A 227,214-nucleotide genomic window follows, 5' to 3' on the forward strand; every position below is an offset into this window, starting at 1 on the left:
ATAAACCACAAATTACAAGCTCCATATTAAGCCCAAACCACATAAAATATGTTATGAATAAATGTATATGAACAGTATTAAAATTGACTACATCAGATATACTGACCTTCCATGAGCTGGTTTTAGCTAAGATTGGTTTCAGAAGGTTGTTGAACGTCATTGTATAATTTTTGTTGTTTAAATTTGTCACCAGCAGATGAAATGAACTAAGAGGATAAGAAATTAATCAGAATTTTCTAATGAACAATTACACCAAATAAACATCAAGAAGCAGCCACCCTAATGTCAAAAAAGGGGGATAAAAGCTGTAGGTTCATTTGGGCCTAAAATTTAATATAGCTGAGTGTCTAAAAAATGGTTAAATATGGATGGGTAAGACCCTAGCAAGATTACAACTTGAGTGGCAGCCATACATTTAAGTTGTTATATATAATGGCTCTATCAGAAATAAACCAAAAAACAGTATGGGATAACCTAGTATCAAATGGGACACAATCCTGGTTTTGAACAGAATTCTCTCTTTTCCTCTGGTCTTGTATAATGGCACTCATGTAACCAACAGTGATCAGGATTATTCTAACTAAACAGTGGAACAAAAATAAACATTGGTTATATAGCCAAGCTACTAGGATAGTTGATTGGTTGCTGGCAGTGGACCTCCTTTACCATGTTACATGATGTTGGCTTTGTGGTTATCTTAGGCATGATTATGACTATTCTGGCTTTGTCGGCAAATATCCTAACCATAGTTATCACTAGACTAAGCTTTGTTTAATAAGCAAGTATACCTTTAAGGGAGAGGTGGTCTTTTTTTTCCTTTTTATAAAGGTTGGAAGCAGCAGCAAGTGGTATAACATGCTATCAGTAAAACCATACACTGGGAAGAGAAGTCATCTCTTCTTTCTATATAAGAGGAGGGATCAGTTTCCTCATCTCTGTGAAAGCCAGTAGTAGTAGCAACAGCCCCGATGTTGCTTACACATTGTATCAAAAAAACGAAACCCCACCTTTCTGTAAAGTGCACCTGAACATTCTCAGCTGGCAGATGTTGAACACCACTTAATGTGACGTAGATTTTCACAAATTTATCAGACTGATCCCATGCTAAAGGAATGAAAAAAAAAGCATTTTGGATATTAAAAAGGGAATACTGGTTTTAAATAATATTTCAACGCGTTTATTTATGTAAAATTTATTAGATTTGTGTGCCAAAATCTAAGTTCATTGTAATTCTGAAACAAGCTTTAAAAATCCTATTAGACATAAAAATAAAGACTAGAAAGATAACAGCTACCCCACCCACAGAAATAGGATGATGCAAAACTTTGAAGGCATTTGTTTCAATTAAGGTCCTTTCAACGTTATTATATAAAATGAATTGCAGCCTAGAATCTAAAAAAAAAAATCAAATAAAGCATTCTGAAGGTCCTCAGCAGTCTTCTGTACACTTCACTGCCTCAAACTGAATAGTTCCTTCAATCACATTTAATAAACAGGCTCTGTGGAGCAATCCTGTTCCTCACATACCTACCATATCAGAAACTGTGGTTTTTATATATCTGCATTTAACAATTTTCACACTTGAGCTGATGATTTAATTAGCCGGTTAATATAATCAAGGCATACAGTGCTTGGTCAGCTGCACTGGTTTCTAGAACATTTCAAGATTCAGTTGAAAGAATTCAACATTTAGCATTTCTAAGGGCAAAGTATCAAAAAGAATAAACTCCTCACATGATCTTCCAGTTATCTCCATTTTCCCCCACTGAAACTATCAAAAGCAAATGGGTCACAGTCAGGGCTTTTTTTTGTCATAGAACGCCCAGAACGGAGTTCCGGCACCTTTTTTTGGATGGAACCTTGTAGGGTAGGCAAGTCGGGTTGTATGACGTGTATGAGTTCCGGCATCTTTTTTTTAAAAACAAAAAAAAAAGCACTGGTACTGACAACTTATCCACTCATACATCTCTCTCTTTACAAATCTTTACAAACTGGAGGTCAACTTCAGGTTAAATTACAAGAAAGGAGATAAAATGAATCCAGCAAATTATTACACAACTGGCCTCCTAAACATAAGAAGTAGATTATAATCCAGTTACTGGATATATCCCAATTGGCTGATGCCACTGTATTGAGTCCCCTATCTACTGGAAAAATATTCTAGCTATTTTATAACATCACTATTATTAATTTAAAGGCAGCATTTGATTCAATGCCTAGAAATAGGATATGGATAAAACTGACATCTAAAGTTATTGACTCTCAGTTTCTCCCTTTGATTATGAAGACTGCATATCTCAATACAGGTTAGACATGCCTTTTCAGTTACTTTTCTGTCCTAAATCCCATTTAAAAAGTATTTAAGCAAGAGTACTAGCTTGCTTCAATCTTTATATCCATTTGTATTTCAAACTCTGACAAAAACAGAATTCCATTCTCCAAAGCTTGTTTCACTTCTCTTTTATAATGATGAAACAACCCCATTACCTCACTAGTAGGCTTATATGGAGCTTCCAAACCATTTCCTCATACAAGGAATAAAGCCTTGTCATCAGCTTTGCCCAAACAAAAGTAGTGGTTTTCATTTATAAGGTTTGCAAGTTGGACCACTGCTGGAAGACATTTTTTTCAATACAGAACAAATCAAGGCATCTAAATATAATAATAATAAGATTCTTGTCCAACCCCCTGCTCAGGCAGGAAACCCTATACCATTTCAGACAAATGGTTTTCCAGTCTCTTCTTAAAAACCTCTAATGTTGGAGCATTCACAACTTCTGGAGGCAGGTTGTTCCACTGATTAATTGTTCTAATTGTCAGGAAATTTGGAAGTATATCCTAAACTTAATGTCAGAATCCATTTATATCACATTCATAAATGTATGTTTAAAATATTGTCCCTTCCCCTGGATTCTGCCATCTTCCGAGGGGGAAGGAGAAGAGGTGTATTCAGCCTGCCTGTAGGCTATCTTCAAAGACCAAGGAAAACCTTTTGAACTGGGACAACAAGGGGGAGGGTTAGGGAAGAAGGGATCTGGTCTGTATCTCCATTTGAAACTGAAAGGAAGAAAGCAATAACAATAAAAACATGAGAAGATTACCCTTTCCCACGGAAGGGCCTGACACGTAAGTTTAATTAATGTGAGTCTGACCAAATGGGGTTGAAGGGAGGGGGTTGAAACGGGAAACCTTTATATAGTATCAAAATGTAACACAATGCCAGATCCTGTCTTGTATTCCCACAATCGACTACATCTTAGTAAAATCACCTTTTTGGACAAGCCTGGTTCCAAGAGTTCTTTATTTCCTAAGATGTGAATTGGGGTGGGTCCTGACACTTAAGCCTTGGGGTGAAGGCCAATAATGCTATCACAGCTCTGGCTCTTAAGATTACCAAACTATTTTTGAATTAGCCAACAGCACAGGGAATAATTATGTTCTTGCTGCTATAACTATCTTTATAGAGTAGAGGTTACTACCTACCTTTTCAATGATTTGCAGCATTCTCACTAAAGAGACCGAACACCTCAAAGATCCAGTTTAAAGTCCTAATAACTGTGGTATGAGCATCTTGGCATCTTTTCAACTCCAACTATATTCAAAATTTAGTCAAGCTTTTTTAGCTTTTCCTGACAATAATTCTTCTGTTTACTCCCTTGCCTCCCTGATCCCACAGAATATTTTTCAATCATTTTGGAACAAAGGTACCAAATTGGATCTGCAGTTCTATGACTTCACTTGATATTGAAAAACAGCTGCAACAGTGCTGAAACATCATGCTCTTAGAACTGATCTTCAGAATTACCTCAGTACAACTCACACTTTTATCGTGCTGGTTTTCTTGAAAGACTTTTTGTTCCATACAAGTAGACATCAGAGTCTGTTTTCTATGTTAATGTCAAGAAAATTCACTAATTTCCCAAGTTAGCATTAGCATAGCATGTATGACTGTTTCCAATGGGAAAAATTGAGTCACACATCTTATACAGTTTGAGGTATAGATTTAATATCACTCTTCCTATCTAATCTGTACTGGATTCAATACAAATAGCTGATTTATCTCTGGTATTTTCAAAAAGGGGTTTTGTAACAATTATTAATATCAATGCAAATCACTCCTGGATTGAAATGTAGGTTTGAAGCAATTTATGTAGCTTATTGTAGTACTGTGACGGCTACAATATTTTCTTCTACTGCATTCTGTAATGAGGAAAAATAAATCCATTCCTACCATAATTGTTGATTTTCACTGTATATCCAGTGACTATTGGTTTTTCTTCTTCAGATCCTTCAGCTTTTAGTTTGAGTGGCTGCCAATTCTTGATTTCTCTCTCTATTTTGTTTTTTTCTGCCAGCAGAAAGTCACATACTCTCTTTCTTGTTGCCGTTTTCAAAAGCTCCTTCACCTCTTCCAAATCTTTCTGCAGCTGCATGGAATACATTGATGATACGAATTAGCATTTCTATCAAACATTCTATCAACATCTGCTTGATGGGCAAGCTTAGAAACAGTGGAACAATAAAGATCAAACCCCAGAGACAAACTAAAGGCTAAAACCAGGCTACCGACATTTAGAAAGAATTACAACAGCATTCTAGTTACTTAAATGGAGAGCACAGCAACACTGACCGTTGTCCTGCAAAACGAGAACTTACCCACAGAATGAAGAGACGGACTGTGGCAAGGAGATGAAGTGGTTTAAGGTCACCTAAAATCTGAACCAGAGAACCACTTCCGTGTAGTGGTTAAGGCACCAGGCTAGAAACCAAGAGACCAGGAATGCTAGTCCTGACTTAAGACACAAAGCCAGCTGGGACAGTCCCCTTCTCTTTTAGCGTTAGCAAGGAGGCACTGTCAAATCACTTCAGAAAAACCTTGCCAAGAAAACTGCAGGGATTTGTCCAGCCAGCGGCCAGGAATCAAGCCTGACCGAAGGGGGGGAAAGTTGTAATAAATTCTGAACCAGAAACATTCTGGTTCTATCATCTATATTCAAAGGGGTCCACCTCTGTGCAAGAGCATCCCTCCGCTGACTTGTCTGGCATCCTACCTGGACCGAGATGCCCTACGCACAGTCACTCATGCGCTCGTGACCTCCCGTTTAGACTATTGCAATGCTCTCTACATGGGGCTGCCCTTGAGAACCATTTGGAGACTACAACTGGTGCAGAATGCGGCCGCGCGAGTTGTGATGGGGGTTTCCGGATACTCCCATGTAACACCTCTACTCCGTGAGCTGCATTGGCTTCTGGTTGCCCTCCGGGTGAGATTCAAAGTGCTGGTGATGACCTATAAAGCCCTAAATGGCTTGGGTCCGGGATATTTGAGGGAACACCTGCTGCCAGCATCAAGTTCCCTTCGTCCAGTGCGCTCGCAGAGGGAGGGTCTTTTCAGGGTGCCGCCAGTAAAAGATTGCCGGCGGATAACACCCAGGGAGAGGGCCTTTTCTGTGGGTGCGCCTACCATCTGGAACCAGCTGCCCGTGGAGCTCAGGACTGCCCCTGACCTACGCTCATTCTGCCGGGACCTGAAGACTTGGCTCTTTGAGCTCTCTGACCCAGGCTGAGAATTTTAACTGGGGTTTTATTTTCAGGGATAATTTAATCTTTTAATTCTCTTTTAACTTTGTATTTTATATTGATATGATTTTAAAATGCCCTGTAAACCGCCCTGAGTCCTTCGGGAAAGGGCGGTATATAAATCTAATAAAATCTAAAATCTAAGCCCAGGTGATGCCCCTAAACCAGAGGTAGGCAACCTTGCCTCTTTTATGACTCATGGACTTCAACTCCCAGAATTCCTGAGCCAGCACAGCTGGCTCAGGAATTCTGGGAGTTGAAGTCCATGAGTCATAAAAGCGGCAAGGTTGCCTACCCCTGCCCTAAACCCACCATCCAACACGCCCGCCCCCGCCACGCCCAGGCCAGCGAAGGGGTTGTTCCCCATCCCGCCAGCTCGGATATGGATCTCCCTGCAGGGACAGAACTCCCCCCCCCTCCTTTTCTCACCTCCTCCATCTCTGAGCAGAGCACCAGCTTATTTGATGGTCAGGGTCAGGCGTTGGCGCAGCCGCAGAGATTCCCCTCTCGAACTTTCCCGTCGATTCTGCCCGGCCTCCCAGAGCCCTCAGGATTGGTCTGCTCGCCCAGCCAATGACGGGACGTCTTCCTACCCCGGAAGCAGAAGAAACGCGAACGCAGCAACGTAAATCTAGAGGGGGGAAAAAAATACAACGCTCGCTTTTTTTTTTGTATAGCTTCCGGGTTGATGGAAACGTAGAGCTATTTAAACAGGTAATAATAGAGGTAACGTCTGAAGATTCCTGTCTTGTTTCCCAAAAAAAAACCACCCCTACATCGCTCTGCCGCTCAGTAGAACGAGCAAAAAACAAAACACAACACAACAATTACCACGTTTTGCAGTCTTCTATTGGACGTCGGGATTTTTGGACTTCACACCGTTAGCCCTACGCCAGGGGTTTTCAAACTTGACTCTTTTGTGACTTGTGGACTTCAATTCCCAGAATTCCTCAGCCAGGCATGCTGGCTGAGGAATTCTGGGAGTTGAAGTCCACAAGTCATAAAAGGGCCAAGTTTGAAGACCCCTGCCCTACGCGGTGTATAGTCTTGTTGCATTTTGCCTCGGCAGGTGGCAGCCTTAGGACTACCACGCCTGGGCTCAGCAGCTAAGGTCAGGCCAGGTCGTTCGGTCCAGCGTTTGCCGTTCTGGCCCGTGCCTTTCCCTGTCACGTCACTTCCTGTTGCAAGCCTTGACGGGAGAGAGAGAAAGGAAGGGAGGGAGGTCGTTCCGGCCTCTCTTCCCCGGGCAGGGAAGCCCCTTTCGCAGTTCTCCAGCATGCAGCTTGGATCCATTTTCGAGCACGGCCGGTTAGCTGCTCCTACCCTACGTACATTTAGGCAGGCTGGGCCTACCCTGTTTGTTTTCCTTTAGTTTTACCTCTGTGGTAAGAAAAGTGGCTGGTAATAGCCTCTTGCAAGGCTGTCTGCAGACTGTGTAGCCCAGGGGTAGGCAAGTCATAAAAGGGCCAAGTTTGAAGACCCCTGCCCTAGAGGCTTCTCTGTAAGGGAGGTCTTTTAAAGAGTCAAGATCATGGCCACAGTGCCACCTATGTTTGTGTGCAATGCATGTAAAAAGGGGCAGGTTTTTGGCTGAGTAATTGTGGCCTGGCAACTATTCTGACCTTTTAACCACCACCACCCCCAGATGTTGCTGGCAAAGCCTTAAATATTAGTTAAGTTAGAAACTTTAAAACTGCAGTGCTCCGCAATTCTGTTTACATGAATAATTCATAATTGGAATTCCTAGTCTCTATTTCCTCTCATAATCATAACTAACATACAGATGCTAATTTGACTGGAGCAATAGAATTATGTTTACCTTTTTCCATTAACAGAACAGGGAGAAGCTTTCTCTCATTTTCTCGCCTTCCGAACTACTAAATATGCACCCAAAAAAGTGATTAGGAAAAAATGGAAGATTTCTGCTCCTATTTTCCCCTCCTCCTCTCCCCCCCCCCCCATTCTTTTTTCTGGGTAGATCTAATAGCTTCAGGTGTAGAACATTCATTTGGAAAAAGATGCAGAGGCATAGGGTTAATTTCTTCCTCATAGCTGCTGCCATAAGACAGATAAAAGAGTTCTTAAATGTTTAAAAAGGCACCTGAAATCCAGTCCAGATAGTGTTTAATTTGAGATATTCCTGGGGTGTTCATCAGAAGGGCTCCATCAAAGATTTTTATTGCTTTTCACATCAGTGGGGAGGAAGGGAAGGGGAAACCTTCCTCTTGGTACAAATGAGTGGAGGTAATATATTATTGGTCCATGCTTACCTAAATGTATTGTCAGGCTGGATCAGGGGTAGGCAACCTGGGCTCTTTTATGACTCGTGGATTTCAACTCCCAGAATTCCTGAGCCAGCAAGCGGCTATTACCAGCCACTTTCTTACCAAAGAGCGCAGCTAGAGAGGCTTCTAGTAAAAGAGAGTCCCAGGTTACACAGAGACTGCAACCAGCCCAGATGCCGGCACTCGGCCTCTTTCAATTGTGAATATGTAAACCAATGGCATATTCGTTCTTCTGATTCTAACTTCTTAGACTTAAGGGTAGAATCACCAAAATTAAAATATATTATTAGACTATAAGTCCACCAGTCTGGCTTCAGCACAGTTTTGCCAAAGAGGCCTCTTCACAGAAAACCTTGTTTTATATTTATTCCTAACTCTTAGGATGGCATTACTAACAAAATCAACATTTACTTTTATCTTTTTCATACCATAAATAGTGGTGCCATCTAAATCTTAATTCATTGCCCTTTTAAGTCATAACCTCTTATTCTGAAGATTCACCCACTCATTTAGCCAGACCAAATAAGTGTCGAAATACAATTTCAAATCTGGTAAACCCAAACCTCCTTTTTCATTAGCATCTTGCAATAATTTTTGTCTAATTCTTGGTTTTCTCCTTTGCCATTTGGGGTTTTGGCAGGTTTTAAACAAAGCAACAATGCTTATTAAGAATATGACCTCTCAAGATGGTGACCTATTGACTAAAAAGTCTAGTTGTAAGGTTGAGAAAAAAGGTGAAATACTTGAGGGTTATATTGGCAAATACCAATGCAACACTGTTTCAGAATAACTGCCTCTTTGGAATGATATCCAAAAAGGGTTTGCTGAGATGGGATAAACTGCAATTATGATTATTGGATAGAATTTCTGTAATTAAGTTGTTTTAGCAAAAATGCTTTTTTTGTTTCAGACATTACCAATATTTGCAACTGATACTCCATTTAAACAATGGTAGATGGATATTTCTAAGTTTATCTGGCATGGGCTTCCACCAATCTCTGTAATTGTGCCATGATATCCTGCAACCAAGCATCCTCATGCAAGAGCAGGTCGCAGATGCTCAGTAGCACCAAGCAACCATCAGCAGTACGGCCCTATTGCCCGTGCAAAGGCTAAAGCAGCCAAGAAACAAGCCGCCTTTCCCGACCAGGACATGCAATTAAAGATAGAGCAAGCACCTGGAAGTGGCAAAGGAAAAACTTCCCATAGAAAGGGAAGCAACAGCTGCTGTGGCAGAAGCCCTAGAAGCAGCTACAGACTTTGACAAGGAGCGTAGCGTCCCCAGCAACATGCTAGGCTCAGAGCATGGGGAGCAAGATCCTATGCAGCGCACTTCAGAACACGTGTACCAGCATTCAAGATCAGCAGAAGACGTCCTGTCGCCACAAGAATCAAAGGGTATCACAAGAATCATCTGCACACCGCCAACATTAGGACAGAAAGAGCCTGGTGATCATCCTTCCAAAGTACAATAAGGGGTCTAGACTTAATATACACCAAGGAGATGGACTTCTTAGTCCAATGGCTTGGGAAAGACTCTGCTCAGCATGCTAGGAGGATTAGGAACATTAACTAGAATGCCAGAAACTGGTCTTAAGATGAGCTGGGAAAGATTAGAGGAGTGTTGTGGCTCAGCGGAGGTAATTGAAGAGGCAATTTAACAAAGTTGAGGATTTCCCTAAGATAACCAGCAGGGGATACCAAAAGCTCAGAGAACTAAAGGATTTCTTGCAAGAGCAACAAGCTGCCAAAGAAAAGGGTGATCTGCCAGGCCTCTTTCTTGGACACAGCCAGGGGGATTAGACCCATAATCTTGAAGCCCCCTCATGACCTACAACACAAGTGGGTTACGTACGGGTTCAAGCATAAGACAAATCCAAGCTGCCATTTCCACCATTCAGTGTATTTCTGGACTTTGTCTCAGAGCAAGTGAAGGTCATGAATGATCCTGGTTTTGACCTTATACTGGCAAACACCAGACCTCCTGGCTCCAAGTTGAACAGGTCACCAATGGCAGTGTATAAAACTCATCCCTCCTCATCAGATTCGCCTTACAGGTCACCAGACTCCTCTCACCCAGATGGCAAAAGTGGAGACCCTGAGAAGCAGTGCCCTCTACATAAGAAGCCGCATCCTCTTCTGAAATGTAGAGCCTTCAGAGAGAAGACCGCAAAGCCTTCCTAAAAGAGAATCACATCTACTTCACGTGTTGCTCATCCACGTCACACCTTGCCAAGGACTGTAAGGTCAGTATATCATGCAGAGTGCAAAACCACAGCACTATACCCCAGACCAGCTCTTTGGACCGATGAGCCAGCTGACGATGCCAACAGGCAAGGCGGGGAGCAGAAGAACATTGTTTCAAACACGCCAGTAGTCACCTCTCAGTGTATGGTGGTATGCAAATATCCTGCAGGTGGCAGGTCTTTTTCAAAAACCTGTCTAGTGAGAGTGTACCCAAAGGGTCAGAGGAACAAGGCCATCAAGCTGTATGCTATTCTAGGGGACTTCTGGTTTGGGGGGACTTCCGGTTTGTGCTTGTAGTGCATGGCTGTGTGAGAGTGGACTTCCGCTCCCCACAGCTAATTTCGCCCTGCCAGGGGGACCCTAGATGGGTCCAAAATCGCCCCATAGAGGTGACCGCGAAGGAAGGGTGCCCCATTGATCATGAAGCGATGGCAATCTCTTCGTTTGATCCCGGGAAAGCCCTCCCTCTGAATCCAACAGGAGAAAGTCTAGCTGCATGCCAGCGTCTACTCTAGCCCAGGCTACTGCAGCCAAACTCGAAGAGCACTACCAAGAACAACAGTGAACAGCGTGCTTGGAACTGGTGAGAGTATTTGATCTCTCCCTTATTTTACAACTAGTCCCTGGGAAGGATCCCCAAAGCAAACAACCTCCAAAAGTGAGGGGAGGGGACTACATTCCCATTCCCCCATAGTCATAAGCGGTGAAGTAACCTTTCAGGAGGAGAGAACTTTATTGAAATTAAATTCAAAATACTACAATTGTCAAGTTTCCGACGGATGAGCTCTTCAAAGGACTCTGAGGCATTGTTTACCTTAAAAGTCTTTTATTAGAGCCCTATAACATCGGCAATGCTTGCTAGGGAAGCTGGAATCTGAATTCCCCTCCCGGTAGTACAATATATCAAACACAATTCTCCTCCTTTTATTGCTGTCATTAATCACATTCTCCAATTAGTTTGAAGGGTCAGTTTTCCCTTCTGGTAGACCAGGGCTTTTCAACCTTTTTACCCATTGTGCCACTTTTAGGATAAGGCACTATCCAAATATCACCAGTCGCCCAGCAAGGTGTCAAAAACGTGACCAAAAGAAAAAAAAAATGATAAAGTACAGGTAGTCCTCAACTTACAACAATTCACTTAGTGACTGTTCAAAGTTACGACAGCATTGGAAAAAGTGACTTATGACCATTTTTCACAGTTATGACTGTTGCAGCATCCCCAGGGTCATGTGATTTACATTCGGATGCTTGGCAACAGATTCATACTTATGACGGTCACAGTGTTCCAGAGTCATGTGATCACCTTTTGCAACTTTTTGACAAGCAAAGTCAATGGCTGGGGGGGAGAGGGGGCAGCTCATCACTCAGGTTGCGGTGTGCCTGTGTGGGGAATCCATGGGTCTCTGGTGGAGGGGTGGGTTGGGCTGGGGTGGGTGCCCTCCCTTTCTCCCATTGTCCCTTCTTTCCTTCCTTTCTTTCTTACCTCCTTTGTCCCTTCCTCCTTCCCTTCCTCCCTTCCATTGTCCCTCCCTCCCTTAGGTTGCAGGGAGCCTGTGGGGGGGGGAATCCATGGGTCTCTGGTGGAGGAGGTGGGACTGGGGTGGGTGCCCTCCTTCCCTCCCTCTCTCCCATTGTCCTTCTTTCCTTCCTTTGTTACCTCCTTCTTTGTCTCTTCCTTCCTTCCCTCCCTCCCTCCCATTGTCCAGCGCTACGCCGCCCAGACCCCAGCCTGGAGAAAATCACGTCCCTCCCTGTGCGTGTGCAGAGGCAGAGGAGAGTACCACCTTTAGGACGTGACAATATTCAAGTACCGCCAGTGGCAGAGCAAGGTGTCAAAATCTTTACTGACCAAACAAAAACAGGAAAAAAATGTACCAATTTACCACACTTTTAATCTTCTCTGTATCGTTCCAATTTTAGTATATGTGCTGCCGAAGCGAGCACAATTTACCACACTTTTAATGGGAAACTTGTGCCTGCTTCTCTGCCATTAATCTTTGCAGTCGTGGCTGGAGAGTGCTTACTGACAGAATTAAGTCAGTTTCCAGCTGAAGGCAATTCCTTTCCTTAGTTTTTATACAGGTGGAAGAAAATGCCTTCTCGCACAAGTATGTGGAACCAAATGACAGTAAGGCTGCGATAGCCTTTCCCCCCGCTTCCGGGTATAGTTTTGCAGCTTGGCTCCAGAACTCAGTCAGTGTTTTTTCATTGAAAAGTTCCTTGGAACTGCGGTTTGATATCAATTCCAGAAGTGCCTCTTGCTCTGGAGAGGAAAGGTCAGAGTTCTGAACATGCCTCGTGGTGAAGGGTGATGCAACCCAGCAAATTCTAGTATCACATCCTGTTGAGGCGAATGGAAAATACAACACAAACTCTGTGCAATTTTTCCAAACGATTTTTGATGGCTGTTTCAATGCCCTCAGTGTCAACAATAGAATTTAGTTCAATAAACTCTGACACATTGGGAAATGAGGCAATATTCTTTTCTACTTGTCCTATCCACAGGGAGATTTTTTTGTGGAAGGCACAAACTTTGTCTTCCATAACAAACACGTTATGACCTTTGGCCTGCAGTGACGATTAAGTTCATTTAGGTTTTTTTAAATATGTCAGCCAAATAGGCAAGGCAGGATACCCAAAAGACATTTTGAAACTTTTCTGCTAGGGGTGATGAAATATTTGTCAGGAACAGGTGCATTTCATCTTGTAGCTCAAATAATCTTGATAATGTTTCACCTCTTGACAAGCGATGTACTTCTGTATGAAAGAGAAAAGTGACGTGCTCAGAATCCAAATTGCCGGAATAAATGTCCATTCAATGGCTGGCTTTTGATGAAATTTATTGTTTTTGCAGCATCCTCCAAAGTCTCATGTAACACTGGGGTCATCCATTTAGAAGCAAGTGCATGTCTATGCAAGATGCAAAGATTTGAAACAATGGAGCTGTTTCTTGGCTTAGCTCGTGCTATCAACCCTGAAGCTCTTCCTGTAAGAGCTGCTGCACCATTAGAACAAATTCCTACACGCCAAGTCCATAATATTCCATATTCAGTGGAAAAAATTGTCAATTATTGTGAATATTTCTTCCCCAGTCGTTCTGCCAGGTAGTGCGCGGCAAAATAATATGTGTTCCAGTATATCGTCCGAATCAGGAACACGCACACAAAGACTATTAATTGCGCCTCATCAGCGATGTCAATGCTTTCAGCCAATTGAAATGCAAATTTTTCTGCTGCTGTTATTTTTTCCATCACTTGTTGGATAACATCTTTGGCCATATCTTGTATTCATCTTTGGACGGTGTTATCAGAACATGGAGTATTTTATTTATTTATTTATTTTATTAGATTTATATACCGCCCTTCTCCCAAAGGACTCGGGGCGGTATACAGGGCAGTTAAAACATGGCATACAAAGTTAAAAATAAATTAAGTTTAGCCCTGTAATGTCTGCGGCGGGTTCTGGTAAAGAGGACAGCAGGCTTAGGTGTGATCAGCTGTTTATTACCTCCACGGGAACAAGCAAGCATGTTTTGAATCCCCTTATATAGTGGTGCCGGCGAGCCTCTGGCCAATCCCCGCTCGTGGATTCTCCCGCCGTTTCGGTGTTATCCAATCTGCGCGGACCGCATGCGCAGCTGTCAGTTTCAGCTGTCATCGGTAGCCACGTGTGGAGCTGTCAGCTGTCAAAAGCTGTCACTTGCGTTTCTTTAAGTTTAACAGTGTTTAACTCACATATATTACATCCCTTCCCCCCAACAATTGAACAATTAACTATTTTACATGGTATTGCAATGTGGCGTTCATTTGGCCTGACCCTTGGGTTTCAGCCAAACAAAGTCTTGTAGGTATGCAGGTGGTCTCCTGGTTCTGCTGGAGCGACTTGGGGGCTGGCCCCCTGTACTCTCCCTGGGTGGGGGTAAGGGATTTGCCGTCTCGGAGTCTTGGTTGTCTGGGTGCCTTGTTTGTGGGATGGGGATTTCCCCTGGGTCTGGGAGGTTCCTGGTTTCCTCATGCTGGGGTGAATCCACAGTGCTAGGGGTAATGTTCACTGGTTCCCTTGCAACTGGGAGCTCCTTGGGGGCAGGGGGGTGGTTACTTGATCCCCTTTTCCTTAACTGGTCTATGTGATGTCTTAACTGCCGGCCCCCTTCCCCCTCCACCAGATAGGAAACTGGCCCTGTGCGTAAAATAATCACCCCGGGTAGCCATTTGTCTCCCAGTCTGAAATTCCTGGCCCATACGGGATCCCCAATGTCAAATTGTGACGGAGGGGGTGGTAGTTCAGGTCCAGTTGCTACCCTGTCCGGGTGTAGTCTGTCCAGTCTGGTGATCAGGCGAAGGCCCCAGTGTAATTCCGCAGGGCTCTTGCCTGTGGCCATGCAGGGGGTCGAGTGCTGTGCTAACAGGTACTGTGCCAGATGTTGGTGCCAGTTGCTGGAGATGATTCGGCGTAACGAGTCTTTGGTGGTCCTTACCATGACTCCTGCCAGGGCGTTAGTGGAAGGCCGGAAAGGAGCCGAGGTGACATGTTTAATTAAGTTGGTCATGGTGAAAATCTGGAATTCAGCAGAAGTGAATTGTGGTCCATTGTCAGACACTATTATATCTTGGAGACCATGAGTAGCGAAGAGCCTCCTAAGCACTTGTACAGTGCTGGCTGTAGTTAGACTTCTAACAGGGATGACCTCTAGCCACCTAGAATAGCTGTCAATTACAATAAGGAACAGCTGTCCTTGGAAGGGTCCGGCAAAATCTATGTGGATCCTTGACCAAGGCCTGTGTGTGGGCTCCCACTTGTGTAGTGGTGCATGAGCAGGCCCTGGTCTAGACTGCTGACATGGGTAGCATCCGGCTACATGCTTTTCTATGTGTTTGTCTATTCCTGGCCACCAAAGGTAGCTCCTTGCTAAGGCCTTCATTTTTACTATGCCAGGATGACCCTCATGCAGTGTTAGGAGGGCCTTGGCCCTATGTCTTTCGGGGATGACTACCCTACTCCCCCATAAAACACACCCCTGGTGAGTTGACAATTCATTCTTCCTATTGAAATATGCCTGGAATTCAGGCCCTGGACACTGGCCCTGCCACCCGGATGTTACCCATACTAGTATTCTACTGAGAAGTTTGTCTGAGGCTGTAGCTGAGGCTATGTCCTTAACATAGCCTCAGCTACAGCCTGAGGCTGATGCCTTAGTGGAAGCCTGGGAAAGGGCAGCCACTGAGGCACTGGACCGAGTTGTACCCTTGCGGCCCCTTATCCGGTGCAGATCCCAACGAGCTCCATGGTTTTCCGCGGAGCTCCGGGAGATGAAGCGTCGGAAACGGGGCCTAGAGAGCTGCTGGAGGTCCAGCCGATCCGAATCCGACCGGTTGCTGTTAAGAACCTATATTAGGTCTTATCTCGCAGCGATGAGGGCGGCGAGGTGTAATTACTTCTCCGCCCTCATCGCGTCTGCAGATAATCGCCCGGCCGCCCTGTTCAGGGTGACTCGCTCCCTCCTTAATCAGGAGGTGAGGGAGGATCCCTTGCAGGGTCGTGCCGAGGAGTTTGGTCAACATCTGTCGGATAAAATCGCTCGGATTCGGACCGGTTTGGACTCCAGCTGGGCAGAGTCTGACGATCAGGACACGGGCGCTCTTGTCAATGTTATCTGGGAGGAGTTTGATTCTGTGACCCCTGATGAAGTGGACAGGATTATGGGGAGGTTGAGCTCCACCACATGTTTATTGGACCCGTGCCCTTCCTGGCTAGCCTATGCAGCTAGGGAGAGGACACGAAGCTGGTTCCAGGCGGTTATATCTGCTTCTTTGAGTGAGGGTAATTTCCTCACCGTCTTGAAGGAGGCGGTGGTGAGACCCCTCCTCAAGAAGCCTGCCTTGGACCCAGCTGTGTTGAACAACTTTCGTCCAGTCTCCAACCTTCGCTTTCTTGCGAAGGTTGTTGAGAGTGTGGTGGCGCATCAGCTCCCTCTGGTCCTGGATGAAGCGGATTATCTGGACCCGTACCAATCGGGTTTCAGGCCCGGGTACAGCACGGAGACGGCATTGGTCGCTCTGGTGAATGATCTCTGGAGGGCCCGGGATAGGGGATGTTCCTCTGTCCTAGTCCTATTAGACCTCTCAGCGGCTTTCGATACCATCGACCATGGTATCCTGCTGCGGCGTCTCAGGGGATTGGGAGTGGGAGGCACGGTTCTTCGGTGGTTCTCCTCCTATCTCCTGGGACGTTCGCAGTCTGTGTTGGCAGGGGGGCAGAGATTGGCCCCTAGGTCTCTCGTTTGTGGAGTTCCTCAGGGGTCGGTTCTCTCGCCTCTCCTGTTCAACATCTACATGAAACCGCTGGGTGAGATCATTCGTGGTTTTGGAGTTGGGTATCATCAATATGCTGATGACACCCAACTTTTTATTTCGACCCCAAACCACCCCAGTGATGCCCTCGCTGTGATGTCCCGTTGCCTGGAGGCGGTTCGGGTCTGGATGGGGAGGAACAGACTTCAGCTCAACCCTGACAAGACTGAGTGGCTGTACATTTTGGCATCCCGGGACATTCAAAATGTTCCATCGCTTTCTATGGGGGGTGAGTCTTTACCCCCGTGGATAGGGCGCGCAACTTGGGAGTCCTAGATTCACGGCTTACCTTAGAAGATCATATAGTAGCCGTGACTAGGGGGGCTTTCGCTCAGGTTCGCCTGGTGCGTCAGTTGCGGCCCTATCTAGACCGGGATGCCCTGTGTACGGTCACTCATGCGCTCGTGACCTCTCGTCTTGACTATTGCAATGCTCTCTACATGGGGCTTCCCTTGAAGACCACTTGGAGGCTCCAACTGGTACAGAATGCGGCCGCGAGAGTTGTCTTGGGAGTTTCCCGGTACTCCCATGTTACACCTTTGCTCCGTGAGCTGCATTGGTTACCAGTTGTCTTCCGGGTGAGGTTCAAGGTCTTAGTGATGGTTTTTAAGTCCTTACATGGCATGGGTCCGGAATACCTCGGGGACCACCTGCTGCCGGCGTCAACACCCCTCCGCCCTGTGCGTTCCCACAGAGAGGGCCTCCTCAGGGTGCCTCCGGTCAGAGAATGCTGGCTGGTGGCCCCCAGGAGGAGGGCCTTCTCTGTGGGCGCCCCGGCCTTGTGGAATCAACTGCCGGTTGAGCTCCGGATGGCACCGGATCTCCGCTCCTTCCGGCGCAGGTTAAAGACCCACTTATTCGAACAAGCTGGCCTGGCCTGATGGGGAGTCAATTTAGGGTTTTAATTATTTGTATATTCCTATTGTTTTATTTTGGGCATTAATTTAATTCGTTTTTTAACTTTTGTACTTTTGTATTTTTATTATATGCCCTGTTCACCGCCCTGAGTCCTTTGGGAGAAGGGCGGTATAAAAATCCAATAAAACTAAACTAAACTAAACTAAACATGCAGGGGGCAATCTGACAATTCTTCAATGGCCAGGATTTGTCCCCCGGGTGCTGGGTCTGGCTCAATATCGGCTAGGGGATGTCTGCTTAGTCCATCAGCATGACCCATTTCCTTACCTGGTTTGTGGATTAATTTAAATGAATAAGCTGATAAGAATGTGGACCAGCGCAGAACCCTTGGGGACAGTATTTAGGGGGTTTGTTTATTGACAGTGAAAAGTCCCAGCAAGGGTTTGTGATCGGTGTAAATTGTGAATTCCCGACCGTATAAATAATCGTGAAATTTTTTAACCCCGGCGACAATGGCCAATTCCTCTTTATCAATCTGGGCGTACCATATATACTTGAGTATAAGCCGACTCGAGTATAAGCCGAGATCCCTAATTTTTACCCAAAAAACTGGGAAAAAGTTATTGACTCGAGTATAAGCCGAGGCTGGGAAATGCAGCAGCTCACGGTAAATTTCAAAAATAAAAATACAGGTAGATAACAATAAAATTGCTTTAATTGAGGCATGTGGAAAAGATGGTCAACAAAAACAATATATTATCAGTATATTCAACAAAAACAATATATAACATTAAAGTATTAACAATAACTTTAAATGCACAAAAACCTTAACTCAATAAGCAACCAAGCTAAAACACAAGCATCAAAATCCTTCAAAACTGGATTCCTCCTCCTCATCTGTATGTCCAAACAGAGCTTCAGCTGTAGCTGGTGTGAGGTTATTATCATATACATTGTCACAGAGTTCGCAGTCATCACTATCACAGCTGTCGTCCTCATACAAAGCACTGTCTTCACTGCCATCCATAGCATTACTTATGCCACATTTCTTGAAGGCGTGCTTCACCATGTCCTCTGGAATCTCTTCCCATGCATCACGAACCCACTTTGCTATCAGTTCTATGTCAGGCTTCATCATATTTCCACCTTTTGTTAGTCGGGCTTGACCAGATGACATCCATTCGCACCACATCTTTCGCACACGGTCTTTGAAAGGTTTATTTAAACACACATCTAAGGGCTGTAATACAGATGTAAGCCCACCTGGAATAACGGCTAAAGTAACTTGAGAAGACTTTGCCAATATTTTTATGTCATCAGATGTGTGGGCTCTGAACATATCCCAAACTAGCAATGATGGTTTCTTCTTTAAGGCTGCTCCTGGTCGTCCGTTCCAAACTTCTTCCAGCCACTTTTTTGTTCCATCTTCATCCATCCAGCCTTTAACATGTGCGCGCACTGTAATTCGTGGTGGGAAATTGACCTTTTTAGGCAAGGTCTTTCTTTTAAAAATAATGACAGGCCGCAGCTTAGTTCCATTAGCCAAACATGACAGAACGACTGTAAAATGGTTTTTCTCATTACCTGTGGTTCTGAGTAAAACAGTTTTGTCTCCCAAACTTGCCACGGTTCTGTTGCTTGGAAGATCAAATGTCATAGGTGTTTCATCCATATTCCCAATATCTCCCAGGTCATAGTTATGGATCTTTCTTTGTTTTATGATGAATGAATGGAATGACATCACTTTTTCATCAAGGTCTTTTGGCAACTTCTGTGAAATCTTTGTTCTTTGCCGCAAACATAGGCCATACCTATTCATGAAGCCAGTACACCATCCTGCTGACGCAACAAAATTTTCAATGCCTGGTGCTTTTAATTTGTCATCTTTAGCCATTTGAAGGGCACGTAAGCGAATTCCCATGCGTGTGTTCTGTACCAGCCTGCTACCGGCCTTGCAGAAAAGGCAACCCCTTTACAGACGGCAAAAGGCTGGAATACTTCTACCAAATTTATTACAAAAACAAACAAAACATGAAACAAGATACCGGAGCTTTGAAACACTATCGGAGCGGTTGATTTCAGCAAACCAGCCCTCCCCCAAACATTCCCTTTATAAAGAGTTCAGGGCGTGGCCTCTCTTTGCCTCCTTCCGAGAAGTCCCACAGCCTTCCTTTGCTTGCTCCTACTTGACTGCCTCCTGCGTCGGGCGTCCTTGAACAGGGCCAGCTGTGGGTCATCTTCATCCACACTATCAGGCTCACACAGCTGGGTCTCCACCAAGTAGGAGGGGCCTGGCTGGGGGCTCTGCGGAGCCTCAAAGCCATCATCAGCAAGTTCTTCAACACCCCCCTCCTCCCCCTCATCTGAGTCATCCGACCCAACTGCCGAACCCACAGGCTGACCCTGAATCACAACACTATCCTGCACCGCAGGGCCCTTCCCCCGGGGCTGCCGATCCGGATGCGGTCGGGATGGGAATTGTTCATGAAAAGCAGTCACCAATGCAGGGGCATGAACGGTGGTCGCGTCTTCCCTGGTGAAGTCCTCTGGTCCGTAACCTTTCCATTCAATCAGGTACTGGAAACGACCTTTCAGCCAACGGGAATCCCTGATGCTGGCGACCTCATACTCGCGGGTGCTGCCTCTATCACGAGGTCCTGATGGGGGAGGTTCCGCTCGGCGGAGTGGACAAGCCGGTTGCTTGGGGACCAACAGAGACCGATGAAAGACTGGGTGCACGCGCAGGGAACGTGGCAGAGTTAAGCGATAGGCGACCGGATTGATGACAGCCTTGACTGGGAACAGTCCTAAATATCGGTGATCTAACTTCCTCACCGGCCGTGTTGACGGTAGGTTCCTGGTGGACAACCAAACCCGATCCCCCACCGATAGTGGAGGCGTATCCCGTCTTGACCGATCAGCAAACCTTTTGTAATCGGCCTTGGCCTTCTCTAACTGACGTCGCACCAATCGATGGATCGCCTGTAACTCTGCCATGAAGTCGTTCGCTGCCGGCTCCGGTGAGTCCACAGGAGAAAGGGGGAAAAACCGGGGGTGATAACCCACATTGGCCAAGAACGGTGTCATCTGTGTGGAGGTGTGCTGCGAATTGTTAAATGCAAACTCAGCTATGGCCAGATAGTCCACCCAATTGTTTTGCTGCAGATTGACGTAGCAGCGCAGATATTGTTCCAGGATACCGATGACCTTCTCGGTTGCCCCGTCAGTTTGAGGATGATGCGCGGACAAGAGGCAAATCTTGATATCCAACGCATGCATCAACTCCTGCCAGAAGCGGGCTGTAAACTGGGCCCCCCTATCAGAGACGACTCGATCAGGGAGGCCGTGCAGCCGAAACACCTGCTGAATGAACATACGACTAGTGGCGCGGGCTGACGGTAAGCCGCGACAGGGGATGAAGTGCGCCATCTTGGTCAGCATGTCCACCACCACATACACTGTCGTAAAACCAGAGGATGGAGGTAAATCCATCAGGAAGTCCATGGACACAGCCCCCCAGGGTCTTTTGGGTGTTGGCAAGGGCTGCAGTAATCCAGGCGGGGCCCCTGTCGCTGACTTGGCCTGCCTGCATGGGATGCAGGAGGTGACATAGGACTGGACGTCGTGTCGGACTCGGGGCCACCAGAAGGTACGGGAGACCAGGTTCAGGGTCTTGAACAGGCCAAAATGCCCCGCTGCCGGGTTATCGTGACACTGGCTGAGGATGAGTCCCCTGAATGGCCCTCCCGGAACATAGAGCCGGTCACGATAATACAAGAGTCCATCCGTGACCGTCCAAGGAGAATCTGGCCCCACCTCCTCCTTCCGCTGAGCCACCCACACCTCCTGCTGCTGTGCCTCCCGGATCCGAGCCCGTATATCAACCGGCTCCCGTACCACAGCAAAAGACTCGACGGGGATCACTGTCCGCTAGGTATGTACCGAACCCGGAAATCAAACCTCACAAAGAAAACAGACCACCGGATCTGGCGTTGGTTCAAATTCCGAGCGGTCTGCAGGCTTTCCAGATTCTTATGGTCCGTCCGGACCTCGATTTGATGCCGCGCTCCCTCCAGATGATGCCTCCAGGCCTCGAACGCCGCTTTGATGGCCAGCAGCTCCTTCTCCCAGATTGTATAATTGCGCTCCGAAGGGTTCAGTTTTCGTGAATGATACGCGCAAGGGAAGAGGGTACCGCTGGGCGTCGTTGCCTGGAGTAACACCGCCCCAATGGCAATGTCAGAGGCGTCCGCCTCCACGACAAATGGCCGTTGCGGGTCAGGATGCTTCAAGATGGGCTCCTTCATGAAGGCTTCCTTCAAAGTCTGGAAAGCCTGTTGTTCTGGTGCGTTCCACTGGAACCAAGTCTTCTTCTGCAGGAGCCGGGTGAGGGGGGTTGTCAAGGCAGCAAACCCAGGGATGAAAGTTCGGTAATAGTTGGCAAATCCAAGAAGTCGCTGAACATCCTTCACGCGACGCGGAGGTTTCCAACTCTGCAAAGACTCAACCTTACTCGGCTCCATGGCGATGCCCTCAGGAGAAATGCGGTGACCCAGGAAATCGATGGTCACCCGGTAGAACTGACACTTCTCCAGCCGACGTTCTCGGAGTCGCTGCAGGACCTGATGGAGATGCTGATGGTGCACCTCACGCGACGGGGAGTAGATCAGGATGTCGTCCAAGTAGATCACGACAAACTGATCCAACAAATCCCGGAAAATGTCATTCATGAAATGCTGAAACACAGCGGGGACGTTGGTCAGGCCAAACGGCATCACCGTGTACTCAAAATGTCCATAGCGAGTACCAAACGCCGTCTTCCACTCATCACCCGGCCGAACCCTGACGAGGTTGTAAGCTCCACGCAGGTCCAGTTTCATGAAGATCTTAGCCTCCTGGAGTCGGTCCAAGAGTTCGGGGATGAGGGGCAGCGGGTAACGGTTGCGCACCGTGATGGCGTTGAGTTTTCTGTAATCGCAGCAAAGCCGTAATTCGCCCGACTTCTTTTTGACGAAGAGCACGGGTGCAGACACTGGCGAGGACGAGGGCCGGATGAAACCGCGAGCCAAATTCTTCTCCAGAAAGTCCCGCAATGCAGCCAACTCGGGGTCCGACATGGAGTACAAACGCCCCACTGGGAGAGGCACATCAGGGACTAAATCAATGGGGCAGTCATAGGGCCTGTGCGGGGGTAATTGATCCGCCTCTGTCTCGCTGAACACATCAGCAAAGTCGGACAGTTCGGGAGGCAAGGAAACCCCTGGGAAACCCTCCACTGGCCGGCACAAATATGGCGGGAGTGGTCCACGCACTGCAAGCTTGGGAAGGTGACCAAGTTCTGTGACCAATAGATCTGTGGGTCATGCGCCCGGAGCCACGCCAGTCCCAAGACCAAGGGAAGTGCAGGTCTGAGGTGATATAGAACTGGATGGCTTCCACATGGGAACTGATGGCCATACATAATGGTTGCGTGGCGGCCGTAATAGGCCCAGACAGGAGCACTCGACCATCGATAGTCTCCACTAACATGGGCGGATCCACCGGGCACTGGGGAACAGCCCATTTGGCCACAAATGCTGAGTCCATAAAATTTGTGGTGGCCCCAGAGTCAATTAAGGCATGGACTGGAATCCCCTCTGGCTTGCCAGGAAAAATCAGACGTGCCTCCAATATCAGATGCCGTGGAGGTCCACAGGCAGCATCGGAAAGACGTCGCTCAGTGTTGTTGTGGGACGCCCGATCTATCACACCGTCTAGATCGGGCTCGGGGCGTTTCCCGACAGAAAAGTAGGGGACTTTCTCGGGGCAGACTTGATCACTGATGCCCGTTGTCGCTTCTTTGGGCAAAAAACAGCCAAATGTCCAGGGTCCCCACAGTAAAAACACAACCCCCCCGATCGTCGTCTGTTCATTTCAGTCACCGATAGACGAGACCTGGCGGCACCCAGCTCCATTGGCTCCTCCCTTTGAACTGGGGGCTCACGCACAACAGGGGCGGCAGGGGTCTGTGAGGTGGCACAGCGACTCCTTCGCTGCTGCAACCGAGCATCGATCCGCAGGCAGAGATGGATCAGCCCATTCAGGTCTGAGGGAATATCCACACGGGCCAGCTCATCCAACATCTCCGACAATCCATCCTGGAAGGCATCCACGAGCGCAGCCTCATTCCAGGCGGAATCCTGGCTAAGCAGCCGGAAATTGCTGATATAGCCCTGTAGGGGGCATTGACCCTGCCTCAGAGCTTTCAGGCGTCGAGTAGCAGTCTGCGTCTTAATAGGGTCCTCATACATCAGATGCATATGATCACAAAACCCCACAAAGTTGTCCAACAATGGGCTAGGTTGAGCCAGCAGAGGCGTGCCCCAACGAGCTGCATCACCCGAAAGAAGGCTTAACACAAACCCCACCTTATCCCGGTCAGTGGGGAAATCAGCTGCTCTCACACTGATAAAGAGCTGGCATTGTCCCAGGAAAGCAGGAAACAGTTCTGGAGTGCCTGTAAATTTATCCGGCATTGCAACTTGGCATTTTCTCCTGGGTGGGGGTGATGGTGGGGGTGCAGCATGAACCTGAGCTTGCAGTTGAGCCACCTGAGCTGCCAGCAGAGTGAGTTGCTGGGTGAGCTGGGCATTCTCAGCACGTAGCTGCTCCATAATATTAGTAAGGGGTGGGAGGCTGAAAGCAAACTGTTCTGTACCAGCCTGCTACCGGCCTTGCAGAAAAGGCAACCCCTTTACAGACGGCAAAAGGCTGGGATACGTCTGCCAAATTTATTACAAAAACAAGCAAAGCATGAAAGAAGATACCAGCCCTCCCCCAAACATTCCCTTTATAAAGAGTTCAGGGCGTGGCCTCTCTTTGCCTCCTTCCGAGAAGTCCCACAGCCTTCCTCTGCTTGCTCCTACTTGACTGCCTCCTGCGTCGGGCGTCCTTGAACAGGGCCAGCTGTGGGTCATCTTCATCCACACTATCAGGCTCACACAGCTGGGTCTCCACCAAGTAGGAGGGGCCTGGCTGGGGGCTCTGCGGAGCCTCAAAGCCATCATCAGCAAGTTCTTCAACACCCCCTCCTCCCCCTCATCTGAGTCATCCGACCCAACTGCCGAACCCACAGGCTGACCCTGAATCACAACAGCGTGTTACGCAGTAACCATTTTGACGACACTCCATAACCCATTTATGCAATTCAGTCTCTAGAGCCCCATATGGAGTTGTTAAACCACGTCGAGCTTTTTTTGCCTTTGGAGTCTTTTCCAAGTCAGCTTTCATTTTCCGCCACTCCCTCACTTGTTTTTCATCAACACCAAATTCCCTACTTGCAATACTGTTATTGCTTTTTTCTGCTCTTGACACAACCTTTAGTTTGAAAGCAGCTTCGTATGACCTGCGTTCTGCGGCTCTAAATCTGCCCAGCACTGTTTCTAACCTTTCTGCCAGCTTCTCTTCATTTTCACCCGCGATAAGGATGTCATCGAAGTACGGACACACCCCCGGGATGCCTTTCAAAGTTCGCTCCATGATTTCCTGGAAGATCCCAGGCACGGCAGAAATGCCAAATTGGAGTCTGTGAACTTTGAAAGCCCCGCGGTGTGTTACTATAGTCTGCGCATCTGCTGTTTCCCTAGTAACAGGGAGCTGCAAGTAGGCATGCACAAGATCTAGCTTACAGAAGTTGGCGCCGGACTGAATAGCCGAGAGGACGTGCTTCACTGCAGGAACAGGGTAAGCATGAGGGTTTAGGGCACGGTTGAGGGTGGCCTTATAGTCGGTGCAAATGCGCACCTCCCCGTTAGGTTTCACGGGGGTGACAATAGGGGTCTCCCAGGTTCCTCCCTCCACGGGCTCTAGAACCCCTAGTTTAACCAGGCGTTCCATTTCATCCTCAATTTTTTGTTTGAGGGCGAATGGAACCCTTCTGTCTTTGATTCTAACAGGGAGGATTTCAGGTTTGAGTTTTAGGGAGATTGGAGCCCCTGTGTATTTTCCCAGGGAGCCGTTGAATACGTCTGCAAACTGTTTGCAGACGGATTCGAGGCTTTTGGCCTGAATATGATGAACTCCGCCTAACCAAATACCCAAAGCCCTGAACCAGTTAAGTCCTATCAGGCTAGCCCCCTTCCCCTGGGTGACTAAGACTTCAAGGGGTCCCTGGAATTTTTTATATTTAACACTTAATGTAGCTATTCCCATTATGCTAATTGGGGCTTGTTGGAAGTCAGCCAGTTTCATAAGGGTGGGCTTCAGGGGAATCCTTTTGCTGAGGCCACAGATGGTTTTGAAGGTGTCTATTGAGATTATGGAGACGGAGGACCCTGAGTCCACCTCCATTTCACAGGGAATTCCCTGTAATTGGACCCTGATTCTAATCTTGGGCCTCAGCAATTGGTGGATGTTTAAATGGCTGTCAGGTTTCCCTAACCCGTTTGTAGTCTGTACCAAGGGCTTTGGGGGCTCTGTGTATGAGGGAATGGGGTTAGTCATACCTGGCAGGGATGATTCCAGGTCATTAATGGTCCCGCGGTTCCTGCTGCGGCAGATGGTATGAATGTGCCCAGTCTTGCCGCACTCGTGGCATCTGGCGTTTCTGAATTTGCAGGATGCCCTTGGGTGAGTTGCTCCGCAGCTGGCGCATCTTTGCCCGGAATTTGTTGTGTGGCGGTTCTGTGATCTGTTAGGGCAGGGGTGTCAAACTCAATTTCATTGAGGGCCACATCAGCATTATGGTTGCCCTCGGGGGGCCGGGTGGGTGTGACCAAGTGGGCGTGGCCATCTCAATGCTGCTCACTCAGCGCAGCTGACTCGAGATACCTGGGTCAGGAGAGAACAAGTTGCACCAGCTAATTTGATGTGGGGACATCTCATTGCCCCACAAGCTCTTCACCTCCCCAAACTTCTGCAGCCAAGCATGTGCACATGCACACGCACTGTATTCCACGTTTAGGGGCTTTTATCCACAGAGGATGGAAAGGGCCTTCTTCCCAAGCCCAGGCATGATTGGTAATTTGTTAGCTCAGATGTAGATAGCCTCCTAGTCTCCAAGCTTGAAAAGTGTGTGTGTGTGTATGTGTGTGTGTGTCCTGCATGAGGGAGGCTGGCCCTTCTTGAAGGGGAATCCCCAGTTCTAATTATGCATGGTAAGGATGCTGGCTTGTTGGAGCAGCTTTCCCTCATGCAGCTTCCCTGCCACCTCCTGCTCTTCTCTAGACTCTTTCAAGGCAGAAGAAGTTGGAGGAAACTGCTTCCTGTAAACTTTCACCACATCAGCATCATGGTTGCCTTCAAAGGGCCAGTTGCATGTAGGACTATTGTATCATATTAGTTCAGAAGTGTATTATGTCTAAGAGTGGGGCAAAAAGGAGTAAAATCTCAGATATGAACAAATATTTATTTCAAATAAATCTGCAAAAACACATTTAAAACAAAGAAAAAAACAAGCTTTTTAGTTCTCATGCCATTTTGTCCGAACTGGATGTTTGGCATCTTTTCCTGGCTACAAGTTCATCCATGTTTGGGGATAGGTTTTGAGTGGTGGATACTCTCAGGATAGAGTGGAGGTGTGCATCCGTGAGCTGACTTCTGTGTGCGCTTTTGTTCACCCTCATGACAGAGAAAAGTTGCTCACAGAGGTATGTACTCCCAAACATGGAGAGCATTCGAGCAGCTTGTAGGCGGAGTTGGGGCATTGTTTCAGGGATGAACCTGGTGAACTGTGCGGGTCCTACAGAATCATACTTTCCCTTCAGTGTGCTGTTACATTGGAGTTCTATCAACTCCATCTGGATATTTACAGGAGCGCTCTCCACTTCAACTGAAAATGGATTGCTGAGCAGTCCAAAACTGAATTTCTGTTTTTCAAAATCAGCAAAGCGACGTGTAAACTTCATTTGAAGTGTGCTCAGTTTATCAGCAAACTCAGCATTTGAGAAGGCAGTGGTGGAAACCTGGTTTTTTATTGTTTGGCAACTGGGAAAGTGACTCAAGTTTCCTTGCTGCACGTGAGTCTCCCACAGTCGCAGCTTTACTTGAAAAGCTTTCACAGCATCGTACATGTCTGTGATCACACGGTCCCGTCCCTGAAGCTGTAGGTTTAGTGCACTGAGATAATTAGTAATGTCACATAGAAATGCTAATTCACACAGCCACTTTTCATCCTTCAATTCCGTGCAGTCTTTTCCTTTGCTTTCAATAAACTTGACAAATTTCCATGCGTAATTCAAAAAATCTGTTGAGCACTTTCCCTCGACTTAGCCATCACACCTCTGTGTGATAAGGGAGATCACCAAGTTCAGAATTTATTTCTTCAAGAAAAGTCTTAAATTGACGGTGATTTAAACCTTTGGCTCTTATAAAGTTAACTGTCTTTGTTACAGTGTGCATTACATGGTCCATTTTCAGGGCTTTGCCACATAGTGTTTCTTGATGTATAATGCAGTGATATGCTGTCAGCTCACCTGTGCAATTCTCACTCTTCATTTTGTCTCGCATCCTTCCCACTAGTCCACTCTTTTCCCCGCACATTTAAGGTGCTCCATCTGTTGTCAGTCCTATAAGTTTGTCCCAGGGTAGTTTCATGTCATGTATACTTTTGGATACTGTTTCAAATATGTCCTTCCCTGTGGTAGTGCCATGCAGTGATGTTATATCCAGAAGCTCCTCCGTAATGCATAAACCTGAGTCCACTCCACGGATGAAGATTGTCAGCTGCGCTGTGTCAGAGACGTCAGTGCTCTCATCCACAGCAAGGGAATAAGCAATAAATTCTTTTCCCTTTTCAACCAATTGTCCTTGCAAATCAGTGGCAAGCTCACATATCCAATCAACAACAGTATTTCTGCTTAGGCTTATGTTTGAAAAAGCTTGCTTTTGGTCTGGACACATGACTTCGCACACTTTAATCATGCAGCGCTTCAAAAACTCCCCCTCTGTAAATGGCCGGGCTGATTTGGCTATCTCTTCTGCCACTATAAAACTAGATTTCACAGCAGCTTCACTTTGTGATTTTGCTTTTCTGAACATATGCTGCCGTGACATCAGGCTCTTTTTCAACTCTTCCACCTTCTGTGCTTTCTGCTCCATGTTCAAGTTTTTGTACTTGTCCTGATGCTCCGTCTCATAGTGCCGTCTCAAGTTATACTCTTTAAATACAGCCACAGTAGCTCCACAAACAAGGCACACAGCCTTATCTTCAATGTCAACAAACAGGTACTCTGGCTCCCACCTCTTTTGAAAGCATCTTTTTTCAAAGTCCACTTTCTGTTTGGCCATTTTGGGGGGGTTTAAATATCGGCACACAGGTCTTCTTCCCTGCAGGTGTATATATGGATGAGACTGGACAGAAAGCTCAAAGTCTCAGGTACTGTGTGAGGCAAGCAGTTGTGAGCAAACTAGGTAGGTATCCACTCTGCTGGCTCAGAGTAGGTTTAGCAACATAACAGCATCTGTGGAGAGAAAGCAAGAAAGCAGCCCTCTTTGATACAATTGAAATTATATGTTTTATGCAAGAGAGATCCTGTATGGATGGAGGAAAAAATCAGCAATCCACCATCACTCAGAAGCTGGTCTAGCAGCCACAAGGACTACTCAGCCTCCGTTTCTGATCAGATTCTGATATTTTCAGGGCTGCCTTCCAGTCTCTCATTGCAAGGGGGGGGGAGGAATCAAGACACATCCAGCTTTCCCAAATAGGAAACAAGGAACCACTTGCTCCATTTTTCCCAACAACTCTATGTCCATGAGGCCCAGAAATAGAGTTCAAAATCCCTGAAATATCTATCCAAAATTTAGCTTTTGCAAGCAATGCTGGTTAGTTCTCTCAAGGTCTGTCAGTCTGTCCTTTGGGGGAGAACCAAAGCATCCCTCCATTGATTTCAATATATTTTCCACCAACAGACTGAGCATAATGAGGTTTGGGGACCCAGGGGGCAAGGGGATGGGGCTCATGGGGGCACTGGCAGGGATGGCCTGCGGAAAAGGAGGCCAGTGGCATGTGATTCAGGCTGGGAACGTGGGGGAGGGGGAGAAGCAACTCCAGGACAGAGGGATGGAGCCAGTCTGGGCACTGCCCAAGATTGCAGGAGGGTGGCTGCTGCTTCACTCTTGTGGCTCCGCAGCGCCAGGAAGAGGAGATGAAGTGGCTCTGCTCCTGGGGGCGCATCTCGGCCAGGGCGCTGCAGGATCAGGCTGGGTGCCTCGTCTCGCCCTCCGCAGTGCCCGGCAGAGGAGATGAAGCGGCTCCGCTCCTGCGGGTGCGTCTCGGCCGAGGCGCTGCAGGATCGAGCCGGGTGCCTCGGCTCGCCCTCCACAGCGTCCGGCAGAGAAAACTAAGCGGCTCTGCTCCTGCGGGCGTGTCTCGGCCGGGGCGCTGCAGGATCAGGCCAGGCGCCTCGGCTCGCCCTCCGCAGTGCCCGGCAGAAATGACTAAGCGGCTCCGCTCCTGCGGGCGCATCTCGGCTGGGGCGCTGCAGGATTGGGCCAGGTGCCTTGGCTCGCCCTCCGCAGCGCCCAGCAGAGAAAACTAAGAGGCTCTGCTTCTGCGGGCGCGTCTCGGCTGGGACACTGCAGGATCGGACCGAGCGCCTCGGCTCGCCCTTTGCAGCGCCCGGCAGAGTAGACTAAGCAGCTCCACTCCTGCGGGCGCATCTCAGCTGGGGCGCTGCAGGATCGGGCCGGGCGCCTCGGCTCGCCCTCCGCAGCACCCGGAAGAGGAGACTAAGCACCAAAGCATCCCGGCAGAGGAAAAAGAGCGGCTCTTTCTCTGGCCGCCTCAAGTCTGCCTTTCTGCCTGGGTGCCTCTCCCCCTCACCGGCTGGGCGTCTCTCGTCCTCCCCCCCGTCTGGCATCCTGCCTCACTCCCTCCTGCCTCCTCTGCGTCCGGTTGTTCTGGTGTGAGCCACGGAGGGTGGCGGCCTGGCTGGACTCAGGCACAACTTCCCTGCCTTTCTGGGCCAGGTGATGCTCTGCAGCTCTAAGTAGACCCCAGTGCTCCGTGGTGAGTGAAAAGGGGTGGCAGAGCAGGGCAAGGGGAGACCTGCCAGGCAGGAAAGAGGCAGGCCTGGGGAATCCAGAGACTGTCCGCCCCCACCCACACAGCAAGTAGAAAAAGGTCCCGCTCACCTTTCCACTCCTCCTGTTTCTTCCTCCGCTGACTCCACGTGCAGTCCAAAGAAGCAAAGAAGTTTGTGGGCAGTTCCACAAACCAAAGAAGTTCATTCAATCAATTCGAACTTTGAGAGTTGTTTTTTTTTTTGTGAGCAGTTTCAATTGATTGAATTTTTTTAGTCCCACTTTTTTTTGGAACTGGGAGGAGGCTGCCTGGGCTCTGGCTAATGAGCTGTCGAGGGGCTAATGAGCTGCAAATGTTGCTGGGCTCCACCAGCCCACGTGCACTTGCCTGCTACTGAGCAGGTGCTCAGCTGGGCCGGCGCCAAGGTGGTGGGGGCCGGACCTTTGTAATTTCCAGGAGAGTTGTGCGGGCCGGATTCAATCATATGGTGGGCCGTTTGTGGGCTGCGGGCCTTGTGTTTGACATATCTGTGTTAGGGCCTCTTCTGTCATTTCGCTGCGATTGAGGCTTCGTGTATTGTTGTTGAAGTGTGTTAACTTCATTGTCGGGCTCCGTGGCTTCCTCCTCGCTGTCGGCTGGAAGGCAGTGGTAAACTGACCCATTGGGCCCATTGGGGTGGTCTTGGTGTTCTTCGTGGGTGGCTTCGTACGCCCGGATTTCGCTCACTACCTCCGTGAGGTTCATAGTCGGTTTGGCGACTATTTTTCTTTGGAGCCGCTTGTCCAGGAGTCCTAGGACAATCTGGTCCCGGATCCTATCTTCCAGGTCCGGGTAGTGGCACCAGCGTGCGGCATGTCGAACGACTGCAACGAAGTCGGTCGCGGCTTCCCCGGAACGTTGGGTTCTCTGGGCGAATCGTAGTCACCAGTAGAGCTCTGATCGGGCAGGTATGAAGTGCTTCGTCAGCATGTCAGTTCTTAGCCGCATTCGGTCAGATTCAGACCGGCTGGATCTCCAACAGCTCTCTAGGCTCCGTCTCCGAGGATTCATCTCCCGGAGCTCCACGGAAAACCATGGAGCCCACCGGGATCTGCGCCGGGTCAGGGGCCGCATGGGCACAACGCGGTCGAGTGCCTCCGTGGCTGCCCTCTCCCAGGCTTCCACTAAGGCATCGACCAGTCTGTGAGCGTAGATGGCAGGCACAGGCCCAAGCACCAACTGGAACCATTCAGGGTTCATTAGGCACCTGGGGCGGAACCACCTGGTCGGTTCCGCAACCCAGCGACGGGGGTGGTGGTGAAACGGAAGGCCAGCCACAGGAGATGATGATTGGTCCATGACAGGGGTATAATAGCTGGAAATCCCCCTCACAGATCATCTAGCCACCGTCCAGATAGAAAGATAAGGTCGAGTGTGTGACCCCCCCAATGAGTCGGGCCCTGAATTACTTGGATCAGGTCCATGGCCGTCATGGAGGCCATGAACTCCCGAGCCAACCCTGACAAGCCCCGCAGGGATGGCAGGTTGAAGTCCCCCAGAACTATAAGTCTGGGGAACTCAACCGCCAACCCCGAGAGGATGTCAAGGAGCTCGGGCAGGGCTGCTGCTACGTAGGTGAGCGAGAGGTACGCCAGCAACAAACCCAACTGAAGAAGAGTCAGCAGATTAATCCAAGGCATAAAAGCCTACAGAGTCACAAAATGGTGAAGAATCCTGGCTGCAAAGTTCTTCTTCGCATCAGGAGAGGACCAGGCGATGAATAGGCCAATAGAGGAGGAAACCAGGAAACCCATAGTACTTACACTGGGCCACAAACTCGGTCTAGCTGGTTTCTGGCGGCGCAAAGCTGGTTTGTGCCTCCTGCTGTTGCAGGTAGGGAACTGGACAGTTCGCTGCTCGATGTCCCTGCTGTCCGCATCGAAAGTACTTGATTGGCGGACCTGTAGGTGGCCTAGGTCTTTCATCAGTAGCAGTAGTTGGAGGTTCTCGGGGGGGGGGGTTAGCCTTTTGAGTTCTGGCTTTGGAGCAGCTTCAGTTGGGAGAGGCTTCTTATAGTGGGCGAGCTGGACATCTAATTTCACCACTGCCTGGTACCATTCTTGCAGCTGGTCAGGTACAGCTCAGTAGATGCATGCCTGAGAAAGGTGGTTGTCCAACCCTTCTCTAAAATGATGAATTATGGATTGCTCAGGCCATCTCTCTATCCGACCGGCAATCTTGCAAAACTCCTGCACGTACTCCAGGGCAGGCCGGCCAGCTTGTTTTATCTTGTGGATTTGTTCTGCTTTGAGGGCAATGGATGGGTCCTCAAATCTTTCTCTCAGCCCTAGGAGGAACAGATGGGGGTCCTCCAATTCAGGGGCTTGCTCATTATATAAATTGTTTAACCATTTGGATGCTTCTCCCTCTAGGCTGGACGCAATCACATCGACCATAGCACCTGGGTCCGGGTAGAGATAGGCCCAGCAATTCAAGTGAGAGCGTACTTGGTTGAGGAAAAAAATCAGTTTCTCTGGGCCCCCATCGAAGGTTGCTCTGAAGGGTGGGCTCATCATTGGTTGCTGGGCCCCCTATTGCTGCTGGCCCCACCCTGGTTGTTGGTTCAATGGCTGCCAGGGCCCCCACTGCTGTTGTGCCTCCAATTGCTGCTGGCCCCATCCTGGTTGTTGATTCAATGACTGCCAGGGCCCCCAATGCTGCTGTTGGACCCCCAGTTGCTGGCTATCCCATTGGTGCTGCTTTATGCCCAGGGGTTGCACGTTTGGGCCCTGCTGCTGCTCCCCTTGCTGTGGTTGTCTGAGGGGAGGCTGCTGTTGGCTGGAGGGAAGTCGTGGCACCACCTGCTTCTTATCTACTAGGAGATGTGTTAGCCTCAAGTGCTGTGGCGCCTCCCTCAATTGGGGCCCTTCAGTGGTTGCTTGGCGCTCAGGGGTGGTGACCAGCCTCCACCAACTAGCTGTTGCTCTCCAGGCTTCTGCATCACCCCAAGCTGTTACAAGGCCTCTATTAGCTGATTTAGGCCCAGAGGTTGCTGCCCCTCCTTCTGGGGTTTTTTTGCCATACTCCCCACTGCTCCTGGGGCCCTAGGTTCTGTTTCTCTGTGTGTCTGGAGGCCCTATCAGGGAACTCCAGGGGTTGGAGGGCTGTTAGCTCTGTGAAAGGGGGGCTGGGGGCCTCTCTTGGCAGGAGCTGTTCTGCACTCCTCACTTCTAGCTCTTCAAACCTTTCTGCTAGATAGTCAATCGATTGGCTATGGGCTGCAGACGGATATTTCCACTCACCTGAGTATTCAATCTCAGATGGCCTGGCAGCTCCCCATCGATCTGGGGAATGCGATTTGCAGGAGTCATCTCTTTGTTATCACTCCACCTCCTCTGCCTTTGAAGCCCTTGGGGATGACAAGGCCACTTCGGGGTGTCTGGAGTCTCCGCTGGGCTTAATCCACTCTGACACCCAGACCAATTCTCCTGGTTGTTTGGGTCTTCCTCCCAGCTGGGAGGATTGCTGAAACTTTTTTCCTACCGGCTTCTTCGCTGGCCCTTTCCCCCCCTGGGGTGGCTGCTGGTGCCGGGGAGCTGGCTTCAGGCAATTTTCCTTCCTCCCCAACTCTTTGTCAGCCTGTCTCCCAAACTTGGAGAGGACAGGACACTGAACCCCCTAGTTTATAAAGTTGGTGGATTCCAGCTTGATGTCACGTTTCCGACGGATGAGCTCTTCAAAGGACTCTGAGGCATTGTTTACCTTAAAAGTCTTTTATTAGAGCCCTATAACATTGGCAATGCTTGGTAGGGGAAACTGGAATCTGAATTCCCCTCTCCTTAGCACAATATATTAAACACAATTCTCCTCCTTTCATTGTTGTCATTAATCACATTCTCCAATTAGTTTTAAGGGTCAGTTTTCCCTTCTGTTAGACAACCCACCAAATTCTTATCTTCTCTTATTTCAAAACAGCCTTGAGAGACATTCTTCCTCCTTCCCCCCTAGCAACAACTGATTCTAGCTCTAAAAGTAACACACAAGTTTTAAATATGAAATAGCTGCTTCTTCATCTTTTGTTAAAGCAAGAACATCCGATGTTAGCAGCGTTGACAACAATCTGATCAAACTTAGAAACTAAAACAAACTGCTAAGATTATATTCTAAAGGATTTTGATTGAATTACATAAAAAATAATTCCTTTTTGTCTGAAAGAGCTGGAAAATAAATATTTGCTGACATCTAGTGGACAATGAGAATATAGCATATTAAAGACAATGGCCAGAAACAAAGAAAAAAATCTGTTCCCATGAACTCTAATAACCTTTAAGAAGATAGTTGCTAAGGAACAGAGAAGAGATTGCATACTGGGTCAGCTATAAGATTGGAAAGTGTTTGAAGGAAAAGAAGTACTTTGTGGTTTAAATTTATGAACTGTTTAAAAACTTTGATTTATGACAAATTATTGAGAAGGGAAGTTACAGGACAGATTTAAGTTGGCTAAATATATTGAATTGACAATTGACTCCTGAAAGAAAGAATTGTTATAAAAGATTGATTTTACTGGGTAGACCACATGGATATGACATACTCATCAAAAAGTAATAGAAAACCACACTTAATATCTACTCCTGAAAGATTTAGCCTGAAAGATCAAAGACCTTTAGAAACACTTCAAGACAAGACAAATACTTTCCAATTGAAATTTATGCAATGCTACGACTGATACAAACTACAATAGACTTAAACCACGAGGAGATTAAACATAACTTTGATACTATAAGTGAATATACTTCTAACTTAAAAGCTGAGGTAGACATCCCCAAGATTGGATGTCCACCTCAGCTCCTCAACATCATCAGGTCCTTTCACGAGGAAATGAAGGGCACTGTAGTTTTTGATGGCTTAACATCAGATTCCTTTGACATTCAAAGTGGAGTGAAGCAGGGCTGCGTCCTCGTGCCAACTTTATTCAGGATCTTTTTTGCTGTCATGCTGAAACATGCTTTTGGAACTGCAACAGAGGGTATTTATCTGCAGACCAGATCAGATGGAAAACTCTCTAATCTCTCTAGATTGAGAGCAAAGTCTAAAGTCCAGCTGAAATGCCTGTGGGATTTCCTCTTTGCTGATGATGCTGCCGTTACTGCTCACTCTGCCGAAGACCTTTAACAACTCATGGACTGTTTTAGCAAGGCCTGCCAAGACTTTGGATTAACAGCCTGAAAAAAACACAAGTCATGGGTCAGGACATGGATTCACCTCCCTGTATTACAATCTCTGCACAAGAACTGGAGGTCGTCCATGACTTTGTGTACCTCGGCTCAACCATCTCCAACACACTCTCTTCAGATACTGAGCTGAATAAACGTATTGGTAAAGCGCCCACCACATTTTCCAGACTTACAAAGAGAGTATGGCTTAATAAGAAGCTGACAGAACATACAAAGATCCAGGTCTATAGAGCCTGCATACTGAGCACACTCTTGTACTGCAGTGAGTCTTGGACCCTTTATGCATGGCAGGAGAGAAAGTTAAACACCTTTCATATGCGCTGTCTCCGACGTATTCTTGGCATCACCTGTGCAGTCCTGGAATGTGCTGGAATTTCTAGCATGTATACACTATTGAAACAGCAACATCTACGCTGGCTTGGGCGTGTCATGAGAATGGCTGATGGTTGGATTCCGAAAGATCTCCTGTATGGAGAACTAGTGCAGGGAAAGTGCCCCAGAGGGAGACCAGAGTTGTGATATAAGGATATCTGCAAGAGGGATCTAAAGGCCTTGGGAATGGACATTAACAGCTGGGAAACCTCGACCTCTGATTGCTCAGCTTGGAGGCTAAAGATGCAGCATGGCCTTCTCCAATTCGAAGAGACACTTGTCCGGCAGGCTGAGGCAAAGAGGCAGTCCCGGAACCAGCAAAATCTGGGGGCTGCACAGGGGACAGATTGTATCTGCCCTCAGTGTGGAAGGGACTGCCATTCTTGAATTGGCCTTTTCAGCCACACCAAATGTTGCTTTAGGACTTCTTTCCAGAGCACGATACCATAGTCTCGAGACTGAAGTATGCCAATGATGAAATCTACAATCAATATCATCCAAAAAGTGATGGTAAAGAATGAACAAACAATCCAGTCAACAGAATGTGAACTAGAAAATAATGACTTAACTGGTGAAGTAACAAATGAAGGGATTTATAACTTAATACAAACAAGAAAAAACTTACAAGATTTGGATACAACAATAAATATGGAAAATATACCTTATGCATTAGAACATCAAAATAAACCTAAGAAAGAAGACTTAACAAAATGGACACTGCTAGGAGAATCATTGTTTGGGAGACAAAAAGCATACATCCCATCTTCTATATATCCTCTACTCCTAACAATAACTACAAAAGTACAAGAACTGGACAAGTTGAAAATATTAATTTGGAAAACAATTTGGCAAAGGAAGAAGATTAGAGACGGTCTGAAGAGACTGGATTCGCCCTACCAGATGGAATATTATATTCAAAATATTGCTTGAATATGACTAAATAAAAAAATAACTTTGGCCATAAAGGGACCTTAGAATAAGTGGTATTTTTTGATAAGATACAAAATGTAAAAACATTAGGATGTTGCCAGTTTGTATTTTAAAGACAAATTAAGTTTGAAAAGATTTAGAATTAAGGAATGATTGAAATATTGGGAAATTAGGCTTAATAAGAACTCAAGGATATATAGTGATTTAACTAATTTTTACAAATAAAAGTGAAATATAAATTGACTAGAAAGATGTTATGGATAGATGTTATGATAGATAAGTAATATACTGTATATATCAAATATGAATATACTGGGTTGATATATTTAAATGGAAAATTTGGATATTCAGATGTTAAATACTGGGAAAAATATTGACAAGAATTGTTTGAATATTATGGAGAAATTGAGCTTAAACAAGATTTATGAAAATAAGATACATGGTGAATCAATGATAACTTACAAAAATAACATAAGCTGATAAGAAAACGCTACATACGGATGCTACTATTGTTGGTATAAATATTGAAGAAAATGTTTTTATTTAATCATTTAAATAAGGAAAATATCAAATATTAGAAATATTGGTTTAATGTTGCAGAAGGAGAATACTACTGGGTGAAGAGAAGATCAAGAAATATAATATTAATTGATATACTAATTATGGCAATCTAAAAATTATTATTGTTTATTAACTATTATTAATTGTATATTCTTTTCTAAAAAATTTATGAACCAAGACAACATGTTGTACACCAGGCACTAAGGTTGTTATTGTAAAAAACCAATAAAACTTTTACCCAAAAAAAGTATGCTATTCTAGATGATCAAAGCAATATGTCTGTAGCCAAGTCCACCTTTTTTTTGACATGTTCAGCATCAAGGGTCCTAGCTCCTCTTACTCCCTCAGGACCTGTACAGGCACTATTGAGATGGTGGGGAGGAGACTGTCTTCAACATAGAATCCATAGACGGCCGTACTTGTCTACCCTTGCCTGCCTTAAGCTAGTGCAACCAAATTCCAGATCGACGGGCAGAAATCCCCATGCCAGATGCAGCAATGCACCAACCCCTTCTGAGAGGTATAGCCCATTTCCTATCGGAATGGCACAAGGAAGTCCAGATAACCTGCTCCTGGAAAGAGACATCTTACAGGTCCACAAAGTAAGAGAGCAGATTAATGGTTCCCACAACACTCCTTCCGCTCAGAGGCTTGAGCATTGGTGGGTCATCAAAGGGGACATCTGTCTGGGAGCCATATGCAAACCCACTTCAGTTAGCACGTTTACTAGCACGCTTGATAAGCAACATCCATCTCTCTTCCAACCATGCCACAATCACTTCCTCATAAAGGACCTGCCAAATAGCACCCATGTGCCCTGTCCCTTTACAGTGACCAAGACCACCTAGGGTAAGTCTTGGCAGGTCTTTTGCAGAATAAAGGAAGACCAACAGGTGGCAATGTCTCTGGAGGACAGACTCTTCCTGCAAATAATGGAACAAGTAGTAATAAGAGTCAGATCATTGGGTCACACCCCTCCAATTTAGATCCCAAAGACTGTGCCTAATAAGGAACAGGTGTTAAGCAGTTTGCCTCTCAGACGCAATTTCCTGAGAAAACCAGAAATGAGATCACTTCTTTGCCTTCATGGGAAAACTACTTGAAAACAATCATGCTGAATTAGCCCGTGCTTTTAATGACGAGGAATGTTGGTACCTGCCTTTATTTGGAGTACGCCAACCTAAGAAAACAGGCCAGATTAGAGTGGTTTGACTCCAGCTGTAAGCAAGAAGGGGTGTGTGTGTGTGTGTGTGTGTGTGTGTGAGAGAGAGAGAGAGAGAGAGAGAGAGAGAGAGAGAGAGCTCTCCCAGCTTGGAGATTTAGGAAAGTAAAAGCCTCAACTCCATTTGTAGAGAAAAGATACGCTTTTACTAAAGGCCAAATGGTTACAGTGTGAGCAAAGGCAGATCTGACTATTCAGGTGTAATTTTCCCTTCTCCCAGGACCTCCCCCCTTGGTCATATGGTCAGTGTCCAATAGTATTCAAATTAAGCGTTTTGGTAACAGTTCTAAGGTTTGGCGCCTCTGGTGGGTGTTTGTATTCCATTCTCACACTTGTGTCTCTGGATCTCAACCGTTGTCTCCGATTGGTACCTCTGTTTCTTGTCATCCCTCCCTCCCTGTGTTCCCTTGCCCTACTTCCCCCTCAACCCTTTTCTTGCAGGATGCCACCCATGCGCAGTGAAGCTGAAGCGGTGTGATGGCAGATCTGACAAGTGTCGCTAAATGACATCTTCTCTCAGGCCCAGACCTTAGTAACAGACTCAGAAAGACTCCTCTGCTTCCATAAAAATTCTGTCATATTCATGGCAGACATCCAGCAGATGTTCCACAGCTTCCTCATTAAAGAGGAACACAGGAATTTCTTGAGGTTCTTCTGGTTCAGAGAGAACGACCCTTTCAAAGACATTGCGGAATACCACATGAGGGTGCATATCTTTGGCAATAACCCCCACCACCCACCCACCCACCCACACAAACACACACAGAGTTGCTATTTTCAGGGTTCAGACACTCAGCTCAGGAAGGTAAGCCAGTTTATGGGCCAGACATCAGACACTTTGTAGAGAAAGACTTCTATGTAGACAATTGCCCAAAATCACTGCCCACTGATGAAGCAGCAAATGGTCTCCTTAAGAAAGCATGGGAAATGCTAGCCTGTTCAAACTTAAGGCTCCACAAAATTGCTTCCAACAGCAGAGAATTGATGGAGGCCTTTCCCTCTCAAGATCACTCTAGACTTGGATTCTGATTCTCAAAAGTGGGACGATCTTAAGATTCCTTTGAGTCAAACCTCAATGTGTTGCCAACCTCCCAGTATCACTAATGCAACACTGCAATTCAAGCATTTGAACTGGGCCCCATGAACTATCTAAAAGGGCTCCAAAATTCCTTAAAACCTAGAGACATTTTCTTTTCAGATCACCACAAGCAATAATTTTAGTTAATTCATACTTATTTCTAAACCTTAAAGCGGGTGGATTATAACATCATGGATATTTCAGGTTCATGTAAAAATCCAAACAGATTGTGTTGCCATGAGTGATTTCTGTGGCACCCAATCTTGCATTAGACAGCCACAAAAGCCTAACCAGATTTTAGCTTAGCATTGAGCATTTCAGATCACTTGAGACAGAAAGTCAGCAACAGTTAACTGGCATTACCTATTCCTTTACCAGACCTCGGTTATCATGGGGAAGGCAAACTTTATGATACTCCTTGGAGTTCATATTTGCAAATTATATCTAGCAAAGACGCACAGAACCAGCGTAATTAAACTTTATTTTACAGAACTGACTAAAAGTCTATTGCATTAATTTGGGATTAAAATGAATAGAACCTTGGAACGTTATTCATAGCATGAAAACAAGTACACAACTAATAGCCATTTGGTGATGATGTTGATCTGCAAGATATTATGCACATTATACCTAACTTTAAAAAAATCCATCAATTTAAGCAATTTATCCATGAAATAAGCAATTTTATAAACATTATATGTTCAATTCAAAAATGTAACAAAGGCTTTTTTGCACTTTAGAAAGATACAAAACAAGTATGATTTCCAGAGAGACACAGGAATAATTTCAAAAATTGCTCTATCAATCATAAATTAGCTTTTCTTTATGCATTTTGGACATGAATACTTTGTCTCCTGTACAAACCCTATTAATATTAATGGAAACAGTGCAAGAGCACCAAGGGTGCCATCCCCCATTAAAATTTACCTATTTTGTTCATTTTAAAGGTCACTGCTCATAAAAAAAAAATGTTAGATTATGTCCGTAATCTGCAGATTGCCAAAGGATACAGTACTGGGGTGGGGAGAGTAATGGCAATATGTAACTAAATTATAGAAATCTTAAAGGCAACATATGAAAAGAAAAATGGTTTTACCGCATATTCTTATTTAATAACTTACGTTTTTCTTTTTTTTAGAATTTCTGTTTTCCCACTTATATTGTTAATGTAGCCTGAGACTCAAACCTTAAAATAACAGCTGCATTTTTTTGCCAGGAGGATTGAGAGCTGCAAACCTTCTGAAATTGTTCTGAGATACCAGCAAACCATGACATTCTGACAAATTATTCTGCCTTGCTCTTTTTTTATTCTTTTGAAAGATTTAAAAAATATAAATAATTTTATATGTACGGAATGTACATATAAAATTGTACATTTTATATGTACATGTACATGTACATGTAAAATTGCAATGTACGGAACAAGTAGTTCTAAATTATCCATGTTTCAACATCGAGGCCTACAAATGACATGTAAAGTATGAAAGAATTGAGATGGGGCTTCCATCAAGGCAGCTGGGAAGAGTATCCCATATGAAACAGAACCTTTATAGAACTTCCCTCTAAAAAGGGCCACATTAAAACAAAATGAAAGACACAGAAGGAACTGGTTCCCCAGCCGGATCCCCTGCCTTCCCCTTTGAACAAGTTCTCTGGAAGAACCACCAAGGGGCTTCAGCTGATTTTAGTCCATTGTGCTCTTCTGCATGGGGTGCAGCTGGAACTATGTGCTGCCTTCTTTAGGTGACGACGAGAGTTGAGGCTGCTGTAGAGGCTGCTGGGTGCCTGTTGCTGTTTTGATAGAGTTCAAAGTTTTGCTGAACCAAGAGTTTTTGGCAGTTTGAACTTCACTCATAAGTGCTCCTCTCTGGTGTTCCAGTTCCTAAGGAAAGAGATCAATTTAGTGCTGATAAAATATAGCAGAGTATTCTGAGCTGGCGTGAAGAACAAATATAAATAAAAAAATGGTGTGCCCCTCCCGATGCAAGAGATTGCAATTCCCATTATCCTCCCTTGGCCACCTGGGATGATGCGAGTTCCAAATTTAAAGTGAATTTCAAGCATGTGCTATCTCTCACCTCAACTTATCTGACAAGCCTATTGAGATTATAAGATAAAAGGGAAAATCCTTATATTTCACTTTGACCAAGTAAGTAATATTGTGAGGTCTGCCATTGTAATCTCTTCAGCCTGTTTCTCTTCACTGGCATCCTGCCATAAAATACGGGGAGGTGGGGAAGAATGGGGATGTAGGGAGGAGGAACGACAGGAACCAGAGGTGCCAATCCGGAAGAGACTAGTAGAACCAAGGACATGAGAGCGTGAGAGTGGAATGCGAAAGCTTACCAAAAGAGGTGCCAAACCCCGAAGCTTTTACCAAATACTATTGGACACTTACAAACTGGTCAAGTGGGTAGGGCCTGGGAGAAGGGGAAAAGGCAGGCTTTGCTCGGGAATAGTCAGATCCAGCTTTTCTTACATTGTAACCACTTGTACCTTTTGCTACAAATGGAATCAAGGGTCTTTATTAAGTGTCCAAGCTGGGACAAACCTGACAGATATATTATACCTGGGTCTAGGCAAAAACATATCCTGAACAGATATTCTGTATGTGCTAAGATTAGAGGCCATTTCTGCTAGAATATCAAGACTCTCTTCTGCTGTTTCAGAACCAGGCAAAGCTAGTTCTCCTAAGGGACCAACTGATAGTCCAAACTTGTTAGAGAAGTTGTTGTTCCTGGAAATCAACTTTTCATTCCTCAAATTTTCCACCAAATTTAGGTGAGCACAATTGGCCACCTTTGCCTCTAATGCTGATATAAAAACTATGCAGTATTACGAAGAACGGCTGTAGGACTTGGGTTTGGCTAGTTTAAAGAAAAGAAGAAATAGGGGAGACATGATAGTAGTGTTCCAGTATTTGAGGGGCTGCCACAAAGAAGAGGGGGTCACGTTATTCACCAAAACACCAGAGGGCAGGACAAGAAACAATGGTTGGAAACCAGAGAGAAGAGCAACCAGATATTAAGGAGAAACCTCCTGAGAGTGAGGACAATAAAACCAGTGGAACAGCTTGCCTCCAGAAATTGTGGGTGCTCCATCGCTGGAGATTTTTAAGAAGAGGCTAGACAGTCACTTGTCTGAGATGGTATAGGTTCTCCTGCTTGAGCAGGGGGCTGGACTAGAAGACCTCCAAGATCCCTTCCTGCTCTATTCTATTCTACTCCAATACAGGATTTCTTTGTTAAAAGATTCTGTCTACATACTAAAAGAAATATATTCTCTATTCTCTAACTATACTTTCAACTGCATATCTTCAACTTCTCTCAAATTTGTTGTATTTTTCATAGAGGGTCCACAACAAAACTTACGGATCTTTCATAGACGGTCCACAACAGAACCTTAAAAAAGAAATTTTAATGGTGCATCAATTTTTACCAATAAGGTGCATGTCAAATTTGGAAGCAAATTTGTTTACCTTGTTTATCTACAAATTTATTTTTTTCTGCTAAAGAATTTTTTTAAAAGATGCTTGTATTTGGCTCATGCTATTCTATAAGAGAGTAGGCCTCCTTTTTTCTAAATCTTGCTATGACATCATTTCAAACCAAACTTAGCACTGGAACAATCCTTGCAAAATTAGACTGTTTCTAGACAAAACTCCTAAACGTGACTGGGCGGACTTTACAAACCCTAATAATTAACATAATTATCTTGACACACGGGATGCTTCCAAATAAGGTTTTATTACATACTTGTTTTGTCTTAATCATGGAATGTTATGGAGAAATCGACATATGTCTTTTCACCTTAATCCCATGCTGTTTTCCATAGCTTTTTCTGTTCTCTCCAATAATGATCTTTTGTACTTAGATATCCACTTTATGGGATATCTATGGGATGCGGTGGCTCAGTGGGTTAGGACGCTGAGCTTGTCGATCAGATGGTCGGCAGTTTGGCGGGTCAAATCCCGAGTGCCGCGTAACAGAGTGAGCGCCTGTTACTCGTCCCAGCTTCTGCCAACCTAGCAGTTCGAAAGCACGTAAAAATGCAAGTAGAAAAATAGGGACCACTACGGTGGGAAGGTAACAGCGTTCCGTGCGCCTTTGGCGTCTAGTCATGCCTGCCACATGACCACGGAGACGTCCTCGGACAAGCCTGGCTCTTCGGCTTTGAAATGGAGATGAGCACCGGCCCCTAGAGTCAGAAACGACTAGCACGCATGTGCGGGGGAACCTTTACCTTTACCTTTACCTATCCACTTTATAATAATAACTTACAGTAATTATGCAGCATGCTTCAGGCTATCCTTATAAAGACAACAAAAATATATTTATAAAATTTGGTTACAATTTTGGTATCAGGAATGATCTGAATCAAATCAAATTCAATCTATGCCCTGCTTAGAAAGATTTTGATCACGTATAAATCTTTGAAATATAAACAAATAAGAAAAACAAAACATCTAATCAAATAATTAAAAAAGATAAAAGTAAGAATATATGAAAAGCAGCATTTGCATCTTTGACAGCCATTGATAAGGACAGCCATTAACTTTCAAAGACCATCATGCAGGAGAAAAAACAAAATCCATTCTTTGCACGTTGAGGGATGCAGTGACAATCAGTACATTTAACAATGCAACAAAATGCTTCCAAAATAACATTACCTGTATTTTGCATTTGGCTTCCACAAGTTGTAGCTTAGTCTGTGCCAAGTCCAGTTCCATCTCTCGGAGTTGTTTCTTAAGGGCATCTTTCTCATCATCTGAGTCTTCTCCTGAGCTTTCTTTAGCAGCAGGCACTTTTAGTGTTCCTTCTTTACTGAAAATTTCACTACAGTGTTTGCAAGTCATCACCTTTCCCTGAAATAGCCAATTACAGGACCAATTAATAACCATGATGCAAAAAGAAAAACAGAAAAGTCCACCATATTCATTATATCAGTCTGATATTCTGGTGAGTAGTCACTGAGCAAATAAAATCAGATGATCCATGTTCATCTCAGCCAAGAATATTATCTAATATGACATTAACAAGAGTAAATCTATTACAGACTATGAGTATCACTGGGTATGAAACATATCTTACTATATATCATACATACTACATACCTTACTATATTTTTAATACTGTACCATGCTGCATAATGCTTCTTTCTGGGATTACAATAAAATTGTATAATATAAAGTTTATCTATATTTAACATAAATGTAATAATATAAGGAATGGAGGGTTAGTGATCTAGGAAACTTTTTTCCCCTCTTTCCATTACTATAAAATTATCTGGAGTTTTTTATTTTGGGAATGTTCCCAATCCACACTTTTAAAAGGAAGAATATATAACATACTAGTGCATTGGAATGTAAAAGCAGAGTTGTAGTTCTCACTGTGTCAAGAAGCAACACCCAGATTGTTGGGGGCAATTAAGCTGACTTTGTAATAATGCCGCTTGGGGGGTGTATGAAAGCCCTAATAAGCAGGCATATACATAGAATGAAAGCTACTGCTAAGCTTGTAAGCCGCCCTGAGTCTTCGGAGAAGGGCGGGATATAAATGGAATTAAAAATAAATAAATAAGGAGAAGCATCTGCAAACCAGGCCAGACTAAAAAATCTAGTAGATTTTGTTCATGTTGCCCCTTGACAGGAGAACAGCATACTTACTGAAACTGCAGCAGTATTGTCACTTCGTATTTTCTAAAGAGTACGCCTATGTGTTAGTGGGAAAATGATTGAACAACGAAGCATCCTATATACTGTGCCTCAGTAAATGGAAAAGGGCAGTTAGAAGAGAGCAATAAATTGTAGCACAACTGAGCAAGAACAGGAGATATGAGAAAATGTTCACAACAGAGTTAGCACCTGATTCATTGCTCGTTCTTCAGCACTGATCACGATTATTTTTCAAGAGCTACTCCTGTTGACCTGCTAGCCTATGGGCTGTTCGGATTGCAGATGCAAAAATGGAAGACAAAGTTAGGGCCCTCACTGAAACGGGATGGAGACCTGTTCCCATTTCTTTGTTTGTAACATGTCTTGGTTTAATTTTTGTTAGAACTTGCTAACAAAGAATCTAATTTGTCTTGTACTGTTTGCCAATTTGATGGGACATCCCTTAGTAAGACTCTAGTTGTTCAATAAACCTGTGTGTCATTGATAGGTTCAGTAATGTTTTGAAAAACATTATGACTGAGAATAATGTATGATTATTGTGATTCTACTGTTTGAACCAGTTAATTTTCATTCATTTTTTAATTCCTTCTTATTCTGATTACTAGTAATGTCTGCTGACAACTCCCACATTTCTTTTCCAGATCCTTGGATTTTGTGTGCTTTTTCTCTTTCTTTGTAATCAGTGTCAACTGTACTTAGAAGGTTGTTTCTAGAACCCTGTCTTGGTTTTTGAGTAGATTTTTTAAATTTAGTTTTACATGGTGATTTTGATGAAAAGGCTGCACCAGAGTAGACATCTCAACTTTCCTTTGATTTAATCATATCAGGTTCCACATGATATGTAATCATGTCTCCCTTGCAGTAAGCCCCACTATACAAAAAAATTTCTTAGGCTAATACCTGTAGAACTCCTAAATCTTTATTGGTCACAGATAATTTAGCAATCTGGTTTCAGACTGAGAAATTGCCTGTTTCTCCCGCCTATCACTAACACTACGTATCTTTAAATTTAAAGTGAGGTGTAATAAGCTGAGAGAAATCAATTCTCACCTTTACAACTTCAAGTTCTTCTTTACTGGCTACTTGTTGTCTTTCTAGTCTGCTACTCAACTGGGAACAAATCTAAAAGAAGGTGGAATATTTTAAATAGGACATCCTTTTCAAAGAAATTTCAAAAATTAAGCATCCTTCAATAGCAACATTTTAAAAAATGAATCATTATATCAGTTCCTTACAGTGTATCAACTCTTGTCAAGGGTCATTCACACCCAACTGAATGATATTTCCAAGATTATTAAAACTAAGATACCATGACTGCTGGTATGAGGGTCATGATAAGCAATCTATAATATGCCTATTGCAAATTTTGAACATGGAGAACGCATGTTTGGTGGCTAAGAAGTAAATTTTAACTTCTAACAGGTTGAGATTGGAACAGGGGATTAATCAACACCTTATACGTTAGTATTTTCAGTTAAAAATACTAAAATACAAACACTAACAAAAAATTGCATTAGGGATTATACAGAAATAAAACCCTAAATATATTATCATGGTCAAAAGAAAGATATCAGAAATGAAATAAAGAACATAGGGTACTGTTTGAAATCAAAACAAAGCTATGGCTGGACAAGACCAAATCATAGATGGTAAAATTCAAATTACTTGAAAATCCAGGAAAAAACATCTCAGGCTTACACTTTTTAATATGTTTAATATCTCTTTACATTAATTTAATTTAATTTTAATTTAATTTAATTATATTTTTATACCGCCCTTCTCCCGAAGGACTCAGGGCGGTGTACAGGGCAATAAATATAAAAAACAGAATACAAAAGTTAAAAAACCATTAAATATAATGCCCAAATTTAAAATTTAAAACAATAATTAAAAACATATTAAAACCCCAACCCTAACCCATCAGACCAGGTCAGATTGCTCAAATAAATACGATTTTAGATCGCGCCGGAAGGAGCGAAGGTCGGGGGCCATCCGGAGCTCAACCGGCAAGCGGTTCCACAGGTCTGGCGCGCCCACAGAGAACGCCCTCCCCCTGGGGGCCACCAATCGGCATTCTTTGATCGGAGGCACCCTGAGGAGGCCCTCTCTGTGGGAGCGCACTGGACTTCATTCTATTTTTAAATTCCAAATAAAATTGAATGGTTGATTTCATATTAGGTACTACATCTCTTAAAGACCCAAAGTTTCCGCGTACCTCTGACACTGTTAAAGCACCTGGGCCATACCATTTCAAAGTTCTACCTAGAAATTAATGTACTTAACGGAATCTTTCCTCTCCGAGTTATATAAACTTAAAAGGAAACTGAAAATTTAACATCCATCCCCCAAAATTCAGCATAATTACTTGTTTGTATTCTGAAATGATTGCACTTGTCTTCTTTATTTCAGATTCCGCCTTCTCCAATTGCTTTCTGAACATCTCCTTCAGCTGCATAAAGAAAAAAAAAATCAATTAACACTAACCTTAGTCAAACAACTAAACAATCTAGGTAACTAGAAAATAACTTAACAATTTTGAAACATACTTTGTATCTAAAAAAAACCCTACTACCATTTCATATCTTTGGTACATTGCTGAGTGTCACTGAATTGCAGCAGGATAGAAATGTGGACATAAATAAACTGAAAATGCTGAGCTATAACTTATTTTAGGAGATTAAATTATCCATTTAATTTCTAGAATAACAAAGCATTGCTATCTTAATTAAAAGTCAACTGGCTTTTCATCACATAAAAGTGTGCCGTATTGTGAAATTCCTGAACCGGAAGATAAGATAACCTTGATTGTCATTTTTTACTGTGAGCACACTGGCACACATTAAAAATGAAATTCTGTTGCCCACTTTCAAGAAGTTACTGACTTGCACCGGGATCTCTCATAAATTTTTAACCCTGCATTAAAACTAATTCCAGTGTGTTGAATATATATGGAGTAATGAATTGGCTATTAATTAGCTGTAGCTAATTTTTTAAAAATCCTTTGAAATATGATTTTTTTTACGCTGATATATATAAATAATGTTAACTCTGATTTCTCATTCAAGAGGTGCAAGAATTCCAGGATAGGTAACAAAAGGAACAAGTAAGGGATGACCAAGCTGAGCCCAAGGGTGAAGTCAAATGCATCATCAGTTTGGAATCTACACCCCCGTAACAGATCTAAGTCCAGCACCCCTTCAAGTCTGTTTTATCTGGTGCCTATCCGCCTTAAACATTAAATAGTTCAGATACTTGGATATAGATAGTATGAAATAAACTTGTAATAATTTTGAACTCTATCCTGGCTCCTGACTCTTGCACCTGACAGAACACATTAGCTTAGGCATCTTAATGCTCGTTAGTCATACTGATTTATAAAGACACCATAAAAGGTAAAGGTTCCCCCGCACATGCGTGCTAGTCGTTTCCGACTCTAGGGGCCGGTGCTCATTTCCATTTCAAAGCCGAAGAGCCAGCGCTTGTCCGAGGACGTCTCCGTGGTCATGTGGCCGGCATGACTGGACACCAAAGGCGCACGGAGCCCTGTTACCTTCCCACCGTAGTGGTCCCTATTTTTCTACTTGCATTTTTACGTGCTTTCGAACTGCTAGGTTGGCAGAAGCTGGGACGAGTAACAGGCGCTCACTCTGTTACGCGGCACTCGGGATTCGACCCAAGCTGCCAACCATCTGATCGACAAGCTCAGCGTCCTAACCCACTGAGCCACCGCATCCCATAGATATCCCATAAAGTGGATATCTAAGTACAAAGGATCATTATTGGAGACAACAGAAAAAGCTATGGAAAACAGCATGGGATTAAGGTGAAAAGACATGTGTCGATTTCTCCCACCGTAGTGGTCCCTATTTTTCTACTTGCATTTTTACGTGCTTTCGAACTGCTAGGTTGGCAGAAGCTGGGACGAGTAACAGGCGCTCACTCTGCTACTCGGGATTCGACCCGCCAAACTGCCGACCTTCTGATCGACAGGCTCAGCGTCCTAACCCACTGAGCCACCGCGTCCCTAAAGACACCATAGTCATGCTAATTTGTTTCCTAATATGAGTTTCAAATCTGTCCAAGAACTTTAGGAACTATTTTTATTAGTGATATTCAAAGAGCAAATACCTCAAGAAAAGGTTGTTCTATGTAACTGAAACAACAAGATTAATGTACACTAAATGTTTAAGAGAATCAAAATCTCTTTACATTAAGAGAATGGTACTTTCTCTGTTCCCTTCTCTTTGGTATGACCCCATGAACCAGTGGAACTCCCTTTACCTCTGCTGTTTCTTTTTCCTGTTTTCGCTTCTCCTCTTCAGTTTCCACTAGTTTTTGTTTGGTCAGGAGCAGTTCCTTATTCAAAACATCTGCTTTATCTTCAGCCTGAGAATTTCAGAGTGACATGGACGGAGCAATGAGATCCCCTGAATAAGCATGGGCAATGCAGGCATGGGTCCATAAATAACATATGGATATACAGTAGGTGCAACTGGGGTCTACCCCTCCCCCAAATTCTGGAACTCAGGATGTAAAAGATTCCCTGTGATACATATATCTATATTGAAAGATCCAAAGCCACCATTTCCAATCCAATTATTTTTATTATTCTGCCAGTAGTTAAGATGTGGAGCAATTGTTTATCCTTGTAGTAACCAAACATAACACTAACTCTGCTTTTTAAAATAATTTTATTAAGGTTTAAAGTTATCAATTCTGTAAAACTTTTCAATTTTAATAGTATATCTAATAATATTAGCTACTGTTACTACTGAATAGTAAATGAGTATACACTTTTAACAAAGAAACCATTATATTCAAAAAAATCCATATAGTGGAGGGAAAGAATAATAATAATAATCCTCTATTAAATCCCTTAGATCAGGGGTCCCCAACCTATGTGCCGCGGCCCACCTCTGCCTTAGATAAGAAAGATTAAATGCCCCTAGAAAATAAAGGAAAAAAGAAAAAACTCAATACTAAAAACAACCCTCGGCAACATCATATTTAATTCTGGTTTAAACAAGAGCCACTTTAAATAAGAAACCAAACTACTTAAGATGACATTATATGATGCTCTTTAATGTAATCGTTACAATTCCACTGTTAAACAAGTTACATCTAGACCATTTCAAATCATAATTTTCCAGCACAGAACAAAGAGAACCAAATTTTTAAAAGCATTCTTTTTTTGTTTTTCGCTCAAGTAATTAAGCTTTTAGGTGATAAGAAATAACTAACGTTATTAAAGCCAAAAACCATTAACTGGGAAATATAAAATACTCCAATGCTCTATTCCAAATGTCTTTCATATTATCCAAACTTACATTTCTAATTTTTAGTTTTAGTTTCAGAAAAGGCCTTCTACAATACCAGAATCAGAATAGAACTGGAAGGAACCTTGGAGGACGTCTAGTCCAGCCCCCTGCTCAAACAGGAGATCCTATACCAGGGGTAGGCAACCTCGGCTCTTTTATGACTCATGGACTTCAACTCCCAGAATTCCTGAGCCAGCCAAGCTGGCTCAGGAATTCTGGGAGTTGAAGTCCATGAGTCATAAAAGAGCCGAGGTTGCCTACCCCTGTCCTATACTATTTCAGACAAGTGACGTCCAACCTCTTCTTTAAAATGTCTCTAGAATTTCAAAGACCCCATAAAGACATTATGACTAAACAATGTACATAACAAGTATTTGTACTGTGCTGCTATTCTGTCTTTTCAGATAAACTGTATTCCTTTTGTAAAATCTTAAAAGTTGTGTTGTTAATTAATATAGAATAAAAGCAATGATCCTGTTTTAAAAATACATTTTCTCAGCCATTTTCAAATAAAAATAATTTTAAATAATAGTGCTCCAAAATCCCAATTTCTCATAAGAGAAAATATAAAATTTCAGTTTTCTGATCAATAAGACCTATATATAATCAATCGCCTTTAATACTAAAAAAGGAACTGAAATTCTACCATAATTTGAACCAACCGTTCTCCAGGATTGCAACAGTAGTAACTGTCCAGCTGAACCCACTAAGTATTCTGTTTATACTTCTAACTCAATTTCCACACATAATAAATGGCAGGCATTATACAATAATTATGTTTTCTATCTTGGTTTATTTATTTCTTTGTTTTACTATCGGACTCTAGATTGCCACAGAAATCTAGTTTTAGAGGAAGGCTTCTTACCTGGTCCAAGTCATTTCGTAGAGCAATTTTACTTGTTACAAGTTCATGAGCAAGGTCATCATTCTCTTGCTCAAGTCGCATGCTGGCTTCCTGAAGCCTGCGATTCTCCCTCTGCAGAAAAAGAAGAACCAACAAACAGAAAGTTAACAGAACAGTTAAGAGAAAAGAGAAGAGAAGGTGTATCCATTTATACTGTAGAAAAGAGTTTTAGAAGTTGCTAATTAATTGCATGCATCAAAAGCTAAGCAGTTAATGATATAATGACACACTGTTCATCACTCAACCAGATTAAGCTCAGGTGCTCAAAGTCGTGTTCGTATTTGATATGTATTCTATATGTAAATGTCATATTTCATAATTAATCATGTAAAATACTTATTTTATCTTGAATATAAAAAGCATTCCCTCCCTGACATATTATGCCTTGCCTTAAGAAATATCCACAAATAAGGAATATTGTTGACAGTTTACTCTGCTGCCCATTTTAGTTTTGTTACATTTTAATATATTTTATATGTAATTTTATTGTATTATTTTTTATTTTTGTTCTTTACCTTCCTGATGCTGGTTTTAACAGTAATAAAGATTTGATTTGATATTGAAGTTGAATTAATAATATCCAAAGCATGCTTAATGTCTTTTTCTCTCTCTGCAGCAGGACTTATGACATAAGATTTTGAAGCGGCTAGCTTGACTCAATCTTGTCTTCAAAATGCTACTTTCATTACTACTACCATATTGATTTTTTAAAAAAATTCATAGAGGCAGAATCAAATTATATACATGGAATCTCTTAAGAAGGAACAAAAGTAAAAACAAAACAGGCTTGCTTGAGAGATAGACAACGACAGTTACATGTCTACCTATTCAAAGTAAAAAGCAAAGTTTTAAAATGAAGAATTTACACAAAAGGAATATAGGCAGAATATTTTATTTTAACCTTGGAACTGATCATGACAAAATATAAATATGTGCATGGTTACACATAAAATAGGAAACATATGTTGTTTAGCAGCCAGAACAAAACAGCCCTAGTCAAGTGTTCCGTGTTCTGAGGATGGAACAGACTTTGAATGTGCCACATTTTCTCCATCTAGAATAAAAAAAATCAAGTAAGGGATGGCCTTCATGCCCATAGTAGTACTGAAAGCCTGTTCAAATGTGGTGTGAAAACTTTCCCCTACTCTTTAAGTTTTCCATTGCAAATAGAAAGAACATGAAAGTATTTTGGTCTGTGGCCACACATGGTGGTACTGGGACTGTTGCAGTCCAGAAGGCTGCTGCAATTAATGCCTGACTTGCCTGAGGTTGGTTCCTGGGAGAAGGGGCCACTATAAAGAACAAAGTTATTACCTCCCTCCCTTTTCCAAAGCAAAAGATTATCACACACACAGACACACAGACACACATACCACTTATTATGGCCACTTCTAGGTTCTGAAAAAAATTGTCAGCAAAAATTGCACGTAAATAAGAAATATTAAAAATGCTATAATAGAAAAATACTACTAAAATACTACTGTTCAAAATCAGAAACAATAATGTAGATGACAAGAGTAAAGAGTATATGTAACAAGGCCCAGTAAATCAACCCAACAGAAAATCCTTAATTTTTAATCTCCTTTGAAAGCTCAACATGAATACAACGAGTTTCAACATGAGTTTTTAGAGTGCATGCATTAATACATACATATTTGAACTAGCGAAATGCAACCAACAATGCATTTTTAAAATACATCCTGAAGCTATATATCAACAAAATAAATGTCAAAGTTTAACCAAATGAACAGTGAAGATATTGTGAAAAACTTTAAATTGGTTTGCTAAATTTTGCTGTGCAAGTATAGTGCATGTGCACTCTGCATTTCCTCATGTCTTGTTGATTTTTAACCTCGATGATCTTTATCACTGAAAAAACATCATTTCTTTTTAAAAGGCATCATGAAATTTAACATCTAGAGAACAAATACCATGTATAGAATATAAAACCTATGCAAAAAAAGTTACAAACCCATTCCAATATGCTACAATGTTAGTAGTTCTATGTATAACTGATAACAACCGTTACAACTTTAGCAACACTTATGTATGAAACACAGTGGTTCATGCACATAATACACGACTGGATTTACCTGCCTTATTTTATCTCCACTGAAATGCTTCTTTATGCGGGGACATTGGCATTCTGTTGATGGCATTCGTGAACTCTAATTTCCCTACAGTGAAGAATATTTAAGAAACAACAATTTACTTACCCACTTGACAGACAAAAAGTTGCAAGTGATCCTCTTCTCCTTTTCTCTGGCCTGGAACCTGTTCTGCTGCGATCCAGAGAACTGCCTCCGTGTGCATGTGCTTTGAATGGTATGGGGCCTCTTCAGTCACTGCACCTTGACTGATTGGGACCTAGCAACATCCTTATGGGCAGTGCACGAAGGAGGGGGCGAGAGTGGGTGGGAGAGCTTTGAGAGAAAGCTGGCAGAATGCCATTTTAACTTAGGTGGGGCAATAGATAGGCAGGCCCCAGGACAGATTTACTCAGCTGATCCCTGACTGAATCTCTTTGTCATGTACATCACTCAGGGGAAAGAAGCCAAGGCTCACCCTAATATAAAATTAATAAAGGCTTTAGAGCGGCAAACCAGCTGCTATCGAATGGACGGACAGCACTCCCAGTGGACAGATGGCTGCCTGTGATTTGAAGGGTGAAGCAAGGGGTTATCTCTCAATTGCTCTCCAGTGGCTTCATGATAAAAAGGATGCCTTAAGAAAGAGGGTGGTACTACCCACTCAATATTGGCATGGGAACAATGGGATATCACAGCATTACTTGCCCTAGATCTCTCATTCTTCAAGCTGACTTAGTTTGGCTTCTGTTTTTTTTTTTTTTTTTTGGCAATGCAGCAAAGACGTTATCCCAAGATGAGGCTGGTATGCTTGGGCATGCTAAGAAAATTTCCAGGCTGGAAACAGAATCCTGTCTGCTGCTACTACTACTATTATGGGTGTTATAAGCTTGTCTTCTCTTGGATACAGCCTTTTCTCCCTTACTGTTTCTGAGCCTTATTTGCAACAAGGAACTTTGTCTACAGGAGAGAGATCTGTTCCTGATCAACTTTCCTTCACCTTTGGGTCACTTCCTGGAATTGCAAGTTTTTCTTAAAAAATGAACTGAAAGCAAAAACTGACTCATGTTGTATAGCATAAGCATAAAGACAGCTTCAATTATTTCTCTACTGCTGGGGTTCAAAGGGACATGCATTCAAGTGCTGAAAGTTTCACCAGCCACATCTGCAATATATATATAATTTCCAATCTGATGCCTCTGAACCAACTTGCTGTTTGCTCACAAATGATTGCTTTACTTACTGCAGGTTTCCTATTGCTGCTACTAATAGTTTTCTATCAAAGGTGGTGATAGGTGTAGGTGTAGGATTTAATCACCTCTTAGGCACCTTCCAACTGTATGATTGTATGACAGTAGAAGATGCCTAAGAAAGTGCTTAAGTATCCGTGATGTTGAAAAAACATTGGTGTCTCAAGAGCTCCTCCTCTACTTTGCTAATGATAATCTACTGATTACTCTGCATCACCTCTATCACTGTTTGTGTTCTTCATTCACAGGGTAGGGTAACTCTTTATTCCCTTGTCCCTCAAACTCAGCTTCTCAGCTTCTAAGGGAGGGTAGAGGTAACTCACTATGACCTAGTAGTGGTACACACTATGATGACAATTGATGCCACTATTTCTGCTGCAAGAAGTATTACCAATTGGCCTTTTATCTGATTGTAACTTCCAAGTCATTGTTTTTTAAAAGTTAGGATTTCATGGAAGGGGGAGGATTATATGGCCACCATCTAACTATAAGAATTATTCCACCCCCACCTCAACAAATAGGGGTAGAGTAAGTAAAAGAGATATGTCTTCAGGAGAAGATAAATTTAAAAACAGAGAAGGATGACCTCTCTCTTCTATCCAGCACTCAACATTGCTTTAAAATTCACTACTAGTAAAGCAAGCAATAGTAGCCATATTGCTACTGCTTGTAGTTGGCCAGCCCATGGAAGGGCAGTTGATTTCATCCTCCTTCCCCATTGGCACAGCAGTCTCTCCCCTTGGCTCTTTAGCCCTCAGACTTCTTATAAGGAATTCTGCTCTGCTCTGCCTTAGCTTTCCATCCCCAGAACACCCCACCCAGTCTAAGCCAACCAATGCAGATACACAACTGGTTAGACATGGAAAAATACTCTAAACCAGACAACAACAACAACAATAATAATAATAATGAGGAAGGGACCTTTGAGGTCATCTAGTCCAGCCCCCTGCTCAGGCAGGAAACCCTATACCATTTCAGACAAATGGCTGGCCAGTCTCTTCTTAAAAACTTCCAGTGTTGGAGCATTCACCACTTCTGGAGGCAGGTTGTTCCACTGGTTAATTGTTCTGTCAGGAAGTTTCTCCTTAGTTCTAGGTTGCTTCTCTCCTTGACTAGTTTCCATCCATTGCTTCTTGTCCTGCCTTCAGGTGCTTTGGAGAATAGCTTGACTCCCTGTTCTTTGTGGCAGCCCTGAGATATTGGAACACTGCTATCATGTCACTCCTCGTCCTTCTCTTCGTTAAACTACACTTACCCAATTCCAGCAACCGTTCCCTATATGTTTTAGCTTCCAGTCCCCCAATCATCTTTGTTGCTCTTCTCTGTACTCTTTCTAGAATCTCAACATCTTTTTTACATCATGGTGACATGTCAAACTCGTGACGTCATGTGACATCGCACAACATATCGGAGCTTTTTTGCCATTGCCGGCAATGGGGTGGGCGTGGCTTTCCGATGACGCATCCGGCCCGTGGGCCGGTAGTTTGACACCCCTGTAATCTAAACCAATAATCACAAAACCCAACATCAAATTGCTGAGCAAGGAATAACACTGAGCATGTCAAGATGTCGCTCAAAATGGGCAAGTCTTGTTCTGAGTACAGTATGTTTTGTGCAAAGCTCGAAACAAAACTCTCGCAACATATGTGCTTGAATTCAAGTTTGGAATACTTGAAAAGGCAGCTTCAAGCACAGAAAGCTTTGCACACCCTAATGATTGGTAGAATACAGAAGAGCTATTGGATTAAGTAAAAAAGATTTATACATACTTATTAAACATGATTTTAATCTAGAAAAATAATATTCTGACGTTTAGCAATATATCGCTGTTCAGTTACAAAATAAATATAATGGAAGTGCATATATTAAAGTATGAAAGTATTACCTAAGTGATAAGGGATTTTCCATATTCAGTTAAAGTACTGTTAATGTTTCTTGTTTTTATATTTCAAATACACATTTTTAAAAAAGTATATAACTTTAAAAAAAGAAAATATGGCAGATAATGAACAAATCTCAAATAATATATCTAAAATATCATATGGCTAATATATTCTAGCACACAATTAAAAACTTAAAAGTACTATAAGACATTTTATACACAGTTTCTAGTCAGAACATAACTCTATTGAACTTTTAAAATACTTTGTTAATATAATTAAAATCAATAAGAGGGGAAAAAAGAAAACTATAAATAATGAAGAATACATTTGTAAAATATGATAAATAATATGGAAACTATGTCAAATTAAAATATGCCATTTCTAGAAATGGTTTCCAAATAAGATTGAGTTCTGCATCAGATTTACTTCTTTAATATGAAGTAATGCTAGATATTAAAGCAAACCCCATTATTTGGTTAAATATTTTTTGATAGTGGAGAATGAAATCTTTGTCAGTAAAAATCAGATAGACTCAGCAAAACCAGCACCATGAAATGCTTGAAAACTCAAAAATCAGAGACAAGAGCAGTCAGTGTTTAAGGTGGACACAGATAATCCTAGGATTCATTACAAAGCCATTCCAAGAACGTTCAAAAGTGTGTTAAGTCTTTATTGAAACTAAACCTCTTCAAGTACAGGTAGTTCTCAACTTATGACCACAGTTAAACCCCAAATTTCCACTGCTAAGGAAGATAGTCATTGAGTTTTGCCCCATTTCATGATCTTTCTCACTACAATTGTTACCGGTAAGTGAATCACTGCAGTTGTTATGTTAGTAAAATGGTTGGTTGTTAAGTGAATCTGGCTTCCCCATTGACTTTGCTTGTCAGAAGGTTGCAAAATGACCCTGGGTCACTGCGACCATCATAAATACAAGCCAGTTGCCAAGCGTCCGAATTTTGATCACAGAACACGGCAATGCTGCAATGGTCATTAAATGTGAAACACAGTCACAAGTCACTTTTTTCAGTGCCGTAACTTTGAATGGTCACTAAACAAATGGTTGTAAGTCGAGGGCTACCTTTATGCACAGATTTTGTATTTCAACCACAAGACATGAAACTTTTCAGTTCCTTAAAAAAAAACACCAAACAAAATAATGGAGAAGCTGGCCATTCTCTTGCCTTCCGTTTTTATAAATTTGTAAATCTTCTATTATTTAATTCTCTATTTCTGGAGACTATCTGACAGAAATGTGAATAAGTCACTGAAGCCTGCAAGTTTTGAAGGCATCTAGTCAGAACAAGAGTTCAGTTTATATTCTCTATTAAGCGCTTGCCAAAAAGTATTCAGTGTTTGCAAAGCAGATAGCACTATGTGAGCATGAGATTTCTGGCTCTGCATTTACAGACAAGTGGGCAAGCAAGCTGTGCTGTAGGAACTGCAGTGTCCTCCTTCTTGTAATAAAAATATGCCAAATTTCAAAGGAAATGTGTCCGATATATTTAGCGAGTGATTTTTAAAAAGCCAAGGCATCCAAACTTTTTCTTAGCTTTCTTCTGGAGATGAAAAAGAAGGGTCTTGTTATACCAGACTTAATCCATCTTCTCAACGAGAAAGAGGTCTTGCAATAATAGATTAATTTTTTTTTTAAAAAAAGCAGTAATTAAAAATCACTTACGTCCTGAAAAGCACCAACATTCTCAGAGGGAGAGGCAGTTAAAGCATCTCAAGGAATAAGCAGATTGATTTTGTTACCTCTGGGGAAGGTATAATTTTAAAAGAATCTACCTGTTAACATTCCTACACAGATAAAGTTTATGCACCACATATGCCAGCCAAACTTAAGATAAATATGTAAACAGAAGCCCTTTTTCCACTACTATGTTACCTGAATTCTAACAATAAGGATTGTAACATCCAAATACAAAATCTCAGGGCTCAGGTGAGGGAGGGATTTCTCAACTATCAGTTAACAAGGAGGATACTGCACTTCCAAAGACAACCCCCCCCCAAAAAAAAGAAAAGCAACAACATACAGTCAAATAAAACTTACCTCCAGCGCTATCACAAAGCAACTACCGTTTTCAATCATGGATAAAAAAAAGTTGAGAAACAAAAAGAGAAGCAATCCAGTGAAATTTAAAGGCCAATCAATAATAATTAGGAAGTAAACAAAGCACCAAGCTGAGAATTCCGCACGGAGGTCCAAGGCTTCATTTTTGAGAGATAGCTTATTTCCTACTATGGTCTATTAAAGCAAATGGAAGGAAGCTCAGACAACTCAAAATAAAGAATAAATGACGACAGCAATTGGTCCGTTTGATGCAAGCAGATTTCACTACTGCTTGTAAGCTGGGTGTGTCTCATCTTTCACCCAAATACATACAATGTGCTTTTTCAGTTAAAAAAAAACAACAACAACCACCTGAAATGTAGAAGAGAGTTTTTGATATTGGTTAGTTTGGGATTTTAAAAGTTCCAAGCCCAAATGAAAAAAAATTAAACGCATAATAAATTATTACAAGTTACTTTAGCCTTTATGGGCTAAAAGACTTCATATTTTCCACTGGGTTTTCTACTGCTATAGATAATTTATAAATACATACTGAGACAGAGTCTGGCCAAAAGTCACCCAGCTGGCTTTCATGCTGAGGGTGGGACTAGAGCTCATGGTCTCCTGGTTTCTAGGCCTTCCCCACCACACTCTCTGGTTTTTCTTAATGGATCAAATCAGCGTGCCTCCTATATTTGCTGTCTTTATGCACAGATTTTCATATTTTGGTTATATGTAATATACAAAGTCTATGAGCTCTTAAGTTTTAAAACTCTTAAGGCTAACAGACTTTGAAGGCAGCATGAAAGATCTTGCTGTCTGTCTTAACTAAAAGGTTTAGCAATCTAGAGAAATCTAGCAGTGTTGCAAAATTGCCTTTTCTACGCTCTGTTGAAATAATTGCTTAACAAATTGCAATCTTTCCGAATAATGAACTTTCTGTTAATATGAAGAAACAACCAAGTTTGGAAAATGTTTGTGGGGAAAAAAAGCTTTGATTTAGTTATTCAGGGCATGTGCTTTTTACTCAAACTCATACTATGTAATCAGTTATTTAAATAATATCTAAGTAGCTAAATTAGCAAAATCCAGATTAATATAAGCAAAGATATTTCAAGTCAACCTCTCCTCTATCATGTTTGCACTTTTCAAACTAAACAATAAAAATGTGGAAAAAGAACACATTTGTTACTGAAAGCTGAACTTTACAAAAATATGCACATACCTATATGCATTAATGTGTGTGTGTATACATTAATGGATAAATATGAAATCTCATTTGAGTTAAATTCAAAACACAATAACTGCATTGACATATCCAGTATTCACTCCATACAGGAAGTCCAAAACAGGGTCATAATGGGCACTTAAGTACAACAACAATCGTCAACGTGTCTGATAAAATGGACCACCGTCCCAAAAAAATGTATGCCATATTCATTAGACTACTATGCTAACAGATTAACAGTTAGTCCTCCAGCAGCTATCATTATGACAGAGAACGAAAACCAGAGCTAAGTAAAGTGAACAGCAAAAAAACAATATATTTAAACTCAGTGAAATATCTACACATCCATCCACATCAAACAGTCTTATGAATGGGATACCCACAATTCAGGCATTATTACAAAAGTTGAACGCTGATAATCCAGGGGATTATTTTTCCAATGACAGTGGGATACAGACATTTCAGAGGAAGATACAACTGACACAGGAACATGGCATTCAACAAATGATGCATCCAGTTCAGTAAATCTAAAATGATCAGCTCTCCACAATTTCTGACTATAGAGTTTTTCCCGTCAACTATGGCAGACCCTCCAAACCACCACCTGTTATTACTTAGGATCAGCAACATGTATTTAAATATTTTTATCTTCTCTTAATGTCTCATGATGTAGAAAATTAAAAAGAAAAAGCTTGTGTTCACATTTCCCCCCAAGTATTTGGTTCCAATATTCTTTGGGATAGTGCAAGAATTCAACAAGGCAGTATACAACTAGGGACTCTTTCATTTAGTGGTGCGTAGAGAGAGAAGGGTAATGCTCAGCTGTAAAAAGGCTGTATGCGTTTGTTTGTTTGAATGTATTATCAGTCAGGAAACAGTGGGAATTTATTTTAGTATTATCAGTGAATAAGCATGTGTACATGCAGCACACCGAGTCCTTCCATATTTTTGCAAAATTAACGAAAGGATTCACAGTATCATAAATGTATCCAAAGTTCTTTGAATGAAACAGTCTTCAGCATTGAGAAACACCTTTTTTGATCATCCTTTAATCCTTAAATAACAATAAGGATATGTTTTTCTTCCATTTGCAAATTCCTCCTGCTCGGTTATCCAAACTTTCTTTTGGGTAGCAGCCAACAGGTTTCACTTGATTATACTGAATCCTAACAACATCAAGGAAAGAAGTTGTGAACAAAATTCTTTCTCTCTACTTTTACTAATAATTGGGACAATCTGGATTCTCCTTCTTAATGGATGTAAGTGGATGAGACTGATTCTGAAAAGAACCAATGAGTAGAGAGCCACTCGCAGTTCCATTTCAGTGTTGGCAAGACTGAAACTATGCAAGGAAGACTCATTGTTTAGAGCTGCCACTGTCGAAACTCTGTGACTGGTCCCTGAATAAAATCTATACACTCTCAAGCTACAAAAGATTTCTAGAAAGCAAGTTGGGATACCTTTCACTGTGTAACCATCATATTAGAAGAGATATTTGCTTTACTGAAGCACAAGAAAACCAGCAGTTGGTACTATAGATACAATGAATGTCGAGAGAAATGGTAATGTTGATTTGCAGACCAGGACATTTTGGGAAGCATGAAGTGATGTGAGTTAAGCACCAGTTGAATATAGATCACAAGTAATAATATATTCATTCTGAATTGGCAAAGCTTTTAAAAGTTGGAGAGACAGATGTTTCCTACAGTAAAAGACACCGAACAAAGATGGCCTTTTTTTTGAGATTATTACCAAGCCAATTCATTCTGAAATTCCAAAATTTAAAAGCCCATTTGGTACTATCAAGAAATCTGGAATAGAAAGCAATCTAACAGTATGAAAATCTTCTTCTGAGAACTCAACACAGATAAATGCCTGAATTCTTCAATTTGATAGGTTAGAGGATCATCTTTACATTCCTTTTGATTGAATATTGATAAAAATCCATATCAGACTTCTGGATATTAGGTGTGCAAGTTCTGACACTGGGTTGCATTCCTTTGGATGAATTCATGCCAGAAGTCCAAGTGCTATTTTAAAAATCAACCATTTATCCTCTCACTGAAATAGAGGCAACAGAGCTATGTCCAGGGGTCTGCCCTCCCTGCTGATAGGTAGCATCCCTGCCCAAGTTGTTAAATTCTACTGCCAAACTGGCAATAAAGTCCCCAAAGCTAAGGGTGCTGGGGGATTTTAATCTGCTGCTTGGTGGCGCTGAGTCCAGGACAGCTCAGGAGTTTGTGGACACCACGGCAACCGTGGATCTCTTCCAAATCCTCAACAGCCCAACACATACCTGTAGCTGCCCACTGATCTGTTTTATTTTGTTCTGAGGCAGTTGTGATGTAATCTGTGGTAGTACAGAACTTTAATATCAATCCATTGCCACGGACAGATAATTCTCCAGTTACTTCCCTACTCACTGTGCTCCCTCCTTATGGAGAGACAGGTTCTATTCCATCAGTCCACTGCCACCAGATGGGTGCCACAGGAGTTTGGGATTTTCCCTGAGGATCTGGCAAGCGGTTCAGTTGAGTCTTTGGTGGCCACTTGGAATGGGTAGAATTCTGGGCCTTCGACCACATAACTCCTATGTGGCCAATGCCTGTACCCGATTCTGGGTATATTTTGATTTATTGAGGAACTCTGGGAGACAAAGGACCAAAAGATATGGTAGATATGCCACTGGAAGAAGACTTGGAGTGAATAAATATGAATAAACATGAATAAAAGCCCATATTAAGGATCACCATGTAGAAATCAGGATTACCTCACAGGACCTTTTCCCCAGCCAATGTGAGGAAATGCTAACTATTTGGAAGATAAAATCATGCAGATCTGCACTTGTTGAAAGAGGGGGGGATGCCTTCCTTTTTGGTAGTCCTTGAACTCAGCTATGTTATATAACTACTTGGCAAGGTAAGGTTGTCAAGAAGGTGATCAGGCTGCAGTTACAGGGGCTTCTGGAGGGAGTGGATTATCTAGACTCATTCCAATCAGATACAGACTGGAATGTAGTATAGGGAGAGCCCTAATCATACTTATCAATGACCGCAGCTGGAGGCAAGATAGAGGTGGTGCATCTGTCCTTGAGCTTTTTCATCTCTCAGTGGTTTTTGGTACTGCTAACCAACCACAGATCCTTCTGCACCAATTCTGGGGGTTGGAAATTCGGGTCACTATATTGTTGTTGATTTTCTTCCTTCCTTCAAAGCTTCTTCCAATTAGTGGTGGCTGGTGAGAAGGAAGCTGTTCCCTAGGTCCCATTTTCATAGGATGCCACAATGTTCAAAGCTCTCTTCCTCCTAAAACTTCCTAGTTTTGCATTTTTACCCTGTTGATTGAAAAGTGGACTAATCTAGTTGTAAGGCAGCATTAAACTTCGACTGAGGAATGTTTGGGGAAGTACCATCCCACTGTTACAAACCTTTAAACAGTGAATTATCTGTACTGTTATGGCCACAGAAACATCCTGTACCTAGTGAGACTAGTATGTAGTCTATCCAGACTCCACTCTGTGGACTTGTAAATAATATGTGAAACTATAATCGTTAGCAAATTCTTTACCTCATACTTCAACTAATTTAAACTCAAATAATGTTTCTTAAACATTATTATCAAATTCATGTCTTTTGTCAACATTTATATTTTATCACAGATTGTTATATAAAACTGAATTCCAATTTATTTGGTATACATAAAGTGAAAGTAAAGTAGTTATAGCCCCCCCTTCAAAAATCCTTTAACAAAGTTATGTCTGCTCTTTTTAAGAATATATATCATTTCAAAGAATGTAGAGCTATCAAAAATAATAGTTAAACCCTCAAGATTTGGAAGACCTCTTGCCATGAATAATAGTCTAAAATCTAGCATTTTAACAGAAAACCGCTTCTTAAGAATTGCCTGCAACATTGTCATATTGGAATGCCTTGGCTGTAACACTGAATCATTCTTTTGTATATAACCATACATATTAAAACCTGAATAGTTGAATTCACAAGTTTAACATTCTTCAATTCTAATCCATCCCTCCTTTTCCTTTCCATTCTATATAGAATCTTACTCGCACAGAATTCAACAGTTGCAAGACAACAAAATCAACACTCAATACATCAGTGTTCAATTTGAGGGACAATATCTCTAAATTATATGTGAATGAAGATCTAAACCCTAAAATTATATAATTTGACATTATGTAACATGAACATCATGTACACATTATAAGCTAGAATTCAAGCTTTGTTTTGTATCAATGCAGTAATAATTAAAGATTCAATTTTCCAGATTATTCAAAATTTGGTTTATCTTGTCTAAAAAGAATCGGTATAAATTTGGGTATTTTCTAAGCCCCAAATAGATATTATGAGGAACAATACTTACAAAGTTCAAGAAACATCAAAGTAATTTGACCTATTAGTAGTTTTACACAGTGCAATTATTCAGTCCTAATACTTAATAAAATCCATTTCAACCTCAGTGGTTCAAATACATTACCACAACAATCCTTACAACATCCCTGTAAGGTAGGCTAGAAGTATCATATGTATATAACATACGTCAACTGAGTGGAAAAACAGGTTAGTGGTGGAAATACCATTCAAACTTCCATTTCAGGTTGCCATTTTGTTCCATGCAACTAGTTATGGGAGTTTAGACAAAAAAGGAACTAAATGGATAAAACTAGAGTTCTACTTTACTAAGGAATTGTGTTATATTTTTACTTGGAACCAACGTAACATCGAAATGCGGTTCAATAAAATGAATTATTTCACCACCTCTGTGTCTCAGTCTATCAGATCAAGAGTGTTATAAATATTACTAAAGCATCAAGAGTATTTGTACCATAGAGGAAAAAGTCATTAATTCAGTGAGCCAGTTATGGAAGCATTTGCCTTCCAAAATGTGTCTAAGGTAGTGAACCACACATAACTTTTTCTAAACATAATTCTTTGCCTCCTTTGCATGTCAGTAGTAGAGAATCCCTCATTCTTTTTCAGCATCCCATGCAGTTTCCCAGAAGTATAACCTACAAACATATAAACTGAGAAAATAAAAACATTATATGTTGTTCTTACATAAAATAAATTTAACTGTTTCAAGTAAAATATAAAATTTAACAATAAACTATCTGAAGTAAGTCTTTGTAAATGTGCCACAACAGGCACTGAATTCACTGTCCAGAACTCTCCCTTCAGCTTGTAAAAGCAATCTTTTTCTGTTCTAATGGAAAGTATCTGAGACACATGGCAACCCATTACCTTGTATCGATCCAAAGGGTCTTCCTGCTGCAGCTGATTCTCCCTCATCATTTGATATTCTCTCTCATATTTCTTTAGCTTCTTTGTAGGCACCTGTAGGTTAATAAAAATAAATAACAAAAAGAGGTACTGTTAAGGTTAACATTCGAGGTGAAAAATTACTCTAGCAAGACATATAGGGACTAAGAGAAGTAGAAGCTGTTGTATATCAGCAAAATAGTCACTTGATCTTCCAAAGAATTGCCAGTACATTTCAAATGAAAATAGATATGTTAACTCTCCTCAAGAGGACTAGAGAGTTATGAGACTAAATGTGGGGAATATAATTCAATCCACAATGGAACTTTAAGATTTCTATTACTATTGGGGGAGGGGAATCCCACATCCCACTGCTAAGAGCAGCAGCTACGTACCCATCTCAAAATACGATGGCCTGGGATTTTTGGTGGGGGAAATCTTTATATTTGGCACTAATTAGGGATATGGGACAAATGTATGCAATTATAAGAAAATTATTTTGAAAAACAGTGCACCTCCTACGAAGACCCATAATATTTGTGTGGGAGTAGTGCTCCTCCCATTCTAATATAAACCACCAAAATTAAAATATAATTGTTCTAATTACAGATAGGCAATGGGAGTAGGGCATAATGAGGCCCCAAAAATGTACACATATGACAGTACAAAGAGCAATCAACATGAAGATAGGAAAGAATTAATGAGAAATAATAGGACATACTTCAGCTAATGGAAATTAGAGGGGTCTAGGACAATTCACCGCAGACAAATTAGTGTGGCCTTCTTGCCTCAGCCAACTCGCTATAGGTCAACTCACTATGGGACAACTTGCTGCAGACAATTTCAAGTGGGATAACTCAATGCAATAAATGTTATCCACCACTTGTTATCCTGCATGGAATTTTCTGTGGCAAGTTGTCCCATGGCAACTTGACCACGGTGAGTTATCCTGCAGCAAGTTGGCCACGGCGAATTGTTCCATGCTGCATAACAAAATGACACGTTTCACTATGTACAGAGTAAAGTAATGGGACAATGACAGCTGCTTGTACAGAAGCATAGTATTTGGTTCCAGTGCCAAAATATAAAAATCTAAAGGTAAGCTGAAAGTAAAAGGCAATGAGGCTGGCCAGAAATGATCAGTCTGCATATAGAGAACAGATAATCATGAGGCCTCAGTGCACTAGTAGCACCAAATCTGTCCTCCAAAGTCATCTGGCTGTAACTAAAAAGGATAATTGACTATTAATTAAATCTCCTACTGGAACACCTGCTGTTTTCTCCTCTGACTAGCTGCTTCCTTGGAGCAGGAATGCTGATTTAGAAGGTTTAACCATGTAGAGCACGGGTGTCAAACTCGCCGCATCACGTGATGTGTCCCAATGTAGCATGACTTTTTCCGCATTGCTGGAGCTGGGGTGGGCGTGGCCTCCACAGGATGCAACCGGCCCACGGGCTGGCAGTTTGACACCTCTGATCTAGAGTCTCACCAGACAGCCTAATGCAATGCACACAGGTAACTTATCCAAAGTTCTAAATATTATCAAGAGAGTTCTTTTGATGGGAGGTCTGTAAACAGACTCTTAAAGCTTGTCTACTTCAAATGACTCTGATAACTGCCAAAACAAAAATGAAAAACTCCAAAACGTGGACTTACAAAGATTTCAGCTTTTCTACAAATCAGATAACAGAAATGAAGTTGACACAGAGAAAAGTTAACCCAGATAACCCCAGCCTGGTGTAACTTTGGCAAGAAAGTTTAATGAAAATCTTAAGTATGTTCACAAATTCTATTGAAAACAAAATAGGTGTCTTTATTTCTAACATATACCCAATCGGAGACACACACAATCCCCTTTTCTTTGTGTCCTTGGCTCAAAACCTATCACTCAAAAGCCAGATTTTGCAGGAATAGAAGCAAAGCTCACCAGAATGCTTTCTATTCTTTCTCTGTTTTCCACTTGGGAACACAGCATATCTGTAGCACAGTGAGTTGCTAGGATACCTCTCTTGTGAGTGCCTATCTTGTATTCTCTGCTGCTTTACCACTATCTCTGAACAACAGAAGCATCAGTAAATACAAGGAAGAAAGCCTAAAATGATGAGGAAACCAACTACCATTAAAACAAACAATATGGTATACGAGATGTGGTGTAATCTATAGTGTTAATTGGCTGCTGAATAAAATAACTGTTTAACAGCTTTTTATAAATGATCCTAGATAAAAATGAAAATGACGTGTGTGTGTGTGTGTGTGTGTGTGTGTGTGTGTGTGTGTGTGTGTAATCAGATCTTATTTTGCACAATGTATAAACAATAAAATTATCTACTATCAGATGTGATGGGCATTCCTTTAGATTATTTACAAAAAGATATTCATAGAGATAACTATGGCTTGTCTAAATAGTGCTATGTTGTCTTCTGAATCATTAAGTAGCATATATGGAACACTGGATTTTGGGAAGCAATAGTAAAAGAGAGGATTACACTCTATGCCTCTGAGTTTCCCAAATGCATTTGATTGGCTCTATGGAATATTTTATTTATTTATTTATTTATTTTATTAGATTTATATACCGCCCTTTCCCAAAGGACTCAGGGCGGTTTACAGGGTGATTAAAAAACCAAAATACAAAAGTTAAAAACAAATTAAAAAAAATTATATGTGTCCCTGCCTAAATAAAACCCCAGTTAAAATAAGATTAATCCTCAGCCTGGGCCAGAGAGCTCGAAGAGCCAGGTCTTCAGGCCCTGGCGGAATGAACGGAGGTCGGGGGCAGTCCTCAGCTCCACTGGCAGCTGGTTCCAAAGGGCAGGCGCCCCCACTGAGAAGGCCCTATCCCTGGGTGTTACCCGCCGGCAATCTCTTACCGGTGGCACCCTGAGAAGACCCTCCCTGTGGGAGCGCACTGGACTAACTGGCTTTCTGACTTCTATTTTTAAATCCTGTTTGAGGAACCAAGCAGAATTAGAAAGTTATTAAGCAAACTCTCTGATATTTCCTTTAAGGACCGTCAGTCACCACCAGCTGGAATCTGCCTGGCTCATGTGTTCAAATGGGGAAGGGTTCTATTCCTAGAAAAATGCATGTGGCCCTCATCTGTGTTGGCCCCAGAGATTCACTTGGTACTGCTAACCTTCTGTCAAGTGCTGTTTGGCTGAATTTTGTCAGGTTAGGTGTTTTTGTTAATTAATTGGATGAGTATTTTTTTGTAAAGTATGCTCCTTATGATCTTAAGAGGCAATTATTTCAACAAAGAAGCTCTGTTTTCTGTTTACTGCATAGCCAGGGACAGAATAGTTAGAGACATAAAAAAAAGTTCTTGTCAACTTCATTATGCTGGAAGTGTAAACTGAGTGAGGATACATTTGCTCACATGATACAGGTCTACCCTATTATAGCCAGGTCTTGGTTTAAAATCTACACATTAGTTAATATCATGTTGCAGAGATTTGTAATATTTAACATATTTTAAATTACACAATAAAAATGGAAATTATCAGTATATGAAGAACCAAGTAAACTGTATGAACATTTACCAAGCATTGTAGTATAACACAAAAAAGAATGATCTTTGATATTGGAAAGACAGTGCTATTCCAGGATTACAGTCTTGGATAAATGATGTTTTCTGCCTGTGACCTTGCTTACCATCAGCATATGGAAAGGTGATAATACTATTCAAAGATGTTAAGTTAAGCTATGAATTCATTATTCAAGATTGTTAGGGCTGATTTCAAAAATCTTCCCTATATGTAATATAATAGGATCTTGAGGAGGCTTTTTTGCATTAAAAATAAATTGTTTAAAAATTGATATTTTACAAAACCCATATTGTACTCTGCCATTTGTATTTTAAACTGATTCCAAAAACATGTTATGTTTTATTAGCACTGCATACTACTGTATTACAATAATAGTACTGTCAAAAGGGATAGTTACAGGCGAGGAGTGGTAGAATTAGGTCTAAGATATACCTAAAAGGGGGGTTTGGCATTGAGTTTTCAGCTGAGTTTTTTAGTAGTCAGGATCACATGATGTTCAACAAAAATATATGATTGAAAATATTTTCTTGAAAAATGCTACTTCATAGGTTTAGCACTGGAAAATGTCAACACTAAATCCATCACTAGTCGGGTTCAAGCCAAATATATTTCCTTTCCTTTCTCTCCATTCCAGATTATGTTCTATGTACAGTATCCCTCCATGACTGGAAGCTGATCAGCCATTTTTACACAGGTTTTTAGTAAGAATTTTAATTAGTGGCTTTGGTTGCTAGCTTGCCTTAGTGCTGTCCAATGGTTTGAAAATTCTGCTTTTAACCATCAAGGTCAATATTAACATTTCACATAAAAACTGAGGCAATGTCCTTTTGATACTAAGAAAAAGAATTGTTTCTATTTACAGATATAAATGCCCTGATATGATTGTGCATGGGACACTACTGGAAAATGGGTTCATGTATTTTATTTCATTATTTTTGTTCTATTATTTTCTATCCTACTGGAAAATGGGGTAATTTATCTTATTTCATTCTTTTACTGAAATTTGTACTAAGAATTTCTCTGCTATTATATTCTAAGAATATGGCCCAGATTTTCAAGTAATTTTTCTTCACAGATTGAGGAAAGTGACAAAGCCTGCAAAGGTTTACAGTTCTTATTAAGCTAAGATTTACCATGATGCTTTTATAAAAATAAAACTTTGTTTCTATTTTTTATTTCTCTGCATATAATTAATTGTTCCATCTGGTGATTGTTAAGAACAAGTGTTTGCACATCTATATTCATATCTGAATAAAGAATCAAAATACATTCATGGTAACATATTTTATATGGAAATCAAAAAGATTAGATGTTAGGTTTTCTGAGTTAAATAGATGAGGATGAAGGGTGGAAAACATTGGAACCCAAAATAGGAATTATGTTTTTAATTCTTCAGTTTTAATTATGAGCATTGATCTTTTTGTGACTTGCTTATATCTCCCTGTACAAAGTACTATCTCAGCATATCAGGCTATTCACCAAATGCATATGCACAAATACCTACTTGACATGCAAATGTAAAAATGCTCATTTACTGCTAGAAACTGCCAAAACCTTTATCTGGAAGCCCAAAACAATTAACTAACAAATAATTTTGTTAAACTAAAACACTAAAGGAAAGGATACAAGTCTGCATTCCACTTGATTGTTAAGGATAAATTAAATTCATTTGGAAGCACTCTAAGCATAGCTTATTTTTTTATTAGGTAGTAAATAACTTTTGTAAAGCATTATAGTAAGGTTTGTGGTGAATGGAAATTTTGCAAAGTAGTTAAAGGTTTAATCTGACTCAGAACACTGTGTCTTATTCCGCAATATACTTGCCCAAACAGAATGTGCTTAAATCATGCTTACTGTATATTGGATTATTCAGTATAAATTCTGCTCAGCTAGATATTTGTACAGATAAATTAAGGATTAACATTCCCAACATTCTCAAGAGTATAGTGGACTCAGATTCTATAGAAGCAACACAATAGCCAGACTTAATGCTCCAATGAAACTAAGTGCCGCAGAGAAACATTAATTTCTTTAAAGCCAACTTTCTTCTATGAAATTTACCTCCGTTCCCTATTGTCAAGTGAAACAAAACCCACAAACACATGTAACACACTCTTTTTTTGTACCTTATACAAACACAAATAAAAATATAGGGTGGAGAAGACTTCCTTTTGTGTGTGCGCAATAAGCTCACTAGTCCTACAGGTTAAGCAACATGAGGTTAAATAGCTAAGCTAAGAGTACAGTAATTTTAGGGTCTCTTACTCATGTAGGAACACTAAAGTATAACCAAATCCATCGGTGTTCAGAATTGCACACAAGAAAGAATCTGAAATGTTTCAAAACAATGTCGCAATCCTGAAAAACTGTTAAAACTGTTAAAACAGTGAAGGCTGAAAAAGATAAAAGGAGGCTTATTCCATGTTACAGACATTAAAAATAAATGGGAACAAATCGTATTTCATAATGTAAACACCTACCACATGTCTAGGTTTGCTGATTGCCACCAAGCTGGCTAGAAAATCTTCATCATACAGCTGGCTAAAGACATGAGAGTCGTAGGCCATCACGACGGAAATTTCTTCCATCATGTTGTCAGCAAACTCTGTTAGCAGTGACCAGCAACAGGACAAAGAATTAGCTCAGTTCAGCTTAACTCGGTGTGACTTTTTCACAGCAGCCACCTGAAGGGACTAGGCAGGGAGTGTCACCGAATAAACAAAAAAAAAAGGAAAGGAAAGGAAAAGGAAAAAAGAAAAAGAAGCTCTCACAGCCAATGAGAACAGTTCCTGGATGTTGCTTTTCCTTTGGGAGTTTTCCTGGTCTCTGTGGGCCACAGATAGTCAAAACACCTGTTCTTATGTCCATACGGTAACAATCTTTCCTTATGTTTTCTTCAACTATCAAAAGTAATCTTCCAACAGAAAAGTAAATCCAAAAGATGCTGAGAAAAAGACGAAGGTTTCAGTCCACAGCGAAGTACTCCTGTGTTCTCACAAAGCTTTCTTTAAATGCAATATTTAATCACACTAGATTCCTTTTAGTGGAGGAGTCAGATTTCTCAAGGGAAGTTGCTTTCTGCTTTTTCCAAAGATTTGCACAGTAGACATGAACAGCATTCTGTCACAATTGGAATTTTTCTGCATAACCTGCCAGATATTTTGGAAAGAATCCATATTTGCACAGTTGGGTGTGTTTTGAAGGTACATTTGATTTTTTTAAAAAATATTCTAACATTAAAAAATTATTTGGTATCTTCTAAACGGAGATGCAAGGTAACACAACCAAGCTTTCTTTGTTAGTCAAAAAGATGGTAAAATCTTATTTAAATGATATTCATTCATAAGAAATGAACTATTTTTTTCCAAAAATGAAAGAAAATCCAACTCACTTTTATATGCAGCATCCCATCCTTTTGAATTTTTAACTGAAAAATGCATTGGTCATTTCAGAGAACTGATAGATTGATCAACACACCAATAAAGAAAACCTTTTAAAAACTCTTAAAATTGTATTTCCATCTATAATGTTTCTAAAACATTGGAAAACAGCATCTATAAATTAAAAAAATAGAATATATTTAAAAAATGATTCATTCCATTACTGTTTCCTGCAATATCTTCGCTCCTTTCGTCGCGATCTCAAGACGTTTCTGTTTGTTCAAGCCGGCCTAGCCTGATGGGGATTGGTGGGGTTTTTATTCTTGTGTTTTAATTTTAACTTGGCGTTTTAGAACTTGATTCTAACTGTTTTAATATGGGCAATTATTTAATCTTGTTTTAACGTTTGTATTTAGTATTTTATTCTGCCCTGTGAACCGCCCTGAGTCCTCAGGGAGAAGGGCGGTATATAAATATTATTAAATTAAATTAAATTAAATATTCTCTCCTGCCTAGCCCTGTGATAAAAAGCCTAATTATACATACATAATGAGAGAAGTGATACTGTAATGACAAACGTATGCTTCCTAATCCAATTGTCACATGTTTGTCACTTGCAAAACAAAAATATAACTTTGCTCTGCCCTCAATGTCATTTTTCTCAGCAAGTACTCCCAAAATATTTCATGGTCTTATTATGTACAGTTAAATAGCAAACCTGGGGATATCCTTCGTGTTTTAATAAGAGAGAAATAAAAGCACCATGTTATTTTTGGGAAACTGGACAGAATTTTAATAGGCTTAAACAGAGAAAGCATGAAGAATCAATCCTGGAGATTAAAATATCTCATATTTAATCCAAAAAGCTATTTTAGTAATGCAGCTTGGTGAAGCTGAGGCTAATGTGGGCTTACTTGTTTTCTTCCCAATGAAGGCAGCTCTGATCCATCATTGTAAACAAGAAATTCTTCTGCAACATCAATTCCTGCCTGTCATTCTAAAATCTAAATCCTCCACTTAGAGTCTTCAGATTGTGTCACTGGGGTGGTGAGTCTTTTCACAAAAGCATTTTTTAAAATAAAATTTTCTGACTTCAACTTCCTGGTTGAAAATCCTCGTTAGTTCTATCAGTCTGACTCAGCAGGGTTGATAATGTGTGCAGAAGGTGATCGAACAAAGACACCTGTTGTAGCAAGGAATGGAACTTCCCATGATTCTTTGCGGCCTGGGAAGGTTTTCAAAAAGATCTACTTTACAACTGAGAAATGCCTAGACTTCGACGGTGTTTACCCTCTCATATAATCTGTGTTAAAGACCAAAGGATGAACCAGGAAATAGTAAATTTTCTCAAAACTAAGGGAAGAAAACTTCCCTTAGGCATATTCTAGATACTTTATGACTCAGTAAAATGCATCTGTAAGCAAAAAGATACAAAAAAATAGCTTTACCATACCCCACTTTAACCAAACTACATTTCAAGCAGACTTTTTATGGACTTACAAATAACACGATTCATTTCTGGATAGTAATCCTAACCTTAATTTTTCTTTCATTTAGCCATGAAATATATTCTATTAGTTCTCTTTTTTTTAAGCTTCTATGCACAGTTTTCGAAAAGACAATCCAGGCACTGGATTGCCTGGGAGGACAACTATGTGTGTAAGAGAGGAGTCCTAGAAATTATCCCTTTCCATAAATTTTTTTTTACCAAAACTGGGCAGCTATAATAAGTAGCTTGTTTAATAGTTTGTGACTAATTGCCATCTTATCCCAATTTTTTAAAATAACACTGTGGTACTATCAATATTCCACAATGAACTTTCAGTAGAATATATGGCAAAATGTTTCTCATCCTCCTTCCTCTTTCAATGATTTTCACCTAGGAGCTTAAGTTTCCAACTCTCATGATACATTTGTATTAGTTTAAATTAACAGTGTTCAAAAACACCATTATTTTTAACCTTCCCTTTGCATGCCATATACACTGTCTACACATATAGAACGTATCTGTCCATTCAGACACTGATTACTTCTAGGATATCTATTCCATCTCTTATTTGGTACAGAGATAAACAGTTAGGTTTCAACAGCACTCCCTTTTATCTCACCCTGATTTAATGGATAACCTCTCTCAATAGTTTCAGATGTTAAACAGGATAGGGAAGAGGATCAAGCCCTGCAGCACATCAAAACACATCCAAGGGCTTCTATCATCTCAACCGATTCTGTCCATCTGGCTTCCAACTCAGAGCGAATACAAGTTATTTTTTTCATAAAGTGCTTAGACAAGTGATCATAATTTGCACTAATTTGTTCTTCTGCCCATCCTGCGCTTAAGGGACACTCTCAATAGTATGGCTGGCGAAGATTTTGCAAATACAGTAAGAATAGAGAATTAATTTGGCTTCATGACAAAGTAGGTTTAAACTTTATTTATTTATTTATTTATTTATTTATTTATTTATTTATTTATTTATTTATTTATTTATTTGATTTATATACCGCCCTTCTCCCGAAGGACTCAGGGCCGTGTACAGGGCAATAAAAATAAGAATACAGGATAGAAGATTTAAAGTTAAATGATTGTGCCCAATGTGGTAAGTTAGTTAAAATAATGTTAAAACCCCAAACCCATCAGGCCAGGCCGGCTTGTTCGAATAGATAAGTTTTTAGATCACGCCGGAAGGAGCGAAGGTCGGGGGCCGTCCGTAGTTCAGCCGGTAAGCGGTTCCAAAGGATTGGTGCACCCACCAAGAATGCTCTCCCCCTGGGGGTCACCAGCCGACATTCTCTGACCGGTGGTACCCTGAGGAGGCCCTCTCTGTGGGAGCGTACAGGACGGAGGGAAGTTGACGCCAGCAGTAGGTGCTCCCCTAGGTAATCCGGACCCATGCCATGTAGGGCTTTGTATGTCATCACCAGCACCTTGAATTTCACTCGGAAGGCAACTGGAAGCCAATGCAGCTCACGGAGCAGAGGTGTAACATGGGAGTATCGGGAGACCCCCAAAAGAACTCGCGCAGCTGCATTCTGTACCAGCTGAAGTTTCTGAGTGGTCCTCAAGGGCAGCCCCAAACTTGAACTTGTACCCTTGTCATGTCATATTTGCTTCTTGTTTTCCATCAGCATCACTCCATGGAAGTATCCCTCAGACTCCCAACAAGAGACACGACAGACTTCCGAAGAAGTCTGAGATCCATTGGCAATCTCCCTAACAACTATGTATGCTGAGGCACCAACATCCCACATATTAAATTTCAAGCTATGAAAAACGTTATAGCAGATATCAACTCAGCATATCTTGCCAGCAGACTTGTCACTTTCTACTCATTCAAAATGACTGCCTCTTTGGTAATAACATACATCAGAAAGCAGTGGCACCGTCACTGAGGTGCACATGCCTGGCTCCACAATTTTCCAACATCTTCATAGCTGACTCAGAATGCTTTCTCAATTCTTACCCCCTAAAACTCCTCCTTTACTTGATATTCATTGATGTCATTTTCAGAATCTTGGACCCATGAAAATGAATCTCTGAAAATTGAAATCTCATTATGATCTCAACAACTTACAGCCCACCATCAAACTGAACCCATCTCAATCCACCTAACAAAATAAATAAATAAATCTATTTTCTCAATATCACAGTAAAACTATTCAATAGACACATAAGCATTTTATACAGTAAATCTATATATCAGGAAGTGAGTTATAACTCACAAAAATATACACTTTGTAATAAAATGTGTTCATTTGAAAAAGTGCTACCTCCTCCTGGGTAAATAGTTGCCAAGTGATTCTCTTGAGTCCTCTTTTCAACATTCAACAGTATTTCTGAATTTTTAGCAAATTTTCCTTTTTTAAAAGTTCAATTATCATAAATATTTTAACTTGTGTGTTAAGTACAATATCATATTCAAACATGTCCTAACAACATTTACAACCTGTATATCAGATCCTCCAAGTTGCAATGGTCACTTCATTCATTCATTTGCTTACTAACATATAACAGAATAACTTTGCAATGGGTAGTTCCATAATCAAGTGTTTGTATTGTTATGCTCTGAGTATATATATAAGTGATGTGAGGGGAACTGAATTCACTAATTTTGCACCAAGTTTAAGGAAGTCATTGCTTTAGCTTAGCTGGAATTTCTCGGAAGACCAGAAAAATTGCTCAGTCACTTCCTTAAAATTCTTCCATGAAATGTTAGAATAACTGACAATACTTAATATTTAATTTGTAATACTTTAAAAAGTAATTAAAATTATGACTGTATTCAAGACAAGACAGTCAAAATCCAAACTTTTCATAATGAATCCATTCTGTGCAAGAAGTAATTGAGTACAGTGATTTGAATAATGCCTAAAGAGAAAACACTTATATGAAGCCAAGATTTTAAGATGAAAACATAAAACCAGAGAGAATAGTTACACAACTGTTTTGAAATAGAAGTGTTTTTTTTCTTTTACATTATGCACACATTATTTAAGCAGAACTTGGGTCCATATATGTACATAGAAAGATCTAACTATAAATTTTACACTGAAAACATTCTTCTAAACATGTGATTTAGGAATGTGTTAAGTATCTTTGAGATGTTTTGTACATTTGACTTAACAAGTTTTCTAAACAAATCTAAAACAATAAAAATAAAATAAAATAATAAAATAAAATAAAATAATAAAATAAAATAAAATAAAAAATGTGTCCATCCATCTTACTGTCGGTCATCTTCTTCTCTTTTCTTCCACCTTTCCCAGCATTAGAGCCTTCTCCAGGAAGTTATGCTTTTGAATAATGTTTCCAAAGTAGGATAATTTGAGCCTGGTCATTTGTGCTACAAGTAAAAATACTCGGCTGATTTGTTCAATGATCCACTAGTTAGTTTTCTTGGCTCTCCATAAGTATTCTCAGGAGTCTTCTCAAATACCAAACTTCAAAAGCATTAATACTCTTCTTATCCTGATTCTTCAAAGTCCAATTTTTGCTTCCATAGAGTGTCATAGGGAATATTATGGCTTGCGTAATCTTTATAGGTGCAGAGACACCATAGCATTTGAATTTTTTAAGGCCTACATGGTTGCTTTACCACATGCTAGGATGACGCGTATTTGTGACTGTTGATGGTTGATCCTAAAAGGTAGAAGCTATCTACCACTTTGATATCTTCAGATATCTGATATCTAAGGCTGATTAAGATGGTAATCTGTCATTAGTTTCTTTATATTTAATTTTAGTCCCAGTTTTTCATTTTGCTCATTGACTTTTATTATTAGAGCTTGAGGATCCTTTGCATTTGAGGCTATCCAGGAATTATCCTCGGCATAAACATGTTATTGATATTTCTTCCTCCGATTTTAAAATCATGCTCATATTCTTCCACTCCACTTTATACAAACTGAATAAAAGGGGAGTACACCGCCTTGTCGTACTCTTTTGCCTGAAGCCAATCTGTTTTACCATATTCTCTCTTACTGTGGCTCTGTATATAAGTGTTTTATGAGATCAGTAAGATGTTTTGACATACCCATGTTTCTGAACACATTTCACATACGATATGGTAACAAAGATCTTTTCTATAATCAATGAAGCATACAGTGATTTTTTTATATTCTTTGACTTTCTCAATTATCCATCAAGCATCAGTAATAATACCTCAAGTTTCTCGCCTTTTCTAAAGGCATCTTGCACATCTGGGATCTCTTCATGGCTACAAGAGAGTAAGCAGGCACACAATGGGGAGCATATATTTAAAGGAATGTGCTAGCACTGCCTGTTTGCCTAACACCCTCCAGCCATGTAGGAAGCAAACAAAAGCTCAAGGTATGAAAGTGATTAAAGTCCTATCAGTTACAGGCAACAGCTGTGAGCTGACCAATAAAGGTCCCAGAACTGAGCCTGTCAATTTGCAGTTAGCACTTTTTAGGGATTCGTTGTGCTGCAGAGACTGACAGTTCAGCAAGAGATTGCATGTTTAGTCAAACTTTGGTCACAAAATTATTTTTTTCATCACCACTGCAGTTCAGAGCAGTTACTAAATGAAGAATACTATCAAACTGGGGGTGTTCTGGAATAAGATCCTGTTCTCACAAAATTAGAACCAAGCAGAGTAAAACTGAATTAAAACTGGCTTGCTAAAATAAGGGGAAACTTTCCCTCCTACCCAAAAGAAAATAGTTTCAAGCCTCTTGCACTATGCAAGGAAAGAATAAAGGTAAAAGGTAAAGGTTCCCCTGCACATGCGTGCTAGTCGTTTCCGACTCTAGGGGCCGGTGCTCATCTCCGTTTCAAAGCCAAAGAGCCAGCGTTTGTCCGAGGACGTCTCCGTGGTCAAGTGGCCGGCATGACTAGACGCCAAAGGTGCACGGAACGCTGTTACCTTCCCACCGTAGTGGTCCCTATTTTTCTACTTGCATTTTTACGTGCTTTCGAACTGCTAGGTTGGCAGAAGCTGGGACGAGTAACAGGCGCTCACTCTGCTACGCAGCACTCGGGATTCGACCCGCCAAACTGCCGACCTTCTGATCGACAAGCTCAGCGTCCTAACCCACTGAGCCACCGCGTCCCTTAAGGAAAGAATACAAGACTTTAAATCTTGATTTTACTAGAAACAGGGCTTGTGTTTGATACACAGAAGTTGGAATTCTTTCATGAAAGCTTTGTTATCTTTCTTACAAAAAACTTATTGATCACAGATATGCCTGCTTGTATGTTTCTACTTCTAGTGTATGGTTGAGAAAAGCTTATCAACTGGAAATGTTTACATGATCCTTTGCAACCCATCAAATATTTCTAGGAGTGCAATTTGTTGGTAAAAATTATTGTGCAATGTGGAAAATAAAGTAGCAGCTACTGGCCACATATGCATATTCACAAATGAAGGCAAATATGCATGTCCCAGGATAATGATGCAAAATCGAATTTGGGTCAGTCACTGGGACCAGAGATTTACTCTACCAATGAGACTGGGTCTCCTCATCTGATCGCTCGCTTGTGTTCGTGCAATCTGGTGGTTAGCTTCCTCCCTGTCTGTCCTACTGTCACAGGGGCAATCCATGCAGGGGATCCAGTAGATTATACTGGAAGTATCTCCCACCTCCAAGCAATCTTTACAGATCGAGCATCAGATGAGGAGACCCGAACCCATTGGCATCCTCACATTTAATTTTGCAGCAACTAAGATCATTGGCCACACAGCTACAAAGGTAACTGGGGAAATAACTGAAGGCTGGGTAATTTGCCCCTTCTCAGTATAAACAGGAGTGGGGAATTACCACCAGCTTATCAAATACTTAGGAGCCTAGGGCTTAACAGCCCAAGGAAACAATAGCCAATCACCAGCCATCAATACACCAATCAACCAATAGGAAGGCACCACATAAACACCACTCACAGAACAGCCCAAAGCACATATTCCAGTAGAGAAATTCCCTGAAGATGGGCTCCAGCATGAGCTCAGAAAGCTCAGAAGAGTAAATCTCTGGTCCCGGTGATCGACCAAATTCGATTTTGCATATATCCATATTATTATGAAAAATTCTAATTATGAACCAACTACTTGGTTTCTCTTTCAAAAAAGCCAGGAATTAGAGAACAAGAACAAACCATGGGTTTTCATTAGAACTCTAGTCTATTAGACAGGTAACCAAAAGAAATCCAATTTAGCATTGTAAAATAATAACAGATGCTTCTGCTATTTATTATTGTTTAGCTGTTCCTGTTGACTGGCACAACTAAGAGGGATTGATAAAAAATTATGCATCAGCATGTTGCTTGCTTCCAGAATTCTTCACTATTCCAATCTACCATGATACAGAATTAAAAAATACCTCCTGGAGTACTGAACTACAGATAGGTAATTTAAAATTAATGATTAAATAAGTAATCTGGTCAAAAGGAAGTACAATATATACAGCACTAAAAATATTTTTTACACAAACATCTCACACCACTGAGGCAAGAGCAGAAAGAATTGATACAATGGTTCAATGAAAAATAAATATTTGATCATTATGCAATGTTATTGAAAGAAATATGATATGTTACTATGTTTTTTGCAATTTAGAACAGCGGTCCCAAACCTTTCCAGCTCGGCGGACTGGCAGCAGTGGTGGTGGCAGCAGGTGGAGGTGAAGGTTTCACACATGTGCGCGATACTTGTGCAAATGGAGCTTCCCACACTTGCCCACTGCTTGTGTGGCCCATTTGCCAATGGGCCATGGACCAGTAGTGGTCTGCAAACCAGGGGTTAGGGATGCCTGCCTTAGAAGATCCTAAAATAAGTGCATTTACTATAAGCTGTAAAATGGCCCTTCAGACATTATATTGCTCAAACAAACCATTAAAGCCACAAAAAACAGATTTGAGAGATTTTTAGAGAGACTAGAGTTGCAGCTGAACAGAGACATTTGTAACAATAATTGACTCTTTCTATATAAACAGAAGAGTAACTAAAGGGTTTAAAAGCCAATAGCATTTTAAGAAACAAAGAGATGGCCTTTCATTTCCCATGTTTTTGTCTTCATCAGCAAAGACTGATTGTTATTTTGCCAAACTCTCAAGGAACTAGATCGATGTGCCTTTGAAACAATTTGCCATATTAAAGTTCATGTTTGCTCAAGAAATTTTTTTGGATCATGCCAATTTTTTTGACTAAAATGTTTCTCCACTTTATCATTAAAAGATACCACCACAGTATTACAATATCTCCTGAAAAGTTGCTAAATTTGCTAAATTTGTTACTACTGTACTATATACCTACCTGTTGCTTAGGGACTATCAAAATAGCAGTATTTACACATTTTTCCTGGACCCCTATCTTATTGATTCTGGTTTTTCTGCCATACAAGGGATTTACATATATTCTGAAGATACTGCTTTGCATTTGAACAATTTTTTCATTAATACTTTTCAAATATAACATCCCAACATCTGACTAGAAGAGCTGTGTAAGAACATTACTCAGATGAGTAGAAACACACTACAGTAACCATGAACACCAGAAAAGGAAACAGGCTGCCTATACATCTTACAATAAAATGGATACCCAGACAACTTTATCAAAAAGTGCCTGACTACTTAACCCACTATAGCACAACCAATCCAAGCTATGAAAAAATAATACCTCAGAAATAGCAAGCAGATTATTACAACTACATGGCATCACCATAGCACACAAACCAACTCCCTTTTTATGATCCTGTATTCCAACTAAAGCCCTCCAAAACATCTTAAGTAAACCAAAAGACTCGGCAGCCTGAGAAGAAAAAATGGGAATCCTCTACTATATACAGTGTAAGGCAGGGGTAGGCAACCTCGGCTCTTTTATGACTTATGGACTTCAACTCCCAGAATTCCTGAGCCAGCTTGGCTGGCTCAGGAATTCTGGGAGTTGAAGTCCATGAGTCATAAAAGAGCCGAGGTTGCCTACCCCTGGTGTAAGGAATGTAACAGCTAATATGTAGGACAGGCAGAGGATTACAGAGCACATCCATTAACACCATCTATCAGTCGGAAGACATGATAAAAGTTGTTTAATTTCACAACTTGTGGACAGAGTCACTGGGAAATTGTGAGCATCCTAGACCAAATTAAATGCAAAAACACTAGGGAGTTCCTGGAAGATTGATATTCAAAGAACTAAACCATATATTCATATCACTCAAAAGAGATGATAAAAAGCTAAGAAGGAAGCAAGGCCAGAACCCTAACCCTAACCCTAACCCTAACCCTAACGGCCAACAACTAGACAAGTAGGGATTAACACTAGCCAAAAAAAATCAAGCAGCCCAGGCATGCCTGGGTGAGAGATTTAGGTTATTCAATAGATACTGAGAGGTGGAGCGAAATTTGGATTAAGAACATTAAATTAACTCGGTCAATAGCATATAAGGAAAATATATATAAAATGGCATATCATTGGCATTTGCCGCCGGCCAGCTAGCCAAAATGTTCCCGGGAACATCCTCAATTTGTTGGAAATGTGGTGTCAAAGAAGGCACATATTTCCACCAATGGTGGACCTGTCGAGAGGCTATGAAATTCTGGAAGAATATTCAGAAATGGCTAAGTGAGATGTTGGGGTACCATATACAATTGTGTCCTGAGGTATTCTTATTGGGGATAAGACCACAAAATATAAACAGAACTGCGTGGTACCTGTTGCTACATATAACCACTGCTGCAAGATTGGTGTGGGCCCAATATTGGAAGATGGATGTTAGCCCACCCGATCAAATAGTAATACAGAAAATAATGAACTGTGAGGAATCAGATCGGCTCACTATGATGTTGAGGGGACGAGAGGACACAGATTACTTATATAAATCAAATAAATATAAATATAAATATATAAATATTTGTCTTGGAATCAATGGTATAATTGGATGTTAAAAAGACCTTTTAATTGAACTATTCATCCCTTCTTTATGGTTGTTTTCTTATATGTAACGGGACAATATTACTCCTCCTCACACTGTGATGTAGACCGCTATTGATTTAATGTTTGTTCGGTTTATAAATAAATAAAATATTTTTAAAAAATTTAAAAAATCAAGCAGAAAACAATATCCAATATCAAGGAACTACTAAGCAGAAAACCAAGCCCCCAACAATACTGGCAGGAAAAATTACTGTATATAAACAGGGATTAAAACCCGCACTCACTAGCACTGTTATTATCTAGTTGAGTTATGAGATGTCTGCAAGCAAACAACCACGCTCAGAAAGCACTAAAGACTCCACATTTCAATCCTGGGTTACATATATGGTGATGCTAGATGGGAAGGTGAAGGATATATGATTTTATTTCTTCTTCTACTTCTTGGTTGACAACAAATATGCAGGTTTTGAGTGGAATTATTTTTTGGCTTATGCTTCCTGTGTCAGGAAAAGTAGTCTGGTTCACATCTGGTCAGAACCAATGCCACTTGTTTTGTACTAAAAAGTTACATTGAGCCACAGTCAGTTTTGCCAGGATTTGCAATGGTATAAAGTATGTATTTGATAAACCCAGAATAAATATTAGAAATGCATAGGAATGCCGGAAGCCAAGAGACATGATTATTAACTTGATAAACCTTTTAGTTAGATAGGCAATTTTGTCAAAGCTTCATCATGGCATATAAAGCAAAGCTTCTGTCAGTTGTGATTCTTAAAGAATACTGTACAAATGGCAACAGACTCAAGGCTTTACTGTGAATAACCAAACACTGATTTCTCTGGAGGCCATTTTTACCTCCAAGAAAACTTTATACAGAAGAAGAGAATTGTTCAAGTAATCCTGAAGAAAAAAATATGCTTTCCTCAACATTGCACAAATCAATCAATCTTTAGTACAGTCAAAGACCAGCATAAGGAATGTGGGATACAAAACTTAAAAATATACAGTGCATTAAACCCAAAAAATCCTTGCGTCCTGGGTTGAGCACACCCTGAGCATCCTGGACTGAGCACGCCTTATCAAATTAATCTATTCAAAAAAAGAACCAGGTTTTCAACACACCAGTTTATATTATCTAAGCAAACTGGATGGTAAATGATGTTCTGGTGATATTTGGGGGAGGGGTTTAATAAAAACTTAGCAAAGATATCCTTCGTTCAATTACTTATTTCTCACATTGTCTGTCTTTATATTAGCTTTACTTTATGTCAAAAAAAGTTGAAGATAATCAATTTTACCTTGACATTGCAGGCCTGTTCCATAAGCCTTCTAGCATTTTCTTCAGCTCTGTATCTTTTAGGCAGCTGTACTCTAAAAAACTTTAAAGCCCCTTCAAAATCCGCTTGCAGAAGATCTTCTTTGGAAGTCTACAAAGACATATATTGGAGAACAGGTGTGAACAGTGAATCAAAGTAGCTTTGCTCTATTTCATATGATGTAGCATTTATATAAGCATAAATCCAATCAATGGGATAAGAAGCTAGATAACACTTTTTTCTAAAATCAAGAAAATTAGAGTCAGCATAACGTAAGATATCTTTATTCTTCTACACTTTAAGAAAATTGAAGGAGGGAAATGTGTCAAGATATGTTCACCATCCTGAGTTATTTGTAAAAATAATGAAGTTGGGAAAAATAAATATTAAAAAGCTAGTAATGTTAAAATCATGCTGATAGCTTTTGTTTCTCAGATCTCTGAACTGTGTAGTATAAGGTTTTGAAAGCTTCAGAAATGACAGAACAATGCAGAAATTGTCTTCATGGTTAACAAAAGTTTGCTATGTATAAAAGTAAGCAATATACCAACAAAAAATGCATTTGTAAACACATAAACCCCAGTTATAGCCAACATACCAAAGTTAATATACAAAACCAAACATGAGGGCCAACTTGGAATATGGGTGTGTTGCCACTTTCTTATATTAATGATTAAACAAAATAAATTTGCTCTTGTGATAATTCCTCTTATGAGTTAGTACTTCTAGAATAATAAAGCAGAAATTCACCAATGTTCTCACTTCAACATCTATGCAAAAAACCACACTCATCCACATTCCCACAGTATATACATTTTGTGATAAATATTTGTTTGCATATTATTTGGGAAATTAAAATGTGAACTCAATAAATTGTTCTCACACTCTCATTTTCACTATCTTACTGGGTTTAATTGAATCTCAGACCAGCTTCCTAAAAGATCTGAAAAAAGGAGAGGCCTCATAGCCTTCCATCTTCTCCTTGTTCCTCAGTGATACACTGCAAATTTGTTTGGTATATTGCAACTGGAATTCTCCTTTACATACATGTGAGAATTATAGTTATTTTGTGTACACATATGATAGCATATATGCCTACAAACATACATTCACCTTACTAAACAGGAAGTTATTTAATAATTTAATATTTGCATTTGATATTTGCATTTGTATACCGCCCTTTCCCTGAGGACTCAGGGCGGTTTACAGGGAATTAAAATCGAAACATACAAAAGTTAAAACCAATTAAAAAAGCATTAAATTCACCCTGTAGATTAAAACCCCAATTAAAATTTTCTCCTCAGCCTGGGCCCGAGAGCTCAAAGAGCCAGGTCTTCAGGCCCCGGCGGAATGATCGGAGGTCGGGAGCAGTCCTCAGCTCTACCGGCAGCTGGTTCCAGAGGGCAGGCGCTCCCACTGAGAAGGCCCTATCCCTGGGTGTCACCCGCCGGCAATCTCTCACCGGCGGAACCCTGAGCAGACCCTCCCTGTGGGAGCGCACTGGGCGAAGGGCGTTTGATGCCGGCAGCAGGTGTTCCCTCAAATAACCCGGACCCAGGCCATGTAGGGCTTTATAGGTGATAACCAGCACCTTGAATTTCACCCGGAGGGCAACCGGAAGCCAATGCAGCTCGCGGAGTAGAGGTGTTACATGGGAGTATCGGGAAACCCCCATTACAACTCGCGCGGCCGCATTCTGCACCAGTTGAAGCCTCCGAGTGGTCTTCAAGGGCAGCCCCATGTAGAGAGCATTGCAGTAGTCCAAACGGGAGGTCACAAGCGCATGAGTGACTGTGCGTAGGGCGTCTCGGTCCAGATAGGGACGCAACTGGCGCACCAGGCAAACCTGTGCAAAAGCCCCCCTGGTCACGGCTCCTATGTGATCTTCAAAATTGAGCCGTGAATCCAGGAGGACGCCCAAGTTGCGAGCCCTATCAACGGGGGGTAACACCTCACCCCCCATCGTTAGAGGTGGAATAACTTGGTTAACCCGAGACGCCGATATGCACAGCCACTCAGTCTTGGCGGGATTGAGACGAAGCCTGTTTCTCCCCATCCAGACCTGAACCGCCTCCAGGCACCGGGACATCACGGAGAGGGCATCACTGGGTTGGTTCGGGGTGGAAAGAAAAAGTTGGGTATCATCAGCGTACTGGTGATACCCCACCCCAAAACCACGAATGATCTCGCCCAGCGGCTTCATGTAGATGTTGAACAGGAGGGGCGAGAGAACCGACCCCTGAGGGACTCCACAAATGAGAGACCTCGGGGCGGATCTCTGCCCTCCTGTCAACACCGACTGCGAGCGGCCCTGGAGGTAGGAGGAGAACCACCGTAAAACGGTGCCTCCCACTCCCAGCCCCCTGAGACGCCGCAGCAGGATACCATGGTCGATGGTATCGAAAGCCGCTGAGAGATCTAATAGGACCAGGACAGAGGAGCAACCCCTGTCCCTAGCCCTCCAGAGATCATTCACCAGCGCGACCAATGCCGTCTCCGTGCTGTGTCCAGGCCTGAAGCCCGATTGGTACGGGCCCAGATAATCAGTTTCCTCCAGGAACAGAGGGAGCTGATGCGCCACCACACTCTCAACAACCTTCGCCAGGAAGCGAAGGTTGGAGACTGGACGATAGTTGTTTAAAACAGCCGGGTCCAAAGCAGGCTTCTTGAGGAGGGGTCTCACCACCGCCTCCTTCAAGGCGGCAGGGAAGACACCCTCCTTCAAAGAAGCAGTTATTACTGCATGGAACCAGCCTCGTGTTCCCTCCCGAGCCGCATAAGCTAGCCAGGAGGGGCACGGATCCAACAAACAGGTGGTGGAGCTCAGTCTCCCCATGATCCTGTCCACATCATCAGGGGAAACAGGGTCGAACTCAGTCCAGATAACGTGCTCAAGACCGCCTGATTCCTCCAGATCAGACTCTGCCCAGTCAGAGTCCAAGCCGGTCCGGATCCGAGCGATTTTGTCCGTCAGATGATGACTAAACTCCTCGGCTCGTCCCTGCAAGGGATCCTCCCTCACCTCCTGGTTAAGGAGGGAGCGAGTCACCCTAAACAGGGCGGCCGGGCGATTATCTGCGGACGCGATAAGGGCGGCAAAGTAATTAGACTTCGCCGTCCTTATCGCCGCAAGATAAGACCTTATGAAGGTTCTTAACTGCAATCGGTCGGATTCGGATCGGCTGGATCTCCAACCGCTCTCTAGACGTCGTCTCCGACGCTTCATCTCCCGGAGCTCCACAGAAAACCATGGAGCCCAACGGGATCTGCGCCGAGTCAGAGGTCGCATGGGTACAACACAGTCGAGTGCCCTGGTGGCAGCCGTTTCCCAGGCCTCCACCAGAGCATCGACTGGGCTGTGGGTAAGGGTGATAGGTATCGGCCCAAGCGCCCTCTGGAACCGGTCCGGGTCCATTAGGCGCCTGGGGCGGAACCACCTGGTCGGTGGTTATAAATATATAAATATATTCAAGTATCCAGGACAGAATTTAGCATACAATGATAAATTTTGGCTTTCCTAATGGAAAGTACAGGTAGTCCTCGACTTACAGCCACAATTGAGCCCAAATTTTGTTGCTAATATGACAGTTATTAAGTGAGTTTTGTTCCATTGCAACAGATGTTAAGTGAATCACAGTCAACTCTGCAACGAACCTGGCTAAAGCCATCTTGCTCATTTTTGGTTGCCACAGGAATGGGGAGTTTTATGCTAAACAATTTTCTGTCCCGTGGGAACCAAGGTCATTTCTGTTCCCTCAGCTGGGGGGGGGGTTGAGCCTAATGTTAGAAAGCCCGCCAAACTGTTCTATTGGGAAATGTAGTTGATTGCATAGTTTCTGAGGTGGGAAGTTTAACTTTGTAATACTGTAACTTTTTGGAGGGAACTTTAGTCTTGGTTTCACTTTTGATCATGCCGATACTTAGCAGCCAATAAACATGTTCTTAGAGAAAAACTCAAGCCTCGGAATTCTGCTTTAATTGGTTTCATCTATCGGAACCGTGACAAGTTGTTAAGTTAGTAACATGGTTGTTAATTGAATCTGGCTTCCCAGTTGACTTTGCTTGGCAGAAGGTTGCAAAAGATGATCACATGACCTGGAACACTGCAAACGTCATAAATATGAACCAATTGCTAAACACCTGAATTTTGATCAAGTGACCATGGGGATGCCGTAGCAGTCGTAAGTGTGGGAAAATGGTCATAAGTCATTTTTCAGTGCTGCTGTAACTTGAAACCGTCATTAAATGAACTGTTGTGAGTCAAGGACTACCTGCAAAGGGAAAAACTAACTCATATATTAAATCCTTCAAACTGAATATTGATAAACATAAGGCAGGAATATGGAGGAAATACCATCTTGATATGATGAGAGAACCTGAAATTATAAGAAGATTTGGGTCGGGCAAGCCTCATAATGCAGGAGATACCGTATATTAACAAAACTTTGTGACCAGAATTCTTTCCCTAATACCAACACCTGTTTCAGGTAACATAAATACAGATTCCCCAAACAGACATGATCACCAGATGGACAACAAAAGCATATTGATTTACGTAACAGGAAAAAGAGAAAGGAGAACAGTTATGGGACTGCTAATAGGTGGATGAAAAGTTCACACGGGTTACAAACGACCTATTTTAAAAAACACTCCAAATCAGTTAATGTCTCTAGTATCTAAATGATTTAGTCCATTTAACTTATGTAAAAAGAAATCTAAGAAGCTGTAGAACGAGGAAAGAGACACTGTGAAAATAGAAATGGAAGGAGAGGACTATAAAAAAAATCTTCCAAAATATCAAAGAGGAGCACCTCCAAGTAGCTTCTGAAACAAATTATCATGCTAGTTAACAAAAAAGGTGGTCCAATAATTCATTTGGCAAGAGATCTTGCAAATGAGAATACAGTCATATAGACAGGCTGAAACCAAAGACAATGATCCAGATATCAGGAAAGGCAGAGGGCCATGAAGTTTGATAGGTATAGATGAATAATAGAGATAGAACACGGAGTTGGAAGGAACCTTGGAAGTCATCTAGTCCAACCCCCTACTCAAGCAGGAGACCCTATACCATTTCAGACAAAATGGTTGTCCAGTCTCTTCTTGAAGGCCTCCAGTGTTGAAGGACCCACAACTTCAATACAAGGCATTCCACTGTTCTCACTGTTCGGAAGTTGCTCCTTAGTTCTAGGTTGATTCTCTCCTTGAGTAGTTTCCATCCATTGTTCCTTGTCTTGCCTTCAGGTGCTTTGGAAAACAGTTTGACCCCCTCATCTTTGTGGAAGCCTCTCAAATATCAGATAATAGATAATTTTATTTTTGCTTTATTAATTACAACAAGACATTTGATTCCGTACATCATGCTAAAATGTGGAATATACTAAAACTAAAGGGTACATCAGATATGACAGGATGGCTCCCAAGTTCTCTCTGCGCAACACCTACCGTATTTTTCGGACCATAATTTATTTTATTTTTTTTATATTTTAATTCCATTTATATCCCGCCCTTCTCCGAAGACTCAGGGCGGCTTACAAGCTTAGCAAAAGTGGGGGGGGGGGAATGAGGGTGCGTCTTATGGTCCGAAGGTGATCCGTATGGCCAGCCCCAACCTCTGCAAGTGGAGCACGAATCGGCACGTGCTGAGAAACGCTGATCTCACGCTCCTGCAATCTGCCTCGCTCGGTTTCAGCTTCCCTTGCTACAAGAGAAAGCAGGCTGAAACGGAGTGAGGGAGATTGCCAGGAGTGCGAATTGGCTGATCTCGCGCTGCTGCAATCTCCCTCATTTCAGCCTGCTTTCTCTTGTAGCAAGGGAAGCTGAAACCGAGCGAGGGAGTTTGCAGGAGCGCGAGATCGGCTGATTCGCACTTCTGGCAATCTCCCTCGCTCCGTTTCAGCTTCCCTTGCTACAAGAGAAAGCCGGGCCGCAGGGCCGCCTCCGCGGGTACTGCTCTAATGCAGAGAGGGAAGGACAAAGAGGGAGGGAGGGAAGGAAGGAAGGAAGGAAGGAAGGAAGGAAGGAAGGAAGGAAGGAAGGAAGGGGAGAGGGAGGGAGAGAGAGAGAGAGAGAAAGAGGGAGAGAGAGGAGAAAGAAATAGGGAGGGAGAGAAAGAGGGAGAGAAAGAAAGGGAGAGAGAGAAGGAGAAAGGGAGGGAAATGGAGAGAGAGAAGGAGAAATAGAGGGAAAGAAAAATAGAGAGGGAGAGAAAGAGGGAGAGAGAGAAGGAGAAAGAAAGGGAGGGAAATAGAGGGAGAGAGAGAAAGGGAGAAATAGAGGGAAAGAGAAAAATAGGGAGAGAAAGGGAGAGAGAGAGGAGAGAAAGAAAGAGGGAGAGAGGGAGAGAAAGAGAAGGAGAGAGAGAAATTAAATTAGTAACATGATTGTTAAGTGAATCTGGTTTCCCCACTAACTTTGCTTCTCAGAAGGTTGCAAAAGGCGATCACATGACCCTGGAACAATGTGACCATCATAAATATGAATCGATTGCCAAGCATCCAAATGTAAATCACATGACCCTGGGGATGCTGCAACGGTCATAAGTGTGAAAAATGGTCATAAGTCTCTTTTTTCAGTGCTGTTGTAACTTTGAACAGTCACTAAGTGAATCGTTGTAAGTCAAGGACTACCTGTACTTTATCATTTTTTTTTCCTTTTTGGGGGGGGGTGTGTCAAGTTTTTGACACCTTGCTGGGCGACTGGTGGTACTTGGACATTGCCTTGTCCTAAAAGTGGTACAATGGATGAAAAGGTTGAAAAGCCCTGTTTTAGTATACCGGTACTATTTGGTTCAGAAATTTTTTTTGCCTGCTCTAAAAACTGGGTGTGTCTTATGGTCAGGTGCGTCTTATGGTCTGAAAAATACGGTATATCTTAACTTGAACACACATTCAAAGGGGAGAGGGACTTGAAAAGCAGGTTTCTACTAGAAATGGATAAGTGGGCAGAGAAAAGAATACCTGAAGCTTGGTCCATTAGTGAGTGTTCCAGGGCCGCTGAAAAGATGAGCTCTAGTGTTTCAGGGTTCAGGGAGAAGAGAACAAAAAAAGGAAGGTTGTACAGGATTGAAATATTACAGGTAAAAGAGTTCAGTTAGTGGATTGACAAGCACAGAAAAGCTCAGGAAAAGGCAAGAGTAGTCCCACCAGTAAGTTCAGCTGGCATGCTGGCCAGCAAAAGTTGGCAAGGGATCCAGGCAGTTGGCCAGGCACCTTTGCCTGGCAGGATGCCTAGGAAAAAGGAACCTGGTACAAAGGAAGCTTCTGCCATAAGGTTGGCTGGTAGTGGAACCTTTGAGAAACCACAGAATTTAGGTCAACGGTTGGAGTCAGGAGATGAGGAGTGAGGAGAACAGTAACAGTGAGAAACACTGGAGTTTTTTGCCCAGCAATTTGGTTATAAACAGAATGCAATGAACATTAATGGCACCATTACACCAGACCAGAGTGGAAGAAAGAAACTGGATGGGAGTCAAGCTAAGCCTGGCTGGGACAATAGCAACAGGGTGGCTACATCACCTCTATTCAACAGTAACATCAAGCCCCACAGGTGTCAAAGAAGTCCCAAGAAGAACTGAACCCCAGGTGCTGCTACAGCAAGTGGGACTCTGGACAGGGATAAGCATCAAGTAGCCTCAGAAATCCTTCTCCTTAATACCACCTTCTCTCCACATTATATGCTGCAAAGGACATCTCAAAGAGAGAGATAGTCCTGCACCAGACCCCCCCAGGAGTGGTAAAGGCTGCTTGCAAAGGAAAGTTAAAGCATAAAATGGGTTAAATGTCTATACTGCCTTGGAAATCAGCCAAGATCAAACCAAGGCTGCTCTAGATTGAGATGATTTGAGTTGAAAGTTCTTTAGAATCTAGCTAAAAGAGCAATTGGAAAGCAAATGTCACTGACAACCAAAATGGTGAAATAGGAAAACACTTATCAACTATCACACACCACAATAAAATATCTGCAAGATTAAATGCCTAATTGTTGCATCTTAAGACTCACAGAATAATAGGGTTGAAAGGGATCTTGGAAGTATTCTAGTCTAATCCCCTGCCCATGGCAGGAGATCTTAGATCAGAGATCCCCAACCTTTTGGGCACCAGGGACAGGTTCCACGAGGAGAGGTTTTTTCGTGGACTGGAGGGGATGTGGTTTTGCATGCTGTCTGCATCCTGCGGATGGGGCTTTGCTGGTGTTGTGATTCAGGGTCAGCCTGTGGGTTCGGCAGTTGGGTCGGACGACTCAGAGGAGGAGGAGGGGGGTGTTGAAGAGCTTGCTGATGAGAGCCCTCAGCCAGGCCCCTCCCACCTGGTCACGACGGAGACCCAGCTGTGTGAGCCTGACAGCGTGGATGAAGATGACCCACAGCTGGCCCTGTTCAAGGACGCCCGACACAGGAGGCAGTCAATCAGGAGTAAACAGAGGAAGGCAATGGGGCACCTCGGAAGGAGGCAGAGAGAAGCCATGCCCTAAACTGTATAAAAGGGGAATGCGTGGGAGGGCTGGTTTGCTGAAGGCAACCGCTTGAAAAGCTCCTGTTTCTTGGTTCATGTCTTGTTTGTTTTTGTATCAATAAATTTGGCAGGCTTAATTCCAGCCTCTTGCCTTCTTGTAAAAGGGGTTGTCCCTGCCTTTTCTGCAGGGCCGGTAGCAGGCTGGTACAGAACAGCTGGTTTGCACAGACCGGTTTCTGACATGCCACGGACCGGTGCTGTTCCATGGACTGGAGGTTGGGGACCCCTGCCTTAGAACATCCCAGACAAATGGTTGTTGATCTTTTCTTGAAAACCTCCAGTGGTGGTGCTGTGCATGGTTTTCCTATTAAGAAAGGAAGGGGAAAGCTTTTTCTACAGGGAACAGATCTGTGCCTTTAAGTTTGTTCCATGCCAGATCCTGTGATCCTAGGATATTAGAATGTTCTTTTGAGCAACTTTTACCATGAACAAGAAATTGTTGCGCTGTCTGAAATTGGAAAAATTGAATGGCAAAATTAGAAGACATCATAGATGAAATCAAAACAAGAGATTACAATGCAGATATTTCTTGTACAGAAAGATTTAAAAAGTGAATAAAGAGGAAAAAAGTGACCACCTTACAGCTGATAATGAAGAACTGAGCATTTTTAGCTCAAAATAGATAAGATAGACAATGTGCTAGAAAAGTAAACACATTACTAATCCTTTAGAAAAGCAGTCACAAATTTAGAAAAGATCATGACAAGTAAAAATGTGTTATCTTTCATTATCAGGATAGGGAAGCATGGAGAAAAATGAAAAAATAATGATGTCTTCAAAGTATAGATTTTGTGGGTACCACATGCAATAAAAACCTATTAATCTGTCCTGTCCTTAAATATTTTTAACGTCCTAACTCTGAAATAGTGATCAGAAATTCAGATAACTTTTCAATTTCTAATGCAAACTGATGGCAGATTATATAAACTGTTGGAAATTCTGAGAACTAAAAAAAACAGTGGATAAAGTAGTTGAACAGGATTAAACAGATTGCTGGAATGTCTGGCTTTAGATAGTTCGCAATCAAACCAAACTGCATTTCAGATATTTTCATCTGGTATGAGGACAGCCATTGTTAAGTCTACAGTAGCAAAAATTCCGAAGGAATCTAGCAGCATCTTTTCAGATTAGCACATTTTATTAAAAGGCATACATTTTTGTGAGCTTCAGCAGATGCGTGAATTGACTAAACTAATATCTCATGAAAATTATTGCTCATGAAAGCTTATGTATTTTAATAAAATATGAAAAAGTGCTAGCAGATGGTTTGATCAGTACATGATAGCAGCTGCTTTGCCCCAGACATAAAACAAAATGTGGTTATTTTAAGGCAGAATGGCTGGAGTAGAGTAAGAGTGGGGGGAAAGCTTTCCTTGGTGATGGGTATGTGCGGACTTTATAGTGGCAGTGGCAGCTGAATGGATATAGGGGAGGGGAGGGGAAGGTTGGGATCAAGGAAATTAGAAGTAGTAAGGCCAATGAGATGTGTCAAATGAGATCCAGCTACAATAGCCGAGGAGAGACAGGGCAGTAGGAAGAAGATGTGATGAGAAGTTCAGGAAGCATAAATATGATATACCACACTAGGAACCTGCTCTTTATTCCTGAGACCACACCTAAGAAATAGGTGTAGAAGGTAATATACGGGTGCTAAGAGAAGAGTGGGAATAAAAGATGATGAAGAGGTTATATAGTAACAGAGATCATGCAAAAGAAATGGGCAAGTTTGGTGAGTTATCGCAGACTTGTCCAACAATTCTGGTAAATTTCTTGGGGAATCCAGATTTAATTCAGCAATCTGATATGGTTTGGCAGAACTTTAGGAACATAATTAAATTAAATTAAATTAAATTTTACAAATTTTAAATTTTAGTATGTGTTTATTGTTTAGGGCTATTTGATTTAATCTCATTTTAATTTTTATACATTATGTGTTGTTTATAGTGTTTTAATTGCCCTGTACACCGCCCCGAGTCCTTTCGGAAAGGGGCGGTATATAAATCCAAATAAATAAATAAATATAGTTTGTTCCAGATTCAAAACAAGAAAAAATATTTTACATTCTGTTCATGCCCCCAGTAATAAAGTTAATAGTATCAGAAAAATTATAAAAGTCAAGTTTTATCTTTGTTTGGTTGCATTGTTTCAAAGTTAAAAGTATTAAGCTAGTTTTAAGTTTCCTTAAAACCCAAAAACCATTTTATGCAATCTATAAAACCTTCTATGACGGTGTTCTCAAATATGGGATTGCCTAATAGACTTTACATATTACCTAGTAGAACTAATATATAGAACTAATTTGGGAAGGGGGGGTTCAATAACTTCTGCAAAATTGTAGTAGTTAAAACGCCCAGAAAAAAAATAAATTGCTAAAAAGAAATATATGATAGTAATCACCCAATAATTTATGTAAATTAGAGAAGCAACTCATTTTCTATTTATTTATTTATTTTATTTTAATTCCATTTATATCCCGCCCTTCTCCGAAGACTCAGGGCGGCTTACAAGCTTAGCAGTAGCCTTCATTCTATGTATATGCCTGCTTATTTAGGGCTTTCACACACACCCCAAGCGGCATTATTACAAAGTCAGCTTAATTGCCCCCAACAATCTGGGTCCTCATTTTACCTACCTCGGAAGGATGGAAGGCTGAGTCAACCTTGAGCCTGGTGGGACTCGAACCTGCACTAATTGCAGGCAGCTGGTGTTATATTCTGCCTTTCGTTCAGGAGCTCAAGGCTGTGCACACAGTGCTCTTTCCACCCATCCTCACTGCAACAATCCCGTAAGGTAGAATATCTGGCCCAAAGTTATCCAGTGAGCTTTTAGGCTTGATAGTAGACTAGAATCTGGCCATTTTGCTCCTGATCCAACATTTTAATCATTACACTATACTCGTTTGAGACTAATTGGTTTGTTAATTTATTTCAAATGATTTGGATTTGGTGTGATTAATAAAATTGATAGAAACAAATGATAAGATGAGAAAAATTTGAAGAAATACGGCCATGAGAAAATTACATACACTGAAGAGTTATAATAGTAATTGGAGATACACAACAGTAATTGTATGATAGGGGATAAGATACTGAAAAATAGGTGTGAAAAATTGGAAAAAGCAAAACCATGGACGGGGTCTGTTTAAAAAAAAGAAGCAAAAAATAAAATTATAGTTTTATTGCATAAATTCACACATGTGGCTGCATAACCTTTGGTCCCTCATCTAGAAAACATGAAAATGAAAGAATATAGAAAATTTTAAATGCTAAAGACAGAAACTAATAAATAAAAATTATGAATAATGTGACTTTTTAGTAATTATTCATGACAATTAAATAGAATTACTATATCCAAAGATAGCATACCTTTGCTTTAACTAAGTATGAGATGTTGGTGACAAATTGCAGCAAATAAAAGTCACCCTCAGTATGTTCTATATAGACATCTACCAGAAATAGTGTACCAGATCAAACATTCCTTAATCTCACATCTGGATTTATATGTATACTGTACAGACTTGAATATTGGGCGCTATCTAACAAAATGAAATTCAATTGTGGAAAAAGTAAGGCTCTACATTTAGGCAAGAAAAACCAAATCTACAGGTATAGTATAGGGGATACCTTGCTCAATAGTAGTAACTGTGAGAGGGATCTCAGAGTCCTAGTGGACAATCACTTAAATATGAGCCAGCAGTGTGCTGCGGCTGCCAAAAAAGCCAACACAGTGCTAGGCTCCATTAACAGAGGAATAGAATCAAGATCACATGCAGTGTTAATACCACTTTACAATGCCTTAGTAAGGCCACACTTGGAATACTGCATCCAGTTTTGGTCACCATGATGTAAAAAAAATGTTGAGACTCTAGAAAGAGTACAGAGAAGAGCAACAAAGATGATTAGGGGACTGGAATGCTCCAACACTGGAAGTTTTTAAGAAGAGACTGGACAGCCATTTGTCTGAAATGGTATAGGATTTCCTGCCTGAGCAGGGGGTTGGACTAGATGATCTCCAAGGTCCCTTACATCATCATCATCATCATCATCATCATCTAAGATTTACAAGGGTGTCAAATTAAAAAAATAAGAACTAGCCATTTCTCTGTTATATCAACAACACATACAATTTATTGAGGGATGCTATAGAAATAAATAGGGATAATAGAAGGATCACCTACAGCTTATGATAGTTGAACTACATACGTATATTGCTTTTCTAGAGGCAGCAGTTATAGCTTAACAGAGTCTTAGCTATTTTAAGGGCAGGTTAATAGAGAAGAAACTCTTCTCTTTATCACTGACTCAGTATTGGAACAGCTACAATCGAGGACTAAAAGGCACTGCATGAAATATATTGCTATGAAACCTGCTTTTTTTCAAGACATGATGGATTAAAAATTAGACAGTGACAAATCTTGGGAGTCAGACCGATCATGATTTTAATAGAATGTTTTATATTCTGATTTTGGTAATATTTATTCACTATGTTAAAATGTTTTGATGGCATTTTACCAATTTATTAAATAAACTGATGGGCCAGAATAGTCCAAAAAATTGAAATTTTGATGCATCCAAAGAGTTTTAGGAGAAAGTTTGGCTACCTCAAAGTTGTATTCTTTGCTTGTCTAATAGGATCTCCATATTCACCACCAGATCAAGGATAAGAATATGCATAAATATTTCAGAATCACAGTTCATTAACAATTATTTAATAAGACATATTATTTTCATGCCAATATCCTTATTTTAGAATTCAGCTCAGACATGATTGTTTCCTTAAGACACTGACAAAATTGTCCTTTGTATCTCATTAGAAAAGCAGAATAAGAGGATGTTCAGTTTTAATAGCAACAAGTCATGCAACATAGGCTGTTGTCCTTTTTAAAAAAATGGCATTAATTTAAAATTAACAGTTCATTTTTCCATCTTTCAGTGTTTTTAAAAATTACATAATGGAGTGTTAAAAAAAATAAAAATCAGAGGTTCAGAACAGAGAAATAATGTTGGATTCACAAGATAGCGGCCAGTTCTTCCTGCCCACTATCTAAAACAGGCAGAGCTATTTGGGACCAGAATACAAAGCTGCTCCAATCAGCATGACCAGTAATGTAATATGATGGGAGTTGTCCAAAATAACAGGAGGACTCTACGCTGCCTCTGCCTGGCTTTGAGGCAAGGTAGCTAAGTGCCATGGCTTCCCAACTCTAATGACCAAAAGAGACAGACCCACTCAATGAATCACTAGAAGAGCTGGATATGTGAAAACAGGCAGACAGTAGGCAAGAATGACAGATTTGCTAGACACCCATTTTTGCAAAACAAGGATCTCACCGCAAGAAGACGAGGCACAAACAGGCGATGCCCCATCCCCAGAAGTTCCAGCACTCGACAAGCATACTCATTCACAAGCTTGCTTCTCTCATCGTGAATATCCTGGGTCCTTCTGATGGGTGGTGTGAGCTTGGGAGCTGGGGTTGGGCAAGATACCCCTTCCTCCATCAGCAAAATACTGCAAGTATCCAGAATGAGAAATGCTGTCTTCTTAAGCCACAGTTTTGCACTATAGTATTATGGGAGCCAGATTTAGGTCTCTTAGAAATCAATGCATTTGTTGTCCACAACAGGGACAACCAAGTATAGTATCAAAAAAATAATAATAATCCCCCAGAAAACATGTTTGGAGGAAGCACAGAAGAAGCCGGTTTCCCAAAGTACAGCTGCGAATATAAGCTGAAGACTTGGAACTAAAAATGCCTGGGGAAAAAAAAAAAGATAAAATGGCAGAGAAGGGTGCAGAAAAAGGGCTGCAATAGCCCAGCTTGCCTGGAAGTGCGGGTAAGTACAAGGAGGAGAAGCAGAAAGAGCAAAAAGCCCAGGCTGGTTGTAAAGCTGCAAAGAAAAAAAGGATGAGCTCATTGCAATCCCTGATTCGTGACAAGCGTGGTTAGGCGTCTGCTGCTGCTGCTGCCACCTTTCTCTGTGAATCGGTAATGAAGTGATAGAAAAGGCGGGGGGGGGAGAGGCGGAGGCAGCTGAATGAGCATGCAGAGGATGCCTCAGAGGAGAATGCTGTCATAAGGAGCCAATGGTGAGCGACCCTCCAAACCCGCCTTCCTTCCATATATGTTAGCTCCACAGCTGCCCAGGACACAAGACGATCTTGTTGTCTCTTTCAATCCTAACGCTAACCCTGATCGATACAGGCTTTCAAATCAAGATTTAATCCTGCCTAGTCATATGGAAGAGAGAAAATAGGGAGGGAAAATTTGTCAGTCCCACCCAGATTGTTGCATGGATGGATGGATGCAAGACAGAGGGGAAAATAGAACAGCCGAGTGCTAAAACTGTGAAATGTCTGCATTTGTGCTGTTTGTGCAACACAAATTATACTTTTCAGGACTGACAGCTTTATGTGGGTAAAATTTCAGAAATTCAAGAAGACCAGTCTAAATATATCAAATAAGCATTCTGAATCTAGAACAATATTAAATGGGCGATGTAACTGAAAATGTGTTTGACACAAAAGAAGAAGAAGAAGAAGGAAGAAGAAGAAGAAGAAGGAAGAAGAAGAAGAAGTAATAATAATAATAATAATAATAATAATAATAATAATAATAATAATAATAATAATAATAATAATAATAAAGTTGGAAGAGACCTTGGAGGTCATCTAGTCCAACCCCCTGCTCAGGCAGGAAACCCTATACCATTTCAGACAAATGGCTGTCCAGTCTCTTCTTAAAAACTTCCAGTGTTGGACCATTCACCGCTTCTAGTCATATACAAGACAACATAGAAATCTTTTTTGTATGTACATCTGCATGAGGGATATTTAACATTTCTTCTCTACGTGACCTAGCTTTATACACTCTGTCCTTGGCTGCAAAATGATTTCCACCGACTTTTCCCCTTCAACGAATCTAATCTATTCTTCATAGATGGTACATACTGTATGTAGCCATGTCATTTTATATATTCTATGGAGGTGACTGAACTTGCTAGCATGAGCCATTTAATGATTGTGCTGCTACAGCTTTCAGTATGCCTAGCCCTAGGGCCAGATCAGATCTCTCCGCTGCTTGACAGAGATTCTGCCTGACTTGTTTACGTTAGCTATCATTCAGACTGAAACATCCAACATTTTCAGTGACTTCTGAAAACGTTCTAGTTTGGTGTCGAAGATGCCATGTAATGAGTTAATTCTCCTGTTGCCCAGGAAATTATGGACATGTAATTTAAGGGACGTGGTGGCTCAGTGGGTTAGGACACTGAGCTTGTCTATCGGAAGGTCGGCAGTTTGGCGGATCGAATCCCGAGTGCCGCGTAACAGAGTGAGCGCCTGTTACTTGTCCCAGCTTCTGCCAACCTAGCAGTTCGAAAGCACGTAAAAATGCAAGTAGAAAAATAGGGACCACTACAGTGGGAAGGTAACAGCATTCCGTGTGCCTTTGGCATCCACGCCGGCCACATGACCACGGAGACGTCCTCGGACAAGCGCTGGCTCTACGGCTTTGAAACGGAGATGAGCACTAGCCCCTAGAGTCGGAAACGACTAGCACGCATGTGCGGGGGAACCTTTTACCTTTACCTAATTTAAAATTTTGTGTCTAGGCTAGGTGCTGGACTCCACACACTTTGGACCCATGTGGAACCTAAGTAGTCCATCAAACAAATGAAAAATAGGAAGCATGGACACCCTTATACAGTATCGTGTTTCCCCCAAAATAAGACCCAGCTGGAAAATAAGCCCTAGCATGATTTTTCAGGATGCTTGTAATATAAGCCCCACCCCAAAAATAAGTCCCAGTTAAGACTGTCAACCAGACGGACGCATTTAGTACCATATTTTCCCCAAAATAAGATTTATCCCAAAAACAAGCCCTAATGTGTCTTGGAGGAAAAATTAATATAAGACCCAGTCTTATTTTCAGGGAAACGTTTGAGAATTTGCCTGCCTGCCGACCTGCTGTTCTCCGCTATGACGCTGAGTAGTCCGGGATGCCTTGCCCTGCCTTCCCTCTTCTGCTTGCTTGCCGTGAATACCCTCTGCTTGTCGGAGGGGCAGCGGCGACGATCCCACCGGTCAGAGATCTTTTTACGATCATCAGCTGGCTGGCGCCGTTTTTGGCGGCGCGGAGCCTTTTTCTCCTCCCGGATGGTGGCTGCAGACGGTGGGCCTGGTCATCGGCCTCGGCGGACATGTTGGCGAATTCCCGGACTTAATACATCGGCTGGGATTGCCTCTCTCCGCCGTTGGAAGATTGCCTGGACTGGCGGACGGGCGTTGGGAAAGAATGCTTTTGTTCTTCCCCCTCCCGGACTGGTGGTGCTGGCTGGAGTTGCGAGGATCGACAGAGGCCTGGCCTGCCTGTTCTTACTTTCCCTGTTGACAGGCAGGCATTTGGCTAGCTCCATGCCTGATGGGAGTTAAGATCCCTCCTATTGATAGTCCAGTGTGGCTGGGACCGGACCGTGGTGGGAGGACGGTTTTGGACTGGTCAGCGGCCACCTCACTGGTGTGAGAGACCAGTTGGGGTGGCCCTGGCTCAGGATTCCCTTTCTCTCTCTGCTCCTGATTGGACTCCTCAGCCGGAGTGAGAGGACGACTGAGGCTGTCCCTTGGATTTCCATCTCAGGTGAGAGCTGAGATGGCTTTGCAGATTAGGAGATATGCCTACTGGACTTTTTACCATCTATACACCATCACTGAGCGATCCTTGGACATTTTCATAACATCTGCCCTAAAAGACTATCCCAGCGCAGTATGATTTATCATTATTCCGGAGCGGACTTGTATGCCCTTAGGGCAGTTCCTGCCTCATGGGCGCGACCTGTCGCCTGTTTCCATACTCCCCTTAATGACGATCCCAAGCTTTGGGATTCCGAGAGGTGGCTGGGCTTAGATAGGGGCCTCGAGTTAAGACATGCTAAGAGGCCCCTGATAAAAATTTTAGCCGGTTATTTTAAGAAGTTAGGGAGGGGGAGGGTGCGGGGGGGTAGGGAGGGAATCTTTAACCGGCACTCAGTCTGGTCCTGTTAGAGGTCCTGACGGGACGGGGTCTGGGGAGGTGGCTGCTGGTTCTGGGAATGTGGGGGTGGGGCTTCAAATCCCCACGGCGATAGGGAATGGCAGCAGGTGTTTGCGCGGAGGGCCATATCAACATCTGGGATCGCGCCCCCGCTATCTCCGAGCGGTGGCGCGCTCCGACCCTCCGGTTAGCACCCTCTTACCCGGGGATGAGGGTGATCAGGCCCCTGAGCTCAGGTTGGTCTATTTTAACGCTAGATCCGTAGTTAACAAAGCTCCCCTCATCCGGGATCTGATCGAGGAGGAATGTGCGGATCTAGCGTGCATCACGGAAACTTGGTTGGGTTCGGAGGGAGGGGTGCCTCTCACCGAGTTATGCCCACCAGGTTTCCGGGTGCTGCACCAGCCACGGGCTCAGGGCAGGGGTGGTGGGGTGGCAGTGGTTATTCGGGAGACCTTGTGTCCTCGGGAGGCCACCATTGTCCAGATGGCCGGGAGTGAATCCCTCCTCTTGAGATGTGGTCCTCGGGTTCAGTTGGGCTTGTTGCTCACATACCTGGCGCCCAGCTGTGTGGCAACAGCCCTGCCTGAGCTGCTCGACACCCTCTCAGGGTTGGCGGTGGAGGTCCCCAGGCTTATAGTCCTGGGTGACTTCAACCTGCCATCACTGGGGGGGTCGTCGGAGTTAGCTCGGGAGTTCATGGCTTCCATGACAGCCATGGGCCTGACCCAGGTTGTTGAGGGCCCTACTCACGAGGGGGATCATACTCTCGACCTGGTGTTCCTGTCTGGACAGTGGTTGGATGATCTGGGAGGGGGTTCTCCATCCATCTCCCCTCTGTCATGGTCAGATCATTACCTCCTGAGGCTGGTTTTCCGTCATGCCATCCCCCGCCGCTGGGCGGCGGAACCGACCAGGTGGTTCCGCCCCAGGCGCCTAATGGACCCGGACCGGTTCCAGAGGGCGCTTGGGCCGATACCTATCACCCTTACCCACAGCTCAGTCGATGCTCTGCTGGAGGCCTGGGAAACGGCTGCCACCAGGGCACTCGACTGCGTTGTACCCATGCGACCTCTGACTCGGCGCAGATCCCGTTGGGCCCCATGGTTCTCTGTGGAGCTCCGGGAGATGAAGCGTCGGAGACGAGGTCTAGAGAACGGTTGGAGATCCAGCCGATCCGAATCCGACCGATTGCAGTTAAGAACCTTTATAAGGTCTTATCTTGCGGCGATAAGGACGGCGAAGTCTAACTACTTTGCCGCCCTTGTCGCATCCGCAGATAATCGCCCGGCCGCCCTGTTTAGGGTGACTCGCTCCCTCCTTAACCAGGAGGTGAGAGAGGATCCCTTGCAGGGACGAGCCGAGGAGTTTAGTCATCATCTGGCGGACAAAATCGCTCGGATCCGGACCGGCCTGGACTCTGACTGGGCAGAGTCTGATGTGGAGGAATCAGGCGGTCTTGAGCATGTTATCTGGACTGAGTTCGACCCTGTTTCCCCTGATGATGTGGACAGGATCATGGGGAGACTGAGCTCCACCACCTGTTTGTTGGATCCGTGCCCTGGCTAGCTTATGCGGCTCGGGAGGGAACACGAGGCTGGTTCCATGCAGTAATAACTGCTTCTTTGAAGGAGGGTGTCTTCCCTGCCGCCCTGAAGGAGGCGGTGGTGAGACCCCTCCTCAAGAAGCCTGCTTTGGACCCGGCTGTTTTAAACAACTATCGTCCAGTCTCCAACCTTCGCTTTCTGGCGAAGGTTGTTGAGAGTGTGGTGGCGCATCAGCTCCCTCTGTTCCTGGAGGAAACTGATTATCTGGACCCGTACCAATCGGGCTTCAGGCCCGGAGACAGCACGGAGACGGCATTGGTCGCACTGGTGAATGATCTCTGGAGGGCTAGGGACAGGGGTTGCTCCTCTGTCCTGGTCCTATTAGATCTCTCAGCGGCTTTTGATACCATCGACCATGGTATCCTGCTGCGGCGTCTCAGGGGGTTGGGAGTGGGAGGCACCGTTCTACGGTGGTTTTCCTCCTACCTCCGGGGCCGCTCGCAGTCGGTGTTGACAGGAGGGCAGAGATCCACCCCGAGGTCTCTCATTTGTGGAGTTCCTCAGGGGTCGGTTCTCTCACCTCTCCTGTTCAACATCTACATGAAGCCGCTGGGCGAGATCATTCGTGGTTTTGGGGTGGGGTATCACCAGTATGCTGATGATACCCAACTTTTTCTTTCCACCCCGAACCAACCCAGTGATGCCCTCTCCGTGATGTCCCGGTGCCTGGAGGCGGTTCAGGTCTGGATGGGGAGAAACAGGCTTCGTCTCAATCCTGCCAAGACTGAGTGGCTGTGCATATCGGCGTCTCGGGTTAACCATGTTATTCCACCTCTAATGATGGGGGGTGAGGTGTTACCCCCCGTTGATAGGGCTCGCAACTTGGGCGTCCTCCTGGATTCACGGCTCAATTTTGAAGATCACATAGGAGCCGTGACCAGGGGGGCTTTTGCACAGGTTCGCCTGGTGCGCCAGTTGCGTCCCTATCTGGACCGAGACGCCCTACGCACAGTCACTCATGCGCTTGTGACCTCCCGTTTGGACTACTGTAACGCTCTCTACATGGGGCTGCCCTTGAAGACCACTCGGAGGCTTCAACTGGTGCAGAATGCGGCCGCGCGAGTTGTAATGGGGGTTTCCCGATACTCCCATGTAACACCTCTACTCCGCGAGCTGCATTGGCTTCCGGTTGCCCTCCGGGTGAAATTCAAGGTGCTGGTTATCACCTATAAAGCCCTACATGGCCTTGGTCCGGGATATTTGAGGGAACACCTGCTGCCGGCATCAAACGCCCTTCGCCCAGTGCGCTCCCACAGGGAGGGTCTGCTCAGGGTTCCGCCGGTGAGAGATTGCCGGCGGGTGACACCCAGGGATAGGGCCTTCTCAGTGGGAGCGCCTGCCCTCTAGAACCAGCTGCCGGTGGAGCTGAGGACTGCCCCCGACCTCCGATCATTCCGCCGGGGCCTGAAGACCTGGCTCATTCAGCTCTCGGGCCCAGACTGAGGAGGAATTTTTAATTTGGGGTTCTTTTTAACTGACTACAGGGTTAATTTAATACTTTTTAATTTGTTCTTAATTTTTGTATTTTGGATTTTTAATTCCCTGTAAACCACCCTGAGTCCTCAGGGAATAGGGCGGTATATAAATATAACTAAATAAATAACTAAATAAAAATAAATATATATATGAGCATAGTATAACTTGGAATAAATGTCAAGGTTCTCAGTTATCCAGGCAGAACTATCTGAAAGCTGAGTCACGGCAACCGCATTTCTCTTCTTGTTGGTTCAAAATGTTTTGTTGCTTATCCAAGTAGCTTTTTCAGCCAGTCTGAAGAAGCTATTTGGGATAAGCAGTGAAATGTTTCAAACCAACAAGAAGTCCAGTTGCCATGACTCAACTTCCATGCAATGTGGAATAAAGCATACCTGTCATTCTCACTAATCCTATGATTAGTTACTGATGGCCTGAGCTGAGGTTTCAATGGATCTGTCAGCCCAAACACAATAGAATCTTCATAATAAGAATCTAATGCTTAATTCTCAGTTTTGCATGATGACATATCCATAACAGAGGACATTTTAGATTACCTGATAACTGGGAGGGTAATAACAACTGAAACTTTGTGGGAGAAAAATTTATCGTAGCAGTTATTCCTCCCTGCCCTTACCCCCAAAGTGAACTATCCAGGAAAAAATGTGTTTACAGGTAGTCCTCTGCATACGACTCAAATGGAGTCTGGCCATCACAGTTGTAGTCATGATGGTTGTAAACCAGGCCATCCGTATGACTAACAAATTTTACAACCTTTTTTGTGGTGGTCATTAAGTAAATGCTCTAGTTGTTATTAAACCAGAGTTTGCTATGGGACAGTTTTGCAAAAAAACAAACAACAATCCCAGAAATGCTGGTTTTTGAAAAAACCATCATAAAATGTGGTCATGTAAATGTGGCCTGGCTGCAGAACACATGACATGTGATCACATGACCAGGGTGAATAGTCACTGGGATTTTGGAAACAGAGGCTAAGTATCCCTAGCAAGGTTTGTTGTAATTTCAAACCATTGCTAAGTGGCCAGTCATAAATTGAGGATTACTTGTATTCTACAGTTTAGTGAACGTAATACCATGTTTCCCTGAAAATAAGACCCAACCAAAAAATAAGCCCTAGCATGATTTTTCAGGGTGCTCGTCATATAAACCCAACTCCAAAAATAAGCCCGTTAAGAGCCCGCGCAGCTACCTGCCCACTCCGTGCCACCATCTTCTTGCCTGTCGCCGCAACAAAACAACCATCCATGCAGCACATCAGGTGCTGCCGCATCAAGTGCTGCCATGTGGTGAGGCGAGGCAGGTGGTGGGCTGGAGCTGCCCCACACGTCCTGCACCCATGCACCTCAGGACCCCCAGCCAGGCCATCTCTACCCCACCACCTGCCTCACCTCACCTTGTGGCAGTGGCACCAGCACGCCGCCTGCCCTGTTGCGGCCGTGGGGAAGCAGATGGTGGGCCGGAGTGGGTGGCCGGCTGCGTAGGCTCCTGCCTTGCCTCAGCTCCTGGCAGCAGCACCAGCTTCCCTCTGTGCCACTCTGAAGTTCCCTCGCAGCCTCCCTAAGCAGACACATCATCAAGAGAGGCCCGTAAAAGAAGGGGCTCCCCGGATACCCCCTGGCTACCCAACCTGCGCCTCTCACATTCCCGGACCAGGCGGGCACTCACCTTCTTGTGAAGTCCCCAAGGGTCTCTGTGCCCCCTTCCCATCACACCAGCAGCAGGAGCAACAGCAACATCCCCTCTTCTCAGCCCCCCCCCCTTTGCAGCCTGGCCCCCAAGCTCCACTGATTCCTAGTCCAGGCACTGAGGCCGGTCCTACACAGCAAGCGAGCCAATGAGGCCTGGGCTTCTCGCAATTGTGTGTCGGCTGGCTGGGCCGCCAGCAAAGGTGGAGCTTGGGAGGCAGTGGCAAGGTGAGGGCCATGCTGGCCCAGCAGCAGCAGCAGAATCCCACAGGGTGGCCCCGCCAGTGCCAGCTGTGCACTATTTAACCTTAAGCACACAGACCGCGCCCGGCCCAGAGCCTCAGTGGGCTTAAAGGAAATGGGCACTGCCTCGGAGCTGCCTCACATTTGAGGAAGCAGAGGGGGATGTGCACAGGGCAGGAAAGGAGCTTTGCCTTATCATAGGTGATGGGAAGGCTGGTAAGGAGGCAGGGGTGCTCCTAGGTTCCAGCTATGCTTGCAGTGTCTGGCCAGGGCTGCTCAGAGTGCGATGCTCGTCGCCTGGCCTGTCCCATTGCAGCCATGGGCAAGCAGACGGAGTGGGACAGAGTGGGCGGCCGGCCGCATAGCACTTCCAACGAGCCGGATCACATGCCTCCCCCCCACGCCTGCCTGCTGCTTGGAGGGCTGGCCCGGCCGTAGCAGCGCTCCCACTCACCTGCACTGAGTGGGCCAGAGTATGCCAGCTAAAGAATTGGCAGGCTGCAACTGCTGCTGGAAGCCTTCGGCCTCCGTGTGCTCACCGCCTCCTGTACATGAAAAAATAAGACATCCCCCCAAAATAAGCCCTAATGGGTCTTTTGAACCAAAAATAAATATAAGACCCAGTTTTATTTTGGGTAAAACACAGTAGGCATGGTCCGTATGTGTTTGGGTGCAGTTTTTAACAAGATATTTCTTTTTTAAAGAAAATAATAAAATAATAATAATAATAATAATAATAATAATAATAATAATAATAATAATAATAATAATAATAATAATAATGTTGGAAGGGACCTTAGAGGTCATCTAGTCCAACCCCCTGCTCAGGCAGGAAACCCTATACCATTTCGGACAAATGGCTGTCCAGTCTCTTCTTAAAAACTTCCAGTGTTGGAGCATTCACAGCTTCTGGAGGCAGGTTGTTCCACTGGTTAATTGTTCTAACTGTCAGGAAGTTTCTCCTTAGTTCTAGGTTGCTTCTCTCCTTGACTAGTTTCCATCCTTTGGGCGCTTTGGAGAATAGCTTGACTCCCTCCTCTCTGTGGCAGCCCCTGAGATATTGGAACACTGCTATCATGTCCCCCCTTGTCCTTCTCTCCATTAAACAAGACATACCCAATTCCAGCAGCTGTTCCTTATATGTTAGAAATAACTTTGTTGCCTATTTGCTGAATTATTTGGGAATTCTTGGATGTTATCTGGCTGGATATTGCTAGAAATCAACTATTTATTTAAGTAATTTTGCATGTATATTATATTATATTATTATAAATATTTTTTAAAAAAATTATAAAAACCTGGTTTGCCAACTTTTTTCTACACTGATTTTATTAAGATACATCACATAAAGTAGTCTTGACATTTTTATTCATTATATTTCTGCTCTCCTGCATGGAATTATAGTGCTGGAAGAGTGCTTGGAGGTCTTCTACTCCAATGCTATGCTCATGGCAGGAGACCTTATATCATTCTGACAAATAGCTGTCCAGTCCTTTCTTGAAAACCTCAGCAGTGCAGGCCCCCTTGTATCTCCCATCTTTCGGGAATGTTCTCCCTCTTTCCTGGGAACCTGCCACCTCACTATAATCTTTCACACCAGCTCCCCTTCCGCGGTCATCACCTCTCAGAGAATCTTCATAATGGTAAGTTTATTATATTAGGTAAGTTTCCTTCAATCCTTAGCAAAAGAATATTTATATAAATTTAAAGACTTTTTTAAAAAATGTCTTTTATGAAATAAACAGCAAAAGGATGATTAGAATGTTGGTTTTGGAAAGTTATAAACAGACTAGGAGTTCAGATGGATTTGAAATAAAAATTTGAAACTAATCGTAAGAACCCTCCCCGTAGGAAAATGCTGCTGTTTTGATTATTTAAAATATATATAAATGATGAAATGCGACTTTGAATGTTAGACATTAGAGGAAATCAGATGGAATTAAAAATTACAGTTAAAGGAGAACTTAAATTTAACTTGCTAATACAAAATGGAGCAAACAGACCTAAATGTGAATTTTAAAAATGTTTACCATTGTAGACAAGCTGTATTTGGAAGAAGACATGGAAAAGGACTAGCTTTACTAGATAGTACTGAGTCTGATTTGAAAGTGGATCTAAAATGATGGACTATGAGAATGATGTCGAATGAGTCTTCGGAGAAGGGCGGGATATAAATGGAATTAAAATAAATAAATAAAATAAATAAAATGAAATTGGATGATGCCTTACCAAAACAGTGACATGAATAATTTTCTTACACTGAATTTATGGAAGAGACTGGTTAAAGTTGTGAAGAATTTCATGAGAAGGGGCAAAAAATAAATCAGAAGGAATCAGGTTCCAGGATTAACAAATAAAATAGCTGAAAGAAAAAAAAGGAGTATAAAAAGATCAAGACTGTTAAAAGTAAAAAGAAGGAATATAGAGTTGATATTTCTAATTAAGATTAAAGTAAGACATGCTGTTTTCTCTGGTAACCCTTGGTGGACTTTTGCTGACCTGGCTGAACAATGAGACTTTTTAAGGATTTGTTTACAGAGAAGAGATGAAATATGAGAAGAAGAAAATCATTTGTTGTATTTTTGAAGAAGGTGATAAGTTACTAACATTGTTTATTATTCTAATTGTGATGAGGTTATCATATACAGAAAAAGAAAGAACAGAATATATTCTTTTCTTTTTTTATACGGATGACTTCTTACTTGGTATCATGCTGCATCAGGATTCAGGATATTCAGTCATTTATGAAAAACTAATTCTTGCATAAGGGACGCGGTGGCTCAGTGGGTTAGGACGCTGAGCTTGTCGATCAGAAGGTTGGCAGTTTGGCGGGTCGAATCCCGAGTGCCGCGTAGCAGAGTGAGCGCCTGTTACTCGTCCCAGCTTCTGCCAACCTAGCAGTTCGAAAGCACGTAAAAAATGCAAGTAGAAAAATAGGGATCACTGCGGTGGGAAGGTAACAGCGTTCCGTGCACCTTTGGCGTCTAGTCATGCCGGCCACATGACCACGGAGACATCCTCGGACAAGCACTGGCTCTTCGGGTTTGAAACGGAGATGAGCACCGGCCCCTAGAGTCGGAAACGACTAGCATGCATGTGCGGGGGAACCTTTACCTTTACCTTAATTCTTGCATAAGTGTTTCCATCTGCGGGATCAACAGTACCTATGCACTCAGTATAGCTCATCTAATCAGCCATTCAAGAAGGACTGCATGTCTGTTGGGCACTGCTCTCTGGTGTTCAGAAGAGATAGCACACCAAATATCCATACAGTACTCTAAAATGAAATCAAGTCTGTGTTAAAAAGAAAAGATAGAGAAATCAGGAATGAAAGGAGCAAACAAACATCAGCCTGTGCCTACAAATTCATTAACTCTTTTAAGAGAATCCTGATGATCTCAGTAACCACAAGTATCCTAGTTCTGGAAACACCTATATGGCAGTATGTGATGGTAAGGATATACATTAAGAGAGTTAGTCTGGCTTTTTCGTGCATAAGCCAGAGTTGTGCTTTGCTTGTTCAGGTTTTGTTGATGCTCTAGTTCTGAAAAACTATTATGGCATTCACAGGTAGACTGTGGATGAACATCAAGTCAAAACGTTTTGTCTTCTTCGTGACTTTTCATAAAAAGGGTTAGGGTAAGAAAGAGGGTAAATTTTGTTTCCCCCCCCCTCTTTTCTTTCTGTATTAATACATACACCATAGCTCCTTTTCTCCGTTGTGACTTGTTACGTTGGGTTTCCATGACAGGAGCAATTTGTCTTTTTCCCCCCTAAAGCTTTGTTTGCTAATTGGCCATTCCTACGCAGATTTGCAGCAAAATCCAAGAACAGGTGAACTGTAAGATACAGTGCTACCCTGAGAAATAGCATGAAAAGCATCAAACATTGGGACCAAAACCTAGGGCCTCTGTCTCCTGCTCTTTTTGACAATAAGAAGAAATAATGTGCTGTTGGGCTCTTTATCCCAGCAAACTGAGAAAAACTCAGTCACGATATATGGATGTATCCTACAGTCTCCAAAGAATTCCACTCACCACAGGGATGTTGAATTATTGTAAGGAATTCAGCATCTCAATTTAGCTGAAAAAACCAAGACTGAATAATTGCATCACTCTGTAGAAAACAATCAACATTATGTAAATCAGGGGCCCCAGATGGTACAGTATCTGTCAGCCTTACCAGGTAGACCAGAAGAACCATGGCCAGATAATTATACTTTATTGTGAAGTTACATTAACAAACTCTTGCAAATCTGAAAGTACAATTCTGCCATTGTCACCTTTGCAGCCCCGCAACTTAGGGTGGGTCCATTCTGACCCTTTTGCTCTGTCCTTTATACAGTTTTGGCTATACCCTCTCACCTGATCACCTCTTTAACTGGTCCCCAAGACCATTCCCATATATCATCTATCTCATAAAAATGATTTAAAAAGGCTGCTAAGCATGAGCTTAAATAATTTTTATATACATACATACATACATACATACATACATACATACATATATATATATATATATATATATACATACACACACATACACACACACACATATATATAACATAAATACAATCATTCTTACAGAAAATAATGTTGCAAGTTTGCTTACTAATGAAAATAGGTGTCTTACAATGTTTCTTTTTCTAACACAGCTCTAGATGAGCATCAAGCATTTAATGAAAAAGAAATTATTTATTTTTTACATTTATATCTTGCCAGAAGACTCCTAGCAGTTTACTCTCCTAAAACAGCAAACATGACATTCTTTAGAAGCCAAATATATTTGCTGAAAATACCCAGAGAGAAAAATCTGAAAGCAGTGCCTGAGAAATGCGTACAAATTAGGTTTTACAGCAAAAGACACTTACTGCCTGACTAAATTTACACATAAATTGTTCAGGGGAAAAAATGAGTATGTTTTAACAATGACTTGTACAAGCCAAAATGCAAAGATCAACACATGCAAACCACATTATGCCATATTGTTGTGCATGAACCAGGCCACTAACAGATCTCCTAATTCTTTGCTAAATTGGATGAGATGACTTGAAGCCCATGATAACTGGAAGGCAATATAATAACTAACTGTACTAAACATGAAATAAATTTGTTTTTAGATTTTGAAACAGCATTCCCTTAAAATTACAGGATTATATAAGGACAAGTTCAAATATAAGAGGTGAGGAATCTATGGTCTTCCAGATATTGCTGAACTACAATTCTCAACCGTGCAACTTATCAGAAATGCTCAATGACATCTATAAATACATAGGCTTGCCCATTCCTGATTCAGTTATAGGATCATAAAAGGATTACAGTGATCTCAGATGATAACAACTATGGAGTCTTAAGTGCAGGTAATGTACTTTTCCCTGAACTACGTTCACTCTTTCTGAAACACATGTGCACAGAACAGGTCTTTCGTTATTTCTACAGAAAAATTGAGCAGGTTCATTCAAAAAAATTCTAAACTCTTATACCTTTAACATTTATGTGACAAAGGTTTTTGAAAATGGAATTAATTTGATAGATGGTCTCAAAATTATTCTTCCATAGTAAAGTATTTCCTTGCCAACAGAGGAAATCTGCTAGAATAGATTGAACACCATTCACTTAAAACTATAATCAAGGAAGCTCCAATCTTTTTTTAATACAAGTTTTACTGATTTTTTAATATTTACATATACATGTATTTGTGAAGCAATATGGTGGTTGGGTAGTCAAAATAACAAATCACAAGTTGTAAATAGTTCAGGTTGCATCAATAGAGATTCTCCCTCTGATTCCCTTAATTATCACATAGTCAAAATAGTCAAGTTAATACACTTCTAGTTGTAACCTAATCAATTAGCAAAATTTTCAGTATATTTTCACTAATACATATCAATATCCTGTTTTTAAATTTTAACTAATTGTAAAACCAGACTGTGATGCTGTATGACAGGATGCTCTCAATCGTCCCCCTGTAGAAAGTGGCCAGGACAGGGGATGGAAGATGAGCTTTTCTCATGCGACACAGACAGTGCAGGCGCTGCTGTGCCCGCTTCACCAGGGTCTCACTATTGAGTGACCAAGCCAGCCTACTCGTTAGCTGCACACCCAGGAATTTGATGCTGGAAACCATCTCCACAGGTGAATCATTAATGCACAGAGAAGTGTGGCTGTGCCTGCCTTTTCTGAAATCGACAATGATCTCTTTGGTTTTTCCAGTATTTAAAACTAGGCTGTTTTCCTTTACACCAGTTACCAACCCCTCAACCTCCTTGCGGTAAGCTTCCACATTGTCATCGTGAATAAGGCCCACTACTGTTGTATCATCTGTGAACTTTACAATATGGTTGGTGGCAAACCAAGCACAACAGTCATGGGTCAACAGGGTGAACAGCAGCGGACTTAGGACACAGCCCTGAGGAGAACCTGTGCTCAAGAAAATGGTATTAGAGCTATATGTTCCAGCTCGCACATATTGGGGCCTGTTGGTAAGAAAATAAAGAATCCAGTTACACAAAGGGGTGTTTAAGCCTAAAAGGCCCAGTCTGTCTACTAGATGCTGGGGAATGATTGTGTTAAAACACCGAACTGAAGTCGACAAACAACAAAAGAAAGAAGAAAAGAGAATGTAGAGGGAAGGGGGAAAAAGAAAAGGGAAGAAGGAAGGAAGGAAGGAAGGAAGGAAGGAAGGAAGGAAGGAAGGAAGGAAGGAAGGAAGGAAGGAAGGAGGAAGGAAGGAAGGAAGGAAGGAAGGAAGGAAGGAAGGAAGGAAGGAAGGAGAGAGGCTCTGAGGGAAGTCCTGCCTTAGCATTTGACCACCATCAGCCCTGCTGCCCTTTCACCATCCACTTGCCCCCTCCTCCTGGCCTATCCTGGTAGTCTCCCATCCTATAGTGAAGGATGCTTTGGTTACAAAGCCGGGTCTCCTCGCATGGAGAGTGAGTGGGCCTCCCTCTGACCCATGCACTTTGCCCTCCTGCACCCACCATGAGCAACCAGGCCAAGGAGAGTGGGCACATCAGCAGCAGCAGCCTCGAGGAGCCAGCAGCTTCGAGGAGCGTAGCCAGGTGTCCCCTCAGGAAAGCAGGGCTGGACTGGGTTGGGCTACAGAATCGTGGTGCCCCGGGAGCTCAAGGATCGAGCTTGCCCTTCGCTGCCCAGGGCTCCAGGCAGCCCGCATCACCGTCTGGGAGTCCCCCCCCGATGCAACCCAAGAGTGTTCCTCCAGTGGACCATGCCCTGATGCCCACCAGTCCCACCCCCTCCACCAGAGACCTGTGGATCCCCACACAGCCCTGCCTCCCCCCCCACAGGCACCCCCCTGACCTGAGTGACGTTGAGCTGGCCACGCCCCCCAGCCATTGACTTTGCTTGTCAAAAGTTTGCAAAAGGGGATCACATGACCCTGGGACACTGTGACCATCATAAGTATGAATCAATTGCCAAGCATCTGAATGTAAATCATATGACCTGGGGATGCTGCAACAGTCGTAAGTGTGAAAAATGGTCATAAAGTCACATTTTTCAGTGCCACTGTAACTCTGAACAGTCACTAAGTGAACTGTTGTAAGTTGAGGACTACCTGTACTTTTATCAATTTTCTCTCTCTTTTATTTTTGGTCATCAAGTTTTTGACACCTTGCTAGGCGACTTGTGGTATCCTAAAAGTGGTACAATCAGTGAAAAGGTTGAAAACCCCTGATCTAGCACCTTGAAAGGCAGCCGGAAGCCTACTGGGAACCAAGGCAGTTCAAATAGCAATGGGGTTACATAGGCATACTGGGAAGCATCCAATACTGCCTATGCCATTCCATTATGGGCCAGTAGAAGCTTCCAAATGCTTTTCAAGGGCAGCCCCATGAACAGCATATTTCAATAGTCCAATTGGAAAGTGATTAAGGTCTAAGTAAAGTCTAAATGACTATAAAAGTCTACGATATTTGCACAATTGGTACATAATATAACCTAGGATAGGCCTTTGAACTATGGTGCTGGAGAAGACTCCTGCGAGTCCCTTGGACTGCAAGGCGATCAAACCGGTTAGTCCTAGAGGAGATCAACCCTGACTGCTCTTTAGAAGGCCAGATCCTGAAGCTAAAACTCAAATACTTTGGCCACCTAATGAGAAGGAAGAACTCACTGGAGAAGAGCCTAATGCTGGGAAAGATTGAGGGCAATAGAAGAAGGGGACGACAGAGAATGAGGTGGCTGGATGGAGTCACTGAAGCAGTAGGTGTGAGCTTAAATGGACTCCAGAAGATGGTAGAAGACAGGAAGGCCTGGAGGAACATTGTCCATAGGTTCGCAATGAGTCGGACACAACTTCGCAGCTAACAACAACAACAAATAACCTAGGATATGGATCCAACTGGTACACGAGATATGCAAAGACCTTCTTAGCCACAGTTGCAAACTGATCTTCATGCAGGACGACCCCCAGATACACATCATTTCTGACTGGAGGAGATATTTCTTTGTTCTACATTTGCCAGTATTCCTTCTTAACTATGAAGTGTACTGCTCATCTTCAAAGAAGTTTCTTAACATAGGAGAGAACCCCAGTATGCCCCAGTGGCATTTTAACATTTTCAGCTGGATCAACAGAAGTGTAGAGCCAAGAAAATGTCCGTGCTACATAACTTATTTTTTGGAATACCACAGCTGAATAGGGGATAGTTAGCCCAGGCAGGGCACAACTTTGAAAATCAGTCAAAAAACATTCTTATGTATAAGTCACTTAGCAATGGGTTCTCATAACTATGAATAGTAAGACCAACAACAGATTCATTTATTTGCTTGTTGTTGTTTTTTACAATTATCTGTATCCTGTCTAATTTCCTCAAAGGTGCATTTTCTCAAAAGTCTCGATGAGATTTATCAAGAAACAACACGCCAATAAAAACAAAAATCTCATTAACTCGAGTAATTTTTATATCATACACCCTCTGGAATAAACAACACGCCAATAAAAACAAAAATCTCATTAACTCGAGTAATTTTTATATCATACACCCTCTGGAATAAAGTGTCAGTGCATTTTTGAAGACATCCTTATCTTGGGAGGCAGGGTCTTCGAAAGAGTGAGAACTCCAATTAGAAGGTGCTTTGCTGAGCCCCATCCCATTCATTTCTTGCAGGATGGGGACTCCCAGTGTACCTTCCCTAAAAGTTTGTACAGGATGTAGGAAAAGATGATTCTATACCTACTTGGGTACAGCTTTTAAGTTGAATTAGAACTGCAAGCAAACCAGTAATTAGACATCAACCAGTAAAATATAGCTGAATACTGTATGCTACTCCCAGTTAACAACTGCATTCTGGATCAGTTGAAGCTTCTAAACTGTCTTCAGAAGCAACCACATGTAAAGCATATTACTGTAGTCTACACGAAAGGTAACATGGATAGTGAGCATTTGGACTTTTTTGCTTCCAAAATTTTTTCACATTAGGGAAGAGTCTAACAAAATAATGGTTCACTGCAGTTTCTTGGGAATAAAAATCAAAAGAATTACAAAAGTTGCTTCATGGTCACTAATTTTTCATAAATTAGATGAGAATACATTCTCCTTTCTATTACATTTTCCAGAAACCAATTAATCAAAATAGTGAATAAAATTATGTGTATATAGACAATATAGTAACAATTATGGCACCAAGGTACGTACTTCTGTGGACTTGCTGAAGTGAGTGAATAGAGAAAGATAAGAATTTTACAGAATTATCTTACCTTTAAGAGAGCCAGGGCTACATTAAAGATTACATTCAGACCCTGCAATGTAAAGAAAGAAAGAAAAAATAGTATTAATCCAGCTTGCAAGGGATTTACCTAAGTAAACAATACTAATAATAGTAGGATTGTATCAAGGTTTTTATAGATAAACATATAAAAAATAATACTTCAAAGGCTTTCATGGAGAAATTCAGAGTTAGATTTTAAAAAATCTATGTAAAACGAACACACTAAGGAATAAAGTCTTCTTCCAGACTTTGGTTTCTATTCTGCAGGATTGTTGGGTTAAGATGGAAAAATATCATCTGTGTTAACTTCCATTTCTATTTTAAAGATATAGACCAGGAGTAGCCTTATTTCTTTTTCTGTTTAAATCAACTTGGCCTACTATGTTATTTTGTCATTTAGCTATATATATATGTATTAAGCCACATAAACTCTCAAGTATTTTTCTCTCTATACACTCAAAAATATAGCAAAATAGAATTAAACATTACTTTTATTAGGAAAATTACTGAAAGGTCTAACTACTATGATAAAAATAGGACTACAACATTATTTAATATTATCTGTATTCACAGATCTAAGAATTAAGTTCACACATTTCTCCTCTCTTCATACACCATGTGTAGAATACTATACAATTAATGTATTGATGTAATGTTTTCTATTACATCTGAATTCATAAATTAGAATTTTGGCAAAATCCAGAACTATAAACTGTGGTTTAGCATTAACAGAAATTAGAAGTTTTCCAATTACTTTTCAAAAGCAAAAAATAAAAACATAAACAGATAAGCAGACAAGAAAAAAAGGTTTAAGAAAGAGAAAATATTAAGAAAGAGAGAAGACAGAAGTGCCTAAATAAAAGAAAAAGGAAAAAGAATTTCTGATATACTTTGGTACAAATATGAATAAAAGAATACATCAAATTCTTCCTCTAAGGTTAACATTTGTCTACATTATTTCTATAATCACATATAATACTAATAATCGAATCCTAAAATCATCACTTTCTTGCAAATTGTTTTTTCTTTAAACTTTTGCTGTCATTGACTGAATAAATATTATTGATTGACCATTTCTAGCAAAAAAAATATCCAAGTATTTTCCAAATAAAAATAAAATTGGTCAAAATCTTTTCTTTAATCAAAGCTAATTTTGCCATCTCCGCTGATTCCATCAGCTTCACATTCTTCCATTGTAGGTATTTGTAAATCTTCCATCTTTTCATCTCTACCCCAAACCACCCCAGTGATGCCCTCGATGTGATGTCCCGTTGCCTGGAAGCGGTTCGGGTCTGGATGGGGAGGAACAGGCTTCGGCTCAACCCCGACAAGACTGAGTGGCTGTGGGTGCCGGCATCTCGGGAAATTCAGATTATTCCATCTCCATGGGGGGTGAGATATTACCCCCCGTAGATAGGGCTCGCAACTTGGGTGTCCTCTTAAGACTCACAGCTCTCTTTGGAAGATCATATAGGAGCTGTGACTAGGGGGGCCTTCGCCCAGGTTCGCCAGTTGCGGCCCTATCTGGACCAGGATGCCTTGCGCACAGTCACTCATGCGCTCGTGACCTCCCATTTGGACTACTGCAATGCTCTCTACATGGGGCTGCCATTGAGGACTATTCGGAGGCTTCAGCTGGTGCAGAATGCAGCTGCGCGAGTGGTGGTGGTGGTTTCCCGATACTCCCATGTAACACCTCTACTCCGCGAGCTGCATTGGCTTCCAGTTGCCCTCCGGGTAAGATTCAAGGTGCTGGCAATGACCTATAAAGCCCTAAATGGCATGGGTCTGGATTACCTACGGGAGCACCTGCTGCCGGCATCAACTTCCCTTTGTCCAGTGTGCTCCCACAGAGAAGGCCTCCTTAGGGTGCCGTCGGACAAAGAGTGTCAACTGGCGGCCCCCAGGGGGAGGGCGTTCTCTGTGGGCGCACCAGACCTTTGGAACCGTTTACCGGTGGAGGTGTTGGAGGTGCGGTGACGAAGACGCAACATATTTTCACATATGGTGGACTTGTAAAAAGGTTAAGGCTTTTTGGATAAAAGTCTGGTGGAACATGCAGAAGATTTTTAAACAGAGGATAAAGTTTTGTCCGCAACTTTTTTTGTTGGGAATAATTACAGATGCTACAGTTGTGGACACTAAGTTGATGTTGAATTTAATTACGGCAGCAAGACTCTTAATAGGTCAGTATTGGAAGAAGGAGGAACTGCCGACTATAGAAGAATGGACTTTAAAGGTTTCTGACCTGGCAGAGATGGCAAAGATATCGGCCTATTTGAAAGATCATTCCCAAGAACGCTATATTATGGAGTGGAGAAAATGGATTGAGTATATCCAGAACAAATACGGGACTAAGAAGTTTCATGTAGCATTTGAATAAGTCTTCCTTTTTTTTCCCTTTCTTTTTTTATATATATTTTTATATATTTTATATTAATAGTGTTTGTAGTTATCCTATATGAGCTAGAGAGTGATAGATTTTAGAGTTTACGGTTGTTAGCATATGGTTGTTTATGATTCTTTTTTTCTTGTTTTTTATACCTTGTACTTAGCTCTGGGAAGTCGGGGGGGGAGGGGGGGAGGGGTAAGGAGGGAGGGATAGGGGAGGGGTAGGGGGGTTTGTTAAAGATAAAATGTATGATAAAACTTTTCAATAAAAAAAAACACACCTCTACTCCGCGAGCTGCATTGGCTTCCAGTTGCCCTCCGGGTAAGATTCAAGGTGCTGGCAATGACCTATAAAGCCCTAAATGGCATGGGTCTGGATTACCTACGGGAGCACCTGCTGCCGGCATCAACTTCCCTTTGTCCAGTGTGCTCCCACAGAGAAGGCCTCCTTAGGGTGCCGTCGGACAAAGAGTGTCAACTGGCGGCCCCCAGGGGGAGGGCGTTCTCTGTGGGCGCACCAGACCTTTGGAACCGTTTACCGGTGGAGCTCCGGACGGCTCCCGACCTTCGCTCCTTCCGACGTGACCTAAAAACATACTTATTTGAACAAGCCGGCCTGGTTTGATGGGCTTGGGTTTTTTTAATATTAACTGTATTAATTTTATTGGAATTGGGCTGTATTATTTAATTCTTTTTTAACTTTTGTACATTGTATTTTTACTGTATTTGCCCTGTACACCGCCCTGAGTCCTTCGGGAGAAGGGCGGTATAGAAATTAAATAATTAATAATAATAATAATAATAATAATAATAATAATAATAATAATAATAATAATTGTTATTGTTATTGTTATTGTTATTATTATTATTATCTTTGTGTATATAAAAGTCTTGATACTGTTATCAAAAATAAAAGAAAGTTCCATAGAACATTTTTATTTTATACGTGGAAGGAAGGGCTGAAATTTACATTGATTATAATTCAATAATATATTTCAGAAAAATAAATTTCAACCCTTTCACATATACTTCCATTGATTTAATTGCATATTATACCCCAAAATTTTTGCACTAATCCTTTTTTCTTGTCTGTTTATAATTTATTTTTTTGTTTTTCAAAGTCAGTAAAGTTATTAAGTTTTCCAGCTGCAGGAAGCTAAGCTTGTAAGCCACCCTGAGTCTTCGGAGAAAGGTGGGATATAAATGGAATTAAAATAAAAATAAAAATAAAATTAGAAAAGCAAACACCAGAATCTCGGAATCTTGTGTGATTTAGTTTGTGATCTGTACATCCATAGTCATTTACATATGTTGCTCGCCACAGCATAGTACAGAATGAAAGTATTAAACAATCTTATAAATAGGTTTTAAAATAATGTTTGGCAACAATCCTAAGTAAATCGCATTTCATCCACTAGAGGTCAGAACTGTAAAAGTAATAAAAAAGAATGCTGAACCAACTTGGAACAATCACTTCAGACCCTCACAAAAGCAATAGTCAAATATAAAAGAAGAAAAGCAATAGCTTACAGGTACAGAACCAATCTATTGTTTAATGATCAGCAATTTCTCTATCAGTTTATTTCTCCTCCCATGTGCAGGAATTTGCAGAGTTCTTTTTAATATTTATGATACTCACACATGGTAACATTGTTCCATGCCTATTATAATCATGTAAAATAATTCTTCGTCTTTCCCTTTCCCATTCCTGCATCTGATAATGAATCTTGTTTGTTATATACTATATTATTTTAAAGTTAAATTCTTTTTTTTAAAGGCTTGTACAGGATGCTTTTAAAACAACACTATGCCTGGATTTTTTGTAAAATCTTGATTTGTAGAACAGGCAATAGTGGCCTAGTTTGCACATTAACGTTGCATCACATAAAGCAAAAAAGAAAAAAAACACATGTGCACTATGGGTTAACATTATCTGTGAAATGGGCCAATTGATGAAACAAAGCAGGCTATACTAAAGAGATTAGACTAGATCGGGGTCAGCAACCTGAAACAGTGAAAGAGCCACTCGGAACCGTTTCCCTCACAAAAGGATAAACTGGGAGCCGCAAAAAATGTGTGCGCATGCACGTACATGCGCAGAACAGGGTTTGACTGAAAAGTGGAGCCAAGGCGAGATATGCACCTACCCTGCATATTTGAATTGATTGGTTGAACTTTTTTAGTCCCACTTATTTTTTTTGGACTGCACATGGCAGAGGACTGGGAGCCGCATGCGGCTCCGGAGCCGCGGGTTGCAGACCTGTGGACTAGATCAATCTCTGATTAATCAAAGCAGGCTAGACCAAATTATGTATTCTGGAAATCAGTTTTGTACTAACTATAAACTTAGCTGAACCTTACCTACGGCTTCTTGAAACAAGTCAGATTAATAAACTGGATCCATGGTTCATGCCATGTAATTAATCCACAATCCCATGTATTAGTTATGGAACTGTTCATGAATTACTAAATTGGACAAAAGAGATCACTGACAGTAACCAGAAGTTAAGGTAAAACTTTCCTTCCAGCCAGAGCAGAGTCAGGATAGGTAACTGCAATATGTGACAGTGGAAGACTTGCTCTGACTCATTCCTTTTGTGATACTTTTACGTTTAAGGATGCTCAAATCTCAGCACAGCTACTAAACAAACAACAGACTCCCATGGAGCTGCCATTCTTTGCTTCACGAAAAGCAATGTAAATACAATCAAATAAATAATGCAGATAGTCCTCAACTTACAACCATTCGTTTAGTGACCATTCGAAGTTACAACAGCACTAAAAAAAGTGACTTATGACCGGTTTTCACACTTAGGACTGTGATAGCAGTGGTAACCCCGTGGTCACATGATCAAATTTTAGGCACTTGGCACGCATTTATGACAGTTACATTGTCCCAGTGTCATGTGATCACCATCTGTAACCTTCCCAGCCGGCTTTCTACGAGCAAAGTCAACGGGGGAAGCCAGATTCACTTAATGATCAGCAGATTCACTTAAATAACTGCAGTGATTTATTTAAAAACTGTGGCAAAAAATGGGGGCAAAACTCACTTATCAATTGCTTTTTTTAGTAACAGAAATGTTGGGCTCAACTGTGATTTTAAGACAAGGGCTACCTGTAATAGCAACTAGATGATGATCATTCTGGTAGTTTTGCATACTGTTCATCAGAACATTAACTGATCTTGAAATTAATGTGATTTTTACCTATCTTACCCATTTTATACAAGGATAAGGAATCATTATGTACACATTTAACCAGAAGGAAAGTCAGTTTTTAGGAAAATATTTACAATGTGCATTTGTAGTAAACCAAGATATTCATTCAGCTGGATTTTGCACAAAAGTACAAAACTGTACTTTGCACAAATATATAACCTGTTAAAAAATCAGAATGTCAAGTGAAATCTTGTATTGTTCTTTCCTCAATATCTTTTTTTAATTCAACAGAAGTATACTAAAAATCATGCTCAACAGCAAAAACATTTCCCTTTACATCTGAAATGAGCATCTGAAGCAATCACATGCTGTTATTGATTTTCAACCTCACCTGTAATTCTTCCCATTTTAAATAATAAAAAACCAAACAGAATTTTCAAAGGCAAAATGAATGGTATGGAAGTTAAATTTCTACGATAAAGCTAATAATTTTATTTTTAAAAAATCAACATTTGTATTTTTAACTATCCTCTAGTCTAAACCAGGGAGAGGCAACCTTGGCTGGCTCAGAAATTCTGGGAGTTGAAGTCCACAAGTCATAAAAGAGCCAAGGTTGCCTAGGCCCTGCTCTAAACAATCAGAGGTTTATTTCCGACACTTGAAGCCATTTTTATAATAAGTAAATGTCTCGTGTTCTATAAATCATTCCATTGTCTAAACAGGGACATCAGAAGAATTTACTCAAATACACCTTAAAGATGATAAAAGAAATATTGGTGGAAGAACATCTCACACTAAAATAGGACAAAAGAATGATGTGCAAGAGGCACTGCACCTCCATCTAATAAAAGAAGCAGTCATTCTCTAACTATAAGCCCAAGAAAAATGATAATTCATTTCATGCAAAACAAGCTTCTTGATGGATAGAAGGTAATTTTACCTCACAAAGTAGTAAATCAATTATGTGGAAGACCATGCAAAGTGGAAACTTGGCAGTGAAGAGGGTGAGAAACCACTGGGAGGCATACATGTGAGCTTCGAGATTCTGTTCCACAAAATGGTTATATAAATCAGGCAGCTGCTCCTATAGAGAAAAGTGAAAGACAAAGATGAATAAATTTTTCCTCTCAAAGATGTTATGCATTATCGGAATCTAAATTAACATGCACTGTTTTCTATATGCTTATACTTCTACATAAAGCATGAAAGAATTAAGAATGTTAGAAAATATTTATAGAATAAACAGTTTGGTACTAAACATTTATTTTTATTTATTTTTATTTTTATTCCATTTATATCCCGCCCTTCTCCGAAGACTCAGGGCTTAGCAGTAGCCTTCATTCTATGTATATGCCTGCTTATTAGGGCTTTCACACACACCCCAAGCGGCATTATTACAAAGTCAGCTTATTGCCCTCAACAATCTGGGTCCTCATTTTACCTACCTCGGAAGGATGGAAGGCTGAGTCAACCTTGAGCCTGGTGGGATGCGAACCTGCACTAATTGCAGGCAGCTGGTGTTACTTAAGGAGGCATTAGCCCACTGCTCCACCATATGAAGATCATATGGTGCAAAATTAAAATATATGTTTCATGTATGTATGTATGAATGCACACACAGAGAGAAAGGCTGCATATTTATTATCAATACCTCAATTTTCATGGACAGTTGAGCATACCACATCCTATGTAGCTATGGTTGGATAAGTTCCTTATTCCCTTTTTTTAGCATATCCTTTTTCTAAAACAAAGAAAATTCCAGGTAATACCTGCGTAAGTTTCTCCAGCTGATAAAATTTTGTCCGCAAACCTTCCAAATTGTTTTTATAGAGCTCCCGCAGGCCATAGTCATACATGATCTTCACTAGGATACAGAAGGCTTGCTCTTCCGGCATCTGCATGGAGAACATAAATATAAAGCAACCTCCAAGAACCCTTCTGTAGATGCATTTATGCTATGAGTATGCAGAAAGAGAAAACTAAAATAGGTCTTCAGATAGCTTTCAGTCAGGATTTTGTATCTGCTGATAGTTGTGGAACTGACTGGAATTTCTCAAGGAGGGTATGAATTTACAGAATTTAGAATAACATGGGTCTTCCATATATTCAGTTAGTGTGTGCTTTTTTGCAAAAGCAAAGTGCCAAAAAAAAATCTCTAACATTTAGGGATAAAAAAAAATAATACGGTACTTATCTCCTAAGTAACAGGCTAATCAATCACTAATCAAAACTATTTTTCTAATAGTGTGTTGCTAATTGTGTACAAAAATGCAGTGATTTAGAAATCTGTAACTTAGCAAAGAACAACTCATCTTTTTTTCCACTATGGTCTGCAACTGTGTTTGAATTTCAGAAATTCTCTCTGCTTTGAGAGGCATGTATTGTGTATAACATACTTATTCCTCTCTTCTCAAGGACCATTTGAAAGTCTGCTCCAGAGTGATCTGGCAATTTTCTTATCTGGAGCCAATCTACAGATTTCAAGTCAAGACAAGATTATCTATTTGCACGTTTAAAGAAGCAAACATCTTCACATAAAGTCTTTCGCCTATGAACAACCAAACAAAATCCTCTCCTGGCTTAACGGGTAGAAAGGCTTCCTTCTTTGACATAAAAGTTTTTTGTATACACCCAAGCCTAACTAAAAGTTTATCGTAATAGCTGAAAAGAAAAGATGTCTTTAACATCTACTCCAAGGAGTAAATTTTCGTGTATTTCAAAGGGTAGAAACATGCACCTACACTTGTAAGTGCCGACATGAGATTAAAGAGATAGGGAAATGTACAATTAGAAATTTGAGAGGTGCTTGTCTAATTAAACAACAGTGCTTCTTTTTGTAGTATACTCACATGCAGCAGAAGAACAGCAGCAAGAAAGGAATGACCCTGACAATAACCAATTTCTTCATCATACACTGAATATGCCTGGAATTAAAAAGCATATTTGACTGTAATTGTGAAATATTAAATTTCATGGTCACAATTGAAGTGACATGGCTCCCTATGAGTGACTTGCTTTTCTTATATTCTGCGATAAAGATGACAAATGCTAATCTGAAATATAAAAGCTTGAAAGCCATTTTCCCACGCAACATGGAATTTATTGATGTAAATTCACTGTGTGCATGTACATTCCATGGTATAATTACAACGCTTTTAAAAAACATACCATTTTGCCATTCATTTCAAGCATCAATCAATCACTTGAAACAGCCACAAGTACACTGAAGGAAATCAGCTGTTAACTCCTTTTTAGGAGACATGATTCCTTTTTTTAATCTCGTAAAAATTCATCTCGTGCTTGTGAAAAGCATAGGAAACAGCTAGTATATCCTACCAACACCACACATACAAATATGTGCTTTGAAGATGGGATCTAAAGCCCCAGAGAATCAAACATCTAAACAATAATACTATTTCTGAAAAAGGTGGAACACTACAATCAGTTGGCACCCCTACTGTTGTCAGGCAGTGAAATGACTCTGGCAAGTCCTAAGGAAATAGACTTTACTAAGGCAGAATGAGCCTGGAAAACCTTAGAAAGCCAAATCCATTCATTGGCTATCTTAATAGTATTCACAATATATCTTGCAATTCATTATGCTGGTGGGGAATATCTCCACTGGCTCAAAGCAGAAGTGACAGCACGAAATCTGGATAACACACTTAGCTCTAGAACAGGGGTGTCAAATTGGCGGCCCGTGGGCAAGATGCAACACGCTCAGGCCACACCCACCCCAGCTCCGCAAAGGCAAAAAAGTCACGATATGTCATGATATGTCATGTAACGTGATCGAGTTTGACACTCGATTCTGGCAGTGCTCTGAATATTCACAAGAAACCCTCAGATGCACAGGACTCACAAAAAAGTAGCATTTTGTGATTTATGGCATAGAAAATGGCATTTTAAATTTGTCTGAAAGAAACTGGCATTCTCAGTTTGCTGGTTTCTTTTACAAATAATAGTATTAGAGTAATCAATTATAAGCCAATGGTCACAGACAAAGTAAGATGAACATTTTTAAAATGCCACCTAAAAACAATATACCGTAAATTTTCTCGTGATATTCAAACATAAAAAGGAGAGATATCTCAAACTGAGTATATTACTTGTACTGAATTATTAATTTAACTGTAGATTCTTGCTCATTCATTCCCTGTCCTTGCTCCCATCATGACCACACATTACTTTATATAGTGCCTTTTGTTCTTTAAATGCCTCATCTTTCTGAGAATCTCATCTAACCATGCAATCATGACTCGTTCTGCCTTTCCCTTCACCTCAAGCTTTTCACTTTTTTATACCTCTTGCACACCCACTCAAATGCCTCTATATCCTGCCCGACCCTTGCCATACCTTTCTCACATCCTCGCACGTCTCCTCGAATCTCTCCCTACCCTTGCCGGCCCTCCCTCGCACTCTCACAACCCTCTAATGCTTTGCACACCATCCCCTACCCTTCCTCACATCACAGTGCACCCTCATGCACCTTCCCAATCTTTCCGGGCCTCCCCTGTGCATCCCCATGTACCCTTATGCACCCTCACACAATCCATTGCACCCTCATGTAGCCTCCCCAAATTGCCTCTCATGTCTTCCCGCACCCCTGCATACCATCTTGACCCTCACCAACACTCCCTCCACAAACCACTCCGTGCCACTCACTCACTCTTGCATTCCCATGCACCTTCACTCACCCTTGCTGCACCTCCCTTACATCATTGTAGAGCCTGGTCACATAACTTTGATGCTGAACTATCAATAAGCTTCCATTCAACTCAATGATCAATTCAAAGTACTGGTACAGGTAATCCTTAATGTATGATCATTTGTTTAGTGACTATTCAAAGTTACAGTGTTGATGAATGAAGGGACTCACAACCAGTATCAGAAGTTACCACCATTTCAGTGTTTCCACAGTCATGTGTTCAAAATTTGGCCCCTTGGCAGCCCCCACACACTTGCAATCACAGGGGTACTTCAACTTCCCCCACCTGCCTATCTCCCTCTTCTATGTCTTTTTAGCTCCCAGCACTCTGTGGGCCCTGACGCCCCAGCTGGCCTTTGCCGTATTCTTTCTCCCACAGCTGACCAAGCAGGCTTTGGCCTGGCCCTTCATGAGGCTGCTATTGCGTGCACAAGGCTTTCTTCTCCAGGTTGCACACGGTGGTTTTCTTGCAAGACCTGGGAAGATGGCGTCTTCTAGGCCAGCCGTTGCCTTACAAAGGGCCAGGCATACCTTGTCAACAGCAGGAGCAAGAAGACGGTATAAGTCAACTGGGGTGGCAGAATGAAGGGTGACTGGGGTCTTGGAATGGATGATGGCAAGGGCAACTACAACTGTCCTGTAATGGGCTGGGTTGGCTGAAGCTTCCCTTGCGCTGATGGGCCAAGTTTGGATTGGGCTTCACACTGCACTAACAACTCAGAATTCTTGCAGCCTCAGAGTCACAGCGCACCAAGAAGCCCCACATTGCTTCGGCTTGGCACCATGCTGTTGAGCTTCCTAAGCATGGCAGATTTGCATTACGCTGCTGGATTAGGAGGGAGGGCTGGTATTTCCAGCGAGGGGTGGAGGCATGGCTTCACACTGTGGCTCAGGGCTTCTTGCAGCCCAAGAGCCACAATGTGCCAAGAAGCGACGAGCCACAGCGTATTCTTCCTCAGTCTCCCTGTATTCATAAACATGCAAACACACATCCCACATCCTCTTTACCTAGCCTTCCCAAGCTTGCATCACACTGTAGCAATCCCCAACTTCTGCACAGCTGTGCCCGGGCCTTCCAGGACAGCAGCCTATCCTCCTTATCTGGAATTCCCTACACTTTCCACTGAATAACCTATGCACCTGGCGTTACAATGGTAACTGAGCTTGCAGGGCTTGACATCACTAAGCGATAAAGTCATGTGACATCATGCTTTACAACCGCACTGCTTAGTGACTGGAATTTCAGTCCCAACTGTGGTTGTAAGTTGAGGACTACCTGTATTATCCTAGTAATACAGATCCGTCTTCTCCGGGTAAAACTGATCCATCTGGTCTGTTACTCCTGTGAGTAGGGATGTGAGCCAGAGGACAAGGCTATTTTACTATGGCTCCCTCCCAGTGGAAAAACCTATTCTCCGACATCCAGATGGCGTCCTCCCTGACGATATTTAGGCAGGCACTGAAGCCACAGCTGTTTCCTAGAGCTTTTAATCTGTCATTTTAACCATGAAGTTGCTGCTAGTTAACTTTATTATATTTATAGGTTTTTTTATTATTATTATATTTGTAAACCTTTGGGAGTCCAGCAGTGTACAGTAACAAAAAAAGAGAAACAAGTCAGTCAGTAAGTAGATATAATATCTCTACATGGAAATATAAACTGTCTTTGGAAAGTATTCAGAATCTAGGCACCCTTCTACATTCAGCATTTTCTCAGGAATTGTCACTTTTTTAAAGTCCCATTTTATAAGACACCACAGTATTTATTTACATGTATATTTACGTCTTGTTTTTTTTAGTTTACTCACTATTTTGTTTTCACCTTTCTTCTACCAGGACTTTTGAAATAACTGAAATTCTGCTTTTTTTTTGCAAAGAATAAAGTGCAATCATTCTTATGGGCCTTCTGTCTTTCTGGAAAGATGTAGCTTTATTTATTTACTATATGTGCCTCCCTACAATTTCAGTAAAAACTCCCACACAATCTAAATAGCATAAAATATGGCTAATATTCAAAAAGTTATTTTTTCTTTCAAAAAAACTGTTCCCAAATAGGTTAGGACTATACTTCACTTTTATCTTTTTGATAAATTATTAAGAAACTGGACATACAGTCTACTAAAATATAGTGAGGTTTCTCAATTATAACCACAAAATATTGTTTCTGATTAACAGAAATGGCTAACTTGTGAGTGTGAACAACAGGCCTCACATTAAACTGTTTCAGCCACAGGAGTCCAAGCAGCTTAAAATCATTACTTTCTACCAATTATTTTGATTTCCTAGGGGAAAGGTATCTGCACTACACATGCAAGCAAGAAACCAGGTCACCAATATTAGTTCATAATGTAGTACAACACAGAAAATCAATAATTTTACATAATGGGCAAAAGGCAACGTTGCAGATTCCCCACCATGCTTTCAAAAAGGAAGAATTCATTTGCTTGCCCCTTCTAAGTGCCTAGAAAGGTTCTGGGCACTTAGGAGTATTAATTAATGTGTCATGGTTCCGATAAATGAGACAGAACATAATGTTCAATTCCCTTTCCAAATTGACATCTGGCCCTGCACCACAGTAGTAGGCTTCTATTTGTCCTCACTAACACTCTATGGGTTATTCTAGCATCCGGCCCATCATTTCTTAGATTACAGCAGCAGTTTTCAAAGTGTGGTCCATGGATCCTTAGGGGTCCTCAAGACCCTTCTTCCCTATTCCTCTCTCCCTTCCTTCCTTCCTTCACTCCTCACTGTTCCTTCCTTCCCTGTACCTCCCTACTTCCCTTCCCTTCTTCCTTCTTTCCCCTCCAATTTTCCTTCCTTCCCTTTTCACCCTTCCTTCCTTCCTCACTGTTCCTTCCTCCTTCCCTCTGCCCCACCCTTCTTTCAATACCTCACCCCTTCCTTGCTGTTCCTTCCTTCCTCCCTTCTACTCTTCCATCCATCCTTCCTTTCTTCCCTCCCTCCCTCCCTCACTGTTCCTTTCTTCCTACCCTCCTGCCTTCCCCTACCTCCCTTGAATTTCCATTGGCTTCCCCATTTACTTTCCTTGTGGGAAGCTTTCAGGAAGAAAGTGGAGAAGCCAGTAAGAAGTTGCAAATCCAAGACCAACAAGCTGGTACGTGGCTGGAAGAGGGAATGTGCAAGGGCTCAGGTCAGGAAAAGATGCAAAGGTAGAGAAGAAAGGGGTTGGGGAGGATCAGGAAGTGGGGAGGTAGGCAGTGTGGGTCAGGAAGAACGCATGAGAGCATATGAGATGGGTCAACTGCAAAAGGGGCGATGTTGGTTCAGGATGTTGGTGTCACATGGGTATTCAAGAGGTGTCACGTGGGTCAGAGTGGGCGTCCAGGTCAGGTAGGATGCACGGGGGAGGTGGGACAAGAAGGTTGTGAGGGGAATGAGAGGTGCTATGCAAATCAGGAAGGGCGCATGGGGGTTCAGAAAAGATGCCACATGGGTTGGGGAAGGTGTACAGAAGGGGTAGCGTGAGCCAGGAATTGTGTTCCTTCCTCCCTATTCCTCTCTCTGTCCCTCCCCTTCCTTCTTTCCCTCTCTCCCTTTTCCTTCCTTCCTCCTTATCGGTCCTTCCCTTTCTTCCTTCACCCTCCCCTTCCTGGCAAGTAAATAACTGCTACCAGGTGGGGGAGGGAAAAAGTGACTGTGGGAGAGGCTGGGAAACTATCACAAGACACTGAAAATGATCACATGACAGCAGCAGCCTGACAACACTGAAAAAGCCGTAATTTCCACAAATTTCATTCCCTTGGGAGTTATATGTCCTAGATTTGGGACACATTCTGTAAGTTAGCCCATTTGAGGTACCTTGATTCAAAAATTATTACCCTCTGGTGCTCAGCTGAAGTTATAGAATTGAGAGTTTTAGTAGCATGTAGTAGTATATAGATCCTGGTATAACCCAAACCTTATTATTTCCTTGCATTCTCTACCAGGGCCTCTCCATCTAATCTAAACTGCAAGATACTAACATCTGGTTGTTTCCAGTTAATGTTAGGTGGGAAACCCAATCTACTCTCGATGTCATATTATTGTAATACTGTATGTCATATAAAATAGGAAAATGTATGCAACAAGCCTGTGTAACTTTTTAACAAAACTCCAAGACATTTGAGCAGCTATACCTTACAAATCTTATATAGAGAATCCTGTCCATCTCCTCCAGTATCTTTAAAATATTCATGTGCTGGAAATGTACGATGAATATCTCGTAAAATGACATTCTCCTGAGAAGATTCCTGCAAAAAGAAGGGAAAAATAGAAAATCCAAACCATATTAAATTTGGGTAGCAGAACACAGCTATTAACAATATAAATCACGTGTTTGGCAAGTTTTATAACCATCATATTCCTATCTTTAAAATATGTTGACAAACGGAACAGGATGGGATCCAGATTATTCTACTTTATAATGCATGCAAACTAAATAAATGTTTGCTTCTCACAAAATGAAAAGAATTGCTTTTACTCTCTTATATCCTGGAAAAAGCTGCTTCAGGTAAATTATTAAAAATAATTCCAGCTTAAGTCAGAACAGAAAATTACCATAGCTGATTAATAAATTGTTAATACAACATGTAAACCTATATCCATTTCCATTATTAATTATTTATAAATATATCTTTTTTCTTTTAATATACAGAAAATATTTCTGGAGCAACGAATTTATTAGTGTGCATTGCTAGTTGTTTCCAATTCCAATTCCAATGCATCTTAATCTACCACAAGAGAGATAGACGGCTAAATTGTTTTTAAACTGAAGAAAGAAAAAGAACATCTTGCTGGTTTCAGAAATATAATGGTACTGAGAAGTAAATATTAATTTAAAATGTGCAATGTTACTTTGAGTTATCAAGCAATTATGAATGAGGCATGAAAAAGCACATGATTTTTATGTTCTACTATTTACTATGACTCCCAAAAAGTATGTGTGTATTAAGAAAGCATCAATAGTCTCTTGCAAAAAATATAAATATTTTAATTTACAATTAGAGCAATCTAAATCCAGACATATTGCCAAACTAATTTAATTGCAGAGTCAGTCATAGCAATTTTCACTTATGTACATGGATTCAAGTAAAAAGAATCTTCACACTTGAATCTCATTTAATTGCTTCATAAATTTTCAGTGTAGAAAGGACCATTGTCACTCAAATCATAAATGCAATAACAAAAGCCTGCTTTAGCACGCTTCTTTACATACCAGCTAATGGGAGATCTGAGGATGAAGACTGTACACAAAACCTGTCTCCTAGCTTTAGTTGTTCCTATTATCCATTTTCATTGTTTTCAGGAATTATCCTAATTACATATCATGTTTTAGAGCAAACGTCTACAACTTTACTAGGCCAGTGGGTGCATTTGGCATTTTGAGGGTATTTTAAGATCATTTTCACAAAATGAGTCCCCTTGGTTGATGTGTTTAATCACGAAACACCCACATACCATGCATTGATATACCAAACCTTGTCCCGCAGTTTTTCCTGAAGATATCAAATTGGAAAGGAAAGATCACTGGCCTCTCCACCTGCTCATCAACTCTGACTGAAAACAACATCGCGTCCGCAGATAATCGCCCGGCCGCCCTTTTTAGGGTGACTCGCTCACTTCTTAATCAGGAGGTGAGGGAGGATCCCTTGCAGGGTCGTGCCGAGGAATTTAGTCAACATCTGTCAGATAAAATCGCTCGGATTCGGACCGGTTTGGACTCCAGCTGGGCAGAGTCTGGCGATCAGGACACGGGCGGTCTTGTCAATGTTATCTGGGAAGAGTTTGATTCTGTGACCCCTGGTGAAGTGGACAGGATTATGGGAAGGCTGAGCTCCACCACATGTTTATTGGACCCGTGCCCTTCCTGGCTGGTTTATGCAGCTAGGGAGAGGACACGAGGCTGGCTCCAGGCGGTTATATCTGCTTCTTTGAGTGAGGGTTATTTCCCCACCGTCTTGAAGGAGGCGGTGGTGAGACCCCTCCTCAAGAAGCCTGCCTTGGACCCAGCTGTATTGAACAACTTTCGTCCAGTCTCCAACCTTCGCTTTCTTGCGAAGGTTGTTGAGAGTGTGGTGGCGCATCAGCTCCCTCTGGTCCTGGATGAAGCGGATTATTTGGACCCCTACCAATCAGGTTTCAGGCCCGGGTACAGCACGGAGACGGCATTGGTCGCTCTGGTGAATGATCTCTGGAGGGCTCGGGATAGGGGATATTCCTCTGTCCTAGTCCTATTAGACCTCTCGGCGGCTTTCGATACCATCGACCATGGTATCTTGCTGCAGCGCCTCAGGGGATTGGGAGTGGGAGGCACAGTTCTTCAGTGGTTCTCCTCCTATCTCCTGGGACGCTCGCAGTCGGTGTTGGCAGGGGGGCAGAGATCGGCCCCTAGGTCTCTCGTTTGTGGAGTTCCTCAGGGGTCGGTTCTCTCGCCTCTCCTGTTCAACATCTACATGAAACCGCTGGGTGAGATCATTCGTGGTTTTGGAGTTGGGTATCATCAATATGCCGATGATACCCAACTTTTCTTTTCGACCCCAAACCACCCCAGTGATGCCCTCGCTGTGATGTCCCGTTGCCTGGAGGTGGTTCGGGTCTGGATGGGGAGGAACAGACTTCAACTCAACCCTGACAAGACTGAGTGGCTGTACATTCCGGCATCCCAGGACATTCAAAATGCTCCATCTCTTTCTATGGGGGGTGAGCTCTTACCCCCCGTGGATAGGGCTCGCAACTTGGGAGTCCTCCTAGATTCACGGCTTACTCTGGAAGATCATATAGTGGACATGACTAGGGGGGCTTTCGCCCAGGTTCGCCTGGTGCGCCAGTTGCGGCCCTATCTGGACCGGGATGCCCTGTGTACGGTCACTCATGCGCTCGTGACCTCTCGCCTTGACTACTGTAATGCTCTCTACATGGGGCTTCCCTTGAAGACCACTCGGAGGCTCCAACTGGTACAAAATGCGGCCGCGAGAGTTGTCTTGGGAGTTTCCCGGTACTCCCATGTTACACCTTTGCTCCGCGAGCTGCATTGGCTACCAGTTGTCTTCCGGGTGAGGTTCAAGGTCTTGGTCATGATCTTTAACTCCTTACATGGCATGGGTCCGGGTTACCTCAGGGACCACCTGCTGCCGGCGTCAACTTCCCTCCGCCCAGTACGTGCCCACAGAGAGGGCCTCCTCAGGGTGCCTCCGGTCAGGGAATGCCGACTGGTGGCCCCCAGGGGGAGGGCCTTCTCTGTGGGCGCTCCGGCATTATGGAACCAACTGCTGGTTGAGCTCCGGATGGCATCAGACCTCCGAACCTTCCGTTGCGGGCTGAAGACCCACTTATTTGAATTAGCTGGTCTGGCCTGATGGGGGATTATGGGTTTTTAAATTTGGTGTTTTTTAGTAGTTTATTATTGTTTTTTAACTGGGCACTGGTTTAATTTCTTTTTAACTTTTGTATCGTTATTTATATATGCCCTGTGAACCGCCCTGGGTCCCTAGGGAGAAGGGCGGTATAGAAATCAAATAAAACTAAACTAAACTAAACTTTGGAGAAAAGAGGCAAACCACTGCACATCATGTCCCCCATTCATAATCCTACATTTGGTCCAGAAGGATACTATGATCAATGATACTAAAAGCTACTGAGAGATGAAGGAGAATCAGGAAAGATTCAGGGTAGAACCAGGATAGAGTGTTGGATGTTGTGGTTAAAATGCTGGTCTAGAAACCAAGAGAGTTCTAGGCCTCCCTTACACATGGAAACCAATTGGATGATTTGGGGCCAGTCACTCTTGAAAATTAGTCCCAAATAGCTCTGGGAAGATCCATCATAACTTTGAGTAGTTGCTAAGTGACCAGCCATAAATCAAAGACTATTTATATGGTATTTGCCAGCTGTCACAGTCCCAGTTGTTATCAACACACTGGGTGTCAAATCAAAAAATCATAGGCAGCACTTAGGCACTCTGTACATTGACAAATTTCCATCTATCAATCACAAAAGGACATACTCCTTGGATCTGCACATATACTACACCAATACAGTACAACATTGTAGGTTCTTGGGAAGAACTCAGTGCATATGAAGGTCAACACTAGCTAAAGAACAGGCAGCTGTGATTTCAATTTCTGTGTATAATAATAATTCACCATCCCCATCTCAGCTTTGCTAGAGAATCACCCAGAAACACAATAAATGTATCTTTGTACTGAACACAGTCATGAAAATCAACTGAAAAGGATCTGAATAATTTGCTTCCTCCATGACTCACCTTCTAACCACCTTCCCAAAAAGAAGGTTTGAGACTAATTGAAATTATCTTACACTACTGGTCCAATCATGGCTTCTTGAGAAGGGTTCGTGCTACCATTTCTTTTAAGCCCAGCGTTATCACCCTCACACTTGAGGATGAATTTATCATCACTTGGAGTCAACTCCATGTTGTTTCTCAGGAGCCAACAGGAGCATTGATATAACAAATACAGTTGCAAGAAAAAGTATGTGAACCCTTTGGGATTACGTGGAGTTTTGCATGAATTGGCCATAAAATGCGCTCTAAACATCATGTAAGTCACAACAATAGAAAAACACAGTCTGCTTAAAATAATACTACACAATCATTAGCTGTTGTCATGTTTTAATTGAACATAAGATGGAAACATTCACAGTGCAGGGTGGAAAAAGTATGTGAACCCTTAGCCTAATGACTTCTCCAAGAGCTAATTGGAGCCAGGAGTGAGCCAAACCTGACTCCAATCAGTGTGATGATATTGGATGTGTTGCTGACAGCCATCCTGCCCTTTAAAAACACACACCTGTTTTGGGTTTACTGGTCTCAAGAAGCACTGTCTGATGTGAACCATGCCTGGCAGAAAAGAGCTCTCAGAAGACCTACGATCAAGAATTGTTGACTTGCATGAAGCTGGAAAGGGTTACAAAAGTATCTCCAAAAGCCTTGATGTTCATGTGTCCACGGTAAGACAGACTGTCTACAAATGGAGAAAGTTTAGCACTGTTGCTACTCTCCCTAGGCGTGGTCGTCCTGTAAAAATGACTGCAAGAGCACAGCACATAATGCTTAATGAGGTAAAGAAGAATCCTAGAGTGTCAGCTAAAGACCTACAGAAATCTCTGGCACATGCTAACATTTTTGTTGACACATCTACAATAAGGAAAACATTAAACAAGAATGGAGTACATGGGAGGACACCACGGAGGAAGCCATTGCTGTCCAAAAAAAAAATACTGCAGCACGTTTGAAGTTTGCAAAAGAGCACCTGGATGTTCCACAGCACTACTGGCAAAATATACTGTGGACAGATGAAACCAAAATTGAGTTGTTTGGGAAAAACACACAACACTATGTGTGGAGAAAAAAAGGCACAGCACACCAACATCAAAACCTCATCCCCACTGTAAAACATGGTGGAGGGAGCATCATGGTTTGGGGCTGCTTTGCTGCCTCAGGGCCTGGACAGATTGTTGTCATTGATGGGAAAATGAATTCCAGAGTTTATCAGGACATTTTGCAGGAAAACGTACGACCATCTGTCCGCCAACTGAAGCTCCGCAGAGGATGGGTGATGCAACAGGACAATGACCCAAAGCATACAAGTAATTCAACAAAACAATGGCTTCAACAGAACAGAATACGCCTTCTGGAGTGGCCCAGAGTCCTGACCTCAACCCGATTGAAATGCTGTGGTATGACCTTAAGAGAGTGATTCACACCAGACATCCCAAGAATATTGCTACACTGAAACAGTTTTGTGAATAGGAGTGGTCCAAAATTACTCCAGACCGTTGTGCAGGTCTGATCTGCAACTACAGGAAACGTTTGGTTGAGGTTATTGCTGCAAAAGGAGGGTCAACCAGTTATTAAGTCCAAAGATTCACATACTTTTTCCACCCTGCACTGGAATGTTTCCATCTTATATTCAATTAAAACATGATAACAGCTAATGTTTGTGTAGTATTATTTTAAGCAGACTGTGTTTTTCTACTGTTGTGACTTACATGACGTTTAGAGCGCATTTTATGGCCAATTCATGCAAAACTCCACGTAATCCCAAAGGGTTCACATACTTTTTCTTGCAACAGTAGATGGCTAGATTCACAGTCCTGAGAACCTTCTTCATTTACTCAAGATTTAATCTAAAACTCCTTCAAAATAACAGGGTTAAGACCATCCCTTCAATAGAACTTGCTCAACTGGAATTTAATCCAGAAAAGATCTGAGCAATTTTTATCCATCAGATACTTAGAATAATCCTTACCACAGCCTTGCAGATAATTTGTGATGCTTCTCTTCAAGGGATCAAGCCAGCCTAAATAGAGCCAATGTTCAGCAAGCCACAGATGTAAGAAAAGCAGAAAAACAAATGTTGCTGCTCTTATTTTAATAAGATAGTCTTTAACACAAAAATGAACATCCAACAACTGAAAGTACCTGTGCTTGATGGGGTAGCATGGAGAACACTTGCCTATAAAGTCATCAAGAGTCAGGCACGACTGAATGGTTAAAACAATGACAAGTCTCTAATAGGGCTGTTCGATACGATTGGTCAGACTCATTTCTTAATCTTCCTTCAGTAGCACTCTTTCTTCTGCTGTTTCATCTCCCAGAGCTCTTCAGTAAACCAGACAACCCCTAGGATCATTGAGCAGGGAGAGGTCCTACAAGAGTAATCTGATTTAACATCATTATCGTACACTCATTTCAAGGCAAACTGCCCATCAGATCCTCAGAAAAAAGATAAAAGCCCTCTTTGGATCCATTAGTTGCCAGGAATGAACCAAAATAATAGCTTCATCCTCTTTGCACAAAGTTCAGAATGATCAGAGATGATGGACCATGAAAAATGATTGAAGGTAATGCCTTCTACCCTCAAAGAATGTTGCAACTGCCTCAAGATAAAACCCAAACCTAGCCTATGTTGGTCCTTGATGATCTGGGTCAGATCCATGATTGCTACTTCACAAAACTCATGAGCTCTTTTGTTCTCTACTGTCTAGAGAGGCAGGATAAAAGCCTCCCAAAGCCATAAATCTAGAAGACTCCACTGTCAATCCCTCAGTGGAATCAGGTAGCACAGAGACATCATATGTAACAGAAAGGCCAGTGCTGCAGTAGCAGCAATCCCAAGCGTTCCTCAGGACCTAACTTCAGCAACAAGACCTCATATCCAATTATCTGTGGTGTAGTACTTCTGAAAGCTGCTAGATTATTACCACATAATACCGTCATAATATAAAAGGGCATAATGCAAGAAATTGATAACAATGCTGCAGAACTCTCTGCTCCATTTCAAATTTTATATAACTTTCTGAAACAAATATTTAAAAAGTCCACAGATGGCATAAATTTCTTAGTCAAAACTAATGAAATTGAACTTTACAATAGGCTAATTAGTAGAATACATTTTGCTCTCATTTCATTTTGAGAAGTTCTGCAGTCCATGAAGTCATAATAAATTATAAAATGTGAATGTAATAATGATGTGCATTCTATTTTTGACAACATCAACATATAACTGCATTATCAGAATAAAGGTATATAAGTTGTTTCATGGTTAAAAATGAAATTCAAGATTATTACAAAATTATGGCATGTAGGTTTTAAAATGCAACTAACAGCTTGTTAGTTAACATATTTAAAAATATTTAACAGCAAGGAGTAAACGAATTAAAGTAGAATTAACATTGGCATTTTGACTATTTAAAACGTGTATATTTTGTGCTTTTTGTTCAATTGGAAGAACAAAAGGAGCATCGTAGAAAGAATTTAGGTGATACTTTGTACATCCTTTAACATTGCTTGAATTAGGAATAATCAATCTTTAACTCTTTCTTTTCCTCTACAATAAAGGCTTGGAAAATTATTATATAAATATTTATTTCACTACATTTATTGCCAAAGAAAAGAAAGGGTTCAGAATAAAATGCAACATAATTTTCCCTGCACAACTGCACAATTCCCCCAAGAATCTTTAAAAAATCTGTGGTCCAGCAAATGGTCTCCCTATACACGTTTAACTATAGATGCTTCCATCTACACTTCCTTCGTTTTAATAAAGTGCAGAGCAAAATAGAACTGAAACATGACTGATAAGAGTTAAATTAAAATATCTGCAGCCTTAAATCTCAGGATCAAATCAGTAACTATCCTTTCCTATCTACTTCTATAACAGGTTGAAGGAAAATAACATTGAAGAAATAACCATGCATTTTACTTTGAGTAGGTTGGTAAAGAGGCAGAGTAGCAATTTTGGTGAAAGCACCACACTCCATTATTACAATTTATATGCTGTGTGCTGTTTCCATTAATCGCCTCCATGTCTTGGAACAAAGACAGATGCCTGGAAATTGACAATGGTGAAACACCAAGAGAGAGAGGGGGTTTGTGTGAATTCAGTGATAATCAGTTAAAGATCCAAAATTACAGTTAAGTAATGAGTTCTTCATTTTGGTTTCTGATTCAAATCAACAACAGAAACCTGGAGGAGAATAGGGACTACATCATCAGAGAAAAAAATGCATCTCTAATAATGCATCATTTTGGGGGCCACGAAGCTCAAATCAATAGTACTAATTGATGGGCAAAGGATTTAATCAGGTTGAAATTCAGTGTATTAATTCCAAACAAAGGGATATCTGAAAGGGGCTACTGATATAAACTGGTTCTGGTGGAATAATCTCTCCTGGAAAAGGTCAAAAATGCTTTACACCCTCTCCCTACCAGGATGCACTGAGGCTTAAAATTTTCTTAGGAACCTGAGTATAAAGAAACAGTTGCTCATTCATCCCTTTAGAATGGACAAGTCTTAATAATTATTATTAATATAGTATATAGAGGCAGGTTAACAAACAGATTTAGTAGCTGAGTAAAAATTCTTTTGACCTGTTTTGTAAGGGTGGGAAATTAATATTGTCATATTATATTAATCAACATTCAACTAAGGAGGAGGTTTTGTGTATATATGTTAGTCTTTTTTAAGACATGTTTTCTTTTTTAATATGTTTGTTGTGTTTTTCCTTTTTCTTTTAGTGTTTTGCATCTTAACCTTCCTTGAATAAAGTAATTATTATTATAAAAAAGAATGGACAAGCTATTGCTCTCGTGGCACTCCCAGTATGCCTCAACTGATTCAATAATCTTGTATCATTTTTTTTTTTTAAAAAGAATAATGAGGACCTGAACTGGGTGGAAAGACGAAACACACTTTGGAAGAAAAGATATATACAATGGCTGTGGAATGCAGTATCCTGAAACGAAGGATGCTGCATTCATTCATTCATAAGCCAGGTGGAGGGCTGGCACAACTTTCCATTGATCAAAGGTTCTGTATAAGAGCATTACAAACACAGACCAAAAGCTTCAGTTTCAAATGGGAGAGGTGATGGATAACTTAAGACTGAATGAACATTTTGAGTAGACAATACATAGGAAGAGCCAATGACCTGGAAAAAAGACTGGCCTAGGTCACCCTGTTTCATTTTTTTAATGCGGATGCGCTGAAGAGTGCACGTAACGAAGCCAAGCCATTTCAGTGAAGACAAAGGAATAATTCCACTTGGTTATATATATGTCTTTGTTGCTGAAACGTACTTCCTGTCTGACAAGGAATAGAGGTTAACTTCAAATCCTCTATATCATTGGACAATGTAAAAGAAGAGGGAGAAGGCAGATCTTGTCTCCGTATGGAGAAAGCAGATCTGCTCCTTCTGGGAGAAGATACTTTCAGTGCAAATGAGAATGAGAAAAATGAGAATCCCAGACTGTGTCAATCAGGGTCGCCAAGTCATTGTTCGAAAAGTTACCAGGTAAGCAGATCAAGTTGGTCCAGAAGAAAAAGAATCCATCCCTCAGAATCTAGGTCTTGGATCCATTCCTCTTTTTTTCTCTTGTACAGCCAGAGAATAGCACACAAGTACAGAAGCCACCTACGGCCAACACGATAAAAAAATAAATACTGAATTCTTCCCTTTGAATTTCATTTTCAGCAAAGAAAGTGAGAGTTATGGTTCCCTCTCCCAGAATGAATTTAGAACATGCATACCCAAAGCTATTTTCCTATGTTCAGAAATTTTCCTTAAGACTAGAAATTTAGATTTTTTTTGTCGACAGCATTGCTTCATCTCCTTAGTAACTGAGAGCATTTCTTGTAACCATTTCGGCAGTACTTGCCTGAGGCAGGTTGGAATGAACTATAAATAGCACATTCTGCCATCTGTCTTTTTATTCTAGTGTTAGCACTGAGTTTATGCTTCACTGATAACCACCCATGTGGTGCACCTCCAGCAGCTGTAGGCAATAGTAGTGCAATGCCAAGTTAATGAAAAGAATAGAATCTTTTACTAATATAATTAGTAAATGGTTTGATATTCATCATTTATGTTTTTTTTAAAAAACACTGTATTCATAGTGCTAGGCTGCATTAACAGAGGGATAGAATCAAGATCATGTGAAGTACTAATACCACTTTACAATGCCTTGGGAAGGCCACACCTGGAATACTGCATCCAGTTTTGGCTACCACGATGTAAAAAAGATGTCGAGACTCTAGAAAGGGTACAGAGAAGAGCAACCAAGATGATTAGGGGGCTGGAGGCTAAAACATATAGGGAACGGTTGCTGGAATTGGGTATGTGTAGTTTAATAAAGAGAAGAGTGAGGGGTGACATGATAGCAGTGTTCCAATATCTCAGGGGCTGCCACAAAGAAGAGGGAGTCAAGCTATTCTCCAAAGCTCCCGAAGGCAGGACAAGAAGCAACGGATGGAAACTAGTCAAGGAGAGAAGCAACCTAGAACTAAGGAGAAACTTCCTGACAGTTAGAACAATTAACCAGTGGAACAACCTGCCTCCAGAGGTGGTGAATGCTCCAACACTGGAGGTTTGTTTTTTTTTAAGAAGAGTAGCAACATTAAAAAAACTGATTCCATAATCTCTCCTAAAAACTACAGTTAAGGTTTTTCAGAGATTATGCAATGTATATCAGATATTAGAATAAATAATTAATCAATTACACTAACAGAGCAAAAACTACCTTTAACCCTTATGAAACAAATTGACGATATCAGCAGCAAATCTGCTTAAGAGATCTCAAGAGAGAAGAATAAAAGGTAAGCAAAATAAGAATCAGAAGGTTAGTAAAAGCTCTAAGAAAAAAAATTAATATAAAAAAAGAACTCTTTAGACTGGGAGCGGGATGAAATTCAGGTTATGAATTAGCTTAAAAGAGAAAGCAAGCCAATTCATTTTAGCAGTTAATGCCAAAAAAAAAATCTCTGAAACACAGGTCACTAACAACAAGTGCATCCCATTTTTTTCTCCTCAAATAGAAAATAATTTGATTTTTTAAAATTCATTTTTATCTCAGATCAAATTCTTGGGGTTTTTTGGGGAGAAACTGAAGAGGTAATACCAGCTGTACCATTATTTTAATTCTTTTCTTCTTAGCCCTAAATTAGTCTTTGCTGAAGTATATTTACACCTTATAAATGCAACACCTCAATAATGTTACGTTTCTGCATATAACATGAACCAAATATATTTAATTCCTCATAAATGGACTTATTAAATAAACTCTGATGTAAACGTAAACACTTATGACTAGAGTCAATTCAAATATTTATTACAGCCACAAGGCCAATATAATATAACTTTTGTTTTTAAGCCAGGCATTTAGATAATTAAAACACGGTAGTATGCTCTATTCATTTTAACTACTTATTTTCAGGCTGACCTGTTCCTAATTCTCAACTCTTGAGGATGTATCCCCTTTCCCAGAAATGTCTCATTAATTTGTTAAAAGCTCATGTGCCAATGCAGCATTTATTTTTGTAATTTGTATCACCTTAGCAACTTATTTCTCTTGTTCTAGGAAAGGCTGTACAGGCAAGACGTTCATGGCTGCTAGGAATAGGAGGATCAGTATGTTAGACTACCTGCCCTTACTGTTACCGAAAACAGTAGCAATATTACTCTTGCAATTGAATCAAATTGCTCTTCTGTTGCAGGTTAAACATGGAATTCTTAGTACATGGAAATGCTGTTCAATAAATGCCAACATCTTCTAGAAAGTCCTTCCCCAAGGCACTCTGGGGGTCTTCATAACAGGATTCTTAATGGCCAACTTGTTCATTATTCATCATGGCCTTCATTATTAGAGTATGAAAATCAAATTCCACAAACCAAATGACAGCCTAACCAGAAATTACAATATTTGGGTTTCTCAAAATAATATATTCCTCCTGTTTCCTTCGAAATTAACAGAATAACAGAGTTCAAAGGAACCTTGGAGGTCTTCTAATTCAGCCCTCTGCACTAGCAGGAGATCTATACCATTCTGGACAAATAGTTGTTCAATCTCTTCTTAAAAATCTCCACTGATGATGCACCCACAACTTCTGAAAGCAAGCCATTCCACTTAATTGTTCTCACTGTCAGGAATTCTCCTTAGTTTTAGACTGGTTCTCTCCTTGCTTAGTTTTCATCCATTGCTTCTTATTCTACCATTATGCTTTGGTAAATAGGTTGACTCCCTTCTTCTTTGTGGCAGCCCCTCAAATACTGGAATACTACCATGTCATCCGTAGTCCTTCTTTTCACTAGACTAGACATACCCAATTCCTGCAACCATTCTTCATATGTTTTAGCCTCCAGCCCTCTAAATCATCTTTGTTGCTCTTCTCTGTACTCCTTCTAGAGCACGGGTGTCAAACTCACCATGTCACGTGACGTGTCATGACGTATCACATTTTTTCGCATTGCTGGAGCTGGGGTGGGCGTGGCTTCCTCATGATGCAACCAGCCCGCAGGCCAGCAGTTTGAAACCCCTGTTCTAGAGTCTCAACATCTTTTTTTATATTGTGGCAACCAAAACTAGATGCAGTATTCCAAGTATGGTCTTACCAAGGCATTATAAAATGGTACCAATACTTCACATGATCTTGATTCTATCCCTCTGTTAATGTACCCTAGGATTGCATTGGCTTTTTTTGGTCGTTGCAGTACACTACTGGCTCATACTTAAGTAATTGTCCACTAGGACTCCAAAATCCTCTCACAGTTACTGCTACTGAGCCAGGTTCCACCTATTCTAAACCTGTACATTTTTTGCCTAAGTGTAAAATTTTATTTTTCTCTACATTGAATTTCATTTGTTAGATAATGGCCAAGTGTTCAAGTCTGTCAAGATCCAGAAGGATCTTGAGCCTATCATCTGGGGTGTTGGCTGTTTCCTGCCAACTTGGTGTTGTCTGCAGATTTAATGAGTTCCCATTCTATTCCCTCATCTAAATCATTTATAAAGATATTGAGGAGTACTGGGCCTAAAACAGAACCTTGGGAAACCCCAGGGCTTACCTCCCTCCATTTAGATGTAGTTCCAATAAGGACCATACGTTGAGTGTCATTTGTTAGCCAGTTACGAATCCACTTGGTGATGCTGTCTGTCCCACATTTTTCTAATTTACCAAGGAGTAGGTTGTGGTTCACTTTGTCAATGCCTTACTGAAATCCAAATATACTACGTCCACAGTATTTTGCTGGTCCACTAATTTAGTCACTTTGTCAAAGAATAAAATAAGATTTGTTTGGCATGATCTGTTTTTGACAAACTCATGTTGGCTTCTGGTTGTAAGTTTGCTTGCTTCTAGGTGTTCACAGATCTACTGCTTGATTATCTTTTCCAGGATCTTCCCAGGTATTGATGTCAGGCTGATTGGTCTGTTGTTTCCTGGATCACTTCCCCCCCCTTTTTTTTTGAAGATAGGAACCACATCAGCTCTTTTCCAGTCCTCTGGTAGTTCCCCAGTGCTCTAGGATCTTTGAAAGATATGAAAGATTGGTTCAGTGGTTCCAAGATAACATCTGCCAGCTCCTTCAGAACTCTGGGATGTAATCCATCTGATCCTGGTGATCTGAACCTGTCTAGGGTGGACAAGTGTTCTCTTACCATATTTTTGCCCATTTTAATTTCTATTCCTATTCCTAGTCTATGTTTTACAGTTCTCTTTTTGGTAGGCCAGGCCTTTTCTTTTTGCATGAAGACAGATTAAAAAGAATGAATTAAGCAGCTCTGCTTTTTCCCAGCTGCCCATCACTTCCTTGCCATCTTCTCCCATTCATGGATAGATTGTTTCCTTGACTTTTTCTTGCATTTTACATGTTGAAAGAAGCTTTTTTAAAAAATTTGACATTTGTTACAAGTCTTATTTCATTCTGAGCCTTAACTTTCCTGTTATGTTATATCCATTATATTATATCTATTATTATGCTATATCCATTATGTTATATGTTATAATATGTTATATCCATTATGTTATATCCATTATTATGTTTATAACAAATTAGGTTATACCAATTCATTCATAATATAATTTGGAGGAACATTTTCAATTGTTTGTATATCCAAAAAAGGATTAAAAGGCTAAAGAAAAGGGTTGATTAGAAGTTTGATTTTGGAAAGTTGACTTTGGATTAAAGATCTAAATAGATTTGAAATAACGTTTTGAAATTAATTATAAGAATTCTTCCAATGGGGAAAGCTGTTGTTCTGAAATCCTTTCAAAAAGCATGAGAACATGGTACCTAGAGGGAACAAGAAGAAACTAATGATTACAATTAAAGGAGAAGATCATTTAACATTCTTAATACAGAATGGAGTAATTTGGAAACTGATCGGAGAGAAGCAACCTGGAACCAAGGAGAAACTTCCTGACAGTGAGGACAATCTACCAGTGGAACAGCTTACCCCAAGAAATCATGGGCACTCCATCACTGGAGATTTTTAAGAAGAGGCTAGACAGTTACTTGTCTGAGATGGTGTAGGTCCTCCTGCTTGAGCAGGGGGCTGAACTAGAAGACCTTCAAGGTCCCTCCCAGCTCTGATTCTATTCTGTTCTGTTCTGTTCTGTTCTACTCTACTTTACTCTACTCTATTCAAATTATATCGTGCTGTTTGCAGTGGTCTTCTGAGATGGCATTTTATTTTACCTCCTCTGGGTTTGCATTGTTAGAGATATATTCTGCCATTTTATCAGACGACTTGTGGCATTTATGGAGACATTATTTCAATCTCTGCTTTGTGATTTCAATTCTCTAATGCAATTACTTTGTTAAACATATCAGGATATATTTTTGAGGAATCATGCCTAGGCTTTAACATTAGACATATTGAAGGATATAGATAATCAGTAGATAAATAATAACCGTCTCTTAAAATACAACAAATGATAAAATATGTTATAAAAGATGAACATGTATTATTGGCCAAGAAAAAGACTTAAATCCATCTGAAAATAGATTTTAAAATGATAGAGTGATATGGAAAAAGATGCGACACTGGACATATATATCAGCTGATGTGTTAACCAAAAGCGATAACACAGTACAAATACAGTAAAGAGAGTAACCTGAGTAGTTTTTCTACACTGAATTTACAAAAGAGGCTGGCTAAAGCTTTGAAGAATTCTGTGAGAAGGGATAATGAAAATATGAAAATAAATCAAGTTTTAAGGGACCAAAGATCAAAACAGTTAAAATAAACGGGAAGGAATATAAAGTTTAATCTGATCAAGTTTAAAATACATATGTTCTTATATATACCAACAAAGAAGAAAAATAACAGCTCTGAAAAGAAACCAGCATGGCTGCATAAAGAACTCTCTGATAAATTGAAAGGTAAAAAGGACAAGTATAAGAAGTGGAAAGAGGGGCACATAAGTAAGGCAGAATATCAGCAAATAGCCCGTGCCTGCAAAGATTAAGTGAGGGAAGCTAAGGCTCAAAATGAACTAAGGCTTGCGACCAAAGTCAAAAATAACAAAAAAAGCTTCTTTCAACATATAAAAAACAAGAAAAAAAGTTAAGGAAATGATTGGTCCATTAGTGGGGGAAAGTGGCAAGAAGGTGACAAGCAACAGGGAGAAAGCAGAACTATTTAACTCGTTTTTTCCATCTGTCTTTAAAGGTAAAGGTTCCCCCACAGATGCGTGCTAGTCGTTTCCAATTCTATGGGCCGGTGCTCATCTCTGTTTCAAAGCCGAAGAGCCAGTGCTTGTCCGAGGACGTCTCCGTGGTCATGTGGCTGGCATAACTAGACGGCAAAGGTGCACGGAACGCCGTTACCTACTCACCGTAGTGGTCCCTATTTTTCTACTTGCATTTTTACATGCTTTCAAACTGCTAGGTTGGCAGAAGCTGGGACGAGTAACAGGTGCTCACTCTGTTACAAGGCACTTGGGATTCGACCCGCCAAACTGCCGACCATCTGATCGACAAGCTCAACGTCAAGGGAAAAAACAGTCCAACTTACCAAAACCAGTGCCATAAAAAACAGAATAGAAACGCAAGTTAAGATAAGCAAGAAAATGGTAAGTGAGCACCTGTCCAGCCTAGACGAGTTCAGGACCAGATGGATTACACCCCAAAGTTCTCAAGGAACTGGCAGACATGATCTCAGAACCACTGAACTATATCTTTCAAAGATCCTGGAGCACTGGGGAACTACCAGAGGACTGGAAGAGAGCTGATGTAGTTCCCATCTTCAAAAAAGGGGAAAAAATAGATCCAGGAAACTACAGACCTATCAGCCTGACCTCAATACCTGGGAAGGTTCTGGAAAAGATAATCAAACAACAAATCAGCGAACACCTTGACGCAAACAAAGTCATCACTAAAAGTCAACATGGGTTTGTCAAAAACAAATCATGCCAGACAAATCTTATTTCGTTCTTTGACCAAGTGACAAAATTAGTGGACCAGAGGAATGCTATAGATATAATTTACTTGGACTTCAGTAAGGCATTTGATAAAGTAGATCACAACCTACTACTTGATAAAATAGAAAAATGTGGGTTAGAAAGCATCACCACCAGATGGATTCGTAGCTGGCTGACAGGCCATACTCAGTGTGTGGTCCTCAATGGCACTGCATCTACATGGAAGGAAGTGTGTAGTGGGGTGCCCCAGGGCTCTGTTCTGGGCCCAGTGCTCTTCAACATCTTCATCAACAATTTGGATGAGGGGATAGATGGGGAACTCATCAAATTTGCAGATGACACCAAGCTGGCAGGAATAGCCAATACTCCAGATGAGTACAGGAGAATCTGGACATACTTGAACACTGGGCGCTATCTAACAAAATGAAATTCAATGGTGAAAAAAGCAAGGTGCTACATTTAGGCAGGAAGAATGAAATGCACAGGTATAGTATAGGTGGTACCTTGCTCAATAGTAGTAACTGTGAGAGAGATCTCGTAGTCCTAGTAGACAATCACTTAAATATGAGCCAGCAGTGTGCTGCAGCTGCCAAAAAAGCCAACACAGTGCTAGGCTGCATTAACAGAGGGATAGAATCAAGATCACGTGAAGTACTAATACCACTTTACAATGCCTTGGTAAGGCCACACCTGGAATACGGCAGCCAGTTTTGGTCACCACGATGTAAAAAAGATGTCGAGACTCTAGAAAGGGTACAGAGAAGAGCAACAAAGATGATTGGGGGACTGGAGGCTAAAACATATAGGGAACGGTTGCTAGAATTGGGTATGTGTAGTTTAACAAAGAGAAAGGTGAGGGGTGACATGATAGCAGTGTTCCAATATCTCAGGGGCTGCCACAAAGAAGAGGGAGTAGTCAAGCTATTCTCCAAAGCACCTGAAAGCAGGACAAGACGTAACGGATGGAAACTAGTCAAGGAGAGAAGCAACCTAGAACTAAGGAGAAACTTCCTGACAGTTAGAACAATTAACCAGTGGAACAACCTGCCTCCAGAAGTGGTGAATGCTCCAACACTGGAAGTTTTTAAGAAGAGACTGGACAACCATTTGTCTGAAATGGTATAGGGTTTCCTGCCTGAGCAGGGGTTTGGACTAGATGACCTCCAAGGTCCCTTCCAACATTATTATTATTATTATTATTATTGTTGTTGTTGTTGTTGTTGTTGTTGTTGTTGTTGTTGTTGTTATCTCTGCTCAATGGTCTTTTGCTGTTCAGGAATTAAATGAGGAGTTTTTAAGGATTTGTTTATAGATAAGAGATGAGATATGGGAAGAAGAGATCATTTGTTCTATATTAAGAAAACATGATACAAATTCTTTATTCTTGTGAAGAAGGGAAAACTAATTTCTTTATAGATTTATTTTCTTTTTATTTACTATATTATTTTTCCCACTTTTTTCTGCACCTTCCATTTCCTTTTTAAACTTTTCTTTTTAAATTTTTATTTTCTCTCATAAGTGTAATTTTTAATAAAATTACAATTTTAAAAAAGGAAAGGCTTAAGAGCTGAAAGAATAGTATTATGAGACATCTGAATCTTGAAGGCTGTTCAAAGTCATCCCAAATGAATGAATGAATGAATGAATGACACTTCAGAAATTTGAATGCCTTCCTTGCAAAGGGACTATGCTAATCTTCCCTGTATCGTTTCAATTTTAGTATATACTCTGCCAATGCAAGCGGAAACCTGTTCCTGAAGATCTTTTTAACACTGACAATGCACAATTCTGCATGACAGCTTGCGGCATCCATCAACCAAAGGTTATTCTATGCTATGCTTCAGTGAAGTACATAATACAATAGCTAATCATAGCAGAGCTGTTCTTCTGACATAGCATGAATCAGTGTGGGGGAGGCTGTCCCTTTAACTGAAAGATGCAAGTACAAAAATGGGATTGACAGGGTGTCTGTTATGCTGATGTTCTCACCGGTCTTTTATGCTCCCCAGTTTTCCCCATCTCCATCTCTATCTTTCTCTTCCATAGCATACTGCTACTTTTTACTACATCTTTCCAATATTCTCTATATGCTTGATGCCTGTGTCTGCTTTCCCCTTCCCTAAGTATTTATGACCCACTTGCTGTTTTCCACCTCCTCTTCTCTACCATTATTATATGTCAACCAATCCCCAATCCCTTGCTCCACACATAATCCCTTTTTTGCCTCCCATTTCTTCTGCTGAAGGGTCTTATTCATTCCCCCCCACTCAGTATAAAGAATTGGTTTTTTTTCCCTGGTTTAGAACTTCTGCTCTACAGGGACCTGGATTTATTAGACCTGTCTAAAGAGTACGATTTAGATTCGTAGCTTTTCAATTTCTTTGGCAACTATTTAGACAGACTTTTTCCATCCTTTGAAGTGGGTAATAGCTTTTGTTTATCTTTGGTTCCGCTGGGAGAGCTTAAAAAAAAATCTCCCAAATTGTTTGGATCCAATCTAGAAGACATTGGTGAGTAAAAACTGAGAATTAGCAAAAAGCTCAAATGTTTCCGACTGCTGTTACATTGGTAACCATGGCTCTTGCTCAAAAACTGAGTTGAGAACATGCATCAACTAGCAAAGAAGCATGAGGAAGTCGTGGTCCTTATGAGATTTTTTTTACCTCCTTTTGCTCTTGTAAAACCTGTAGAGAGAAGAACACAACTGGGTACTTTGGTTTGATTTGTCATTCTTATAGGCATGATGACTACAGACCCAAAGAAAAGCACGGGTCTCTCTGATGCCACTGTTAGAACATGTTTTTAATTGGTTGGTTTGTTTATTGTTTATCTAAATTTATGTAACTGCCCATCTCACAGAAGTGACTCTGGGCGGTGCATAGTTGTTACTGTAAAAAGGGGAGAAAGAGAGGCAGGCAGGCAGGAGCAATATTTCAGGAAGTTCTAATGCAAAAAATTAATCCAGTCTAAATAGCCTTCTGCAACTTCCAGGTTCTTGGCCCAGAAAAATGTGCAATCTCTTATTTTAGAACTCTTTCAATGACTTGATCTGTAAGGAAGTCATGGATAACTCTTAGCATGACTGCTAAAAGATTCAGAATACTGTAATCATGGGACTGCAGTCAAAGAGAAAAAATAATTTTTCATTGTGTAGAATATCATTCCTTTCTTCTTTTTAATTTACTTTTATTTATAACTTTAATTTATATGGCAACCTATCTTAAATTCATGACTCTAAGCAGCTTACAGCAGTTAGAAACACCATAGTTTGGTCTTTGTATCTACCACTCATTGTAGCCTAGTATCTATTTGAATTTTTCAGTTCTGCAATTCTAGCCCATACACCTTTTCATACAATAATGTTTGGCTTCATTGCTATCATTAACCAAAGTCATTTCTCTATGTCTTGAAATGAGATCCTTGTGTCTATATAGCAGCAAATCATTTAATTTACATGTGAAATTCCTTGTATGCACAATCTCTGAAAAGAAAACCCATTGGGTAATATGAGCTCAAGGCAGGAGAAGAGTGTAAGAATGTAAGAGTCTCTCTTTCTGTCCTTTAATATTCTCCTGAAAACTATGTACAGCATGGTAATTGCTCCTGAATATCAGTCTATGGGCCAATTAGAAGCAAGAAAAGGCCAAAGCATTCACATTCATGTGGTACAATCAGGAATGAGTGTAATATTTGATTCCTTGCACTTGTGCAACAATACACTTTTTGAGACATGCACAATCCATTATAGCAGTGATGATGAACCTATGGCAAGTGTGCCAGAGGCGGCACTCAGAGCCCTCTGTGTGGGCACACACGCCATTGCCCCAGCAGAGTTTGCCAGAATAGCGAGCATGTGGCGTTTGGAAGCAATGGGGCAGGAAGTGAGCAAGCAAGCGGCGTTGGCCTCCTGGGGATGTTCCGAAGATGGAGAGCGACTGGTCTCCACTGCCATGGTCCCGGCCCGCCCACCCCGCCCATGCCCACCCAGTCTGCAACTATGCCCACCCAGTGGGCCACACACCCCCTTTTCCCCGAGAGCACCAGAATGCTGATGTGGCCCTGGCACTTTGCGATAAATTAGTGGGTTTGGGGTTGCAGTTTGGGTACTCGGTCTCTAAAAGGTTCACCATCACTGCATTATAGGAACTAAAGAGCTGTAGACAGCAGAATATAAATCACTATTATTCATGCTTTAATTATCTTTCTCTTACACTGACCTGCTATTTTTAAATAACCCTTTTCTGCAAAAATGCTGTAATTACCTTTTCTCAAAATAGATGGTGCTCAACCCTACTTATATAACTCTACATATTTTAAAACAATCAATCTAATGTTAAGGTCTATAGTAGAAGGTCTGAGTAGTCAGGATCATCATCTTCTGAAGGTCAGTAAAATGTTTTACCCTATAAGCAACCAAATACTGGAGCAATAGTAGGATTTCTTCTGCTCTTATCTGCAACTGCATCCAAAGGAAGACCCTCATGGAATAAAGTGGGGAGTAGAGGGAGATTTTTAGTCATAAGAGGAAAGAGGAATCAGTAAAGTTTCTACACTGAGAAACTCCTCGCAAGCACTTACAAACTCACCAGATCCAGAATAGTTAAACATACTGGCAATATTATTGTGCAGTTGCTTATTTAGGTTGTTGCTCTATTTTGTTTCTTTTACCAGTAGTCTTACTATCTGCTTGCTTATTCTACTACAAGCATTCAAGCCCTCTGCATATTAAGGGGTATAAATATGCCACTGGAATTGCCATCACTATCACCATACTTTCTCCCCCTTCCTATTTACATGTTGATCAAATAGACTATATGCTAAGAAAAATAAACCCTGTATTTCTCAATATCCCCCTTTCCTTTTTGCTATGATCTCTTTTTGTCTCAATTCCACTTTTGCTGCAGCCTCCAACAAATTGTCACTACTGTATTACTGGGGCTATGGGGACTACGGTATTATGTTGTCAGGACAAAGAATGTGTCAGAACTGCCACACCAGACTCGCCTTACACCTTTGCTTCGGTGCCAATGTGCCATAAGCTATGGAGGGGGGGGAGGGAGGAAGCCAAACCGGGGGGGGGGGGGAGGGAATGTCCCACAGTTCACTGTACCAGCTGGAAACTCAAATTCAAGGACAACCGCCCGTGAAGGAATGTAGCTGCATACCAAGGATGACCATTCCAACATCTAATTTGAATATGATTGAACAATCAGGGCTAATGGGGAGGAAAAAGTCCTGGGAAGCAGGAATCATGCTTGGGAATTTGGCGCACAAATTTGCCTTTGCCTTACTATACTACACTTGACCTTTAGTAAAGACTATCTTTCTCATAAAATGGAGTCATAGGTTGTTCTTGCGTAGGGTTCAAGTCGAGGCAAGTGTGACAGAATGACTAAGCAGAAAGGGCTGGAAGCTCACAATACAATAGGGAAGAGTTTTACTATCGTGTGCATACATTATCAGCGTGTGAGGCATATGAATGAACATATTGCTGATAATGAACAGATAAGGCGCTACCAACCAAACATATTGCAAATCTCTGCAGATTTCTACTTCATTATAATTGTTTACTTATTACATAAAGTGTATTATAAGATAAAATGCAGGGATTGTTCATAGAAATTTCTGTACAAATAGGCTGTGTAAATATGATATTCAGAATCAAAACTGAACTTACTCTAGTGCATATATCGCACTTTATTAAGAAAAACCAAAGATCACTAGGCACTATCATAAATATACAAGCCCACATTTATTTTTATTATCACCAGTCATATGTAATTATTTTTATTTCACTTTTTTCTTTAAAATATACTTTCTATATTATAAAATATGATACATTTGTCCTGTTCTTCAAGCCATGGACCATAATAAATATTAATGATTAGTATAAATTCTTTAAGATGCCTTCATGGAAAAACAATTCATTATTGGAATACAGTACATCCTGTCATCAGAGAGAGAATTCCAAGGCTATTAGACTAAAGTAGGGGTGTCAAACTCAATTTCACTGAGGGCCGCATCAGCATTGCGGTTGCCCTCAGGGGGGCGGGTGGGTATGGCCAGGGTGGGCGTGGCCTATTGGGTGGGCATGGCTAGAGTGCGTATGGCCTACTGGGTGGGCGTGGCCAGCTCTACATCGTTCGCATCAAGGGTGCCTATGGGGGCCTGGGCAGGAGTGGGACAGATCTGAGGGTCTCTGGCAGAAGGAGGGTCTCTGGGCCAGGGGCAAGGTAGTGGGGGCCGTTCCCTCACTGTTTCCAGGATGGTTTCGCGGGCCACATGAAACCACTTCGCGGGCCGGATCTGGCCCCCGGGCCTTGTGTTTGACATGTCTGGACTAAAGCAATGGTTCATTTTGGGGCATCTCATTAACTTGAGGAATATGCTCTTAACATCTTATGCAACCAGCAACTCAACAGGTATTTAAACTTTTTTTTTTTTTTGAAGAAGGGAAATGAATTAAACCGATTTTGGAACTAGGTGTTCCTTTGCGGACAGGAAGGCTCTAGGGCAGGTGGGCTACAATTACAACTGGAAAGAATAAAGGGCACAAGCTTTGCCTTACCTGCAGCACAGAGGGTCACTTGGTGGGAGCTCCTATAAGTCCTGCTCAATCCTTGCCAAAGGAGCACCAAGTGATCTTTGCAGCTGCAGTTAAGATGTGGTAGCAAACGTACGCAAGGCTCCTCACAAGCTGCAAGCCTGAGATGTAATGGTAAGTAAATATTATTATTCTTATGGATTTGTCACACAGTCAGTCAAATGTTCAGACTGGATTTGGCATGAATCCTTCCCAGGTGTACGTTGATGTTTGATGGTATTAAAGGTATCGTCACAAGATGTAAGCTGCTCTGAGTAAAACTGTCTTTTGCAAATGATTAATGGTAATTTTGTCAATGCCGATGGAGTTCAAGTGGGGCTCTAGTTGTTTTGGAATTGCATCCAAAGCTCATACTACTGAGAGTACCTTTGCTTTCTTTTGCCACAGTCGTTCTATTTCTGTTTGTTGGTATTTTGTTATCTTCTCTAGTTCTTTCTTTTCTAGTCTGCTATCTCCAGGTATTGCCAGTTCACTATCCAGAATTTTTTGTCTTTCTTATTGACAATTCTTAAGTCTAGGGCAGGGGTGTCAAACTGCCGGCCCGCGGGCTGCTTTCATCATACCGGAGGGCGACACCCAGGGGGATTGCCGGAGGGCGACACCCAGGGGGAGGGCCTTCTCTGTGGGCGCGCCTGCCCTTTGGAACCAGCTACCCGTAGAGCTCAGGACTGCCCCAGATTTTCGTTCGTTCCGCCGCGACCTGAAGACCTGGCTCTTTGAGCTTTCCGGCCAGGACTGAGAACTTTTAATTTTTAACCTATTGTAATTGGGGTTTTTAATTAGAGTTAAAGGTTTTAGATTCAATCAAGGATAATTTAATTTATTTTAATTTGTTATTAACTTTTGTATTGTTATATTGTCTTAATTGCCTTGTGAACCGCCCTGGGTCCTACGGGAGAAGGGCGGTATATAAGTTTAAATAATAATAATAATAATAATAATACCGAAGCCGTGCCCCACCCCATTGCCGGCAATGCAAAAAGAGTCGCGATACGTCACGTGACGTGGCAAGTTTGACACCCGTGATCTAGGGTGTTGTTGTTAATGTCTATGTGTCTATTGTTGGCTAATTTGTCAGAGTGTCAGGCTTCTAGGAATTCCCTGGCATTTTTGGACTTGACTTAGTCTAGGATGGTCACATTTTCCCAAATGAAACTGTGGTTAAGTCTGGCTATATGTTGTGAAATTAACTTCTAACTGCTAGTTGATGTTCATGGATGTGTTCTGCCAGACTTCTGCCTGTTTGTCCTACATATGGTTGTTGCAGTCATTACACTGTATGTTGTAGATGAGTCCTGTTTTTTCTTCTTGGGTTTCTGGGTCTTTTTGCTTTGCTTAGGATGTTTTGAAGGGCTTTAGTTGGCTTGTGTGTTGATTCCATGTGCTTGTGATTTCTTAGATATTCGTGATGTATGGCGGTATAATTCTTTTTAGGGTTTGTGTTGGTTGTGCTGTATTGAGTTGAATGGTTAGGGACTTTTTGATAACAAAAAGACACAAGACATCTCCACCAGCAATCACACACAGATCAGCATAGATTAACTCCAAGATTAACATCAGACCAATAGTCAAGTAAACAATACCCCAAGCAAGAAACTGCCAAAGAAGCTACTGTCAACTTTAGAATGAGCATGGCTGCAGCCATCTTTTTTCTTCTCATTCCTAGCTGTCACATAGCAAGGAGGGAGTGGGGTTTGCCAGGTGTTGCACTAGACAAAACAGACTCTCTTCAACTTTCTCTCATGGGAACCAGCTGCTCCCGAGGCTGCGGGCTGGGCATTTCTAGAAAAGCCCGCCAACAAGCTGAATGGAGAGACGTAGTTGCTTGCATAGCTTTAGGGGTGGTATTTCTTAACTTTGTATTGGGGAACTGTTATGCATCTCTTCAGACTTGGTTTCACTTTTGAAGTGCCGATACTCTGTATCAACAAACATGTTCTTTGAGGAATTTGCAAGCCTCAGAGTTTTGCTTTATTTGTCTCTGTCGATCGGAACCATGGCAGCTAACAGTAAACTGGCAGGACCCAACAGCTGCCACCTCCTCCTCCGTCTGCCGCTTGGGTCCTGGGGTGGTACGTCGCACTGCCTGTTGCCCATTCACCACCTGTATTTTATGGTTTCAATGGCAGCAGCTCTGGAGGCTGGTGGTTAGCATCGTCCCTGGGCTAGCGGTTTCAGTTACCAGTCACCTTTGCAGCTCTATCCATACAGCCATGGGGGGGTGTCACCGCGCGGAGAGTGGCCTGACTATGGGTACGGGGCGCATGGGGCAGCTCCACCGCCCCACCTGCCTTGTCTCACCTCATGGCAGCAGCACCAGTGTGACACGCTGTCTCCTGCCCAGTTGTGATCATAAGCAACCAGACGGTGGGATGGAGTGGGTGGGCGGCCACAAACAGACATCTCCTGAAAATAAGCCCTAATGGATCTTTTGGTCCAAAAAAACAATATAAGACCCGGTCTTATTTTGGGGAAAACACAGTATTCTCCTTTATGGGCTTGGTCTAATGCAGCTAGAATTAGTCCTTTGGTCTCTTTTTTCAACTTTCTAGTTCTTAGACATTGCCAGGTCTTATTATTATCTGCTTTGTCTGCTATTTTTTAATGTACTGGCCATCTAATATTGTGTCTTTCCATGTTTCTTTTTTGTTCCATTTGCTCTTTTTTTGAAGCGCAGTTGGTCTCTGCAGTATTCAGTAAACCTTTCTTCACTGTCCTTCAATTATTCTTCAAATGCCCTTTTTCTTCTTCACTGTTAATATCATGGTTCGTTGCATTATTACCCATATGTTCAGACTGAATCTGGCATTTTTATTCACCTATTGAATCCTTCCCAAGAACCTGGAATAGGCAGATGTGGATGTTGTATGGCATTATTATTATTATTATTTAAACTTAATTTTGGGCACTCAACTTTTTGTGTAGTGGCTGGAGAACTCTCAGATTTGATATCCACCCATGTTAAGACAGGTTGAGAAATACTGGTCTATAGAATTATTGTAGCATTTAATTATTGTTGTTTATTTTCAATTCTTTTCTACTTCTGAAATCACAATAAAAATGTTCAGCTTTCAAGGCCCAAACATGTAAGGAAGAATTACGCAAACTTTAATGTTAGAATTAGGGGTAAATACTAAATCATTGAAGCTGCAAGAGGCATTTACAACCCTCACTTATTAGTGAACTCACCAAAGCAAAATATTTTGAATCACTTCTTCTAAGATTTCTTGCTACCTGTAATCAGTTGCCATTTTCAAGATAAACTAACAACAGACTCCTTCTCATGTTCTGGTTGTTTATATTCTTTCATTACTCACCCAGTCCCCTTATCAATCTCTCATACCAACCATTTAAACTGTACTGGAAGAACAACAAACAAAACTTTGAAAAGAAAGTGGAAGAAAGTAATAAGATGCTAAAATGATGAAACCCAATGGAAAACCTCAAATAGTAAGGGCTTCTATAAAAATAGTGCCATTAATAAAGGATATTCTATTATTACTTCCCAGGATTTTATAGAAACAAATACCTTGTCACTAATAAGAGACTTAATTAATCCCAAACTGAACAAATTTAACCACTACTCAATTGCTTTAATTAAACTAATCTCCTAATTACTCATCCTTCTTCCCCTTAGAGCTAAAACCTATTTTGCTCTAATGAGATTACAGCAAAAAAAAAGCAATGCATGTTAAAGTACGTGGGAAAATAATCTATTTTTAGGAAAATTGCATTTCAAAATGAGATAAATTAAAAACAGCTTTCATGAATAGATACTATAGTAATATTTTGTTTTGTTCACTTGCACTTTTTTCCCTCCCTCAATGTTCCTTAATTCCTATCTCTTGGAACTGGTCCTATCTTCAGCTACTATAAAATTCTCCTAAACTCAGAATCTGTATGAACAACAACAACAAACAACAACAACAACAACAATAGACTTGGAAGGGATCTTGTAGGTCTGCTAGTCCAACTCCCTGCTCAGGCAGGAAGCCCTATATACCATTTCAGACAAATGGTTGTCCAGTCTCTTCTTAACAACTTCCTGTGTTGGAGCATTCACAACTTCTGGAGGCAGGTTAAGTTCTACATTTTTTTTCTATTTTCTATACAAAAATATACTTACACATTTAAATGTAAGTAGGTATCTAAATATACATATTTCACTACACAATTACAATATCTTCACCAGCTTTTCAAACCTGATGCTCTCTAAATCCTATAATCTCCTAGCCAACATTATTTCCTGGTACTGAGAGCCAAAATGCAATACATCTGAAGAATATCAAATAGGGAAAAGTTAATGAACTACAAACAAATATCTCTTTAAAAATAGTACATTCTAACTGGTTAATAGGGCATCACAGATCCTTTCCAAACATATTCAAACATAGCACTAGCAATTTATGTTAAATAAATAGCTTAAAATAAAATTCATTTAAATTAGATTTAAAATGAATACAAATACTGTATGGAATAATGTCTTCTACCTATAAAGAGAAATGATTTTTAAAAACCCAGAAGCAATCCTATTTAATTCAGGCACCCAGATAATTTATATAGAATTGTTGCCTAAAAGGTGTTCTCTTCATCCTTAAATTCTTTGACTCATTTTGCTTTTGTAAACAGAAAATTCATTGTTTATTATACACATTTGCATGATATCACTGACATTTCCAGCTTACATGAACTAATTCTTTACTACAGGACATCTTATCCTTATTTTTAACCAAATCTCTCTTAAAATACTTCCCACATTTGCATACTGACAATGTCTCAAGATTAATGAACCTTGTTATCTTATCTCATTAGCCACTCATGTAACTAAAAAAAAAATAGTAATCTTCAATACAGCTTAAGTAAACCCCTCATTAGTCCATTTCTTAATATCATGTGCTTAACAGGCCAAGAAATAGCAGGAGATAGAAAGTTAAGGATGGTGTTGCAAGGTAAGGATTAGAGAGAGATAACAGCATGGGTGTCAAACTCGCCGTATCACGTGATGTGTCGCGACGTATCATGACTTTTCTCACATTGCTGGAGCTGGGGTGGGCGTGGCCTCTGCATGATGCAACCGGCCCATGGGCCGGCAGTTTGACATCCCTGGATAACAGCTACTGTATTTAACTGGAAGTACAATACAATTTCTAAAAAGATGTCCATTAGTTTACCCTTTTAACCCCTTACACTCTTTTCAAGATACATCATTTTTTTAAGATACATCATTTTTCAAGCAGGAACAAGTTGCTTATTGGTAAAAATTTAACCCTCAATATTTTAGAGCATTTCTGGAATTAATAAAACTTCCTTCTTGCACTCCTGTTTTCTTGTGACTATAATTTAAACCACTCAACAACTGTGGAATAGTGGTAATATTTGCCCACAATATTTAATTTTTTTAAAAAAAATAATATATTGGGAATTTATAACAGCAAAAGCATTTTTATCCTATCCAAGTCTTCAACCCAAAGAGTTCCCAGGCTACTTTGCAAAGATCAGAAAGAAGGTAATTCCTGCCCACGGGCTTACAGATTAGTAATTCTGAGGAAAAAGAAAAGAGGAAAAAAATAGCTAAAAGTTCAGCAGGTAGTAATTTAGTAGATAATGGAACTGAAGCACAATAAAGGTCTGCTGATTTCTTTCTCTCTGATAGCCTCAAGTGATAGTTGGAAGAAATGCTGTACTATACACAATGGAGGTTGTTAGCTACTATTTCCTCTCTCATTTTGAAGGCATCAATAATAGAAACTGGCAACTAGAATCTTTTATTACAATTTCTTGTCTAGATTTTTCAGGTCTTAATATACTAGCAATCTGTGCTTATCTTTCTGAACAGAACTGAAATGACACAAGTTCTAGCTTATAGAAAAGGTGACATTTAATGATAATTTTATAGAACATATCACATTTTAATCTATTTTGTTAATATAAATTATTTAAATGAAGCTTATCTGCAATATATAGTAGTTATGTTCTTTTATAGAGCAGCTCTATGGTCATAAAATAACATTAAGAATTAAGTCATTCGATTTGTTACTAATTGTCCTGCCAGTGTTTAACAATTTCCATCATTTTCTAGAGTTAATACATAAATAAGCAAAGCCTGCAGAGCATGGTTTCAAGGATTCTTTCTTTTCCATCTGTAGCCATAGAAAGCATGACTACTGCATTTTCCTTCGGATAAAGAATTAACCTGTTGAATAAGGGGAGGGGGAGGAGGGGGTAGGGTGCATGATGTGTCTCTGCTCTCCCTTTATGTTGCAGCTGTGTGAAATAGCAAGCAACAAAACACTTTCTTCACAGGGATGCACTGGTGGATTTTTCTCTGGAGTATTTTTCTCTGTAATGCCTAGTTAGATCAATCCCATTTATAGGCTTCCTCTTCCAGACCAAATTTAGTTCTGTGCTTTCAATTTTCAAACATACATCCAACTGAAAGACAAAGTCCTGAGCTTTTCTTTCCAACGTTTTGTTGGATTAGAAAGAGTAAAGAGAAACAAAACTGAACGGTAAACATAAATTAAAGCAATGATGGGACAAACAGCTGAAGACACTTGATCAAGAACCTCTTTCGAATGAATGCCTCAACAAGGGGATCGTGTAGAAATGGTGTTAAAGAGAAACCCTACAGGGAATGTCTTAACGCAGACATGTCAAACACAAGGCCCGGGGGCCGGATCCGGCCCGCGAAGTGGTTTCATGTGGCCCGCGAAGCCATCCTGGAAACAGTGAGGGAATGGCCCCCACTGCCTTGGCCCTGGCCCAGAGACCCTCCTTCTGCCAGAGACCCTCAGATCTGTCCCACTCCTGCCCAGGCCCCCATAGGCACCCTCGATGCGAACGATGTAGAGCTGGCCATGCCCACCCAGTAGGCCATACGCACTCTAGCCACGCCCACCCAGTAGGCCACGCCCACCCTGGCCACAGCCACCCGGCCCCCTGAGGGCAACCGCAATGCCGATGCGGCCCTCAATGAAATTGAGTTTGACACCCCTGCCCAACAGGGAATGTCTTAACTGATTCTTTCCAATCTTTCAACCGCAGCTCCACTTTGGTCATGTGACCGGAGAGGGCTTAAGAATGGGACACTCAGCCATATTTCAAACTGCTGCCTTGAACGAACCAGGGGATTCTCTTTTTTCTGGGTTTTTCTCCCCACATCTTTCAGCTGGAACTCGCCCATTCTCAAATCTGATCCTCCTCCCGCTGAGAGTGCCAAATTTGATTGCTGCTTTCTTCTCTTTGGGGAAGTTATCCTGCTGATGTGCACACAGACTGACAAGAGTTCTAAAACTCTTACCTAATTCCTTTCCAACATTTGGTTGTATGTGAACATACTAAGATACTGTATGTTAAGAAAAATATTCCTTTTTCATTAAGGTTCTAATATAACAAATTAACACTTTTAATAATTTGACTGTAGTATATTCCAAGTTAATCTCACGTACTGGGTGGGGATGGGAGTTTCTATATAATTCTACCTGGAGATTCTAAGCATCTCATTTTCATACCTAAACTTGAAATAATGAAGCCATCTCACCCTAGTGAAAACTTAATTAGTCTCCAGACAATTCCCAACTAATAAAAATCACAAAATAAGCTAAAGTAAAACTTCGCTTGCTCATTTTTTAGACTTGAAGTTTAAATACAGCAAGTATCTTGAATAAATTCAAACCCATGAATACTATTTCCACTCTATGAATCTCCTTTGGCAATAAGAAAACCATTGTCAAAAAGATATTGAGAGTTTAAGTTGTCTCCTGTGGGAACAAATTCTCTCTCCCAATTTCTTTCAGACAACTAATTTCATTCATTCATGCATTTTCATTCTAAATAACCTGTAAAATTATTGAATATATACCAAAATGGAAACCTTTATTCAGTACATATCAGACTTTGCTCTAGATCTCTCAGAAATATTGAGTTCTGAAACTTGAATAAATTAAGAAACCAATTTTGAAAATATATCAAATGCTTTTCTTTTTTAATATTAGCACAACTCAGCACAAAATAGATCCAGAAAACTACAGACCTATCAGCCTGCTCTCAATACCTGGGAAGATTCTGGAAAAGATAATCAAGCAACGAATCAGTGAATACCTAGAGACAAACAAAATCATAAACAAAAACAGATTATGCCAGACAAATCTTATTGCAATCTTTGACAAGGTGACAAAATTAATGGACCAGAGGAATGCTGTGGATATAATTTACTTGGACTTTAGTAAGGCAGTTGATAAAAGCAGACCACAACCTACTACTTGATAAGATAGAAATATGTGGGTTAGACAGCATTACCACCAGATGGATTCATAACCAGCTGACCAACTGCACTCAACTTGTAGTCCTCAATGGAACTGCATCTATATGGAGGGAAGTATGCAGTGGGGTACCCCAAAGCTCTGTTTTAGGCCCACTACTGTTCAACATCTTCATCAATGATTTGGATGAGGGGATAGATGGAGAACTCATCTAATTTGCAGATAACACCAAGCTAGCACCCAACACTCCAGAAGATAGGCTTAAGATACAGGATCTTGACAGACTTGAACACTGGGCGCTATCTAACAAAATGAAATTCAATGGTGAAAAAAGTAAGGTACAGTATGGGTGGTACTTTGCTCAAATAGTAGTAGCTGTAAGAGGAATCTCGGAGTCCTAGTGGACAATCACTTAAATATGAGCCAGCAGTGTGCTCCAGCTGCCAAAAAAAGCCAACACAAATCTTGGCTGCATTAACAAAGGGATAGAATCAAGATCACGTGAAGTATTAATACCACTTTATAATGCCTTGATTAAGCCACACTTGGAATACTGCATCCAGTTTTGGTCACCATGACATAAAAAAGATGTTGAGACTCTAGAAACAGTGCAGAGAAGAGCAACAAAGATCATTAGGGGACTGGAGGCTAAAACATATAAAGAATGGTTGCTAGAATTGGGTATGTCTAGTTTAATAAAAAGAAGGACTAGGGGTGACATGATAGCAGTTTTCCAATAGCTCAGGGGTTGCCACAAAGAAGAGGGAGTCAAACTGTTTTCCAAAGCATCTGAGGGCAGGACAAGAAGCAATGGATGGAAACTAATCAAGGAGAGAAGCAACCTAGAACTAAGAAGAAATTTCCTGTGGAGCAACTTGCCTCCCAAAGTTGTGAATGCCCCAACACTGAAAGTTTTTAAGGAGCTTGGGCTACCCTTTGTCTGAAATGGTATAGGGTTTCCTGCCTGAGCAGAGGGTTGGACTAGAAGACCTCCAAGGTTCCTTCCAACTCTGTTATTCTATTCTATTCTAAATATATCTTTACTGCAAAAGGTTACAGAAAGATTTTCACAGTATGGACTGTCATGAAATAATAAATTACAGTGTTGACATTAAAAATGTAAAAACTCAATAACAGCTTGAGCTAAGATTTTTAATATGATTTACTGATATTTTTGGAGCAAACCCTATATAAAACTAAGCTATATAAATCACAGTGGTTTTAATTAAACTAAATGAGATTATGTGTTCTCAATTGTTCTGTAGAAATCAAAACACATTGCTACATTTTAGTTGGTTCCTGTCCAATATTTTTAATGTCCTTACATTAATTACAGAAAATTAGATACAAATTCCTTTTACCTGAATTTCAGAATTTGCATACTATTACATAACAAAGTACTTTGACCTGCATTTGGCATTAATGCTTTTAGAACCTGAAGAGGATTTTTTCAGAAAAACAAAAAGGTCTTTACAGTCAATTTAAAAAATATTTATTCCAGGTGTTAAACAATGATTTAGTAATAGTTTAGGAAAACCACATGATACAGAATACAAAATGTACATTTTAAAACAGTTTCATATACATGCTAAATGCATGCTCTGCACTGAACAGCAAAAATGTGTCCGAACAATTCGGTCACAGACTCCAAAAGAACAAAATAAAATTAGTTCATCTTTATATATTACATTAGAAAAAAAAATAAAAAGTATTCCTCCACAAATAAGCATTTTAACATAACATACAGTACTTATATTACTACCACAGTTTTCTACATATTCATAAGTGACAATTTTGTTATTAAAGCTAGTCTGGGTTTAGGTTCGGTCTGCTGGAAGCTTGGCTTCCATTTCCAACATAGTCCCCCACTTATGACCATTCCAGCAATGTTTTCTTACTCTTGCAAAATATACCGTAATTCTTGTTTACAATGAATATTACTCCTTGAAATTTTAAGCTGGCAATATACAAACATTACAAAGTCTATATATCAGATTGTATATGACTGACTATTTTTTTCCCTTAGATCGAACAAGAGTTAGCCCGTTTTCTAGGAACGGGCTCTTGAAGCATGCTGTCTTTTTTACATATACAAGCTGAACATATCGTCTCTGACAATCTCCACAGTCCCAACCTAAAAACACTATTTGACAGACTATATATTACAGAGTTACAAAAACTATTGCTAATAGCAAGCCAGGTTGTTACAAAAGAGAGTGCTGGATTTTCCAGCACCTTAGTGCTCTCTAGCATGAAATATATAATGTAGGGAAGCCAGAGCACATAAAACACACTGGTTATACGAAATAAAACCATAGCATAGCGGCTATCTGGGCTGTGTCCAGTTTCTGCAGCAGTATCTACTTCATGACTAGGAAACCGAGCTCTCCTGTCATTTATCTCTTTGGTGTGCTGCCGGCAAATTTTAAATATGTGGAAATATGTAAAACAGATTATAAAGGCAGCAGGAGCATAGAGTAAGCACACAATAAATCCAGTAAAATAGGCACTGGTGAGCCAAGAAGCTGCACACCATTCAAAAATGTCTCCGTGATAACCTGGCTTTCCCCAACCAAAATAGGAAGGCAGGAAGATAACACCCGAGTACAGCCAAATCAAAATAATGCAGATCCTCAATCGACAGGGGGTGACCAACTGGTTATAGGAGAGTGGTTTTGTGATTGCAAGGTAACGATCCACACTAATGAAAGCAAGGCAGGCCATAGAAACACTTTTCAATACAGAAATGACATACACAAAAATTTGACAAGTTAAGGACTCATGAACACCCACAGAATAGTGAAGCAACGACAAAGTAGGAATTAAGCAACTAATCCCAACAAAAAGATCAGCGTATGCCATGGTCTGAATAAAGTAGCTGGTGGTATAATGATGCAAAAGAGGAGCACAGTGAATGACAAAAATTACTGTTAAGTTACCGGTAATAATTAAAAATGTTAGTAAGATAATAACGATAGTCTCAAGGATGCAAATGTCAATGGTGTTATAATGTCCAAATCCAAAAGGGCAGGAGAGATGCTCAGATACATTCACATTACTATCATTCATATTCAGATGCTTCCATTCAGTCCATGTGAACTGGTTCATAGTTTGTATTACTTGACAATATAGTCAGAATTCCAGTTACTAGCGATCCATTGTTCACCTGCTAATTTTTGTTTTTCCTGTGCTTCAGTTTCTCCATGTAAATATTAACATTGCTTCTGAACAGTCAGCATTGAAATCAAGAAAGCAGGCAGAAAGGCCACTATCCCAGCTTCTTCCTGTATCCCAGCTTCTTTCCTTTCTCAGCAAAGTACAAGGCACTTTTAAACAAAGCCAATCATTCAAACTACACTTTGGAAAGGCAGAAATACAAAAATAGCAGGGTGGGGAGAAAAGAAATACACAATGTTGCAGTTAAAAATTCTGGAAGTACATTTTCCCGGGGAAGAGAGGAATTCTTAAAAAAAGGAAGCCAGGTTTTAAAAAAAATCCTCTATATATTATTTTTTTAAACCAAATAACAGTATTATTTTAGAACAATGTAAGAAATCCAGTAAAATGTTTATTCTGGTATATGGTATCTTTTGGCTTCCAGATCGATCATAGTGTTCCTTGTATCATCTTAATCAATTCTGCATTTGTATGGACATTGTTCGAACCCATGAATGCAAACTAGCTTCATTAGTCTTTGGTGATGTGTTAAGAAATATAGTTAAAAGTAGTAACTGATATATGGAGACTCCTGTCACCACTTTGATGAGCTAGATCTTCTCTGTTTAGTTAAGAAGATAAAATATAATAAAGAAAAGGCACACACTGGCATAGTATTAGAGCTTCAACAGCTAATTCAGTTTGAAACACGTTGCCGACCTTAATGTGAAAATGTCAACGAGATAATCCAAGCTTCTCACAGAACACAAAATTGTCTTGCATTTAATGGCAGGAAATACAAAGTGAAATCTGAAATTAGGCTACAAATGCAACAACATAGGATCATTAAAGTGAAGTTCATAGCTCTGTCCCAGTCACTTCTCACCTCTATAGCAATCTCCATATATATATATATATATTTTCATATGCTCAACACAGTGCTATCATTAACTCTCATGTACATTTTTCTGAGAAGCTAATGAAATGTTGATTTAACAAGAAAAGCTGTCATGGTACAGTATTATTCCATTTATTTTCTGGATTCATTTTTTTTCAGATGCTGTGTATGTATTTTCTTTAGTAATTAAAATAACCATCTGCTTCCAAAGGCTTGTATGATGGGGCAAAACATTAACCTGTTCATTACATTTGCAATAATGACACATCCATGGGTTACAAAAGTTCTTTCAATACTCACTAATAGGCAGGCATTCGATACATGCAGCAGTCTTACTTTCTAACCTATCTCTACACAAATCAAATGCATTTTTAATTCAAGATCCAAAGAAATGCAAATCGTCCAGTCTTAAAAAAAAATAAAAATCCAAAGTCACTTCAATTTTATATTAAAGCTCAGGTGAAGGGCTCTTTTTTTTCCCTTTTCCTTTTTAAAGTCCTGGAATCACACTTGTGCTACTTAATAGTCCATGGTGTGGAATTCCTTTCATGAAAGAGAGAACAAGTATTTTCTCTGCTCCTGCTGCAGCAATGGAATAGAAGACATCCTTTTCTAAGTTTCACGCCTCATGTTCCTTATCACCACGGTGCTGAAAATCCTTATTTTTTTAATGACATCCATAACATGTTGACTGTGATATGCTTCCGTAAGCAGTCCAAACTACTCTAAAATTAATATTGATTGCATTCTCTTCCCGAAGCAATAAGAAAGTGCATTTGGTAATACACAAGCTTTTGTCTCAAAATGAGGCATAGGTGCTATATCCTGTTTGCTGAAAGAGTGCTCTTTCTATTCTTTACATGTTTCCTTGTGATATTACAGTTTTCACCTAAGTCTGCCCCTCCTCTTCATCAATAGCTGATGCAGAAAAACTCACCATCAAGAAGGTGACTCGGTCCTTCAGTCCCAGTCAAAAGCACAGCCAATGGCTATTACAGCTGAAGCTGTCACTAGGTAACAGTTGCCAGGCACAATGCTAGCTTATACCCTTCCACAGCAATCCATGAATAAGGATGACAAGGGAAGATAATGAAAATGACCAACCAAATTAATATATTACAGACTGCAGGAACAGAGACACTTTTGTCAGCTACATTCTTCCAATTAACAAGCCGTAAAATATTCAATGGGGTTAACACTACAATGTTCCAACACCAAAGACGTTTTTTACTGAACCACACCAGTTAGCAAGTCAGCAGTAATTTAATTCTTACTGACAAGAATGGTCTATTAATTATTAAACTCACAAAAAAGTAACAAAAAAAAAATCCTACAGTCAATTGACATTTCAAATTTGAGTCATTATAACAACTATAACAAAGACAAACATGTGAAATGTACTATAAAAAAACACCCATGCATTTATTTCCATGAATGCACATGGTAAATAATGATAATAATCAAATTCTCAACACATGCTACATTGCAAACGTAGATTACTATATATTATCCAAAACTACAGAATCTCTAATAGCACTATAAAATTGCTATCAGTGTAATAGCCTAGTAATTGCATCATTAAAGATCCTAAAATTATACCAAATGCAGGAGTTGTTTGTTTTCTTGAAAGAAAATGTTCTGGTGTTAAATAACTGCATTGTCTGACATTATTGGATTGCTACCATCTTCTACTGGAATATTTAGCATTTTGTAAATCGGCTAAATGTGAGTGAATTGCTGTGTTCCTAAGTAACAATTCATATATTTCATTTCTATTTTTAAACAATTATTTTGGCTAACCATCTTACAACAGTGACTCCCAACAGAATACCTGGTTTAAAACACCATGATCCCTGACATCTAAAGTATATGTCTCAAAGCGGAAAAAAACACATCAACAGCAGAGCTCACCTAACTATCTGGCCCAAATATCTGGGAAAAAGCCAGGTCTTTACAGCCTTATCAAAGGTTAACATGGTCAGGGTCATCTGAATCTCCAGGTGGGGAATGCTGTTCCACAGGGCAGGTGCTATCATAGAGAAGGCGTGACTTCTGGGTCCAACAGGGTGGTATTATTGGATTGAAGGTATCCAGAGCATGTCCTCCCCAAAAGACCTAATGGGGCAGGCAGAAACAATAGGGACAGGTGGTTCCTTGAAGAGCCTGGTCATATGCTATAACAGGTGACAATCAACACACTGAATCACGCCCATAAGTTTATATATTGCATGGCTTTGTCTCACATTACACTGTTACTATTTTCATCATCCTTGCTGATGATACCCAACTTTTTCTTTCCAACCCGAACCAACCCAGCGATGCCCTCACCGTGATGTCCCGTTGCCTGGAGGCGGTCCAGGTCTGGATGGGGAGAAACAGGCTTCGTCTCAATCCTGCCAAGACTGAGTAGCTGTGCATATCGGCATCTCGGGTTAACCAGACCATTCCACCTTTAACGATGGGGGGTGAAGTGTTACCCCCCCGTTGATAGGGCTCGCAACTTGGGCATCCTCCTTGACTCCCAGCTCAATTTTGAAGATCACATAGGAGCCGTGACCAGGGGGGCTTTTGCCCAGGTTCGCCTGGTGCGCCAGTTGCGACCCTATCTGGACCGAGATGCCCTACGCACAGTCACTCATGCGCTCGTGACCTCCCATTTAGACTACTGCAACGCTCTCTACATGGGGCTGCCCTTGAGGACCACTTGGAGGCTTCAGCTGGTGCAGAATGCGGGCGCGCAAGTTGTGATGGGGGTTTCCCGATACTCCCATGTAACACCTCTACTCCGCGAGCTGCATTGGCTCCCGGTTGCCCTCCGGGTGAGATTCAAGGTGCTGGTGATGACCTATAAAGCCCTAAATGGCGAGGGTCCGGGATATCTGAGGGAACACCTGCTGCTGGCATCAAGCTCCCTTCGTCCAGTGCGCTCCCACAGGGAGGGTCTTCTCAGGGTGCCAGCGGTAAAAGATTGCCGGCGGATAACACCCAGGGGGAGGGCCTTCTCAGTGGGTGCACCTGCCCTTTGGAACCAGCTGCCAGTGGAGCTTAGGACTGCCCCCAACCTCCGTTCATTCTGCCGGGACCTGAAGACCTGGCTCTTCGAGCTCTCTGGCCCAGGCTGAGAATTTTAATTTTAATTTTAACTGGGGTTTTTATTTGTTCAGGGATTGATATAAGTTTTTAATTGTTTTTAACTTTTGTATTTTTTATTTTAATCACCTTGTAAACCACCCTGAGTCCTTCGGGAAAGGGCGGTATATAAATATAATAAATAAATAAATAAATAAATAAATAAATAATTCTCATCTATCTTCTACCCTAGACAAGAAACTTCAAATACGGTATTTACATAAAATTCTTTGGTCTAGAACAGAGATGTTCCAGGGGAGATATGCCCCACTTAAAAGAACACTTTTGTGGTCTGGAAAATGTGCTATAAAGTGTTTTTCCACTGGCATTTCAATGTTTGTTGATTTTGCTTGCAAAGAGTATAGCCTCAGCTATCTGTCTTTTTATCACACAGTATTATTTTTATAAGTTTAAGATTTATTTTAAGCTAGTTAAATTTATGAAATGTGTAGCTTTATTTTATAGTCAGTAAGTTTGAAAGAAACTCAGTTAACAAAGCATAAAATTTGATTTTACATTTTTCCCCTTGTGCTAGCATCCTGAAATAATATTTAATGTTTAGGGTCTGTAGACTGAAAACATCATCCCACCATATATATTTGACATATTGCAATATTTCAGGGTATTTTGACAGATAGCGGTATTACCAACTACTGTAATTCAACTACAACAACTCAGGAATAAAAGTTGTTTAGCAACACATATTTAATTAAACTTGATGCCAGAAATGAAAAATGTCTTTTGCACCCTTCAGAAATCCTCACTATGCATAAGTCTAGAGAACGGGCAGATTTTAGATTATAGATTATATCTTTTTCAACAAATAATGACATCACTGCATTTATATAAAAAGGCTAATGTTGGAGATGCAGTACAATTAATAACTTATTTAAACATCTTTCTACAGTGTCCGACAACTGTTCCATTTAGGAAAAGTGTTACAGTATAACGCTAAGCATAGAACCAACTAAGGGTGAAGCAACATCTAACTTTGGCAGGGCTTCTTAAGCCAGTCAAAGTGAACAATACAATCTCTCAATTCCTGGGAAGTCAGAAGCAAAACTGGCATGCCAAAAAGATAAAACAGCTTCCCTACCAAACATGAAGGAATTATGTGCTGCTAGAAATACAACTAAAGGACTGGAAAAAAGACCCATAGACACATAAGAGAAGTTCCAGACTGTTGGCTACAAATACTCTATCTCAGAGAATTTTTACTCAACTACTCAGAAAGAAGCCAAATTACTACTAGCCTGTATTAATCATTACTGTGTACTTCTGCAGAATCAAGGCTATTGCAACAAAATGTTATTATACTCAATGGCCAACATTAGTACTACCTACAGTACACGCCAACTGAGAAATTAGTATCAAGTTCAAAGTTAATTTTGTTTAAAGACCAGTATAAAACAAAACAATCAACATAAAAATAAAAGAAGAAAGGTCAGATATAAAACACAAGCTAAAGAAATAGAAAAGAATGTTACCACTATTGTTATAGCAATCAATAATCTCTAATATTAGGAAACAATTGTTATTTGAAACTGTTATTTGTCCTAAGTACTCAACATTAGGGACATTAAACTGAAATTTTAAGAGACAAGTAGGCAAAAATACAATATTTTGTGTATGTCTATTCAGAATTATTCAAGATTTAACCGCAGTTGTACTATACTGACAAATGTCAGGATTAGTAAACTTGGATCCTATCTTACTGGCAGTATAATAGAATTTGGCAATATCCAGGGAGGCAAAAAAAGAGTTTGTATTATAGAAGATATCAAAATGACTTGGGATACTTTAAGGAAAATAGTGTAAGAGACTGCAATTCCCATATAAAAATAATAAAATGTGGGCAATAGATTTTTCAGCACCTGTATTACATAGCCATAGCCAGGCACCATATGGAATAGATGAAGGCAGAACATTAAATTGATTAATTATTAATGCTCTTCTCAACTGAAATATTGTGATCCAATCTAAGTATCTTGCCAATCTGAAAATATAAGATCAGAAAAAACGTTCCTGGGTAGGAGAGGCTGGTCTTGTTGATTTCCATGTCCAGAACATGTTGTGTCAGAATTCTCTTGGCTTATTCATATCCCAAGGGAGGGAAGAATCCTGTAAAAAGCCATGAAAGTACAGATAGTCCTTGACTTACAATCACAATGAAGCCCAGAATTTTGATCAGAAGTCATTAGAGTTATAATTTGAGGCGCCACATGACTGCACTCAATTTTAAGATTGTTTTTTGACAGAAACCACAAAAAAACACCAGTCACATGACCGTGAAATGCTATAACCAGACATAAAAGTAGTTATGTGATGGGGTGGAAGTTGTAATTTCAAGGACGGGTCATAACTTTTTTGAAATGTGTTGTAACTTCTAATGATCATTAAACAGCCGGTATAGTTCCAGGATTACCTGTACAATTTGTCTAGAACAGAATTCCCCAACCTTTCTGGCTTTCTGGACCAGCGGGGGGAGGAAAAGTGATGGTTCCCCATGCATGCATCCAGCAAGCGTGCGTGCACGCACACACAGATCCACTTGCATGAGTGGCGTGCATACAAATGGAGTGTGTGTGCACGCCCTCACCCATTGCTTGCACAAGTGGGCGCACTCTCCCATTTCTATGGCCCAGTTGCAAACAGCTCATGGCCCACTAGTCGGCTGCAGCTCAGAGATGGGGGACCGCTGGTCTAAAAGATACCTCATTAAAATTATCTTCTAATTATCAACTGTCCAGTTGGAGGATCCAGAAAAAGAAACTCCTGAGGCATTATTTTATCAATAAACTTTACTGAATAACCCATATTGGCACAGACAAAGCTCTGGGTTTCCTGTGCAAGCACTAGCATAGTTAATTTTCCCAATTGCCCCCACCCTTGCATTCCATCCCACCTCCTCCCTTTTCTTTGTCAAGCTGCGGAATATAGGTGAAAGTGCAAATCAGTCTTGATACTAATCTTATGAGGGGGGATCAATCCTATGAGGAAAAAGTTCGATTCAGTCAATACATAAAGAAGATTAGCTAGATTTTCAATTTGATCTTCATTGTCTGTTTCACAGTGGAGAGCAATATTAGAGAGACAGGATTATATCTAGAGCACATTTCTTAATTTGGATTGCACAATTTCTGATTTTGAATAGTTGTCACCTGGGCCATGTTATGCACCATACAAGTTATTTACATGCTTTAGCTATAAATAACTTTAGGAAGGCTAGATTAAACAAGACATCTCTTCTTCTGAAAAAAATTAAATAAATTGCGAGACTGATTTTTCAGCATTCTGGACTACATAATTCATATGTGCATTTCTCCTCCCTGAGACCCAGGAGGTAATTCTGAGGTATCTGAAAATTTTAGCTTGTTCAGTTTTATGTCCATTTAATTACCATCTATGGGTTCTGGACACTTAGCAAATACCAACATTTTTGTCTTTTCATAACTTGTTAATTCATCACCTGTGACATGAATGGGAAATTATCTTAATTCACATTTTAACCTAATGGGAGTCTGGGACAGAAGGACTGCATCATCTGCATAAAGTAACATGGAGACATATCTGTGTGCTAATTTTAGTGGGGGAAAATCAGGAGTGTTCTGGTAGACCACCAGGGAATTTATATAAACATTAAATAATGATAGAGAATTCAACCCGTCTCACTCCTCACACTAAAGGGATCGTTTCTGCAAGATGCCTTGTGAATTAAACTGAAATTTTACATAGAAATCTTTATTGGCCAAGCGTGGTTGGACACACAAGGAATTTGTTTCTGGTGCATAAGCTCTCAGTGTACATACAAATAATAGTGATATTCATGATCATATACAACATGAAAATACATTCATCATAAACTGTCATGATCATATACAACATGAAAATACATTCATCGTAAATACACTTCATCATAAATCATAAGATGCAACACTTAGTGATAGTCCTAGAATACCAGATAAGCAAACAACATAAATCATACTAGGGTACAAAAAAATATAAATTGTAAGATAGAAGCAGCAAAGTTATAGTCATAAGAAGATAAGGATAGGTAATAGGAAAGATGAGGAGTATCATAGTAATACAGCTTTACTAACTAAGTATTTTGACAGTGCTGTAAGAATTAGTTGTTAAGCAGAGTGAGGGCATGGGGGAAAAGCTGTCTTTATGTCTAGTCGTTCTGGTGTGCAATGCCCTATAGTGTCGTCTTCAGGGAAGAAGTTGAAATAGTTTATGTTCAGGATGTGAGGAGTCATGCAACTTATATATGAATAATAACAGTTGTCTATCTAGTATGGATTTATTATTCTCCCATTCATCATGCATTTGTTTTACAATATTTAGTAGAGAAATACATGAGACTAAACCTAGCTCATGCAGTTTCATCTATTTTAAATCTGCATTTGATTTGATATCATACTGTGGGAAATGTATATCTACAATTCCTGATGGATCATTCACACTGCTACACAAACTTTCCAATATAATTCGTTATAAAGAAACCCTAGAAGAAAAAAGTACAAATTGATTTTAGCAACTGCATTTCTGTCAAAAGTAGAAAAATAAGCACTGTACAAATATCTCTATAATACTGATGGTAGAAAAGGACATGATCAGTCATCATAGAGATATAAACAGTCTGAGAGGGTAGTTTCATTATATCATCCCTCTAAGAGCGTTGAGCAGGGAACACCACCCCATAAAGTCTTTTGTGGGAGGTATTCAGCAAATATAAAGCTGTACAGGTAATACTCGGTTAACGATGATAATCAGGACCAGCATTTCTGTCACTTAGCAATGCTGTCGTAAAGCATGACATCACGTGACCACATCACTTAGCTGTGGGAATCCTGGTAATTCTCACTCCTGTGGTTAACCAAACATCATGAAATGTTCAGTGAGGACTTCCGTGCAACTATCTGTCAACTTCCAATAAGCAAACTCAATGAGGAAGGCAGCAGGAAATTGTGACTTCCAGGCAGTTTCTAAGCAGGCTGGCAGGCAGGTAAGTAAATGGCTGCTGTGGCACAGCATGGCCAAATGTGGGGATAGGTGTTCTGGAGTGTGGCAGGTGTGCAAGCAGCCATTGCAGTCCAGAAAAAGCAGCCAGGCCAGGAGTGGCTGTTGCCAGTGGCTGGAGGATGTAGAATTGGCTGAAGTAGCACAATACAGGCACAGCTGGGCCTGAGGTGGTTGCCACCAGGGACAGGAGGGCACACAGGCAGCTAAAAGCAGAGTCAGGTGGGTGAGCAGGCACTACATAGTACAAGATCAGCATACATAAAGTGCAGCTACTAATTGCAAAAGAAAATGAATTAAGCCAATCATATATGCCATGTTACTATAATAATTAATAATGTAATTATGATGGACATCATGAATATTCTAAAAAAATAGAGAAATAATAGCAGAAAACATTCAAGAAGTACCCATATTACTTAAAATGAACCTGATGAAAATCTTTATGTTTGACTAGTCAGAGAATATATTAATTTTTTTCTGGGGAGAACTTGCATGTGAAATGTTTTTCCATTCTTTTGTTATTCTCAAGATAAAGTACACAATGCTCATATTTACTCCATATTGACCAACAGAGTTCTACAGTTCCCAACAGTGTTTTTTAAATATTTCAGGTCACCAAACAGCCCAGGATAATATAGCTAGATTTGTAATATTTAATAAATTCTATTCTACTAATAGATTCTACTGTATATTAGCCATTTTATATACTATTTGTTATTTTATGCATTTATTTATTTTTTACATTTTTGACCACCTATTTTCCTGGGGGGGGGGGTTGAAGGTGTACAGTAAAATGTTAAAATATAAAAACCGAACATAAGAATTAAAAATTTAGAAAATTTAAAAAGAGGCAAGGATGGTTGCAATTTGTTAGAAATTAGTTTCAAAGCTGAAGGGAGGAGGGTTTTTATTACAGGAACAGCAGGAAAGATGCAATGATGTGGCAGTGGAAGGGGAGGAAATCAATGGCACATTTCTAACCCGGCTGGATCTTGAGCAGCTTTGAATTGTGTACAAAGAACAGAGCTGGGAAGAAAAAGACTGAATAGAACAAATGTCAAAAATATGTTCACATTCTACCTCATGAACTACAATCTTCTGTGTTTCAAAGCACAGAAACTCAGAAAAAAGCCAGAAAATCTGGGTTCTTATCTGTAGACAGTAATTGCCAGATGCTGGCTCTGAATTCCTAGTAGGAAGCAGGGTTCAATATGGCACAATAAAAGTCCTTCCACTTTCAGGGTCCAGTAAGCTATCATCTTAAATGGGGGGGGGGGGAAAGGGACAGAAATTGCAACCATTTCAGTTCTAGGATGTTATGTAAAATATATATGCAATATATCCTCTAATGAAAATAAAGATATTAAATCTATACATATGTCACATAGACTACTTCCACCTAATAAATTGTAGGACATATTTTATGGCTTCATTGAAAAAGTGTCCACTTTATATAAAGAAACTCTATCACTCAGCTTGTATTCATCAGACCATGGATGAAAAATATGTCTCAATTCTGGATAATGCAGTCCAAGGATACTGGTACTGACAAACTAGAATATATGGTGATAGTAATAGCACTTATATACTGCTTCACAGTGCTTTACAGCCCTCTCTAGGCGGTTTACAGAGTCAGCATATTGTCCCCAACACTCTGGGTCCTCATTTTACCGACCTTGGCATAGAAAAACTCAAAAAAAACAAGTGCAAGATCAGAAGATGTGGAGAGACCCAGCCCATAGAATAGCCAAGAGTCAGACACGACTGAAGGGATAACATCATCATCAAGTCAAATATTAAGCAGATCATAAATGGGGTTTCCTGGCTTGTTCAACTGATCTTCATGGTAGAGACAACAAGGAAGACCTGACTGAGCACATGGCAGGTTAGTTGCAAAAAAGACAAAATAATTAGAATTCTATCTTACTATTATATAACAATTCTATTTCTATTATAAGGGACGCGGTGGCTCAGTGGGTTAGGACGCTGAGCTTGTCGATCTGAAGGTCGGCAGTTTGGTGGGTCGAATCCTGAGTGCCGTGTAGCAGAGTGAGCGCCTGTTACTCGTCCCAGCTTCTGCCAACCTAGCAGTTCGAAAGCACGTAAAAATGCAAGTAGAAAAATAGGGACCACTGCAGTGGGAAGGTAACAGCGTTCCGTGCGCCTTTGGTGTCTAGTCATGCCGGCCACATGACCACGGAGACGTCCTCGGACAAACGCTGGCTCTTCGGCTTTGAAACGGAGATGAGCACCGACCCCTAGAGTCGGAAACGACTAGCATGCATGTGCGGGGGAACCTTTACCTTTACCTATTTCTATTATATAATCCTTCTGAACATATTCATCAGTGTTCACATGCCAGTTTGTAACTGATACAATTATGTTATAAATGAAAAATTCATTCATTTCAGTGAAATTTAAGTAAGTTTAATTTACAATGTTCAGTTGAAGACTTAATATTTAAACACCCACAAAATCCAATGGGAAGTTGTTGTGTTTTTAGTAAGATAAGAATGAAGACACATTCATAAACTGAATGTTATTGTTATGGAAACTGGCTTACTAAAAGAAAGTAAGGTAGGATGTTGTTACAGCAACTGTAAAGTTAAAAGAAACCAAAAGTAGAACTAAATGTCAGCCACCCTCAAATGTACTATCTATAACTCAAGTTTAAAAAGCCCAGATTATATTTTTTATAAAATCTTCTGGATAGCAGAATTCTTACATAAGTCTTGAAGATTACATAACATTAAAGCACTAAACAAGTAAATAAAATGGTTATTTTAATTGAATCACTATGGAATTCTTGAAGTTCTTTCTGTTACATTCTAAGCTTCATTCTAGTGTTACGTACTCTGCTCGCCACACAAGTAAGATGAATCAAACTACATTAGAGTTCTAAAACAAGATATTCATCCATCCATCCATCTACTCCAGGGGTGTCAAACTCAATTTCATTGAGGGCCGCATCAGCATTGTGGTTGCCCTCAGGGGGCCGGGTGGGTATGGCCTGGGTGGGCGTGGCCTACTGGGTGGGCATGGCTAAAGTGCGTATGGCCTACTGGGTGGGCATGGCCAGCTCTACATTGTTCACATCAAGGGTGCCTATGGGGGCCTGGGCAGGAGTGGGACAGATCTGAGGGTCCCTGGCAGGAGGAGGGTCTCTGGGCCAGGGCCAAGGCAGTGGGGGCCGTTCCCTCACTGTTTTCAGGATGGCTTCACGGGCCGCATGAAACCACTTCGCAGGCCGGATCTGGCCCCCGGGCCTTGTGTTTGACATGTCTGATCTACTCACTCACTCACTCACTCACTCATTAATTCATGCATCACCAGGCTGCAGACTGCTTCTGGGTGGCTCACAATATAATATAAAAATAACAATCATTCTACATGAACCAGTAAACTGATGGCAAATCCAGACAACACATAAAGCAGAAATCATACATTAGCCAGAACTCCATCCATTCTAGCCCAAGCCTAGGAGAAGGAAAGGCAGGTATTTAAGGCCTCCAGAATGCCATTGAGAAGGGAGCCATCCAGATTTCAGGAGGAAGCCCATTTCAAAGGACAAGAACCACAACGAGAAGGCATCCATCTTGAAAAATGAGGGACTCAAAATACAGCCATCCTATCGGTCCAAACGGGCCAGGCAGACAGTACTGAAATGGTGATCTCTCAAATAACTGGATCTTATGCAATGTAGAGTTATAGAGGTCATATCCCACTCCTGGTTATAACCACCCTTCTCTTAAACAATGTGCAGTATTTAAAACTATAGAAAAATGAAATATTTGGTATCTAGTATAGTATATAGTATAGATTTGCACCAGAGGTGATATTCGGCCAGTTCGCAACAATTCGGCAGAACCGGTAGCTAATTTTTTGTTGCCAAGGCCCAGAACGGATTTCCTGGAAGAGCAACCACACAGAGAACAGTTGTTCACATATTTAAATCCCACCACTGGTTTGCACTCATAAAACTAAATACATTCTGTAACATAATACAGTACTTCAAAAGCAAAGTAAAAAGATTACGAAATCATGGAACTTCAAAAATACATTCAGAGAAGCACCGTTCCTCACTGAAAGGTCACAGCAGATACCAAACTATGCCTACTATAATTTTAACCTATTTTATTTGAAAAACAAAATCAATGTATAGCCACATTGTACTAAAGAAAATAGACACTGACCTTTGTGATAAGAATTCTATATTTATCCAACATCGCCTGATTATCATGACATCCCGCTAGTAACTGCCACACTTCAGCTCTCAAAGCCTCTGGTACACCCCTTTTCACCAATGAAGATAGACCTTTTGGTCGCATGTCCAGATTATTATGCCTAGATAAAATAAAAAGTTTTCCAGTTCAATTTTTTTCTGTTTCTCATGTTTCTATACGTGATATTGAAACTAGTAAGAAAATATGGAGGATTAAAATGGATACTTTACCACCATTTTGATCTTGCTAAGGTTATATTTAAGTATAATCCATACCATCTCAATGCTATATCCCAGCCTGAAACCCAAGGGATTCATTTCCCCAGGTCCTTCTGGAGCTGCAAGTCTAAAAATTGAAGATGGGAATTACCCTAAACAACACTGTGGGACAATTTATCTGTGGACACCATGACAGTGGAAAAACGATTACATTTTGCTGCTTTTATTTCCACAAGGTCACCCTTAAGAAAGGCTCTTATCCATGCTTAATTAGATTCAATATTGCTTTCTCCAGCGCCATTTTAAACATCTTTTCTGTTGTTTCATCTCCTCGAATTTCTCAGAAAACAAGGAAGTTCTCCAGCTGCACCTGTGATCCAACTCAAAGCCATGGTTGTCCCTTCATTCTAGGTAGTGACAAGGACTTGGTTGAATTGTGCCTAAGAATGGCAGAAAAAGTAAAAGTTTCCTGTGAAACTCAACAGGGTCCATTAGACACCTGAGGAAGACCCACTGAAGGGAAGACTGGCTGCAGGCAACTCTGTGGCTAACACAGAATAATCTGACCAGTGACTGCTCCGACTATATCAATAGCAAATGGTTTTCTTTGGAATGAAATCTAACTTACTAAAAATACAAAAAAATAAAAAAGCATGTAACTTGCATACAATTTATAATCCAGCATTTATCTACTTTCATTTATTTTACATAAGACTTCAGACAATTGTATAGCTCACGGGTCGGCAACCCATGGCTCCGGAGCCACATGCGGCTCTTTCAACCGTCTCCTGCGGCTCCCAGTTCTCCACCATGTGCAGTCCCCCCCCCAAAAAAAAGTGGGACTAAAAAAGTTCAACCAATCAATTCAAACTTCTCATGAAAAAAAAAACTTGTGAAGTTTGAATTGATTGGTTGAAGTTCCTTGGTTTGTGGGACTGCCCACAAACCTCTTCTTCTTTGGACTGCACATGGCGGCAGCGGAGGAAGAGACGGGAGGACTGCTGGAAAGGTGAGCAGGTCTGTCAGATGGGGCGTGCAGGTGTGGTGGTGGTGTTTCTGAGCAGCGTCTGGAGTTTCGGGTGCTGCCAGACCCCCTCCTTCTTTTCCCCCTTCTCTCTCTCTCTCTCTCTCTCTCTCTCTGTGTGTGTGTGTGTGTGTGTGTGTGTGTGTGTGTGTGTTGGACCCGCAGGGAACAGCTGGTAGGGAGGTAGCACTCCGGTGTTCCCCCGTTTGTGTGTGTGTATGTCAGACCTGCTTGGAACAGCAGCTAGCGAGGCGGCAGTCCAGCTTTCCCCCGTGTGTGTGTGTGTGTGTGTGTGTGACCTGCAGGGAACGGCTGGTAGGGAGGCGGCACTCCGGCCTTTTTTCCCCCTTTCGTTTGTGTGTCAGACCTGCGGGGAACGACTGGTAGGGAGGTGGCAGTCTGGTGTTCCCCCCCCCCGTTTGTGTGTGTGTGTGTGTCGGACCTGCAGGGAACAGCAGGTAGGGAGGCGGCAGTCTGGCGTTTCCCCATTTGTGTGGGGGGACCTGTGGGGAATAGCTGGTAGGGAGGTGGTAGTCTGGCATTTCACCCCTCCTATGTGTGTGTTTGGCCCACGGGGCTCGACACACAAAGAGACGCAAACACCGAACTGCCGCCACCTCTACCAACTGTTCCCCATGGGTTGGACACACACACACAGGAGGGAAGTAAACAACACTGGACCGCCGCCTCCCTACCAGACCTCCCCTGTGGGACGTGCCACCAGGAAGCCGGGCTGCCCAATGAACGGACCGTGGCCCAACAGCCAAGACTGGGCCAGCTCCGGGATGCCACCAAAATTTTGTTTACTTTGCCTGGACATACCGCTGCTCCTGCCTCCACAGCTGCCAGAGATGGCAAGCGCGGTGGCTACCAGTCCCACCTGCCTCCTCCTCGCGAAGTAAACTGGACAGGGAGGCGAGAAGCGCCCGCCCGCTGCCACCAAGGGAGGCCGCGCCTGCCATTGACTTCTCCTGCAGCGGACGCTGGGCTAGGCAAGCCGGGAGGGATGGAAGCAGGGGCAGGGCTGTGCCATGCAGTTCCCACTCAGCCCGGGAGTTTGTGCAGGACTGGCGGAGCCAGGAGCCGAGGCGCAAGAGATAGGTAAGCTGATGCCGGCTGGGCAAGTGTGACACATGGTCCAGGACGAAGGGCTCTTCTTGCGTCCACGCCTTTCCTTGGCTGAGCTTCGCAGTCTGAAGCCTCTCCTCAGAGTCCTCGCCCTCCCAGCCCAGAAGGCAGAGTGACGAGTCCGGTCTCCCGTCAAGTCCCAGGTTGAATCAGCTTCCCCCAGCTTACACCCGTCTGAAGGGGGTGGGGAGGGATGTCTCACCCGACAGTTCGACCGCGTGCAGCTTTCTCTGGAAAGGCCAGCCCTGGAGCTGGCGGGCTTCGCCTTCCTAGCATGGAAAGTAGCTGGCGTAGGGCAAAGTGTGTGTGTGGGGGGGGGTTGTTCGGAAATGTTGAAGTGCCAGAACCTAGGCGTGGAGCTTGTTTTTAGGCTGTGGCGGGGAGCTGTTCGTTGGAAAAGTTGGAAGGGGAGGGGATGATTAAGGAAAGCGAGGGCTTGCCGTCTTTGGCAGCTATGGCGGCAGGAGCAGCAACAGGAAGGCAGCGGCGGATGCTGTTGGGGTGGCCTAGTGCCCTCGCTGTGCCCGGCAGGCAGTACTCGGCAAGCAGGCATGGGTGATGCACCGGCAGCTCCTGCCCCTCCAACTACCAGGCGGTGCTGCCCAGACACACCGCTGCTCCTACCGCCATAGCCGCCAAAGACGGCAAGCCCTCGCTTTCCTTAATCATCCCCTCGGCGGTGCTGCCCGGACACACCGCTACTCCTGCTGCCACAGCTACTAAAGACGGCAAGCGTGGATGCTCCCACACCAGGCCTGGAGCACCTGCAGTGTCTCTCGATAAGGGCACTAGGCCGCCCCAACTGTAGCCGCCGCTGCCACTGCCACCTTCCTGTTGTTACTGCCTGGCAGGCAGGCGGTGCTGCCCGGACACACCACTGCTCCTGCCGCCAAAGACGGCAAACGCGGTGGTTCCCAATCTTTGCTTCTTTCACTCTTCAATTAAGTCCCCTGTTCTACGCATGCATGAGCATGCGCGCATGTGCGCATGCTTTTTATGGCTCCCATTTTTTTTGCTTTTGTGAAAGAACTGGTTCCGAGTGGCTCTTTGACCCATTCAGGTTGCCGACCCCTGGTATAGCTCTTTTAGATATTTTTTTCTTCCATTAAGTCATGCCCATTTCTCAGTCCCTGCAGTTTTCTTGGCACAATTTTTGTGATTTGCCATTTCCTCCTTCCTAGGACTGAAAGAGAATGATCGGCTCAAGGTTACCCAGCTGGTTTCATGCCTAAGGCAGATCTCCCAGTTTATAGCTTGATGCCTTAACCACAACACAAAACTGGATTATACTCCCCCGAAAGGCAAGGCCAGAACAAAGTAATTTAATTTATATTTTAATTGCATACTATTTCATTAAATAGTTAATAAGATTACCCTCTATTGGTATGATAATTTTCCTTTTACGTCTTTTGAAATTAAGAGTTTGGTAAAAATAGGAGGGATTCCACAAACAGCTTTTAACACTGGGACTGAAATTCTGCATAGCTGAGTTAAATACTTCTAAAAGAAAGCTTATTAATATTTTCCTACTCTGCAGTTCTGAAAGTCTCTTTTAAAAGGTAGTTTAAAAAAAATTCTCATTAACTCTTACCATCGTCCCAACAACTCTCCCCAAGAATACAGTATCTTCTCTGGACAATCTTTCGATACATCACCCGTACCACTTGAGAGTTCATTATCACTTCCTGCAAGAGAGATCAGGAGCAACAATATTGGTCAATATCACAATATATACTTTATTTGAAGGTGGGAGTTAGGAATAAGCTGGGTATGCTGACGGTATATTGCCCATCCTACTGCTCAGCAGCATCTTCAATGAAGCTTGACTTCATTCCCAAATGGGAGTAGTCCCCCAGATGCTAGATTGAGACTTCAGCATCCATGTCCTGAGGATACTCTCTCTACTCTCAGACAGCTCCTCAATAAACTGAGGCAAAAGAATAAAAAGAAAGCAATAAAGGAGCAAAGTGTTCTCCCGATTTTCCTATCCTTATTGCATCTTTCTCTTTTGCTATGAAACAGTTTGTTTGCAGGGTTAGGATGGCCCCTTCCCTACTGTCATGCTTTTTCCACTGGGCTTTTGGGGCAAAGCATACAAATTAATTTGAATAATCCAAATTAAAGGAATAGTTCAGGTAGCAAAGAATGCAGCAACACAGATCAAATGTTGGATAGTTGTGTTCAACAGAAGGGCTGCCACTGGCAATTTTCTTAAATAGGTCAGATGCAGACATGGTTCAATTACAGAGGCTTGAGTCTTTGTCCCTTGAAGAACCAAGCAGATCACCTTGCTTAGTTTTCCAAGCTGCCAATACACCAGGCAGGCCCAGACTCTGGTCACCCGCCTCCTTTTGTATCTGTTCTGGCCGATTATCTGCTACCTCAGGCTTAGATGGTTCATGACTGAAAACTCTTGAAACTGCCAATCTGCTGGATGAGCCTTTGACTCAGAAGAATGAGGAATTTATATCACTCATGAAAGCTTTGCAAAGGTATAGTACAGATGTTTCAACTAGAAGTTGATGTACATCTGCCTTTCATCAAAAATAGTTTCTCAAGATTCAAGGCTCATAAGGGGAAGAATATGTTCATAGCAAACAGTTCTGAAGAGACTATTGAATACAGTGTTGCCTATACAGGAATTGCAAAAGTCCATTTTACTCTCACCCTCTTCAGCATCATCCTCTTGCAAAGAAATTTGATCAGCAAAGCTTAGTGGACTAATGGCTTCTTCCTCTTTTTCAGAATTGCAATGTAGATTCAAGACTTCATAGATTGGATCTCCAGTATTTGTACTGCTTTTCCCTTCACACTAAATATAAATGACAAAAAACATAATTTAGCCTAAGCAACTCTAAATACTAAATTGAGTGTTCATTTTTTTCCTGTATAAGAATGAAAAAAAACTAATGAACAAAAATATCTATTGGTCTGACTCCATTAATCCATTTTTTATAAATATTTTATTAATTTTCTAGTTTTACAATCATAAGTACTTAATAAACAATGTGTCGTCTGGGTCCATTAGTAAATCAGTGGTACATATTAACTTCTTCAATCTAAGCCCAATATTACACCATCCAATGCTTCCTCTCTTCCGATAGTACACATTTTCCCACACTAGGCAAATACAATTCTTATTGTTATTAATAAATATACAATTGAATATCAATATCTTTGTTACATTTTCCTAATATCAATAATGTTGGTTTAAAATATCTTTTCTAACCAAAATATATCTTAATTGCATTTGCACTTAATATTCATTTATTCAATTAATATCCTGTTTTTCCTGCTTTTTAAAATTTTAATCTCCCATCAGTGTTCAAAATGTCTCTATTGCTTATAATTTCTCATAATAAGTTATATTTTGGTAACCAAAAGCTTTCTTTATTCAAACCCTCTTAGCATTTTCATATTTCCCTTCTTATACCAAAATATAATATTCTAGTTACAAATCCTTTTTAGTTATAATACTTCTATTTCTAACAATTATCTATTCTCAGCCATGTTCAAACATCTGATTAATAGTATAACATCCCATCTAATGGGTCAACGCCTCTATTTTCTTCAGTCTTACTCTAGCTTTCTTCCTTTGCCAACTAACTTTCCAAGTCAATGCATTTGAATCATCAAGTAATTCTTCCTCTATTTTTGTGTATATTGTTTGGAATAAGAAAGACAATTTGATTAAAGTATTTTTGGAAGGACCAGCCTATTGATATTCATTAAACAGCCTCCATCCTTCTCCAATTTCCCACAATTCTCCTAACAGCTCTATCTTCCATTCAATCAGCTCTTCTTTCTTATCCTCAAGTGTGTTCTGAGATCTTGACAGGTAAGAAATCTTTTCCATTTCCGATATTATCGGTACGTCTTCTAATTCTTCATTTAGCTGAGTCTGTCTGTTAGTTCCTTTCTTTAGGTCCTCCATCTTTGGATCTGCTTCCTCTGATTTTCTGGGTTGCTAGTTCCTTCTTTGTAGTCTTTTCTGAGTTTGTAGATTTAGATTAAAGAATTATTCTTTTATCTCCTTTGTGTTATTTTTAGTCTCATCATGAACTAAGGCAATTGTCTCTTGTATTGATTTTAACATAGAATTTCTTTCTGAAATTCATCAACATTTTCTTGTTGGTATGTCAAGCTGGGGACTTTGGAGACGTCAAACCGGAAGTCTCATTAAGATATTATTGTTGCTTGCTAATACTGTAGCTAATTTAAAGTTTGATATGCTAAGAATACAAAAAGAGTAACCATTCAAAGTAGAAGTTAAATAACACAAACAGAATAAAATATAATGCAGCCCACTTAACAAATTTATTTTCTATCTGAAACATTTTGTTGCCTGAAGCTGAGAAGAGAAAGCACCCATGCAAAATATCCGAAGCCAGCCATATTCATTAAGCAGAAAATCTATAAGTGTCTATCCTGAGGAGTAAAAAAGTATTGTAATGCTAAATTAGTAACAAAAGATTCATTGTCTGTTCAAGATATTCAAAATACACTCCACACCCTAATAGGAAGGCCAGCTCCCAGGCAGCCATTCAATGCTATATTACAAAGTATAATGATGACAAGCTCAAAATAAAGAACATATCAAGTTACCTCCAAAAATCTAAGCGTATTGGACAGCCTGACTGTGCCTACAAGGTAACAAAAAAGGTTTTAGATGAATCTTCTGTTGAAAGAAAAATCATCAAGGTCCAGTCCAAGCTAGGAATAATCAGAATGGAGACTGCTTTAGAAAGAAGGTTGTAGTTTATTGAAGAGCAAAGCCAGACAGAAACATGGCTCTGGGAAAGCTGACCACATATAGTAGGGAGTTGTGTGTTTTTATACCTTCTGGAGCTTTTCTTTGGAGTTGTTCCTGTGGCATGAACTTTGACCTGAGTCTGAGTGTGCCTTTATGATATTTGATGGTGGTGGATAAAATCCTATTATGCCCCAAAGGTCATATCCTGCTTCCCTGGGCCTGTGGCTGATGACTATGTCCTGTGTTGGATTTTTTTAATATGTTTTTTATTGATTTTCCAATATTACAATAGTATATTTGAAAAGCAACGTGGTGTCTGGGTTACAATAGTTCCATTTTGTACAAATACATATTACAAATCTCCAATTTGTTATAATCAGAATTTCCTCTTTTTTCCTTTTCCAGCTTTAATTTTGCATTAATATTACTCCTGCCCAGGCCCCCATAGGCACCCTTGATGCGAACAATGTAGAGCTGGCCATGCCCACCCAGTAGGCCATACGCACTCTGGCCACGCCCACCCAGTAGGCCACACCCACCCTTGCCATACCCACCCGGCCCCCTGAGGGCAACCGCAATGCTGATGCGGCCCTCAATGAAATTGAGTTTGACACCCCTGTGTTACAGAATGGGTAGTATACAAACAAGTGAAACAAACAAAACAAAGCCCTTGGCTGCAGACCCTTACTTGCCGCATCTGAAAAAAAAACAATTATTGAGCCAAATCCCTCTTCTGGCACAAGACCTACCATCCTAAGTAACATAAAGTCAAGGTTTAAATTGAGGACCTTTTACATTTTGCAGACGGATCCAATCAAGCACTAATAAAACCTGGTTTGGTGGGTGGGTGTGGGGTGGGGTGGGAGTCCAGCTTCATGACAAACCTTGTGAACAAGCAGCAAAATGAGAGAGAACAGCCCAAGGGCACAATCTTTTTCAGGACAGGCAGGCAGGCACTTAACTGCCAGGGGAGGTTGTGGATATGGAAGGACTAGGAGCTGAAATTGCCAATCAAAGAAGGACAATACTCCTCGCATCTTAGGCAGCAGCAGCAGAAGGGAGCTAAGAGAGGGGCATTTGGGAACTGAAAAGAGAAGGACATGTCTTAAGACAGAGTCATTGTTCAAGCCTGGGACTACCTCCCCCTTTCAGAGAGGCAAAGTTAAAAATAATTTTCAGACTAAAGGTAAAGGTTCCCCCGCACACGCGTGCTAGTCGTTTCCAACTCTAGAGGCCGGTGCTCATTTCCGTTTCAAAGCCGAAGAGCCAGCGCTTGTCCGAGGACGTCTCCGTGGTCATGTGGCCGGCATGACTAGACGCCAAAGGCGCACGGAACGCTGTTACCTTCCCACCGTAGTGGTCCCTATTTTTCTACTTGCATTTTTACGTGCTTTAGAACTGCTAGGTTGGCAGAAGCTGGGACGAGTAACAGGCGCTCACTCTGCTACGTGGCACTCGGGATTCGACCCGCCAAACTGCCAACCTTCTAATCGACAAGCTCAGCGTCCTAACCCACTGAGCCACCACGTTTTCAGACTGGTGTATGCTAAAACAGATGGGGTACAGATAAACTGTAGAAAGAAATGAACCTATTACAAAACCCATTTTAGTTATTATGTAATAGCCTGTTTTCGTTTATTCCTAGGTCAGCCAACTTTCTCCACTATCCTATTCCACCCAGTTATGTTAACTTACAAACCTGAAAAATTTCTAAACCTTCCAAGGTTTTAGCGATAAGAGCAGGAAATAAGATGCTAAGTGGAAGAAAGTAAACCTAAATGAGGGTATGCAACAAAATGAAACAAAAAAAAAATAAACTGGAGTTTATTTCCCTGGATTTAATTACAGTAGTTACCTATATTGTCTATTACGAGTAAGCCTCAGTGTATCCACATCCAATCATTAACTACAGATAGTCATTTCAGACAAGTGAGTCTAAAATTTCTGTTGCTAAGCAAAACATTTGTTAAGTGAATTTTGCCCAATTTTACAATGTTTCTTGCCACAGTTGTTAAGTGAATCACTGCAATTGTTAAGTTAGTAACATAGTTGTTAACTGAATTAGGCTTCTCCTTTGACTTTGCTTCTCAGAAGGTCACAAAAGGTGATCACATGACCACGAGACACTGCAACTGTCATAAATATGAACCAGCTGTGGACCATCCGAATTCTGATTGCATGACCATGGGGTAGTTGCAATGGTCGTAAGTGTGAAATATGGTCATAAGTCACTTTTTCAGTGCCACTGTAACTTTGAACAGTCACTTAATGAACTGTTGTAAGTCGAGGACTACTTCCAGGAATAAGGCAAAAATAGCTCAAATCACTTTCCTAATCAGTCATAAAGCCTGGAAAGATATTGCTATGACATCAAGAAATCCCGTAGAACAAACAGAAATGGATTACCTCTGTCCCATTTGTAACATAAGTCTAGCCATAAAAGCAGTAAAATTAATTCTGTTCTCAACCCAGGACTGACCCATATTTAAAAGACGTACATTTGAATATGCAGTTTTATCATATTTGCATGGAATCCTAAACATCTTCTTAAATCCTGGTATTTAAAAAAAGATTTTTTTTCTTCTCTGCTGTGTCTCAGTTGTAATACACTATTAAGTATCTTGAATGTCTGAATAAAAAGACAGGATATAGATTGAAAAATAATTTTAAAAATTAACTTTACCTTCACCATTTGTTTTGTTTAGCATAACAAAATTCTGACGGCTTTTAGATTATTTACTTAAGACACTGAATTACTATTTCAATAAAATTACTAAATAAGACTTGCCACTCTTCTGAATGAGAATTGTTCAAGTTCCAAAATTTCCTATTAACATACACAAACTTTCAAAGTAACTAAGATTCCACAGTTTTCATTAAAATGTGTAGCATTTATTTTCATAAGAATATAGCCTATATCAGCCAGTCTAGAAATAAAAAGGTTAAAATATTCTCAGATGTGTAGGTTTTAAATGATCATTCAGTTCTTGAAACTCTTTCAGAATCTGATAAAAGGAACTATTTTTCAGATATGGTAAAGTATCGAGTTGGCATCAAACAAAGCAATAAATAAATGCACTAATAAAAAGAACAGTAAGCTGCACTTACTCCTGACATGAGAAACACAATTTCCTTTCAGCAATATAATTTGCTAAAGTATAGCCTCACCAGCAAAAAAGGGGGATTTCATGAAACCAGTTCTCCTGAATCTTTCAAAGCAAACAAATCATGTCAGCCCTAAAGCAGCAGAGTATCTTACCCGAGATTTATTGCAGCTATTCTTATGAACAAAAATTCTTTACCCTACTGCTTTCCAAACAATCAATCTTCCAGTTCATGTGTAAAATGCCAAAATGAAAAGTCTTCATACGCAACAGGATATATTCCGTCAAGTAAAAAAGAAACACACAGGAAAAAAAATCAGTAAGTACAGAAATTAGTGCCTCAAGAATCTCACTAGAATTCCTTCTCAAATGGTCAGCTTTGATGAATACAAAACTGAGTTTGTAAATTTAAGTTACATTAATCAAGGTGGCATGCAGCATGGCGCTAAAATAGCTGCCCAGAAGTGGGGAGGAGGGGGTGAATGTCCCATGTAGCATTCTTTCTCTTAAGGATTAGAAGTAGAATAGTAAAGAACAAATTTTAATTTCAGCAAAACTTTCAAATACGCTTCCATTAACCTGTTTGCAGCTTATCCCTCTCCTGCTGTAAAAAGGACAATAAACAAATACAAATGATAAATGAATAATAAACAAATGTCACAAAGACATACGTTGGAGTCATAAAAATTTATCTGGCTGCCATTATTCGAAGATGTTCAAGGACAGGTCTCACTGGGTTCAGTGCAATTTATTCCGGGGGAGAGGGGCACAACAATTGTTTGGAAGTGGGGAGTGCGGAATTCCATGAGGTTTGTTTCTGACTCTGCAGGTGTGGGGGTACAATCAAAGATACCGATCCCATGTTCATTGAACTGAGGACTGTGCTTGTGCCTTTGTTTGTAGTTTCTTTTGATGCTATCACTCTTTGTTGTCACTCCATTAAGCAGGGGATCGTGGTCCAAGATGAAAAACTTGTTTTCGACAGGGAGAAGTGTGAATCTGGTATTACACACCAGTCATGCAAGAACAGGAAGGCATCCAAAAAGAGAAGCCACCTTCTGGTTGGTGATTCAATTATAAGGGATGTAAATTTAGGAAAGGACACAGAGGTTTTGAAAGAGGTCAGGTGTCTTCCAGGTGCTACTGCCAGTAGGGACAAGAAACATATTTCTAAAATAATCAAGAATGCCAGCAAGGACTGTGATGTAGAGGCTATTGTACATCTTGGCACTAATGATCTGTCCCAAAAAGATGTACTCTCTGTGCAGAATGATTTCCAGAGCTTGGGGCAGGAACTTAGCAGAATAGGCTGTAGGCTTACTTTTTCAGAGGTTTTACCAGTGTATAAGGAGCAAAATGGAAAAGGCCAGCGTATAGCAGAATTTAATATGTGGCTAAAGGAGTGGTGTAAAGGAGAAGGCTTTGGTTATATTAGTCATGATGTCTGTAGCTGGTCCAATGAAAAAATGTATAAAAGAGACGGTCTGCATCCATCCAAGAAAGGGACTGAGTTACTTGGCAATAAAATCACAGCTTTTTTGGAGGAACATTTAAACTAAATAATGGGGATAGTGAGTCAATTGATACAGAACATCACTGTCCCCGGCAATCTAAGAAAATAGGGGAAGCCAGGCACCACACAAGTTATGCAGCAAGTAAACACAGGGTCAGTCATAAAGGACTCAAATGTCTATACACCAATGCACAGAGTATGAACAGTAAGCAGGGTGAACTAGAAATTCAGGTAAATGAGGGCAGATATGATATTGTTGCCATTACGGAAACATGGTGGGACGAAACCTACAAATGGAACACACAGCTAGAGGGATTTAAACTATTTAAAAGAAACAGACTAAACAAAAGAGGAGGAGGAGTTGCTCTCTATATAAGAAATAACTTTATCTCTACAGAAATAGAGCACAACAATGATGAAAACTGTAAACTTGAAAGCATTTGGGTCAATATAAAAGGGGGGGAAAATGACATTGCCATGTTGTTGTTAGCTGCGAAGTCGTGTCCGACCCATCGCGACCCTATGGACAACATTCCTCCAGGCCTTCCTGTCCTCTACCATCTTCTGGAGTCCATTTAAGCTCACGCCTACTGCTTCTGTGACTCCATCCAGCCACCTCATTCTCTGTCGTCCCCTTCTTCTATTGCCCTTGATCTTTCCCAGCATTAGGCTCTTCTCCAGTGAGTCCTTCCTTCTCATTAGGTGGCCAAAGTATTTGAGTTTTAGCTTCAGGATCTGGCCTTCTAAAAAGCAGTCGGGATCGACATTGCCATAGGTGTATACTATAGGCCACCCAACCAAGCAGAGGAAATAGATGAACTTTTTGCTAGTCAGCTAACTAAGGTATGTAAGAAGCACATCACAATAGTAATGGGGGACTTTAATTACCCCGATATCAACTGGGAGACAAACTCTGCACCAAGTGGAAGATCAAACAGATTCCTGACAAACCTAGCAGACAACTTTCTCTCCCAAAAAGTAGAGAAGGGAACTAGGGGATTAGCCATATTGGATTTAATTCTCACAAACAGAGATGAAATGATAGAAGGTGTCGAAGCCACAGGAACCTTGGGGGGAAGTGATCATGCAATATTGGAATTCAACATTCTGGAGGCACAAGCAATAGAACACAGCCAAACTAGAGTCTTGGATTTTAAAAGAGCTAATTTCAATAAACTTAGAGAAACCATGGGAAGAATTCCATGGATGAGAATCCTAAAGGGGAAAACAACTCAAGAAGCTTGGGAAATTTTGAAAAGTGAGATAATAAAGGCCCAGTCTAGTACAATACCAACAAAGAAGAAAAATAACAGCTCTCAAAAGAAACCAGCATGGCTGCATAAAGAACTCTCTGATAAATTGAAAGATAAAAAGGACAAGTATAAGAATTGGAAAGAGGGACACATAACTAAGTCAGAATATCAGCAAATAGCCCGTTCCTGCAAAGATGAAGTGAGGAAAGCTAAGGCTCAAAATGAACTAAGGCTTGCGACCAAAGTCAAAAATAACAAAAAATGCTTCTTTCAACATATAAAAAACAAGAAAAAAGTTAAGGAAATGATTGGTCCATTAGTGGGGGAAAGTGGCAAGAAGGTGACAAGCAATAGGGAGAAAGCAGAACTATTTAATTCGTTTTTTGCATCTGTCTTTACACAAAGGGAAAAAACAGTTCCCCCGCAGATGCGTGCTAGTCGTTTCCAATTCTATGGGCCGGTGCTCATCTCTGTTTCAAAGCCGAAGAGCCAGTGCTTGTCCGAGGATGTCTCCATGGTCATGTGGCTGGCATAACTAGACGGCAAAGGCGCACGGAACGCCGTTACCTACTCACCGTAGTGGTCCCTATTTTTCTACTTGCATTTTTACATGCTTTCAAACTGCTAGGTTGGCAGAAGCTGGGACGAGTAACAGGTGCTCACTCTGTTACATGGCACTTGGGATTCGACCCGCCAAACTGCTGACCATCTGATCGACAAGCTCAACGTCAAGGGAAAAAACAGTCCAACTTACCCAAACCAGTGCCATAAAAAACAGAATAGAAACGCAAGTTAAGATAGGCAAGAAAATGGTAAGTGAGCACCTGTCCAGCCTAGACGAGTTCAAATCACCAGGACCAGATGGATTACACCCCAAGGTTCTCAAGGAACTGGCAGACGTGATCTCAGAACCACTGAACTATATTTTTCAAATATCCTGGAGCACTGGGGAACTACCAGAGGACTGGAAGAGAGCTGATGTAGTTCCCATCTTCAAAAAAGGGGAAAAAAATAGATCCAGGAAACTACAGACCTATCAGCCTGACCTCAATACCTGGGAAGATTCTGGAAAAGATAATCAAACAACAAATCAGCGAACACCTTGATGCAAACAAAGTCATCACTAAAAGTCAACATGGGTTTGTCAAAAACAGATCATGCCAGACAAATCTTATTACATTCTTTGACCAAGTGACAAAACTAGTGGACCAGAGGAACGCTGTAGATATAATTTACTTGGACTTCAGTAAGGCATTCGATAAAGTAAATCACAACCTACTACTTGATAAGATAGAAAAATGTGGGTTAGATAGCATTACCACCAGATGGATTCGTAGCTGGCTGACAGGCCGTACTCAGCGTGTGGTCCTCAATGGAACCGCATCTACATGGAAGGAAGTGTGTAGTGGGGTGCCCCAGGGCTCTGTTCTGGGCCCAGTGCTCTTCAATATCTTCATTAATGATTTGGATGAGGGGATAGATGGGGAACTCATCAAATTTGCAGACGACACCAAGCTGGCAGGAATAGCCAATACTCCAGAAGATAGGCTTAAGATACAGAAGGATCTGGACAGACTCGAACATTGGGCACTATCTAACAAAATGAAATTCAATGGTGAAAAAAGTAAGGTTCTACACTTAGGCAGGAAAAATCAAATGCATAGGTATAGTATAGGTGGTACCATGCTCAATAATAGTAACTGTGAGAGGGATCTCGGAGTCTTAGTAGACAATCACTTCAATATGAGCCAGCAGTGTGCTGCAGCTGCCAAAAAAGCCAACACAGTGCTAGGCTGCATTAACAGAGGGATAGAATCAAGATCAAGTGAAGTACTAATACCACTCTACAATGCTTTGGTAAGGCCACACCTGGAATACTGCATCCAGTTTTGGTCACCACGATGTAAAAAAGATGTCGAGACTCTAGAAAGGGTACAGAGAAGAGCAACAAAGATGATTAGGGGGCTGGAGGCTAAAACATATAGGGAACGGTTGCTGGAATTGGGTATGTGTAGTTTAATGAAGAGAAGGGTGAGGGGTGACATGATAGCAGTGTTCCAATATCTCAGGGGCTACCACAAAGAAGAGGGAGTCAAGCTATTCTCCAAAGCACCTGAAAGCAGGACAAGAAGCAACGGATGGAAACTAGTCAAGGAGAGAAGCAACCTAGAACTAAGGAGAAACTTCCTGACAGTTAGAACAATTAACCAGTGGAACAACCTGCCTCCAGAGGTGGTGAATGCTCCAACACTGGAGGTTTTTAAAAAGAGACTGGACAGCCATTTGCCTGAAATGGTATAAGGTTTCCTGCCTGAGCAGGGGGTTGGACTAGATGACCTCCAAGGTCCCTTCCAACTTTATTATTATTATTATTATTATTATTATTATTATTATTATTATTATTATTATTATTATTATTATTATTTAGCAATAGAGTTGCTAGTCCTAACTGCGGTTGGTAATAGTGAACTGCCTGTATTATTTATTATCCTTAGCTATTGCTTCCTGGGTAATTAACAGTTGAGAAGGGCAGGGTTCAAAAATAAAGATGGACCATATCCAACTAATCTGTAACTGTGTCACTTGATTAAGGTGATCAATCCTCTCAAAGAAACCTGCCAAATTGTCCAACTCAAAAAGGCATTCCTCCCTATTTATTTTTCTTATGTACCATTGACAGCCAGCTTCCACTTACCTATAAACTTTAATCTCCAACACTTGACATAGCATTTTGCAAAGTATGCATAGACAATGAAATATCTTTCCAACTCATTAAATTATTTCTTCTGTTTTTATTAAAAATTACCTCTTTTAATTTCATATAGAATGTTTTTGTGTATGTTTTCCTGCTGAAGTACCAGAAGCGTTCATTGGCTGGATACACCCGCACAAGGGTCTCTAAAAGAAAACGAACTGGCTCTACCACTTCTGTGACTACCATATCTACTGCCACAGTCATGTACACACGCCTATCTGTAGCACACAAAGAAAAATAAATTTCACATTAAATGGCAATAACAATAAAGTATACTCATATCATTATATGTTTGGGAACTTATAATTTTTACTCTGCTGAGATTCTTCTCTTGTATAACTTCATAATGATATTACTCTTCCCTTTTCTCTCCAAAGTCCCACTTCTATTTATGCATTAAATCTGTCCTTTTAATGCAATATCTATTGCTTTATAAATGCATATCTTATAATTATAATCTATTTCAGTTCATGAAGAATGCTATTAAAGCACAAGGCTATACATTTTATCCCTTTCCAATAGAAATAGAATAGCATTTTAAATGCATACTTACCCTTAGGAGTTTCTTCATTTAAGACTAAAAAGATAGGTATATTAGGATTCCAAAGACCAGTTATTACATAAGCTTTACCATCTGAACTTTTCCCCATAGACTCCTAAAGAACAAAAACAGGATTTTTCCAAAATTACTTTGCAGTTTTCAATATTGTGTCTGTACAACTAAAACCATAATAAACATCTTAAATCAAGTGCAATCTTTAGTCTTGATTAGCAACTGAACAATAGTAGAGATAATTCCCATAAGTTGCTTTCAATTTGCCATTTGTTTTAATAATAGCTTATGTGAGTAAAGGAATGTAATACCACAGAGCCAAACAAAGCACATTTAGCTGAAAACTGCAAATTTATGTGGACTTTACTAGATCTCACATCTTACATACGATACATCAAAAATATACCATATCTTTATATTGTATAGATTTGATTATGCCCATGTACATATAGTCTACTTCAATTGGTCTTTTACCAAGTATTTTCCTTGCCAAATTTCCATATTTTCAGTATTTATGTGAAATACATATCTAAGTAGTTTGAACAAATATATTTGGACTAACGGGTTAATTAAATCATTTATTTTTATTTTTGGAAGCCTACTGGATTCGGTATATTGGAAATTATTTAGGACATCTACAGCTTCACCTCATTTTATACCATTATTCGTTTTCTCTATAGGAGGAAGAATTTGGCTCTTTTGCTCTCAGGTTGACATTTTAGCTAAGACTGTCCTAGCTAATCTACATAAATTTGATAAGGGGATGAGAGCTACTTGAAAATCACCATTTTAAAGTCCTTTTAAAGGCTTTCTTAATGAAGGTTTCAGTTTCATACAAAAAATTTCTAAGATACCGCCTCTCCAGGGTTAATCCACTCCATTTAGCTCTATCAGAGAAGGCATGATGCAAGTAAGATCAGCTAGTGACCTATATTTGGTGGGTCCCAGGTGGGTCTCTGCTGTGAACAAGGCCTTATGGAACATCCTTCCCCCTGAAATTAGATTGGCCCATTTCTTTTGATTTTTTGAAAAGCCCTCAGGACCTGGTTATGCTGACAGACCTGGGACTCCGAGGAAATATGAGATTTGATGGTTTTATTGCTTTATTACTGAGAGCCATTTTTATCTACGTATTTTTGTTTTTTTTATTGTTATTTATTACTGTGGCTTTTTAGATTAGCTTATTAGTTGTTTTATTTATTGTTGTACACTGCTCAGCATCCCCTTTGGGGGAGGTGGGTGGCTATATACATTTGATAAATAGACAAATATGAAATCCAGCAATCAGTAATTAATGATGGCAACTACACAACCACTACTGAAGAATATTCTAGCAGCATAACCATTTTCTGCCTTCATGACAAAACAAACAAAAGTATTTCCAATTCATTTTGGAATGAGAACAATAGATTTTTTTTGACAGAGTCATTAAAGCCAAAATGAATATCACATAAGCTTTTGCATTAGGGAATTATTACCATATCCAGTAAGTGCATGTCACCGTTTTTGACATTTCGACCTGGACTTAGCAGCATTCCAAAGCACCTGCAATAAGGATTAGTGAACACAAGAAAAAGTCAAGTTTAAAACACTGAATTGTATACTGATATTACAGAGTATAATTTTCAATTTAAATAGGAAAAACCAGTCTAATCCAGGTCCTATCAAGACAGTCAATTTGCTGACTGTAGTCTGAGGAATACACAAAATGTTTGGAACAGTGAAACCTAATCAGTTGTCTACTTGACGCTGACAATACTGTGGGTAGAAAAAGGTGGAATAACTAACCTGACTGCCTTTATCTAGAAGATAAAGAAAGAAAAATAATTAAATTCAGAAGTCAAACTTACTCTGAGATTCCATTCTGGTTTGCAAGCAAGTAGAATACACAACAAAGATTTAGGCCAGTTAAATACAAAGCTAGCAAAAAAAAACTCTATATGCTTCCAAGGACCATTCTAAGATTCAGAATGCAGCAGAACATTACTGAAATAATACTCTGAAGGAGAGAGAGTAAGAGCTCCTTTAGCAAAAGAGAAATGTAGCAATTAGAAGAAAATCCCAGCACAATCAGTCAGATCACATCTAATAAGTATCTTTGATTACAATGGAGGGATGACAAATGAAAACAATGTCTTTGTGTTTTTAAAGCTTGGGAGTGCCATCTTAACTTTGAACCTGAATGTTAGATGAAATCTAACAGCAAATGCTGATGAATGCATTCAGTCTACAAGCATCCCAAATTATGGAGTTTTTACTGTTGTTTGATGGATCAATGTGACTACTATCGCAATATGAATATTGTTAATGTCTATATTAAAAGCTTAGACCTCTTAAGATTAACTTGCTTAAAAATTTGCCACTGCAGTATATTCAATATTTCAATTAAGATCAGCTGGGAAATTCCAGCTTGTGACCCCACCAGCAGATCTGGTTCATAATGCAGTGGCCAGCAGTAGGATCTTCCCAGTAGTGGTAGATAATTACTAATTATCAAGATATGTTTAGCTGATACTAATTTGCCTGGTCTCTACTCCAGACCATAATATCTTTTAAATTTCCTGTTTTGACTTATGTTTATTGTTTTAAGTATTGTTTTTTCATTCTGTTTTCTTGCTCTGGACACATGAAATGAAACAAAACGAAATGAAATGAAATGAAAATTGTGCCTCTACAAAAAAAATCTCCCTTCTAAGATGGTGAGTTAGTCTACTTACTATCCCACCAGCTAACCAAAACGGAATTTCAGAATAGGCTCAACTTCCCATTTGGTGCTGGAAGGTAGAAAAAGAATATTTTACCTTCCAGGAGGAGAAAAGAAACAATCCATATTCTTACAGAATTTCCTTCTATAAAAGTTCAGAAAAACTGTATTTAAATAGTACTATTACCCATGATCTTCATTTACTGACCACTTGCTTGGTGACTATTTGAAGTTATGATGTTTTTGAAAAATAACTTTACAGGCGATTCATGGCCATTTGCAACCTTCTCAGTGTCACTCACTCACTCACTCACTGATATGATTGCCATTACAGTCAGTGTGCATTATCCTGTGGCTGTCCTGGGTTTTTTTCTACCCCTTTGCAAAGCAAAGAGATTGGAGAGGAAGAGATTGTAAGGAAGTAAAGCTGTTTATCTTCTCCACTAAAATAATGCAACTGCACTGGCACCCCAAGTTGGCAGTAGTACGCACTCTATGCAAACAAGTTACTCTCTTGATATCCCTTTCTCCAATCTCTCCACTCTAAAAGGGGGGGGGGTGTCAGATGTGAACAACCAGATCCATACTTGCAGAGTTCGAGTTAACATCAGCCAAAAAAGCTAATACAATCCTGAGTTGTAAAAAAAAGAGGCATTGAATCAAGATCATGCGAAGTATTAGTACCGCTTTATAAAACACTAGTAAGACCATACCTGGAATACTGCAACCAATTTTGGTCACCTTACTACAAAAAAGATGTTGAGACCTTGGAAAAGTTCAGAGAAGAGCAACTAAGATGATTCAAGGCCTGGAGACTAAAACATATGAAGAATAACTGCAGGACTTGGGTTTGGCTAGTCTAAATAAAAGAAGAAATAGGGGTGACATGATTGCAGTATTCCAGTATTTGAGAGGATGCCACAAAAAGAGGGGTTCAAATTATTTTCCAAGGTCCCTTCCAATCGTATTGTTGTATTGTATTGTATTGTATTGTATTGTATTGTATTGTATTGTATTGTATTGCATTGTATTGTACTCTACTCTACTCTACTCTACTCTACTCTACTCTACTCTACTCTATTTTCTCTCCTTTGCCTGACCATTCCCTTCAACCTCCAGAGTGGAGAGATTGGTGATGAATGAATTGCAAGAGAATAAGCGGTCACTTTGCATAGCAGCAGAGTTGCTGATCCCAAAAAATCATTAAACAAGGACTACCTATATCAAAAGTCAGGGGGAGTGAGTTATAGTTAAGTACAATGACATTAATAACTCGGCTCCTGAGCTGTTGTTCAGGAAGGGAGAGTGAAAAGTCAAAAGAATAGTTTCCTAATGAAGGAGCCACAAAAATTTAATTCTATTATTTTTTGCAGATTTGTTTTTGTGCAGAACTTTTCCCCAGCAATAGGAAAAAAATAGGGAAAAATTAAACAATTTATAATTTATAACTATCATTGAATATTATTTTTATATAAATAATGAGTCTGGGCACAGACAAACCTGACCTTAAAAATACATAGTTAATAGTCCAGATTTATGAATAAACAACTATGACAATCATCTGTCAAACAAGTTTTCTGAGTGCAACATTTTTGAAAAATTTAAGAGTAAGAATCCAATATGAAACTAAACACTGATTTCAAATCTTATGGAAAGACTGCCATCTAGAGGAGATAATTTTTAAAATCAAATATTTTGATAAATTTCTCAAATCCTTTTTGAAAATGTTTAATTTTTTTTAGTAGATATTAGGATCCACAATTTTCAGATAGCTTTTTATTTGCATAATATTGAAGCATTTTTTTCAAATTTTATTTTATTTACAAAAAACAAATTCAAACTTCTTTCATTTCAAGATTCCATCTTGAAGGAAAACAGGTATCTTCTTCTCCATTGAAAATGGCAGCTTTAGGATGACAGCTAAACAATTTAAAACATTAGAAATACATTTTAGTATACCGCTTATATATGAAAATTGTCCACATCAGAAAGTACATTTTTAAAGTCAAAAATCTCTTTAATAGTTCTTTATAGAATATGAAAATTTTCTAATAAATGCAGGATGCAAAGTTGCATCATATTTAGAGAACTCAGTATTGACTAGTAAAATTTTCATATATAGGCTGTATACTAAAATGTATTTATTGCCATCTTATCAACCCCAAAACATTTCAAGATGATTTTTTTTTAAAAAAAGCACACAAAATACTTTAAAATATAATGAATTGGCACAGGAACTTTCTTTGTTGTGCTTTTTTGATGACATTTTTGATGGTAAGTGTCCATTTTAAGTATTGAGAAATTATAGAACCTAGAAATTAGGTGTCTACTGTTGATTCTGTGTTGTCTAATATTGTAAGAGGTGGTAGAATAGGAGGGCTTTTCCTAAAATATACTATCAGTTCTACAGTTTTGAGTGTGTTCAGTTCAAGATTGTTCTGGCCGCACCACAAGGTTAGCTGTTTAACTTCTCATCTGTGTGCAAATTCATCGTTGTCTTGAATGAGATCAATCACTGTTGTATCATCTGAAAACTTCAGTACTTTTAACAGAGGGATCTTTTGAGATGCAGTCATTGGTATAGAGAGAGAAGGGGCAAGAGCACACAGCCCTGGGGAGGGGGGCTATGCTAACTGTACAGGTATCTGATGTGATTTTGCCTAGCTTCACCTGCTGCTTCATGTCTGTTAGAAAGCTTACAAGTGTGGTCAGGCACGGCTATTTGAATCAGTTTAGTTAGAAAAATATCTGGAATGATAGTATTGAATCCCAAGCTGAAGTCTGCAAAAAGGACTCTTGCATAGGTCCTTAAGAGATTCAAGATGTTGTAGGATGTAGTGCAGAGCCATATTAACAGCATCATCTGCTGATCTATTTGCAAAATGCAAGGGGTCTAACAGCAAATCCATGATGGTTTTCAGGTGGGCCAGCACTAACCTTTCAAAGGTTTTCATAACTATGGATGTCAGAGCAACCAGTCTGTATGCGTTCAGCTCCTTGATGGACAGTTTCTTCGGCACCAGGATGATAGTAGAGCACTTGAAGCAAGAAGGAACATAACACATCTCTAATGATTTATTAAAATGCAGGTGAAGATGGGGGCCAGTCAGCACAAACATTCAAGCAAGGAGTTACCTTGTCTAGTCCTGGTGCTTTTCCAGGCTTTTGTCTGTGAAATAGATCTCGCACATCTTTTTCTGTGATCACCAGAGGTATGGGGCCCAAAGAGATGAGGACAGCTGTAGGAAGCTTGGCTGTTGTTGGTGTATCTGAGATGGAGAGGGTGGGGATATTTTACACTTGTTTCCTCTCAAACCTACAGTAAAACACATTCAGGTCTTCTGCCAGTTGTCGATTCCCTTCAGCATGGAAAGGTGGTTTGCTGTAACCAATGATATTTTTAAGAGTTTTCCACACACTTGCTGGTTCATTGGTTGAGAGCTGATTCCTCAGCTTTTCAGAGTGGCTTCTTCAGAGTGGCTTCTGATCTCCCTCGTTAATACATTTCTGGCCTGATTGTTCAGCATTCTATCTCTTTTCCTGTAGGCTTCCTCTTTGGCATAACATAGCTGCTTAAGTTTAGCTGTGAACCAAGGCTTGTTTGTCACTGTGTATTTGCAGGTTTCTAGTCGGCACCCATAGGTCTTCACAAAAACTAACATACGATGTTACACTATCTGTGAGTTCATGCAAGTCTGCAGAGGTTTCTTCGAAAATGTTCTAAGCTGTGCAATCAAGGCAAGCCTGTAGCTTCAACTTTCCTCCTCAGTCCAAGACTTCACTGATTTAATAGTTGGTTTTATGGTTTTAAGCCCGCGGCTGCAACGGCTTACAAGGCTTCCCAGGGCAGATGCTCGGGAGGCGAGAGCAGTGCCGGGAGAATGCACCTTCAGGCAAGGAAAGCGGCACAGACAGGCGGAGGCAGCCAAAGGATCAGGTGGCACAAGCCTCCCCTGCTGCTTCCCTCTTTCCACCTGCCAGTCTGTGAGTATATACAGTACGGTAAGCACTTTCAATTGGAATCATTAATTAACAAGTCACCAACACAAATGATAAAACACTGGTGCAAAATTCACTCACCCTTCAGTTTTTAAAATATGTTTTTGTGGGAATACTATTTTGGAAAGACATTGAGAATATTATAAACATTACAAAGCACTATTAATGACAGATGTTAGCTATTATTACCTTTCAATGGCTAATTCTTTGTTGGAAATCTGCTTTATAGTGATGATGACCTTCTTCTCAAGGCCTTGTTTTAGTTTGAAGTAAAATTTCTCTCTGTCTTTTGGTACGGGACTGAAGAAGAATGACATATGTTCAACAGCCAAACTCTCATAAAAATTCTGATAAAAATAAGTTCATCTACCTCATTAAAACTGAAGAACTTCAAAAGTATCAGACCACAAAATAAAATGTTTTTACATATTGTAGGCAGCTCACTATTAAAAAGACTGTCTATTCCAACACTGCCTCTGGTTTCTAAAATCTTAAAAGTTTGGAAATATATATTTTCTAAACTATGATAAACTGATTTACTATCTATCAACCCTTGCATTCTGTTGCGAATATGTGCATTTTGATATTCCTTAGATGATGACATGAAGCAATCTGAACAAATAGGCAAAATTAATTTACTTTCACAAGTTTAAATGACTTCGGGGTTTTTTCCCTCCACTATTTTTGTCATTTTTTAAAATTTACCTGAAATTTCCTTTACCATCATCTTCTTTGACCTCTAAAGAAACAGTGAACATGAATATATCACTGTCAGGACTTGAAACAATAGCATCCTTTACATTATCTGATGCCTGTTTGGAAGAACGTTTGAATGCTGTTGAAAAACTATACAAAATTCGGCTGACCTAAAAATAAACAGAGGATGAGAAAAGGACATAAAAGATAATTTAGGGAGAAGAGAGAAAGTTTAACAAAACCAACAATTCTTTTACTTTTTACATATTATTTTTCAGAGAAAACACTAATTTGCAAATTTACAATTTGCATTTCTTTAATAAGTCTTCCGATATTTGAACCTTAGAACAACAAAATGCATTTTATCAATTTAAGATGCCAAGCACAGCATAGATAATGGCTTAGTAATGGACTGAACAGTAAACCACATCTATATGCCAGCAAAAAAAATCTGTTATCACAAACATTCTTGAATAGTAAATCTGAATTTAGGAAACATATAGTAATTGCTGATAAAATTATCTTTGTGACCCTCTTTTAAAGCAAGATACTTATATTATATAACTGTCCCAAAAATTCAAAGGGTATTCACTTTAGTATGCCGTAATGTTCTTCCCACAGCAGTTTTGGATGGCTGGTGCAAAAAAATAACATAGGAGTTGAGATTGTGTCCCTGCGTACAAGGGGTTATTGAAACTGCAGCTCATGTCCTACTATACTGTATCTTCTATAAGGATTCATATTATAATACTTCACCTAATAAAATTTCTGGGAAATACTGATCTCTTCTATGTACAACTGCTGTTATCAGGCCACAACTGCTGTTATCTGGCACGTCCCCATCCTTTCAGTCTTCTTTAAAAATCTGATGTTCCCCCCAAAGGCTGGAACAGGACAAGGTTAAAATTCAGGGATTTTATTTTTTTTATTTTTTTTTATTTTATTACATTTATATACCGCCCTTTCCCGAAGGACTCAGGGCGGTTTACAGGGTGATTAAAAAACCAAGATACAAAAGTTAAAACAAATTTTAAAAAAAATTATATTTGTCCCTGCATAAATAAAACCCCAGTTAAAATTAAGATTAATTCTCAGCCTGGGCCAGAGAACTCGAAGAGCCAGGTCTTCAGGTCCCGGCGGAATGAACGGAGGTCGGGGGCAGTCCTCAGCTCCACTGGCAGCTGGTTCCAAAGGGCAGGCGCCCCCACTGAGAAGGCCCTATCCCTGGGTGTCGTCTGCCGGCAATCTCTTACCGGTGGCACCCTGAGAAGACCCTCCTTGGGGGAGCGCACTGGACGAAGGGAACTTGATGCCGGCAGCAGGTGTTCCCTCAGATATCCCGGACCCAAGCCATTTAGGGCTTTATAGGTCATCACCAGCACCTTGAATCTCACCCGGAGGCCAACCGGGAGCCAATGCAGCTCGCGGAGTAGAGGTGTTACATGGGAGTATCGGGAGACCCCCATCACAACTCGCACGGCCGCATTCTGCACCAGCTGAAGCCTCCGAGTGGTCCTCAAGGGCAGCCCCACGTAGAGAGCGTTGCAGTAGTCTAAACGGGAGGTCACGAGCGCATGAGTGACTGTGCGTAGGGCATCTCGGTCCAGATAGGGTCGCAACTGGTAGATGTATTACAGTGTTAGTTGAGATGCCTGGTTTTGGTTTATTCTTGTTTAGTTTTCATTATGGTTGTGAGCTGCTCAAGTTTATGTTACATAAGTGGGATGGTCATATAAGTGTTTTTAAAAATAAGCAGCTTTGCTCACTTTCTGCAAAGAGATACAACAGTCTAGTGAATCAGACTATCCCATCCATAACTTATTATTTCAATTGTTGCTTTCCGAAAAAAAACAATAATCATGGTTTCTACTTACTGCCTCTTTAATTTCACAAGAGAAGACATGAATTTGAAACTCCTCAGTGCCAGAGTAACTCTCAGTAAACGCAAAACAGTCACATTCCAAAGTCCCATTTTGCCCACGGACACAGAACAATACTTTGTAGATTGGGAAAGAAGCAATTTCTGTACTGCTGGACTGATCTATTATTCTAAATGAAGTGAAAATTGAAGAAAATTGAAAAACCTTTGTAATCCTGTACGAAATAATAATTTCTTTGCTATTTTTGATATCTATCCACTCTGGAAAATGCTTAAAGTGTCCACAAAAAGATATATTGCAATTTAAATATTTAAATGTTATTAAATTTCACAATACTGTAATATGTTATGTTTTCAATCACATGACAATACATATGTTGTTGTTCATTTTATCACTTTTATTCTGAATAGAATTTAGTTCAATGGAGATCATATTTATTATACGTAGAAATTCTTAACAGTATCTGAATATTCACAATTTCATCACAACTGCTTTCTTTGACATACATTTCAGCATTTTCACATTATACTATTTTTACTTTTATTTTCTTTCTTCACCCATTTTCTTCCTTTTCTTTTATGCTTCAACTACTTGCTAAAACTACAGGTTGTTTGGATACAACTAAGGACAAAATTTAAAATATATAATTAAGAATTATAATCTGTGAAATTTCAAGACATCGTAACTATATTGACTGGTGAGATGCTAGGGTATACAAACAACACAGCTGAAATCTCCATTAATTTCACTGAAAATATTTCATGTACATTTGAAGGCAAGATATTAACCTTTACCACAATTGTTTTAGAATATATACATTATGCCTCACATATGTATATAAATTTATACAAATATGAGCTGCCACTGCTGTGGCTACTGCCTGTAGATGGCCTTGGGTTAGGCTGAAACAGGAAATAAGATTTGTCATATATATATGTATGTATGTATGTATGTATGTATGTATGTGAATAAAATATACAGAAGAGAAAGAAAAAAGGAAAAAAAGAGGAACGTAATTCCTTTCCTTCAATTTTTGACACCACAGTACCCCCTGAGATTTATCAGGGAAATAATACAGAACCATCCTCCAGCATGTGTGATTTTCCTGTTTAATTTCTGCTAGTACATTAGCAGAAAGTAAACTTTTACTGGAAAAGCCAAAAGCCCCATAAAATCCAGCACGTCACACTAAGACTAGAATGGCAAAAAAGAGATCTAGCTCTCCTGGCAGCAACTTGTATCTAACATATATAACATAGTCTACAACTGAGTACAGTTGCAAGAAAAAGTATGTGAACCCTTTGGGATTATGTGGTTTTTTGCATGAATTGGCCATAAAATGCGCTCTAAACGTCATGTAAGTCACAACAATAGAAAAACACAGTCTGCTTAAAATAATACTACACAAACATTAGCTGTTGTCATGTTTTAATTGAAGATAAGATGGAAACATTCACAGTGCAGGATGGAAAAAGTATGTGAACCTTTGGACTTAATAACTGGTTGACTCTCCTTTGGCAGCAATAATCTCAACCAAACGTTTCCTGTAGTTGCAGATCAGACCTGCACAACGATCTGGAGTAATTTTGGACCACTCCTCTGCACAAAACTGTTTCAGTGTAGCAATATTCTTGGGATATCTGGTGTGAATCGCTCTCTTAAGGTCATGCCACAGCATTTCAATCGGGTTGAGGTCAGGACTCTGACTGGGCCACTCCAGAACGTGTATTCTGTTCTGTTGAAGCCATTGTTTTGTTGAATTACTTGTATGCTTTGGGTCATTGTCCTGTTGCATCACCCATCCTCTGCGGAGCTCCAGTGGCGGACAGATGGTCGTACGTTTTCCTGCAAAATGTCCTGATAAACTCTGGAATACATTTTCCCATCAATGACAACAATCCGTCCAGGCCCTGAGGCAGCAAAGCAGCCCCAAACCATGATGCTCCCTCCGCCATGTTTTACTTTGGGGATGAGGTTTTGATGTTGCTGTGCTGTGCCATTTTTTCTCCACACATAGTGTTGTGTGTTTTTCCCAGACAACTCAATTTTGGTTTCATCTGTCCATGTTTGAAGTTTGCAAAAGAGCACCTGGATGTTCCACAGCATTACTGGCAAAATATACTGTGGACAGATGAAACCAAAATTGAGTTGTCTGGGAAAAACACACAACACTATGTGTGGAGAAAAAATGGCACAGCACAGCAACATCAAAACCTCATCCCCAAAGTAAAACATGGCGGAGGGAGCATCATGGTTTGGGGCTGTTTTGCTGCCTCAGGGCCTGGGCGGATTGTTGTCATTGATGGGAAAATGTATTCCAGAGTTTATCAGGACATTTTGCAGGAAAACGTATGACCATCTGTCCGCCACTGGAGCTCCGCAGAGGATGGGTGATGCAACAGGACAATGACCCAAAGCATACAAGTAATTCAACAAAACAATGGCTTCAACAGAACAGAATACACGTTCTGGAGTGGCCCAGTCAGAGTCCTGACCTCAACCCGATTGAAATGCTGTGGCATGAACTTAAGAGAGCGATTCACACCAGATATCCCAAGAATATTGCTACACTGAAACAGTTTTGTGCAGAGGAGTGGTCCAAAATTACTCCAGATCGTTGTGCAGGTCTGATCTGCAACTACAGGAAACGTTTGGTTGAGGTTATTGCTGCCAAAGGAGGGTCAACCAGTTATTAAGTCCAAAGGTTCACATACTTTTTCCATCCTGCACTGTGAATGTTTCCATTTTATCTTCAATTAAAACATGACAACAGCTAATGTTTGTGCAGTATTATTTTAAGCAGACTGTGTTTTTCTATTGTTGTGACTTACATGACGTTTAGAGCGCATTTTATGGCCAATTCATGCAAAAAACCACATAATCCCAAAGGGTTCACATACTTTTTCTTGCAACTGTAGATGACATAATGTCATCAAGACACGTTATTGATAACCCTGTCCTTTGTAGTTTTGTCCAATACAGTGTCAAATCCATCAAGTGATACTATACTGTATTTCACAGTAAAACAAACTTCCATATTTGAGGCAATATTTGAGGAACTTGAAAGAAAGATGAGAATTAGATATGGTCTTCAAAACACAAAACAAAGAATTCTACTGAGCAACTTGAAGCTCCTACAAGAGGAAGCAGGAATCCATTCCTGTCCTGTTCTTAGTCGTTTGGATACCTTGCACACACTCAATAGAAACATCCAGCTCACCTAACAGAACCATCTGGAATATTTGGTACATAAAGAGTTACAGGAGATGGAGAATGATTTGAGTTTTTCAAAGTTGCCATGGCACACAAGGCCTCTGCTTCATTGCGGGGAGCAGAAACCTTCATACATCCAAGGTACAACAGTTTGTTGAATAATACACTATCCTCTTCTGAAGGTACAGTGAGAGAATGAGACGTCTGCAATGAAGATTCTGAAACAGAACACAATTCCACAATTAGACCATATTCATTGCAAAGTGCCACTCATAATGACAAAATCATAGTTACAGCCGCTGCAATGCCCCCACATTCATTTGCCCTTACGATCAATTGCAAGGATGCTGCAGCACCACCCCACCTATCTTCAACTCCAACCCACCACCCACACTGGGTCTCTGCAAACATTTCCCTCTCCGAATGACTCACGGCTAGCTTTAGGTCTGACTCCCATCCCACCAAGCCCCACACACTCTTCCTCACTTAACTTCTGAAGAGCTCCAAAACCTTCCATAACACTGGAACAAGTCACTTTGTGCTCAGCTGGATGGCACAATTTTGGAAACAGCTGTCATGGATCCAGGGGGCAAATTGCATTCTGGTAGTTGTAAATATTGCTGCCACTTCTGGAATCACACCATACGGCTACACAATGAAGTGATCAGAAAAAGAGGAGAGGAGGATGTTTGGCTGGTGGAGTGGGAATCAAGCCTAAGACTTGAGAGGACTCAGTGGCAGTGGGAAAAGGCCTGTGGGGATCCAAGGGGTAGGAATCAAAGCATGGGGCTCTCAGGGAATGGGGGGGGGGGGGCTTGGGAAAGCCTGGGCAGGCTGACCTGTGCTAGTCTTCCAGGACTCTCCCCCATCTCTAGGCAGCCCATGCTCTATTAAATGACCTGTACTTTCATTTAATTATTATATTGGAGAGAGCAGGGATGGAGGGAATAATCAAGTGAGATGCTTCACTTAATGGCTGTCACAACATGCAACTATAATGGGTACATCCCATTACGGTTCTATCTCAAAAACTACCTGTAATTTTAAAGGTACTGACAACTATCTGCAAATATGTTAAAAAGCAGCTTCCCTCCTAATATTTCTGCTTCTTAAAACATGAACATGAATGTTAAAATAAATAAATGTAAAATTCAGCAATCATTATAGGAATAAGAACACGCATCATGAATGTTTTCATGTTTTCCTAAATATCTTCAGTATCTACAAAATTCACAAAATATTTTTGCTAATGCTTAAGAGTCATCTCCAGATGGGATTGAAGGTACACAAATCTAATAAACAAACAAACCTGTGATGGGAGAATCAAATGGAAGATGCATAGAGCTTTGGTTCATAGAAACCTCTTCAAAAGATTGTTGGCAACTACCACTCAAATCTACAAAATCAGAAATACTTTGTTGTGGGCCTTTGTCAAAATCTTTCACTATCTTTTCCATAGTTTGGGTTATTTGTTGTTCTTCATCTGGAAACATCTATAACAAAAAATATAGGAAAACATCAGTATAGTATGACGATTCCACAAGCAAACAGTATGTCTTAAACTTCAATAAATACCTTCACATAATTTTTCACATAATTGAGATATTTCCAAATGATCATTTCCAGAAAATAGACATAGGCACTATGGAACGCGAGGCCCAGCCTCCGCCACAGCTGCTGCTGCCACCATGCCAGCCAAAAGGAAACTGGTGCCGCCAGCCCTCAACATCACCCCCACCATCGCCAAGGGACCCAGCCCCGCCGGCGTTTGGAGTAGGGCTGCTGGAGTGGGGCACCGGTTATGGGTCTGAGGTGAGCGGGCGAAGGGTGAGTTATTAGTAAGGGGCAGTCTAGGTGAGCGAGAAAAAAGGAGAATTTGCTCCTGGGAGGTTATTTCGGGGTTGTGAGGGGTTGTGTGGAGCTGAGGCAATGAAAGGTCGGGGGAGCCGCCAGGAGGGAGGATGCAGTCGGCCTTTGGAGGAGCATCCCGATTCACAAACAGGGGTGGCAGTGAAGCCCTGAGAGGTAGGCAAAGCTGGAGGTGGTGGAGCAGCTCGGAGGAACCAGGAGTGCCAGTGCTGGTGGTTGAGAGAAACTCCATTGGCCTTTAGGGTCCAGGAAATGGTGGAGGAAGGATGGGGACATTGGGATGTGGCCCATGGGAAAGAGGAATGAGGTCCTGCCAGGCAGGTTCTTCTGCCCTGAGACGGTCCAGAATGTCACTCAAGGAGAATATTTCTGGCTCACAGTTAAAATGAAGGGCCCTGGGGGGGGGGGCTGTCTCTAAGGATGGTGGTTTTCTTGCAGATGTTTCAGGACCCAAACTGGGATAATAAGTGAACTAATGATGTTACCTAGTTTGGGTCATGAGATGTCTACAAAAAAGCCACAAAGCTCAGAGAGGACCAAGGAACCCACAACCGCCCTCCTCCTCCTCTTCTTTCCTTCTCCTCCACTCCACAAACCCCATTCTCTTCTGGCACTGCTGATGTTACCGGGTTTGGGTCATGAGACGTCTGCAAGAAATGCTGAATGGAAATGGCACCCTTGCCCTGCCCCCTGCCTCGCCTCACCCCGCAGGATGAGCCTCCTGGCCACGTCCCACTTGCCAGAGACCCCCTGGATCTCCCCCAACCATGCCCAGCCCCCACAGGCGTCCCTCCCCACAAGCAACATCGAGGTGGCCATGCCCACCTTGGCCATGACCACCTAGTCTGCCATGACCACTGCAGCCATGCCCACCCAGTGGGCCACGCCCACCCAGCACCCAACGATAAATAAGTGGGGTTTGGGTTGCAGTTTGGGCACTTGGTCTCTAAAAGGTTCGCTATCACTGACCTATTCTTTCTAGTCATCAAATAAAACTCCGTCAGCAAAATGAAATCCATTTCAAAATTCTAAATTCTAATTCTTTTTGCCACAAAAATTAAAACTAACAGCAAAATTACTTCCAATTAGTTGTCATATGCAATATATGCATCTTTTTGTTACTAAATGTTTTTAGATCATAGTCTTCTACAAGTTATAATTTTATAGTATCCAAACTACAATATTTGAAGAGAAATGGGAAAACCAACACATCATACTTTATGGAATACAGAGATTTAAGAAGTTCATAAAACATCTACAATCATTATTTGGTGATCTCACAGTTTAGTAGATCGTACACTTAGTACTCTCTCTTTATTTACAATTTTAAATATATAGTTGTTCTTCCAAGCAGCGGTTTTAAAATTCAGATGAGCACCAATAGCTATCTGATTTATTAATAGTGATTGATTAAAAATTCAGTTATTTTACTATATTATAAATTACAAAATAGTCTAGTAAATCATTGCAAGTTACAAAATCTTTATAAAATGTTTAAAATACACACTATAGTACATTTACAGTATTTGTTTAAAATACACACTATAGTACATTTACAGTACAACAAATTTACTGATTGTGTGACATGCTTCAACCAAACAAGTGGTTAAAGAGCATCAACTGTATAAATATGTTTGGGAGTGAATATTAAATGTAGTTCTCCTTATAAAGCAATGAAAATGTTATACATTTGGATTAAAAATAGCAGATGCTCTATGCTTCTTTTAATTGACCTAGATATAATACAAGATATGAAGCCACTGTCTAAATCCTTCTTAACATCCAGAGAGATTAAAAAGGTGTCTGTCTGTCTGTCTCTGTCTGTCTGTCTGTCTATCTATCTATCTATCTATCTATCTATCTATCTATCTATCTATCTATCTATCTATCTATCTATTGAACAAGAGTGCTATGCATGGCAAAATTACCTAGAATAAAACTGTTGTTTTCCAACAAACGTATTAAACTTTCTGATTGCCACTAGTTGGTGCAGCCAGCTACTGTCTATAGACAGAGGAGACAAAGAGGAATTTCCCAGTATTATTCAATATTGCATCTGAAGAAAATAAAACAATGTTCCAGAAAAAGCAGGGCAATTTGCCTCAGGATCTAGAGAACTCCTAATCATTGAGGGAACAACACAGTCTGGATTCTGTCAGCAAATTCCATAGGAGAATGTCAAGGTATTTGTGAGCTGAAGCTTAAATAAATGTGAGTAAGGTAACACGAGAACTAACAAGTAAATTTATAACCAAATGGCTGAAGCAAAAGACATTTCATGTTTTGGAATGTTCTGACCTTAGCCCAACTAAAATGTTGTGGCAAGACTGAAGCAAGTAATACATACAAGACAGCTCAAAAATATCTTAAAGATGAATGCACCAAAATTTCCCCAAACCAATGTGCAGGACTGATCAACAAATTCAGGAAACATTTAACTGAATTTATTGCTGCTAAAAGAGGCATGTCAAACTGTCAGCCCACAGGCCGGATGCGTCACGCTGAAACTGCGCCCATCCCATTGCTGGCAATGGGGAAAAAGTTGTGATATGTTGCGCGACATCATGTGATGTCGTGAGTTTGATGTGCCTGTGCTAAAACATGTACCAGCAGCTACCAAATCTAAAGCCTTGTGGAATTCCATCAGATAGTGTGATCACTGGCTCAATATGTTCAATAAAAAACGTGACATGGTATATTGGTTTGAGTGTAGTTTGCTCAATCTCTTTACCTGCTTATAGGATTAAGATTAAAATCAAATTATGGATAATTCTAAAGGTGTTAATAAACTCTTTTTCCCACTGTATATTGACAATCTTTTGTGTATAAGCATAATTTGGACCAGAATTTCTGTTTCTAAGCCAGGGGATTGTTAAGTGAATTACACCCAATTTTAAAACTATTTTTGGCTCAGTTGTTAAGCAAATCACTGCAGTTGTTAAGTGAATCATAAGTACTATATCCCCAGAACTTGGAATGTATTAAGAAATCAAGAATGATGGGCTTTTCATGCCTGGGAGATGGACAAAATAATTACAGTATTAAACATTATAAGAACAACAACTCTATAACTGATTTGTAACAATGGATCGTTGACTACATGATCTGTCGACATTGGAACTGTTTTTGTCATTTTCCCCTTCCAACAAAGTGTAAAGAAAAACTTTCCAACAATGTTTGGAGTTGTTTTATTCATAGGACCAGTGCTTTTTTTCTAAAAAAAAAAAAAAAAAAAAGGTGCCGGAAAGAGTTGTTGTCACTGGGAGCGATGCCGGTGTTTTGCTACGGCGTCGCCGCCCATCCTTTGCACCCCTGTCCCAGCGGCTCGGAGCCACATGCCGCGGGGATTCCCCTCCCCACAGCTGCCTTGGGGATTCCCCTCCCCACAGTTGCCACGCCATGGCCCGTGCTAAGCCCCCACCCGGAGCTGCTCCGAACCCCGACCCAGAGCTGTGTTCCTCATGGCAGTGGTCTCCGGTGCCAAACAGCCTCTTTCCAACCGCATCCAGAAAAATCTGTAACAAACATTGGAATTCTCAAGGCCATGTTTGGTATTTCCCAGCAATCTGTTACTGGAAGGAAAAAGCAATCCCTGCTGCATTACTGATCCCAGAGAAGCATTTGCATGTATGCAGGTATCCTTAGGGTAACATAGTTATGGATGAGAAATACTGGTTGCAAAGTTGGCATTTCTGGATGTAATACAGATATTTTGGACTTATTTTTGTTTCTTTGCATGTTTGATATTTTTAAAAAGACATATGCTACCGACTACACTTATGCACATATGTAACATCTTTTGCTAGGATACATGACCAATGCTTGTCCAGAATGTGAAAAGTGAAAGATTGTGACTGAACAAAATTTTAATGTACAGATACTACCAGAAATTATTTTAGCCTTTTTAATAAATGTTATTGATGTTAAGCTCACCATGGAAAACATCATATATTGTTATGTATATACTAGGTTAATTATTAAAAGACTGAAGTGCAACATAACTAGATTCTAAATAATCTATTTTTCAAAACACACAACAGTCCAAACAGTAAAAGTAAAGTCCAAATTAAGAATATTTCATTCTTAAGAATTGTTTAATTTAGTGTTTAGTTGTAATAGATGGTTATAGATTCAAAATAGTTTTCAAGAGTGTACAAAAGATACTATTTTTTTCTAGCATCAGCTAAATTAGACATATTACATTGAGAAAAATGTTTCTCATTTCTTTCCTGTTATCTTTATTGATTTCATTGTAAAGATGTTAACATAGGAAATAGATTATTTTGTTATCTAATTTTACCTTCCAAAGAAGCAGATGAAAAATGTGAGGTTCTTTTCTGTTGGCTTTTTTGAATTAGCTGTTTTAGATTCTAAAAGTTTAGTTCCTAAAGAAGTAACCTTGTAAATAATTTAAATGTCCTCCTCTAGTGCAGGGTAGGCAATCTTGGCTCTTTTATGACTCAAGGACTTCAATTCCCAGAATTCCTGAGCCAGCATGGCTCAGCTTGGAAACCTCTCTCTTTCCCCTCAGCGTGGCTGGCTCAAGATTTCTGGGAGTTGAAGTCCATGAGTCATAAAAAAGGGCCAAGATTGCCTACTCCTAAAGCCAATAGAGGGAGGTTTTTTTCTGCAAAAAAAAAGGTGCCGGAATGCCGTTCTGAGCGTTCTATGAGAAAAAAAGCCCTGCATAGGACCAAGTTTTAGGCATTCACTCGATGTTTTTTAATAAAGAAAACTAATAAAGGGAGATATTTTTTCTTTTTTTCTTAATTAGTTTAAGATAATAAAATGTTTTAAATGATATTTTTATGTATAAAATATTTTTGTGCTTTACTTTTTATTTTTTGGGTGGGGCATTGCCATAATTTTAATACTTTCACTATTTTCACTATTCTATTTTTTTCTAATGCGATTTACTTATTATGTTAGCTCACTTGTGGGAACTAGGACTTGCAAAAGAATATGGCACTTTTTAATTAGTTCCTGAGGACTACAAGAGCATAATTTATGTGTTTAATAGACAAGCCATGAACCAAAGACAGTGAAGAACATCACAGAATCACAACCTAGCTGACTTCTCTTTCTGATCTCCTTTCTACATAATCTCTTACTTCAGAGGTCCCCAAACGTTTTGGTCATCAGGGACCGGTTCCGTGGAGAAAAGTTTTTCCATGGTCCGGAAAGTGCATGGTTTTTGTGTGCTGCCTGCATCCCACGGATGGGGCTTTGCTGTCTTACTTCATTCCCCATTTATTATTCTCCTGAGAGCAGTCGAGGTCCAAAGAGAGATCTCACTTTTAAATCTACACTTCCAAATTCTATTCTTAGACCAAATGTTTTTATCTCCAAGGTGCCTAATAATATCTCAACAGACTGCTCACTCTCTATCACCTTGAGCACAAGTTAGTCAGCCAGTTAGAATCAGAAAATTGCTGAACTAGAAAATGGCTGCAACACTTGTATTTCCCCCTAAGCTATGAATACAAATTATTTCTAATTACTGTACTTAAAAGAGAATTGTGTTTAACTGGCAGGGCAGAAATTTAATACAAATTGCTATCGTCCAAAGACACCAGCGGAGAGGCTCAAATAATGATGGAAAACACCCGATAGAGAAGTGTTCCAATGAGGAGGTAGATATCTATGTGCTCTTGTGGGTGGGTGCACACAATTGCACACCTTCAAGTCAGTACTGATTCCTGGCAACTGCCTGAATAAATCTCTGCACTTTTCCTGGCAACATTTCAGAAGTGGTTTGTCATGGTTTGCTTCCATAACTGTCACAAGGTTACCCAGTTGGCTTTGGGAATAGATGGGACTAGAACTAGGAGGCCTGGTGCCTTAACTGGCTATATACCAAATTGGCTCTCAAATACTATTACCATGCATTATTCCATTCACAATGATTCACTGACTCATACAATGGCACAAACCCTTGCAAATTAAGTAGAATGTTTTAGGAAAAAGATACCGACTTATGCCATTGTAAAATACAGTATATATTTTTCCAATTACTATTATTATTGAAATAATAAAATCTTATTTTGTGGAAAATGAGACAAGTGTGATAAAGTCTTTTAGTAATTTGATAACACTTTACTGATAGCTGATTTTTCATTAGGTGATTCTTGGTTATATGCAGTCAAGGATATGACAGTTTGTTAAAACTGTACTTGAGTTTATTTATCTCTGCTAATTGGGTTTTCTTCTGTAACGGAGGAGGACAACCCTTGTTGCACCAGCTGAAGAATCCAGCTGGTCTTTAGAATGCACTGTAATACTCAAGAGGTGACAAATGCCCAGTAAAGCTTTATGATCCAGAGAAAGGCCACAGTTGATGATATAAAGTGTGGAAAACCAGGAGTTCTAGTCCCACCTTAGCCACGAAAGACACCTGGGTGACTTTGGGGCAATCACTCTCTCTCAGCTCAATCCATCTCACAGGGTTGTGGTGGGGAAAATAGGAGGAAGAAGGTGTATTGGATATGTTCGCCGCCTAAGTTATTTGTAAAAATAATAACAGCAGGATACAAATAAAATGTTTTGTCTTGTTTTTAAGCAATCTCAGTCCACACTACTTGAGCATACTTTGGTAATTGTTAGCCTTAGTAGTGATTAAATGTTGGGTCTCTGCAGCCCAGGTTTTTAATACTTCTCTCCTTCCTCCTTAGCCAAGATTCAATCCCACACATTTCCATCTCATGTTTATGGATTCCAATCATAGGAGGCAACAAGTATCCTAACATTTTAAAGATTAGACACACATTTCTCTTGCCTTGCTGATGTTTTAATTTATCAAACCAAACAGTCAAAGCAACAGTACAACTTTTCGCTGTTTCCTGGCTGTCTTGATTACTTTCCAGAGCTTCCCCCAAGAGCTGCTTTTTTTAAAAGACAAGGATGTCACTGCATCTTCTTCCAAGTGATTTTGAAAATTTCCCTATCACACAACATGGTGAGGAGGAACCATTCCACCCCCCATCCCGTTCCCACCATCATGCTCAACTATCTCAGACTTCCATGACAACCTGGGGTGGGGAAGGAGATAACTTGGTTCAAAATTGAGCTACTGCCACCCAGGAACTTATACTGACCATCCAGTTATATGCTTCATCCCACCATTCTGTACTTCCTCACCAGTGGCTTTTCTCCCCCCCCCCATGTCACTGCTCTTGAATCGTTTTCATAATCCCAAATGTCACTAGGGCATGTGGGAGAGAATCATCTTATAAAATATGATACCTGCCATCAAACTAATAACAAAAAAGATGCAAATTGCTGCATTCTCTGCTATCTCAAAGACAGATATCTTTGCTTTTGAAAGAGTAGAAAAATGAAATCAATAAATTTTCAAACAAAAATGTAACTTCATTTTGTCACAATATTAAAGGCTCAATATATATTCAGATAGTAAATTTTAAAACATTGCCAGTGTTGTCTTAAACATGAAAAATCAGGCATATTAATTATGCAAATTTAATTATCATAATTAAATAAGCATAATTTAAAAGCCAGGCTAGATTCCTGCTGACTATGTAAGTCAATGCCCATCAACCTGATGTCTTCTTCAGTAAGCTATAGTCAGAGTTGTGCAAAAGGTTGTACTTAAAATTACTCCTGTATAAATGTTTGGAAGATAATCCATTGTAAGGAACATCTAATGTTTCAAGTGTTCTTCAAAACTGAATGTTTAGAATTTGGAACACATGTTTAAAGCTTCCTAAATACTTGAAGCAACACTGTGTCAAGCTCCAAGCGTATGTATGTATGTATGTATGTATGCATGTATGTATGTATGTATGTATGTATGTATGTATGTATGATGTTGCCACCATTATTGCTTCTTAGCTTGCCAACTCATTGGGGGGAGGGAAGGGGGAAATGGAATGCAGGCTCCAGACAACAAGAAGTTAACCCGTATGAACCAAGGACATTTCAGCAGATGTTTGCAAACACAGACACTTTCTCATAACAATATATTGGCACTTGATTGGACTATATGATCTGCACTACGAGAGGGAGGGAGAATTCTGTATTTTAACTATAGTGGATTGCGCAGGAAATAGCCAGAGCTGGTTTTGCTTCATTTGTGCCAAAATGATGTACTCAATAAAAGTTTTGCATTAAGAGATCGGATAGTCTCGATGGTGCTTGCTCAGTTGGGTTCGTCAGTCAGAACCTTGACACATGCTTTATATCTGAAATAGTGGTTTCACAGTCAGAACATTTCAAACCAAAATGTTTAGGACCCCCTACTTGAAGATTTTTCAAGTACATTCCATTAGCCTCTGATCTTAGCCATTCAACATATCCCTTTTTTCTCTATTTCCTTTAAGTTCATTAAGCATTGTACTTTTTTTTCTAAATCATCCATGCACATAGGTAGAATATGTAAATTTGTATTTGCTGCCCATTATCCGAAAGGCCTCTCAGCCATTGGGCCCAGGACTGACTGGCTGGCTCTTCTTACAGTCCACAATACTATAAGCGACCAACTTTGAATTTATAATTTATAATTTTCACTCTTTAAATGTTCATCTGTCATATATTACCACTTGGAAGCCCATTAACAATACAATGTCCTTCCTTGATATTGCACTTAGCACCTCTTGCAATTTGCAAAATGATTTATCAATGTTTTATAGTAAACAGTGATGTTCACTTTATATTAACTAATTCTAATGACATGATCTTGTTATTTATTGAGATATAGCCCTCATTTCTATTTCTTTCTGTGGTCTCAGGCACAGATAGTAAACTCTCTAATTATCAGGACTGAAATGCTTCATTACACCCTAAGTTCATCTATTCCTAAAATATGCATTTTTAAAAAATTTCCACTCTGACAATTTTACATCATCTTCGGCTTGTCATATTTTCATATCTCATGTTCCAACTGAGCCTGTCCTTGTGAACCAGGGGTTCAAACTAGTCTCTCTGTTCATGTGTGTAAAGACATTCTGTCAGGCTTCAGCAGGCAAGACAGGACTGGAATACAAAAACACCTGGTAATTTATTTTTACTGTCGAAAATTGTAAACTATAATAAAAGAATGCTAGTAACTGGAGTTTCAACCACAAACTCTATTTATAGACAGAATTCAAACCTTCAGTGCCTCTTTCTTGTGTCTTTCCAACATAATGAACAATTTTGGAAAAAATGTTGGTTCTCTTTCTGAGATAGACAAAATGGAAAGTGTGCTGCTTTGTTATCATGTTGTCCTTTGTGAGAATTTTCACAAATTTGTTAGGCTGAAGTGATAGAAGCATCATATGAATTGTTGGTATTCACCACTTAAATAAGAAAACATCAGTTGAGAGCTACATACACCTTGCTGACATTCAAAGTATAAGAAAAACGACCTTCTGCTTATTAAAGATTAGCATTGTGTTGTTTCTGACCAAATCTGAAAGCCATACTACTACAGTGTGTTTCTGGGGAAAAACAACTATATGCAAACTTATTTTCTGGTAAATTAGGTAGGACCTATGCTTTCTTTGGGGGATCCATAATTCACATTCTATAAAGAAAGAAGGGGAAATTTTAAGTTTCCAAATCAGTCTGTTCCTTCAGATACTTAGGATAAAATAATGGCTACTAATTAAACAATTTTACCTCCATTTTTGTACTCTAGGCCCACCACCCTTCCCTTCCACAATCTTAATTCCTACTTCTACACCCTTTCTTTCCATCATACACAACCTTCAATTCCTTCCCTCTGTTAGTTCTAACTCTATTCCTTACATAAAATATATAGGAGAAATAATAGTATATTTTGAAAAACTCATATAATAATTTACCGGTATATACAGTATAGTAAAGAACAGGACAATTCTATGCATGTTTTTCAGACATAAATATTATATTCCAAAGTAGAAATTTTACAGGAATGTACTATTTTTCAATATCACTAATACTGAAATCATAGGAAAATAATCACATAAAAACGTAAAGCTAATAAAAAATGAAAAGTTGTAAGGAATTTCTCTTCCTAAGAAGCAGGGAAAATAGTTCAGGAAAAATGTTAATTTTGCAATAGTTGAAGGTTGCTTCAACTGACTCTAGTCTATGTTTACTCAGAATGTGTTAAGTTTAAAGGGTATAACACTCAGCAAAATGCATACAAGATTTAGACAACTACTTGTTTATGCCATAATCTTTGAATTTCAAATTTCAGATCTTGATACTCTGATCTTCTCCACGTCTTCTATTCTACTGTCCCCTAATATTGTCACATCAATTATTCATACTTTCATCTTTTCAACCAGTTATACCTGGTGTGTTATGAACCAATAATATCTTATCAGAAATACCACAATATTTTAACCTACTCATTTTCGGCTACTTTTTCAATTCTATGTTCCCACCAATTTTTATTATTATTGTGTCTTTTTTTTCCAGATGCTCCAGTGAATCATTTTGGTGACTTTATTATGTCATTGTTTATAATCAGTCTGTATTATCTTCTTTCATAAGTTGATAATATATATCGATAATATATATCTTATATCCTATCTTTTTATATTTAATTTAAGGCGGTGAACATACCTAATATTATAGAATAATTACCACAAGAACTTCCTTGCAGTGTATCAGTGTAAAATATCAGTGTTCAGGATTTTAGAGCATTAAGACATTTCCTCTATGCTAAAAGATCTCTAATATATAAACTCTCCATAACACAGAGGTATTTGGTTTAAAAAAATACCTCAAATCAATTCAGGTATTTTTATTTTCCCACTGAAACTGATCTGTTTTGATAATCTATTATGAATTATCAGAGAATTATAAATCAGTGAAGTAATAACATGAAGTTTTTGAAATAGGTTTTTTAGGTCTTATGCAATATTTTAAAAAAAAAATGTAGATGAGGGTAGTGATTGCTATTACAGATGGCAAAGGTTACTCTAAAAAATAGACTGCTACAGATTGGAAACATCCCAGTACACACTGGACTTTAACCTATCACAGGACAGGACATGTTTTATTCTGGATCCACGTCACCAGTAATAAATTCTTATATATTATGAACTACAAACCTGCTACATATTTTAAATCTTATTTATACATTTTGGTAGTAGTACATTTGCTTAAAGTTAACTTACTAAAAATAAACTTCAAACACTGAAAGCATGCCACACAACCTGAGTATGTAACAAATGAAGTTCAACACTTTTGGCAGAAGACATAAATGTACATATATTACGTATTCATTACACTGAATGAACATTTGAGCCAGTCAGTTCAATGCTACCCATCCTCATATGGTTCTTCAAAGTCTTAGATGGAGCATTTTCAAGCCTATGACTGGAAATCATTTACTAGATATATCAAAGATGAAGCATGAATCTTCTATTTGAAACAAGCATTCTAATGTTCAACTAGCACATTCAATTAACCTTTATTAGGCTTTATAAGCATATCCAATACTCAACCTTAACCAGAAAATAATTTACAACCATTCCATTGCATTCCAATTCCATTCTACTTTATAGTAGAAAAACTGCTCCAGTAGATTTTCCTATTCATAACACACATAGTTTTGCACCACAGTATAAATCCTGTTTCTTTTCAACAGTTCAACGAAACTTTTAAATATAGCCTTCTATAACCTGGCAATTCTCAATGTGTTGGGAATGTAACTCCCCGAAATCCTACCGGTTAGACTAGAAAACTTGCTCTAATAAATGTTCTTCAGAACCAAATTATCAGGGATATAGGTTCCTATTAAATTATTAGATTTTTATATCTATACACACACACACACACACACACTCAACTTAAGGTGATGAATGCACCTCACAACAATCCTGTGAGGTGGGTTGGCCTGGTTCAAAGTCACTCAGCAGGCTTTCATGTCTAAGGGAAGCCTAGTATTCAGCCCCCTGGTTTCTAGGGCAGTCCCTTAACCACTACACCACACTGCCTATCTCTTCATCATAAAAGTATCTACAGTATTACAACTTCTCAAGATTCATTTTCAGAATGCCTGGTTCAAATATATTTCTTAGGATTACTTTCATGACATTTATGTTTTATCACAAGGAGAGTATTGCTAATTATGTTGGCTAATTATAGTTTATTGTATTGTGGAAACTCAATTAGGTTAATTTGATAAATCAATGTGTAGCCTGAAAAATGAGTCTTTATAAAAAAAACGTGACCAATTCTAAAACTTGCTATTAAGACTTGTCTTTAAATGCAAGCATACAAATAAGGTGACAATTGGTTATTATTATTTTAAAGCCTATTAAATTCACTCTGAAATACTGGCAAAGTCCTGCTATTGGAGTCTGACTTTCCTCTCATAAATTTCAAGGCTAACAGACATGTAAATTTCAGTCCAAGCAAAATTAACAAGTCTTTCATACTGCATTTAGATCCACTTTATAACTTGGCTTTTATGTTCACTTCTCTGTCTGTAAACGAAGAGTTTTACACAGTTAGCTCAACTAAGAATACCCCAGAGTTGTTAGGAGAATTTTATTAAAACTTCCATCTCTGGATCCCTTGCAATGAATATAATTTTATATTATATTCAATGTAATAACTAAAGAAAATCCATTTATTTCTCTAACCAAGCCATCTTTTTTTTTAAAAAAAAATTTTTTAAACCCCACTGCTTTTTGCATGGAAAAAAAGGCCTGAACCACATCCTTCCTCTCATCACGCATTTCCTATCTCACTAAGAGCACACACAGCTCAACTTCACCTTCCCAACGCCGCGACTCTGCCCTCCCCGTAAATCTCGCCTCCCTTCTCACGGCTCTCATTCGCCGCGTTTTGCAGCCTAACTCGCTAAAAGCCGCCAGAAAGACAAGCATCCCCGGGCAAGCCACACTCCATCCCCAACCGAGTTCTCGGTTTTTTTTTGGGGGGGAAAGACACGCCAGGAGCGTAAAGCAGCTCCAAAACTTCCATTTCGCCCAAGCACCCGCGCTTCGAGCTGTGGCCTCAGGTCGCCCACCCCAGCTTTTTTTTCGGACAGCAATTACCAAGGCCGAAGAGATTTCGGGACGGGGCTCCCTTCTGGCGGCTGGATCTCCCTTCTCGGGAAGGAGAGGTAGGACGTCCACTCTCTCCACGAAGTGTACGGGTTTGCTTTCGCCCGACGCCTGTCCGCTGATTCCCGCCCTCCACCCCTTAAAACAGGGGTCTTCAAACTTGGCCCTTTTATGACTTGTGGACTTCAACTCCCAGAATTCCTCAGCCAGGCAAGCCTGGCTGAGGAATTCTGGGAGTTGAAGTCCACAAGTCATAAAAGGGCCAAGTTTGAAGACCCCTGCCTTAAAACAAGATCTGGATGGACAAGGGCAACCTAAATTCCGGAGCTGGAGCCAGAATAGACGAAAAGGCGCTCGGATCCAGCCACCCTCCGAAGGCGTCGAAAGTCCGCCGGCGCGTCCACGCTGAGAGCTCTTACTCACTCGTAACGCTTCCTTTTCGCCTTTCTCTTTTAGCGCACCGCCTCCGCTTCGCACGCCGGACAAGACAGCGGCCCCCCGGCGGGAGAGGGAGCCTCGCCTCCGTCGCCCCTCACTCAAGAGCTCGCTCCCTCGGGAGGTCGTCGCTGCCGCCGCCGCCGCCGCTGTTGTCGTCGTGGAGGGAAAAAAGAGCCAGGCGCGCCTCTTCCGTTCCTCTCTCCCGGCTGAAGGCGGCGGTGTGACGAGGGCGATTCCGCGGAGGTTGGGAGGGGGTGGTGGTGGAAGGGAGGAGAACTGAGCGGCGGAGCGAAGCCGGCCGGAGGAACCGCCCCAGCCTACATCACGGCGACCGCACAGGCGCGTCAGGGCCCGTGCAAAGGCGCGCTCGGCTAGCCAGGTTGGAATCCAGTCACGGAGGGGTGGGAAGGGGGTAGCTGTCGGGACGACCTGCGGAATCGAGCCCCGAAAGTTAAACCCGGGAACAGGATCGCGGCTCCCTGCCCCTTCCTCGTTATCCTTCCTTCCGCCTTCCCTGCTCCGACACGATTCCCATTTTATATAATAATAATAATAATAATAATAATAATAATAATAATAATAATAATGATAATGATAATAATAATAATAATAATAATATAGTAATAGTAATAATAATAAGTTGGAAGGGACCTTGGAGGTCATCTAGTCCAACCCCCTGCTCAGGCAGGAAACCCTATACCATTTCAGACAAATGGCTGGCCAGTCTCTTCTTAAAAACTTCCAGTGTTGGAGCATTCACCGCTTCTGGAGGCAGGTTGTTCCACTGGTTAATTGTTCTAACTGTCAGGAAGTTTCTCCTTAGTTCTAGGTTGCTTCTCTCCTTGACTAGTTTCCATCCATTGCTTCTTGTCCTGCCTTCAGGTGCTTTGGAGAATAGCTTGGCTCCCTCTTCTTTGTGGCGGCCCCTGAGATATTGGAACACTGCTATCGTGTCACCCCTCACCCCCTCTCTTCTCTTTTTTTTTATATATCCCGCCCTTCTCCGAAGACTCAGGGCGGCTTACAATCTAAGAAGCACAAATCAATGTGCTTCGCAATAGCCTTCATTCTGTGTATATGCCTGCTTATTAGGGCTTTCAGCTCCCCCCCCAAGCGGCATTTTTACAAAGTCAGCTTAATTGCCCCCAACAATCTGGGTCCTCATTTTACCTACCTCGGAAGGATGGAAGGCTGAGTCAACCTTGAGCCTGGTGGGATGCGAACCTGCACTAATTGCAGGCAGCTGGTGTTACTTAAGGAGGCATTAGCCCACTGCTCCACCAAGGATTCGATTTAAGTCTTGTCTCGTTCCCGTGTTGTCCCCGAAGCTGTTGTCCCCGAAGCTGAAGTTCGGAATACGACGTTGCTCTTGGCTTTCGTTCCTTCAGACATTCAGCATCTTCAAGCTGAGTGAAGTAAACCAGGAACGATCAGCGTTCTCACTAATCTGGAGTCTAAATTCACTTCTTAATAGTGTTTCTTTCTGGTGAATCCGTTAATAGAATATAGACGTCTTTATTGGCCAAGTGTGATTGGACACACGGGTTGATTTTTCAATATACAAGGGTTTGATTGCACAAGACATAAAGTCTGTTCATGAAGATGAACTTCAATTTAATACTTCTTGCGCCGTATCCGTTATCGGACATTGGCGATCATGTTGGCGATCCTATTTTTACCAGCAGCCGCACAAAAAAGTGCTGCTGAGTTTTGTCCAAACCAGTCCCCTTAGATTTCGAAGCCATGATGTTCTTCTGCCTGGACCTTGTTTGCCTTCAATCTTTCCCTGGAGGATTAAATGGAGCATGCCATATTTTTCGGTGTGTTGCATCACATGTCTGAAATATTCTAACTTTTGTTTTTTAATTGTTTTGATGATTTCCCTTGGCTTTCCCGCGCGGCTTATCATCTCATTTCTGAGCTTTAACGCTTACCTGGAACAAAATAAAACTAACCATACGGCAAGGAGCATGCCAGTACTCCTGCCCCCTTAACATATTGGTAAATATTATTTACTATGTTTCAACTTATGGTAAATGCCACTTCCTTACTTCTAATGAAAGCCACATCCTGCTTATTAGCTCAGAGAACAATAATTATCATGGTAAAAAGGGAATTTTAATTGGAAGCTGTTATCTAATTAAAACAGGTGTGCCTATATTTGGTCTTACCATTGTTTCAATCAGAGATCATTGTAACAGATATGGCCCTTGGATTAATCATCCAATAACTCTGTGCTCCTCAAAATCTAACGTTTTTATGCTCCTATTTACTGATTACAGTTTCTAACAGGCCCAGACACATGGACAATGATAAATATGTATTGTACTGTATAGCAGGGCTTTTCAACCAGTGGTACGGGTACCACCTGTGGTACATTGGCACCTGGCAGGTGGTACACAACCATCCTAGAAAAGTGGTAACGGGAGGGGAATGAGCTGAACCGGTGGCAGCACCGAACAAGCCTGAGCGAGAGATGGCTAGAGCTGCAGGGCTGTCAGGGCTCAGCGTAAGCGCCAGGATCAGCGCTTTTTGGGGGATGTCATGGCTCAGCGGAAGCGCCAGGATCAGCACCAGGCTCCAGCTGGAGCTTGACGCTGATCCTGGCGCTTCTGAGCCCAGAAGAAGCACCGATCAGCTGGAATATAGCAGCATCTCCAGGGTCTTGTGATTTACATTCAGATGCTTGGCAACTGATTCATATTTATGACGGTTAGAGTGTCCCAGGGTCATGTGAAGTGATCAAAACCTGCTGCAACCACCCAGTAGATGGGGCGAATAAAAACCAAACACCCCTCTCCCCAGCTCCACTGCCAATCCTCAACAGAAATGCTCACAACAATGAAAACCTCAGACAGGAGGAAGAGCGCCACCAGGCAGGGAGGCAGGTGTCTTGCTCGGCTGTGGCTTGGTGGGGCACTTTTTTCAGTGCCATTGTAACTTCAAACAGTCACTAAGCAAACTGTTGTAAGACGAGGACTACCTGTACTTCATCAATTTTTTTCCTTTTTTTTGGTCATCAAGTTTTTGACACCTTACTAGGCAACTGGTGGTACTCGGATATTGCCATATCCTAAAAGTGGTACAATGGGTGAAAAGGTTGAAAAACCCTGCTGTATAGTGCCACAATACAAAATAGTTCTGAAAGCTGCATGCAAGGCATTAATCTGTCTGTTTGGCATTTACTTAACTCTATGTTTATTTGTTTCTCACATTTAGGAACTGATCATCTCCCTCACAGAGGAACTCTGGGAAACGTACAAGTAAAATGTTAAAAACATAAAAAAATAAATTTAAAATTTAAAATACAGGCAAGGATAATTACAGTTGAATTAAATTTAATAAAAGATGGGGGGAGCCTTTCAGGATGCAAACCATCCTCACAGCTGTGTGCTCATCTGTGAGCCCCAAGCAAGATGACAGAGCCAGGTCTTTAGATATTTTCAAAAAGACCAAGAGAGTGGGGGCACACACTGCCTCTGGGAGGGGAGAATGTTTCAAAGGACATGGGCAATGGCAGAGCAGGCTTTTCCTGGACCCCAATAATTGGGATTCTTTAACTGACAGGGTCTGCAACTTGCCTTCCCTATCTGCCCAGCTGGGATGGGCTGATGTGATGAGGTAAAGACAGTTCTGGCCCCATGCTATGTAGGACTTTAAATAACGAACACCTTGAATTGGATCCAGAAACAGACTGGAACCCAATGCAGCTTGTGCAGCAAAGGGTTTATATGCACCCAAAAGGGATTTGGGCACCCAAAATTGTCCTCATGACTGCATTTTGTATCAGCTGAAGTTTACTGTTGACTTATTGAAATTCATAAAAGCTGGGAGCTCGCTGAAATGAAATGGGAGACTAATCTGTGAACAGGAGAAAGACAAGCCAATACCTTACTTATATTGTAAAAAAAAAGAAAAAAAGATCAGAAATAGAAGTCACCTGAAAATAAGGGGAAAAAAAATCACCTAATGATTGAAAACATGTATGTAGATATGTTATTGTTCTTCAGCTGAATGTTTTGGGACGTTCAGAATTATGTGGTGACAAAATCAGTTTGTAATTTTGGAGGCTCCTGACTATAAGTAGAATTCTTGTTTGAGCCACAGTGTGCAGCAGCAGTCAAAGAAGCCAATGCAATCCTAAGCTGCATTAATAGAGGGATAGAATCAAGATCACATGAAGTTGTAGTGGTGCTTTACAAAGCCTTAAAAGACCACACTTGGAATACTGCATCCAGTTCTGGTCACTACAATACAAAAAGAAATGTTGAGACTCTGGAAACAGTGCAGAGAAGTGATTAGGGGCTACAGGCTAAAACGTATGAAGAACGGTTATAGGAATTGGGTATGTCTAGTCTAATGGAAACCAAGATCATGGCATCTGGCCCTCTCAATTCCTGGCAAATAGATGGGGAAGAAATGGAGGTAGTGACAGATTTTATTTTCCTGGGCTCCAAGATCACTGTAGATGGGGACTGTAGCCAAGAAATTAAAAGACGCTTGCTCCTCGGGAGGAAAGCAATGGCAAATC

At 40.9% G+C, this 227,214-nt stretch overlaps 3 protein-coding genes across 12 annotated transcripts in view; all 3 read right to left on the bottom strand.

Moving 5' to 3' along the window:
* The window catches only part of CACYBP (calcyclin binding protein), a gene marked incomplete at its 5' end in the record, with an annotated part of 8,172 nt that extends 2,019 nt beyond the window's left edge, over positions 1 to 6,153 (bottom strand). The window contains 4 exons of one of the 2 annotated variants that reach the window (XM_083359471.1): positions 107 to 206; positions 1,008 to 1,104; positions 4,232 to 4,427; positions 6,010 to 6,153. In XM_083359471.1, the coding sequence (XP_083215597.1) occupies positions 107 to 206; positions 1,008 to 1,104; positions 4,232 to 4,427; positions 6,010 to 6,018 (402 nt within the window). Of the gene's footprint in view, positions 1 to 106; positions 207 to 1,007; positions 1,105 to 4,231; positions 4,443 to 6,009 lie in introns of those variants that run through there. The other variant, XM_083359470.1, reaches the window with a different exon arrangement.
* Positions 6,154 to 40,163: 34,010 nt separating this feature from the next.
* Positions 40,164 to 222,877, bottom strand: RABGAP1L (RAB GTPase activating protein 1 like; the record flags this gene model as incomplete). 9 transcript variants are annotated; one of them, XM_083359445.1, is made up of 25 exons in its annotated part: positions 40,164 to 41,581; positions 44,369 to 44,563; positions 46,424 to 46,495; positions 47,739 to 47,822; positions 49,655 to 49,759; positions 51,557 to 51,667; positions 65,358 to 65,450; positions 83,985 to 84,113; positions 116,293 to 116,334; positions 122,796 to 122,939; positions 123,625 to 123,750; positions 124,705 to 124,779; positions 130,700 to 130,813; positions 178,550 to 178,700; positions 182,541 to 182,634; positions 183,617 to 183,761; positions 194,379 to 194,545; positions 194,881 to 194,983; positions 196,359 to 196,425; positions 201,773 to 201,883; positions 202,289 to 202,449; positions 204,154 to 204,328; positions 207,380 to 207,590; positions 208,682 to 208,865; positions 222,669 to 222,877. In XM_083359445.1, 24 exons carry the CDS (start codon positions 208,863 to 208,865, stop codon positions 41,423 to 41,425), a joined length of 3,018 nt encoding a protein of 1,005 aa, XP_083215571.1. In that variant the 3' UTR covers positions 40,164 to 41,422. The 9 variants fall into 9 exon arrangements, with proteins under 9 accessions (XP_083215571.1, XP_083215572.1, XP_083215574.1 ...); XM_083359446.1 differs by lacking the exon at positions 222,669 to 222,877 and adding an exon at positions 207,859 to 208,020; XM_083359447.1 differs by lacking the exons at positions 40,164 to 41,581; positions 44,369 to 44,563; positions 46,424 to 46,495; ... (1 more) ...; positions 49,655 to 49,759; positions 51,557 to 51,667 and adding an exon at positions 63,844 to 65,140.
* GPR52 (G protein-coupled receptor 52) lies at positions 163,624 to 165,256 on the bottom strand (the record flags this gene model as incomplete). Its single annotated transcript, XM_083360600.1, has 1 exon — positions 163,624 to 165,256. The coding sequence occupies one exon, from the start codon at positions 165,254 to 165,256 to the stop codon at positions 164,171 to 164,173; it is 1,086 nt and encodes a 361-aa protein (XP_083216726.1). The 3' UTR covers positions 163,624 to 164,170.
* Positions 222,878 to 227,214: the final 4,337 nt, after the last annotated feature.

The sequence above is a fragment of the Vipera ursinii genome (genome assembly GCF_947247035.1).
Source record: "Vipera ursinii genome assembly, chromosome: 3".
NCBI classification, from domain to species: Eukaryota; Metazoa; Chordata; class Lepidosauria; order Squamata; family Viperidae; genus Vipera; species Vipera ursinii.